The 288358-nt window shown below is 34.8% G+C and overlaps 2 protein-coding genes across 2 annotated transcripts; one reads left to right on the top strand and one right to left on the bottom strand.

The window, feature by feature from the left end:
- Positions 1–62511: 62511 nt before the first annotated feature.
- Positions 62512–113704, top strand: pasi1 (septate junction component pasiflora 1). Its single transcript, XM_035353657.2, has 6 exons — positions 62512–62701; positions 63991–64087; positions 80168–80253; positions 90051–90152; positions 108224–108274; positions 111240–113704. The coding sequence occupies exons 1-6, from the start codon at positions 62609–62611 to the stop codon at positions 111321–111323; spliced, it is 513 nt and encodes a 170-aa protein (XP_035209548.1). The 5' UTR covers positions 62512–62608; the 3' UTR covers positions 111324–113704.
- Positions 113705–120336: 6632 nt separating this feature from the next.
- Positions 120337–265667, bottom strand: LOC118184027 (uncharacterized). The gene is made up of 6 exons (XM_035353658.2): positions 265531–265667; positions 232416–232770; positions 199666–199924; positions 174688–175277; positions 158136–158275; positions 120337–120788 (listed from the first exon to the last, which is right to left on the bottom strand). Exons 2-6 carry the CDS (start codon positions 232704–232706, stop codon positions 120581–120583), a joined length of 1488 nt encoding a protein of 495 aa, XP_035209549.1. The 5' UTR covers positions 232707–232770; positions 265531–265667; the 3' UTR covers positions 120337–120580.
- Between the last annotated feature and the right edge of the window lie 22691 nt (positions 265668–288358).

Genomic DNA, 288358 nt, shown 5'->3' with positions numbered 1-288358 from the left:
GCTAAACATATAGGTGTAATTAAATATCTATTGCCATCTGGTGTTATTGGTAAGGGGCCGCATGCGTCAAAGTTAATTTTTGAAAATACTCCTGCAGTAATTGGTACTAAAGTCAAAGGTGCTTTGGCTTTATCATTAGATTTTCTCACTCTTTGACATGGATCTCAAGTTTTAACATACTCTTCTATTTCTTTATAGCAATTAGGCCAGTAAAAGTATCTTGTTAATCTATCTTTAATTTTGATGATGCCTAAATGTCCAGATGTACTATCATGACATAATGACTTTATTTGATCTCTATATTTTTCAGGAATAACAATTCTCTTTCATTTCCATTTTTATCCATTTTCTTTTTCACCAACAACCCGTTCTCCTTTACTTTAAAATCATTTGCCTTGCTGAAATTTTCATTTTTTTGCTTCGCTAAGCAATGAGGCTAGATTTCTGCTTTTATGCTGAGATTCAGTTAATTCCTTTGAATTAACATTAATCACTTTCTTAAATTCATAGTCTTCGTCATCAGCTTGAGGTAATATATCTCCGTCAGTCTCAATAAACGTCAGTTCTTCTAGTTTCTCCATTTCAATTTCTCTTCTTCGATCTTCTTCATGAGATCTTTTTACTTGAGATCGTGTCAAAACCGTATTTATTTTTTCTAAATTTAAGAATGATTTATTTTTGAACAATTGGGCAGTTTTGTTACCCAATATATATCTGCCTGGGTCATTTGTAACAACAGCTGCCTTTGTCTTTATATGACCGAGTTCACAATTAATTTCAACTTCCGCTAATGGTAGACATACTAAATCATTATTTAAAAGATATTGTTCTCCAGTCATTTTTGTGTTATCTATGCATTTTCGAGAAATAACATCTACTGTGGCTCCTATGTCTCGAAGAATAGGCATTTCATACCCATTAACTAAACCGTTAACTGTGTATGTTTCTAACAAATCATCATTCAAAGATATGCAATTTACCCTTTCATTTGGTTTTAAGTGAAAGGACTGAGGCTTAAAATGCCCCTATGACCCACACTCGAAACAACATGGTCGATATCTTTTATCATATAAATTTTCCTTGTTCTTGTTTTGAAACTGACTTCTTTGTCGGTGAACTTTCTGGTGTTTTGAATCATCCCATTTATCAGAATGCTTAAAATGAGGCGGATGCTCTATTTTTTTCACAAAATTATCATAACGAGGTTTAAATAATCCTTTGTTAATTCTTTCAGTTTGACTGGCAGAAAATTTCGGTTTTATTGCTTTTCTCACATCTTCAAAGCTTCAATTTTCATAACCATCTCAGTAGTTGAAATGATGGTAGTCCATTCAACCATAAAATGTTCTTTGAATCACAACGCCAACATGGCGGATTGTGATGGTGACGAGTTCTATGCAGCTCTGGACAATGAGCTTCAAAAGGTGGAATCGGCCATCGTATCGAAATGCAATATGAATCCACAGATTCGTGATGATGCGAAGAAGGCTTTGGGTGAGATTAAAAGTTTGATTACTAGGTATGTTGAGCATATTAAATCTGTAAATTTTCATGAAGCTTGTAAAGAAAGCTTATTGAATTCAGTCATGCAAACGAAATCGTATGCTAATGCTGTGGCGCCATCTGTTGGGACAAATCAGACTGATTCAGATTGCTGTGTTTTTGTGAGTGCCCAAAACTGTACATCTGATGAAGTTAAAAAGCTCCTTAAAGCTGAAATCAACCCTCGGAAACATAAAATTGGAATTAGCAATATTCGAACAGTCCATAACAATAAAGTAATGGTGAAATGTGCTTCGGAATATGATAAAGAAAAACTGTTTACTGCTTTGCAGGAAGACTCATCTATTTTGAATCCCTCTATTCCAAGACGAAAATATCCTACAGTTTTACTTAAAAATGTGACATTAATTCACTCACGGTAATTATCTGAAATTACCGTGAGTGAAGAGACTTGGAAAGACGTTAAAGTTCGCTTTACTTTAAAAAAGTTTCAACGTGAGAGAAGCGTGGTTATTGAGGTGCATCCTTCTGTGCGCAAGCGTATTTTAAATTTTGGGCGTATTAAAGTGATGTGGAATATGTGTAAAGCTGAAGATTTTGTTGTTTTAAATAGATGTTTTAAATGTTTAGGCTACTACAGAAGTCTTGATTGCAGAAATCTCTTGGCTTGTTATTGCTGCTCTGGTGAGCATAAGAGTTCAGAATGTGATAAAAAAGAAGTGCAAGTGTGTATTAATTGCATAAGATTTAATAAAAAGACGAAAAATGCAACTAAGAAAGTTGATGTAAATCATAAGCCATTTTCTGGAACTTGCCCCAGCCATACATTTATGATGAATCTTGCAGCTTCAAAAATTTATTATGGGTAAGCCCGACAATTTGTCTGTTTCTTTTGTACAAATAAATTTGCACAAATCAAAACTTGCTACTCAGCAACTTATTTTATATATGGAGGCAAATGACACTGATGTCGCACCGATTCAGGAGCCGCACTTTTATAAAGGTGTTCTTCCTGGCTTTCCAATAAAATATAAAGTTTACTATGATTCCGAAGCAGAGGTTGTCAAGTCTGCTATTATTGTTCGCAACCAGAATCTTTCTCCTTTTTTGGACTTAAATCATACAGTTTATAATACTGTTGTTTTAGATATAAAAATCAATGGATCTGACTTGACTATTTGTTCCGCTTATTTCGAGCCCCAAACTAATATTGACATAGAACTATTAAAAATTTCACAAATTTTAACGATGAAGAAACCATGCAATTTTTTATGTGGTATGGATTCGAATAGCAAATCAGCGATTTGGCATAGTCCTATTACTGATGCTAGGGGAACGAAACTTAGTGATTTTATTAGTGCGAATCATTTGTTTCTACTTAATGAAAATCGCGGACCTACTTTCTGTTCAACGCAAGGCTCGAGTTATATTGACCTTACGCTTTGTAGCTTAGGACTGCTGCCATACGTTCAAGGTTGGGATATCTCTGAGGAAGATTCTCTTTCTGACCATAAAATGATTATCTTTGAACTTGTTTTATGCCGTCCGATTATATCTTCTAATTTGTGTACTTTTAATTTAAAAAGAGCGAACTGGATTTTATTTACTGAACTTTGTAAGAGAGAATTGTGTAACTTGACAGTTGCTCTGATTGTATTGCAATAGAAAATGTTGTAAACAGACTTTCTACCGTTGTTTTTAATTGTGCTTTACTTTCAATTCCGATGAAGAAAAGTAAGAAGAATGGGGTCCCTTGGTGGTCTAAGGAAATTGATTGTTATAGAAAGCATGTAAATGCTGCTAGGCGTAGATTCCAGAGAGAAAGAAATTGTCTTCTTAAAAATATTTATAAAATTAAATATTTCGAATTGCGGCATAAGTACAAGGCTAAATTAGCTAATGCTAAGCTTGAGTCGTGGAGAAATTTTCTATCAACTATTACTGTTCACAATGTCTGGAAATCTATATATAAGTATGGGGTCAAGACCAATTTTGCGAAAAGATTGAGATTTCGGGAATTAAACTTCCGGATGGCAGTGTTACTTCGAGTTTGAGTGATACAATTGTTGCTATAATGACAAAGAATTTCCCAAGAGATAATGCGCGTGATGATAGAAATTCTCATAGAACTATGCGCACTGAGTCTGATGGACCTTATATTTCTTTTATGGACTATCTGTTCTCTACTTCAGAAGTTAACAGTGTTATTAAAAATCTCAAGAAGAACAAATCACCTGGGCTTGACTCTCTTTCTAATGAAATGATACAGCACTTTCATGCGGTGGATAGCACATTTCTACACAAACTTTTCAACCTTTGTTTACAATTAGCAGTTTTTCCAGCACAATGGAAGAGAGCTCGGGTTGTTTTGATTCCTAAAACGTTAGATACAAGAACCCCTTATCTTGATAATATTAGATGCATTAGTCTTTTGCCTACTTTGGGAAAATGTCTTGAAACTCTCTTCATTAACAGAATAAATTGGTATTTGAGACAAAAATGCTTTTATAATGATTCTCAGTTCGGATTTACTCCTCGGAAGTCCGCTGAAGACGCCATTATTCGCCTTTGTAATATCTTGCAGTGTGCAAAGAAAATGAAGTATACTACACTTCTTATTTTCCTGGATTTCAAAGGAGCTTTTGATAATGCTTGGTGGCCATCTATCTTAAAAAATTTTAAAAGATGCTGGTATACCACATAATATCTATAACCTTCTCAAAAGCTTCTTGAACGAGAGGACTGCTGAGCTTCAGCTTGGGAACGAAGCTAAGGTTTATTCTCTAGAAAAAGGCTGTCCTCAAGGCTCTGTATCCGGACCTACTCTTTGGAACATAATCATAAATGATCTTTTAAGTCATCTCGACGGTTGTTTAAAAATTGCGTTTGCAGACGACTTACTATTAATTTTCCAAGGAAGGATTTTGAATAACATTCTTTTGAGAGCACAAGAAGTTCTAGATTTTGTCTCCAGTTGGGCGATTTCTCATAAACTCACTTTCAATCCTTCAAAAAGTAAAGTTATGCTTGTTCCCAGTACGTTTGATGAACAAAATATTGCTTCTTTGATGCTCGATAATTCTCCGTTGGAATTTGTAGAAAATGTTAAATATCTTGGTGTCATTCTTGACCAAAAATTAACATGGAAAAAGCACATTGAATTCCTTTCTGCTAAATGTGAAAAAATTATTAATGGCTTTCACCGAATTGCCAAAAATACTTTTGGAGTAAGCTACGATGTTAAGAAACTCATGTATAAGCAGTGTATTGTACCTTTCATTTCGTACGGCTGTCTTGCTTGGGGACATGTTCTTGCCAAGAAGGTTAACAAAAGAAATTTAAGAAAGATTCAACGGAGAATTCTTCTTCGTATTATTAGTGGTTATAGAACCTTAAGCTATGAGGCTACTTTTGTTCTTGCAGGAGTTCCGCCTATTGATTTTGAAATTGTATATAAGAATAATATTTTTGAGTCATTGGCAACTCATGCTTCGGAAGACTGTATTAATGGAATTGTCCCCTTCACTGATCTTCCTTATCCCGCTTCTTTAGAACCCATAAATTTCTGCGATTATAAAGAGACTGCTGAAATAAATTTTCATATGGTTTTCTTTACAGATGGCAGCAAGATGAACAACAAGGTTGGCCTTGCATTTGTTCTTTTTGAAGGCAATTCCGAGATTTGTTTTCTTAGACACCGTATACGGAATGAATGTACAGTTTTTCAAGCAGAACTTCTGTGCATTTATCTTGCCGTCAAGTGGATCCAGGATCATGCGACAGCATCCTCAAAGTACCTTATTTGTTCTGATTCTCTTTCTTCTCTTCAACTTTTGAACAGTATTACCAGCTGCGATAAATTAGTTATCGAAACCCTAGTAACTGTTAGTTCACTTAGAATTAGAGGTATTGATATCTGCTTTGCTTATGTGCGTGCTCATCATGGTTTCTACGGAAATGAAAGAGCTGATTTCTTAGCTAAAGATGCCTTAAATTTACCCATTGATATCAACATTAGCATTCCAAAGAGTTATTGGAAGTCCTTTCATTATAAAAAGCTTTTAGCTATGTGGAATGAGGAATACATTTCATCTTGTAATGCGGAAGTCACCAAAAAGTTCCTTCCTTCTATTTACCATAGACTGAATTCCGAGTCTTTCCTCTCGTTAAATTTTAAAGTGTCTCAGTTTTTATCTGGTCACGGTAAATTTGCAAGTTATCTGTTTCGTTTTAATCTACGATCAAACAATTTATGTGAATGTTCAAAAAGAGTTCCTCAGGATGTGGAACATTTGATTTTCTCGTGCCCTACATTTGATGGCCCTAGATTATGCTTACAGAACGATTTGAAAATGTTCGGAGTGACTTGGCCAGTGAACTTATCTGTTTTCGTGAAGTCCAGACTGCTGTTCTCTGCTTTTGTTCGCTTTATTTATGCATGTAATTTTTAATGTTTATTTATACATGTAACCTTTAATGTTCTAGTTAACTTACTTCTGTAAGCCCCGTATTGTACATATGTGGTGCACGGGGAGTCTGTATGTTCTCAAAGGAAAAAAAAAAAAATCAGAAGTATGCTTTTTAATTTGATCAGCCAGCATGAGATCTTTTAGCTGTTCAAAAGTTTTAATGTCTAATCTAATAAATCCTTGTAAATAATTCTTTAATTCATAGTAGAAATCAGACCAATTACTTTCAGTAGATTTTTTGCTTTTATTAAATAGTCGAAATTTTCCTGCTTTCAATTTAAATCACTGTAACAGTAGAGTTTTTACATATTCATACTTTTTCGCGTCCTCTTCTGGTTCTCTAGCAGTAAGCTGAACAGTATCAGGAGGCAGCAAAGAAATAAGTTGAGTCACTTGATTTTCATCAGGTATATTCATAATTTTAGCTTAACGCTCAAATAACACAAGAAGTAAACTTATTTCATATTCTTTCCGGTTAAAACGTGGCATGACATCGTGAATTCTGATTTTTAAAGGCAGCTGAGGTAACTGTGTAGTTTCTACCGGTTGTGCTCCTGCAGCCATTGCTTCCAACTAAAGTTTCTGTAGCTCAAAAAAGCTCTAATTTGCTCTTCTCTTTCGCGTTCTTTTTCTCTCTCTTCTCTAATTGCAGCCAGTAGTTCTCGAGTAAACTCCTCCTCATAACCGGGACTTTCAGTAATCAATTTATGCAACTGAGCAATCTTAAATTCATGTCTCACGGTTAAACCTAACTCTTCTGCCAGTACTAGGCCCACCAGCAGCCGAGCGATAAAGTCGCTGAACACTGGTAGTTCGGTCCAAGGTTCAAATCCTGCGAACAGGCTGGCTGCATGGGCGTTTTCATGGTTTTCCCCATGTGTAATGTGTATACGAGTCAGTTTCCCATCTACCACACGCCTGGATGGCGAGAACTAAGAACAGACTTTTGGCAGTACAGTCAAACCACACTACGTCAGTTTGACGTAACTGTTTATTTTCTACGCGCCTACTTGGCAACAAATTCAAAAACACAGCTAGCAGTTCTTTTATATAGATATATAAATGCCGGGATTGCTTACATATATCAGTTATCAACATAAAAATTCAGTACAAATAACAGTAAAAACTAAATAATAATTTTTAAATAATTCTTTACCACAAATATCTATTATAATTTACGCCTAATATTTTTAGTATCAGTAATTTTAAACAAAAACTTGCACTATTTAAGTATATTTTTGAAATGAAATACTAAAACTAAATAAACACTGCTCCTTGAAATAAACTAACTCGGCAGTTGGTACTAGCAAAATTGTTCGCAAAATTTCAGCAACTTTCTGAGATTAAGAGACCAGTCCCATCGAAATTGATAATTGCACTCCTAATTTCCAGGATCTCGGTGGAACCTCCGAACCGAAACGTATTTTGCAGTATTTAACAAAATGACAGATGATCTTCTTAGTAAAACATAAATTTATTTTTAGTTTACGGAGATAGATAATTTGAATACGGTCTATTAGTTACAAATTTTTCATACATCTACTAGCTGGTAAAACTTTTAAAATAACAATTTTAAATAATCTTTGACATTGCTGAGCAACGGTTACGGGATACAAATATGGCATTGCCACTCCAATATCAAAGGATAATAAATATAATTATATTTTAAATAATATAAGATTACAGTGCCTTAGTTGTAAGTTTGGCTTCATGTCCAGGAATTGTACTGCCCTGGACGTGCAGTCCTTGGAAAGGGGGCAGTATAACGGATTTTGTATTTAGCTATTTTTAGCAGAATTTGTAATTAAAATTGTTTCATTACCCCGTGCAATGCAGCGCGGGGCGAGTTTTAAGAGAAAGCTACGCCGAAAAAGTAAAAATACAGGAGCATGCGCATTTGATAAATAGATATCTCGTAACTTCTTTTGCTTTCCAGAAACCTCGAGAAAATACCAGAATGTTCTCGTGCACAATTAACAAACTTATAAAAGCCGGAGGAAAACATCTCAATTAAGTTGTTTACTAAATTTTTGTTGCCGATTGTAGCAAATTCGCGGTGAGATCGGATTAGCTTTCTCTGCTTTGAATTGTGTTCTATTTAACGTTTTAGTAGTTTAAAAATATGACTACTTTGTGATATTGTGCGAATATCTCTGAGGAAATTTTAGTATTTTGTTTTATTTCGTGGGTTAAGAATAAATTTTATTAACTTTTTATCGAATTGTGCATTCAATCCATTACGAACCCGTACGTGCGCAACAATATTGTAAGCGAGACAAAAATATTATGCATTTTATATTGCTTTATATTTACATAAGGTTAAAAATAGACCATTAAAATGAATTTAAACTAACAACTGTTTAAGCAAATCAGTTTTAAAATTGTATGCGTAGAATTTCATATTTCAAGGAAGGAAAATGAAAGGTTAACTATAATGTATGCTTAACTACGCTGTGTATAAAATCTCTAATGGCTGCATGCTTAATAAAGAGATTAACTTCAAATCGAATATTGTACATAGACGGATGATTTTAGTGCAGTTAAATGTGAAGTTGTATTTTTCTGTGTAATGTAACGTGAAAAATCGAAACAGACAAGTTATGCCGGAAAAGTAAGAAAACAGGGCAAGGTCCATTTAAAATTGAGTAAATGGGTATCTCGGTAATTTGCCGAGATATCGCCAAGCTGGCAACGGTTTGGGTGGTTGACATTTTGATCCGCTCCCTGTATCACTGTAATTGAATAAACGTATGTAAGTCCCGCTAAATGTAAACTATTTAGAAAAGAAGTAGCTTGCATGTCATCTTTTCCGTAGTTGTCTACAGACCCAGTAAAAGTTTTGGCCCCCGAACTGGAGACTCCCTGAAAATATCGGTCAAATGAGAAGTTTCCTAGGACATTGCACCTACTACAGGAGATTTGTGAAAGACATTTCTTCCATTGCAAGACTACTTCACAAACTTACATGAGCAAATAAAAATTCTTGCAGGCAAACGAATATGAGGATGCATTATAAGAGGCTTTAACATCCGTTCCAATCCTGGGGAATTCTTACCTCGGCAAGCCATTTATTCTCGACTCGAATGAAAGCGTCGGTGCTGTTTTGTTCCAAGAAATAAACTGTCGAGCGTATCATAGCATATTAGACCAGGTGCCTATCTAAACCCGAGAGGAATTACTATGTTACCAGAAAAGGCTTGATCGCCATAGTTAAAGCCGTTGAACATTTCCGTCTTTATTTTAACGGGAGAAAATTAAATTCCTACATTCATCATTGACCTGGCTTTTAAACTTCAAAAATCCTGAAGGAAAAATCGCCAGATGGATACACAGATTCCAGGAATATGACATCACTATCCATCACCAGAAAGGATCATCACATGTAAACACCGATGCCCTTCCTAAAAGACCCAGCCCAGAAATCTGCCCATATTGTTCCAGGGTCGAAGCGACATGTGACATGCTTAATCCAGTCCAGGGGCGTAGTTAGAGGGGGCAAGGGGGGCATCTGCCCCCGGGAGCAGAATCCAAGGGGCGCCAAACTGATGTTACGGCATTTTAGAATTAAATGTTTTCCATCCTTGGCAAGCAGTAGGGGGCGCGAAATCTTCAGTTGTCCCTGGGCGCTGAAAACTCTAGCTACGACTCTGATCCAGTCACACGATAAGTTACAACTTCAACATCGGCTGATTGAGACCCATTGAATAATGAAGAAATCAGAAAAGGTCGGTTGGAATAGGTGACGTTTAAACCCTTAATTGGTATAATGGAATCTTCAAACAGGAAACCTACTTGGCAGGACATTTCGATTTGTAGTCCTACGATGAAACAATACTGGGTTCTCTGCGAGTCACTCCATATGCGAAACAGCGTCTTGTACCGGAAGTTTGAATCGTATGATGAAAAGGCATGCCGCTGATCTGCAAGATTCCCGACGTCCGTATAGAATTACGTAGCACTCCATCAAGATATCACTTCGGGATAATGAAGACTTTGTATAGTTCGAGAGGGCTTTTACTGAAGTAATGCAAGGGCTGTCCTGGAAAATTTTGGGCCAATCTTGTGATGCTTGTGTTGGTCGGAAAGGACCGAAGAAACGCAGCTGAGGGAAGCTGCAACGTTACAGTCTAGGAGCACCTTTTGAATGCATCGCCTTTGACATCCTGGGACCTCTGCCTCGAACTGCTGATGGTAAACAAATACATCCTCGTTGTCACTGATTATTTCACGAAAGCCCCGTTCACAACAGCAGATTCGACCAGTGAGGGAAACCGGTTCTTTCAACGTGTATCATTCACACGACGAATAATTAGCTGTGTCTCGAAATTGGAGAAAGAATGTTCCTACCTCTCTGGAGCAGGGCAAGAGGGAAGATTTCTCATACTGCACTGCGTGACTCAATTTTAGTAAACAACATGGTTGGCGTGCAACTGACTGCCCGCTGGACTGTCAGCGAAAACGTCGCATTGGTAGAGATCTGGGGATGCGATATCATTTTAAAAATTTAGATAGAATCGTACGAGATACAGAAATTTATAAACAAGTACAGACAAGGTTATCTGATGCTGGGTATTCCAGAAATACCGTCCAACTTAAAACTAAAGGTGCTCAGATGCGCATATCGGTTTCAATGCTACGAGGGTACCTTTTGAATGATTTTATTATTATTATTATTATTATTTAAGAAACTTTTATCTACTCTTTAAGAATGTTATTAAAGGGTTTTGCAAGACAAAGTAATTTTAAGGTGAAAAAAAAGTTTTTTTGCCAGTAATTTTTTTAATTAAAAATTTTTGAAGAAAATTTAGCAATTTAAATGTTTTTTTTCTCCTGCAATTTTCAATGTTTTCCCCCAAATTTTTTATTATATTTATTAGAGGAAATAATAAATCTTAGGTTACAGTTGAATGTACTCCAACTATGCGAATAAAACCTCCCCCCCCCTGCCCGGATAAAGTCGAACTGCGCGAATTAAAATTTCTTCAGGGCTCGAAAGAAGAACAAAAAGTTTTAGAGTGTAGTCTAACAGTAATTTTTAAGTGATCCCAAAATGCATATGGGATCCTTTTTTAAAGGATTTTATAAGCTTCGGAAAAATAATGAATCTTTCTATTCTGAAGAAATGTTCTGAATAAACTGTTCATTAGCACTATAAGGTATTTCTCCCGCCTTCTTAGCATGCTTCGTAGTGTAGCGGTGAGCACGCTGGACACGTATTCCAGAGGTCCGTGGTTCGATTAGCGGTGAAGGCGTTGCTCATTTTTCACATCTTCTGCTTCCAAAATATCTAGTATCTCTACAAGTGGCGCCGAACTAAAAGGGTGGTGGATGATCATTCTCCACACCCATGATTTGGCGATTGGGACCCCTAAAAACCCCAGTCGCCCTTTAAAAGAGGAAGTATAGAAGGTATTTCTCCTGTCTTCTTAGCATGCTGATGCAAAAGCAGAGTTTAAAGTTTAAAAAATTAAACATTTAGCAGCAGTAGCAATAGAAGCTCCCTGAGGTTATGTGATGTGCAGACATTGAAGACAATAAAAGGTTTCAAACTTAACCAATTTATTAACAATATATATAAAAAATAAAAACACAAAGAATAAATTAAAACAATATCAGTAACTTAGAAATTATTAATATAACCATCATTATCAAAAATTTCATATATCAAATAATATTTTACCTGGTCTCCAAAATACTGGCATTCAATACGCGAAAAACGTATCCTAAACAGAAATTATGCGGTTTCAAATGAAATTAGCTACACTGTCAATAGGTCCACGCTTAATGATCAAGAAAGCACCTGAAAATTAAATTATATCCTTGAGGGCACTTAAATCCTAACTCCGCTCACTGTAGTTGAACACGAGGAATCATAGCTCAGAAAAACATCGCCGCTGACTTATGTTAAATGCATGAAGAACATGGATGCCGCCCACGGCAGTCACTCACATTGTAGCTTCTTTTGGGAATCCAGGAAAAGTCATCTTGTAGACAGGAACCTCGGAACTTATCCCCGGACTGCACGCATCGCAAGATGTCTTTCAATAGGGGCTGGAAACCGCACACCCAAGAGCCAAGAAAGCAGGAACTAGAAGGGATGAGCCTTATCCTTATCCTGTTCCTCTTTGATTGTTATTCGGCCCTAAGAAGGGCCTTTACCAATACATATTTATCTTACCCTGATAAGGGCATCCTAGTAAGTTGAGTATCCATCTAAAGATGGTAAAACCTAGTAGTTTCTTGCGTAAGTGGCGCCATCCTTTGGCGGTAGTAGGCATTAAAAAGTTGCAATGGCATAAAATTATTTGAAATGGCATTGAAAATTTCTTGAAATGGCATAAATCTTGAAGTGGCTATGGCGTTTTGAAGAAGCATAATCTCGTAAAAGCAATTATATTGAAAATATGGCATATTTGGCATAGGTTGGCATTGGCATAAGTGCGCTGCGGCGACTGTGCTTCTCTGACAGAAGTTCGTTGCTGAATGAGGTAACGGGGCGGTCGTAGCCTTTTAAATGAAAGATATCGTTCGCTACTATTGGTCGGAAAAAATTTTTCACCACGGAAATAATGATAATGAGCTGTCTCTTCAGTAAAGTTCACATTAGTAAAAAATCAAAAGATCTTGATTAAATAAGTCGTAAAATAAATGAAGTAAAATATATACATTATGTACAATCACCAATTTCCGTCGTGAAAGATGTTTCTCGGTCTTTTGTGCTTTTGGATTAAGGTGTTATCATAGTTATTGAGATGTTGAATATTTTCGTTTAAGAAGTTATGGCTATGTTTGAGAATTTCACTGTCTAATGGTTTTATATTTAGATCTCTGTGGATTGCTGTATTTCTTACGTACCATGGAGCGTCGATAAGAATTCTTAGTAATTTGTTGTGCATACGTTGGAGAGATTGCCTGTTATTTCTTGAAGTTACTGCCCAGGCCGGTGCAGCATAAAGTAGGATTGGGCGAATGGCCTGTAAATAGATGATACGTTTAGTGTTGAGGCTGAGGGTTGAGTTTCTTCCTGTTAGGGCGTATATGGCCATGAATGCTTGATATGCTTTGTTTCTTATATTAATGATATGATTGCGGAAAGTGAGGCGGTAATCAATATAAACTCCTAGGTATTTGATAATATTTGTTCTGGGAATATTTTGCCCTTCAATTTGTATGTTACCAATATCTCTTCTAATGACTTTCTTCTAAAATAAATGAGTGCAGATTTTGAGGTATTAATTTTGATTTTCCATGCTCTGAAATATTTGCGTATTGATGCTTTCTTGAAGGATTTTTCTGGCATTTTCCGGTTTTATTGACTTGCTGAGGAGTGCAGTATCATCGCCATAACTTGCTATTAATGTTCTATTGCAGTGAGGGATATCATTAATGTAGAGGCTGAAAAGAACTGGAGAAATTACCGAGCCTTGAGCTACTCCTGCTTTAGTAATTTTGGTAGTAGAGAGGATATTTTTAATTCTGACTTGGAATGTACGATTGCGGAGAAAGTTGGAAAGTAGAATAATCATGCTGGGTTGGAAGTTGTAGTTTATAAGTTTGATGAGCAGTCCATCGATCCATACCTTGTCAAAAGCTTTTTCAATATCTAGGAATATACCGGCTACGGTTTCATTTTTATTGAAATTTTCGCCGATATATTCCACAATACGTGAGACTTGATGCGTTGTAGAGTAACCAGGTCTAAAGCCGAATTGGTTACTGTTGATGATGTTGTAGGAGAAAACGTATGATTTGATCCGTTCTGCAATTATTTTTTCAAAGACTTTTCCTATTGTTGGTAGCAGAGAAATAGGCCTGTAGCTTGTGGGCTGGGTGGGATCTTTACCGGGTTTCTTTAAGATGAAAATGATAGCATGTTTCCATGCATCAGGAAAGTGATTTTTTTCTCAGGCAGGCGTTAAAAATATTTGTAATTAGTACTATTGTTTTGGAGGGTAGATTTTTAAGTGCTTTGTTTGAAATTTGGTCATATCCAGTTGCTTTCCTGATGTTTAAACTCTTAATGATGGTTTGCACTTCTCTGGGGCTGGTAGGAGGGTTGAAGTTCATAGAGTTTTCTTGAATAAAGTTGTTTACATGATTTGAGATATTGTAATCGTTAGTACATGGGTAAAGATCATTGGAAAATTGCTCCTCGTAATTGTTAGCAAAGACTTCTGCGATTTCTTTGGGTTTGTTGATGATAGAGTTATGAATTTTGATAGAACCAATGCTATTGTTGTTATTTTTTAAAACTTTTGCAATGCGCCAGACCGAGTGATCATCATTAGATAGACTTTGCACAAAACTTTTCCAGGCTTGGTCTGTGTATTCTTTGATGATTTTCTTTAAGGCTTTATAACATCTATTGTAGTTTCTTCTATTGTTAGGGTGCTGGGTGCGTTGTGCAATTTTCCTGAGTCTGTTCTTTCCTCTTATTTTTTGCCTGATATGGAGAGGGAGGATAATGGAGTTTTCTTTTTTATGCATTTTGGAGTTATTAATGGCCGTCTGAATTTGATTATTAAGTTGAAGTATTGCATCGTTAATTTCGGTGGTATTACTGAGTTTCGGAGCAGCATTGGTATTATTCTGCATAATATAATTGAAATTACTCCAGTTGATTTTTGTTTTCAGAGGAGGCAGACCGTGCTTTAACCCATAGAGAATAAAGTGAAGCGGCAAGTGATCGGATGAAAGATCATTGGAAACATGAACGAAAGGAGCTTGAGGAATTTTGCTTGTAATAATGATGTCCAGAACATCGGGTCTTCCACGTAGATTAGTGGGGATGTAGGTGGGTTCGTTAGGCGCGTAGATATCGATTTGACTATTGAGAAGATAATTATTGAGGATAGTTCCATTTGCATTTGTGGTGGAGCCGTTCCAATTCGGGTGCTTGCAGTTAAGATCGCCAGAGATAATTATAGTGTAACCGAGATTAATGATGTTGTTGAGATCTGTGATGCTGAGGAATTTATTAGGAGGTTTGTAAACGGAGACAATTAGGTATTCAGTGCTATTGCTTTTCATGATGCAACCGCAGGCTTCTAGACTTTGGAGGGGTGGAAGAGTGGCCGGGTAGCAGTTTAAATATGGAGGGGTGGAAGAGTGGCCGGGTAGCAGTTTAAATGTTTTTTCGTGGCGATAAGTGTGTCTCCGCCTCTGTTATGGAGTCGGTCGGAACGAAAGAACTCATAATTGGTTAATTTAATTATATCAGTAGCTTTGAGGTGGGTTTCGTTTAAAAGGAGTATGTCAACGCTGTGCTGCGTGAGGTAATTTTTAATCTCAAAAAGCTGTCTTTTCATGCCATTGCAATTGAAGGATACAAATTTAGCATAATTGATGTGTCGATAGACTGGAGAGGTGCTGTGCTGTGTATTATACATGGTGCAATTCAAAAACCTGTAGTGCCTTTAAGGCGATATCCAATTTGTTATCCGAACTGTTCGAATTCTTATATTCGACATAGAGAGTGTGAAGTGATTTGACGAAGACTTTGAATTCTTCGAAGGCTTTTTCTTCATTGCTATTATTGTTAGTTTTGATAGGAGCTTCTGATGGAGGGCTTGTCAGTTGCTTAGACCCAGAAATGACTGCTGCGTATGATAGGCTATTGTAGATGGGTTCGCTGGTTTTTGATTGGTTGCGAGTACTGGTAGTTTTATTTTCCTTCATGGCACTAGGGTATATAATGGGCTCTTTGATATTTTTTAGCTTGGGATCAGGTTTATTGAGGGGATGTTCCGGGCATTTTTTATCACAAGATGCATGTGATCCTTGACATAAGACGCATTGAGGGGTGAAATTCTTCCCTTTATGTGGGCATTCGAATGATTGATGTTGTTTTAAACACCTGACACATCGAGGGGGGTTATGGCACGCTTTTTGTGTATGCCCGTACCGCTGACACTGAAAGCATTGTGTCGGTCCGGGCCTGCCTTTGTAAGGAACAATTCTGACTTTCATATCCATTAAATATTTGATATCGAACATACGTTTTCCTGCAGGGTTGTTTGGCGCTTCAATATAGTACATTGGGGGTTCAGTTGGGATGCCATCCCTCATTCTGACCATTCTTATTACTTTTATGATGGGAATTTGTAATCTTCTTTAATTTCTTCTATTGTATAATCTGTTGAGAAACCTTTTAAGACGCCTTTTAAGGCTTTATCCGAGTGCAATAAGTAAGTGTGATATGGAATATGTTTGGCTTCGAGATAGATTTGTGCGGCTTTGTAGTCATCGATGCTTGAGACTTTAATTACGAAGTTTTCTCCTTCTAATTTTGCTTCAAATTTGCCAAATTTTAGAGTGTCTATGAAATCTTTGCGTATGTCCTTCCAGTTAATATCCTGAGTAATTACTAGAGGAGGTATTTTGTTGGCAGTTTGTTGTGGTTGTTTAAATGGAAGATTATTAGTGGAGTCATCATTTTCATTATCATCCATGTTGTCCTGAGTATCAAGGTTTTGGTCTATTGTTAGCGCATCAAATTGATTAGAGAGTTGTGTAGGAGGGATATTGTCATTGGATAAATTTCGGGCTCTTTTCCTAGGAGCGGTCCATGTATCTTTGTTAGTTTGAATGATATTATTTATGGCTTCAGTATAAGCTGCAGTATGATTTGGTAATTGAGAATTGATTTTAGCTAACTCAATGTTAAGCTCATTAATTTTGGCTAGATTTTCGTCACTTGGCTTTTCATTATTTGTGTAGTTTAAAATTTGCAGTTCTCTTTGAATTTCTAAGCTTTTTGTGAGCATATGGAGAGCGTTAATCTTTTCATCGGCTTTTTCCGTGTTCTTATTCATTTTTCAGAGATCTTTCCGGTCCGTGATTGAGAGTATAATCAGATAAGCAAAATCGAAACTGTCACTGCCCTATTCAGCTGGCTGTCGTAGGCGAGAATAACAGAGACATACTTACATAAAAATTCAAGTAGCAAGAAAGAAGAAAAATTCCGCCCTGTCTCTAGGAGCTCAAATGGGGGAATGTGTGTGTGGATGAGCCAGAGCGACGCGAAATACTTATACGAGAAGTAGGCATGACGTCATCTCACGGCAACCAATCAGCTATCGGCACGACTCGGCTTTCCAGATGACGTAACATCACGTTTCGTTTTTGCATCTTAGTTAGGCTGAAACAGTCCGTTCTCAACACAAACAGTGGCAGTGAAAAAAAGAAGTAGAAGTAACTACTATATCCCTTTAAAATAAGAACCAAGCCTAATAAATATTTCAAGAAGGAGAGATGGTGCAGAAAAAGGGTTACAATAAGTCATATTTTCCAACACATGCCTTCATAGTGTAGTGGTCAGCACGCTGGGCGCGTATTCCAGAGGTCCGTGGTTACATTCCCGGCGTAGGCGTTGCTCATTTTTCACATCTTCTGCTTCCAAAATACCTAGTGTCCTTACAACACCAGACTCATTTCAATGATAGTTTGCTATAAACAGTACCTAACTTCAATAATTTTTACTGTATACAGTTCTTTATTATTAACTAATTCTTCATTATAATTATTCTTAGTTAAAAAGCATAAGTTAAGAATATTTTGCAAAAATTTATTTTACTGAATAAAAGCATTCAAACTTATTAACTTGCGTTTGATTCTTATTGAGAGTTAGATACATAGATTGTTTAAGAAACGATGTCGATTAATATTTCCAAAAATATTATTCGTAAGAATGTTATATCAACATGAGGCGGCTACTGAAGTTTACACTATTTGAAGAGAGGTGTTACAGGAAGCTGCTTACAATGAAATTTTATTTTCATCATATGAAATGCATTTAATTATGAGAAATTCATACAGTTGCTTTCCCGCTGCATTTTAAGTTTTCAATAGTTTTCAAGTATTTTTGTGAAATACAGATTACCAGGAGATTATTTGATTCTATGCGGTGTAAAAGATATATCCTATATACTGTACAGTTTAATTCGCTTAGAACTCACAAAGATGGAAGAAGAAGGCTAAAGCCAGATGAACTATAATTGTAAATCTTTTTATCGAGAAATAAATCACGTAAAATAAATATTTCGCGTTAAGTGTTTTTAACCAAGGACTTTTGAACTCTTTTGTTATATAAACTTTCATTCTCATGGGATATATTTGTATGTCCTCCCATATACACCAATCACTTCTTCGAAGAAAATTCAACTAAATGGGCAACATGTTCAGATCGTTCAATATTGGTAGTTCGACATCTTGAATACGAGCCAATTTTCTTACAAAGTTCTTCTGGAAATGAACCGAGCGGTGAACACTAGTGATCGAGCAGTCGTGAGCACTGGTAGTTCGATTTGGGTTCGATTCCAGGCGAACAGGCTGGTTACATGAGCATTTTCGTTATTTTCCCGTGTGTAACGTGGATATGAGCCATTTCCCTTAGATGTCCTCTACGAAGGCATTCCTTCTCATAAACAGATAACCTCCTTCGAGCATTTTGCAAAAATCAAATAAACCAAGCCAAACCTTTTGAAAGTCCATCAGGTTCTCTTAAAAGTCTTTCAGGGATCCTTTATCTTAGACGTAAGTAAATTTATCTTAAGTAAGACGTCATTTGCTTTACTTGAGAGGTTAAGTAAATAAATTACAGTTTCTTTCGGGAAATAAATCTTAATTGTTTATGTTTGTAACATGAAGCTATGACTTTTTCATTAGCAAATGCACAGAAACCCCACATTTTAGACCAAATTATTATTATTATTTTACACTTGCTTTAAAATATATATTTTGCTTAAAACATTCAGCTTCCTTTTAAATAATTGCTTCGTGCTTTCCGTCAGATAATAAAATAGATATAGGTAGATTAATGTCGAATTCAACTCCCATGACATGGGCTGTGTTTGTGCAAATTGACATGTGTTTATCTATGCATAGAATAAATGCGAATTGCCTTTCATTTTAAAGGCATATCTGACTTAAAAAAGAAAAGCGTTCTTTCATCAAGGTCATCCATGAAAGGCAATCATTTGTTTCTCTTGGTTTGCCTTATTCAAATAACTAGAATTTCTGCTATTTTCACTGAAAAATTTTCAAGCGTTTTTCGCATTGAAGAATCCAAAACCGGAAAATAAATTTCTTTTTTAACACAGTAAACTCGTGTTAGTACAAAATCAGATAATTTAAAATTTCAAGCATTTCAAGCTTAAGTACCGAAATTCTTAGCTAAAAAGAAATTATTTCAAGATTACTTACGGCAGCTATAATTTCTGATATAACGAATACTTTTGCTATACCCTACGAATTCGAAATTAATAAAAATCCATTTTATAGCATAATTCTGAAAAGAAGTGAATATGACAGCATCCGGCGTAGTTTGAAAAATTTATTTCGTAATTTAATTTCTTCGAAGTTTTCGGGAAGTGAATCCACCAAAACGTGAATTTCATAGCTGGTTTGTATTTCTCAGCCAATTTCAGTTTATAATGAAGAAAAGTTATCTGTCATTCTGGATAAAGAAGGACAGGATCGAATGCGACTGTCTCAAGTTTTCTAGCCGTCTGGACTTCTTCGTCTGGAGGTTTTTAGCCGTTTCTAGTCAATAAATGAGGAAAATAAGTTATTCAAATATCCTTGTGCTTATCGTAATAGGATGAATGATTTTTTATATCTGACTAGGTTCTCCTCTAACACACTACATCATATAATTATTTTTTTTCGAACATTAGTATAAATTTCCTAATGCCGGGTGGATAAATATTTAAATTTCACAGCTCGGATACTTGTAAAGGGCTCGTTTGAGAGAAATCTCAACTGTAAGGTAAATGTGCGTTACGTGCAATTAGTAAGAGCTATAAAAATCATTAGATAACGCTTTCCTGGACTGATCGGTGTAGTAGTTAAATTTACTGGCTGCTGTATCGATGAGCCCGGATTCGAATCCAGAAGAAGACTGGGACGTTTTTGAATATATAGTAGTTTGCGGTATAAAGCCACTTAAAATGCGAAGAAGCAGAAAGTTTTCTCTGCGTTAGTGGTAGGGAAAGAGGAGTGAGAGACCTTAGGACACTTTTCCCGGAGAATTCCCTTTTAAAAGTGGGACGGAACTTGGCAAAGTCTAACACTCACCTATCTGGTGATCAAGTCTAACACTCACTTATCTGGCTCATGTCAACGACAGAAGTAACCATGCTCTTCTCATCACGATAAAAGTCGTGGATTTATTCTAGTTACCTTCGCTGGGACCTCTGGAATACCGGCCCAACGTGCAGAACCACTACACCACGAAAACACGCCAAGAAGGTGGGAGAAATACCTTATAAATTTATTAATTAAATGTTTATTAGAAATTAAATGTATACCAAAGTACATCAGTAACTGAAAAACAAAATAAATATTTAAAGTAACTGGAAAACAAAATAAATATTTAAACGTTTCTAATATTAAAATATGGAATTTGTAAGAAAGTTAAATAACTTCAATGATTGAAAATGGAAAGCTTAATAAGGCATATATTGCAATAATATTAGTGTGAATTTAGATCCACTTAAGAAATCCAATTTTTAGATTTAATAAAGAGAATTTTCTTAGTTACATTAGAGCAGTTTACCTAAAATAAAGTAAATTTGAAAGTTAAAACCATTTTACTATCTAAGAAGTTTTGTTAATATTTATCTAGACAAGAAAACTTATTTAAGGTGCGATCCGATATTTGATAGATTGATTATGTATCAGTTTTATGTATGTCATTAATTTATCAATTTATTGTTCAAAACTGATACACAGTGAAAATCGTTTAACACGAAACTGAACAATAGTGAAATATTTTTTCATGTTAAAAGAATTTCGTGTTATAAAGAATATTAAAATATATATATATATTCAACAAAATTATGTTTATTAGAGTACATTTTATTTCCATAGATATGTATATAATATGCATGTATTTAATAAAAATCTTTGAAACAAAAAATTAATGAAATTTAATACAAAATTTTTATGTTTTTTGAAAAACAATATATTTATTGAGTTTTGGGAAAATAATCTGATATTTTTCTTTGTATTGTCATTTTTAGCATCAAATTGTTCAATGTCATCCATTTTTGTTATTCATTTCACCATTGGTTATGTGCGTCTAAATAACTGTGCATACTTTTTATGATGTTCCTCATTTCGGATGACGTGGAAACAGGAGCTGCATTATTCATTTCATTTTCGTCGTCGGAATCTGCATGAGTGATATTTTTTTAGCTTTGAACAAACTCCAAAATGTCAAAATTGCCATAATTGGGGCTGTACATACATTATCATTAATAACTGCAGCGAATTCTTCCGATACTATAGTAGGACAGTCCATTTATACATACACTTTCTTAAGCATTTAAGTGTCGGCTCAGTTTCAATATCCTCCTTCTCCATTTCTTTTGAGAATCGAGCATCACGAAAAAAAATTTCATTCGTCCTTGGAGTCACTGGATTCCATGCAGAGTGCAACATATGAAGAGACAGAGACATGCGGAGTGCAACATATCCAAACTCACTGAATTTTACTCACACTGTGATGTACTCGTCACCGTATTCAGCTGATAGATAAGCCAGCTGATGAGAGATGATATGTTTGTGTAGAGTTTGTAGGGGTGAAAGGTAAAAGTAGCTTAGATAAACAAAACTGGTTCGTGTCACAGGCTATTCCGAGGGTATTTCAAAGCCAAATTAACCTCCTTTCTACGAAACATGTGAAACCACCTTTCATTTCACAGTCCGCTTAAATCTCGCCTGCGAGGCCGGTATTTTCCGTATTTTGTTCATTCCTAGAAAGGATATCTTTTCGTGTTAAAGGAAACAAAATGCATGAAAATACATAGTAGTTTGTCAGAACCGTTGTATTATTTCATGTTAAGCGTTTTCGTCTTAAATGTATTCCAGTGTATATATATATATATATATATATATATATTATCAGGTTCAATGTTCCGTCTTACTTTCTTCGGGAACATGCAAGGACCTGACTCGGAACAGAGAGCTTACTAAAGCTATGTTCAATAACTGTGGGAAGTAGACAGGATACACAAGAAGGGTATACAAAACCCTTTATTTTTCTCTATTTACAATAACTTCCGTACTTCGGAATACAAAGACCCACTACTTGTGGTCTAAACGTAAAAATATAAAAATAAAACTAAACTCTTAACTTTGAAATAATAAACGTGGAAGATTGGCCTTATATTAACAGGAAGCCGTATGTAGTACAGAGAACTGTGAACACTGCAATACGTTTAAAGTTATCAAGAGGATTAAACCTCTGGCCTGGAAGGCAACCAGCAACTGAGTAAAACTTCTAAGGTAAGCGGCCTGCTTCGACTAACTGCTTCCTCTCTCTCGCTTGGCAAAAAGCCACAACTTAAATACTTGGCGTTCGCCAGACAAGCTTTGCATAAATACATTAACGCTTATAATTCTGGCCGGAAGTAGAAAATAAGAAGTGATAGTAAAGATTTAAAATAAAATAAACGTTAGTAAAACTTAAGATCCTTACATACTTCCCGCCAGAGTTAATTAGTTTGAAACTGAGGTCTAAAACGACCTTGTTGAAAACTTTTAGCTCTAGAATCTAACGCGAGGCCAATCTTTTACAAACATTTTTCGCTAGAAACTAGAAATTTAAAAGAAAGAAATTTGTTTTTACAATAGCAGCTCCCAGGACACGCAATTTTTTCATCTGTACTGCATCTAAACAGGAGCTTTTATTCAAATCTGGTTCCTTCCAGAGATCTGGAAGGAAAACTAGTTTAATGAAATGTTACACAATGAAATGGCAAGTAACATGTATAATTATATTTCTCTTAACATTCTTATTTCATTCATGACTATTTTAATTATCTCTCCCCGTGCTCTCTGACATGTGTTGTAAAAGAACACCAAACACGAATGTGTTTATGTCTACGTGTTCAACACTTCCTTCTACAATCAAAACACTAACGTGTTAAAATTCAACATACCAAGACCTCGTAACACACCCTAATTTCAACTCTAAACCCTGAGGTACTATTCTGAAAGTGGCTAACTCTGAAGTGTAGCGTCAGAGAGCCTAACTACATTCATTCAACTTTTAACACATATTCACCATGATTTAGTCTTTTTACAGTCACACGAATAAAAAAATTTTTTTAACATTACTTTCACTTTTACCATATCACGGTATTTCTCAACATTTAAAATAACAGTTCACATTATATATAAGAACATATTAACATGCCTTTAATTTTACACATTTGAAAACATACATTAGTAGTACATAGTTAACTTCTATTCTTTTCAAAGCAAGTGCCAATTCTTTCTACATTGAAATACTACACTTCAAAAAGTCTTTCAGACTAAAACTTCTTTCTTGCCAGAATGTTTTAAATAAAATTTATACAATAACTTGTACAATATTTAAGTATTTACACATCGCTATTATACATCAACTTTAGTTTTACACGCGAGTAATTGAAAAACATAATACCAAAATCGGTAACAACTCATTTCTCGCCCTTTTGGCAATAAAGGTAGACCTCGCATGAGGTAAAACTTCTTGAAAATCTGCTACTTGCAGTAAGAATGAAAGATTAACTTAAGTTTGCAAAGTAACATAAAATTTTACTTATCTTTGTGATATTCGGACATTCTTTTCTGAGCCCAATCCTGGAAAGTAGCGTAGATTGTTGTTTGATTTATCCTCCTTCGTGTGCGGGCTCGCCCTTCAGTGCCTTCCTCTAGAAGCTTTCTTTTTTTTTTCAGTTCGGTCACCCTTGAATACCTTCTTTTTCGCGTCTGCCTGTGGTCTTGGCCGTTTGATGGCAGCTGGTCTTGGCGGAACCGGGAAACTTCTTTCGTGTTCCTGCTTGGACCTCGTTGCTGGCCGTTCAAATTTTCCTTGTAACTTTTCCTCCGTCGCTGGTGGCCCTTCCGCAGTTCGGCGACATTTGCTGCAGAGAGTCCTGTCGGATGAGTAGATCTTCCGTTTTAGAGCCGGGTTATAGTTGCCATCATTTCTCCTGGCTCTCTTTGCATACGTCGTCCTTCTCCCTTCTTCATTCTGGGGGTGTTCGTGAGCTCTCTTTTCTGGACGGTGGAACGGCTTCTTTTTCTTGTTACCTTCAATTTTCCCGCGGGGAAACTTTCTTTTCACTTGCTCCTGCATCTTAATGGCTTGCCCTTGTACTTGTCGTTGTTCCACCTCTGGAGCTTGTGCCTGCGGTATCTGCCGTGCCGGATCCTGGATCCTGCAAAAGATCTTTGAAAATTTGCATTTTATTACGATCATAGTAGGGTTTGATTTGATCAGTGTTTGCGGAGCAGGTTTCACCATTCTTGGCTTTTAACACTACTACAGCGTGAGTTATTTTTTCTATGACATATGGTCCTTCAAATCGTGGAAAAAATTTGGCAGTTTTATCTTCTGGTGCTGAAGAAAGTGAATGCTTAATTTTTAATACTTCATCCCCTACTTTATAAGTTACTCCCCGTCGTTTCAAGTCGTAATACAGCTTTTGTTTTCTCTGTGCTACTTCCGTATTCTTTTTTGCTTCTTTAATTAGTTTTTCTATATCACCCATTTTAAATTCTGGGGCTCTTTGTTGCACATAAAATAATTTATCTAACGGCGTTATAATCTTTCTGCCTAAAAATAACTCAGCAGGAGTTTTGCCCGTTGTATCATGTTTTGCGGTCCTAAGGGCGAAAGCAAATTCATTGACATAGTTATCCCAGCTTTTATGAAAATTTTTAACATAACTACGGATAATTTTCACTATATTTCTATTGACCCGTTCCGCTATATTTGATTGCGGCCGATACGGAACCATTTTTAAATGACGTATGCCCAGTTTTTGGCACATGTCTTCAAATACATTACTTACAAATTGAGGACCATTATCCGATATAACTTTTAGGGCCGCCCCGTATTTTAAAATATATTTATTTAAAATAGAATCAGTAACTAATTTCGCGGAGGCTCTTTTTAAGGGAACAATTTCGGTCCACTTACTAAAATGATCAACCATAACAAGGAGATAGCGACTTTTATTTAACTGACTTTTTGGGAAAGGGCCCAATAAATCGATGCCAATTATTTCATTTGGAAATTCGGATTTAATACTATTTAGAAACCCAGCCGGGCGGATATTAATATAATTAACTGCTTGACATGTTGGGCAGGACTGGACATACGCCCTTGTTAACTTTTGCAGTTCAGGAAAATAGACTGCCTCGCGTACGCGTTGGATAGTTTTTCGAATACCAGCATGAGAAGCTAAAGGGCTGTCATGGAGCTCCTGCAGGATATTTACTCTAAGACTAGCTCGGATAACAGGTCGAAATTCGTTGTTGGAATTCGTAGTTTTTGTATAAAATAATAGACCATCTATTAGTTCGTAATGGGCCGCCCTATTTCTTATCGCCACAATATCTTGGTGGCTAAAATTTTCAGGATCCTTTAAATACTCATAAATGCTTCCAAACTCAGGATCCTTACCCAGTTCGGTTATTACAGTTTCTCGGGAATTTATTGTACATGCTGTGAGCATTGCCACCTTTACAGTATTACCTTCTTCATCTATTTTAATTCTGGATAGGGCATCTGCTACGATATTTTCCTTTCCGGGGGTATGCTTGATCACCAGATTATATTCTTGTAGCTTGAGTGCCCATCTTATTAACCTTGGGGATAAGTTTTTCCCTGAGTACAATCTAGTTACCGCCGCATGATCAGAGTACACTGTTATTGGCGCCTTTCCAAAATAGACTCGGAACTTTTGCACTGCTAACCGAACTGCAAGTGCCTCTCTCTCGGTCGCGGAATAGTTTCTTTGTGTTTGATTTAAAGTTCGGCTAAAAAATGCCACGGGCTGCTGATTTTGCGAAAGTACCGCTTCTACCGCATAATCCGAAGCATCCGCTAAAATTTCTAAATTCTCATCCTTTTCAGGAAATTTCAACACAGGGGCTTGCGTTAATGCTTGTTTTAATTTTTCGAAAGCACTATTGGCTTCGGCCGTCCACGAGAATCTTGCCTTTTCCCTTTTTAATTTTAACAATGGTTCAGCAATAGCTGCAAAATTTTTTATAAAGGACCTATAATATGAACAATGTCCTAGAAAAGAAGAGAGCTTCTTCGCCGTGTTTGGAGTCGGATACTTTTGTACAGCGATTATTTTTGATTCGTCTGTCTCAATTCCTTTCTGAGATATTTTGTAACCTAAATATTTTAATTCAGGGGCTGCAAATTTGCACTTTTCGACATTAACTTTTAGACCGGCCTCATTTAATAAAGAAAACACCTGTCTTAAATCCTGTACATGTTGGTCGAGATTATCACTAGTAATAATGATATCGTCTAAATAGATAAATGTGGACTTTCCAAGAACAGGTCTTAACACAATGTCCATACATCGCTGAAATGTTGCCGGCGCCCCTGAAAGGCCAAACGGCATACGCAAAAATGCATAAGTGCCAGACTTGGTTATAAAAGCAGTCTTAGGCACGTCCTCAGGCCTAACCCCTATTTGAAAATAACCAGTCGTTAAGTCTAAAGTCGTCATATATTTGATGGATGTTACGTTCCTTAGAATTTCTTCAATAATAGGTAACGGATATACCGGATATTTAGTTATGGAGTTTAATTTACGGTAGTCAATTGCGAATCTCCACCTTTTTGGATGTGTCAAAGGATAGTCATTATTTTTCTTACATAAAACCACCGGGCTAGCATAACTACTTGAGATGGGCGTTATGATCTTTTTACGTAGCATATCGGTGATATGCCATTCTATAATTTTTTCCTTATTCATATCATACCGGTATGCTTTGTGGCGAACTGGCATTGAATCTCCGGTGTCAATACTATGGTTAGTAACCTGAGTAAACCCTGGAATATCACTAAATAACGAAGCAAATTCACTTACCACTTGTCGGATTCTTCGCTGTTCTTCATTAGGCAGGTGGTCAAGATTTAACATCGGCGGTTCAGCCTTTTCTCCACGAACTGGTTTCATTGTCAGCTTAAGGGACGCTTCATTAAAATCCAGCGTTGCTTGTGCCTCTCAAAGAAAATCTATTCCTAAAATAATATGTGCTTGCAGATTCTTTACTATGAAAAACATAACCTTTACTTGTTCGTCCTTGATACGGACATACAGCGGTAATTTACCTATACACTTACATTTTTCTCCTTGCGCCGCTAACACTGTCGTATTATCCGAATTATATATGCGGTATTTCCGAAAATACTTCCTAAAAAAATCTTCTGCCACACAGGAACACTGCGCGCCTGTATCCAGGAGTGCGGTGGCTGGGATATTATTCACCAACACTTCAATCTTCGGAAGAGTCAAATTTTTCACCATTACTGTATTTAACTTGAAGGAAGAGGGGTTTTCTTGGCCTTCGGATTTCCGCACCCTCCCGTCAGCAGAAATCCGTTTTAGTTTAAATTATTTTTCATTCCGTGCTTTCCTTCTTTTTCTACTGGCCTTGAGACTTTTTCCCTGGATTGCTATTGAACTGTCGACGTTCGCCGGCTGTTTTTGAATGCTCGGGTTTCCTTGCCCACTGATTCGCTTTGCTTCCGTAGCCGTGTGCTTGAGTTTGCTGTAGTCTTGGCGCACCAGATTGGTTTCGCTGTTGATATTGGCGTCTTCTTTCAATGTCCGCCGTTCTTCTACTTTCAAACTGGATTGCTAGCTCAAATAACTTTTCCAGTGTAGTCGGATTTCTTAATTCAATAAAGTCTTGCACTTGGGGCAGTAACCTCGGCAAAATCACTTGAATTATCTCAGGATCCGGACGGTTTCCATACAAGAGTTTGAAGACGTGAATTTTTCTTAAAATAAAGCTTGAGAGGTTTTCGATTCTTTGCTGATATATACTGAAAGGTTCCGTTTCTAATTTCGCACGATCCGTTACAACAGGGAAGGCTTTTAGTAGGGCAGTCTTGAAATTTTCGTAAGTATAGGTGGGACTTCCTGCTTGACCCAAGAGACTTCTGCCTATACATTTGAACCAATTAAGCGCTTGGCCCCTCGAAGCGCTGGTAGCTAAGGTAACTTTTTGAAATTCGTGCACGGGGTAGAGCATGAAGTGGTCATCCAATTTTTCCAAAAAACTGGTTACCGGTGAGTTTCCATTAAATGTTGCTTCTGGTTTCATCGAAGCGCGCATGGTCTGGACGATGTAACCAAATCCTTCCAGGGCGGCAGCTGGCATTTCTGGATTCTGAGCCGCTTCTGCAGGCAGCACAGGTTCTTCTTGAAACTCGGCCATGGTTATTCTTCTTCGTTGGGCGCCACTATCAGGTTCAATGTTCCGTCTTACTTTCTTCGGGAACATGCAAGGACCTGACTCGGAACAGAGAGCTTACTAAAGCTATGTTCAATAACTGTGGGAAGTAGACAGGATACACAAGAAGGGTATACAAAACCCTTTATTTTTCTCTATTTACAATAACTTCCGTACTTCGGAATACAAAGACCCACTACTTGTGGTCTAAACGTAAAAATATAAAAATAAAACTAAACTCTTAACTTTGAAATAATAAACGTGGAAGATTGGCCTTATATTAACAGGAAGCCGTATGTAGTACAGAGAACTGTGAACACTGCAATACGTTTAAAGTTATCAAGAGGATTAAACCTCTGGCCTGGAAGGCAACCAGCAACTGAGTAAAACTTCTAAGGTAAGCGGCCTGCTTCGGCTAACTGCTTCCTCTCTCTCGCTTGGCAAAAAGCCACAACTTAAATACTTAGCGTTCGCCAGACAAACTTTGCATAAATACGTTAACGCTTATAATTCTGGCCGGAAGTAGAAAATAAGAAGTGATAGTAAAGATTTAAAATAAAATAAACGTTAGTAAAACTTAAGATCCTTACAATATCAGCAGCTAAAATCTACAACTTGGAAAGTTTTTAATTCTTATAGAGAATGAAAAAGATCTGGCTCATTATTTTAAGCATCATAAAACTTTAAAATGAGTGTGAAAGAAATTCCTTTTTACATTAGCGCACGCCAGATTTTAAATTAATATTTGTTTTGTATGCTCAATTTTTACAATATCTGATAAACGAAAACAGAGGCGAATTAGATAAGAAGGGGGTTCTTCAATTAAATTTCGCGCAGTTCGTATCCTACCTTGCAGTTAACTACTTAATTTCTGAGGAAAAAATAACACATTTTTGTGTAAAACCTTTGAAACAATTCTGATCTCAATCACATTTCCACTTCAAATAATTTTTCTTTTCAATACTTTGCAAAACCCATTCTTGTTTCTACAAAGTGTACAATTTTAAGTAAGTAGTAAAAATATTAAATAATTTAGTGCATAACTCTATAAGTTTTAGGACTTTAAGTAAAAGGATTTATCGAAAAAAATGCAAACTCAATATGTGATTCATATGCGATTTCTTCCCTTCTTTTAAGGTAAAAGTAGCTTTTAACCCTTTTGTCTACTACATAAATTGTATTTTAAAATAATTATAGAGTTAAACTCCGATGGTTCCGATAGCAATAGTGAACAATGTCAAGAAAGATGTAAGCAAACGTTACAAATCCGCCAATCAGATTCATGTTTGTGACATCATTGCTCGCAGTGGCTTGTGGATTAAGAAATGGAAGACGATTTGCATCTGAGCTGGTCCTGAAGGCGATATAAACGGTGGCTGTGCGAAAGAGAGTTGCATGTGAACGGGGCTGAAGTGGCCTTTTCCTGATCAAGAGCTTGTCACGGTAGCAGAGATAATGATACAGCATTGGATTTCCAGGTTCAGAGTGCCTTTTAAGTTGCATTCCTATCTAGGCAAACAGTTTCCCTCGACTGTAATCAAAGAAGTCTGCAAGCTTTACTCAGCATCGACAAAATCTAATTAAGACCTTTACGTCCCCAGTCAGACGGCATGGTAAAGAGGTTTAATGAAACCATCCTTAATAACCTCTCATTGGTGGTTTCTAGAAACCAAGAGGACTTGGATAAGGAACTATCTCTGTGTTTGCTGGCCTATCGCAGTGTCGATGAGACTATTGGTTATTCCCCATCCGAGGTGCTCTTCCATCTTAATCTTCGTCTGTTTTGTCATCTGTTTGGTCGCCCTCCGATCTTCCCCCATATGACGAAAATATTTAACTGCCTCGAACGCACTATGAAGTTCTCGATCGTACGCGCTGTATTTTGATTGTGCTGCAGAAAATGTTTTTGAGAAGAATGCCAGTAGCTGCCATGCAACGTCTAAATGTTGCTGCAAATCTGCTCCCAAGGTCGAATTAGACGCGTCAGCCATTAAATGCTAACAAATGCTTTAAACGGGTAGTTAAGAGCTGTTGCCGACGCTATGTCCTTCGTATATTGTACAAAGGTTTTACGAGATTCGGCCGACCAAATAATTTGCAGCGTATCCTCCTTTTTGCTGCAGATTAAATATATGTGCAAAAGCGCCTGCTTTACAGCAGCACGAGGGAGGAAGCGACGATAAAAGCGTAACATGGCCAGAAAATGCCTCAATTTCTGGAGAGTTTTGGGCTTTGGGAAATTCTGAAATGCAGTGACTTTGTCACTAAGCAGGCGAACACCCTCCAAGGAAACTTCGTAACCAAGGAATGACACTTTGGATATCCAGGAAACAAATTTTGATGGATTAACAATTACGCCATTAAATCGGTCAAGATCTAAATGAGGGTATTAAAGGTATTTGTACATAGTACTAAGAATAAACAAACTGTATCAAATAGTTGCATACAAGTACATAAAGGATTAATATAATTTTACTTATCTAAGTGAAGAACACAGTAAAATATATTATATACTGGAGAAGTTGTGCAAAAATTTGGACATTCCTTGCCCTGAGTGCATTGCCATATGCAGAGACTGAACTTGTGCTTTAACAGGAAAACATTCAGGTGTTATTTCTCAAAAGTCGCACTTGAAACTAAATTTACTTACTTCTCCATTCATCGTGAAGCTTTAGTAGCGAAAACAATCCCCGAAAACCAGAAATTCGTTTTGAATCAAGCTGGGAAAATTCTAATTTTATTAAAAGCTGAGCTTCAAATTCAAGATTATTTACTATTTTATCCTAAGAGATGAGCAACGAACATGAAATGCTTTTGTTACATTCTGAAGTAAGATGGTTATCCTGATACAAAGTTTTAAATTTTCTTTTTGAACGTCGATCAGAAATTCAAATTTTTCCCTGGGATTTAAAATTTGAACGGCAAAAATGTTTATTTAGTGAATTTGACGCTTTTAGCATATTTAGCTGATATGTTTGGTGAGTTAAATGAATTAAATTTAGGACTACAAGGAACAGTGTTAATTTTTTTATCATTAGAGATAAAATGATAAATAAATTCGAGCTAATAATCCAAGAATTGGAAAATAATATTTTAAGCTTTTTATCACGTTTAGACAGTTTTCTAACCGAATATAAAAGAAGAATTAGCCTCCGACATTAAAAATCATCATTTTCCATTGATAAATAATTTCATCATGTATTTTCCCGAGGATTATGAAAAATAAAATTGGATTAGAATTCCATTTGGTTCAAATGTACCAGAAGAACAACTCATAGAAATTTCCTGTGATCGAACTTCAACTGACGATTTCAAAAACAAACACACTTTTTGACTTTTAGCTGAACCCCCCCCCCAAAAAAAAAACAAGAATTTAACGGCATTTCAAATAAATATATTGCCTTTCTGCACAACCTATTTGTGAACAAGAACTTCCTTCCGTGTTATATTTGAAAAATAAATACAAAACCAAAACAAAAATGGATCCTAATTTACGGTTAAAACTAAGTGAAAAGATATAAAGAAAAAATAAAGGTATACAGAAATTGATCTCTCTTAAACAGGTCCAGATTTCGCTCTAAATTTTAGAATTAAACTATTATAACTTTGATAATTTAAATGGTAACGAGTTTTTAATCTAATATTTTTTATATGTGGATATTTAATACAAACAGCCAATAGGTTGTGCAAATGGCAATATATATATATATATATATTATTATTTCTATTGAGAAATTGAAACGTAATCATCGTAAAATATACTGTTGGTACTAAAGTTTTTCAATTTTTGTTTAGATGGTGCATGTCATGCCTCGCGATCGTTCAAACACGAGGTGGGTTCTTCTGTGTAAACTTACCATAGTGGGAAAATAACACTTGTCCGCTTTGACATTTTCTTCACTAATTTATTACACAAACTGCACTATTGATATACCATACAACGAATACACTGTAAAATAAATTATATACAATATATATATACAAGGCGCGCAAAAGAAATTAAAACATATTTCCTTTCTCTACGTTCTCACACGGCATGCTCGCCGGTCCAACTCCCCGTGCCCTCTCCGTCCAGTCTTTCTTCCCTCCACCAGCCTGCCTCGACCGGTTCTTCCGGGGTAAGTCACTTCCGTTCCTCGTCTTTCACCAGGGGAAGGAACTTCACACCTCCCCTCTGGTTTGTAAATATTTACAACTGAGTCGAAAAATTTGAAACCCATATTATTTTGGCACTTACCAGGTAGTCCCTCTTTTCCGGGACACAGCACAAGGAATCACAGTAAAATCAGAGAGCAAAAAAAAAAAAAAGGGCCATGCTACAGTTATAAACACTAACACAAAAAAGAACACTTAAAACACATAAACATAAAAACTGCACATGTCCAAATTTCTATAGCGATACAAACAAAACATTGCAATATCAACTCACTGACACTTCTGTAAGGAATCATTCGTTTACTAATATACCCTAATAACACAATCTTTTCTAGAGTAACCACAATAATACAAAAAAAAATAATAAATGAAAATTACAATATCTATATACTTTTTGCCATACTAGCATTGAACATTATCCTTTCTAGTGTTACAATAATAAACAAACACACACAAAAAAATATATATATATATATGATACCAACATTAGTTTCTTTCTTTTTTTTTTTTTTTTTTTCAATTTAGTTCAGATTATTGGTCACTTATACATTCGTGAGGGATCCTCGACAATGCGTCTGCATCGGAGTTTTTAGCTCCTGGCTTATGCATTACAGTGACTTGGAAGCGGGACAGAGCTAATGCCCATCTCTGTAATCTAGCATTCCGGGGTATCACTTCGGTTAAGTACTTTAATGGGTTATGGTCTGTATGCAACAAAATTTTATTTCCGTATGTCCAAGTTTCGAACTTGTCGAGAGCCCAAATTATTGCATACGCCTCTCTTTCTATAGTGCTCCATTTAGACTGAGCGCTAGTTAATTTCTGGCTAGCAAATGTTATCGGTCTAGCTTTCCCATACTCATCTCGTTGAAGTAAACACGCTCCAATACCTATTAGTGAGGCGTCTGTATTAATTTCAAAAGGTTTCCGTATATCCGGCGTATATAAAGACGATGCCGTGCACAGAGCATCCTTTAATTCTTTGAATGCCTTCTCGGCTTCAGACCCCCAAGGTATATTAGGTATAGATTTTCTCGTGAGATCAGTTAACGGCCTAGCTACTTTTGCATAATTCGGAACATACTCTCGATAGTAATTATATAAACCCAAAACTGATCTTAATGCCTTTTTAGTTCTAGGTGGCTTCAAATTTTTAATGACCTGCAATTTCTCTGGATCTGGTCCATGTCTGCCTGAGCCTACTATGTGACCTAAATACTTTACCTCCGACTTGTTAAAAGAACATTTCTCTAAATTAGCCGTAAAGTTCAATGTCTGTAAAGTACTGAGTACGGCTCTTAAATGTTTAAGATGTTCTTCCCACGTTGACGAATAGACAATTATATCATCGATGAAACTTTCAGCATAATCACTATGTGGTCTAAGAGCTTGATTCATAACTCTTTGGAAAGTTGCGGCAGCACCTGACAAACCGAACGGCATCACTTTCCACTGATACTGACCCTTCGGAGAAACAAAACTCGTCAGATGTCTACTTTCCTTCTCCATAGGGATTTCCCAATACCCCTTAAGAATATCTAGCGTAGACAAATAACGTGCTGCCCCTGCCTTATATCGAAGCTCTTCTGCGTTTTGCATAGGAAATGGGACAATCTGACTTTCCGCATTAAGCCCTCGATAATCACAACATAAACGTACGCTTCAGTCCCGTTTCGCTACACACACAATAGGGTAAGCAATCTCTGCTGTGGAAGGTTCAATTAAACCTCTTTCTAACAAATCAGCAATTTGCTTTTCCACCTGTGGCTTCAACGCCTCAGGTACCTTATAAACATGAGGTTGCTTTCTTTCAACTCCCGTTTTTAACCTGATACTGTGGGATCCTACCTTCGCACATTTAATCTCCCCGTCAAACACTACATGGAAAGATTTGATTAATCTGCTCCACTGATCCCTTTGTGACCTATCTAAATGTTTCCATTCCTCTGAAACACAGATCCTATCTAAAAGTTTGTCTACTTTAGGGTTTCTTTGAATAGGTGCGTGCTGCACCTCCCCAAATTCGGTGTCAGCCTCATAGATTATCCCTACTGCATTTATAGGCTGTATATATTTCCGTAACTTATTTTGATGCAAATGTCTAACAGATTCATCTGGCAATTTCACCAAATATGAATGTGGAGACTTTTTCGCAACTATTTCACCAGGTCCTGTCCATTTCGAACAAAGTTTATTTGTTGACGTTGGTATCAGTACTACTACCTCATCTCCTATCTCGAATTCATTTTCCTTAGACCTCAAATTATGATGATGAACATATTTCTGCTGTCTAGCTTCCGAATTTTCTTTAGCGAATTTCTCTGCCTCCTGTAACCTATTGCGAAGAGAAATTAAATATTCAGTAACTGATTCCCCAACTCGTTGTGGTAATACCGTCTCATCTACCCAACTTGATTTAAGTATCGCCAGTGGCCCCACTGGCACCCGACCATACATCAGCAAAAATGGTGAGACTCCGGTAGTTGAATTCGGTATCTCCCTATAAGCCCATAACAAATATGGTAACTGCTTATCCCAGTTTCTTCCTTGAGTATTTATCGCGTGATGCAACATTGACTTCATTGTTCCTATCCATCTTTCCACTAGCCCGTTTGACTGCGGATACCCTGGCGTAGAAAATTTTGGCGAGGCCCCTAACCTAGTTAAAAATTCTTGTGTTAGCTTAGCCTTAAAGTTCGTTCCGTTATCCATGGCTATCATTCTCGGAACTCCTGTTCGCATGAAAATATCAATGAAAGCGTCACATGTAGCTTTCGCTGTTATCGCCTTTAGTGGAATTGCCTCCGGCCATCTGCTATGTTGATCAACAACACATAACACATACTGGTGCCCTCTTGAAGATTTCGGCTCAATCGGCCCTAAAACGTCCGCATTAACCACTTGAAATGGAAGTTCTGGCCTCCCTACAGCTGTAATTGGAGCCCTATCCTTCACTTTAACTTTCCTTCGTAGCTGGCATTCCTTGCAAGCTTCGGACCACTTCCGCACCTCCTTTGACAATCCTTCCCACCAAAACGACATTTTAATCCTTTCCGCCGTCTTCTTTGCTGCGAAGTGCCCCCCTTGTAAGCTTTCGTGAGCCAACTTCACAATTTCTTTCCTGCGGCTTTGAGGAACAACTAACTGACTACATCGCTGCCCATTGACACTTCCCGTATGGTACAAAATTCCTGACTCCAGCCAATTCCCATTCTTGTTATTACGTGCATCCATGAACGCGCTTTTCAGCGAAATACATTCCGCTTGCTCCTGTCTAAAACGTTGAGTTTGCGATAAGGGTGGGTTATCAGCTGACACTTGCTCACTGCCTCCCACTTCTACTTCCCCCTCATCTTTACTCCTTACCAACGGTGTAGTACGAGCTATTTCCGTTTCACCTTCGACCTCGTGACTGGCTTTTTCTGTCGATTCCTTTCCGTCCAAATTACTCGATACCTGACCAACTCCCAATACTAGTTTTTCTTCCTTATTTTCTCCCCAATAAATATCTCCTTGTTCCCTGAGAAGTCTAAAATCTCGAGGTGTCACCAGCGCCTCCTCGTTCAAATTATGCACTACTGCTGCATGAACGTTTACATAAGGCTGTACCTCCTCTTCTCCTGACCAGATACTGATAGGTACTGTAACTAATTGGGCTTCTACCTGGGGTCCCACGGCGGGTTGTAACCATATCTTCCCTCCAGACTCCAAATATTTCTGTGGAACTACCGATTTCCGGATTACAGTAACTTCTGCTCCGCTATCAATCACTCCTTTGAATCTAGCGTTGCCTATCTGCAGTTCTATCCTAGGTAATTCCCCACTTGCCCTAGTTAACGGAATTTCTTCTGCATAGTTAGCTAACTTCAACCCTACGCATATTTTATTTAATCCCTTTGCTTCCACCTCATCCGTATCCTCTTTTTCGCTTCCTCTCTTGGGTTTCGCTATCAGGTTTATCGCTGGACAAAAACGCTTTATGTGTCCTTCACCCTGACACTGAAAACATTTTAGAACTTTCTTATTTGCCTGCATCATTCCTTGAGGTTCTAAAGTTTTTACCCCTTTGTACTTCTCCTTATCAACCCTGTAATCAGAACTGAAATTCCCCTTACTCTTATTTGGTCGTCCTAATTTTTCCCCTTGTCTTATCGGTTCCTGTTTTGGTCCCACTTTATTTACTTCCTGAGCACTCGTATTGTAATTTCTAGGCATTGCTGCAACGTAATTATCCAAATCATTTGCAAGCTCTGACGGAGATAACCAGTTTTCTACCTCTTTTAACAGTATATGCGCCTTAACATTTGCGGGTAATTGATCTTTTACTTGATCGACAATCAATAGTTCTCTTAATTTATCAAAAGTCTTAACTTTTCTGGATTCTAAGTAGAAATCAAGTGCTGCCTCAACCCTCGCTATGTGCTGAGTATACGTTTCCTCATATCTTTTTACACATTTTTCTAAATTCTTTTTATGTTGCAATGGGGTAATCTGGAATTCTTTTAATACTGTATCTTTAATCTTAATATAATTATCCAAATCCCTTTCACCTAGAGTTGAAATCAAACTTTTAATACCTAGAGTTGAAATCAAACTTTTTAAACTCTGCAAAATAATTTTCCCCTTATGTTCTTCAGGAATTTTATAGAGATTAAACATTATTTCCGCATGATGGAAAAAGAAAGGCCATTCCTCAGCTTTAGATGGCGGGTCAATCATAACTCCTTTCATTATTTTTAAATGTTTGAAGAAATCATTTCCCTTGCTCTCAGCATCTGAAACCCCTTCATCCTCTGAACCCGATTTATTTCCTCCTTTATCTATTTTTCTACTCTGAATTTCTAATTCTTTTATTTTTATCTCGTGTTCTCTCTCTAATTGTCTTTCCCGAAATTCCATCTCTTTTAATCGATCTTTAGCCGCATCTGCCTCTAACTTACACCTTTCTAGCTGCAGCTCCATTTCCTTTATTTTAATTTGACCCTGCATGTTCTTAATAATTTCATCAGATTCTTCTGACACCCTATTTCTCCTTTTAGGACCCATATTAACTTCTGGTATTTCTTTTTACAGCTTTACCCATACAACACATAAATAACACTTAATTTTACAGGCAAACATACATATTTCACTACTACTGAATACTACCATTATTCATTTAGCAAACATTATCATTAGTGAACACAATCATGAATACCTTTCTCATATTACTATTAACATATATTTCACCATATATTGTTAACACATAAATACCAAAAATTATATTAGCTTTTGAATTAGTACAAAAAATAGTTCTGAATACTTTGGCCTTACGCCGTAATACCTTACATATTCTGGAAATGAAACAAACATTTACTTATTGTTCTCAAATCATTAAACTAATTAATTTTTAACCAACCTATTAATTTTAATGATTAAAACATTTTGCCAAAACACGGCAACAACAAAAATAGATAATTTCTACCTTAATTAGTAACATAAGCACACAATTAAATGTTTCGAAATTTCTGCTGACATATTTTTGAACTATTTTAACATTCATTTAGCATACATTATCTCCTTAATAACAAAATTAATCATAATTCCTTATTTGCATATAAAATATACTTTCTAAGTGTCTACTGGCTTTAACGCCTGGCATTCTCATCATGTTATTAACCGACATTAACACAATTTTAATTTTCTCCGTTACTATAGTAATTATAGGGAGGGAGCTCTCTTCATTTATATATTGTGCTTCCCAAGAAATTAAGAGGGACTTACCTTTGATCCCGATAGTAGAAAATGACGAGTTGTGCTCAATTCTGTACAATTTCCTCATCGCGCTGCATAACACTTCGCTTAATAATATCACCACGGTAATACTGATGATCACTTTTACCATCCACTGTTTCAACACTGCACGAACATTTCAATTAATAATATCACCACGGTAATACTGATGATCACTTTTAACAGCAACTGTTTCAACACTGCACGAACATTTCAATTAATACTATCACCACGGTAATACTGATGATCACTTTTCACACGACGAGGTTTCATACACCCTTTCGTTTATTTGCACGTTTCATACACCCGTTCGTTTATTTGCACTTACGCGTGCCACTTTCCGTCTTTCATGACCATCTTTTGTCATCTTCCTTGCTTTCGTGACTTATTTCCTTCATTTAAACCACGTTCACTCAAATCACTTTTTACGATCTTACTTCCTTCGTATTTTTGGTGATTTCTTTTTTCCCACTATCCTACCGACTACGCCATTTGTCATGCCTCGCGATCGTTCAAACACGAGGTGGGTTCTTCTGTGTAAACTTACCATAGTGGGAAAATAACACTTGTCCGCTTTGACATTTTCTTCACTAATTTATTACACAAACTGCACTATTGATATACCATACAACGAATACACTGTAAAATAAACTATATACAAGATATATATACAAGGCGCGCAAAAGAAATTAAAACATATTTCCTTTCTCTACGTTCTCACACGGCATGCTCGCCGGTCCAACTCCCCGTGCCCTCTCCGTCCAGTCTTTCTTCCCCCCACCAGCCTGCCTCGACCGGTTTTTCCGGGGTAAGTCACTTCCGTTCCTCGTCTTTCACCAGGGGAAGGAACTTCACAGTGCATTAGTGAAAAGGTTGAGAACCGCTGTCCTAGGAGTTTTAGAGTAGATGAGGAAGTGGAACACAGGGCAAGATAGATAGAAGGAGATCCAGGAAGTGCAAGAAAATTATTTTGAAGAGTGTTTCTGGGCACGGAGTAAAGAGAACAGTAAAGCAGAAGGTGTTTAAAGGTATCCGGAACATTGCAGAACAGGAAAAGGGGGTCTATTTTATTAAAACTTAAACAAAATTTCACGAGATAAAATAGCACCGTGAGTGCGCCCCAAAAATCATCGTTACGGTTACAGCTAGAGATTTGGTCACGCCGTTAGCGAGTTCAGTTCAAAATTATATTAAAAAACTTGCCAGAAATTTCTCCTATTCTGTTCTCATTTGTCCTAACTCTCTTAGATATTCTCAATTTCCCAGAGAAAATCACAAATATCCATCTGACATTCTTCATTCTTAACATTTTTTACTCAATCTAGACTCTTCAATTCATTGATTTAGACTTTCCGCCAGAAACACCTTCGACTGATGGCGGCCACTTGACTTAATACTTTTGTCTTATTTTGTCTACACTACTCATCCTGCTTTACTGATGGTCTTTGGATGCATAGTAAAAGGAAGCGTCGTGGCTAATCGCACCACCTACGTTAGCGCATGTGCACAATCAAATATTTTACGCCGATTTGCCGTAAGGCAGGCGGTAGCGGAAGGCTCAGGTGCTAAGCACATGGAGAACAGGCGCCTAGGCTAAAAGCCACGTCCTGTGTCTAACCCATGGAGAAATGACATACTTTTCTGCCATAGCATTAGGGAAAGTTGGCTGAGAATTCTAAAAATAGGATTCTCGATGTTGCGATGAGATGAGCCTTGCGTACAACACCTTCAGGAGGTACTCTGACTAACAGACAGTAAAAATTGCTCTGGTTGAAGAAGATAGAATGCGAAAAATTGAAAGATGAGTTCTGGAAATAACTGCGTGAATTTTCTGTGTTCCTATTGATCCGTCATAGAGGGAGTGCTAAATCTTTTCTAATCTTCAGATTCTGCGAAATTAATAAGTAACATAGCTGCTTGAAAGCCTGTTTGTAATTTTTTTTGCAGCTCTGATTTTACCAATGCATGAGATGATCGAAGTTAGGAAAGCGTTAATTTTTTCAGCTTGAATCCATTTAATAGCATCATTTAAGTCTTTCGGTGGCGGGGCGATTTTTCCTTTCAATTTCTCGCTGTAAGTGGCTTGAAGGGGATTATTCTGCGCTGTGATCGAGGCAGTCTTTGAGCTAGGAAAGTTTTCCTCAGAGAGTTCGGGAACTTTAGGCTGGGGTGGGCTGCTTTTCTTTTTAAATCTTTTCTTATTCTCGCTGCGACCTCTATAGCTGCTCACGTGACAGAGTCCGCAGAAAATTCATTTAGGCTTATCTTCGGGTTTCATGGTGCATTGATTGTTTCGATATTGTTGCCCGCACTTCACATATCTAATGGGATTACTGCAACAGAATTGAGCATGTCCGAATTGCTTGCAGCGGTAGCATTGGACTGGCCTTTTAGCGAGTGTTCTTAAGCCTAACTAAGCGATAGCGAGGGTTTCTAACAGGTTCTGCTTATCTTCCTTGTATGTGATTTCATTGTTAATTAATTTTTAGTTATTGTTACTGAAATTTATGTGTTATTTGTTTGATGTAACTTGAGGATGATGAATGTGACAAAAATAAATTGAGTGTGGAAACAAGTTTTCCATATATTTTGAATTTGAAATGGTAAAAGAACTGTATGAAAATCAAAATTTCGCTGTTTTGATTAAAACGAGATCGGAAAAATTTCACGAGAGTATAAAGGACGCCAAGGTCCGATTCAATGTTACACGTGTCAGGGCTTTCATCACACGCAGACGAGATGTAATTATATTCCTAAATGAGTTAGATGCGCCCAAGAACACTTTTCTAGTGAATGCTCACATAAAAATGATAAAGACTCACCGTAATTTCTTCTCCCACTGCGAGTTTTAGTGGGTGAGAGAAGTTCCCTAAAAATAAAAGTGGCATACCCAAAACATACCCTAGCCGGGTGGTCGAGAACAAATCGTTTTCCCAGACGCTATCGACGGGCTTATATTCAGACACGCTTAGTGAAGCGAAGAAAGTTTTCCATGATTTAGGAGAATTAGTTTCAACTATTAAGAGCGCTGGCTTTTTTTCTACACGAATAAATTAAACAAATGAATCAACTAACTCAGGATAAAACCCCGGTTGTAAATACTGTTAATGGGAAAATACAACATTAAAAAGGCGCCGATCAAATTACGCGTTCTCAACAAAATTCATGAGCTACACAATTTACTTCTAAGATATGAGATTGATATAGCTCTAATTACTGAGACATTTGCTACGGCGAGCAGTAGCATTAAAATTACAAATTACAGGTGCTATAGGTGTTACAGATTAAGTCATAAGGGTGGGGGAGCCGCAATTTACGTACGTAACTCAATCATGTTTATTGAAGACGATCATGTTTTATTGAAGACGATCGCAGAAATGGGCATGAGTTGGTTACAGTCTCTCTTGTGATTCCAAAATATGGCACGGTTTATTTCTGTGCAATGTATAACCCGCCGTTGGTACCGTTAGATGTTGGAACTCTAGCAGAACTCCTCCCGAGTGATAAGCCTATCATCTTGTCAGGCGATTTAAATGCAAAAAGTATTATGTGGAACTGTCGTAACGCAAATAAAAATGGTGATAAACTGGAGAAATTCATCACTGATCTTCAAGTTACACTCTACGCCCCTGATGAGACCACTTACTACCCAGATAACCCGCTTTTTGCGGACATTTTAGACATCGTCCTTACTACGACTAAGATCCCTATGACATTGGACGTTAAACAGGACTTAACATCTGACCACGTTCCTGTCGTAGTTTGAGGCAGTTAAAAATATAGACAAAGAAGCTTACGGACTGGCAGCTTTATAAAAACTTCCTTTCTGATAATACTCCTAAGATAAACTGCCTAAAGACTAAGTCCGATATTGACTGTGCGATTGACTCATTCGTGAATAGCATTGCTTCTGCAGTTGATACTGCTACGTATGCGATCCCAGCCATTCACAATGCTGACCGTCTCCCGAATTTTATTCGGGACCAAATCAGAGAACGAAACAGACTCCGAAAAAGATGGAGTCTAACTTTGGATCCGAAGGTTAAAAAAGAGCTTTAATGAGCTAAATAGAAAAATCAAGTATAACATAAGCAAATTTAGACCAGAAAGGTGGGAGGAGAAAATTATCAAATTAAATGACTCGGACGAATCCTTCTTGGCCTTCGGCAAAAGTCTAAAACAGAAATCTACTTTGAACAGGCCAATTTACACTGGAAATAAGACTGCGATTACTAATAAGGATAAAGCAGTAGTACATGCAGATCATCTGAAAAACGAATTCACGCCAAATGATAATCCATGAGACCATAACTTTGTTGATTATGTGGACAATTTTGTTTCTGACTGGCTCTCTGCGCCCACTGCTGAAAATAGGACTGAATTTGCGTCGCCCAAGTAAATCCTCAGCATTATAAAGAAGTTGAAAAACAGAAAAGCCCCAGGGTATGATGACATTAGTAACCTGGCTATAAAACCTCTCCCTCTCAATACTATTACAAAATATGTCAGTATCATGAATGCTTCTTTAGAGAACACCTACTTCCTCATGAGTTGGAAGCGAGCTAAAGTAATACTTATTCCCAAACCAGGAAAGGACCCACGAAACCAGAAGGCTACAGGCCCATCAGCCTTCTCTCCGGCTTGGGCAAAATTTTTGAAAATATCATCATGGCTAGAATGCAACCTTTCTTTGACAAGCTCCCTATCGAACAGTTTGGTTTCCGCAAGAATCTGTCCACGACAAAGCAGCTTGTTCGCTTATCTGAATTTATTGGCAGTGCTTTCCAAAATAAGCTAAATGTCGCTGGACGTGGCGAAAGCCTTCGACCGCGTCTGGCATGAGGGGCTGAGCTTCAAGTTAATAGAACTGAACTTCACCAGGGAACTCGTTCTTCTTGTGCACTCTTTTACCTCTGACAGAGTTTTCTATATTACTATTGGCAATGACACTTCGGACGAAAGACTGTTGCGTGCAGCAGTCCCTCAGGGTTCAACGTTAGGTCCTATTCTATGTGTATACTGTGTTACGGATCTCCTCAAAGATGAAATGGACCAAAATTATTTTCTCGGCTCCTACGCCGATGATACGGCGGTAGCAGTCAAATCGAGAAATGCAAATCATGCAGTCTATAAGTTGTTAATTTAATAGTTTATTTTATCGCTTTTAACTTATTTCATGTCTAAATTTTCTACGCAGAAATAATGCTTTGTCTAATTTTTATTATCTTTTCTCAGACGAAAAATTTCAAAGAAGAATGAATAAAAATTTTGATTGTGCAAAACACATCTTTGAATTTAAATTTATTCTAAGAAGTAAAAAAAATATAAATGAGACTTAAGTCCCCTCCCCCAAATCAGTTATTTAGACGAGTCCAACCGTTTAGGAATACGAACGTTTGGAATAATTTATGCAAACATAAAAATCTGGCCTTTTCTATATATACATAAATAAAGGAAATATATTCCTTCTTTTTATATAAATTTCCCTTTCTAATCTTTCACCAACGCTTAAAAAATGATAAACTACGCCAACATATTTACCCGCCTAAAAAAAAAGACTCACTACAACAGACTTTGGCAGTTTGCGTAGAATATAGTATATTCCCTTCGGTCACATTAAATACAGACTTGATCCTTGCTTTCCCCCTGTACGAAATTTCGCCATAGGTTGCGCCAAAAGAGTCTCATTTTCCCGATCAAACAAAATCTGTGGTGTGAAGCGTGATCGATATAAAAAATTACGTGTAAGTAAACCGTATGCCGATTTATTATAATTTCTAACTTTGCATTTGCAAAGTTAGAAATTATAATAAATCGGCTACTATTCATCTAGATGAAATGAATATGGAATTTGAAAACAGACTATCTGGGAAATCTTCCAGCGGTATTTTAAGATTATCTGAAAACATATCATTCAAAATGGCAGTGCGTTTACGTGTGAGACATAAATAAACTTCTTCATTAAAACGTTCACGCCGGGGCCAATTTTTATACTCTTCGTCGTGAGGCGGCGATCGAATTTTTGCCGCGTTTCTCTGGCGGCACGCAATTATTACCTGTTCAAACCTGTATACCAGTTGTACGTTTGCTAATAGTATAGTGAGTACTTATTTTGCAAGTTGTGTAACTCGTTAGGTTTTTTTCATCTTTCTGCCAATAAGTATAACTAGAAAGGCAGTTAGAATGTTTTTTTTTTAATTTTTACCCTTATAAATAATAGATAAAAGGGATATGGAAATAAGTGATTCGTCTGATGAATCTATCAATAGAAGATATCAATAGAAGCAATCTAATAACACAATCGAATGCGTACCACCGGTGGTACGCGCCGCCCGATAAGACAGACTAATGCGGGCCACCGGTGGCCCGCGCCGGCGTGAACATGTTAATCATAAATAAAGTCTTGATAAATAAACTTCCTGATTGTATTCAAGATTTTAATATTGTTAGCTGCTGCTTTATGATATATTTATGCATTTCCTTCCAATTTCTTTTTATTGACGCTGGTTCGACCCGTGGTTGATAAAGAATAAGTCTGTACACCGTTTTTCTTCAGAACGCTTTGCCATTTTCATTCATCATGATAATTAGTATCTAATTATATTATTGTATATATTATCGTCTGTAAGACATTTTAATTATTTAAGAATAATAAATTATTCCAAAAGTGAACTTTTGAACTGCTTAGTTTCATATATGCACATCAAGAAATATATTGTAAAATTTTTTCTGGGTTCGCAGTACTTTCAGAAACTTTAGACAAATAATATAAATCTGATTATAATAATATAAGTTTAATTAAATAAAAAAACAGAATGTATGAAATGTACATGAGATATTTGTCTTGATTTCTTCATTTACTACGATAATGTATACATAACTATTAGTTTAGAAGTCAAACAACAAAAATCAGCGTTATATTTTCAAACTTTCACAGGAGCAGTTTCGATGGTTTTACCGAACCATCATCCTCAGCCGCAAAAGCGCAAATGAACCAGATAGGATATAAAGATTAGATAAGATAAGAAAGCCTGGGTAGGCGACAAGCTACTGGCACCATCTGTTAATGTAACCAGAACTAAAACATAATTTCTTTAAAGGCTGAAGGCAAAGATGGATTGGAATTAGGGTCGTTAACTAGAACAGAAAGATTTTTTTTGAATGTGAAATGCCTCTAGAAAATCCATTTCAGCAATGGAAGATTTTTTTGAATAATTTTGGCAGCAGAAAAATTGAAAGTGTGATTTTCGGACCAACAATGTTGGGCAACAGAAGACTTCTATGTTTCCTTTTTTCCAACATATGTCTCATATTGCTTGACGCGAAATTTTAAGGATCTCTTAGTTTGGCAATGTAAATTAAAAGCAACAGCTATTGACAGGGGCTTTTCACCCAACATTATTAATCAAGCAGTTAAAAAATTGTCATCTCAACACACCAAAAGGCACACTCTTGTTTTAGGAGATTATAAAAATTCTGTTGTCATTCCCTTCTTTCCATTAATTAGCTATAAAGTTGCACGCATTTTGTAGAAATTTAACTTTCGGGTCGTTTATTCTCCCATCAATAAAATTCCGAGTTCCATACTCAAGGATCGCATTCCGGATATGAATTCCTGGGGTATTTGCAGGATTCCTTGCCAGTGTGATTTAATTTACATTGGCCAAACTAAGAGAGCCTTAAAATTTTGCGTCAAGGAACATGGTCGTCCGTCATGTCGTTGGGTGTCCTGAATAAGGACATTTTTATGTACCCGAGAGTACCTAAAACAGCAAGTTAACTTTATCGCAAGATATAACTAGAAACTTCACTCTTCGCCTATGGGATGACTGGGACAGCTACCTAACCACGTAACGTCTACCTCGCCAACTGAATGAGCTGCTTAAAAAGAAATCGAGTCAATGGCTAGGCGGCAATTAGTAGCTAACCGCTACTTTAACGGTCTCTGTTCGTAAATTGCCCTAAGGCGTTGGTATTTAAGTTTTTAATTAAGGCGATTTACTTGGCGAAAGTTGTCAAACTTTGCGAAATATACGTGGAGTAGCATCTGGAATTGCCGTTCGAGCAGTATTCGCTAGAAGGTGATTGGCAGGAGCTTCTCACGTGGGTGGACACCCACCCAAATACAGAGTACGAGCAAAGCAGATTTCGTGTGCAATGAGAAATATTGGATAAATTAGTAATTACCAAGTTTTGAAACAGGTTATTCAGGTTGGAATAAATAAACTAATATCGCAATCTAAATGAAGACAAATGGCACAACTGAGGGGTTGCAGCAGATTGGTTAAGTCAAAATATTCAAATTCATCCTTGCTGTAAAAACACAGATTGGTCAGTGGGGGTCATCCTTCCGTGAACTGTCCACGGCCAATGCATCTTGAAATAGTAGCTATCACAATTCAGTGAAGTCTTGGTCAGAGAAATTAAAACACTAAAGTTCTTGCAGAACACTGAGGCACGTGAGTTATTGAAGCTATACACTATGTACATATGGCCGATGCTATTCGCACCACCGGTGCGATTAGCCGCTTAAGCTATTCGCACCAACATTAACAACACATGCGCATTGAGTTGTCAGATCCGTCAACTGAACCGCATCGAAAGGAACGGATTCTACGTACGCGAACTGTTGTAGTGAATCTTTTTTTTAAAAAAAAGGCGGATTTCTACCTTGGCGTAGTTCATCATTTTTTAAGCGTTGGCGACTTTTAAAAGTTTAGAAAGGAAAATGGGTTCCTTTTCTTATAAAAAGAAGGAACACATTTCCTTTTATTAAAGTATATATAAAAAAGGGCAGATTTTTGTGTTCGCAATGTTTATCCTTTTCCTGAACGGTTTGAATATTTTAAATGTCTGATTTGGGGGGGGGAGACAAAATCTTGTTTACAATTTTTGTACTTCTTAGAATACATTTAGCTTTAAAGATGTGTTTTGCGCAATCAAGACTTTAATTCATTCCTCTTTGAAAAATTTCGTCTGATAAAAGATACTAAAAATTAGACAGAAGATTTCTGTGTAGAAAATTTAGACATGAAATAAGTTAAACGCGATTATATCAACTTTTAAATGAATTATTCTGTATGCCTGCTTATTTTTTTTATGGAAATACTTGGCATTTTCAGGACACAAAAAGTGCTTCAAAGAACTTTGAAACATTAGTACAAACACATTAATCAATTAAATTGAAATAAATAATGGGATGTAATTTAAAAGACAGAAATAATTTAACGTAAGAGATTTAGATTTAAAAATTTGCACACACAAATGATTTATCAGATTTTGTAAGGTTTTATTACATAAATAACTTTGATTTTGAAATATGGCATTTGAACCTATAAACCTATGTGGATACTGAAAACCTGATGAATATATAAGAATATTATCATTTTCAGTAAGTTTTCTTATTGAATAATAAATTCTGACAGTCCTATGCTATAAGAATAGGGTCTAAGTTTGCATAAAAATTCCTCTGTTAAATAAAAGAATTTAAGTAATTTCTGTAGCCTTTTTATCAATACACTAAAGATTTTTTAACTAATTACTCGTCATCGCTTGCAATTAGAACCATCATTAAATCCCTATTTTATCTAATCATGAACATTATCATGTATATAGATTGACCTCGTCTTTGTAACTGATAATTATTACTTTCAAATTATTCTCTTGCTGGTGAACTATTAAGAACATTCACTCTCAATACCGCCTGCCTTACGGAAATCGGCGTAAAATGCTGGTACCAGGGCTGATTGTGCGCATGCGCGAACGTAGGTGGTGTGAATAGCCTGTTAGCTATTCGCACCGTCGGTGCAATTAGCCACTGCGATGTATATAGGGACAGCGGTGTTTGAGCGAAGTAGCAAATGGTGAATAACACTTTACACTAAGATAGCAATAAGTAATCAAAGCTTTGAAGATCCAGGTACACGGATCATGTCCATAAGTCCACAATATTACAAAGTCTCTGGTATAACAATAAGAAGATTGAAACTGGTAATTAAAAAATGACAAATATAAAATCTGTGCTTTGAAGATCCAGGTACACGGATCATGTCCATAAGTCTATAAAGTTTCAAAGACACTGGTAAAAATGACACTAATGAAGATTAAATAAAGATAATAGTACTATGTACAATATATACACATTTCACCATTTGTTGTTTTGGAAGATGCCTCTTGGGCGCTTTGCTGTGTTTTCTGTTGTAGGATCATAATTTATCAGATCACGGATATGTTCGTACTGGGAAAGTTCTATTTTTGCATAGATGTTATGGCTCGTGGTGAGAATTTGATCAGCTATAGGTCTTATTTTCAGTTCTTTATGTATCTGCAGGTTACGTACGAACCATGGGGAGTCAACAATTTGCCTGATTATTTTGTTCTGAAAGACCTGTAGTTTCTGTCTATAAGTCTTGTACTCAGTGGCCCAAATAGACACTGCATAAAGAAGGGTGGGTCTTATTAAGCTAGTATAGATCTTTTTCTTGAGACTGATATTTAATTTAGCATTTCTTTTTATTAAAGGGTAAAGAGACACTTTAGTTGCGGTGGCTTTGCGCAAGGCATACTCCGTGTGTTGTTTGAATAACAGCTGTGAGTCAAATACAACTCCTAGATACTTGGTGCCTGAAACAATTGCTAGGGATTGATCATTAATTTTTATATTTACATTCACAGGAGTGAACTTCCGATGACGTCTGAAAAGGAGAATTTGGCTCTTTGAGGGATTTACTTTTAATTTCCATGAATTATAATAGTGTGCTATGATATTTACTGCGCTTTCAAGTTTATGTACCGCGAGCTGGGGTTTTAGCGACTTGGTTAAAATTGCTGTGTCGTCCACATATTTTACTACTTTTGCATTCAAAGGAACCGGCATATCCTTCGTGTAGATTTTGAACAGAAGCGGACCCAGAACGCTTCCTTGAGCCACTCCGCTTTTAACTCTTTTTCTTGAAGAGAGTGGTGGTGGTGGTGGTGGTGTATGGCAAAGCACTCTATGGCTATCTGCCTTTCTTGAAGAGAGAAAGTCATTAATTTGTACCTGAAAGGTCCTGTTTTTAAGATAGCTTTTCATGAGATTAATAAAACTGATGGGCAGATGAACAAAGTGCAGCTTGTACAGGAGACCCTCCTGCCACACCTTATCAAATGCTTTTTCTAGATCTAGAAAACAGCTGGCGATTGTGTTCTTTTTTTGCGAAGGAATCTGCAATGAATTCTGTAACGTTCAGTAGTTGGTGCACGGTATTATGACTGGCTCTAAAACTAAACTGCTCTTTGCATATAAATATTCTCATCCTCTAGATGTTGAGTTAATCTCTTTTGGAGCACTCTCTCAAATACTTTTCCCAAACTGGGGAGAAGGCTGATCGGATGGTAGGAGTTTAAGTCCTTTGGGTTTTCCCCGGCTTGACAAACGTAATTATCTGCGCGTGCTTCCACTGTTGCGGGAAGTAGTTGAGCCTCATGCAAGCATTGACTATGTTTGTAAGGAGGACTATGTAGCTTCTTGGGAGAGCTTTGAGAACCGTATTGGTGATGCTATCGTAGCCGGGAACTTTCCTGGACTTTAAGTTGCTAATTATATTACTTATTTCTGCTGGAGAAGTTGGGTTGAAGTGATTATCACAATTTCTATCAGCTAGGCGGGTAATGAAATTATCGACTTCTTCATCTGTCTCATCATTATTAGAGGTATGGTTGGTGAAAGTCTTTTCTAAGTGCTGCACAAGGGCTTCAGCCATGTCATGTTCAGAATAAGAAATTCCATTACTGGTCTGGAGAAGGTAAATATTTCTGTTATTAGTATTCCTTAAGGAATTTCCAATACGCCAGACTGTATTTGGGGAGAAATCCATGGAGTCTAAGAAATCTTCCCAACAATTTGATCTATACTCCAGGAGGAGGGTCTTGATGTTCCTAATTTTTCTGTTCAGATTTCGTTTAACAGTGGAATCCCCTGTTCTTCGCCAGATTTTTGCTGTGCGGTTTTTGTCTTTTATTTTCTCAATGATGTGGTCGGGAGCTTGTCTTTCTTATATGCTTTTAATTTGGTGGAATCATCAAGGGCTTTCTTAATTTTACTATTGATCTTAGTAATATTGTACTTAATGTCCCCAATATCGGCAAGAGGCGGGTGAGCAGGTAGTTTTTCCAGTGAGTTATTGACTTTCTGACAGTTTAGAGGCAAGGTTAGAGTCATTAGGATTTTTTGGAAGCCAGAGAGATGAAAAAGTAGCAACTGCCTTCGCCGGGAATCAAACTACGGACCTCTGGAATACCGGCCCAGCGTGCTACAATTACACCACGAAGGCACGCTAGGGAAGTGGGAGAAATACCTTATATACTCCCCTTTTAAAAGGGCAACTAGGGTTTTAGGGGAACTAGTCGCCAAATTCTGGGTGCGGAGAATCATCATCCACATCCCCTTTAGTTCGGGCGCCACAATTTTTTGGAAGCCAGAGAGATATGAAAAATTAGCAACCGCCTTCGCCGGGAATCGAACCACGGACCTCTGGAATACCGGCCCAGCGTGCTACCGTTACATCACAAAGGCACGCTAGGGAAGTGGGAGAAATAGCTTATAAGGTCTTCTCAAAGCCTTGGTAAGTAAATTTAACAGGGAGTTGGTCAGAGGTTAATTGATTAATCACTTGTAGGAAAGAGATTTGCTGGATATTTTTTGTAATAACTATGTCGAGAACATCCGAGCTGCCTATATGATGATACCTGGTGGGTTCCGTTGGCCCAAAAATTCTTAGGTCATTCGTAAGAGTATAGCTATAAAGTACAGTCATGGACAAAAAAAATAGCGCACCAAGAAATAATTGGGGGATCGTAACGAAACTTGCAATGAAGGTACATGTCGGGGAGATATGCAAATGATTAGAAATGCAGCATGATTGCGCATTACGTATAGCCGGTAGAGGGCGTTGAACGTCGTACTCTGTGAAGTATAAAACAGGTAACCAAAGCTTGTTTGAGTGTGCTGAATCATTTACAAAGGAAGAGCTGAGGTAGACATGCCATTACGCCCTGTTCGAAGACAATATGAGCAGTTGTCGCAGTTTGAGAGGGGGAGAATCGTCCGGATGATGGAAGCTGGGTGGTCAGCTAGGCGAGTAGCTCGTCAATTAGGCCGCTCTGATTGTGTTGTGAGGAGGTTTTGGGACCAGTGGACCCGAGAGATGTCATGTACACGAAGAACAGGCTCAGGACGCCCTCAACAGACCAGTCGTCAAGAAGACCGCCACATCGTAAGAAATGCACGCGTACAGCCAACTGCTTCATCGGCCGCTATCCAGGCACATGTAGCACTTCACTAGGGCAGACCCCTGTGTCTTCTCGAACCATACGAAGGCGCCTGGCTGAAGGACAGTTGGTATCGCGGCTTCCATTACGTGTGCTGCCCTTGATGCCCACCCATCGACGCCTCCGTTTGGAGTGGTGTCGAGCACGAGGAAACTGGACTGCAGTGGAATGGAACCAGGTCGTCTTTAGCGACGAATCCAGATTCAGTCTCGGCAGTGATGACAATCGTGTTCGTGTGTGGAGAGCCCGTGGTGAACGCCTTAATCCTGCCTTTGCTGTACAGCGACACATCGCTTCCACAGCTGGTGTGATGGTATGGGGTGCCATTGCTTACAATACACGGTCACCCATAGTGTTGCTCCGTGGCACCATGACAGCCCAGTGGTATGTTCACGAAATCCTGCAACCACATGTGTTGCCACTCATGCAACGGCTCCCAGGAGCCATTTTTCAACAAGACAATGCTCGGCATCATACGGCAAGGGTGTCACAAAACTGTCTCCACACTGTTACTACCCTTCCTTGGCCTGCCCGATCCCCAGATTTGTCTCCAATCTAGCATATCTGGGATCATTTGGAACAACGAGTTTGGCATCCCACGAGTTTGAACGAACGAACTAGAGGCAAGGTTACAGCAAATATGGAAAGAAATGTCTCAAGACATCATACAGAACTTGTATGACTGAATGCTCGATCGTATCGCATCGTGCATTCGCGCTAGAGGGGGTCCAACGGAGTATTAATTAATCCGTTCTTTTGCCTTTTTTTCTGAAATAAATTATGCTTTTTCTTTGATTTTCTGATCATTGACTTATATCAAAGTAGTCATTACGTAAGTAAAATTTCGTTTCATTTTTGATAACTCCTTCTTGGTGCGCTAATTTTTTTGTCTATGAGTGTATGTTACCATTTGCGTTATTTCTTTGAGAATTCCAGCTATGATGTTTAGAGTTCAGGTCCCCTGCTATAATAACTGGGTGAGTGATATTGTTAAAAATTTGCAAGTCACTGTTTCTAGGGGGATTATAAGCCGAGATGATGACAATCGGCTCATTTGTGCGCAAATGCACAACGATCGCAGTGGTTTCAATGCTGCTGCTATTGGGAATATTAAATTCGTTGGCGTGCAGATGTCTTTTAATTAATATCATAGTACCGCCGTCCCTGTTATGGTCTCTGTCCATCCTGAATGCGTTGTAACTACTGATCTTGAACTTATCATTAGGTTTGCGCCAAGTTTCATTCACTAGAAACGCATCAATATTATGGTGATTAAGAAAGTTTGCAACTTCAACGCTCTTGGGGCGAACGCCGTTGGCGTTGAAAAAAGCGAGGTTTAAACTGCTGGGGGCAGTGAGGTGAGTTCTTGAAATACTGTTAATTTTGTTAAAATTCATAATTGATGCTTGATAGGTTAGGTTAGGTTATTTAATTACGACAAAGTCTCGAGGGCTATCTGCCTAAGGGGAGGGATGCCTTCGTGGAGGACTTTCTAAGGGTAACTGGCTCGTATACACGTTACACATGGGGAAAACCACGAAAACACCCATGCAGCCAGCCCGTTCGCGGGATTCGAACCTCGGACCGAACTACCAGTGTTCAGCGATTTTACCGCTTGGCCGCTGGTGGGCTAATGATGCTTGATAAAAGTTCAAAGGCTTCCCAGTCGACTTGGATTTTTTCCAATATTGATTTAGATTTTAAGAACCGTTCGAAGAGAGATTTTCCATGCAGGAATAATTTCTTAAGCCAAATTATGAATTCGGAGGCGAAGCCTAAGTTCTCTTTTTCCACAGCTGTGTGCTGACTGGTAGATGCAGCATTCTGCTCATTAACATTTTCACTGTTATTTTGGGTTGTGTTTCTCCCTGGTAGAGGCAGGAAATTTTCTAAGTTAATATATTTTTTGAAGTTTTTCTCGCTTCTTTTTAGAATTCTTTTCTGCGATTTTTCTTTTCATGTTATCGGGGTGCATTTCGCAACCACGGTACGAACTAATGTGGGGACCTCCGCAGAGGCAACATTTGCCTGGTAAATTTCTGTCTTTTGTGCATGTTGTAGTAATATGGTTTTGTCCGCATTTTAAACACCTAGGCTTGTACTTGCAGTGAGCACGACTGTGGCCGTACCTCTGACAATAGTGACACTGTTTTTGTGTCCTGGAGTGGGTCGGAAGGGAGTAATTTTAACAGCCAAATCTAGAATATGCGTTATCTTGTATATTTTCTTGCCTTCTATGCTTCGTTTGACTTCAACCATGAAAGTGGGGAGTTTGACAATTTCATTGTCTATTTTCTTCGTAACTTGCCTTACTGTTTTAACTGGTATGTTATTATCTATTAGTTCTTACATAATGTCCTCGGGTTTGATGTGAACAGATAATTTTTTGATTACAACTCTTATCGGTTTATCCTGAGGAAGAGGGAAGGTATGCTATGGAATTTCTTTTTCGTTTACGTATCTCGTGATTTCACGATACTTAGTGTCCAATTTGAGTTTAATGTGGATATCACCACCTTTCTGTACACATTCCATGGATATGGTAAATTGCTTAATATTATCTCTGAGGGCTTTTCAATCCGTGACATCTGAAATGATAATCGGCGGAATTCTGTTAGCCTTTTTGTTGGGCGTAATGAAATCTCCTTCATTATTAGTACTGTCTTCTTGTGAGTTTTGCGAACTAACATTTGTAGTGTCCATTTTATCATCTATTTTTAGTAATGCATATTTGTTTTTGACTGAGGTCAATGAAGCGTTGCTGCTTTCGCTAAGTGCGCGTTTGTGGTATTTTTTGAGGGTAATCCATTTTTCATTATAATTATTTATTTTGCTTATTTCCTGAATAACATTTGAAACTGGTTTGGGTTGCTTAGCAGTTTGATTAGATGCTGATGCATTGCTAGGATTATTAACTACGGGATGCTACCGCAGATATTTCGCACTTTCTGTATCACTGAATCTCCTGCAGCTTGTTTAATCGCTACACACTTCTCAAGCTCTGCATAGGTTTTTTGGAGCCATTGCTCCCTTTCTGGGGTAGTTTTCCGTAAGCCATTTTTAAGCGTGTTAAACGCTAAGTTAAACTCAGCCATAATCTGCCTACGATCCTCAATCGTGCCATTTTTAAGAATATTCTCAATGATATCGCGCTTATTAAGGACTGCTAAATCATTTATCTCATCCATTTTACCTAGTCAAACTATCCTATTGATGTACAAGATAATGTCCATAATGAAAGCATAGTAATCAAAAATATACTCACGAACTTGTCCAGATGAACTGCTCTAAGTACACCTCTCGAATGAACAAGCTAGATCGGGTGAAGATTTATACTGATGATTTATACTGGTGAAGATGCTTAAAAAGTCTTCCACAAATACTTATATTCTTAATAGGAATTTTAAGTCCTTTATCATAATCCAATCCAATCTGATCTTACATAAAATAATTACTAAAAGGTTTTTATAAAAATGGCTTATGAAAAGATATTGTGCAAAACCTTTAGCAATTTAAAATGAATTCTAATAATAAAAATGTTTTAAAATATTATTAGTTAAACTTTAAATCAGGGTTTCTCATTTGGGTTGATGAATTTTTAAATTGTCTCTATGATAGTAAATGATTCGATATCCAAATATGCAATGGCAGTTAATCAGCACAATCAAGATCCCACTGACTGTAAAAAAAAGATAAGTAATTGTAGATTGATATAAAACCTTATTATACAAATAAATCAAGTCACATTCAAAACATATGAGTTCACTAAATTTAGTAATTTATAAATCATCTGAGAGAAATATCCCAAAATTAAAGATGTTACCAAACCAATATTATAGAATTTTTTTTTTCCTCTTACCACTGGAAAGAAGCTTTAGTCAAGTCAGTGACTTACTACGGAAAACAAGAAACAAGCTGAATATTTCTAAACGAGTTGATTTAAGAATTAAGCAATTTTATGACAAATATTAAAAAGATTTTTTCAATATACTACATCAAGTGCAGCCATTACATTCGTTAAAATCAGACTCTGGGGCAATTAAAAGCTGTGATTTTGCATATTTTGCAAGTTTATTTTGGATCTTGTTTATATCTCCAAAATTCAAAATAATAAGAATACAAATAAAGCATAAACCTAAAAAAACATTTTTTTTCCAAATCTATTATGCATATTCTTAGTCTAGCTCTGTAATCTTTAAGCGATGCATGCACAATTATTTGTATTGTTATTATGTTGTATGCTATATATTATAGAGAAAAATATAAAAGGGTTAATGAAGAAAAAGCCTGGGAATCCTTAATTTAAACTATAAATTTTTATTACAGGGCTCATTCTTGGTACTTTCAGATGTTTTATATACAAAGAATAAAATCTTATGGAAATATGTGTGGCTACTTATATTAATTTGTCTGTAGGGGAAAAAACTCAGAGTAAACGACAAAATTATCTGCAATCAAAAGCTTAATTGTGCAGAAAAAAACAGTTTTTCCTGAACTGAACTAAACAGAGTGTTTAAAAAAATTCCTGTTTAAAAAATTCAAATAATTTAAACAGTTCAACTTATTGAGGAAAGTTAATATTGAATTTGAGTTCTACATTTCAGTGTTTATAGAAATCAGAGGTGTGGTCTTCTGTTATTGAAAGTGCATTCAGAAACGTATGTGTATATTCAGAAATGTATGTATACAAAATGTATATAATATATTTTGATTTATAATCTATACATACAAATCATGCATATTTACTTTCTGAATGTATTTTATATTTTCTGTTTAGTTTACTGTTACATACTGACATAAAATTTGAATTGGAAAAAGGTTTCTTAAGATAACTACTAAATACATGAATAATATTTTCTTTCACGCAAACGATTCTTTTTTTTATTCACTTTAATCTCATATGAGTTTACCACATTATGAGGGAAAAAAAACCATAAATTAATAATAAGCATCTTCAAACGTTTGTTAATTTTCTATACTAATTTTCTTTCCGAAACGAAATTTTATGTCCTATGACATAAACAGCCTGAAATTTTCAGGCAATTTTTTGGATAATTTTTTTTCTAAAGATGAGTGTAAATAACATTAATTAAAAAAGGTCATATAAACTACTTATAAACTTAGTACGGGTCACTCATTCTATCGGCATTGATTTGCTCATTTTCCCAAATAATTGAAATATGTTTTCTTTGCGATAAAGCGCCAAATATGACATATATAAAGGAACTCTACATTTTGGTATATGCGCAGTTAAACTGCTGTTGTTATGAAATGAATTGAAGTAATAACTGGCGCGAGGCGGTGCTGTTCGTGACGTCAGCCTGCGTGCTGAGTGTTTCGAATGGTTTGCTTGTAGACAGAACAAAAGCTGATATCGCCTTTGAAACCTTTAAGCATTCCTCGCTTAGAATTAAAGGCCTGTTGTATAGGTTCTAGACTTGCAAATTTTATTGTGAAGGCTCTCAAGTTTGCCTGACTTAAAAGTTACCCTCTGGTCTGATTCCACCTCTGCCCTTTGGTGGATAACAGAGCAAGGAAATTGGTCCGTTTTCGTCGAAAATAGGGTTAAAGAGATTCGAGAGTTGACTCGAGGTCATTCATGGAGACATGTCCCAGGAAAACTGAATATTGCCGACTTGTTATCGCGCGGATGTTTTGCGAAGTAAATTCTTCGGTCTAGATGAAGGGAAGGCCCCTTGTGGTTGCAAGCCGGCCCACTGGTTAGATTATTTGTTTGCATGAAGAAGTAGAATTGGAGAGGAAAAATATAAAAATAGTGAATATTGATCTATCAAAAGACGCACACCCTTGGCATCGAATCAGTGTATCCAATTATGATAAAATGATTAGAATATTTGCATGGATATTTAGATTTGTAAATAACTATAAAGATGGTTCTGAAAAGAATAGAAACATTGAACGTTCACAGTATGAAATTGAAAATTGAGAAAATTTTAATTCGTGTGGTTCAAAATTATTATCTGACTGACAAGAAATCTTATAATTTTATTGAAACGCTCATTGATGATGATGGTGTTCTGAGAGTTAAAACGAGAATACTAAACAGAGACGAGCATGAATCTTTTCTGTATCCAATACTGTTGCCAGAAAAATATGATTTCACTAAATTATTAATTATAAATGTAAATAATAAGAATTGTCATACTGGTCTTCAGATGATGCAATGTATATTACGAGAAAGATTTTGGATAGTCAGAGCTAGAAAGGCCATTAAAAATGTCCTCTTTAACTGTATCGTTTGTAAAAGATTTAAAACTAAGGCTATGTCAAGCGAACCGACACCTCTGCCACTAGACCGAGTTACGGATTGTGCGCCGTTTCAAATCATAGGGATTCATTTGGCTGGATCCCTGTTTTTAAAAAATGGAGGAAAGGTGTGGATCTCGCTGTTCACGTGCGCTGTGTACCGTGCCATTCACCGTGAAATTTTTATTTATCTTTGTATTGATGCTTTTTTTCTGGCGCTTCGACGATTTGTTGCTAGGCGCGGACGCCTTAGAATAATCTATAGTGATAACGGGACACATTTTCGGGGTGCATCTAATGATTTATCAAAACTAAATTGGCCTAAAGTATTAAAGGAAACGGGAACTGAAAAAACGCTCTGGAAATTTACTCCACCTACTGCAGTTTGGTGGGGCGGCTGGTGGGAGAGGTTGGTTCGTACAGTAAAAGAATTGCTGAAACGCACTTTAGGTAAATCAGTGTTATCATATGAAGAACTTTATGCTATTATTTGTGATTGTGAAACTATAACTAATTGTAGACCCTGAACGTATGTTTCTGAAGATCGGCAGGAATTAGTTCCTCTTACACCGCCATGTTTCTTATCGTTAAGAGAAATTTCAATGTTGAAGATTTTGATGAATTAAATTCGTCAAGTCTTAATAAGTCATTAAAGTATAGAACTAAATTGTTAAATGATCTGTGACAACGCTTTAGAAAAGAATACCTTAGTCAATTGGTTCAAAAGCATAATGAAAAACGATCTCTGGAACCTGTAGTTGGAGAAATAGTACTGATGGGGGATGATAACAAAAAACGTTTATTTTGGCCCTTAGCCCGAATTACAGAATTGATCCCTGGACGTGATGGAAGGATTCGTACGGTTAAACTTAAGACCCGGCATGGAACAGTTGTACGACCAATACAACACATCTTTCCTCTGGAGATACAGGCCAATGACAGAAACATAATTCCTGATAAGAAACTGGGTGCAGAAGAATCTAATTCTAATGCTGGATGTACGTTAAAAGGGGGAATTGCACCTGATAAAATAGTAATGCAACAATATTCCTCCTCTGGACGACTTGTAAAAGCTCCAAAAAATCTTTGATCTTTTAAATAATGTTTGATATGAGCTTGAGACTCAACATGAGTCTCAAGTGGGGGAGGATGTTGTGAAATGAACTGAAGTAATAACTGGCGCGAGGCGCTGCTGTTCATGACGTCAGCCTGCGAGCTGAGTGTTTCGAATGGTTTGCTTGTAGACAGAACGAAAGCTGATCTCGGAAGCGTAAGACTGGTTTGATGAAAATAAAGAATGCTTATTAAGAATTTTTTTTCTTCATTCATAATGCACCCAGCCTCGGGTAGAGGCAGCCCGCAATTGAATGAACTGTTTTGAATATATTTGATTTATATGTTTTCTGTGTTCTTCGCAACAGCTATCATGGGGAAAAGCTCGGAATAAGTCTGTATTTAACGTCGCGTCATATTCTTTGCTTAGGATTCTTTTCGATTATAGCAGGAGTGCTAAATCTTTTCTAATCTTCAGACTCGGCGAAATTACTATGTTACCTATTAATTTAGCCGAGTCTGAAGATTAGAAAAGATTTAGCCCTCCCGCTAGGACGGACCAATAAGAATACAGGAAATTCACGAAGCTATTTTCAGAACTTAATTTTTTTCAATTTTCCCCATTCTATCTTCTTCAGCCAGCGTAGTTTTGCTGTCTGTTAGTCGGAGTACCTCCTGAATGTGTCATACACAAGGCTCATCACATCGCAACATCAAGAATCCTATTTCTAGAATTCTCAGCCAACATTCCCTAATGTTATGGTAAGAAAGTCATATCATTTCTACATGCGTTAGACACAGGATGTGACTTTTAGCTTATGCTCCTGTTCTCCATGTTTTTCGCACCTGAGCCTTCAAATGTCGGATCCGACAACTCAATGCGCATGCGTGATTAATGTTGGTGCAAATAGCATGGGCCAAAAGGGAAGATAACTCTGTTTGGAAGGCTACCTCAAACTTAAAAATGCTACACCAACATTCCGCTCTTAAATGGCCCTGATGGAATCGCTTACACAGAGACTGAGAAAGCAGAGTCGCTGGCCGATCAATATGATACTCACTTCTGTACTAACAACATTTCACACCCACCCACAGAAAACTTAGTCATGCAAACACTTTCCCATTTTCTAGCACAACCACACGCAAGCAACACTCCTCCAATCCTGCTTGAGAAAGTCTATGACTACATCGAGAAACTGAAGACCAGAAAGAGCCCTGGCTTAGACCAAATATCGAACAAGATGCTAAAAAAGATGGGTCTATACATGTTACTGAAACTGACCAAGATTTTAAACTGCATGCCTCATTTGGGCCACTTTCCTGCAGCCTGGAAGGTCGCAGTTATATCGCCACTATTGCAACCTGGTAAACCCTCAGACAACATTGTTTCATACAGGCCTATCAACCTTTTAACATGACTCAGCAAGGGCGCCAAGCATATAATATTGGAAAGATTGCTCAACTACGTAGAAGAAAACATCCTCATCAATGAACAGCACGGCTAGGAAGCACTCTACGGTGCACCAATTGTACAGAGTAACTGAGATTATTTCTAGTGGCTTACAAGAAAATACTACCACTACTGCTCTGTTTCTCGATGTAGCCAAGGCATTCGATCGTGTCTGGCTTGGAGGCTTAGTCCACAAAAGTATCACCCTGGGAATACCAGGCTACATCACAAACATCTTACGTTATTACCTTATAGGTCGACAATTTGTCGTTCGTGTCAACAACACAATATCCACTTCTAGACCAACCCGGCTGGAGTGCCCCAGGGGTCCCATCTTGGGCCCCTTTTATTCAATCTTTACACGAACGACATCCTATAGATACCCCACACGACTCTTGCACTCTATGCAGATGACACTGCGATTCTCTCACAAAATGCATCTTTGAGATCAGCCGTTTCAACACTACAAAACCACATTCACTTACTGGAATTCTGGCTAAATGCCTGGAAGGTCCAAATAAATGTACAGAAATCAGATGCCATCACGAGAAGGAGAAAAGACATCAACCTGGAAGTTCAACTCCAAATGTTTGGAGAGTCAATCCCCTGGACTAAGCATACCCATTACCTAGGCGTTGTTATAGATGATCAACTCACATGGCCCCCACACATTACACATATACTCTCTAACTTCCGGGTACGTAAAAGAACTTTCCCCCTTACTTTCTCGGAACTCTGCGTTATCTCTAAAATACATGTTACTGATCTACAAAAATCCTTTTGTGTTCCATGCTTACTTATGCCTGCCCTGTCTGGGGATATGCTTGCCAAACGGCGATTAATAAGATTCAAGTTGCACAGAATGTTGCTCTTAGAGAAGTGGCCAAAGGCCGCTGGTTTATTAGAAACTCGGCCATTTATCGAGTGCCTGAAAGTCAGGAGTACATGGTCAAATTGACAAAAATATTCTATGACAACATTAGTAGAGTCCAGAATCCCACTATTCGCATGCTTTACTACGACCCTGTCAGTAACGTTAACAAAAAAAGACTTCGAGCAGTGCCCAGGCACCTCCCTTAAATTTTGTATATAACGTAAATAATTTCTGATAAATATATATATTTTTTATAATCGTATTTTAGTAACTCTGTTTATAAAACTGTGTATTATCTGTGTACTTACTTACTGCTGCACTCTTGTGTATTGTATGTGCTACTATTTTTTTTTGTTAGGGCGCAGCCCGGTCCACCTTGCAAAACAAAGCTTGCCCTATGACCCTATACGGGCTACGCCAGTAAAAAAATCACCACACAACTATACAAATACACGAGTCACATAATGCCAATGGCTTCTTTATTGCTGTTAGTAATCTTCATAATCTTATGCGCTATTCCTCTTGCCCTAAGTAAACCATTTTTCATAACTACTGCTACTATTTTATTAAACTACTAATTGTATAAGAGTTAAGTTTGGCAATTTGATGGCATTTCTTTTCGTGCACTTACCTCGCACTCTTCACTTCTACGCGTCACGACAGGTATACCTATTGGACTCGTTCGGCACATAAGACTGTTTAGGAATTTACTGCATAATTTTGCACCTGTGACACCTTGTTCACCGCTTCACCCGAAGTTTTTATGGACCTTTCTCACATATTAGAACTCTCACATGCTAGAAAATCGGCATAAATATTACCCTCGGGGTAGCGCTCCTGCGCGAGCACATGTATTGCAAGCAAACGCCTTGCCTCAGACGCCACAAGGAAGCACTGCTATATGTTATTAGTAGTGGGGAAGGAAAAAAAAAAAACCTCCATGAAAGCATGAAAGACACTTCCATGTATCATTTCTGCTTTAAAAGTTATCCTAAACTACCTAAAACACTTGTCATATTTTAGAAACTATTTGAAAACGTGCTTCTGTAAAAAGAGAAGAAATAATGTACTATTTTAACATTAATGGAATAAACGTAGATTTTAATTTTCTTTCAGATCATTTTAAAATATCTTTTTGGGATAGTTAACGAAATATCACTTGAAATATCATTGAGTTTAAAACTGCTCTGAACACACGAGAGGTCTAAAGTTAAGTTTAGAATAAAGGTTAATGTCTCACATTTTGAATACTCTGAAGTGTTGTAGAACAAGATGCAAGAAAGAAAAAGAAATTTTCAGTTGTATCTACGGAGCTAATAAAAACATCTTTCCTCCAATGCTTTGAGATACAATAGGGGTGTGTCCTACTACTTCAAATCAATTCATGCGAGAAACCGGCAAAAGCATTTTAGTTGCTTACTGCCTATGCCTACAAAGCTAGCTGTATGCGACGTTATTGATTTTTGAAATTTAGTGAGTTTTGTTTTTAAAATGGTTGTACTTAACAAGTGTTATACGCCTTTTATGGTGTACTCATGGACCACTATCAAGCTTGGATGTTATTATGCTTCACTGTACACGGGGGTGAGATTATCAATCAAATTTTTTGTTATTGAAATGCCTATGTTTTCTGTGATTAATCCAAATAATGATTAGTGAGTATACTAAAGCTTATTTTGAACAACCGTTATTCTATTACAGGTGAATATTTGAACAATTTGTGTTAGAAATGTACAAATGACTGTGTGTTATAAAATTTATACATACAGAGAAGAGAAAGCGTTTCGCTTAAAATTTTAAATATTTTATGCATTAATATATTTATGGGTGTGCACATTTTTCAACGTAGTATTAGACCTGTATGCTTTTTTATTTTATGTGCATATTATAATGTAAAAGAATGATCTTCCTCGCTTTATATATTTGTATCTCCGAGTAATGGGTCTGTAATGTATGTATGCACATTAAATTTCTAAGTCTTAAAATGGATGTGAATGTATTAAGGGCAATGAATTTTGTAACAACACTGACGTAAAATATTTTTTTTTTCCTCGAAATTTATGTAGGTTCGGAGGGAAAGCGGTCATTAAAATGAGTGCAAGGTTGAAGATGCAATTTTAATGCTGTGAATCGTTGGTAGATATGTATTATTCATATTTAAATGTTTCAAAGAAAGTATAGCAAGATCATTCTGTTTTTAAGGACAATATCGATTTTCCATTTTTAGTTTAATGGGTTTTACAAGCGTAATCTTATAAGTCATATGAAATTTCAGTTCTGTGTGTTGCATTCACTGAAAATTTTATGTCTTATTCTTACGTTTTTTAGAGTTTTGTTTGAATTTTTATTACCTTTTCATGAAAGATAAATAAGCTGCTATTGCACAACTAACTATAAAGCCCTCACTTTGCAAATTTTAGATGTAAAACTAAACATGATTATATATGTGATGACTGATACACTGATAACACAGCCAGAAATATTTTACAGTCAGAAAATTTGTAATTAATGTACCTACATGGTACCTACTGTGGATGAGGGGGAGGGACAAGGTGGATGTTTTGTGCTTTGAATTAGCCTAGCTATACAAACAAATGATATAATATATGAAGAATGAGAATATATCCTCTGAAATATGCATGAGAACTTGTACCATATGTAATTTTAAGGAGACAGAACTGATTTAGCAAAATCAATAAAGGGTGTATAACTTTAAAAAAGGAATTAAAACATATATAATTTATCCCTTCTGTTTTCTTATGGTGTAGTGATAGTTTGAGTTATTTATTGTGCTTTAATTTTCAAGGTTCCTTTTCATTTTAATGTATTTACATTATGTATTATATTAATATATATCATCCACTACTTTACAGATTTTTCATCTGCTTTTCATATGTTATGCACTCTACGTGATTGATGGAGGTGATTCTGATGAATTCTATAGTCCTTATTTTGAGCTGAACAAATCTGGTTAGTATGCTTTAGAGTACAGAAATTGTGTGTTAAAGAAAAATTGTATGATTAAATCTGTGTAAAATACTGTAATGTTGTGATTCTTTAACTTTATAAGTGAAGATTGCTTTTATTGGTACTTGTATACTATCACAACCATCTCATGAAATTTGGTGTTCTTTTACGGATGAAAATGTGAAAATTACTTAGCATGTGCAAGTTGGTGGTTTTTGCGCTTTCTTTTTTAGAAAGATTCTCAGACTGTTGGCATTTATACTAAGAATGGTAAACAATATCAGCGTAGGAAAAAAAAAAAAAAAAACATGCTTTAGCAATTTAAATTACTGAATGAGGAGTATGTCATACATTAGAAAAATAAAACACTTGCATTCTTCTTTGAATTTTTGTGGGTTGATCTTTACATTATGGTAACTTGGCGTTATTTTGGCGAAAATTTGGCGACCAACTCTCCTACAGCAACCCTCTATTTTTTTTCCCGCCGCCATTTCGTCTTCACGAAGTAAAGACATGTTTCTTTTCTTTTTATCTACTGAACACTTCTTCCAACAATCTACTAGCCGAATTACACTTATGCTAGAAATTTTATCTAACAAAACTGCTTAATCATGACAAATATTCACTGCAAAATTGGGAAAAAGTGCACAATACCATACTCCTTACGCGTTTTTCAAAATAACACATACACATAAACCATGTACACGCCGACTTATTTTTACTTAAAAAAACATCCCAGAATTTCACAAAAATGGCATTGCGCACACTCTTCACTATATCCATGTACACTGCTTTTTTCTCACAAATTAGAAAAATTTCACGAAAATACATGACAATTTTCTCAATCTTTAAACCCGGTAAAAAGAACATATATGAAATTACCTGATCGCGAAAAAGTATTTACCCTTTCCAAATATGAACATTTCCACATATAAAATAAATAAAATATCCAAAAACTTTTACCTCTAAATCATCTATTACATTATACACGTCACCAACGAATTCATACCGCAACCATTACAAATACTTATTGTCAGATATTTAAATTATTTCCATGCATGTTTACTTCAACTAAAACGTATACCAAATTCCTACAAACATAAAATTCACAAAATAACTATCATTTAATTAAAATATAATTAAATTCAAAAACACTACTTAAAATATAAATGAGCACATACATTAAATTAATACATACATAAATACCCATTTTGAATTCACTTTAGTTACGGCCATGGGATCCAAAAATTCAGGAACACTGTTTCACACAACACAGAATGAAGCCAAATACAAAATTTCCAGATTTTTTCCCGATTTCCCCCCTTTTCCGATTAAAGAACCGTAATTCGTCCATTAATGTCACATGACATATCGCATGATCTCTCATTTCCCTCACACAAAATAATGCGTAATCGGAACTGAGTACTGCTCACATTATTACCAAAGTGCCAGGTAGTAACCTTTATCGCCTACAAAATGTCGCCAAACTACCAGTTACCATATTGCAAAGATCAACTTTTTTGTGTTATTCTTCTCCCAAAGTACACAGTGATCTGCTTTCACTTGAGAAAAATCAGAGAATTGCAGAGATTCAACTTTGTGCACTCTTTGGCTATCACGCATTTCCTCCTTTAGAAAATTCCCAGCAAAATTGTGTATTATTGCCGTTTACTAGTTTCTTCCATTGCTGGCAGATTCCACAAGCTCAAACTTGAAAACTAAGTAAAAAATATCACAATTTGTGTATAAAAACCATTGAAATTTGAATGCAGCAAAACAGAATGTATACAAAAATGGCATTCCTTAACTGGAATGGTTGTTATGAGCATGGTTTCCGGAAGAATGATTATGCACATCATTGCCAGATTTAGCACTTTCTGAAAATTTGCCTACTTCTGCTAAGCAATAGTATGTTAGTACCCTTTTATTTAACTTGTATTGGTGACAGCACTAACCGTTAACTTTAGTATTTAATTAAATTTTTCATTTTTTTCATTTTAATTTATAACAAATGAAGCTTAGCTTGAAAAATCACTTACAGGCACTTGATTATTGACTGTTTGACCTTTAACAAGTTCATAGACCACAGTTTTAGAATTCCTTCTGTACTATATATTTTATTGTCATCTGTCTTAACTGGCAAAGTTTGACTTAGTTTTGAAAGCCATAACATAAACCATTACGTTATGCCTCTCCTGCCTGAGCTTATTTATGCAGCACAACAAAAAGAATTGCAGACTGCTCTAAGTACTGTTCTACATCAAGTTTATGATGCACCATGGTATGTATGAAATAATAGAATACATGAAGAGTTATTTGACTCGTAAGTGTCCGTTACAAACTGGCTAAACAATTCCATGAGAAATCCCGATAAATTGATAATTGAGGGCATATGATGGGGACCTAAAAGAAGTAAGCAATTTTAAATGCACAAAATGAAGTTTTTAAATGACAAGCAGTATAATAATGTATGAAAATTTCATTAAGTTACTGAAACACCATTTTGCCAGAGAGATGACGGCAGGCGGAAAAGTGCTTTTTAAAAAAATTTGTCGTGTTTATTCATAAAGTAGTTATCTAGATGTTCAACAGTTTCCAAAGAAGTGAACTCCATGCCATTCAGAAAAGTCTGAAGTATCTGTAAAAATGAAAATCCAAGGGTGTGAGGTCCAGTGAATATTGGGATGATGCAAAGCATCCCATCCTTAACCAGTAAGTGTATGTCCAACATTCATCAAACCATTTATATGTGCATTGTCATGATAGAGACAGCGCTTCGATGATTGGCCAACTTTGGGTGTTTTGATTTCTGCTATTAAGACTGCTTGATTGCAACAATTCATAATATGCCATTCCTTTGTAGTTTAATACACAAAGCATTGTTTTTTTTTGGGATACAGTCCGAATCTTACTAAAGGTTTTTTTAGCTGACCCTATGAAATTTTTCTTGTAACATTATTATACTCGTATATCTACTTCTCATCTCTAGTAATGACCCATTTAAAAAAATGGAGCTTATTTATTTTTTCTCAGCAAAAAAATATATACCGAAACTCGAGCAAGCATATTCTGCTCTGTTAAAGCATGAGGTACCCTTACACAAGTAGCAATTAGGTACATAGTCTCCTTCAAAGGAACATGTACTGAACTTTTTGGAATATTTAGTTTATCAGATAGTTCTTGAATTGTATAGGGATTTTCAGTGATAACTGGTTTTATTAAGTGCATGTTTTACAGATGATGGTCTTTGAGAGTGAGCATTATCTTAAAGGCTGAAATTTCTATGCTTAAACATTTTTAACCATCTTTAAATCGTGTCATCAGAACCAGCACTTTGCCCATATATAGCACACATTTTTGTATTATGTTTTGAGTTCTTCATTCGTAGCATTGCTCTGAAACAAAAACTATGTCACAACACATGCTAGAGTAATACAAAAGAGAGTGTGCATTAGTAATACAAAAGTGAGCGGAAAAGGCCGTTTTCAAACATCTGCTTTGATCAAGGTCATTTCTTATCAGTGGTCACAAAATAATTAGGAATAATAATTAAAAAAAATTTTATTGGAAAATGTGCTGAATGTTCTAGGTGACCTAGTACATGTAACCAAAATCAAATCATCGGTTATTTAAAAAACAGAAGTAATATGCTAGTAAAAAGTGCTTTGTAGAATAAGTTTTCAATTTAATATGAAAATCTGGGAGATCAATTTATATCTTTATTTTTTTTAACTCTGATTTAAAAGTTGACATATTTATAAAGCTTTCAATCAAGTTTCTGTGTGATATACTTTTGATATTTGACTGTATATGGAAAATAAGAATCATTTAAAGATTTATACTGCTAAAAGTATTTCAACCGTTCTTATAATAAAACTGAGAACCACAACTGCACATCATAAATAAGTTGCGGAAAATGAACTGTTTGGTGTAGCTTGTACTGTTAGCAAGAAGTTAAAAGTGTATAAGAAATGAGGAGGCATAGTACATGTGTTCATTGGCAGATATTTGAGAAATATAGTTCAAACGTTACTAGTTATACTGTATAATAGAAGGGGAGAGTAACTTTGACTCTTAATAAAAAAAAGGCGGGGGGGGGGGAGAATTTTTGTAAGAATTTTGAGTTTGAGGAACCTCTGCAGAAAAAATAAATATGTTGTTCTTGATGCAATAAATTGATTAATTATTGTAGGATAATTATCATTACTGTTTTGAATACTTTTAAGTAGAATTCTTATTTTCTTATTTTATTTAGGCTTTCAGATTTGTCAAAAAAAAAAAAAAAAAAAAAAAATAATCTCCTCTTTAAAAAAATTGCCTCTTGATAATTTACCTCATCTAAAAAGATTTAAAAATCTTACTATTCTTTATGAAGAGTAAAACTGGCGGTACATAATAATTTAAATAAGAGAGCACCTTATAATATGTCCCTTCCATCTTACAGTTTTATTAAATATTCTATTTGACCTGTTTTTAAAAAAATCTGAAACACACTTCGATTTTGCTCAATGATAATGTATAAACAAAATTTGTGCCAATCATTCCTATGGAGAAGTGCTGATTAAGATGACAAGAAATATAGGTAGTAGAAATGAGTGGAGAAGGCGTGACTTCGTGGATCGCACAGGTAATGCCCTAACTTGCTAACCAACTTTAGAATTAACTATCACAAGGGCATTAATGCACTGCTGAGTTTAAATGGGTGTGTAGTAGGTGATGGGCTATTGTTGGGGATGAGACTTGTTTGATATCACAGTTATGTATTTGTTATGCAACATATTCTGTAGTACATGTTCATCTGGGCAAATTCCTGATTTATTAAATCATTCTGTTTCTAGCCTAGTATATTATTTAGTGCATTGCAGACAGTGCTTAAATTGCACCGGAGTCCGGCTCTGGTACTTGTCAATTTTTAAGATCAATTACAATTTTAGCTGGAGTGCAGCGGAGCCTTAAATATGATGAGCTCTGGTATTTCTTTTCATAAAACTGAACCACAATTGAAAGGGGAAAAAAAATTAGAATTCCTAACGTTTTAGTTTAATAATAAGCAGACCTTTGCAATACTCTATTTCCCTAGAAGTAAGAACTCATGAGAACATGAGACGTTCAAGTAAAGTCCCCTCACTCACATGCGGAAACCTTTCCCTTTAAGAGGGGCAGTAAATTTGGGGGAGTTTGTGTAGGAATGCGTAAATTTCTCACCATGCCATTGTATCTAGTGTATTTTTATTGATGCTTACAGTTAGTTATCCTTGCAGAAAGGAAAATTTGTGTTCTTAAATGTGTGTTAAGTGACAGCAAGTACAATAAGAGAAATACTGAAATAAACTGCTGAAGCACATCCTATACATCGTCTTCCCACAGTATCCACTAGTGTGGGGGGAAAGTGTAAACAGCAACTTTACATTCATCTTTAGGAATCAGATTTAGGACTCGTATTACTCCTGACACACAACTGCTCGATGGCTATATATTATATCAGCAGAGAGCCGCAGTCAAAGAGAACGTTCTCTCTCACCAAGATTCCCCTCATTTTTTGTTTCCACCCACTCATACCCTCATTCTGTTTCGCCCTGGAATTTTCATAAGCTATACTTTAAGTATATTTAATTTTTGTGATGATAAAAGAACTTCCCCCCTCCCTACAATCAGAACTTAAATTGGGCCGGTGCTTCTTAGTTTTTGTAATAAATCATAATTCTGGCCAGAACGCACCGGAGTCCTAAATAAGAAGGCTGCGGCACTTCTTTTATGTAATTGAATAATAATTTCAGTAGAAATTTTGTCTCAAAAATTTTATTTTAACAATAAAATTATATTAAAAATAGCTTATTAAATTTCAATTTTTCTCCTGATAATTTTTTTAATTTTAATTATTTAATTACTTCAATCTTTAATTATTTCAATAAATAATAATTATCTTATAAATATCAATTAAATTATAATTAATTTAATAATTATTGATTCAATAACAATTTATAAACATTAATTAAATGGGTATTAATTTATTTGATAATAATTAACTATTTAATTTTAAAATTAATGAGTTTAATAGTCATTTTATTTATTTATTTACTCTTGTTCCTCTTTGCTGACGGTCTTCTATAGGGCTCTGGCACTTCTAATCACAGAAATTAAGCCCTAATTGTAGATGCTGATTATGTTCTGCATTTCTCGTGTTCTGCCTAGCAGTTTTCAAGCCCTTAATGAATCAGATTTTCCATAATCAATTTTGAGTTCAGCAGGATGTGTCACTTTGTTATTAATATTTGTCTAGGTATGTTAATATTGAAGGCCGCTTTCAAGTGTTCTTTTGTGAGTGGACATTTGAAAATGTATTGATCCGCATGAGCGTGTGTTGGTAATTGCCAGGGTCCTCTTGCAGAAGTAATCAGGGAATGGACCATGGTCTGACAGATATTGTGGTAGGGAATCTTTGAGTGCTGTGTGTGCTGGATCTTGTGTGCTTGTGTGTGTATTTGTTGTTCTTTTTTGGAAAGAATTTGTATGTGCGATGATGTGTTGTCACTTCGTTCTAGTCTTGTTGCCAGATCTTTTGTGTGTGTATGTTTAGTATATTCCTGAGGTGGGTTTTGGGAAATGGCACACCAAAGCGTTCTTTAGTTTGCTTTTGTGCTGCCTTCTTTGCTACTGCATTTGCATCGTCATTGTCTGAGTCTCCACTGTGGTATTTTATCCACATAAGTGCAGTTTTTTTTATTTTGCAGTTTTTTTAATATTGATTTATTTCGAGCACAGTTTTTAGACTTGTGTTACAAAATGATAGTATTGCCACCTAGTTGTCTGATTTAATTGTGATATAAAGGAATCTTGTTATTTTCCATGCTGATATTACTGAAAGTTCTGTCTGATCAATGCTGTTATTGTATGTTAGGTATCCTTGTCATTTTGTGCAGTTGTTGAGGTTCTTTTACTTAGGGATATAACCTGCTTGTCTGACATTTCCTATTTTAGAGCCATCCGAATACAAAATATAGGAAAGTTACATGAATACAAAGACGTGTTTAATTAGTGGGTGAAAGAAGATATAATTGAAAAGTTGAATCTACTCAAGAAGTAGCCAAAAAGTATTATTTACTACACCGACAACTATTCAAAGAAAATTCAACGGCTAAGGTTCACCTTAGCTGTGAAAGTGAGTTAGTGAAAGGACCTGTGAAAGAAAACTTCTCCATCGAAGCCAGTTAATTGAGGCGATATGTTAAGTAGCCACATGAAAACAGGTATCTTATCCAGATAAAGATGGAAGAATTCATGCAGCAGAAGTCAAGACACACTTTAGCAAACTCTTCAAAGACTCTGCTCATAGAAGTCAATATATGATACCTAATTTGTCACAAAAAAATTCTTGAAGGACAAAAGAACTCATGTAAATCATTCTTGCTGTGGAAGAACTTTAAAACTTCTTCACAAATTCAACCTGTAAGACTTTAAGGTTGAATCTAGCATGTCAGTTTTTGAATTTTTCCATTTTCTTTTTCTTATTGATATTTAAAAAACTCAAAGATGGGAGAATGTCTCAAATTCTGTGGTTCACTTCATCTGACTGTACACAATATACTGAATAACTTTTCAATTTTAGCAACAAATACCAGATCATTTTGGATATGATAGAAAAAGACATTATTTTAAGGAATATGGTTGTGTTTCTGCCTTCTTATTCATTACTTCCATAAATATTTGCAATAAGCAATATGTAGTATAAATAAGTGTTTAGTTAAGGACAAGTTATATTTTCTCTCTGCTTGATTTCACACCAGATTGATAATAAAATAAAGAACTAAGATGCACCTGGAACAAATCTGGTTTCTGGATGCAAAAATTAACAAAAAAAAAAAAAAAAATCTAGATCTGTTATCAAAAAAGGAGCTTGCCAGGCCAAGACACATAAAAATCTTAACTGGGAACAGAATTATGCATCTGAGGTATGCAAGTGTAAGCAAGAAAGGCATTTCACTCTTTCTTGTCATCTATGGGGTAACCTTAAATGTGATGCATACAGCATATACACCAAAGTGCTCCCTCTACCAAAGAAAAATTAGAAAAAAGTTGCAACAAATTACAACACAGCATAAGGAAGCCCATACAACTAAACAGCATTACACTTCAGTTCTATGTAACTTCAACAGTGAAATGTTAAAATCACAAAGTTCAGTGCTAAAGACAGCATTAGTGAAAGTCAATAACAATATCAATTAGATAACATTCATACAAGGCAATCTCCAAAAAGCAAAAACAGCCATAGACCAAATGGTTCAACAACTCTTGTAGCATCCAGTAGGCTAATTCTAATAGAATCACAACTCTTTATTATACTATATACCAATTTTTTAAAGTCTGTCCTGACAGGGATGCCATAAATGTCACTGGGCCTAATTTACAAATAAAAATTTTCGGAGTGATGTTTTGAAACTTAAAGATAAGCAAAAATTCTTACCTATATTGTGCCAGGACTCTTTATTTGAAAGTACATTCGGATCTTGGTGGTTTTCACATCCAGAAGTCAGCTTTATGTTTTGTTATTAATTCAGTGTGAAAATCAAGTAAAGATAAATTATATAAACTCATCCTAAACTAAGCATTTGTGAATGCTACTTACTGCTTACTACACAAATTTAGTGAATTAATGAATAAGAAAACTCAGGCACAACCGTATTTCTTTGACTTATGCCATTTTATAAGCATAATCGGTATCAATCCGGTTGCCATAAATCAAAAGTTATTTACTGAATTATGGCCAGAATCAGATAAAATGAACCATGGGATTTGAAACTGGGTGCCAGGCCATTAATATGGTAGAATGCAATGTTACGTACGTAGCAGAGTTCCAAATGTTCATTTCCAACCATCAGTAGCTAGGCAATGACGTAATTATGAATAAGTGAGAAGAATGAATGTGGACATAGTAATTTTCCCTCCAAAGATTTTTTTTTTATTAAATGCTGATTTTCATATCACTATCTTGCCTGCTGTTTAATATAGCTCCAGAAAAGGCCATAATAAAAGACCCTGAAATAAACACAAGTGGAACCATCTTGCAAGGAACCATTCAACTGCTGGCTTTTGCCAATGATATTAATATCATTGAGCAGTGGCGTAGCTAGCATAACTGGCACCCGGGGCACAATACCTTTCTGGCGCCCCCTGAAAAACATATAGTAATGTAATATATACAATATACTCGTAATAAGAATATAAGACAAAAATAACCTAGCTTAAAATATACTATAACATGTTATGAATAATCACTGCATATTCTTCTACAAAATACTGTTCTGTTTGTCGAGGTATATAGGGACACAGGCTCAGGTTAGGCTTTAAATTTGAGGCAAAAGAATCTTGTTAAAAAACCAAGACTGGAATTGGATTCGGAAATCTGTCTGTCAGTAGAAAAGTCGGACATATGGTCATCTAGAATAAGTTAAAGATGTTATTTATTTAACACACTTAATTAATTAAAAAAAGTACAATTTTCAAACAATTGAAAAGTTAATATATATAAGGTCGCTATATTTAATAATATAATATTATGTTATAATATAATATTATATAATATAATATTATATTATATAATATAATATTATAATCAATGAAGACAATTAATTATTATGTATATATTTTTCTTCCTTTGATGAAGCAAATTTATCAATTACTTCATCAAAGTCGATCATTTAAAAATTTTCTCTTTCTACAATTAAAAATGCTATGTCACGTAGGCGATCTTGTCCCATCGTTGATCGTAGATGTGTCAAAATTAATTTTAATTTGCTGAATGAACATTCACAGGTAGCAATTGATACTGAAATAGTAAGGAGTATTTGTAGAGCGACTCTCAGGTTTGGAAAAACATCTTCTCCATACGATATTATAAAGGTGAGAATTTGTAATAGAGTTTTAAGTTAACTTTTTTCTACTGGTGAGTAACATCTTGCAATCGCGTATTTCGACAAAGTTCTGTTCCATTAAAATCTGTATTATAAAATTCACCCAAATTTTTACAATTCTTTTCAAGATTGTTATCAACATTACCCTTGTTTAATAAAATTTCAATGTCCAGTAAAAATCCAAATTTGGAGTTAAGATCACTTAGTTGTGTAAATCGCTTATTTATTTCCTGCTGCAGACGATCAAGAACGCTTCTCTAAAATTCCTTTTGGGATCTTGTAACCTAAGCTGCACACGATCAGTTCTCCTCAAGATTTTATGCCAAAAATGGACTAAAGTTATGAAACAAATTCGGCATATTTTGCAATAAAAGTGCAGCTTTACTTCTGGTGTCACTTGTGGTAGTACTATCCTCTGCTAATTTTTCTAATAATTCTACTAATTCTTCCAGTCCTCCAACTACTTTTGCTTTGGTGCTCAATTGAGTTTCAGATTCATGTTTAACAGTTTTCTTTAAAGCATTTTTTAATAATTCCCATCGTAATGTTGAACATGAGAAAAAGAGATATATGTTTTCAATTATTCCAAAGCATGTTATAATGATTGGGTCTTGCTTAGCTACAGTGACTCTCACTAAATTTAATGAGTGGTTATCACAATTTACAAATAAAGCTTTATTATTTTTTCCCCCGTAATTCTCAGTTGAACGCCAGGTATGTGACCTGACATCACAGCAGCATTATTATAACATTGTAATCTACAATTTGTTAATGAAATCTGATCGGAATTTAATTTTTCTAAAATTGTATTTTCAATTGAGGCTGCATCTTTAGCATGCATTTCAATAAATCTCAAAAAAGATTCTTTGATGGAAACTTTTCTGTTAGTAAAATCAATATCTACATACCTAAAGACTTGCGACATTTGTTCTCGATGAGTAGTATCAGGAGTCGAATCAAATAAAAGTCCGTAATATTTATTTCTTTTGATGTCACTTATTAATTGATTTCAAACTATGGATGCCAAAAGATGAATAAATTCATTTTGGATTTGTGGTGATAAGTATGAGACAGTTCTTGGCATTTCTGTGACATTTTTTGGAAGAGTAGCCAGCAGTGGATCAAACTGAGCTACAAGTTTCAGTAAAGCTAATAAGTTTCTGACATTTGTACGATCTTGAAGCTCTAGAATTTCAACATGACCATGTAGAGAAGAATTTGCATAATCATATACTTCTTACAAGCTAATATCCGTTGCAATATGTTTCGCCACCGTTCTTTTTCAGACTGTATATTTACTTCTAATGATTTATCGATTCCCGTTTTATTAATTAATCTTTTTTTCCATGTTGTAAACAATTTTTGACGAATTTGACTTCTTTCATGGCTAATCAATTTGTCTTTTTTCCTCCATTTATTAAAGCCAGATGCTGTTGCAAAAGATGACTGTGTAGCGGAGTTTGATGTAACAAACAGTAAACAGCAAAAGTAGTACGCTGCGTTATTTTTTGTTGAATATAATAACCAAGATCGGTTTATTTCAGTTCCTTCTTCTTCATTACCAATTCGTCAGAAAAAACACAAGATTTTGGCAATAGACGATTAGTTGATGTTGCTATTGCATTTAGACTGGATTCGTTTTGAAATATGCGGCATCCACGAATAATCATTTCGGTGCAAAGATGGTTCGATATTATTGGAAGATTATTAGAGAATTTTGAATAAGCAACATCTTTGTACTCCAGAACGTCCAGAATTGCAGTGAGTGTTTCTGTTACATTTCCTGTACTTATTAGTAATGGACATGGATTTGGGACTCCTGATGTACTTGGGCCCCCAACTTCATCATCTTTAGAGTATTTTACTTGTGATGTGTTATTGATTAACATTTAGCAGCAATACAAATACAATTTGAATCTGATTTTATTTCTTCATCCTTCTAAACTTCTGGTTTTCTTTTTGCGATTTGTTTATTAAATATAATTCTATTGTTATTCTGGAGTTCTGAGCTTCTTTTTTTTTGCTCTAGTTTTCTTTTTTGATTCTGAGAATGCCCACCAGCGGCCGAGTGGTAAAGTCGCTGAACAGTGGTAGTTCGGTCTGAGGTTCAAATACCGCGAACGGGCTGGCTGCATGGGTGTTCTCGAGGTTTTCCCCATGTGAAACGTGTATATGAGCCAGTTTCCGTTAGAAAGTCCTCCACGAAGGCATCCCTCCCCTTTGGCAGATAGCTCTAATGTGCTTTGCCGTAATCTCAATAAACTAAACCAAACCAACCGATTCTGAGAACCGCTAAGTTTTTCCTTGGCATTGATATGGTCTAAATAAAAAATAATTTGTGACAGTTGTGGGAAGAGAAGTTATTGAAGAAATAAAAAGACATTAAGGCAATTACATACAATTAAAAATGGAAAATCTCTGCAACTATTAGTGATAGGTAGGGCTGGATTTAAACTTGATGAGGCCCTGAGCTATTTGAAAACTGGGGCCCTTTATAAGTCCGTTATGCTATATTTTAAATTTTTTGGGGGCCGTAAACTATAGCTTGTGTAGCTTATATGTAAATCCTGCACTGGTGATAGGGAAATGGGAGTTGCATTTTTGTATAAAGCTTGTAGGATTCTCCACTGTGTAATTCTAAGTTAACATTGAAAGTGAAGAATCTTAAGAACTGATAAGCGAATAATCGCTCGAGTTTGTTTGACAGGAAAGAACAAGATAGGAGGGTAAAATAACCCTTTATTATTCAAATAAGATGTAACAGAACGTCGTCTTGGAGTTGTACAATAAAGCCGACACTTGGTCTTGAACTTGAGACTAATAATTAAACTAATCTTAACTAAAGAGATATAGCCGAAGCTATTAAGATTCTAATTTAGTTGGCCCCTTAACGCTAATTGACTGCGAAGTTATCAAGGGCCTAAAGTACGGCCGAGCGTAACAATAGCTTAAGAGAGAGTAGCTTAAAAAGGCGGACGCGTGCTAACCAGAATCTGTGGTATCTCTCCCTCAGACAGTAAAACTTTGTGGTTATATACCGGTCTTCCTCATTAGTATTCAGACGTGATTCGAAAACTACATTCTGGTCGGAAGTGGTAAGTTGAAGTTAAGAAACAATAGGAAAGGAAGTTTAACTCAAAATTTAACTGTTAATAAAATTAACATAATTCTTACAAGCTAGCTACTGCAGAAATTTGGGGGCTCTAGACTTGAAATAGAAATTTCTCTAGGCCTACCGCTTCCTTTTTGACGCTGTGTGTGGCCATGGTTCACCCATTTCTGCCAACTTCATCTAATAGTGGCATCACTCCTGCTCAAATGTCGAGCTATTCGTCTATAAGACCAACCAGCTTCTTTGAATCCAACTAGACGACCTCTCTCAAATTCTGATATCTGATATCTCATATTCTGATATCGTTCGCGCACCTGTATGCGAAGCATAGTTACTGTCTACCAGAGTACACGGAATGAAATTCGTCAGGAATTTATGACCTAGAATCATAATTTCTTCTCTTAAATATCCTGCCAGTTGAGCAGATCAGATGCACTGTAGCGACAACTGTTCATTCATTGGCAGCCAAAATGTAAAATTTTGCATTTCACGTCGAAACCTGTATGCATATCAATTTGTATCCAATTTGCTTTATATCTTCTTAGTGCGTCGTTGTGTGTCTTTTTTTTGTCTAAGAGTGTATGTAGTTCAAGGTTGAAGGGTTGTAATATGAGACTGTACCATTTGTTATCATTTTAAAATAAAAAGCGGGAGCTATACATGCATTTCGTTTAAAAAAATAAAAACATATATCTATTTTAGAAGAATAAGGTGGTTAGAAAGAACGTTTTGTATACGGAGATAATTGATTGATGTACTGCAAGCTTATAAACATTTATTACACATTTTATCAAGAAAATAAATGATTAATTATATTGCAATAATTATTAATTTTAAATACATTTTCCAGAAATCAATCAAAATAAAAACTGAAATTTTCCGGAAAATCTTGTTTGGAGACAATTTGGCGCTTCCTGTGAGTGGCGCCCAGGGCATCATACACCCCCTTGCCCCCCTTCACTGTGCTACTGTCATTGGGCGATCAAAATAAGCTGTGGTCAAGGCATTTGTCTCCCTTGAAAATGCAGCAAGGAAGATGGACCTAATCATTAATGAAGACAAAACTAAATTTATGATTGCATCTGATGAAACTGATGCCTTATCCCCCTTGAAGATAAACAGTTATATCTTTGTGAGAACCACTTGCTTATCTTCTAAGTGACAATTGTATCTGTTGTAAGTTCTTGTAGGAACTACACAGGAAAATGGTTAAAAGTACCCTTTATTAAAGTCTTTAGAATTTACAGTTTGTCAACTTGACACTAACACACTATGCCTCCATTGGGCGATAGGAAATAATGAGAAACTAAACAAATATTTGAAGATATTCACAAGTAGTAGAAATTAAGCTACAGAGCTCAGAAAATTCCTGTTACTTAAAACCCACATCGAAACTAGTGGCAGCAAAGTAAATTCTGCTATGCCATGTAAACCAGCAATAACTCCAGGAGTAGAAGCTCATGCTACAGAGGTAACGGCAATAGCCTAACTCTAACTTTTCTTCTAAAACTCGGTTTTTAAACTTTCTCCTCAAGGTACAATTTGCATTCCTTCATGTGCGCTACCAAATTTAAATATTCTGGCATTGACAATTAGGGGAATGAAGGCTTATATAGGAAGGCTGAAAATTAAAATTTAACTTGTTAGTTAAAAATAAATATAAATCCCTGCACCTTTGAAACTGTAAAATAATTTAAATAATATCTGGGCACTTTGATCACAAGTTAAAACTTTATAAAAATTGAAATAAAAAATAAAATATTTATGGTTAATAGATGTTACTATGGCCTTAAAAATCAACTTAAATCCAAACTAATCAACATAAAAACTAAATCTGTATGAAACTTTAATAAGGCCCTTTACGGAAGTGAATGTTGGATACTTAACTGAGCAGAGAAAGACCTGATGTCAACTTTCGAAAGAAAAATCCTAAGAAAGAGCTTTGGATCAGTGCAACAAAATAGCATGTGGAGGATTCTGTACAATCATGAATTATGGGAAAAATATAGGAAATATGGTGAAAATGATAGTGTGAGAATCATAAACGCATCTCTTATCAGATGGCTGGGCCTTGTGTTTAAATATGATGATGCATTTCCAACCAAAAAGATAACCTAAGAATTGAGTAAGATGAAGAGGAAGCCCACCCACTGGATTGATAGATGATGTTGAGGAGGATTTAAGGATAACTGGAGTTAACCGATGGAAGGCTATTGCGCTGAATGTGGTCAGGTGAGGGAAACTTGGGAGAGACAGCCTTGGCCATTAACAGGCTGTGGAGTTTGAAGAAGAAGCTGATTTTCTTAAGGATGGAATCAGTAGGGATTTCATAATTTAGCTCCTGTAAGATGGTAAAATAAACTCCTTTGTCACATTAATTGCCGCCATCTGGATTTAATTGGATTTTTGAGGCATCCGTTGCATGAGAAGATGCAGTGTTAAGTGAAATTGGCAACTTGATGCTTTGTATGAAATCTGAAATTGACATGGTAAAATCCATTTTGAGTGTTTTTATATATGAATTCTGGTATTTATTTCGAATTAAACTCTTGCTTATTTCATGTAGATGTATGTATTGTTAAGGCTGTTATTTCGGTCGGTAGTTAGACTTCACTCTAACATTCATATATAGTGTCAGATGGCCTCCTGTTAACCCCCCTCCCAAAAAAACTTTTCCAGATTAAATAGTCTTTAGGATAGCTTTGAATCCTAGTTTTATCTGATAGAATCATGGTTCAAATATGATTACTCTGATTACATTGAACATAATTTTTGCTTTTTCTGGTTAACTGCTTAAAATGATTAAAGAGTGTTAAAGCAAATGTGGTTTATATTACTCGTAAGAAAAGAAATTTCTGTTCACTTGGTGTAATAATTAGGATTATTTTAAAGTGCTATATTAATGGTAACTTCACAGCATTTTGTTAGTAAGAAAAGTGGATTTTTTTTTTGTTTGCTTGTATGATGCTCAATATAATTCTTTCATGTTTAATTTTGTAAATGGCAAAATTTTGAATTTAAATTGATAAGAATTCTTTACTAAGAGAAAATGTTTTCTTTTAGGTGCAACAGTTGCTGGATCATTGACAATTGTATATTGTTTTATATTTCTTTGTGTTTGCATAGTGCTAATCTATGGAGTAAAAAAGGTTTGTTCTTTACTTTTTATTTTGTAAATTAACAATAAATTTTAAAATAAATGGAAATTTTTTCTGTGTAAATAGGGCAAAATAAGGGCAAACCCTTATTTTTAATCTATGAAAATATAACAGGTATTTTAACTGGAATAGAAATGTGACAAAAAGAAAAAAAAAAAAAAAAAAAAAAGACGAAAAGGGCAGTCTGAGTGTAGGTTTTGTCTGTTAGTAATATTTAAATATGCAGTTGACCTTTTACTTAAATATTTGGTTTGTTAAAGTTGGCTGTTTTATACAATACGAAGTCCGTAATCTGGAATGATCTATAATCCGGACCTCAAAGCCACAAACGTTTTTTTACGTGCTTTACGCATGTGTGTAAAGAATGTGCGCACATACATTATGCATGCGCACGTTGAAAGAAATGCTTAATAAAGTAAACAAATATTAAGCTTTTTTTTTTTGTAAAATTTGATACCCTTTAGATTATAATTACTCTTTATTTCATAAATTACAGTTTCATATTTTTAATTGTATAATTTCTGCATGCCATCTTACCAGAATTAAATTGATGATCTATAATCTGGAAAAACACCTAATTTGAAATCACCGAAGTCCCGACGAGTCCGGATTGCGGACTTTGTACTGTATTAACTAAATAACGTGTTTTTTTAATGTTAGTTTTGAAACCATTCTCTGTGCTTCTTGATACCATAGCTTAATGTTAAAGTGCACAGGAAACCTTAATTAAAGTGCTTGATTTTGAATTTAAGAAGTAAACTACAGTACTTTTTTAGTTTCCATTTGATGTTTAAATAAAATGTAAATCATTCTAATTAGGTTATAGTATGCTAGAATATTATATGAAGTTAATATGTAATACTTAATTGTTGCTATTGAAGCTTTTCTTAAATTTAAATTATATTACTAAAATATTAGTTTAAATTTTCTTCTTTTTATTTATGCAGGAGAACGAAAATATGATTTATGTGAAAAGCAGTAATTTTAATATTTGTATATAAATTGGGAAAATATAAATGTGTTTTTAGGAGAAAATATTTAAAACGAATTAATTTTGAAAATTTTGATGCTTGAATAGTACAGTCAAAAGTCTTTAATCCGGACTCGTTGGGACTTTGGCGATTCCGGATTATCGGTTTTTCTGGATTATAGATCATCAGTTTAAATCTGGTAAGATGGCATGCAGAAATTATTAAATTAAAAATATGAAACTGTAATTTATGAAATAAAAAGCAATTATGATCTAAAGGGTATCAAAATTTACAAAAAAAAGCTTTATATTTATTTGTTTACTTTATTAAATATTTATTTCAACGCGCGCATGCGTAAAGCATACATTACGCATAGTCGAAATTAGAAAATTGCAACCAGAAAACTATTTGATGTAAATTCATGATATTTATAATAACAAGGAATTTGATTTAAATCATATCAAAGACAGAGTACATCGAGATGAAATACTACATTTAGTAAGGAATTATAAGTCAAATAAAATAAAAACATCTGCCCTGAAAATAAGGATAGTGCTGACAGGTCAACTTCCAGTTCAATGCGCCCCGCGTCATTCCCCCCCCCACAGAGCAGCGTGAAATTGATAAACATATTTCAGAATGATTAGAGAATTAAAAGATATGCCTTTATCCATTTTTTGCAGCAATTCCCCTTTTTGTTTGATGGACATCAAAACATGCTTTCGCTTTGTAGAGCCTTTGGTAGCTCCAGAATCGGAAATTCTTTTTGAAATAATCGAAAGTTCAAGCTTACTTTTATAAAATTGCTCTAACAGTCTGCAAAAAATTATAAGCCGGATCCAATTAGAAGATTAAGGAACAACGCAATCTGCAACATTAATTGAAATAGATAATTAGATAATTTTAGCTTAGCTTATACTGTCTGTTATACATTAAACCCACATGTGTAAACGTGTTGAAAATATGACCTATTGTAACCCTTTTTCTGCATCATCTGTCTTCCTTGAAATAATTCTAACTTTTATATTAAGGTTTAGTTCTTATTTTTAGAGGGATATAGCAATTACTTCTATTTCGTTTTTCACTGCCACTGATTATATTAAGAACAGACTGTTAAAGCCTAATTAAGATGCAAAAACAAGATTTGATGTTACGTCATCTGGAAAGCTGAGTCGTGCCAATAGCTGATTGGTTGCCGTGAGATGACATCATGTCTACTTCAGGTATAAGTATCTCGCGTCGCTCTGGTTTATTCCTTCTGGTTCCTGTTTTCATTGCGCCATTCCAGTCCCCATTTGAAGACGATATTGCGATGCGTGCCGTCCAGCGATAAGTACCGTGGTTTCGGTCCGAGAGGATTTTTTTCCTGGATTCTGCAAGAAACAGGCGGCATCCTGTTTCTACGGTTCGGCGGCGATAGATTCCAAACTGTGATTTCCGGTGAGCAACTGCCGTGGGCGGCATCCTGTTTTCATGAAGGCGGCATCTTCAATGTTTTTCCAGGACTAGCGACGATGTTTTTCCCAGCTGTGATCTCTCGTGTATAACTACAGTGAGCGGCTTTTGCCGGTTACAGTGCACTCAAGGTTTAGTTTAATTTTTCAGCTGCCTTCTTGACCAAAAAGCATGGACTTATTTATAGTGAAGTGAAACTCGTATTAACTGCGTAGTTTTTGATCTGTGATATGTTTTTCGCGTATTGAATGCCAGTATTCAAAGTTCAGGTAAAATATTTACTGTATCATTAATAGTGTAATATTCTGTAAAGGAAAAGCCCTTGGGGTTTAATGAATAGTCAACTAAGTATAATCTGACAATGATAATGTAACACTCTTTAAGTTTCTGATAGTGATTAAATTTATTTATTGTATTTTTATTTTTATATATATTGTTAATAAATTGGTTAAGTTTAAAACTTTTGTCTTCAATGTCTGCACAGTATATAACCTTAGGGTGCATCTATTGCTACTTCTGCTAAATGTTTTTATAAATTTAAACTTTGCTTTTGCGTCAAGACGCATATGTGCATGCGTAAAGGTATTGTGCGCATGCGTTAACGCATTATGTGTTGAAGCATGCGCAGAAACTTTGTAACTTTAAGGTCCGGATTATAGATCATTCCGGATTATGGACGTCCAAATTAAAGTCTTTTGACTGTATTTGGTGTTTATGCATTTTTTATTAATGATTACCGTATTTGATGGCATATAATACGCACTTTTTTTCCTAAATTTGGTCTCAAAAAGGTACTTGCGTCTTATACGTGAAGGACACAGGTTAACTTTCAATACTGAATGCTATTTTTAGCCCGGATAAAGGTCTAGACACACATAACGTTTCCTACATCTGCCATAATTATTTTGCGCATGCGTGGAATATCTATCGCCAAAAAGCGCCAAAGCTCGAAGCTGATGTCGAAGTTCGAACAGGTTCGATGGTCACATTACGTCTATGGAGCCTTCCTTCTTTACATAGATTTTCTTTGACTCAGCCGACGCACGTGTCGGTATCGGTGCTACTCTGTATAAACGTGTCGGTATCGATGCTTAAAACTATTTGTTTAAAAAAAAATACCCTGGAAAATATGACTACATAAAACAAGAGATTAAGCTATACAATTCAGTATAAACTAGGAGTGTTAAACTACGGCAAAGTGCATGGAAACAGAGCAGCAACAAGGCATTTCGGTCCACCACCTACCGAAGAAATGTACTTGACGACTGCAAGAAGATCAACTGAAGACTGCTAAAAAACAAAAACATAACATTCGATGCCCAGTTCCATCTTGGCTTGAACTTGAAAATGCCATAAAAATGTGATAGATAAGAGGAAATCTGGGATAAGTGTTTAAACCAAAATGATAATCAATGAGGCCAAAGGATTTGCAGAAAAACATGGGAAACAGAACTTTTCAGAGTCTGACGGCTGGTCCTACAGGTTTATGAAAACTTAAGGCTAATCAATGCACACAAAAACAACTATTGCACAGAAAATACCAGCAGATTATGAAGAAAAAATACTAGCATTTCGTAGGTTTGTTATAAATGCACACAAGAAAACTTCTTTTGAGCTCGGTCAAATAGGAAATATGGATGAAATTCCACTCATATTTGATGTACCATCCAACAAGACTGTGAATATTAAAGGGTCTAAATCAATAACCATAAAAACCACAGGTCATGAAAAACCCGATATACGGTAGTTCTAACAAGTTGTGCCGATGGCACAAAACTACCGCCGTTTTTCATATTCAAAAGAAAAACTCATCCGAAAGAAAAATTTCCAACGGGTGTAATTATTCCCGAAAGGCTGGATGGACGAAGCTGGAATGAAACTGTGGTTACAGAACGTATTGGCGAGGCGACCGGGTGGACTCTTATGAAAATCCTCTCTTTTGGTTTTGAAATCATAAAGAATAAAGCGAGAGAATTAAAAACCCAGATAGCTGTCATTCCTGGTGGACTGACTAGCCAATTGCAGCCTTTAGATGTGTCGGTGAATAAGCCATTTAAGGAAAAAGTGCGAGAATGATGGAACAAGTGAATGGGAGAGCCACATCATGCCCTCACACCCTCAGGTAGAATGAAGCGGCTCTCTATTTCACACGTGTGCAAGTGGGTGAAAAGATCTTGGGAGGACGTAAAGGCTGAAGTAATTGTTAAGTACATTAAGAAGTGCGGAATCAGTAATACTCGTGACGGAACAGAAGACGATGCATTTTTCGAAGAAGGTGATACTAGCGATGACGGAAACAGTAGTGATGACGATATTCTCGTTTTCGATGATGATGATAGTGAAAAGGATTTTTATGGTTTTGAAAGTGATTAATGTCCAATTTCGTGATAGGCAACGTTTTCCTTGAATCTGTGTTTTTTTGTTGTTTCTGCTTTATTCATAGACTCCAACTACTACGGATTCTCCGTAGTTTCTACGGAAATTCATGAAAAACTACGAGCTACGAAAAGTATGGAAAAAACTACGGATTTTACAGAAACAAGAGCAGGAGAACCAGTACGCAAAACGGAACCAACTAATTCATCCGATGATTGGCTGAATACTCGTGTTATCATATATCACGTGTTGAGTGCGTTCCTAGTTTTGAAGAATTAGCCAATCGTAGATCAGTAACTCCAACCGTTAACGACTTATCAATAGTTCCACCCAATTGTCTGTCTCCGATAAAGGAGACTGGCGCTGCGATCACGAAAGCTGGAGGCAGTGTCTAAACATAGCTCCGAAATTTTTTAAATAAGTGTTTCAAAAATGTTTTCAACTCTCTAAAATAGTTAAATGCACCTTTCCTATGCAATGTCTCATTCATCAAATTGAAAAAGGAAACTTCGCTTCTTCGAAACTTCAGGTGTTTTGTTAGCTGTTCACTATGAACACAAGAAATCCAAAAGAGGCCCTGACACGGAATATTCAGATAAGTAACATTCTGTTCTCTATAAAATATCTGTTTCTCTATCACTAGAGTGTCATTAAATTTCTTTATTTATTATTTTTCATAAGATTCTAACATTATACAATAGTTGGTAATAGTAGCAGGTCATGTGGTTCTTTTCTTCGTAACTATTCCGTAGAGACGCCACATTCCTTATCAGTAGTCCGTTCTTATCAGCAACTCACACCCTTCGGAGGCCCCCCTTTTCGTGCTTAGGAATTTCTTGTGAGGAAAAAATGGGGATCTCTTGATCATCGATGAGTATAGATTGTGATTTTTGTAACAAAGATCCCGGACTTTTTTTTTTTTTTTTTTCAGGTCTCAAACTTAGAATTATGAGCAAATAAAAATACAGTGACAGAATTTGTTAAACTTGTGCTATAATAAATTTCAACGGTTAAATTAATAAATTAATTTTATATTTAACTAATATTTAAGAAAAATAAACTGTATAATTTATTTTTGCTGAAATGCTCTCACACTGTTTATGATGGATTTATAATTTTGTCAATTACTGTTTTTCTGAAATATACATGAATTTTTTGGGAACGATAATATTTAATGTTACTTTAGTTAAAATATTATGTACATCTCTGTGATGATATATGTCTTTTGTAGTTAGGTCTCAAGATAAGGGCATACACATTACCATGTAGAAATTCTTTTTTTTTTTTTTTTTTTTTTAACTTAGCTAAAATTTGCTTCTTAAAAACACTAATTTTTGCAGATGAATTCCTTAACTACACTCATGGACACAATCGTATTTTAGGATATTTTCTACTTCTTTTCCTTTTCTTTCTATAGGCCCTTTTTTTTTTCCTCCTCTATTATTTTTGGGCCATTTATTTTAAATTTTATTTTGTCCCATCTTTTCTTTCTGGCCTTTTGAACTCGTAAAAAATGTACGAAGTTCCTTTTTACTCTCCTCAAATACGAAATTGCCCCTCTTTCTATATACCTTTCCTTCGCACCTATGCTTGATTTTTCGCCCATCGGTGCAGAAAGACTTAGCGGGTGCAAAACAAGACATCTGTCTACTTTGTCTGTCTGTCTGTCTTGTCTGTCTCCCAGGTTCCTCGCTGATGCGTGTTTAGGCTGCATTCGGCTGCATTGTGTAGTTTACGGCGAGAGCTTAGCGTGTGTCTTGTGAACTGTGAATCAGGTGAAAGATTTTTAATCATAATGCTGCCTCGAACGAAGAAGCCAAAATTATCAAAGCAGAAGTTTAAAGATTCATATTCTTCAGAATTTCCATGCATTAAAGCGTCCGAAATTTCTGTGAATCACGCACACTGCAGTGTATGCAACAAAGACTTCTCAGTTGCTCATGGCGGAAAAGATGACTGTAAACGGCATGTGTTTTCTCAAAAGCATATAGAACTTGGCACTGTAAAATCTAAAGAAATAACAAATTTCTTAATAAAAGATGATGAAACAGATCCTATAAAAGCCGAATGCTATTTTGTTCGTTTTTTAATTGAACATAATCTACCGCTTTCTGTTTCGGATCATTCCAAAGAGCTTTTCAAAGCAATGTTTCCGGATTCTGCCATAGCAAAAAAATTTAGCTGCGGTCATACCAAAACTGCTGCTATTGTGAAAACGCTTGCAGAAAATACTGTTGCTGATATTATAAAATCAGTGTGCGGTACATCATTTTCTCTAAGTACTGATGGAAGTAATGATAACAAACTGTACCCATTGGTTATAACATACTACAGTAAAGAAAAAGGAGTGATAATTACTTCATTGATTTCTATTTTAGAATGCACGAATAATACAGGAGAAGGTATTTTTAATTGTATAAATGAAAACTAAAAACAAAGGTTTAGAATGGAAAAATTGCTTATCATTTTCTTCAGATAATGCTAGTAATATGATTGGAAACTTTAAAGGTGTAGCATCATTTATCAAAATGCATCAACCAAGTATAATCACCCGAGGTTGTCCGTGCCACCTCTTGCATATAGCTGCAAAAAAAGCTACTGAAAAATTAATTGGCTCAGAAATTGAAATGTTGATAATAGATACATATTTTTACTTGGAGAAAAGTTCGAAACGGAAGCATAGCTTCAAAGTTGCTCAACAAATTTTGGGACAGAATGCAAAATCTCATAAAATTTTGAAATATTGCAGTACGAGATGGTTGTCTCTTTTAGAATCTATAACAAGGATTTTGGAACAGTGGGATGCTGTGATAAATTTTTTTGGAGATAAACCAGATAACAGTGAGAATGAAGGAAAGAGATTGCAAAACATTAAAAAAATTTTAGTCACCGACCACCAAATTGTACTTGTTATTTTTGAAAAATACTTTGCCTTTGTTTATAACAGTAAATATTAATTTGCAACAACAAGCTCCTTATATACATAAATTGAGAAGAGAACTTTTTGAACTTTTAATGAATTTATTTGTTATTCGTAAAACCATCAGTAATTTCTAAAGAAAATGAAGATGTTACTCTAACGTCTATTCCATTTCAGAAGTATAGTAAACAAAAATAAAATGAAAATTTAGTGATTGGTGCGGAAACAAGACTATATTTAAAAAATGCCAAGTTGAATGAAAGTGAAGTGAAATCATTTTTCAACTCTGTGCGAGCTTTTTTTGTAACTGCATGTTCATATATAATTGATAAATTTCCACTGAGTGATCCATTTCTAAAACATGCTGAAGTTGCTGACATCAACTTGAGAACTGAAGTCTCATTTTCATCTGTTCTTTACTTGATGAATACGTTTCCATCCATTATTGATGAAAAATGTCTTAATCAAGTAGAAATTGAATTTTCCATGTATCAAGTAGATGATTTGAAAGAAATTGTAGATTTGCGTATTGATATAGCATGGGGAGAAATTGCCAAATTAAAAAATATGAATGAGTGTATTAAATACAAAGTATTGCCTTCTGTAATGCTTGCTGTCTTAATAATACCTCATTCAAATGCAGCTTGCGAAAGAATTTTTTCTATTGTTAAAAAAAATCAGACGGAATTTCGACCAAATTTAGGTCTTAAAACTCTTGAAGCAGTTTTGATTGAAAAAATAAATATGCAGGCAAATGAAGAACTGTATTATAAAAAAACATTCTCAAAATCAGAACTTAAGCTTGCTAAGCATGCTACATATAAATCTTTGCATTCATAAATTATGCGTATTTTGTTTAATACTTATATGTATCATTCTTGGTTATTTAAATTTTATTTCCCTGTAGAAATCATATCCAGAATAAAGATATGATTTATAGCTTCTGATTTTTTCTATGATTAGTAGTGATTTGAAGTACTTTTTATTAGTGAATGCTTGAGGAGTTAAAAGAAAATTTCTAATTAAATGTGCATATAATTTACAAGGTATATTTTTAATTATTCAGTTTTATATGTATATGGATTTTAAATGTAATAAAATTGATTACAATTAATTATTAATTTAAAATTAATGAATGGTTAATTACAACATACGCTACGCGCACATTTTCAAAGTTGTAAAAATGTCGTTCGCGCGTTGACTACTGACAAGGTTTGCTGAAGGTTGGTGTCTATGTTTATTTTGCATTATGTTTGATTGCTTGCCGTTCATTCAGTTATTTATTATTCATTATTGAAATTTACATATCGTGTTCAAAATAGCTTGCCGTTTGTTAATTTTCCTTAATAAAAATATGTTTGGTAATTGCATTCAATGATTATTTATTTGGCTTTTACAAAACATGAGAACTAAAAAAAAAGCACATTTTAAGTTATTGTGGTACCGCGCTATCGCACGGACTATTGAGACATTTTTCCCTTGTGTATGGCCTTCTAAATAAGGGTGCGTCTTATATGCCGTCAAATACGGTAAATATGCTGAATATTGCAATCTGTGGCATTTCTTTGATAATGCTACTTTCCTGTGATTCTTAATTTCCCATTACTGGGTTTAATGTTAGTGTTGCTGAACACTGGTTGTTCAAGATGTGTTTAATCCTCAGCGAATGGATTGGATTGTTGCGAGATTTTTTGTGGTTTTCTCCATCCATTGAAAAGTCCTCCATAAAAACATCTGTTGCTTTAGGCCTTTAGCGTGCTTTGTCATAGTCTAAATATCAAAGATTTCGATATTACCAAATTCACTGGAAGTATATATATATTTTTTTTTTGCCAGATTATCTTCAAGAAAATGTATCCTGGTATGACTTATAAGTACCAGTTTTTTTCAATAAAAGTAATTTAATGTATTTTCTGGTGAACAGACTTTTAAATTTTACTTTCCCTTGATCTGAGATGTTTTGCCATAAAGAATTAACCTAACCCAACCTGATTATTAATTATATGTTTGTATTTTAAGTGATTAATGATTTCTGATACATTATGTGTACAATTGCTTTTATTTAGGAAAATAGGTGCATGTTCTTTCCGTGGATGATTGGAATGGCATTTGAAATTTTGCTAATGGTGTGCATTGGAATCTGGTTTCTTTTCCGTTATTATCATAATGTAAGTTTCCAATTAGTTGTATTCAGTGTTAATATATTGAACAGTGAAATTAATGTGAAATCTTTCCTTTTGTTTATTTTTAAATAAATAATTTGTACAGTGTTATAAACTAGAGATTTTGGAGATCAGATGTTTTGTATTTCTAATCAAGCCTGAGCAAAGATAAACACAGGAGCATTGAAAAGTCTTTATGTATATATTCCCACCATTAGTACATGGTGAATGTCAACATTTACGGGTGTAAGTCAGAAATAAGAGTATTTGGAAAGTATTTCGGACATACACCAAGCGACTATATGAATGATGACATTCACCGTTGAAAGTCGACATTCTCCAGGTTTCGGTGTTTCAGCGTAACATATATATGTGTAGCAGGATGCTCCTCATCTCGTGAGTATGATGGAGTTATGCTTTGAATGACCATTTGTATCATAAATTTGTTTGTAAAATGTTAGGAAGTTCACTACACACACTACACACTCTTAACGGTATTCGGCTCACCAGCGGCTGAGCGGTAAAGTCGCTGAACACTGGTAGTTCGGTCCGAGGTTTGAATCCCGCAAACAAGCTGTCTGCATGGGCGTTTTCGTGGTTTTCCTCATGTGTAATGTGTATACGAGCCAGTTTCCCTTAGAAAGTCCTCCACAAAGGCATCCCTCCCCTTAGGCAGATAGCCCTAGTGTGCTTTGCCATAATTAAATAAATAAACCAAACCTTAATGGTATTCATGAAATAAGAGCCATAAATACTATCAAATAAAAATACTAAAACAAATAAATAATATATATAAAATTTTAAATGCAGTGCATTACAAATAAAAAATTATAAATAAATAATTTACTATATAGGCTACCTTGTTCTGTCATCTTTGAGGCACGTATAAATGGGGTGATGGTGAGGCTAGATCAGTGATTTTCAAATGATAGTATGCAAGAGAAAAATAGGTGGTACGCAAAGAAACGAAATATTTTCATCTATTAAATAATCCGTTTTTATTTTCACAAATATTCTTTTAGCCATAGACATAACGAATTTTGTCATTAATGACGTTTTTAAAAGGATATCAGATCTAGTTTGCAAATTATATTCTGGTAGGGAATACAGGATTGTGTTTGTTGTTGGCATGGACCTTGGCACCTTGTAAGTGATAGTAGGACTTTGCCTCGTTCTGTGCCAGTTTTGAAGGAGAATACTGTGGTGATTGGTTTCAAGGGCCTTCCACCCTTCTTCCCCTTTCATAAAGCCACTCGAGAGGACTTTCAACTTGCTATGTATTTACAGTGCCCACATGCCACAAAACACTATACACATGCAGACATCCAAGCCTTCTCCAGGATTCTAGTTTAGGTCCAGCAGGTGGGAATGCTGACCACTCAACCAATTAGGATAGCACAAGCTTGCTTAATTGAACACATCAAAATGACTATTTTAGACTTGTTAGTAAAGGAAGAAATTCTGCCTATAATTTCTTCCTTTACTAACAGTTAATGTGAGCATACATTTTTGTGAAATTTTTATTTTTATATATATATTTTTTATTTAATTAATTTTTTTTTGGCTATAGAGCATGTAAAACCTAACTCGGTTGATATAACGAAAGAATTTAAATTCTGAAGCACTAAGCAGATAATGGGGAAAAGTTGTATATGATGAGGGACTATCCTACATAAGTGTGAGTGTGATGTATTGAAGCTGCTGTTTTTTGTAAATTCATCTTATACTGTGCCATTTGACTTAGGGATGAAGTCCATGATTCTTCATATCTGATGCATTTGTTGCCTTGTGTATTATTACAGTAAAATTTCATCTTGCCATAAGCAACATATTTTTCAACCTTTACTTTCGTTTTGGTATGTCTATTCTGATATTTAACATTGGTTACCATAGCAAAATATATTGTCTTAAAAATAATGAAATAAAGGAGCATACTATCAAAAATAATCTACGAAAAATGCCTACCCCAATTATTAAGTCCTATCACAGGCATTTAGAAAAGAGAGAACATTTGTTGATTGTTAAAAATTGGGTAAAATGATAAATTCGTAAAATAAAGTAAGTAGGTCATATTCTGAAAATCAATAAAGAAAAAAAAAAAAAAAAAAAAAAAAAAAAAAAAAAAATCAATTGCAGTAGGTGAGGAATGCCAATTATATTTTAGCTCGCAAATATACACTGGTGAAATAAATTAATAGAATTTGCATATTTTATCGAATTGCATAAAAAGAACTGAACTGAAGAAAAAAACTACTGCTTCTAGATAAAAATGCAAATCTTGAACGGCAAATACGTAAGCGTACACGTGTGTCGAGGCAGACCCAGCAGAGAAACAGGCTTTAGAAGCACGTGGAGGGTAAGACGAATTACGTTCGCGAGCACACCTCAGTAAATTTCTTGGTGTTGGCTTGCAGCAATCGGTTAAATTCACATCGGAATAGTCAAAATGAGTTACCACCAATGTTTAAATGATGGAATGAGGTGGCGAATTGTGGGGAGGCTAGAGGCAGGCCAATCGCAAGTCCAGATATGAGGAGAGTTTAATTTAATGCCCAGCGTCGTGTGTAACCTATGGAAACAGTTCCAGGATACTGCATCCATCAAGAGAAAGCCTGGGCAAGGTCGTCCAAGAGGCACGACAGCCAGAGAAGATCGCTATTTGTCCATTTTAGCAAGGCGTAACTGAGGGGCTACAACTTCTCAGCTCTCTTGGGACCTGTATTCAACCACAGGAACCCGTTTAACAAGGGTGACTGTTTCCAAAAGACTGAATGAGAGAGCTTTCTTTGCCAGAAGACTGGTTGTTTACATCCCGCTGACGTGTACGGACAGGAGAGTCCGATTAGCATGGTGCAGACAGCATAGTGATTGGAGTACGGAGCAATGGGCGACTGTTCTGTTCACCGAGTCCCGTTTTAGCCTAAACACTAATTCTCGCCATACTTTCATATAGAGAGAGCCAGGGACCCGTTACCTACCCTAAAATGGCCGCGAAATCAACAATTATGGCAGTGGTGGTGTAATGGTCTGGGCAGGCATCATGTTAGATAGCCACACGTCTTTGACAGAGTGAGACTGGTGTGAGACTGACTGCTGTGAGGTATAGGGATGAGGTCTTGGAGCCCTATTTTCACCTTTTCCGGGGTGCTGTGGGCCCTGATTTCACCTTACAGGACGATAACACGAGGCCACATAGAGTTCTTCTGGTCGACGAATTTCTCGAGAGTGAGGATATTCGTTAGATGGATTGGCCAGCCAGGTCTCCAGACCTCAACCCGATAGAGCATGTCTGGGATGCTCTGGGGAAGGCAATTGCAACTCACAACCCTCCTCCGAGAACCATCCAAGAACTGAAAACAGCATTGTTGAATGAGTGGGGCAGGTGCCACAGGCATTGATAAACTGCTTTATTTCCAGTATGACATCACACTGCGAGGGCTGTAAGAGGGGACCATACCCTATTAACCATTTCTTTTGTGTCTTCTGAAACCGCTGTTTCAGATTCCTATGAGTGTTACACATGATCATGTATGTCTATTATAACTGTTGAATGTTTATTTTTTTTTATTATATCAACCTATGTTCACACCAAATTTTATTAAAATTTGTCCAGTAGTTTTGGAGATCATAGATCAAATATGAAAATTCTCTTAATTTATTTCACCAGTGTGTATGGAGACATGCGTACATGGCACCCGTCTTCTTAGTTGAGTTCCTGTGTGACATGTATATGTAGTTGTCATTTGCAGTAAGTTAACATTTTACATAGTTCGCAGTAAGTTAACATTTTACATAGTTCATTACATGACATTGTTATTAACCCTGTTGTCTTTAAGAACATGGTTACAGATGATGCATAAGACATTTTAAAATACTGTATGATACTTCAGTGGGAACACATATAGCTAGCTAGATGTACAGTTTCAGTATAGTTGTCTCATCTCACAGAGTTACTTCAGTATATGCATTATTTGATAGTCTCTTTGGTACTTGATAGTCTGTTTGGTTTTTGTCCGACTGGCATGATATCAAGTGCCTAACATTCTGACTGGCATGGGGTTTCACTAAGGAAGTCCAAATTTCTGCAGACTGTGATGAGAAAGAGATATTTTCATGATTTTAATGCCAAAATGCCTTCGGTACTTTTTACCTGAATTTAGGTACTTTTAATATATTGCCTAAATTTCTGGACATCCTTCAAGATGTGCATATATATGCATTCTTACAGACATTCCAAAAAATATTCAAGCTGGTCAGAGAGGGGACTGTAAAAGTTGGTGGAGATCTTGTCAAGCTTCTGCTAGTCATTCTTACAAAAGTGAATGACCAGATCACTCTCTAGTTGGACAATGAACAGATACACGTTACAGATATAGCATATAGAAAGCTTAAAGAAACATGAGCTTATACGTGCGAGAATTATTCCAATGGAAGCTTAAGAAACAGATCATCCAGAACCCTGTAATTTTCAAAATATTTCTCAGCATGCTGATCTGTATATGGCAGATACCGTATTTTTAATAATTTTTAAAATGCGATGGGAAAACAGAGAAAAAGCTAGCTTTTAGCCCTTACAAAAATTGAACTGGCTTATTGAGGATTAATGTGTTATGACATCATGCTTATCCATTATTAGATCAAAATAACATTGTTCGCAACAGTGTTTGTTGCAAACGGTTGCTGAGAAAGTGTGTAAGTGCTGTTTCTAGGATGAAGACATGGCTATAGAGGTCATTACTCTGGTCCCTATATATGATATAATCCATTGACTTATTTTTTTTAATGGAGTCAAAATGGTGGTCTCAACCTGGTGGCCTTCAAGCTGAATCTGGAATCATTATACATTTGAAAACTAAATATATTACTTAAAATTCTCTTTTCGTATGAAAAATTTGAAAACAGGGATCTACACACAGTCCTACGTTACATTCCTTGCACTCATAATAACTCATTTGCCGTTTTGGAGGATTTTTCCGGGAATGTGAACAAACAAAGCATCGTCGTCTCATTTTCTTATCAGTCTCTTCTGAACAAAGTTTTGGAAAATGTCTTTCAGTTAATCTTTCAGAATCAATATCAGAATATCAGAATTTCAAAATCAATATCTGAAATATTTTGCATCATTTCTGCTATTTCATGCTCTGTTAAACATTTTCGACGCTTCGACATGGCAACGGTAAAAACAGAAAGAATTCACGTCTAACAAGATCTGATTATTTTCTAAAAGCTGAACTGCAAACCGAAACACCCAACGCTTTAGCGCAAATAAAACTTCTCTACTTACAATAAATAACTACCACGTGCGAATAAAGTGCGATTTAAAGAGACGTCATAAATCACGCCCTTCAGAAACATTTATTTCCCCTTTTGTTTATATAATCAAAAACACGTGTATGTGAGTCATGCTTCTCTCATTTCGAGTAGAAGGTCTAATGTACATGTATCTGAAACCATATGGACATACAGTGCCATCTTGTGGCAGAAATTATAGTTTTAAAAATGTTCCAGGACACTGGCACAAATACGTGACAGTCGGTAGTGAACGGGAAAAATGCTCTGGCATGCCTGCGTGTCGGCCGGGAAGTGAGTGTGTTCGTTGCTGGCACGTAGACGTGACAGTCGACACGAAGGGGTTAAATAATTTACAGTGGGATAGAAATCTCATTCAGAGATTTGAGGATACAGATTTGATTAAATTTTAATCATGCTTGGCAAAAGAAAATACCCTCAATTACAAATTTTTGCAATAAGAATAATTGTATGTGAACAGTTTTTCCTGAGCTGAAAATTACTATGTCTGAGAAAAGAACCATATTGACCAATCAACATTCAAACTTGTAATGAAGACAATTTCTAATAATTTTTCTCCAAGTTAAAATTAGTTATTCAGTGGTTACATTAAGTGCCACTTAATGTGTGCATATTTTTCCATGATTATTTCGATACATTAACCTAATGATAACATGAAATGATAAAAAAATTGCTCTTCAAAATCAAAATAAAATTTAATAAAAATATAACCACAAACATATACATTAACAGGTTTACAACATTTTAATTAGGAGAAGGGAAATATTTGTTAATGAACTTTTATAATGTTTCTGGAAATTATTTTATTGATGCTGAACACCTAATCTTAATACTTGAAGGGCATTTCTTGTGAAAAGAGAACATGCCAAAGTAAATTAAAAATCGGGCAAAGAAGCAACTTAGTAGATGTTTGCATGGATTTCATTTGCAGGAAACAAGGAAAAAGGGTAAAATATTTTGATTTCTTTTGGTCCTGAAGAAGAGGGACCTGTGTCTGATCACCTTCAAAATCGATAGTTATTCAGAATCTGCTGAGGTTGCCTTTTTCATTTTTTAGGCATAGTTTTAAATGGTTGGTTGAAATTGAAACCAAGCTGTTTGGTGACCTTGCTTGGTGACATTTCAGGGCAGTTGTCAATTTTTATAACCTATTTTGACCTAATTTGGTGACTTTAGTTAAAAAAAATTATTCTGTAATATCTTAATCATATTAATCGAATTATTGATCACAACAGTTCGAGTAATTCAATTTTCCATGTTTTCGTATACAAACAGGTGTAACTTCAGTAATTCGGTAACAGTATCTGAATAATAACATTAACTGCAATCACATTAAGCAATATCTACTGTAATTTAACCTGCTAGAATTATTTTGAAATAATGTCACTCTGAAAATTTAACATTTAGCTGTCAATATATTTAAGTTACAAAGGGTAACCAACAGATATTTTTTGCAGACCAGCCTTTATGTTTCAGACTGAAAATGTGAATTTGAATTTTCCCCTTTGTGTCTTTATTATTACTGTTTATGTATATTTTAACAAATATTTAGTCATTAAAGTTAAAAATTTTATTTATTTGAAAACATTTGGCCCATCAGCTGCTTTCAGATTGTACATTCAGCTGCATGCAATTTGAGTTGAGATCTATGTGTACTAGTCCTCATTTCTTGGTGTTTTGTCTTGTAACAATACATACTTTAAAAATCTCCACTGTAGCATAGTTGTATTTGCACCAAATAAACAAGACCTGTTTTAGGCTAAATATTTACTTATGTATACAACTATGTACAGATTACATTTTAGAAAAACTTTCAAATACATTTTCATTACAGTAAAGTGCGCAAAGCCAGCATCCGCTCTTTTTTTTCTTTCACATCTCAATCTCCTCTTACTCACACCTGCGACCAGAGGGGAAAGTCCACTCCCCTCTTCCGGCCGAGGCGAGCAGAGGGTTCTCTGACCCTTCTTTTAGGGCAGGTGATGAAGTGGTCTTCAGAGAAGGGAAACGTTACAGCTCCTTCCCCCTTCGAAGAAACATTTTGATGAGCAAAATTAAGTATATTTGAGGTAAAGAGTTAGTTACACACATGCATAAGAAAAAAAAAATCACATAGAAGTATCGTGATATTACATCAAGGCCATTGACACAATTAAGATACATAAAATTCACAAAAGAATACAGAGATAAATACAAGTTAAAGCTAAAGTATTTTTTTTTTTTTTTTAAGTTGCAGACCTGCTTAGACTGTCAGCATTTTTATGGCTCTTCCCAGCCTGATGAATAACTTGGAAATTATACAGCTGCAGGGCTAAAGCCCATCGCATTAGCCTGGAATTAGAGCCTGCATTATTTTTTAACCAAACTAAGGGGTTGTGGTCAGTAATTACAGTAAATTTTGGACCGTCCAAATAATAATGCAGTTTTTTTATAGCAAAAACTATACATGCACATTCTTTTTCAGTTGTGCTGTACTTAGCTTCCATCACTGAAAACTTCTTGCTTAAGTATAAGATGAGATGTTCGGTGTTGTTCTCATCCATTTGTGTTAATACTACTCCCATCCCTAAATCGGAAGCTTCAGTTTGTACCATAAATTCTCTATTAAAATCTGGTGCGTGTAGCACAGGTTCCTTCATTAATTTTTCCTTCAACTGAATAAATGCGTCTTCGCATTCCTTTGTCCAAAGAATTTCCCCCTTCTTTACTTTCCCCTTTAATGCATTCGTGAGTGGAGAAGCTATAACCAAAAACATGGGAATATACCTGCTGTAATAACCTGTCAAACCTTAAAATGTCCTTATTTGAGTTTTTGTTTTCGGATAGGGGTAATCAGCAATTGCTTTAACCTTTGCCTGAGCTGGTCGTCTGATTCCCTGTCCTACGATATGCCTCAGATACGCTACATGGTTTTGAGCAAAACGACATTTTGACAGCTTAATGGTCAAATTTGCCGCAGTTATTTTTCCCAAAATGCAATTTAAATGCTTCATATGATCTTCCCAAGTATTGGAAAAAATAGCAACATCGTCCAAATACAGGACAGCAAAGCCTTCACACCCCTTTAATAACTTAGCCATCAACTTACTGAAAAAGTAGGGAGCGTTTTTCAACCCAAATGGCATATGCAGTGTTCTATATGTCCCAAATGTCATGACGAAAGTGGTCAATCTTTGGTCCCTTGGACTTCGAGGAATTTGCCAGTATCCTTTTGGGAAATCTAGAGTTGTTATATACCTGGCAGACGAAACAAGCTCCACTCTTTCCTCTATAATTGGCAGGGGGAAGAACTCAGTGCGTATTACTTCATTTAGGCACTGGTAATCTATACATGGTCTCGGTTCTTTCCCGTGCGCCTCCACTAGAATCATAGGCGAAGCGTAGTCCGATTCCCCTACCTCGATTATGTGCAAATCTAGCATCCTCTGAATCTCCGTTTTCAAAATTTTTGTTTGCCTTGGATGCTTTATAGGGTCTAGATCTAACTGGTTTGTCGCTTATTAATTCAATGTCATGCACTACTAATTCCGTTATTGACATTTGTCACAGGAACGAACGTAATCTTCAATTTCCTTATAACAACCAGGCCAAACAAAATATCGTAAAAGCCAATCCTTCGATTTTGTAACCCCCAAATGAGCCGAAGTTTTTTCTTGGCATAATGCTTGGATTTTCTTCTGAAATTCTATTGGCACTAGCAGCATTTTTTTTCTCATTTCCATAACGATCTGTTTGAACTCGAAACAAAAGATCATTCTCAATACAGTAAGTATGTTTCGATGATTGATTTCCATTTCTTGAGCTAATAGAGTCTTAAATCCCTTTTAATGTTTCACACTTTTTCTGAGAGCTGCTCTCTGCTTGTGGTAGCAAATTCTCCATTCTCATAGTAGGGTCAAGGATTGGAGTGGGGAACTCACTGACCCCGTCTTCCCGAAAAGTCGCTTTTCTCAAAACCCAATCCGCCACTTCCTGTGGGATTTGACTTTTCTTTTGGGCCATAGCTCGCGTTTCTACGGTGTTTATGGAATTTGGAACTAGTGATTGCAATCTTCCTGCGGTTTGATTTCCCAGAATGTACATACCTCTGTCTAAATCCTCTCCAACGATTGCGGCTTGAGTTTGGATGAGCCCAATTTCATTCATCTCAAGCTCTACGCATGCTAATGGTAGACATTTTGCTTCCATATCTAAAGGACTTCTCATCCATACTGTTCCTCCCGTAAACACTTCCGGAGTGATATAGTTACAACTCACCAAATTGAGGCTTGTTCCGGTGTCCCACAGCACTTTAATAGGATGACCATTTACTCGTGCATCCGTGATAAACGGAGGCAAAAATTCCTCTGTGCTATTGGTATACGTTGTTTACCATGGCTAGTGATTTATCCTTTACAAGTTTTGGGCACTGGGGCTTAAGGTGATTTTCTGAGCCGCATTCGAAACACTTAGAAGCCTTTCTTTTTTCAAATGCTTTGTTTAGGCTGGTCTTCGTTTGCTTTGCCCGAGACGAATTTTTTTTCTCGTCATCCCCCTTTTTATCTTTAGGATCAGTTAAATTCCTATTATTCTTCCTTCGGTCTTGATACCTACGATGGGCTGATTTCTTCCGAATTCCTCCGACGTCTTCGTAGCCATCTAACATATCTGCCAACTTAGCTGCCGAAGTAACTTTTACCCAGTTGTCCAAGAGATGCTCCTTGACTTCGTTGCCGACTCGACGTTTTATTTGATCGGTAACCATCAAATCCTTTAGTTTCTTGAAATCGTTTATCTCCAGACCGCTTAACCATCCATCTAAAGAATTTCTCGGAGCAAAACTCAAATCCCTCCATGTTTCATCTGATTTTCGTTGATGCTGAATGAATTTAAGACGGATTTTTTTCGGGGCTCAATTTGAATCTTTTTAAAAGCAAAGCCTTTAGATATATGTAATCGCAAGCCTTTTCTTCGGGTTCTTTAGATATAAGTTGAATGATTTCCATGGGCAATAGTGCTAACAAATAAGCTACCCAGTCGCTCTCCTTGATACCAAACCTCTTCGCTTGTCTCTCAAACATTGTCAAATACAAACTAATATCCCCACTATCCGAATCAAATTTTTGAATAATTTTTTGTATCTCATGGTGAAACTGCTTATTACTCGATCTTGAATTTTTGGATACCGCAGGCGACGATCTACCCATTGCCTCTAGCCATTCTAACTCAAATTGTCTCACCTCTCTAGCCCGACAGTCCTCTCTCTCTTGTTCTCTAAGTCCCTCCTCTGTCTCTTTTTCTCGAAGTCTCTCCTTCTCCAACCTATTATTTACTGTTCCCTCGAAAACACCCTTAACGAACTCTTCGTCATACGCTGCACTTTTTTTAATCAGATATTTTAGCTCCACAATCTTTAGACTCATTGTAGCCTCCTTCCCTAATTTTGTTGCTAGGTTGTATAAGTCAATCTTTTTTCCTTTCCCCAAGAAAGCCATTTTAACCAAAGTCTTTGAGCTTTGTGCCACACTCAATTTCTGTACTTAGAATTATCACACTAATCAAAAATACAATACTACTGAGATTATCATTATTAATAGTAACCATTAATGCACAGTGATTTTACAAACATCGTAAATAATCTGAATCTTAACATAACAAGAATTCAGTATACTCAATACTACAATTTTCAAAATGCTTGAAATTACTTAATATTATTAAAATCTAATACACACTATGGCTACATTTACAGAATTAATTAATTGAGTTTTAGTAAGTTTTTACCTGAATACATACTAATGAAACAGTAAGTAATTCAATCACAACTTCAATAGCAATTAGTACACAATAAACCCACCATCAGTAACAATCCATTTAAATAAATTTCAACTGTACTTAATTTAGTAAATATCAGTTTTCACAACTACAATAGTGCTGATGTGTTTACTAATGCATTAAAAAAGACCAATATAAAATTGTCGGTAATTCTTATACTGTTAAATAACAATAAAACCAATATACGTTAATTCCAAACATAGTTAATTTTTTTGGGGATTTTTCATTCAAAAATTTAAAACAGGACCAACGAATAACAAGAGTAAAAAGACTTTCAGTATTTTCTATGCTACTGAATTTCTACCTTATTATTTCAACAATTATGTAAATTCTTATGAGTAATCATTCTGAACTAACACCATAACATACACATACATATGAGTTAAAATGCATAGCAAGGAAGACAATGTATCAACTTTTAACAAAATTAACTCCTTAGGATAAGTCACTGCCTTAATGTAAAAATCAAGGTACTTACCCCGTTTGATGACTTGGATAGATGAAGATTCACCGACATTATATCTATTCTATACGATCTTTGGAATCGCAAGATTCCCACAAACGCAGGATTTATGTGATCAACTTCTGTAGAACGTGCTGATTCTTCCTTCACAACATGGAACTTTAACGTTATAACATAAAAATCAGGATGATTTTTGATGAAGAAAACTCGTTCTGCAGAACCGTGGCGATTGTTTAAAATATCACTTAGATCAACCGAAAAACTGGAATTGGTATGATTACAACAATACAAAAATCAGGATGATTTTTGATGAAGAAAACTTGTTTTGCAGAACCGTGGCAGTTCTCTAAAATATCACTTAGATCAAACGAAGAAAATGGAATCAGGATGATTCATACGACGTGAAAATCAGGATGATTTTGGTTCTGTCAACTTATGCAGATCAACATCAGAACTTGAGCTGATTTCTAAACTGCACAGAATCACGAGGGTGCTGTCAAAACTTCATTGAATCAGGATGATTCTACTCAACTGTGTCGAATTCAAGCATCACTTCTTTGTTTGACTAGTGGGCCTTTTAAAATCCCACCGATGCTGCCACCAGTTGTACCATAGTCGTATCTGCACCAAATAAACAAAACCTGTTCTAGGCTAAATATTTACTTATATATACAACTATGTACAGATTACATTTTAGAAAAACTTTCAAATACATTTTCATTACAGTAGAGCGTGCAAAGCCAGCGTCCGCTTTTTTTCTTTCACATCTCAATCTCCTCTTACTCCCACCTGCGACCAAGGGGGGAAAGTCCACTCCCCTCTACCGGCCGAGGCGAGCAGAGGGTTCTCTCTCCCTTCTTTTAGGGTGGGTGACCAAGTGGTCTTCAGAGAAGGAAAACGTTACACCACTGTCGCAAATACTGAACGCCGCCAAGAAATCCATTACCAGTTATACATTCTTCATGCAGAGGGAAGAAGTAATGTTTAGACTTATTGAATGTAAACTAAACAAAGCAGCAATATTTAAAGACTTTGACCAAAAGATCCACAGCTTATCCAGCTTTCACGCTAAGAAATCTCTGGAAAATCAATTCAAGCTTCTACAAGATCTATTCATCATTACTAAAATCGACAAAGCAAGCAGTAACTTCAGTATCATTTGAAAAATTCTACTATGACTTTATTCAAAAGGAATTACTTCAAAAGGAATTACAACACTTATCAGTCAATTAAAACCACCACTAAAATACTTCTAAACAAATTTAAGGCATTGCATAGAGCAAAATTTGACCCAACAAATATTTTAATAAGTTTGCAAATCTCTATGCATTTCCTAAATTTCATCAAATTCAGATCTGAATCAAGAATTCAAATGGTACCAAGAATTTTTTAAAAGAGATCGACTATCTTTTTGCCCAGAAACTTAAACTAGTACTAGATATCATTAATAATTTAAATTTTCATGATCAGCACTGCAACTGGATTATTAATAACAACGAAAAAATAATCAAAACATTGAATTCACTTAAAATAGACAACATTCAATGTTATGACTTCGAAAATTTTTACACCACTTTGCCTTTAGAAGAAATTCATGATAGCCTCCTCACTCTCCCTGAAATTTTTTCACACGTCCTTACAATAGTAACTAGAGTAAGAATGGAAACTTTTCCTCAGAAGTGTACTATTTAACAGTTATCTGCAACTTGATAACAAAATCTTTAAACTAGTCCAGGGAATACCTATGGGCAGCAATAGTTCTACAGCAATCTGTGGACTATTCCTATTCACTCAAGAATTTAAATTTATATGTTCACTGACTTAAACAAGATGAGCAAAAATATTACCAGCACGTTTTTAGATATATAGATGATGTAATTGCCTTTTAACTTCAGCAAACTAGAGCAAGGCAATATGTATATTCTACTTGCCTTAAACTTGATGCCACTAATGCACAGCAAAATGACATAATTTACCTTGATATTCAATTATTAAAATTTATGACAAACACAGAGATTTCAAATTTCACATGCTCAAGCTCACTAACTGGACTTCTAACATTTCGAAAAGGGTCATAGTTAATACTATCAATTTACAGCTTTTAAGAATAAAAAGAATCTGTAATAACACAGACCTTCTACAAGAAGCATTACTATATTTCATTAGCATCTTACAGGGCAATCAAATTCCAAAAGTAGTTATTAAAAAGTCCTTTTACCTATGATTTTAAATTGCTTGTTTTAGTAGCATGAAATATTGTACCCAAATCCCAAAGGAAGATAGATGATGGATGGCTAAAATAGGTAATCTAATGTAAAAATGTAATATAGATTCTCAGTACTCCAAACTCTTCTCTCAAAATTTGGCCTAGAACTTCAGTATATTTACTATATAATATCATATATATTTACTATATAATATCATAATTTTCTGGCCAACACTTTCCCTATTATGAATTTTAAGGGCCTTTTTCCTTTCATAAAACACTTCAAAGCCTATTAGCATGAAAAATTATGACTTTTACTAACATTTTTCTACTTTTTTCCATTTCAACTTGCTTTTAGCCAGTTTAGCAATTGCATTGCATTTTAGCCATTTTGTTTAGATAATCACTATTAGAAACGGCGATTTCTCAAACGCGCCATTTTGAAAGAGTTGCCTCCTTCCTTGTCCCCTCTCAAACCCTGTTGTTTTCTGCCTACAAGCTGGACAATACCATTGGCTTCTACAAAAGTACGTTAACATGTTTCTGTGTCATATTCCTCCAATAGATGGAATTTTAATTGTGGTAGTACTCATTAGGTCTTCATCACTTTCTGGCAGCTTTTTTTCTCATTTTCAGCTCTGTTTAATTTTAGAAAGAAATCACATTGGACGCAGGTATATTACCCTGTTTTGTTAATTACATTTCTTTACAAATTACTGTGCCTTTTGGACTTAGCAGGACCCCTCTTTGTCAATATATTTTCATTAGGATAAAGTTTTTATTTTTCACACTAAGGGGCCTGCCTCTTGAAATGATGTATATTAAAACTTACAGGATTAACACTGAATAATCTTATTGTGCATTTGCTTAACCCGGCTACTTTGTATAGGATTTTTCTTGCATCTTTTAGATGATATTTTTTCTTTTTAAGATCAAAAATTTTCTTTCTTGTTTAAAATTTATAACTTTGATCTTTTTAAGTTTTACTTTAATGTTTTAAAACACGCAAACATGTCAGGAAAAGGGACAAATCTATTGAAACATTTCTAGTAATAGATGAATTAAAAAGTTAATTACAAGGAAAGCCGTTTCCAGTCTCAATATATTTGTTCGACGAAACATGTTTGTTTTAATGGGTCATCAAAACTTGGTTGAAGGCTTCAAACACTTTTCTTTTGATAAGTTCTGTTTGTAACCTTGAACAGAGAAGATTGACCATGTTTTTATATGTGCAATATTTCTTGTTTTATGTAAATTGAATAGGTTTTTTTCACATACATATTTTGATTTTGTTGTATAGGTTTTCTATTGCTTGTATAATGGATAGGTCTTTTTCGTGTACATTTTTTGATTTAACTTAGATTTAGTTTTTATTTTTGAATTTGTTTTACATGTAATATCAGAATTAGGAAGTTTAAATGTTCTTTACGGCTTTAGCTAGTTGTCACCTCTCCTTTTCTTATAAATTTATTTTAAAATTTGCAGCTCAACAGGCAGTTTTTGACCAACTAGGTCTCACGTTTTTATGATTTACTACTTTCTACTTTTATATATAGGTAGGTATATATAGTGTTATGAAATGTCCAGCTGCAGTAAGATAGCCTCCGCACAAGGCAGGTTTAGGGTTTCAAGAAAATGGCAAGAGAAGGCAGGGTTTCCATATTTGGAGAGAAATCACCCATTTGGTGACAAAATTGGCAATATGTCATAGATGGATGGAGAACCTTCTGGAACGAATTCTTACCGGTTTGGCCCAGAATGTTCTCGCTTTATAAACCCTGCTGGTATGCAGAGAGTGAGTCAGTTAAAGAGTCAGTGAGCAAGAGTCTCTTAGTCTAGTGCCAAGTTGGTCATCGAATGCATCAAGAGAGTCTCTTAGTATATCGCGAGTTAGTTTACCGTCAAATTTTATCTTAGAGTGTGATGAGCTCTGAGAACTACCGAACTGAGTCGGGAGATGTAGTCTTGTGTATCGTCGAGCAAATCGCTAGTTGTAGTGTACGAGTCTCGAGAGTACATAGAGTTCCTAGAACGACCAAGCAGAGTTAGGAGCTGTACTCTGGTGCTTTGCCGTGCTTCATCATTAATAGCTTGATAGCCTGAAGGCTGTGTCGTTGATTATTTCAGCATGTTTATGGTAGTTCTTCGATGGCTGTAAATGTGATTTTGGAGCTATCCTGCGTAATACTGGCTAATAAACTGTGTTTCGATACTTCATCAAGTGCTATTCTCGTTATTCACTCCAAATCCACGAACCCATATGTAAGAAAAAAATAATATATATGCAATGAAAACAAAATTTAGAAGCACTGATGTCTGACCACTGAGATGTGATTGCACACCATACTAATCCATAATGATTAGGAACATTTGTATTCAAGACAGATTAAATTCTGTTTTTATTTAAATTCAAATTTGTAGTCACAATTCACGTGGCATTCTAATCGTGCCTCTTTTCAGAAAAATTACATTTTTTAATACTATTGCGATAGGAAGGGAGCACAGCGAAACAAAATGGCATCCAAGCAGTGGAGAGATACAAGCAAAGTATGCATTAATCCAACATGGAAGATTGCTAAGAGGAAGGTTTTGGTTTAGGTTCCGAATTAAGTACATCATTAAGCATTACGCATGCTCTGGCATAGATTTATCTGCAAATGATGCAGTCCAGAAATGTTATTAATTTTTTTTTAGAATAAAGAGAAAATACCCAGATTAAAAATGAAATAAAAGGTTATTATTAAATTAAATTATGAAGCTGATTTACATATTTTTATCTTACACACACGCATATATGTATGTATATCATCACAATAAAAAAAAAGGAAAAATGGGACTAAAATAATCATATTAAAATGCTTTAAGAAATAAAATAAAACCCTATTAGAGAGCATTATTCCAGACTTATGCAGTGTAACAGGATGCACCTGCCTCACCAATGGTTATGTGATTTGGACTGCTGAATGTTAGTAGTTCAACCCAGTTTTAAACTTAAGTGAACAGGCTCTTTGTATGGTTGTTTATCGTAGTTTGCCCTCCGTGTAATGTGAATATGAGTCACTTTCCCTTTGAAAGTCTTTCATGAAGTCTAAAAGAAGAGTCACTGCTCTCCTCTTAGTCTAATAGCCCTTCTGTGCTTTGCCACATTCATATAACATAATCTACCAGGCTTTTGAGTAATAATAAAATTTAGTTAATTTTGATTGGAGATTAAATCAGGTGTAAAATTTTCTTCAAAATTAATGGTTTTTTTTTTTTTTTTTTTTTTTTTGTTCTGGGCATATTAGTTTAAATTCTTACAAGATGAGGCATTCTGATTGTATTTGTAAACATTTACTATTACTAAGTTTTCATATTAACAGTTAACAGATACTTTAGATTTTCTTATGCTTTCTTGCAAGTGTTTTCCATTTTTACATTATTAATGCTTTGATACTTTAATATACTAGTAGTAAATATTTTATCTGGTCAGTGATCTAAATGAATTAGTACTACGCTTTGAGTGCTTTTATTCAGAGATTTGTATGTTTAAATGTAACCATAAATGTGTAATATAAGCTAATATGTTTAGTGATATTGCATGCAAACTAATTTTGCAGTGATATTTCTCTATTAGTCTGAAAACTGATTTTGTAATGTTTGGTGATTGAAGAAAGTATAATTACTTGAACATACACTTCCCCATTAATCATTTTCGATAAACAAAACTGTTGTTAAACAGTATGATTTAGCAATATAAATGGTTAAGCATGACATCACAGTACACTTGTAGGAACATTGCTTATGTTTCATGCAAGTCTGAAATCAGAACTTAAGAAATTAGAATTTTAATAAGTTTCAATAAGCCTGTTTAATTTCTGTAAAGAAGGATATGAGTTAACTGCTGCTATTCTGTTTCTCTGGGGGGGGGAAGAAAAAAAAAACCCAAGGATTTAAATTTGAGCTCTGTGCTTTGTGAAACAGAGTATTTCAGTGGGGTATATTCAGAGTTACAGGATCTTGAGTGATTGGTTCATTTCAAACTTCTGCCTTAATTAGTTCAGGTTTGACACCAGCTTTCATGGTCGATGGGAAAATATTCAAGTACTTAGTAACTAATATTATTTAATATTAATTTTTCTTTTGAGATTGAATATGTATTTAAAAAAATGTGATGATGCTAACATTTATCTTCTTTATAAGGCTTTGTTTGAAAATATTGGATATCGCTTTTAACTGTAGATATTTAGTAATATTTGTTCATTTCAGTGTCCTATTTATACTCTTTTTTATTTGCTTTTCTTCTAGCCGTATTCATTATTGGCCAGTTTTATTCTTTGGTGCATTGATGGACTTCATGTGAGTATTTATTTAATTTATTTTTAAAAATTTGCCATATAAGTGCTATATTTTCCTTAATTGCTTAAAAATTTCACAAGTCACATTTATTGTGTCTTAATTTTGTGTTAGATCTTAACATCAGTATATGATTGTACAGTTATTTAATATATTCCTAAGTGCAAAATGATTCATTTATCATGTATTAAATGAGATTAATTGGCAATATAACTTTTTCTTGGTAAATTTTTTATATTCTTATTTATCTCATTAGAAGACATCCATAGGGATTATTATCTAAGAACTTAAGTGCATTAAATCAGATAAATTTTTTTCCCATACCATATCCTCTTAAAAAGAAGATATCAGAAGACCAAAATGAGTGAATTTTACTGGCAATCAAATACTCGTTATTCTTCAAGTTATGTTTTTTTTTCTTTTAATAGTGCATTAAGGGACACTTTTCTAAGCTGTTATTAAATAAACATGATTGTAAGAAACCTTGAGAAAATTCATTAAATACTATAATGTAACTATTAATTATTATATCTTACCAGTAAATAGAGGGCAAATTATTGCTTTCATCATTGTTAGCAAGTTTAAATTTTCAAGTAAATTTTACTTGCACCTAAAGGATATTTGAGTTAAATATGGTTGAATTCCATCTGTTAAGTGCATCTCTATAAATCACTTCGAGTGGGAGTATTTTAATTACAGTTACTTTGTGTTAATGTTGTGAACTATCAGCACATTAAAAGAACATCAGGTAGATTAACCACTTCACTGTCCTACAAAACTCAAATATTTGCTTCTTCTTTTCCCTCTATAGATAAGTTTTACACGTGAAAGGGCATTAGAAATATTTCTTCCTCCGTTTTATCAGCAGTTATGACCTGCTTAGAAAATTACCTTATCCTCGCCCTTCTCAGGAGAAAACTTTCTTTTGTGTTCCTTAGTCTCTTATCTGAAAATTAACAAAGATTGTTTCCTAAAAGCACTTAGTTAAATGAATAGCAATTCCATTGCGGTTATGAGCTGAATGGGGGACGGAAGTTCATTCCTGTTTCCTGTCTTCGTAAGTGAAATCACTCTTGATATAACTCCGCTGTGGAGAGAATGTAACCAGTTAAACCAACAATCATCTCTTTTTCATATTTGACCCTTCCTGGGGGATTGAAAAAAAAAAAGAAATTAAAATTATAATGACAAATTAAAGTTGCTTCAGTTGTTTCTACTGACAATCTGTTTCTTTCGACTAACTGTTGGAGTTGATATAACAAAAAGTATCCTCTCCACATTTGTACTGAGAGTTGGAGTGGCAAATACATATTTGCATAGCTTTGTTAGACATGACGTCTGATCAGTGTACTTTGTATCTGCAAGTACTTTGTATAGCTGTGCACTGATTATCTTATGCAGAGTTTAACGAGAAAATGGGACAAATAATAATATAAGGCGGAATGGTGAAATACTGTGATGGTTCTGTATATATGGGATATAGGGTAAACCCTACCCAGGGTAGTGGTAGGTTAATGGTGCACATATTGCTTTGCTTATGTAGGAATTTACTAATTAAGCAGAACATGGATTGAAAACTAGTTGAATCACTGAAGAAACTGGCATGACTTTCCCTGAAAATGTTAACACTTATTGGTTATGCCAGGTCACATTTCTAGGCAATAATTTTTTAGCAACAGAACATCACCAGTGACATTTTGATAGTCTTTATGTGTCCCTTATCTTTAGTTTTTTTGTTTTTAAAACACTCATTTGCATTTTTCTCTCTCACCTTTCAGAATATCACTTTTTGCTTTTGCTGTACTTTAGATGCTAAACTCGTAATTAATAATGTGAATTATGTAAAACTAACAGAATTTGCTACCAGTGGAACCAAATGCTCATACATGTATTTAAAGACTTTGTCGCCCACCTTTGCCGAGTGGTAAGATTCTGAACACTGGCAGTTCAACTCTAGTTAAAATCCTGGGAAATGGTACAGCTTTGTGGCAGTTTACATGATTTGCTTCTTGCTTAATGTGAATGTGAGCAACTTTCGTTTAAAAATGTCTTCCACCAAGATATCCATACTTTTAGGTTGATAGCCCTTGCATGCTCAGTCAATCCAGATAATGCAATCCTAGAGTTTGGTAGAGTTGTCAGCAATAATTGGAAATATTTTATCGCCAAGAAAATATGACTCTGTGTAAATCAGTAAGTGACAGTTTTCAACAGGAATCGGCTATCTGGTAGAAAATAGAAGAATAGTTATCCATCAATTATTGCACTTTCAGCCCCACCAGTAACTGAGCTATTAAATACTGCTAAGTACATGGAGTTCTTGGGTTGTAACCCGGGTAATAGGCTGGCTGCATGTCTAATTTTAGCAGTTTTACCCAGTATATAATGTGAATGCAAGCCAGTTTACCTTGAAAAGCCCTCCACAAAGATATCTCTCCCCTTAAGCTGATAGCTCTCATGTTGTTTATGTCCTCATGTTGTCACTTTCCAGTTATTTTTATTTTTCACTTTATGTAATTAATAAAATTACAATGCAAAGGATAAAAAATTATATCATAATCTGGAAACATAAAACATTATACCTGTAGTAGTGAAAAGGCAGTATTTCCAAGCTAGAATTTTAGGGCCCACCAGCGGCCGAGCGGTAAAGACGCTGAACACTGGTAGTTCGGTCTGAGGTTCGAATCCCGCGAACGGGCTGGCTGCATGGGCGTTTTCGTGGTTTTCCCCATGTGTAACGTGTATACGAGCCAGTTTCCCTTAGAAAGTCCTCCACGAAAGGCATCCCTCCCTTTAGGCAGATAGCCCTCGTGTGCTTTGCCATAATTAAATACACCAACACCAACACCAAGCTAGAATTTTTTTTTGTTTTTTAGACATAACTTAAATTTCCATGAAATTGAATGTGCTCATAAGCTTCATTAGAATTAGTCTTCATTAGAATTAATAGAAAAATATTCTTTTTCAGGTATACTGTTTGCTATGTGTCATTTCTCAATATCAAGTGCTTAAAGAGTTGCAAGAACCACGCTTCATTATTTTACATCCATAGTTAAAGATGTTTTAAAATGTTTTATTGTTTAGAGGATGGATTTTATATTGAATAACTTTTATTGTTGTCTTCGAATCTTTGATTCTATTAAAGTAGAAAACTAATGAATCTTTTAAATTTGTAATCAAGGGCAATTTTTATAAGTGCAACTTGCATCATATGTATATTGTAAATATTGTTATATTTTTGGTTACAGTAAACCCTTGCTGAGTGCAGATTTGCAAAATGCTGTTTCATGTGTACGAGTTATTTTAATTGTGTGCACTTAATTTGCCTGCTGCTAAAATTTCATTCATATGTGATTCAGTATTCATTCGTCAACATTGGAACGCTCACTGCCATTGAGTTTGCCTGGAAGTTATCAACAATTTTGAAGGATTTCCATCGATTGAAAGTAAAGCCAAAGAAATTGGCCAAATTGCAAAAGTACTTGCAGATGAAGGTTTTTCAGATGTGGAAAAAGGAGATGTCAGAGAATTAATCGAGAAATAACAAATGAAGAATTAGGTGATCATATAACATCAGCCAATAGTGAAAGCAGTGATAATGAACAAGATTAAATGCCATTAGCTTACAAGAAGTTAAACAAAATGGTAAAGAAAGGCACAGGAACTATTGACCCAAAATGAAGAAAGCGGAGTAAATTTTATGAGAGGCATTGAAAAACTGTACCCTTCTTAGCGCAAAACTCTCACAGAGTTGCACCAGTCCTTGTCCTAAGCAGAAATCACTAGCATGTTAAAAAAATAGTAGTATTATGTACTTATTAAACAGTAATGATTTTCCCTCCAATTAATGCTTGTTTTATTTTTTCCTTTTAATTATAAAAGCATTTAGTTTTGTTTAAGTCATATATATATATATTACTAATTTGAATTACATGTAACGCACTTCTTCTGTAGAAAGTCAACTTTGTGGAATGCGATTTTGCTGAGGCACAATATATTAATAGCATAACCCCCACATTCATCAAGGGTTAACTGTACAGTATTCACTTGTTCTAAATCATAAATGGTTTCTGCGTTTTTAGAAAAGCAAGGTTAAAAATCTGCTCAAATTAAACATTCAGAATCAAATGTTTTTCACCTTTTTAATTTGAAAGTGACTACATTTTTTCTGTCTTTTATGTTAACTTGCATTCTGAATTTATGACATGAATCCCAAATGTACATATTGCTGAAGTGCTAGGGTTTTTTGAAATTTTGACTTTATGCTTCAAATTTCCTGTTTAAAACATATAAGAAAGAATATTCCACTTGAAATTAGAACTTAAAGAGTTATTATATCTGAAAAATAAAATATGACAGTACTGTGAAAATACATATTCTTTAACTGCTTATTAAATAATGAGAGCTTCTGATCATAATTTAAATGGCTTAGATCTAAAGTGTAGATCAGAGAAATTTAAAAACAATATACTCAGTCACAGAAAATCTCTTGTCTAATTATTATGCGACTTAAGCATTGAATAATAGCATCCATCATATTTATACTTTGCAGAATATGTAAAGTATCACATTAAAATGATCATTAACATTTTGACCTCCATCATTATCATAATGTTGTCGTCAGGTTGCCTGATGGGAATTAAAAAAACTGATATTCAAACTCTGGTAGGATATTATCATATCACTTTCATTATATTTTCATAAGTGTTCTTTTGTACTGATTGTTACTTGTTCCATATTAATTTTACTATTGTGATAGTTAACAAGTGTATAATAAAATCTAAAAATCCGATTATCTTTTGTATTGTTTTAAGTATACTATTAATTAGTGTAAGGGTATTTCATGTCATTTTCATGAACTTACAACTGTAAGGTATTTCTAGATCTGTGTGTGCTTGAGTGATGCTAGGATTTTAGCATTTGTATTTGATATTTAGGTATTTGTGTCATGTTTCAGTCTTTTTGACAGTAGAATAAATGTGCATCTTTTAGCTGTTATTCTCTGTTATGGAGAAGAGTTGTATGTTTATTTGTTGTTCATTTTATGTACTACTATTATTATCAATTATTTTTATGTGCTAATGTGCAGTCCCCCCCTTTTGAATTGCTAATGCATTTATATATTATTATTTTTAATGCAATTTTCTCTTTATAGTTTTTATATATTTTCTTTTTATTTTGTTCAAAAATTGTTGGTAAAATTTTGAGCTTTAATAGTTTTAACATTTTTCTGTTGCAAAGGGGCAGTGATATATATATGTATTTGTTATTTTCCCTCTTTGAAAAGTTTAACTCTTTGATAAAACAATTATTCAGAAACATAATGAATTTGTTAGTTAAATATGTATTCATTTTATGTGGGATATTGTTCTGGTTTCATTTCTAAAAGTGTGTGTTATTTAATGAATACTATTAAATGAGATTTTCATAGTATTGGTGTATTTATTTTGCATAACACACATTCCACATTCTACAATAAACTATTGTAAATCTATCTTTCAAGAATTATATAAAATTTTTCATGTATTTATTTAAATCATGGCCTGTTTTGAAAAATATATTTCACATTTGAGTTTGACATCCTTTAGTGGCGTATTGTGAGTACTTGGTATCAGATTGATATCAGATCAGCAGAATTTGATTAATTATATGATAGTTATTATGATAGATTATTTCACACAAAAACATGATCAGATGCAAATATTTTGTGGTGGTGGTGGGAAATTGAAATGACAGTTTGTAGAGACATTAGGTTAATTGGAAAAGCCGGAGAGAGGAAAAATTAGCAAACGCCTTCGCCAGGAATCGAACCACGGACCTCTGGAATACCGGCCCAGCGTGCAGAACCACTACACCACGAAGACACGCTAGGAAAGCGGGAGAAATACCTTATAAGTTTTTAACAAATTAACAGGATTAAAATGCATTATTTATCATGTACTGGGGAATATAAATCATGTCAGCAAAATGTAGCAGTATTGTTAAGAATAATATAGAATTATGGATGTTTATTGAAGAATAAGGCTTGAATGAAAGTTTGGGAAACATTTATCTCATGCATAAGAAATTAATTATTAGGAGCTATGGAATGATTATGAATCATTAAAATGGTATGAAGAGATAATGTCAATAATGTATATGAATCATTAGAGATTTACTAACAGCAAAATGGTACTAAACAGCAAAAGTTAAGATATATCATGAATTTTTTATGTATTGAAATTGATGCGTTAATTTCACTTACTCAGCTTCGTACCTAACAAACACATTTTGTTTTCATCATACAATTGAGTTGCCTTTTTAGAGATATCTAATTCTCTTCTTTTTTTTCAGCATACTGGTCATGCATAATATAGCTTTTATGTTGGAAGTCTTCATCTATTTGCCTTCGCACTCCTGTCGTTCCACTTAAAAACCTCAATTTATTCTTTTGTTTTTCTCTGCACTCCACAAGTTTGCTTCTCCAGATCGGCTGTTCGTTGAACTGGAGTACTTAAGAGCAACATTGTTGGTCACATTTTGCGTTTATTTATGACTAATATTATTAAAAATCATCCACCATTGGGGAATTAGAACTCCTAGAGGCATTTCATATAAAAAAATCTTTTTGAGTTCTGGTTGAAGTTGCCAATTCTATTCTGTCTTTACCTTCAACTTTTAAAGAAAGTATGTCATAGTTACTTTCCTTTATTGTTAATAGATTGTGGCAGAAGCTTTGTTTCCACTTCTGTAGCTGGAATAATCTCGAATTTGTTGTCTCTTGCTATTAAGCACATTTTCCGTCTGAAATTTTCATTTCTGCAGCTGAAGAAGGTTTTGTTTAACACTAGATTGCCCAAAGGAAGTCATTTTGACTGCTTTTTAATTTCAGTTAGAAAAACAATTATGTATACAGTCAAAAGTCTTTAATCCGGACTCGTCGGGACTTCGGCAATTCCAGATTATCGGTTTTTCCGAATTATAGATCATCAGTTTATACCTGGTAAGATGGCATGCAGAAATTATAAAATAAAAAATATGAAACTGTAATTTATGAAATAGAGAGCAATTATCTAAAGGGTATCAAAATTTACAAAAAAAAAAAAAAAAATGCTTAATATTTATTTGTTTACTTTATTAAACATTTCTTTCAACGTGCACATGCATAAAGCATACATTACGCATAGTCGAAATTAGAAAATTGCAACCGCAAACTATTTTATGTGTATTCATGATATTTATAATGAGGAATTTGATTTAAATCATATCAAAGATGGAGTACATCGAGATGAAATACTACATTTAGTAAGGAATTATAAACCAAATAAAATAAAAACATCTGCCCTGAAGATAAGGATAGTGCTGACAGATCAACTTCCAGTTCATTGCGTGCCCCCCTCCCCCGCAGTGCAGCGTGAAATTGATAAACAGATTTTGGAATGGTTAGAGAAACAAAGGATATGCCTCTTTATCTATTTTTTTGCAGCAATTCCACTTTTTGTTTGATGGACATCAAAACATGCTTTCGCTTTGTAGATCATTTGGCAGCTCCAGAATTGGAAATTCTTTTTGACATAATCGAAAGTTCAAGCTTACTTTTATAAAATTGCTCTAACAGTCTACAAAAAATAATAAGCCGGATCCAATTAGAAGGTTTAGGAACAACACGATCTGCAACATTAACTGAAATAGATAATTAGATAATTTTAGCTTAGCTCATACCGTCTGCTATACATTAAATGCACATGCGTAAACGCAATATGCGTTTATGCATGCACAGAAAGTTTGTAGCTTTGAGGTCCGGATTATGGACGTTCGGATTAAAGACTTTTGACTGTATAAGGAATTCACATACAATTTCTTAGAATTTTGTGACTTTTTGTATATATAAATGGCACAGAAAGTTTGTAGCTTTGAGGTCCGGATTATGGACGTTCGGATTAAAGACTTTTGACTGTATAAGGAATTCACATACGATTTCTTAGAATTTTGTGACTTTTTGTATATATAAATGCATTTATTAATAATTGTAGTTACACCCTTCTTTCATTTCCAGTATATACGATATGTGTTATACCTATATTGCCCAAAAGCAGCCATTTAGACTGCTTGGGAATTTTTAAATCAAATGACTTTTATTATTGAGTAAAATTCTTATATGACCAGTTCGACTCTGTACTGAAATAAATTTTCATTTTTTTTTTTCGATTACTGTCGCATGATAACAAACAAGTACGTGATAAATTGTCATTTTTGGCGTATACTTTATAAGTTGCAGTTTCTCAATAAGGTAAAGTAGTACTTGTTATTCGAATCACGGTGAACACATTATTCTGAAACTTATCGAGCCATATACAAGCTGTGGAAGAAATATGACCGATAACGTTTTTGCTAGCATGTCACTCGCAACAAAATTATTGCCCCCTCCACCAAAAAAAAAAAAAAAAAACTAGTTGGAACTATTAAAGGAAACAAAAGAGAACTACTGAAATCAGCCAAACGAAGGATAACATGCCTCGTTTTTCTACTCTGCTATATAAATCAGAGAATTGTGTTCTTACAATATACAAGAGCAAACCAAATAGAAGAGTAGCTGTACTAAGCATTAAATTTGTGAAAATTGATAAAAATAATGATAAAATGTTACTGGAATGTATTCAATTTTATAACAGCACAAAATTTGGAGTTGATATGGTGGATTAAATGGCCAGAAAATGTACAGTAAAAGCTAGTTCTCGTAGATGGCCCCTCCAAATATTTTTCAATACTTTAGATTTCGTTGCTATAAATGCTTGGATCTTTTACAAAGAAACAACAGGTATACAAATACAATGAAAAGAGTTCTTGTTTCAATTAGCAGAACAGCTTTAAACTGAACACAGAGCTGCAAGACAGAAAATGTCATCAGAACATGGAGATCCACAAAGATCAACTGCAACATCATCAAATGCAACCCATTCTAATAAACTCAAAATTTGTCAAGTACGACTTTGCCACTACAACAAAACAAATAATATATGTGAAAAATGTCAAAAGTATGTCTGCGAAAGATGTACACATAAAAAAGATTTCCACTTTCATTTGCCAAAAATGTACAAATAATAATGCAGAAATAATTTTTTTTCCAAGTGAAGTAACTTTTTTATTGTTAATATTTACTAATAACTTGTTATATAACTGTAAGTAATATAAAAATATTAAAAATAAATTTTAAACAAATTTCTTTACACATTAGTTATTCTTTCACAATGTTTTGGGCAATAGGTATATACTAAGTTTCAGTCTTTCTGGTGTTAAACTTCGAAATTATAGTCTGACAAATTAACGGCTATTATACTGATTCTTATTGCTGTATCTTTAATGTTATAATGATTAAAGGTTTACTTAAAGAAGTATTTCCTTTTAAGAACTTGCATGTTAATTAGAATCGCATCACTTAAAAAACCTGCCGGAAGTTTTCAAGTTCATAAATGAAACCTTAGAAAAAACCTTAGAAATGCTGAGTTTTCTTGTCGGCATGACAAGCAATGATCAAATTTTTTACAATTAATAGTACCAAAGAATTATTTCTAATATCTATTAAAAATACTAATTATTGAAGAAACATTTTAATTCAACAACCTACAAGATTATGAATGTAAAATGATACTTGTAACAAATTAGAAAATTTGAAATTGTATTTTTCAGACAGCAAAGTATGGAAGGTTTTAAATCTTTAAGCTTTTAAAATTTAAATGTTTTTAAGTAATTCTTAATTGAAAAATCATTTATTTTTTACTAGAATAATATTACTCATTTGCATGGCAAAATATGATTTTTTGCATAGGAAAGTGATGTAATTTAGTGCTGTTTCATTTTATAAGTATTTAGCTCCTCTTAGTGTTTGCCATCAATTTTTAACATATTTCCTGATAAGCTTCTGGCTCAAATTTTGCTCATAAAGTATTTGTGGACGGTAAAATGAGCGATTTTTTTTTCAAAATTCGATTTATATTATTTTTAATTTAATTTTGAAAGGAGTTTCCACACATATCTTTGTTTCACGAAAAAACTAAAAGTCTCAGAATTTTACTGTGTGCATCATCGAATAGAGCAGAAAAAAATCTTTTAAAGTTGAAACTTGTATGAAATTTTTAACATAATTTATGATTATTCGGCGAATTTTTGAAAGTCGCTTGATTTTTTCGACTCTTCAAGCCTGTTTTAACATTTCAATATCTAAAAATTTATCTGCTAAAGACTTTTGAAATTTTCCCAGATTTTAAGACAAACTCTTTAACCCTCTTTTAAAACAAGAATGATAAATAGATATTGAACAGACGATTTTCTAAGTCTACTACCCATATTTCTTTCCCTCTTTTTTATGGATAGATTTTGCATTTACTACTCGTTTCTTTTCATTAATTTCAAAAACAGTCGAATTCAAATATCGATTAGAGTTTAAAACTGTTTCTAATGAAATCTTCCATACCACTTTTAATTTTCCCCGTCTCTAAGTTGGAATGCCATCCAAGTTAGTTTTTAAGATCAAATCCGCGAATTTCTTATGCCATATAATATGCATATAATGGGAAATTAGAAATAATGTATTTTATTGCATGTTTATAAATAGCAACAGAATTGTTGGATGTAAAAGAGTGATTATTCATTGTGAAAACGATTTTTCAATTGAATAATTTCATTAATAATGAATAAACTAAAAAGAAGAAATATACGTATAAAATGCAGTGTGTTTATAAAGTAAGCTTTTGTTTAAACTTTAAAAAATAATTAAATGAAATTAAAATCAGGTTTTGGTTTGGCATTTTTTGATTATGGTAAAGGGTTTTCGAAGGGAAACTGGCTTGTGTTTGCATTACACATGAGGAAAACCATAAAAATGCCCATGGAGGCAGCCAGATTGCTGGGATTCAAAATGCCAGTACTCAGGGACTTTGCCACTCGGATGCTGGTTAGTCTGAACTAAAAGTAAAACAATTTATCATAATTTAATGGTAACAGTAGATTAAATAATTCTCTTCACAGAATTTATCTACAGTTTTATATCATGAATAATAAAAGTGTGGGAGCGTGAAAAACGAAATCTAATAATTAATTGTATTGGCAAAAGTATAAGCCATTATTTTTATAAATTTATGAAGAGTGCCTCACACATCTATTATTTGTAATTCTGTACAGAATGTGGTCTTTATAAAATTGTAAATTTTGTAAAGAAAATTGTTTAAACTCGCATTCCTATGAAATTGTATGATACATTATTTTCTTCCTTTTAGTTCATAAATTATTTTATGAACTTAAAATAAATACTAAAAGCTTTTTTATATTTCTTTCACATAGAGAAAAAGGAAAGTTATTGAGTTTGGGCATGTGTTCATAAAGCCTGTAAACAGTTAATATTTGCAATGGTTTTCTTTCTGAAGGAAGAGTTCATGCCTTATTATTTATGCTTGTTTCTTTTGCATGAAAATTCTTAAATCTAAGTAGTTTTAAAATATTAGATATATTTATAAAGGAAAATTTATACGCAATAAAAAGTAATTTGCGTTTTTGCTGTTCATATTCATTGTGAAATTTAGTTAGTGCTAAACAGTTACCGACTTCTAATACTTGAGAAAATTTGGAAAATAATTCATTTAAATTTGAGTTATTTCTGTAGCTGGTGTGACATCTCTTCTATGTGGTTTTCTCTGAAATACTGAATGCTTTTAATTTTGTCTGGTATTCGCTTTCTAAGCAGTACGTTAAAGGAGTTTCAATAGGTGTAATGTAGCCAGAACGACTTCGAAATCTTTCTACAAAAGTCCCTGTTGTGTTGTAACATGAAAACTTCTTTAATCATTATTCACACGATGTTAGATAGTCTGTAATGTGCTTGTCATTCTTTTTAGAATTATAAAGAATATTATATGAAGTAAGCGGAATATAAAGCTTGATGGTTTGATCTTTAAAGGCATTTGCGCACAGAAATATTACTCTCAATTTTAGAGTAATGCAGTTAATTTTAATTAAACATTAATTTTTGGATGTAAGTTATTATTGCTATTTAAATATTGTGTCTAATTTTTTAAAAAAATTCTGCCACTCGGTATAGGGAAATAGGAATTTATTGAAATTTCAGGAAGAATATCTGGAGTAAGCAGTGATTTATGGTAAACACACAGTGGATACCAAAAATGTTAGGTCAATGCTTCGAAAATGCTGGCGCGGATTTACACACAAGAAATATATGTATGTTATATATCAACATAAATATTATCTCAAAGGGAATGAAAATTGCTTAAAGTTGTTTCTAAAATCGATTTGCATCAGCAATGATTTCGCTTAGGCACTTCATAGAGAGCTGCGTTCTGGACTTTCTATATATTTGGTGTCGGGCTGAGGTGGAGCTTTCCGCTCACCTGGAAAGAAGGCATCTTCTTCATCTGGAATATCATCTAAAATTTGCCCTCTTGAATTCACAACAGAAATTGATTTCTGGTAGCTGAATAACTGGCGCTCCAAGCTGTAATTTTCTGCTTGTAAAGCCATGATTTCTCGCCTGGAAAGAAATCTGTATATGTAAAAATACACATATTACTTACTATTATACATGTTATACAACATTGGTATATGTGTAACATATTTGTACGAACATCGAATTAAATGATACTCGAAACAAAATTCATAAGATTCAGAAATGCGTAATTTAAGAGTTATGAGATGCTGAAGATTAATAATAAGCATAAAATGTAGAAGAGTTACGCCTGTCCTCATTCTCTTATCACTGAGTCTCCTGGGACGAACTCGGCGGTTTTAAGTATTTGCTATCATTATATTTTTTTCGTCACGAATTTCGGCAGCATGTTGAGGAAGTTGCCCAACGGATCCGCAATACTCAAGGTGTCTTGGAACGTGTTCGTCCTGCTTTAAGATGACAATATGCCGCTTATGTTATTGGTGACAGGTCGCATTTCGAGCACTAACTGTAACATCTGTATACATCTGTAATCGTTTCTTATTCTCTTTATAATGTCTTACATAAGGAAGGTTGTGCATGTTGCACCCATAGTTTGGCAACGTACTACAGTACCAACGTCAAATTCACATTTACTGATAAACTGTATACGCCGTCTCTTTATCATAGCATCATGGAATCCTGTCGGATAATAGTTTCTGTGCTGAATTCCACGATTCTTCCTTTTGTTTACGGGGCAGGCAGTTATAGCCTTCCCCGTAAACAAAAGGAATTCTTTAGTTAGTCCTCTTAGTTAATTTGTTATTTATGTTCCTTGTTTTGTATCTCATAAGCTATGCGTTCCCCATTTTACGTTCGTAAGACATTTGTTGTTCATTGTCGATGATATTCAAGAGTTGGTGGAGGAAACATGGTCAGAAATTGATCATGTCCACCACGTTCATCCAATCCACAAAATGGTCAGAATCTGACCATTTTATGACTGATTAACCGAAGAACGGATGGATCTGCCACACCAGTAAACGCAAGAGGTTGTGGAAGAGGTCTAGTCTGAGAGGAAGAGAAAAAGATGGAGGCATCTATAACTTCAAATTAGGTTAGGTAGTTGTATAAAACGTGGAAACTGCAGAATTTTGTAGAAAAGCACGACCTGAATAAAACTATAGCCATGCGAACGGTGAATTTACACTCATGTCCATAAATTAAGGATAATTCGGAGTCACGCGGAAATCGAACTCTAAAATAAATATATCACCTGTAAAATCACTACACACATCTTCAAGAATCATATGCAAGTTTCAGGAAGTAACCAGATGACACCGATGGTACGTCACAATGACGAGAGTGTAAGAGAGTGATATATAAGGAATACAGGCAAAGAAGTAAAATTGTTCGCAGGCGCTTTATAAGCATTTCAGTGCAATAACCGAATAGTTATGACACAAAGGATGCATTTGGATGATTTTTTACGTGGTAGAATTATCAGCCGTCTGGAACGTGGGCGTACCCAACTGGAAGTATCAGACGAACGTGTAATTGCCCAGAGTGTCCTCTCCAGGCTTTGGCAACGATTCCAAGGTGATGGTAATGTGAGTAAACGTTACGGCACAGGTGGCACCAGAGTTACAACGCCGAATGAGGACCGGTATTTGGCAGTTACTGCCAAAAAAAAAAAAAAAAAAAAAAAAAACAGGCGGAGCACAGACTCAGACCTGTCTCGTCAGCACTCTTCAGCCACTGGTACGGCAATTTCAAGCCAGACCGTGTACAGACGCTTCGGCAAATTGGTCTCTATGCTCATAGACCTGTCAGATGCGTTCCACTTACTGCAACTCACTGTCGCCTGCGGTTAGCCTGGAGTAGAGAGCATGCATTGTGGACACCGCAACAGTGGGCTAGTGTGATGTTTTCCGACGAGTCCAGGTTTAACTTACAGTCTGATTCTCGCTAGACTTTCATATGGAGAGCTCCAGGTACCCGTTACCACCAAGAAAACATCATTTATCGACACCGTTACGGTGGTGCAGGAGTGCTCCTTTGGGGTGGAATTATCCTGGGTTCCAGAACTGACCTGCATGTTCAAATTGGAACCATGACAAGCCAAATCTATTGGGACGTCATTCTAGAACAACATTTTCGTTTGTTTCGGGGCGCCATGGACGCACAATTTGTGTTTATGGATGACAACTCCCGTCCTCACCGTGCAAACATCGTAAGCGAATGCCTTCAATCGGAGGATATCACCCGTGTGGACTGGCCAGCATTCTCACCGGACTTGAATCCAGTAGAGCACGTGTGGGACATACTTGGCCGACGAGTTGCAGCCCGTCAACCTCCTCCTACATGTCTTACCGGAACTTCGGAGAGCATTGCTTTTTGAGTGGTGTAATATCCCCCAAGATCAGATCGATAATTTGATATTCAGCATGCCTAGGCGTTGTACGGACTGTATTGCATCGTCTGGGAGACATACAATGTACTAACAAGCATACCAACCATGTAATATTGGTTTTTTGTAAATAGGGATTTTTTGTAATTTGCTCCCGGGAGAAAAAATCGCTAATTTTTTTTAATAATATCAAACATATAGCATCGTTTTTTGCTCTTTACCTTTTGTTTAATAAATAAGCTTTACAAATAAGTCAAATTTGTTTTGCTTCTAACTCTTCCTTTGCCTGATTTTGCATTATCCTTAATTTATGGACATGAGTGTATTTAACAACAATGCAATATCACATTTCTATGAAATCCTGAAAAGGAGGCAAAAGCAACTGTCATTAGGTTCGTTAAAGTGGCAGGAAGAAAAAGATTCAAGTGAGTTAACAGATAGCAGCTTTCCGTTAGTTAGCCGTGATTTTTTTTCAATGGTAAAACGCAGATTAATTTGTTTTTAAGTATTTTTATTTTATATTTTGTATTAATTATTTTTTATGAATATTTTGGCTTGCGGAATGAATCCTCTGACTTTCCATTATTTCTTTAGGGGTGGTTCGCTTAGATATATGTCTGCTTTGGATTGTGAGGAGATTTCTGAAATAAATTATGCCTGCAAGCTAAGGTACCATTGTACTCTGTTTACGTACTTCTGTACAACAAGAGGAAAATACGCTTCCCTCTACAGAATAAAAAATATTATAACATAAAATATAGTTAACAGTAAGGTAAAACTGGAAGAAAAATATTTAACTGGAAGCTAGCACTACTGTTTTAAAACAAATATCTTATTTTTAGAGCAGTGGACCTGCTGATAATGCTGAGCATATATACTTTGATTTTGGAAAAAAAATGAGCACATATTGAAACTGCATTTGAAATATTGTGCTCAGTGTATCAAAAGAATTATCTACCAAATTCACTATGATGGCAGTTTGCCGGATGGAAAAATGCCTGTTGCAGGATGAAACAGCAAGAAAATTAAATATTAGTTATACTGTTCTCAAAATGCTATAATTATGGAATTAATTCCTAAGTGAGTCTTCTGTTACAAAAAGAGCAAGTTAGGTAGTTATGTGGTTACATCACCTTCTTATACCTGCTAACTAAACATTATAAGGCAGACAATGTTCTGGAACTGCTTCTCAGCTTGCTGCCAATAATTTTATACCTACAGGAAGATAACTATGTGCTTCAAGCGTAAACAGATATATTATTTTTTACTGCCGACTACATTTCTAAAGCACCCCGATCTGGCTACCAACATATACTTTATAATGGAACAAACTCACTGCGCCATGCCCCTTCAACAGTGTGTGAAAGTCTGCTTCATTAGGTAAAGAAGCAAGGCTCCTTCTGTTTGAAACTTTTGCTATGAGTACTGGGACGAAGTTCTTAATCAGCATTTTATAGAATCATTTGCTACCGCCGTAAATAATTTAATCATTTTAATGGTCAATAATAATTTTAATGGTCGCATAGAGTAACTGTAAGCAAGTGGAATATTCAGCGAATGGGTCTAGCGACACGATCAGCATACATGAATTCAGTTTATGACTTATGAAAAACCACCTACAAAGACATGTTGCTAGCATGGCCCCCTTCCAAGATCATTAAATAAACTGAAAAAAGAGGGAGACATGCTTGTGCTTCTCCGGACTGAAGTGTTTGGTAACTTGATTCTTTTGCATGGAGAGCAGATTCCAAGTTTGTGTTCACGACAGAAGTGGACAAACTCTCTATTGGAAGTAATTTTTTCGTCCTTTATTTATACAAAATGCTTTTCATTCCTCATGAAATTTTTTCAAAAGCAACAGTTTGTAGCTTTTAGAAATAAGATTGTGTTATCTGTACTTGAGCTAAGTGTTATACCTTATCGTAACAATTATGGTCTAAAACCTGTTTTCCGTTAACTTTGGTAAGGCTGTGTAAAAATAATTAGGTCTTGAAAAGTCGTAAAAATAGTTCAACAGAAATTAACATAAGCTCGGACAATTAATAGGACGGAAAAATGCAAAATTAAACTATAAGAAGGTGTTATGAAAATCTGAGATTAAAATAAAATCCGATGAATATGCCACTGAAAATACTGACATACTGAGCCCTTCATAAGAAAAACTGAAAATATTAAAATTGTTATGTCATATCTGGAAAAAAGAGATATGTTAATGTAAATCATACAAAGACTTATAAAATTTTTAAAGCAGAATACTTTATTAACAGGGAAGAAAATAACATACAAAATTTATACGAGATCATGTGACTATCCTGCTAGTTTAGTTCATTACACGTAGCCTACGATAGCAGCAATTGTGTTATGAGAAACATGCCATCAGGAAGTTGTAAGATATCTAATTCACTTATTTTGCTATGTCTGCTGAGAATTTATAAAGATTAAGGGAAAAAAAAATACTTGGTGGAAGTTTCTGATAAGATGTGAGATATCTAAAGTTCAGTACTCCAACCAACACGACCTGAGTAACATAATCCGATAACTTGACCTCACGAAGTGCTGAGATTTTGATATCTGGGTTCAAGCTTTGGAAATGTTGGAGATGAATGTACATGTTCTTTCCCAAGGGAAGTGTCAACAAGCTTTTCTATATTCTTTTCTCGATAAGGCGCATCTCTTTTGCAAAATTCAAAATAGTAACAGTAAATCTTGTATCATATGATGCAAGATTTTTCGTGACACATAGTTTTGATATGAGTGCATGTATTTTTATATGGCCACTGAGAATAAAAATCATTCAAAAAGTGTAAGTGAAGGAGTTTCTGCTTGGTTCCAGCAACTACTGTTGTTCCTTTATGGATCCGAGAGAAGCTAGGTAATATAACTGGGAATTTAAGAGCTTAGGTATCGCTTTTTAATACAAAAATTGCCTAGATAAAAGTCCACTCATGCTAACCGCGCTGTGTTCCAAGATTAGCAGGGAAGATATCTAGGTAGGAATACAAAAGATGATATTTTAAAGACATGTTATATCTCATGACTTTATATGAATTCAAAATGTCACCCATCATTCTTCATTCGTTTAAATTTCCCTAGAAAATTTTTACGATAATTCTTAAAAATTCGTCATGTAGTTTTTAACTGGCTCCAGCTACTGATTTAAGTTTTAATTAACAATAATCAGGCCCGGAGTCAGAGGCGGTGTAACCGGTTCGGTTGCACTAGGCGTTAGATTTTAGAGGCGACAAGAATTTTAGAATTTAGAGAAGCACAGACGTGCAAATTTAGAGATAGCAAAGTTTTTAGAACTTGGGCCGATGCATATCTGCGGCAAAATTATTGAAATTTTGGGAGGCACCAGGTAGCAGAATTAAGACCATCAGAGATTGCATCGTGCAACAAATGCCTATCGCCGGCCCTGGTAACAATATATTAGTTTCCAGGGCTACAAATACAGCTTGTTTCATTTTACTGTTTCTTGGGTTAGGAAATTCGTTTCTTCAATATGGCTTGTTTATTTGATTATGACAAAGCACGCAAGAGCTGTCTGTTTAATGGAAGGGATGCCTTCGTGAAGAACTTTCTAAGGGGTTTAAGGTATTTCACCCGCCTTCTTAGCATGCCTTCGTGGCATGTAGAGTGGCCAGCACGCTCGACGCGTATTCGAGAGGTCAGTGGTTCGAGTCCGGCGAGGGCATTGCTCATTTTTCATCTCTCGTGCTTCCGAAATAACATAATGTCTCCACATTGGCGCTCGAACTAAAAGATGGTGAATGACGATTCTTCACCACCAGGATTTGGCAACTGAGTCCCCTAAAACCCTAGTCGCCCCTTAAAAGGGGGAGTGTACAAGATATTTCTCCTGCTTTCTTAGCATGCCTTCGTGGTGTAGTAGTCAGCACGCTCGACGCGTATTCGAGAGGTCCGTGGTTCGAGTTCCGGCGAGGGCATTGCTCAGTTTTCATCTCTCCTGCTTCCGAAATAATCTAATGTCTCTACAGAGGAACTGTTTTGAATCTATGTTGCATGTCAAGAAAACCATGAAAATGCTTATGCAACCAACTCGTTTACCTGAAATCGTACCCAAAGACTTCACCTCTCAGCCACTGTTTGGCCTTTCTCAAGTATAAAAAGTTAAGTTAATTTTTAGCTGAGGCGATATCCCCCCCCCCCCAGGATCTACGCAGGTGCTTTGTCGCTTTGTCTTTCCTGGACAGATCCTCGCCTTGGATATAATGATTTTTCTATCCTTGTTGCTCCATTCGCAAAAGAAACAGCAATGTTTTATAGAACCCATTTGATTTTCATGGAGAATTTAAAATTTTTAATTACCATTCAATATATCTTTTCGTAATGGATATTTTGTAGAAAGATTCTGAAATTTCCATAGCTTTGTTTTTTTGACTTCACAACGTTTTTGCTTTGTAAAGGCAAATTTCCGGCAGATGCAGCAAAAAAGAATTAACAAGGTTAACAGTTTGATGAAGAAAAAGTGCACTAAATTCAAGAAAAGTCTGATTGAAGAACACAGACATGGTTAGAACAAAGAAATTGTACGTACGCGTTTCTTTATTCGTACTTCTTTTTACAGCATCCAAAATTTAGATAATTAAATAAATAAACTATAAGTGGAACATAAAAAACGGACTCTAAGGTGAAAATTAGGGCATTTTCGCGCGTTTTTCTTATCACTCTTCTTTTCGTAAGATATTTTTGAAACTAAAATTTTTCGCATGGAAAATAGAACCTTACATTCAAATGTAGACGTGAAGATTTTACTGAAGAAAGTATGTGGCTGTAATTCTCGGAAGTTTAACTTAAATTTTACCACTTGAAGTTTCAGTTAAACCTTGCAATAAAAACAAAATGGAACCTAAAAATAAAATGCAACTAGGAATGTCTCTCATAGGTACGCAATGCGTATTTCCACATAGGCGGCTAATAGGGCACTTTATGGAATAAAATTAAAATGTAATTTAATATAATATCGGTACGATATAATGAAAATGGTATTGTTAATAAACAGTGCTGTGTACTTTAAGTGCCTGTTCACAATGAAATTAAATATAAAAGTTAAGTAAAAGTCATAACCGTAAAATTAAAATATTATATCAACAATCAGAGTGAGATAATATTGGTCCATTGTATGAAATCAGTGGTGTGTTTTACTTTTGTTACAAGCCATGTCTGTTAATCCTTTGACGCGCGCGATATTATTTTTATAACTAAAAGCTCTAGAAATTTAATATTATGATCCTAGAGACAAATAATATATGAATTAAAAAAATCTACTCTTGCCCATTGTTTTGTGGGTGGTGGTCGCACCGTGAAACCACCGCGCATCTAGGACTTTGAAACTTACCTAGGTAGTAGGAAAAACAAACTTACCTTTTTCCGTGCGCGTTTCCAATAAATGACGAAATTTACGAATTTTTTAAAACAAATGCATGTAAGAATTGCATAATATATATATTTTAGATTATTTTATAAACTAAATAGTCAGAAAAAATTTAAAAATAAACATTTATGTAATTTTTCTATAGGAGTGAAAGTATAAGTATCTACATAATAAGGACTTTGGCTACATGGATTTAAAAAACTCAGTAAAATAAGGATAAAAAAAAGACTCAGTGTTTGTTTTTTTTTTAAATTTTAAACAAATATTTTTTGTGACACTGTTCAAAGTATGTTTTGTCTTTTTAGTACATGCATAGACCCACATTGCATGTTTCGCACATGTATCTTCCATGATGTTTCTTCCTTGTGCTACAAAATGTACACTGATTGGATCTAAATTTCCTCGGTTTATGTCCAGCGTTATTTAATTTCTTTTCATCTGGCACCTGACATTTGTGGTTTTTTTATGTCAATGAGGGGGAGGGCTTGGTCTTTTTGGCTTTGGTACGGATCATTCGTTTCCCATTCATACTTATTTTATTCGTATTTCGTCTCAAAATATTCAGAAAATATTTTTAATTTAAATAAAACTTTACGCGATTTCTATTTTTAATTACAGCAAATTATATTTACATTAAATTTAAACCACAAGAAATAATTTATAAAATTACAATACTAGCTTGGGGAGCAAGTGTGTTGAGGTCAGAGAAAAGTCTCTGGAAAAGAAAGACCTTTTTACTGGGCAAGTCCGTGTATTGTTTAGTAATAAAATAACTCTGTGATTTCAAAACCCCTTAGCTATATCCGGGTAAAAATAAACATTCCTATTTGAGAAGCAAGCAAACGCCATTGTAAAGAGCAGTGGTTTCAAGGCGCGACCACACAATGCTCTAGTGGGGCAGTGGTCGCGCCCTGAAACCACAAAGCAAATGCCATACATATAGAGGGTTTTTTTATATATGTAGTTTAATTATTGCTATTTTTTATTGTTTATGGTAGAAATCATGTTGTGCGATGAATAACTTTTGAAATTTAAAGTTGTTTATATTAATAAAAGTAAGTTATTTTGTCTCATTGAAAACGAATTTTAAAAGGCATCCGATTTGAAGTACTAAGACCTAAAACATGTATGATTCTGTGTCATTTTGTGTTATTTAGAGATCAAAGATCAGTCATCAATTTATTTTCACTCATAAATTTCCGAAGAAAGAGGAGAAAAAAATTCGAAAATTGGTGGTTTCAGGGCGCGACTACCGCGCGTCAAAGGGTTAAAGGAAAACAAATGGACCAATTCAGTACTGGTGTTTCAGTTTTTATAACAACCACTATCACAATTGGAAAAGAATATAAAAGATACACAAAATTGTTCAAACCATAAAAAATTGTAAAATGAAAGCAATTTTGTGGAATAAAAATTTTAATATGATTCTTTGTTATTAATGTTATTAGAATAATTGTTGATTTAGCCTTAAATTCCATTCAGGAAGATTTGGAGATCTAAGTGAATGAAAATATGTATTTCAACTTCTTTAAGAATTTAGAGAAATGACTGAAGAAAAAAGTTGTAAAATTTCGTTTTCATATAGATGCTTGCTTTGAGATTAGTAAACGAAGCAAAAGTTTTAATAATATTGATGGTTTTGGTTTACTAAGTATGTGGAGTCATTAAATTGCTCGAACCAAGAACACATGAAATACACTGACTACTAATAAGTATTTGGACACCTATGCAAGTGACGATATCTGCGGTCCTAAGGTACGTCACGGACTCCGCCGGTATATATCGTGTAGGAAACAGCATCTGCTTTAGTCGCATGCAAGATGCCTCGCAGTTCGGAGCTCTCTGATTTCGAGAAAGGTATAATTATCGGGTATCACAAATGTGGCCGATCCTTAAGGGACATATCTAGCGATCTGAAGTACCCAATATCGACAGTGGCCTATGTGATTAAGAAGTGGAAGGTGAGCGGTGATTGTCGGAATGTGCCCCGAGTCGGTAGACCAGCGAAACTGGGAGATGGAGACCGACGAATGCTGTCCAGAGAAATTCGGAAGAACCGCACCCAACCGATGGCCCTCATCCGCGAGGAGTTTCAAGAGGCATCCGGGAGTATTGTTTCAATGAATAACATCCGTAAGGAAGCACATCTGCTTGGTTTTCATGGTCGTGCTGCTGCCCATAAGCCTTTGATCACAAAGTCCAACCGCGCTGCTCGGTTAATGTGGTGCAAAGTACATCGAAATTGGACCGTAGATCAGTGGAAACGGGTACTTTGGAGTGACGAATCAAGGTTCACCCTTTACCGTTCCGATGGCACGGTCTGGGTCTGGCGTTTACCTGGAAAACGTCTCCTGCCAGAATGCATTGTGCCAATAGTCAAGTTCGGCGGAGGTGGAATTATGGTTTGGTGGCGTTTCTCCTGGGTGTGGGCTGGGACCCTTGGTTCCCATTCATGGTAAGCTCAACTCCGATGCCTACTGCACTATTTTGGATGACAATGTGCTTCCTACGTTATGGCTGTTTTACGGGTTGGACCCATGTTACTTTCAGGACGACAATGCCAGTTGTCATGTTTCGACGTTAACCAAAGCTTGGTATGGTGCCAATGGAGTTCATCGAATGGACTGGCCTGCCCAGAGTCCAGACCTGAACTCTATCGAGAACCTCTGGGACGAGTTGCATCGCCGAATTCAGGTGTGCACTACCCGTGCAAAATCGGTGAAGGAACTTCTATGTCTTCTCCAAGCCGAGTGGAAGAAAATACCACTAGCTGTCATACAAAGACTTGCGGAAAGTATGCCCCGGAGGGTCCACGCTGTAATTACCTCTCGTGGAGGCTCTACCAACTATTGATTTTGAATAAAGTTAGTTTTTCTTTTCTATCACAGGTGTCCAAATACTTATTGGTAGTCAGTGTATGTGCAATACCTTTGCGAGGTTTCGAAGTCCGCATCGTCTGATTGCCAGCCGGACGTGTTTTCAAATTACACCACGAAGGCTCGTACTAAAAAAAGTGTTTCGCTCTTCCTCACCTAACAGGCGACTGAGGAGGAGGAGGAGGAGGAGGAGGAGGAGACTTAATCAAAGCGTGACTGTAGAGTCTTTGGATTGGTCGAAGCAGAATGGAATATGTGCAATGCCCTCACGAGGATTCGAAACCCAGACTTTCCGACTGCTAGCTGGATGTGCTTCCAATGTCAATGGTTCATGAACATTTTAATGATCTGAGAATGTTAGCATTTGAAGAATTGAGTTAAACTTTATAATAATTAAACATTATTGAGGAAATGGCAAGAAGTATGAAATGCCAACTTGCATATGCGCATATTTTGTTACTTCTGTTTGATATTTTGTACATTTATTTGGGTAAAATTAAATGAACATTCCTGCGGACTTTTATCAAATATTTTTGTAGATATTTAACTAATATTAATTATACAAAGTGTTCATAAAAATGCTAACGGAAGATTAGCTTAGATTTTTAATCTGCTTGGGATCAGCAGTGGATAGTGGCCTATCAAATATTATAGCGAGCAATCGACTAGCAGCTGAAAAACTGCATTCAGTAAATATAACGGTAAAATATGAATGAATAATGGATACATAGATATTAATTTAACCCACAATTAAGTGAAAAGAGTTTTAAGAAAATCGAAATTTCCAATGACGTGGAATGTTCTGACTGAAAATCAACATTTCTAATTCTACCAGTCTTCTACCAGTCATCGCAAACGTGTGATTTCAGACTTGAATAGTTTTAAATGCATGTTCGCACAACCAATCCATTTTTATAAAAGCGACTACTAATAATCCAACTTTATATAGGAGATTACTGATCCAACTTTATAAAATAGATCAATTAAATAATGACCTTTAATAGTTAACTACATAAGTTAAATTTCATTAACTGTTATTTGTAGCATTAATTTTCTATTCATTTTCAGTTTTGAATGCTTAAATTTCCTTCTTGTGTTTTCAGTAAAATTTATTAGTTAACTTAAAAATATGAAATATAGAGGTAGAAATATTCCTCATTCCTTTCTGCACTCGGAAATCATTATGCGACCATGTATTTAAAATTTTCAAAGCCTGAAAACACGTCTGAGATGTTATCATTATGCGATGACTCGTAAGTGCTTTATCTTTCATTGCAATGCTTTCTACGACGATGTTTTAAACTTGAGAGGTTTTTACCAATTTTCATAATTCAGTTTTGAAAGTTTGGAAAGATGCCAAGCTGATCGAGTCACGCCACAAAATATACATTTACGGGTAAAAAACGAAAATATATATTTTGGCTGTCAATACATACAAGAACTCCTTATCTTGATAATATTAGATGCATTAGTCTTTTGTCTACTTTAGGAAAATGTCTTGAAACTCTCTTCATTAGCAGAATAAATTGGTATTTGAGAGAGAAATGTTTTTATAATGACTCTCAGTTCGGGTTTACTCCTCGGAAGTCTGCTGAAGATGCCATTATTCGTTTGTAATATGTTGCAGTATGGAAAGAAAATGAGGTTTACAACAGTTTTAATTCTCGTGGCTTTCAAAGGGGCTTTTGATAATGCTTGGTGGCCATCTATATTAAAAATTCTAAAAGATGCTGGTATACCGTATAATATCTATAACCTGCTTGAAAACTTCTTGATCGGGAGGACCGCTGAGCTTCAACTTGGCACCGAAGCTAAGATTTCTTCTTTAGAAAAAGGCTGCCCTCAAGGCTGTGTGTCCGGACCTACTCTTTGGAACATAATAATAAATGATCTTTTAAGTCATCTCGACGGTTGTTTAAAAATTGCATTTGAAGACAACTTACTTTTAATTTTCCAAGGAAATACTTTGGATAACATTCTTTTGAGAGTACAAGAAGTGCTAGATTTTATCTCCAACTGGGCTACTTCTCATAAACTCACTTTCAATCTCTCAAAAAGTAAAGTTATGATTTTCCCCAGAAATTTTGATGAAAAAGTACTGCTCCTTTGATACTCAATGATTCTCCGTTGGAATTTGTAGAAAATGTATCTTGGTGTCATTCTTGACCAAAAATTAATATGGAAAAAGCACACTGAATTCCTCTCTGCTAAATGTGAAAAACAATTAATGGCTTTCACCGAATCGCCAAAAATACTTTTGGAGTAAACTCCGATGTTAAGAAACGGATGTATAAGCAGTGTATTGTGCCTTTCATTTCGTACGGCTGTTGTGCTTGGGGACATGTTCTTGCAAAGGAGGTTAACAAAAGAAATTTGAGAAAGATTCAACGGAGAATTCTTCGTATTATTAGTGGTTATAAAACCTTAAGCTATGAGGCTACTTATGTTCTTGCAGGAGCTCCGTCTATTGATTTTGAAATTGAATATAAGAATAATATTTTCGAGTCATTGGCAACTGATACTTTGGAAGACAGCAAAAATGGAATTGTTCCCTTCCCTGATCTTCCTCATCCAGCTACTTTAAAGCCCATAAATTTCTGCGATTATAAAGAGACTACTGAAATGAGTTTTCATATGGTTTTCTTTATAGATGGCAGCAAGATGAAAAATAAGGTTGGCCTTGCATTTGTTCTTTTTAAAAGCCATTCCGAAGTTTGTTATTTTAGATACTGTATACGGAATGAATTCACAGTTTCTCAAGCAGAACTTCTGTATATTTATCTTGTCGTCAAATGGGTCAAGGATAATGGGACAGGTACCTCAAGGTACCTTATTTGTTCTGATTCTCTTTCTTCTCTTCACCCTTTGAACAGTATTACCAGCTGCGACAAATTAGTTATCGAAACCCTATTAACTGTCAATTCGCTTAGAAATAGAAGAATTGATATCCGCTTTGCTTATATGCGTGCTCATGACAGTTTCTATGGAAATGAAATAGCTGATTTCTTAGCTAAAGATACTTTAAATTTACCCATTGATATCAACATTAGCATTCCAAAGAGCTATTGGAAGTCCTTTCATTATAAGAAGTTTTTAGCTAAGTGGAATGAGGCATATATTTCATCTTGTAATGCTGAGGTCACCAAAAAATTCTTTCCTTCTGTTTACCATAGACCGCATTCCGAGTCTTTCCTTTCTATTAATTTTAAAGTTTCTCAGTTTTTATCTGGTCATTGTAAATTTACAAGTTACCTGTTTAGTTTTAATCTAAGATCAAACAATTTATGTGAAAGTTCAAAAAGAGTACCTCAGCATGTGGGACATTTTATTTTTTCATGCTCTACATTTGATGGCCCTAGCTGTTTCTATTGCAGAACGATTTGAAAATGTTCGGAGTGACTTAGCCAGTTAAATTATCTGTTTTCGTGAAGTCCAGACTGCTGCTCTCTGCTTTTATTCGTTTTATTTATGTGTTCAACTTTTACTGTTTTAGTTGACTTACTTCTGTAAGCCCCGTATTGTACATCTGTGGTGCACGGGGAGTCTGTATGTTTTCAAATAAAAAAGAAAATACACAGTAACTTAAAATGAAAGGTTAAATTAAACTGGCGGAAATTCAGTTTTTGAGAAAATTAGGTCAGAATACAAGAAATTCTGGAAATGATTTTTCTATGGAAAGATGTCTTATAGTATTAAAGTCATTTTAACGCTCTATAAACGCTGTTGCATGATAATAAATACACTGATTACGGATTGAATTTATAGCATAAATGAGACGCAGTTAAAAATGATCAAATCAGCAATCAGTATTATACTAGCTGCAATTAGGTACCTAAACTGATTTACAAGTTTAAAAAATATAAAGCCACCGGCGGCCGAGATGTAAACCAGCTGAATCCAGTAGATCAGCGAGTATATTCAAGTAATGGTGAACAGATTGGCTTCTTAAGAGTTTTCATGGTTTCACCCATGGGTAACATGAATGCAAATAAGTTTTACTTAAAATCCTCATTCTCTTTTAAAGTTTTTCAATCGTCCTCAGAATTTGGAGCTTTTTCTTCAAATAATAAAAATGCTGTAAATTTCTTCCCTCCCTATATGTATTTGGATGCACCCTCCCTAACGTTAGCTTTTAGGGTTTTTCACGTCTTATAGTAAGCCATAATTTTCCCGTTCTTTTCCTTATAATTCCGTAAATGTGACAGAGGCCTTTTTTTACTTTCAGATTCATTAGTTGATGAAGGATTTGTGAATTTTCTTTTCACTGTGTTATTTGAATCATTTTCAGAGCCAATCTCTTCATTCGATGAGGTGACTGTTTCTCTTATTAAATACGTCAACTGCATTTTCCCTTGAAGTGTCACAGTCTTTTAAAATATCAGAAACCAAATATAATCTCAGGTAAAGTCTGTTAATTTCTAATGTTTTGTGTAAATCTTGAAGCAACATCCATACGTATGTAGTTATAATTCCAAATAAAGAGATAGTTTAGAATTAAAAGTCTAACCCAAAGTCTACTTAAATTTTCAGACTTTGCTTCCAAAGCAAGAAATATTTAAAAAATTATGACAATAATTTTTTGTTAAGTAAATACGCAAAATATAACATAAATAAAGCGTAAAAATTTTTTATTATAATTAACTTCAAATGAGTTAATGGAATGTTTCACAAGACGAAAATTTGTGCAGATAATTTTTTTACCTCATGTTATCGGAAGGAAAGAACTCTTAAAGCGCAGCAGAACTTGAAAAGATATTTACCTTTGGTAACTAAAATCTAAATTTATTTTTTGCATGTTTATTTTTGTTTCATTTACTGCAATTTAGTAGATAATTTAAAATTAATAGTCTTCATTTTGAGTGCACAGAATCAGCTGCTGCCTTCCCCCAAATCATTTGAAAGTTCAAGTAAGTGTAAACTGCAGTTTTATTGAAAACCTCAGAAAGCCTTTTCATTAAAACATTGAAATTATTGAAAATGCCAAAAAATGCCAAATGTTTTGCTCATTTAGAAGTGCAAAATATTTAAAAAACTGACTGAACGGGAGACTGAAAATAAAAAAATCTAACTCTATTTGGCGATGCAGGGTTACTTTGAAGATTTCAGGAAATTTTAAAGTTTCGTAGAAAGTTCACTGTTGACGATCATATTTGCCAGAAGGTTCGCCACTGAGAATTAAAAACTGCATATTGAACATTTTTGGTATATATGCAGTTTTGATTCCATCCATAGAGTATTAGCAGCTAATGATTTTGCTGCTATGTGTCTCCACCTGAATATGCACTCATGCCCATAAATTAAGAATAATTCGAAGTCACGCGGAAATCGAACTCTAAAATAAATATATCACCTGTAAAATCACTACACACATCTTCAAGAATCATATGCAAATTTCAGGAAGTAACCAGATGACACCGATGGTACGTCACAATGACGAGAGTGTAGGAGAGTGATATGTAAGGAATACAGGCAAAGAAGCAAAATTGTTCGCAGGCGCTTTATAAGCATTTCAGTGCAATAACCGAATAGTTATGACACAAAGGACGCATTTGGATGATTTTTTACGTGGTAGAATTATCAGCCGTCTGGAATGTGGGCGTACCCAACTGGAAGTATCAGACGAACTTGGAATTGCCCAGAGTGTCATTTCCAGGCTTTGGCAACGATTCCAAGATGATGGTAATGTGAGTAGACGTTAGAGCACAAGTCGCTCCAGAGTTATAACGCCAAATGAGGACCGGTATTTGGTAGTTACTGCCAAAAGAAACAGGCGGAGCATATCCTCAGATCTGTCTCGTCAGCTCTCTTCAGCCACTGGTACGACAATTACAAGTAAGACCGTGTACAGACGCTTAGGGCAGATTGGTCTATATGCTCCTAGACATGTCAGATGCGTTCCACTTACTGCAACTCACTGTCGCCTGCGGTTAGCCTGGAGTAGAGAGCATGCATTGTGGACACAGCAACAGTGGGCTTGTGTGATGTTTTCCGACGAGTCCAGGTTTAGCTTGCAATCCGATTCTCGCCGGACTTTCATATGGAGAGCTCCAGGTACCCGTTACCACCAAGAAAACATGATTGAACGACACCGTTACGGTGGTGCAGGAGTACTCGTTTGGGGTGGAAATATTCTAAGTTCCAGAACTGACCTGCATGTTCAAATTGGAACCATGACAAGGGAAATCTATTGGGACGTTATTCTGGAACAACATGTACGCTTGTTTCGGGGCGCCATGAGCGCACAATTTGTGTTTATGGATGACAACGCCCGTCCTCACTGTGCAAACATCGTAAGCGAATGCCTTCAATCGGAGGATATCACCCGTATGGATTGGCCGGCATTCTCACCGGACTTGAATCCAGTAGAGCACGTGTGGGACATGCTTAGCCGACGAGTTGCAGCCCGTCAACCTCCTCCTACATGTCTACCGAAACTTCGGAGAGCATTGCTCTTTAAGTGGTGTAATATCCCCCAAGATCATATCGATTATTTGATACTCAGCATGCCTAGGCGTTGTATGGACTGTGTTACATCGTCTGGGAGACATACAATTTATTGACAATCATACCAAACGTGTAATATTGGTTTTTTGTAAATAGGTGTTTTTTGTAATTTGCTCCAGGGAGAAAAAATCGCTAATTTTTTTAACAATATCAAACATATAGCATCTTTTTTTTCTCTTTACCTTTTGTTTAATAAAGAAGCTTTACAAATAAGTCAAATTTGTTTTGCTTCTAATGCTTCCTTTGCCTGATTTTGCATTATCCTTAATTTATGGACATGAGTGCATATTCATACACACTGTTCTAGAGAAAAAAAATGTTCAAGGCTGGATTACGTTTCTTGTTAGATGAGGATCTGGATGTACCAAAAGCTTTCACCTTTTCCCCAGGAAAACATCTTTACAAAGAAAACACATTATTTAATATTATGCAAAGATATACCTGAGAAAAGTTACATATTACGTACCAATAACTGGTACAGAAGTTTCAAATTCACGAATAAATTAATAAGAAAAAATATTCATCTGATAGGTATATTTTGAAGACAGTCGTAAAGGGAATCCAATCAAGGTGATGACAATAAAACAGAAACAAGGAGAAAGTATTTATCGGCAAGGAACATTACAAAGAAATTTTTAAATAAAAGGATAAACGCGATATTTTAGTCCTCTTTACAAAAGACTCTCCTGAAACTTCCTCGTTATATAACAAGATGGCTTTACCACAAATAAAAAAAAAAAGAACGATAAGATGCAATGCAAGAAACTTTGATACTGATCCCTCATCAAATGAAAGCATATAAAATAGTCCTTTAGGAAAGACGATAAATTGTGAAAGAAAATTACCATTTGGAGCTTTTGTTAATATTCTAAATATTCCAAATGTGCTTTTCATATTTCAAGAAGTAATTGAAAATAAGAAAGATATCAATTGTAACATCCCCCTTCTAGAGAAAAAAAATCCGAAAGGTTTCAGATTTTAAATAACGTCCAAAGGGGCGTTTTTTAACATTTTGTATGTTACCTTTATTTATTAAGTATCATGTTCTTTGCACTTAAACCATAAAATTCAGTTCAACCGCAATGTCACAAAATAATTTTAAAATGAGCGTATCTTTAGAATTTCCGATACAGAGTCTCGCGCGCTGGAGATACAAATATTTTTTCTGTATAACGCTTCCGTTATACAGAAAAAATATTACTCGCTTTGAAATCCTTGAGTTTGCTAATCAAACATTCGTTAAAGTTTACAAAATATGAAATCGGTAATAAAACAAATTCCAAATTTCAAATTTAGGCCTTCCAGATGCCCATATTCGCAGGAGGATTACGTTATTAAAAATTTGATGGGTCTAGGTACCGCTGTTTTATCACAATGCGAGAAACATACATACATTTATGCAGATTCTTCATTATTTAAATTTTTTTAAATATAATACAGGGCGATAATATTTGGCGGCAACAACCCAAAATGCCAAAACGAAATTAACAGTCCTTCTGGGCAAATTGCCACTTTGGACTAAAAAGAAGGAAGAGCTACTTTACTGATACAACTCCTCAGATGAAGAAATTCGCAGGTTATTCTAGAACATATTCAGAAACTGTGAGGGGCAGAGAAGGCACACAAGGTCCAAAATCTAAAAATACTGCTACGTAATGTAAAACTATTCGGTTGCAAAATAACAAGAAACTGAACTAGAAAATCGCAACATTTTGTAACACACATGAAGGAATAGCACATTTGTGTTTATAATATGTTGTAGTTGTTCCAAATGGCTGAAAATGTGCTACTTAATGCCTTCGTTTGGAAGGAGTAATATCCATTGGCCATTTAGACCATCACCAAGAAAGTTGCCTAGGATGCACCACAGGAGACGACTGAACTTCAGCATGAGACAGGGTAAGCTCCGTCCCAATTTTGAAGAAGAAAACTTTGACGGACGGATCAGAGGGTTTTCACCTCTCTTCTACTAACAAACTTCTCGAGAGGACTTTCTGACTTCCAGTATTTTAAGTGTTCCCTAGCCACACAAAGACTATGCACTTACAGACACATAAGTCTCCTCCAAAATTCGAGCCCGGGGACAAAGACACGACAGACTGCATCGCTAATCACTATACCCCTCAGAGCGACTGTTTAGAATATTTCAATAAAGTACAGTAAAGAAGTTAATTTTTTTATGTCACATGGACTGGATTTGTTAGATTATCGCAAAGTACTTTATGGCTATCTGCCTGGAAGGAGAGATGCTTTCACGGAAGATTCTCTAAGGGAAAACTGGTTATTATTCAAATTAGAAATCTGGAAAACCACGAAAACAATGTTTGAAACCAGCTTCTTCACCAGGTTTCGAACCCGGTCGATTCATTTAGCTACAAATACAGGCGGCAACTGAAATGCGAAAGTTTTTCTACTGAAATGAATTCTTACGTCAATGAACGCTGCGTTTTCTTACTCTCATTGTTTCTTGACGCGTCATTCTTTTCCAGAAGTAATGGTATATAGAGTTCATGAGCATGACGGAAGGTAATAAGATAATTTCACTTAATTATTCAGTTATTTTAGTGAATGCATTAGTTTATGCGAATACTTAAAACTGAATATATAAATAAAATTATGGCTATTGTAAGATTAACATGTGACTTGAGCATCGTTTACACATAGTTTGTAAAAAAGCGTTTAGAACATGAGAAATATTTGGAATTTGTTAAAAAAAAATACAAAAGGAAAAAGTTCTGAATTTGTTTAGTTAAAAATATTTTGATTGCCCTTTTGAAATTAAGAAAGCAACCTCAGGAATGTTTTATTATTGCGGATATTTTCCGCAATTTCAAAATTTTTCAGGTTATTTCAAAAGCCTTTCTTTAGCATCATTAATTTAATAATAGAATTTGGAACTGCATACCATTGTACATGTTTTATGGCTTCATGAAGCGTTGTATCCAATATGTTTATATGCTCGGTATTGTACTCCCATAATTTCCAGAGCCACAGCTTTCTTATGTTAATCGTTATTGCACTGTAGGAAGAACGTAGATAAGTGGATATTTTATATCCATTTCCACTGAGTGGATATAAAATCCGCATTTAGGAATTAACGTTCAGTTAGTATTTAACATATTATAAATCATATTTATATATTATATCATATTTAACATATTATAAAATAGTTTTAGTTTTCATGTAGTGTGTATACACCGCAATATAAAAGTTAATAGGTAATTAACCATTCTGAAGCATTCGATGGGTGTTTGTTAAAGGGACAGAAACCTGTGTGACGAACCTTTTAAAGAAAATTGTCTGATATTTATGATGCACATGAATAAAACTACGAAAACTCGTTTTAGGCCTCCAGTTTCACTGCCAGAAACTAAACCTGAGATGAATGACTATTATTCTATGTGATTTATGAAGTACTTCCAGTGTTAAGTTTTTAATCTGAGAGAGGAATTGTTAAGTTTAGAGAAAGTATTAAATAGTACAAAAATTCGCAGTGAAGCGAGAAAGAATACCCAAACATCACTGGCAGTTAAACTGGCACACAATGATATTAACTTCCGACTATATTTAATTCAACATAACAAAGAAATGTTGGTTATACAAAGTATAATTTTACTCCAAATAATTCAAGTTTCTTGATTTCTGACAGTCACATTCAGAAAATGTAATTAGTATTGACAGAAAGTAACTGAATGAGAAAGAATTTCTGCGTAATTAACATAATTTACGCTCTTAATTCGTATTTAAATACTATTGTCTCGTCAGCTGTCTGATAGTCAGTAGAAAATAATAATGTGTGCTTTTCATTAGGTACTACAAAAGTTGCGATGACTTACTATCATTCTTCTTCTTCAGGCATTATTGTATATCATTGCATTAAGAAGTAATTAAAATGGAGTTTAGTGTTCCCGAAAAATCAGAAATCCAGAAAATTATTCAAGTTTCTGGGAATAAAAGCCTAATAAAAATGCACGGGAATCCCGGATACCAGGGAAAGACAATTTAACTGAATTTCTGGTATGAGACCAAGATTAAGGATGTTACTAAAAAAACAGGATTCCTCCTATGGGGGGATTAAGTATATATGAAACAACGAGCAGTGCTCTAATTATCTGCATAAAGTAGTCGAGAAATTCAGGCTACTTTGTATCGGAAAAATCAAAATGAACAGGAAAATCCTGTAAAATCCAAGAAAATGAAGACCTGAATCTCTTACAAATAACTAGATTCTAAAAAAGAACAGTATGAATACAGACACAGGCTCCTGACGGTAATAATAACGTTTCTTGAAAGGCTTAAGGGTCTGGATTTCCGAGCATTTCTCAGTAAATTATTTATGACAGCATTTAACCAGGTCCACAGCATCCTGAGGAAATTTAAGTTGCTTTTAAGGCTTTTGAACTTTTTACTGAAGTTTTCAAAGACTAATTGACCATTAGTATGCGAACATAGCGTGCTTTAAGGAAATGATTTATTTCCCTGCTTCTTGAAAACGAGCTTTCCATAGTGGCACGTTTATTTAATTATTTTAATGACCAGCTTTCATGGTATTTGATTTATGCCCTAGAGCATATGCTCTGCACATAGTTACCTCAATGATCTTTAAGGAACACAGAACGTTGGATAAGTAAAAGTGTCAACAACTGAGGCATATTTAAAAACAGGATCTCAAAGCCTACTGAGGAATTTGATGTGTTCTTCCAAAATTTAATTATTCTGTATAGGAAGATATAGTACTTCAATTAGAGATTATAATTTAGGAAAATACTTAGTCTGAAAACGAAATAACATTTCGTTAATCGGAAATGGAACAAAATCCTAAACAGTTGATTTGAAATGAGGAATATCATGCTTGATAATAACATGATAATTAATTCCTGGTAAAGCTTTCTAAAATTGTTAAATACCAGCTTTGTGCAACATAATATGAAAATACACCTCATACAAATACATACAGCGCATTAATTGATGAAGTATACAATATTTATAGGCAGTTCTAGAGCTTTGATTTATAAAACAGAATAAAGATTTTGAACTGAATATAATTTTTCAAATTACTGTGTATTAAGTTAATAACCGTTTATTTGAACGTTTATTTGATTCATTAATGGAGCATTATGGTTCCTTATACCGTACTAAAGAAAATATTAATGCTAAGATATTTTCCATTCAAATGCGAGATTGATAATTTGCATTTTTTTATTTTGAAACGAAAATCCGACTCCCAAATTAACCAGTATGCAGAAAACCTTCGTATGCTTTATCATATTCAAATAATCTGACTTAATCTAACCTAAAAGAGCCAAAAGCGCTCAAAACGAAAGTTTACTTGATAATAATTAAAAAGTTAGAAGGAAAAGAATATGTACGTATAATTATTAGACTATGTGACTATGTGAATTTTAGGAGGTTTGCTAACTTCTTCACAGAATATTCTATTCGCTATTGCGACCAAATATTCTATTCGCTATTGCGACCAAATATTTTTCAGACATTAGAACATTGTTATATGTTTCCGTTTATTTATAGCTTAATGTTAAAGTTGTAGAGACCTTTTAGAGCTTTTGAAATGAGAAAGAGAGAAAGCAACTACGCCTTCGCCCGGATTCGAATCACGCATCTCCCATCTGCCAAATTAGATATACACCATACCCGATTAACCATTAACTTATTAACCGCCAGAACTACAGGGAATGATTTTTTCCCTTAGAAGAATATGTATCCTTAGAAGTATTTAATGTAGTATCTATAACATAAATTTACTCTGAAAATAAAGAAAAATGCTCCCGTGGAAAACCTGTGGAAGAAATCGAGGTGTTTTGTTCGCGCAACGTCAGCGGAATAAGATTATGGATATTTAAAGTGAGTATGATTGTACTTGTACGAAGTTTTCTTTGAGTGGAGCACTGGATTACTTCTTAGCTATAAGATGTTTTATAAATCTATAAATCACTTTACTTGTAATTAATTTAATGTTGAAATTTCTAATATATTTCTTTTACAAATACAGATTATTTTCAGTTGCATGATTCAAGCATGAAAAGCTTCACTACAATCATGATGAAAGGCTAATTACATACTTTGAATTAAAAAAAAGTCTGGTTATGGCATTCTTTACAACGAAGCCTTCTGTTACACCCAGATTTTAGAATAAAAATTTCACCATCTCTTCCTGTTGCCGATCTATTTCTAGTTGACTCGCCACTCTCAACAGGAGTTTGCAAAAGGAATAATGCAATCTCGTGTCTGAAACCTAAAAGAGAGTCTTTATTTGCAGTAGTAGAAAGTTGTGATATTTTCCATGGATTTGTCAAGGATACATCAGTGGAATGAGTAAATATTACCCACCACCAGTTTTTGCCACGAACTCTTATTCTGTAATTGGCTACTAAATTGTCGCATAAACCGATTCCTCTTGTTTTGGCATTATATTGTTCAATAAAATCAGGTTAAGATACAAAAACCCTTTTTCCTTTGCGTTCTTGAATAACGGGAAACACATTTTTACGGGCTGAAGTTTTCCAAATGTTGAAACAACAGTCAAACCGAATTGTCTTTCCATCAGGCAAAAATTGTTTTGTTTTCCTCTTCATACTGGAAATCATAACAACCTCTGTCTTTCTTACGAACACATTTCACCGTTTCTAATGGGCACATTTGTACGCGATTTTCTTGAATTGTCCCTGTAGCATTAAACCTTTATTTTTTAGATGATAGAGAAGATGAAATATACATCATTTAAAAAAGTTACCAAAGTAAATAGCAGAATTGGCGGGAATTTCAACAACATTGAGCAAATTTATCACCACATTTCCACCAAGAGTAAATTCTTCATATTCTGATAATTTTGGAGCTGTGAACTTATCCAAATAAATATCAAAGTGAAATGCATATCCATCAGATGACGCCGCATTCCATGCTTTGTATCAAAATCTTATAGATTTCCGTTTTAAAAAACATCTTTGCCGAATGTTTGCCTCGATAAAGAATTATTTACTCGTCAATAATCTCAAATTGTGGAAAAATTTACCAAAGTAATAATAATGTTTTATTTAGTCAGTTTAGATAAGTCTCACCTTATATAATTTATTAGTGTTGCCAATTTGGCTGTTGCTAGCTAAATGCAAATTCTGCTTCATATTACTGCACCGGAACCGTGACATCGATTCTCGTATAATAAGAATAGAGATGCTTTATCAAGAGAGCAATACATCTATTCTTGGGGTAAAGAAGGATATCCCGTAAGCAATAATATTCCAATGAATCTTCTCATGTAGGCTTCAGATACAATATTTTCTGGGCGATTTTTTGCTGAGCGTATATACTTGTCTGTTCAACGAGAAGAGAGTAAATGATCCAAAAAGAAGGTCGAAAATCTTTCCACTAGTTTTACTTTATATTTTGTCTTATATACTTTCTATTCCATCTCTTTCTACATTTTTTGCCTGAGACGTAACTGACGGCTCCATTTGTATCCATTTCAAGTTTTCAGTTTCCTGTTTTTCAAATTTTTTCGCATTTTTTTTAGAAAGCTAAAACTTACCCTACGTGAACTTCAACTTCCATATTTATATTAAACTTTTTGAAGTGATTCATTGAGTTAAGGGTTGTCTTACAGTGTCTATATTATTTTTACTAACAGTTATTTTAATTTCTTAGCCTTTTCTATTACTTCATGTTTCCGTTGCGTTTCTTTCCTAGGATATGTATACGAGTCAGGGGGAACGAGAGTGTATTTAAACTGAAGTAGCGAAAAAGTTAGTTAGAGCATATTTTCGTTATTGGGTGTGCAAGTTGTTATTCCTACCAGGTATTCTCGGCTTCGCATTCTTGCCGCAGAAGTTTAATATCACGTCGGCGTAGGTTTCTGAGTCAACCTGCTAGGTTAAATTAAATGTGTGTTTTTGAACAATTAGCTTATTTTTAAATTTAGTTTAGCTACTATCATCTTTAAGTTCCTCACCACAAGTGAATGATGGATTCTGTAAGCACAGAGATTGTGCCGTCTGTAAATAATTGAATTCAATAAAAGGGTATTTTATATCCTTTCCTTCTTTTATTCATTTTCTAGGCTTAGTGGTGTCACTACACAGATTTTCAAGTAGTTCTAGTAGCAGTGTATGTTAGCCAAGATGACTATGTCTTACGTTGGGGCCTAAACTAAATCCAAACAAATGGCTCACCTTCTTGCTGGCCCCAGCAACGTCGCAAATCCCACCGGCTGCAGTAACTCTGTGGAAGGGTTTGGTTTCCCAGTGGATACAATGCGGGCTTCCATGAATTCCGCAGTGACATTTGATGGTAGAACATCGGTCACCAGATTTTGGAGAACAGCTGGGAAACCACTTACTGTATTCGGCCCCAGAAGTTCAAAGAATAACGATAGCTACCACCGCCCTACAACGACAGGCTTTAAGCTGGTACAAAAGGACTGATAACTTTTTATTAGAAGAAATAGGCAGTGAGACGTACGCAGTTAAAAGATTTAAGATCACCCTGGTAAAAGCATTCCCAGTGGTCAAAGACAGAGCGAAGTTAGAAGCTGAGTTATTTAGTGAGTACTAAAGAAAGATCGAAGAGTCAACCAAGTTTACTTTAAGAAAAATTCAAATTATTGATTTATTGTACGGGAAAAGGTCAGATAACAAAGAGATTCAGATTATTTTGCCCCTACTATTGCCCCAAATTTAGTACTTTATTGAATTGACAAACCTCAGCACTCTGGAACAGTTGTTTGAACTGGCGGTCAAATCTGAAAGCCGGAGGGTCGCCGAAATTACGCGTACAGCAGATTACGGCCAGTAATCGAACAGACAGTCTCATAGGCCGATAGCATAAAACAGGCAAAGATTCAACGGAGTGAAAGATTCTAGAGATAAAAGGAAAAGTTTTGTCGATCTCCCAATGTAAGACGCAAGATAAAAAACAAGGGGCGAAGAAGCAGCAGTAAAACTAATCCTCCGGAGTACTGATAGAATGAGAGTGCAGTTAACCCGCCCACATGGAAATCCCTCTAAAATACGATTAAATATAATGGTCATCAAAATTTGGCATTGCTTGCCATTCAGCTTTTGTTAAATAATGTGCCAGCAGAGGCTTTGTTAGACACAGAGGCGCAAGCAAACTTTCTTCCTGAGAACGTTTTGGGAGAAACTTTAAAAGATATCGACTGTTTAGTGTAGAAAATACGAAAGTTATTGCCACCCAGGGCAAACACTGCACTTTTATAGAAAACGCCACTTTAAGTGTTCAAGTTAAAAATGAGATCCAAAAGACAATTTTTTCTTTGTTAAAAATTCACAAGCTCTGCTCTTTTTAGACATGGAATCCTTCAAAGTGGCGGGGTACAAATTAATTTCCATGAAGCAACAGTCCAACTACAGATGCAAGCCAAGCACTAGGGAGCAAGACAATCACCCGTCTTGGATCTAGACATATGAAACCCAAATTTAACAAGAAACTAGACCTGGTAAGAAATTTTACTGAATTTCTGGAACATGAAATCGAGTTGAAAAATATTGGCCCCTGTAGTGCAAAGCCTTACCAATACTATAAAGTTAAAGAAGATATAATTGAGCAATATATTGAAGAAATGATAAAAAAATAAAATAATTTTCCCTATATACAGTCCGTATGCTAGTCCCATTGTTTTACACCACAAAGAGAATAATCTGCTTCTGACACACTTTAAAGCTTGTATATTATGAGAAGGTAAATAGTTAACGAAATATCTTGTTTATCCATTGCCTATAATCGAAGAGACCTTATGGAAAACAAAATCAACTAAATGCACGTTCGATTATATCTCGGGGTATTTTCAAATAGCTATAAAACCCAAAGATGTTCCAAACACAGATTCATAATAAAACAAAATCAGGCACTTATGCCTTTCTGAGAATGCCGTTTGGCTTGTGCGGAGCACCAGCGACCTTTCAAAGAACCATGGACATAATTTTAAGACCTGTCCTCGGGAAATCCATTTTTTTTTTACCTCGACGATATAATAACCAATTGTGAAAATATCGATGACTATATTAAAAATTTATATGAAGTTTTCACATTGTTAAGAAAAGCGGGTTTGAAAGTGCATGGGGACAAATATGACAAAGGAGCTCAGGTACCTCATGATACAAAATTTCTGAAAGGAGAATATAAACTGAAGATTCTATGATAATTGAAACAAAAACCTACGCGCCGCAAAACACAGCGAAGAAATTAGCTTTATTTTTGGGCATATGCTCTTACTATCAAACATTCATAAAGGACTTTTCACAGAGAGGCGAACCGCTGTTAAAGTTGAAAAGAAAAAAAGCAAGGTTTTCTTGGTCAGCTGCGGCTAAGCTTGGAGTTTGAAAAGTTAAAATATTTTTGGGCATATGCTCTTACTATCGAACTTTTATAAAGATGCACAGAGAGGCGAACCGCCTTTAAAGCTGAAAATAAAAAAAAACAAGGTTTTTTTTTATCAGCTGAGGCTAATTTCGGCGTTTGAAAAGTTAAAATCTGCGTTAATACAAGCGTCAAACTTAAAATCTCCAGAAGGGGACGAAAATCTTGAAATATCACCTGATGCGTCAGACTACGCTGTAGGCGCTGTTTTGATGCAGAGTAGTCAGCCCGTCACCTATTTTAGTAAAACTCTCAATCAAATACATTGTAATACACGGCCATAGAGACAGAAACGTTGGCCGTGACTTTAGCGGTGCAGAAATTTAGAATATTTCGACAAATCACCGGTGACAGTCTATTATGATCATTCTGCTGTGGGTCGGGTATACTCCGGAAAAAACTTATCCCTAAGATGCAATAGAGGGACCTTAAAACTATAAGAATACAACTTAATAATTTATCATACTCCCATGAAAGACAATGTTGTGGTCGATACTTTAACACGAATAAAATTAGACGGAGGAGGCAATGAGATAAAATGCAGTATGCTAACGTCGAAAATCTTGGGCTTTCGTAAAACTATTATTGCCTAATTGCAAACTGATACAGAATTTAGACATATCTATGCGTATTTAAAACCCCGGAGAATTTTGAACAAAATAAATTATTGTGTAACTGTTCTTAAGTTCCACCGCAAGTCGTCGGTGGTATTAAGCACGAAGTTCGTGTATTTGTGGTCAGAGTTTGACGAATAATGAAAGGTTATTTTACCCATCTAATGTCCTGGTATGCTTTTACTCCTGTGCGAGAAGTCGTCAGCTTTCCTCGTAAGATCACGTTAACTGTAAAGATCTGGCAAAGAAAGCCAGATCTTACAAGTTTAGTACTTCTTTTTCTTTCTGGAATCAGTATATAATAAAGGCTACAGAAATCTGCTGAAGAAAAGCAAAGAACTCTGATAAATTATGCAATTTATGAAGTAAATGAGAAGTTTTGCAAGGTGTCCGTAAGTACTTCGTAAAATGCGTCTAAAAGTGTAACCTACAGCTGTAGGAACTATTAACGACGATACTATCTATAATACATCTCCAATTAAGAATTTCAATGTTCATGTTTGGCGTGCAAAATGCTAAGTCCCTGCGAGCACTAGAATTAATGCCAGTTACTGTGAAAATCGTGTAACAACTATAGATAGAATATAAGATTGAATTAGAAGGTTGAATATTTGTTATTCTGTTAATTTTTCAGGTTCATATACTTCTTGCTTTTGATCATAAATTGTAAAAAGCGATTTATTCGAAACAGCACTTTCTGATATTCAAAAGAGATGCTTTTGTGCTCGCTTACTTATGTAGTGGTCAGTTTATGTAAACCGTGAATGGGTATTGCATACGCCTCCAATTCAAATTGCTTTCTCTCGCGCTTGGTTTCAACTACACAGAGTTATTACCAAAAGTTCAGAGTTGCCAAAGGCCAATCACGGTAGTAAAATAAAAGATATGTACTTTAGGTACATCTGTCACCCGGAGCCGTAAAAAACTTTCAGAGCTTGGGGCTGGCATTCCTGGTCATGGTGGCAAAAGTTGCATTCAAAAATAACAAAAGTCGTAATTATAAAACATAGAAAAAAGATGAAAACTATTTACATAAATACAACTACCAAGACGGGTTGTGATGTATGGTGCGGGGTCTTTTGACCACATATTCAACAGTAGGGTCATAGTCGCACAGGCTTCTAATAGAAGCGTGGGAAGAGGTTCTAAGGCTTTCAAAGAAATTATGTGAAGTGATCAAAATTTGTTCATGCATGGCTTTCACATTCAGATCCTCCTGAATTTGAGAGTTCCTCACAAACCACGGTGAGTTCACAATCGCTCTAAGTATTTTATTTTGTATTATGTCTAGTTTAGCACGCTCAGTCTTGTTGGCTGTCGCCCATGCTGGCACTGCGTATAACATAATCGGTCTGATTAAGGACAGATACAGTGTTCTTTTGATTTTAATCGATAAGTTAGACTTCCTGCCAATCAAGCTGTAAAGGGCACAGAACGCAGCATTCGCTTTTTCCGCTACGGTTGTAACATGGTATTTAAAGGTAAGCTTGCTATCTATAATAACTCCTAAATACTTATAGGAGTCAGCCATCGGAACTGTATTGTTTTTAATTTTAATATCCGTATTAACAATTACATTCTGCCTGTAGCGTCTGTAAAGCACAACACAGCATTTACTAGAATTTAAATTGATTTTCCAATGAAATCGCACCATTTCGTAACGATATTTACTTTGAATTGCAGTTTTTCCATTGCAAGAGGCGGGCTGACAGAATCCGTAAGTACGTCCGTGTCGTCGGCGTATTTTAGAATCTTGGAATCCAAGGGATTTGGGAGGTCATTTATAAATATATTGAAAAGACAGAAAGCGAGGACTGCTCCTTGCGGGACACCACTGTAAATTATCTTTTTCATGGAAATTGCATTTCCACACTTTACTTGGAATGTTCTAAAGTAAAGATATGAGATCATAAGTTGAATAAAGCTGACCGGGAGCAGGAAATTGCTGAGCTTATGGATAAGTCCTGCGTGCCACACTCGATCGAATGCCTTTTCGAAATCGAGGAAGCACGCAGCGACTGCCTTCTTTTTTTGAAAGTTGCCTGCAATATATTCAACCAGATTTAAAATTTGATGTGGAATGGCCGCTTCGAAATCCAAATTGCGAACTGTCGATGAGGTCAAGTCTCTCAAGGTGATTGGTAAGTCTGATTTTTAGAACTCTTTCAAAAACCTTTCCCAAAGCAGGAAGCAGACTAATCGGCCTGTAACTAGTCGGATTTCGGATCTTTACCCGGCTTCGGTATTGTAATGATGATGCTGTGCTTCCATTGCTAGGGAAAATATCTATGTCGTATGCAGGCATTAAAGATTTTCACGAGAAGCACAATACACTTTCTTGGGAGGGCCTTGAGGGCGTCATTACTGATTTCATCAAAACCTCTGGCCTTGCGAACTTTAAGATTTTTGATAATCTGTCGAACTTCTCTATTGCATACGCCTATGACATTTAAACGCTTTTATACAGTTTGTGTGCTCACGTGGACGCCTGTTCTATCTACAAGATATTACTGGAATTCATAGTGTATTATGTTTAAGAATGTTTTAACCACCGTAGACAGTATTTTGATCTTACCTTTAAGTGACAACTCTTAGTTTGTAGAGTTTTCCTTATTTTGCATAACAAACTATTTTTAGTAACTTTCCTGAACTCGCATTTTCTTGCAAGGATGCAAATTTAAAGTGAAGTGACTATTTTAAACGGACGAATCTTGTAGTTTATTCAGAGCGTGATTTCGCTAGCTAGCGCTCGTTACTAGTTTGAGTTTCTGATACAATTTTTTAGCCATTTTATAAGTACATCGCCGGGTAGGTTGTTGAGTCAGCCTAGTTAGCCTTAAATTAAATTGTTAGTCCAGCACTACTCTTCATTATTGAAATTATTGTGTAACTGTTCTTAAGTTCCACCGCAAGTCGTCGGTGGTATTAAGCACGAAGTTCATGTATTTGTGGTCAGAGTTTGACGAATAATTAAAAAGTTATTTTACTCTTCTAATGTCCTGGTATGCTTTTACTCCTGTGCGAGAAGTCGTCAGGTTTCCTCGTAAGATCACGTTAACTGTATGATAGTGAAGAAAGTCAGATCTTACAAGTTTAGTACTTCTTTTTCTTTCTGGAATCAGTAACTTATCAAACAACTCACACGATTATATTATTTTGAAACAAGTTAAAATAATGTGTTATTGTAGTTTTTGATGCTCCATTTTTGAGCAAGTATATTGAAATCCCAAAGCCATGCAGCGTGTTAAATGACCTGACATATCCGAAACTGTGTAGTCATTCAGTGGAAAACTGTTAAGAAAAAAATACCGACTTACCCTATGGTATAATTTTGTGATTAATGTTTTTTTAATCATAAAATAAGTTATTATTAAAAAAATTAGCAACTGAGGGTGGATGTTATGTTTATTTATGTATTGCCACTCAGTGCAATCAATAAAACGTTTCCCCACGTCTCCTCATCTGGTAGCAGTGTATTTATTTGGGTTATTTTTTGAGGAGTGCCAATGTCCATTATAAGAATATGAAGGCATATTATGGTATCTTAAAAATTAATCTGTAATATTGTAAGACATAACTTTCTTTACTAATATGCAATGCGACTAGATCTCAGTGTCAAACCTGGCGACTTCTTGCACAGGCGTGAAGATGAACACAACAGGAAAAGGTGTAAAAAGCCCCTTTATTAATCACAAATCTTTAACAAAAAGGCACGATATTATGTGCGTATAAAAGCATCGATTACTTGCGATGAGAACTTAAAGGTAATTTAACAATACATTTAAAAAGTAAGATGTAGTGCTAGACTACGCAATTTTACGTAGCCTAACAGGCTGACTCAGAAACCTATACAGGCGATATACTAACTAAACGGCTAGAATGCGTAGCCTTTACTAAGATAAACAGCTCGAAGATAAAATAGCAAACCTGCGCTTCACTAGAAAAACCCCGCTGTATCTAACTTTCTCATTTCCGCCATTTAAATACTCTCGTTCATCTACTTAATCTGCATCCTGACGAGGAAATGCGAGAGAGAATGAGAGAATTCAGAAGATATACCAAAATTAAAATAACTGGTTAGAGAGCTAGTGGTTTGGTTGGGTTTTGGCTTTATGAGATTACTGCAAAACCTCGATTGCTATCTGCTTAAGGGCAAGGATGTCTTCGTGGAGAACGTTATAATGGAAACTGGCTCGTATAGACGTTACACATGGAGAAAACCACAAAAACGAACGTGCAGCCAGCTCGTTCGCGGGATTCGAACCTCGGACCGAACTACCAGTGTTCAGGTACTTTACCGCTCAGCCGCTGGTTGGCCAGTGAACTAAGGGAACCCTACAATAAAATGATTTAAAGTTAACGCCCAAGCTCTTTTTTTATATGCACATGCATGATATGCATTTTATTACATGGAAAAGAAAACTCTAAAGCATGATAATCATTCTCCATAACTCCTGGAAACAGGCTAATTTTCCAATTTGTCAACTTTGTCAATATTTGTATCTGCCAAGTTGTCGCGGGTTTTTAAAAATCGTTATGTTAAATTTCCGTTTTCTTTTGTAGAATCTAAAATCACTTACCTCAGCAAATTTCGTACTGTGGAGCTTGAATTTCATCTTCTAAAACAGTCAAGTAATTTTTCTAACCTGGAATTTGCAGCTTCATTTAATAAGGCAGATCGAAATATATAAATATCTCAGAAATATACCTACTGTTAGCAAAGTGAGATGAATAATAAGCCGGAAATTGGTTTGGAAATTTTTTTTTTCTGAACAATCAGAACTAGTGCTGTTATCAAACATGAAATGCATGAAGTCATATTCGTAATTATGCAGTACTCGAAAGTAGTCTGTAATGTTGAAAATCCATACCTCTGTGCAAGAGCTACTATCTCTTTCAATCATTTGCCATAATTAATAAAGCTAAGGCACAATTGATGCTATACAGATGCTTCCGTTCAGTAAAAGATAATCTATTTAACCTTTTATTATTATTTTCGGGTAGCATGCTAAATAAAATACTGAAAAAATTGTGCTTGGGAAGGTCTCCCAGCTTAGAATCACAATCAAGTACAGATTCAGAAAGAATTTACCAAAGTTAAAATCTTTAAATAGAAATTATATCATTAGCGCAGTACCGAACAAAGAAACCTTATCTTCGAGTCCTGATCGAAGGGAGAATTTTACGAAAATTTTTTGACTCAAAACTGCGTTATACTATTCAGACAGAAACTGATTGAGAAATGCTCAAGAAATTTACATTAGGAACTGTTTGAATGATTTTGTGATTCAAATTTATGAAAGAACATGGAAGGAATACAGGGTCAGTGCTAGGATTTTATGTTCAAAAACCCAGGTACAACCCCAGGCGCTAGGTTCAAAAATATTCTGATATCGGTGAGTATTTTTGTTTTTTGAAGGAGAAAGAACTGTATCTCTTGCCTTCGAAATAGATAGTATTTCATATAAAATATATCACAATTTAAAACTAATTTTTGCTTAATTTTATACCTAAAGGTACGCTTTCAGGAATTATACCTCGAAAAATAAAGTTGACTATTGACATATGAGCTATTTTAATGGGAATAGTCTGTAAAACAGATGCGTGGATTTGTTACATTCGCTGTCTAACAAGTTTGCATATGCGTTAAAGCAGTAGTGAGAATTAAAAAATTTTAAATGTTTCAATTATTTTGATTAAATATAAAAAAAAAATATATATTTCAGCTTTCCTGAATGCTTGTGTAGGATGTTTCAAACTGTTACCATACTCTCATTATTGTAATCCTTTGGTATAAGTAGTAAATTTGTTTGCTTTTCAAAAAATGTACTAATTTTATTTGAGTGTCGGAGAACACGCTATGTTACGAATTTTTGCTTTATTTATGGCTCATAAAAAATCAGCAATCAACCTTTCGTTAAAATGTTTTTAAATAAAATTTAAATTGACTTTTTTATAATTTATATTGCTCTTTAAGTATAATTCTAATTATGTTCAATAGATGGCAAAATTATTAATATTCACTATATTTTACTAATGGGCTAAATGATCTGAAAACTTCGTTGCTTCATGGCAAATGCTAATAAGCCAACCGCGTCTTTCTCTAAACTGTTATTTCATTTTCTAAAAAATAAATAAATAACTAAATAAATAAAAGCTTGTTTTTAATAAGAATAATAAAGAATGTTCAGATGGAACATATCCAAAAGAACGATGTTACATGTCAGAAAATAGTACCATTAAGAACATGCATGTGTTACACCAATAAGAAGAAAACTGGTGAAAGTTTGTTTTCTCACTAAAGTATCTCAATTGGTTTCAGTGGAGGGGTGGGCACTGGGTTACGACAGAGCTTCAGATGATATCATTCTTATTCCATGTTGCTTGAATGGACTTAAATACCAGGTAATCGTAGACAGAAAACTCTTTATGTGAGCTTTTACTATTTGTGAAAAGTAAAAATTCTTTAACCAATGACATTTACATAAAACTTTTAATAACCAATAGAGTAATAAAGCATTACTACGCACCTCTTGCAGAAAATGAAAATGAATAGGGATTTTCATATTTGTTGTTAATGCTCACTTGTCTGACCTAGTCAGCCCATGGACACGAAATTCCTCATGGCAAGGAACGCATGTTTACGCCTGCCGTTGGCAACAGCTTTTGAACACCTTACAGGTGACAGTGTGATTTAGCTCAGTTCCCCCCCCCCCCCCCCAATTTTGATGGAGAGCACAGAGCAATTTTGATGAAGAGATTTTGATGGGGGACGGCCCGAGGGTCTCCCACCCTTCTTTCCCATGGAGGTAGGAAGTAAGAAGGAGTCGCCCTAAACAAGTTTCTCCGTACCCTGCTCTGAAGCACCGGCGATCCCTACGTGGTGACCAAAACATTGGGTCATTTACCATTGAGTTCTATGGGATTTGACGCGTTCGGGTGTAAATATTTTGTAATTACGTCGCAAATATACATATAAATGTATATATTTTCTTTTTCTACAACACTTCAGAGTCCTAAGTATGTGAAAACAACATATTTTTAAACAACATTTCATTCTGAACGGAATTAAATGCTATACTTTTCTCAGAATGGTTTAATTTGAATGAAATATTTTCACAAGTTTTCGTTAATTACATTAGAAAAAAAAATTAAGGTAGTTCGATTTTATTCGGTTAAGGTACAAAAATTAAGATCAAAGTTTATTGTATTATTAATATTAAAATTATGCATTATTTCTTTTCTATTTATAGAGCTTCTTCCTAAAATACTTTCTTAAATATGACATGATTTTTTGGCTTCTTTTAAATCGAAAAATGTAAGTCAATTTATAATTAATGCTCTATTCGGTTCATTTTAAATTAGAGAATTATTAGGAAAGTAGTATTTGACTTTCTCTGAACATTTCTGAAAGGGAATAAAATAAGTTTTTTTTTTTTTTTTTTTTAAGTATTATTTAAAACTTGTAACTGAGTTATTATAAAATGTAAAGGGAATAATTCTTTTAATTATACTTATCAGATTTTTTTCTTTTTACCCTTCATTTCAACAATACATATTCCAAAACTCTTTATTACGTTCTTAAGTGCGCATCTCATAGCATTTGCTTTACAATACCTTTTAACAGATTGCTTTACAATACGAACAATTCTTGCTTAAATAGTTTTATAACTTATTTGTCAACAGGATTTCAATTTATGTTTACAATTCAATATTAAGGTTATTATATATTTAGATAACATTTATAATCATTATAAATTAGATACATTTAATCATTAGATTTCTTCACAGTACTTTCACAGTTGTTTATAAGTGAATAAATTCTTCATTTCAAATACATATATAAATAATTTAATGAATATTTAAGTATTTTGTCAAAGGCAGATACATGCTTTTTGCAAGCACATGCATAAATACCCATACATATTTCCTATTTATCATTTCCGGCATGTGCAAATCTTTAATTTCTGTGCATTCACTATATTTTTCGTGTAAAGTACTTTACACTAATTTAGCATACACCCGAAAGTTTTACATAAAAAATATATATGAATATAATTTGAATGAAAATTATAAGTATTATTTTTAATACCCACTCAAAGGTCAGTTTTTCTTCAAAATTCCCCCACGATGGCATCTCTCTCTTTAGGCAGAGAGCCCTTGCATGCGTTACTCTATTTAATAAAAACTTAATCTGACCTATGTGCCTAATTACAAATATTTTAACATACATAATTTTATATTTACATTTTGCCATCAAGTTTCAAACTTTTCAAATCTTCTAGAAAATAAATTTTGGCAGATCTCTTTTAGCAATTTTCTTAAAATCTATATTTTTGTAGTGCAACAGCTTAGAATTTTATAAAACAAATTCATAATCAAAATCGCTGTTGTTAGTTATCGAAAAATAACCAAGATGTGATTTTTGCGTAAATGTCACTAAACTATACTAATTGCTATTATCCATCCCACTATGAATGTTTCTTTCATGCGAGAGTGTCCCTTTTTCGATTTCTATGGAACTGTCGTGTGTCGAAATACTATCAGAATTTTGTCAAGCGAGCTTCTGAATGTAAACAAAAAACACCCCGTCTGGTGACCCAAGCTTCAAAGCAGTGCTTCACTTCTAGCGCGGAATGGCCCCTCCTCCCTTTCCTACCTACATGTTCTTTCCCTACCAGCAATCTCTCGAGAGGACTTTCGGCTCGCCGAAAATTCAGAGTGCCCCCATGCCACACGGACAATATACATTTACAAACATCCATGATTCGAACCTATTCTTCGGGATTCGAACTCGGGCCTTTCGGCACGACCGTTAGCGACGCTAACAAGTATACCGGATGGGTGACATTTTCATATTTAACTAACATTAATCCCAATAACATAAATATTAATTTTTTATTTCTTTATGAATATATAGATTTTACGCTGTAAACGTTTTAGGTAGGCTGGGTTCTTTAACCTGGTACGAACTGCTATGATTTTATCAAACGTGTAACATCTGAACCTATGCTTAAAAATAAAGCCGAAGTTTTCAATAACGAAAGCATTTGTGGAATTTACATATGTTTGTGCATAATGTACAAGTATGCATCATTTAGAAGTTCGAAACTTAATTTTATACGTAATTTAGACAATCTGGGAGCATACATAATCTTGCTTAGCAATCTAACCTGATTTGATTTAATTAAATTCCTTATATAAATATTATTGTATAGAATATTATAGAATAAATATAACAAAAGTGCGTGTTGCTATATTTACTTCATTTGGTGGCAATGAAGTCTTCGAATATCATCATATTTATAGTAGGTAGCGCTAAACAACAAAAGCGAATCCAACCATTCAATTTGAATTGTGAGACTCTTATCTACTTCTTTACAGTTGTCAGACAGCTCATCCACCTGCAAAAATATAGAAAGTATATGTAAGAACTGTAAACAATTCTGCAGAAATTCTGTTGAATAAATTTAAACGCAGTGATGAATTCATAAGTTTTTAAATGTTCTCGCATATGTCTTTGCTATACTATTTGCGTCTTCTATATATATTAAAGGAAGAATCTGTTTGTGTGTGTTCGTGCTGCGCGTAAGCTATTATAGAACCAGGGCTACGAAATTTGGTAGATATGTGTATCTAGACTAGAGCCAGTGCACCTCGAAGCAATTTTTTCAAAATTAGAATAAGCGTTTTTTAATTTTACATTTTTTGATGAAATCGCATCAAATCGATAATTCTCTCTCGTTAAATCAGCAACAATGGCACGCAGCCATTGTTGCTGATATATCACTGTTGCCATTATTGCTGATATCAGCATTGTTGCCACTCGGAAAAATGAGGAAAAATGATCTGTGCAGTTTTTAAATTTAATGTTTCTCTCGGATACTGGACGTTTGTCGAGGGAAGAAAACGGGAAGTTGGTTAATTTATTTATTAGGATTATTAATATTTGTATTAAGGGATATTGCTTATTTTATTGTAATTTTTTATATGCAATACATTTTTATTGAAATTTGTGTTCTTTTATATATATAAAGTTGTTCTGCAGAGTAAAATTCTGTGCAGTTTTTAAATTTAATGTTTGGTGTTCTATTTAGGCATTTTGCTGGTACATTTAAAAGCCAGACGTAGCGGCTAGTATTAAATATAGGAAGAATAGCGAGAATATTACCACTTCATAATATTTCAGAACCATTTTATAGCAGTATACTAACAATTTTCATAAAATTTACATGTCTGAAATATGAACGTGTGCTTGTATTTAAATGTTAAAATCAAATGTCTGTAAGATGGACTAATATGGAGTGCGAGTGCAGATTTTCGGTCTCCTGATAACAGCATATCACACAATATGTCTATGTATCATATGCGAGTACATGTGCTTAAAAAATATATCATGATTAAATATACTTTGAATCATCAGTTGCATTTTTAGGAATGTATTAAACAGAGTAGGATCTCATACTGTCCCTTAACACCTGCCAATAAAAATGCAAGACACTTATATTTTGTAGAGACCTTTTAAAAATTGTCAAATTTCGTAGCAAAATTAGTCAAAAAATTTTCCTTTATATACGATTAAAATTTATCTGTAACTGTGTAAAGATTTCGTATCTGTTTAAAGATTTTGGGCGCCTTAGGCAACTATTGTTAGACAAATTACTCAAATAAGCTTTTGAAAGTAAACTTCTAAAAGTAATTTTCTACTTTTGCTTAACATGAATATTTGAATATAAGTTGAAGACGAAAAATCTCACTTGCAGAAGCTTTAAAATTCAAAAATCGTTTTCTAACGTAATTCAGATTTTATACAAGCATAAAAAATTGGAATTGCATTTTGCATTGTTTTGCAAGGAATGTAGTTTAAGTGATTAATCTTGACAATTTTTGAGGTAATATTACGGAACACACTTTATAAAGATATTTTTAAAAGGATTTTAGCAGTGCTATTTGACTACTTTATTAAAACAAAAAGTGACTTTGTGATCAAATGTTAGAGAAGTGATTAGTCATGTAAAAAATTTTAAATATATTGAGCACAGTGCATTCCCATCTAATGCTTAAGAATTCAAAAGTTTAGTAAATTTTATTTTTTAGAATTAATATTTCACGATCATTTTAACTTGTTATTTAACAGAGAAATGCTGTCCTTTATTGAAAGCTACGTATTCGTTTCTTAGTCGCATATTACTAGTAAAAATCTTTAAATAAAAGTGCCACTTTTAAGTGTTTCAATCATTCAAACTGCTGAGATTTTACGTTGGGGGCCTGTCAGGGATCAAGTGGTCTAAACTCTAGCAACTCGATAATAACTCAAATTCCGATGAATGGGCTGCCTGCATGAAAGTTTCAGTAAGTAACTTACTGAAGTAAATACACTTTATAACATAAAAAGCAACGCACCAAGAACTAAGTTATTCGAAGAAATTGCATATTCCCATACCTTACGATAGAATATGCTAATGATTAGCTTTTGGCGGGCAATGAATGAATAGCTGGAACTCCAGTACATTGCAACGGAGCATCCGGGTAGTGTATATAAAAGAGGACATTCCAAAGCTAAGAAATAATTTCCATGCGAATGCGGTTCCGTCAACCCACATGGATTGTACCAATGCCTCGACGACTGGTTCGCGAACAATATGAGTAAATGTTTCCATTTAAGAGAGGATGAGCAATTGGACTAAGGTTGGTCAAATTCTTATGATCGCTAGACATTTGGGTCGGAACGATGCTACCATTCGACGTTGTTGGCATGAATGGGTGAACCAGGGCCGTATATAGCGTCAAGAAGATCGTCAAGAGCGTACGTAGCGCCAAGAGGATAGAGTGATCGTCTGATCGGCGCTCACACCCCTGATGCGTCCTTATCATTGGTCCGACGTGTAATCGGGACACCAGTGGCTGCAGTAACCATTGACAGGCGACTCAGCGAACGAGGCTGATGTCACAGAGGAAACTACGCCGATTGCGCTATTGCACCACAGTTGCACAACGCCAGCCACGTTTGAAGTGGTGCTGGGCACATTCGACCTGGAATCTCACGGACTGGAGCAGAACTGTTTTCAGCGATGAGTCTCGTTACGAATTATGCCCCGATAACGAGGGAAGACGTGAATGAAAACGTCCAAGAACCGCGGTGGGATACTCACCTGACTGTTATTCGCCACACAGCCAAACAACTAGGATCTACGATATGGGGTGCCATTCCATTTGATAGCTCGACCCTTTTGGTTGTCGTCCGTGACACCCTTACAGCACGGCGGTACGTCAACGAAATTCTACGCTTCGTAACATTGTCCATCCTCTTACGGATTTCTGGGCTTACATTTTAACGGCATAATGACCGTTCATATACGGCAGCCCTTTTTATTGCTTGTCTTTGTGCTTCTCCAAAACTTTCTTGCCCGGCGTGATCGCAAGATCTATCTCCAACAGAGCCTTGTTTGGACTCTGATGAGCAGATGTCTCCGATCGTCCACTTACTACTGCGATATAAGCTTGCTAATTGGAATGTGTATGGCAAACAATGTCGCAAGAGGACATGCGCTAACCCTACAGTCAATGTCCAATAATAACAAAGAACTTGCACCACGGCCTTAGGAGGGCCAACGCATAATTGATTTTGTTGTTCTTTTAGCTGTATTTACTAAATAAAACATTCAGTTTTTATGATACTGTTAGCGTTTCGGTTTCAATGCATGTAAATAACATCTACCGATTTGCGTCATATTTGGATAACTCCTTTCTGGTCCGTCGGTTTATACGTTATGCGGTGTATATCAATATGACAAAATTCTTGCAAACTGTACTCAACATTTGTTTTGTTAGACTAGAAGAGAAACACGCTAATGTGACAATCAAAATCGTAAAAAACAACCTTATATTTAGCGTAGGTATAATGAAACACTCAATCGATTTCGAGGGCAGCTAAAGGTCCCTCCTCATCAGGAGAAAGAAATACATAGAAAGAAGAAAATAGGAATCACAGAAATACGTGGTGCTTATCAGCACTGCACGTGGTTATAACTAGATTTTTAATCAGAGTTGCACTGGCCGCCTACTTTTACTGAGCCAGGCTGTCTGATCAAGCATAAAGAAATATTAGCGAAGTTAAAATAGGGAGCGAGGGGCAAATGCACATTACGCTCAAAATCTGAACTTCAAATAATGGAAAGCAACCACTGAACGGATTTTTATACCCTCTGGTAGTACCAAGTGCGAGGAGGTAACGCCATCTATCGGCAAAAATAATTGAATTAAGACAGTAGAATTTTAAAGGCATTAGGAAGGACTGGATTGGACTTCAAATCATTAACTAAACTTTCTAAATCTTTGTGAATGTGAAAAGCCTCAAGAAAATCCAATTCGCCTATGGAAGAAGCCTTTTGGATGATTTTTGCAGACCCAAAATCAAAATTATGGTTAAAAGTCCAGCTATGATACGCTATTGAAGACTTGTTAATTTCCCCTTTTTTGACATAAGATTCATGTTCCTTGATATGAAACTTCAACGCTCTTTTTGTTTGGCCAATATATCTTAAACCACACTGACATGATATACTATAAATTCCCCAAGAATTCAAGACAGAAACGCAATCTTTTAGAATCGAAGGGTGAATTTTATTAATAGGGGAGAAACCGACTTTAAAATTGAATTTCTGGAGAATCCGTGCAATTTTATAGCTAACAGAAGGATAAAATGGAAGCACGACAAGGTCATTGATATTATTTCTAACAGTGGAATGTCTTCTTTGATGGGAATCTGAAATTTTTTTTTTGACGGCTTTATCAATAATCACGGGAGAAAATCCACGGTCAATCGCAACTGCTCTCAAATAATTAAGTTCGTTGGTAAGCAAAGATTCAGAGGAACAAACTTTTAGCGCGCGGAAAACATAATAGTAAAAAGAAGCCATTTTTTGCTTAACAGGGTGGCATGACTTGGCATGGGGTGGTAAACAAACTGCAAAGGGTTTACGGTACACAGTGGTGCTAAAATCGGTTTCATTGCGGATTATAAGAATATCGAGGAAGGGGAGGGAATTGTTTGATTCAATTTCAAGAGTGAATTGGATGGCTGGATCAATTGAATTCATAATAGATAGAATCTCGGATAAATCCTCTTTATAACCGTCAAAAAGTGCGAAAGTGTTGTCAACATACCGAATCCAAAGACGAAAAGATAATTTATCAAATAATTTCATCTCAAAATAGTGCATATAAATGTCAGCAAGTACCGGACTGAGAGGATTACCCATAGCCAATCCTTCAACTTGACGAAAATATGCATTTTGGAAAACAAAGTGGGTTTGACTTAGAGAAACTTTAGTAAGCAAAACCAACTCATTAATTTCAGTATGTGTGAAGTGAAATTCCCGAAGCCTAGTTTCAAGACAATTTAGTGCTCCTTCGACCGGAACATTAGTAAACAATGATTTGACATCAAATGAAACCATAATGGAACGAAGTGGGGAAATATTTTTAAGTTTATCAATGACTTCAACAGAATTTTTTACAGTGTGAATATTGTTATCAAGTAGAGGAGAAAATCTGGAAACTAAATATTTGGCCAAAGGATATGAAGCAGTACCTATGTTGGAAACAATTGGTCGAAAAGGAATACCGGTTTTGTGGACTTTTGGAAGAGCATAAAGTCTAGCGCAATTAGTAATAGGCGGAATAAGTGATTTCTTCAACTGAGTTGGCAGAATGTGGGAAGATTTAATAGCACTTTTTACTTTCATGAGGTCCGAAGTTGAAGGATCTTTAGGGATCGAGCAGTATGGGCCTTCATTTATCAATTTAATTCCTCGATATTCTTATAATCCGCAATGAAACCGATTTTAGCACCACTGTGTACCGTAAACCCTTTGCAGTTTGTTTACCACCCCATGCCAAGTCATGCCACCCTGTTAAGCAAAAAATGGCTTCTTTTTACTATTATGTTTTCCGCGCGCTAAAAGTTTGTTCCTCTGAATCTTTGCTTACCAACGAACTTAATTATTTGAGAGCAGTTGCGATTGACCGTGGATTTTCTCCCGTGATTATTGATAAAGCCGTCAAAAAAAAAATTTCAGATTCCCATCAAAGAAGACATTCCACTGTTAGAAATAATATCAATGACCTTGTCGTGCTTCCATTTTATCCTTCTGTTAGCTATAAAATTGCACGGATTCTCCAGAAATTCAATTTTAAAGTCGGTTTCTCCCCTATTAATAAAATTCACCCTTCGATTCTAAAAGATTGCGTTTCTGTCTTGAATTCTTGGGGAATTTATAGTATATCATGTCAGTGTGGTTTAAGATATATTGGCCAAACAAAAAGAGCGTTGAAGTTTCGTATCAAGGAACATGAATCTTATGTCAAAAAAGGGGAAATTAACAAGTCTTCAATAGCGTATCATAGCTGGACTTTTAACCATAATTTTGATTTTGGGTCTGCAAAAATCATCCAAAAGGCTTCTTCCATAGGCGAATTGGATTTTCTTGAGGCTTTTCACATTCACAAAGATTTAGAAAGTTTAGTTAATGATTTGAAGTCCAATCCAGTCCTTCCTAATGCCTTTAAAATTCTACTGTCTTAATTCAATTATTTTTGCCGATAGATGGCGTTACCTCCTCGCACTTGGTACTACCAGAGGGTATAAAAATCCGTTCAGTGGTTGCTTTCCATTATTTGAAGTTCAGATTTTGAGCGTAATGTGCATTTGCCCCTCGCTCCCTATTTTAACTTCGCTAATATTTCTTTATGCTTGATCAGACAGCCTGGCTCAGTAAAAGTAGGCGGCCAGTGCAACTCTGATTAAAAATCTAGTTATAACCACGTGCAGTGCTGATAAGCACCACGTATTTCTGTGATTCCTATTTTCTTCTTTCTATGTATTTCTTTCTCCTGATGAGGAGGGACCTTTAGCTGCCCTCGAAATCGATTGAGTGTTTCATTATACCTACGCTAAATATAAGGTTGTTTTTTACGATTTTGATTTGTTTTGTTACTTTTCTGAGTTCGGAAGTCGTTCAGTTCACAATAAAAAATTAACCTTCTCTAATTAATTTCTTCTGCAAAGAATAAACCTAACTTTTCATCTAAGGAAAAAACAATAAATTTTTTTTAAATAAGTATATAGCCGGTAACAAAGTTTAAATGCTTCTTTGTCAATGTCTTTTTTGAAAAAAATTGTGTTTTGTATGTTTTTGTAGACATTTTAATTTAGTTTGTTTATTTTAAATGTAGTACTGCAAAGAGTAAGCTCTGAAGTTTCTAATTTGCTCTAATGCTCTAATTTGGTTAGTAAACACCATTGACAGGCGATTCTAACGCAATAAAAAGATGGATCAGATGTTAAACTGCGTTGTTTTTTGCTAGCAGTTTCAGTAAAAAAAAAAAAAAAAAAAAAAAAAAAACGTAAAAAAATGGACAAAAATGCACACTTAGATTGGCATAGATTTTGAATAAATTCCATCGATTTGGGAGTGATTAGCATAGGCCACACTTCTTCAGAGCAAATACACTCATGTCCATAAATTAAGGATAATTCAAAATCAGGCAAAGGAAGAGTTAGAAGCAAAACAAATTTGACTTAATTGTAAAGCTTATTTATTAAACAAAAGGAAAAGAGCAAAAAAAGATGCTATATATTTGATATTATTAAAAAAATTAGCGATTTTTTCTCCCTGGAGCAAATTACAAAAAAAAAAAAAAAAAACCTATTTACAAAAAACCAATATTAGAAGGTTGGTATGATTGTTAATACATTGTATGTCTCCCTAACGATGCAATACAGTCCGTACAACGCCTAGGCATGCTGAGTATCAAATAATCGATATGATCTTGGGGGATATTGCACCACTCAAAAAGCAATGCTCTCCGAAGTTCCGGTAGACATGTAGGAGGAGGTTGACGGGCTGCAACTCGTGGTCCAAGCATGTCCCACACGTGCTCTACTGGATTCAAGTCCGGTGAGAATGCTGGCCATCCATACGGGTGATATCCTCCGATTGAAGGCATTCGCTTACGATGTTTACACGGTGAGGACGGGTGTTGTCATCCATAAACACAAATTGTGCGCCCATGGCGCCCCGAAACAAACGTACATGTTGTTCCAGAATGACGTCCCGATAGATTTGGCTTGTCATGGTTAAAATTTGAACATGCAGGTCAGCTCTGTAACCCAGAATAATTCCACCCCAAACAAGCACTCTTGCACCACCGTAACGTAAACGTTCAGTGATGTTTTCTTGGTGGTAACGAGTACCTACAGCTCTCCATATGAAAGTCCGGCGAGAATCAGACTGCAAACTAAACCTGGACTCGTCGGAAAACATCACACAAGCCCACTGTTGCGGTGTCCACATTGCATGCTCTCTACTCCAGGCTAACCGCAGGCGACAGTGAGTTGCAGTAAGTGGAACGCATCTGACAGGTTTACGAGCATATAGACCAATCTGCCCTAAGCATCTGTACACGGTCTGCCTTGAAATTGTCATACCAGTGGCTGAAGAGAGATGACGAGACAGATCTGAGGCTGTGCCCCGCCTGTTTCCTTTGGCAGTAACTGCCAAACACCGGACCTCATTCGGCGTTGTAAATCTGGAGCGACCTGTGCTGTAACGCCTACTCACATTACCATCATCTTGGAATCGTTGCCAAAGCCTGGAGATGACACTCTGGGCAATTCCAAGTTTGTCTGATACTTCTAGTTGGGTACGCCCACATTCCAGACGGCCGATAATTCTACCACGTAAAAAATCATCCAAATGCATCCTTTGTGTCATAACTATTCGGTTATTGCACTGAAATGCTTATAAAGCGCCTGCGAACAATTTTACTTGTTTGCCTGTATTCCTTATATATCACTCTCTTACACTCTCGTCGTTGTGACGTACCATCGGTGTCATCTGGTTACTTCCTGAAACTTGCATATGATTCTTGAAGATGTGTGTAGTGATTTTACAGGTGATATATTTATTTTAGAGTTCGATTTCCGCGTGACTCCGAATTATCCTTAATTTATGGACATGAGTGTATAAAAAGGGACTTATGTCTAACTGTGTTCAGAGTGAAAGAGCTTTATACAAAATCTATGTTAATTATATCACGCTAATTTGTATTATTAATAATTTATGCTGATTATTTTAGAAAATTTTCTTGTCAATACCTCAGTTCTGAGACTCAATTTATCTGAAGAATAACATGATTTTGGAGCTAAATAATCGCTTTTATATGGTTCGTAATGTAATCAAGGTTATAGTCTCTAATATTTCTTGAGGCTAAGTACCGTCGATTTTGCTTTTCTTGCCTTGTTTTAACACTCTCAACGCTTGGAAAGAAATGAAACTTAAAGCAAATGGCATCAGCTTAAGCAAACTGATTTTGTTTATTAGTAGGGTCCACAGTGCAGAGAAAGTAAGAACTGTTACTGCAAATTGGAAGACTTAACTAAATCTTTGTTTGTTAAAAGTTGTAAATGCATTTTCGCTTAAAATTTTTGGAGAAGGTCAATAATAAATTAACCTTTTTAGATAAAATTTTAATGATAATTTTTTATGAAAAATACAGTCTAAAATGCGTAGAAAAAGGAAGATAAATAACTGCATGAGCTCTATAAAAATTGCTTAGTTAATTATCACCTTATTTTCTTTCACATTTGTTAATCTGATAATGTTTTAGTGAAAGTTATATTTTGTTTTGTATATGTTTATTCTTAAAGTGTTGTTAACATTTTCATGTATAGCCTGAAATTAATTTTTTGATGTCAATTTGTTAGTTATGACGAAAGTCAGTTACATAGTCTGTCAGTATAGCACGTGTGCCATGTTATCGTCATGCGATGATTTGTAGGTACTTTATTTTTTATCACGATATTTTCGACCACGATGTTTTTAAACCGCGAAGTTTTTGAACAGCTTTATTTTCGAACAGGATATTTTGTCCCACGATGTTTTAGAACTGCGATGTTTTCTCTTTGCTTTCTGTTCTCTCACGATGTTTTCGCTATGACACTTTATTACGGCTGTTATATTGTTTTAATAACGATGCATAATATTTCACATTAGAGCACAGTAGTAGCTATAATAGCACAGCAGATACTTTCATACAGCATTTAACTGCTGCCCTTCTATGAAAGTTAATTTTATAGTAAAGACTCGTTGAAGATGATGTGTACGATGAATAATTCTCAGTCACAGAATATCGTTTTCCGAAACTTAGCAAAATGGTCTCCTTTTTTCTTAAATAACTCAAGATTATATTTGCAGGCTGATTCTTGCTGCTGTTACATATAGAAGGGAAAATAAGCCGTAATAACATTTCTAAAACTATACGATTTTGGAGACTGTAGTTTATAAGTTTACAATGACATTATTTTAATAAGTATCCCCACTAGAGTAGTCGTGTTCAAAAGGAGTAATTCGAACGTTCTACACAACAGGAACAATATCCTAAAGAATTATGAATGCTGTTTTTTAACTAAAGTGTAGGACCACAATTCCTCATAGGATAATTCCTCACAGGAGTCAGTCAGCTGATACATTCCTACTGAACAGAGATATTCCGAGAGTAACTTGCTAGATCTTCTCTAGATATGAATACAATTCAGAAAGACTAAAGCTCTTTGCAAAGATGGTTTTCAGCTTGTCATTGCCACAGATTCCTTTATGAGTTAAGAAATGAAGAATGAATGAAGAAAAGAGCAAAAATTCTCACATAGGGAGGGGGGGGAATTACTGAATTCCCTCAGCTAAAGCATCAGTTTGTTCCCAAAATGCTTTTTACGATTTGATTTTGGAGATCAATATTTTAAGGTTCAGCCTGTTCAAATTACTTATCTGAGGTTGCGAAAAAGTGATGAGTATCTAAGACATACATAAAATATTAATCGTGCATATAAATGGTAAAATATGAGTTACTTAGGCACAAAACCTTGTCAGTCATAATTTGTTTTGTAACTTTACCGCATAAAGTTTAAATAATCTCGTTTACAAACTGCACCATACTGAAAAACTTGGGAATATATTATTCAATTCATTTGCTGAGATGCAATAGTAATAGAAGTAAAGGAAACTTTAATTTAATAGTTAAATAGATATATCATTTTGACTGTGTTAGAAGTGTTTAAACTCATGAAACTGTATTAAGGGACTGAGAAGAATTAAAGTTTTTCCATGATTCAAAATGTTTATAAAAACAACTAAAACATTAAATATTCCTTCGAAGATCTTCACATTCTTCCGGATATGCTGCACTTTAATTCCCTTCTGCGCTCGAGTATAACAAATAAGAGTACTTGATATCTCATGAGCCATCGCGTTTGTTTGTTCAATTGATTACGGCAAAACGTTAGAGGTCTATGTACCTAAAGAGATGGATGCCTTCGTAGGCAGTTTTCTAAACGAAACTGGCTCATATTAACGTCACACACGGGAAAAATTAGAAAAATATCAATGCAGTCAGTCCATTCGCCTGTATTTGAGTCGTGATCGAGCTACTAGTGTTTCTTCAGTACATTTATTCTCTCGGTCAGTAGACAGAACGCGAGTTGTCTTGAATTGGAAACTCAGAACACTTATCTTTGCTGTAGATACTTTCAACATTACGCAGGTTTAGAAATGCGTAAGATATACAAGAATATACATATCTTCTATATTGCCTAAGTTTGTTAAATGTCAAATAAGAATTAGTGCAGGTATTAAAAACATTTCAGCAGATTGATCTAAAGAAAATCGACAGAAAACTTTGAAAATTCCTCTGGTTTCCTCTGGTTGGTAGATTGCAGAGAAAGTTTTGTTTTGATTTGAGTTGCAGGTTTACAAACATTGGTGACTTGTTTTTTTGGAATAAATGTGTGTTTTTCCTGTTAACAGTCGCTTTGTTGCATCTTATGCCTGTTGCAGAAGAATCACGAAGGAGATAGCTGAAACATTTATTTAATGTCGATAATTGAGGCACCTCAGCAGATTAGAATTAGAGACAATTAGATGAACTTATTCGAAGTTACAACCGAATGTTAGAAGTTTCACTTTTTCCTCTAAAGATTAATATTGCTAAGGAAGTTAAAGACCTTATAACGTCGTGTATTCTTTGCTAACATGAAATGAACGCAAGGTTTAGTGAATTATCACTAAAGACTGTTTAGTGAATTATCACTAAGGCTTTTAAAGTACTACATAATTAGAAGAGTGTATAAAACTCTTTATTAACTTAAATAAAATTTAACAGTATGCACTTTTGGTTTAAATCAAAAGGTAATGGATAAACTTAAAATTCATGAAGTATTGCCTAACGGCTTCACAGTTTAACTTCCGCATAAGCTGTCTCTGATCGAAGTCGGCGTAAACAAGCGTAATAGCAAGACTAATTCAACGCCATAGAATTCTAATAGCTAGAGAATCAATGTTAGAAACGTGGCCTTCAAGCAGGCAGAACATGCTCTGATTTCAACCTCCCAAACCTTCCTTTAAATATTTCCTTCATTCTACCTAATTTGAAAACGTGCTGGAAATGTGCATTCTGGCGGTGAAATGAAATGAGGCTTGATAGAAAAGTCATTTAACCTAAAGTAACAGAATAGAAAATTAAAATGCATCCTACAACATATAGAAGATAAAGATATAGTTGAAACAATTTTGGGAGTGCACTGACGTATTGAAGATGACTGTATCGAATTCACGAAAATAATGGAAAAAGATAATTTGCAATACTGGATGCTGAATTGAAAGAACGCAAAAGAAACTTGGTAAATGAAAAGAACAAGATGAAATCTTGAAAAAAATAGCCAGCTCATGCTCGCGTTTTAAGAGATCTCCATAAATGACGCAAGCCTATGTCTTTTGCGCAAGCCTATGTTTTTGCTATGTCTTTTGCAAGTTAATTCGCTTGTGCGAATTAACCTTGTGTTCTAGTTTCCTGAGATGACCTGCTAAAGATTATACGAAGACGAACAAATTTTGCAAGGTATTGTCTGGAAACTTTGAGAATGTACAAGTTTCCTAAACTGACTCAAGCGAAGTCTTGAGTATCTCCAATAAAAGAAGAGACTATTCCGCAATGGGATTTAATATCGTGCGTTATAGGAAATTGAAAACTGACAATATGGAAAACACTTTTTTTCTTATTCGAAAAATGTCGTTAGTTGAATTTTGAAAGAAAATATGAATTATCGCTTTCGTGCGAACTCGAATTTTGGAAATAAGAAAAGTAAGCACACTTCAGACTAGCATTCTGGTCTAGGAAAGCTATGTAGCTTGTAGGAGCTTCAAGAGATACTTTGTAAGGATCTTAAGTTTTACTAACGTTTATTTTATTTTAAATCTTTACTATCACTTCTTATTTTCTACTTCCGGCCAGAATTATAAGCGTTAAGGTTTTTATGCAAAGTTTGTCTGGCGAACGCCAAGTATTTAAGTGTGGCTTTTTGCCAAGCGAGAGAGAGGAAGCAGTGAGTCGAAGCAGGCCGCTTACCTTAGAAGTTACGCAGTTGCTTGTTGCCGTCCAGGCCAGAGGTTTTAATCCTCTTGATAATTTTTAAACGTATTGTAGTGTTCACAGTTCTCTGTACTACATACGCTTCCTGTTAATATAAGGCCAATCTTCCACGTTTATTATTTTAAAGTTAAATTAGAGTTTAGTCTATTTTTATATTTTTACGTTAGACCCCAAGTAGCGGGTCTGTGTATTCCGAAGTACGGAAGTCATTGTAAATAGAGAAAAATAAAGGGTTTTGTATACCCTTCTTGTGTATCCTGTCTACTTCCCACAATTAGTGAACATAGCTTTAGTAAGCTCTCTGTTCCGAGTCAGGTCCTTGCATGTTCCCGAAGAAGGTAAGAAGGAACATTGAACCTGATAACTTTTGTACATTCAACGCTGTTGCTGATAAAATGATTTGTACATTCAACGCTGTTGTTGCCATTTTATTACGAGTAGCTACAGAAATATGGCTAAAAATATTTTTCCTGCAGAAGTAAGAAATTCGGAGTTTAGAAAGATTGTTGAGACTGTTACTGACACCTGAAGATTTGGATCAATTTTAAAGCAACTCCATTTCAGAAATATGTTGAAAGTTGCAGTTTGATTTCTTTGGTTTTGCAACAATGGAAGAAAAAATGCAACTGAACGAAAATTATAAAATCTACGTGTTCGAGCATTTGATAAGCAGAATGCCTAGTTTTGAAATATGTGTAAAGGAATTTCTTTGAAGAATAATTTAATTAAAAATTTATCAGTGTAAACCTTTATTGATAACCAAAAATTGATATTTTAAAACTCAAACTGCTAGGAGGAAAATTCAAAAGCTTTTAGCTGTGCATTCCTTTTGTCTTCCAATATCAAAATAACAATGTTACATTCATAGAATCAGGGAAGACAAATAATACAAGAAATGAGGTATGGTTGTGTTCATTTCCTGGGTCTAACTTAAGAGAATGATTTTGGATTCTAAAGAACAAAATACTATTAAACAAGTTTTACGGAAATATGGGGCATGGCAAGCTGTCTTTTGTTAATCTTATTAAAATTCAAACATCTTTATTTCCTGAATTAGGAATGCAGTAGTAAGAGCAGACTTGTGTGGGCCATCAGTTTTGAAGGGAGAGAAAAGTATTGGATAGTCCGCTTTATGTATGCCTTGGTTAGCGTGGTTCGTTACTGATAATTTTCCTTCTACTGACATTTTAATCGAGTATTAAGATCTATGGTCCGAAGAAGTAAACCATATATAGTGACAACGGCATTAGTTTAATTGGAACAAATAAAGAGATGCCTTGCGAACGTTTGAGAAGAATCCAGAAGTGTGCAAGAAATGAAAGAAAAATTCAGCCTTTCAATGGAAAAGCTTCTTGCAGAGATTAACAGATATTTCCAAAAAATTCTTCAAAACTTCCTAGAAAAGGCAAGTTTGTAATATGAAGAGCTATACATCGTCATCTACGATGCTGAAGAATGAATTAAAGCGAAACCTTTTATTTTTCAGCCGACAAAGCAAACCCTGTAGCATGAGCATATCCTAACATAGGTATAAAATAAAGGAACTAAAGTTCCTAATCTTGACGTGGTAGATAGCCAGAAAATGAACAAACAATTAACTTATTGTCAAAAACTTCAAACCCAAAACACGCAGTATTTTAGAGCAGAAAATTTAAGAGAACTTTGTGAATCTAGAATAACATAAAGAAAGGAGGTGTATGGTTTTGAATCGTGACAGCAATTTCAAGAAATCAATTGACAGCTTTCCAAAATTATGCAAGTATGTCAAGTGAGGACAGTAAAATTCGAGTGACAAAAGTAGAGTCTAAAACCGGATCAGAAAATTTACAGTCGCTGCTTTGAAGTTATACTCAAACTGTACTCATGTTCATGATTTTTAGTTACTAATATATGTTTACAAGAAGTAAAATTTATGCCTTTGTTTGATAATGATTTCCACTATTTTGCAAACTACAAATAGGTTTTCCTATTCTTTTAATATTTTTATTCTGTTAACTTGCATCAAACTGCCTATCAGCCTTTTGTTTTCCAAGTTGAGGAACTGTATTCGACATATTTCTTTTTTATTCTGGATTATGCCTTTTTTTACGGACGACGGATAAACGGAGATCTACAATTTGTTTCAAAGAATGCCGTAAAATATTCAAATCTAATAGATTTTACACAAGAAAAACTAAACTAGAAATAGAGTAAGTTAAATTTTAAAAGAAATATAATAGCTATGAGAAATTAAAGTCTACGAGAAAATAAAAGACAACCTTGAAAAAGACTCATCAGATGAAGAGACGGGTTTTAAAAAAGGATCGGATAGTGAATTTGAAAGCGAATTTATAGATGCGCCATCGAATAATTAATTAAGCGAATTTCAGAATTTCTTACATTTTAGTCACAAATTTCAGAAATTTAACGTCATTCATTTTTATTAGCTTTTAATATTATATAAAAAGGTATAAAAGATTTGGTGTTGCTCCATATACTATAGATTTACCTGCCAGTAGTCTCTCTGAATGTATACCACTATTTAGGCAAAGTAATGAATCCCGGCCTTGTTGATGTCCTCAACCATACAGTATCGTCTCACGCATTGTGTGAATACCTTGTTTCTTAAAGGCTTCTTCAATTTGTAAAAAATGTGAATAGAGAAGTTTGGCTATAAGGATTTTCTCCAGAATTTCTCAGCAATAGTCAGCTAGCTTGAAAACTGTTAGGCGAAAATAATTTCGATTGATTCGACAAAACGAAAATTACTAAAATTCGACAAACGAAAATTACTAAAGGCAAGCTCATTTCGATCGGTGTCTGCATCCATTCGGTATGACAGAAAGTCCCCCCCCTTCTAGTTAGAAGAAGCTCACGCTGTTTCTACGAGTATCTAATCTTGATCTTATTATTTATAACTTTGGTACAGTAACACGCATTTATTTTTACATAACAGCCTCCCTCTGCGCAGTGATCATGTGATTTAACAGCTTCTGGTCTTTTACATTTATCTCCTTCTCATATACTAAGTTAGCCATGTGTCAAACGAAAGGAATGCTTATCTTGCTTAATTTGCTGCTTTACGTTTTCTTCATATGCAAAAAGGTCCTGTCTCGCCTAATTTTGTTATTTACTACGTTTTTTAACCAGCTGACTACAGAGATTCAGAATCTAATTTTTCTTAATTATGTATTTCTAGAACAGCAGAATTATTTGTGTATCCATTTCAGAAACACTGGGCATTTCGTATTGAAAATATTTCCTTGGAAGACGGAAAAAATTCACGAAATGTCTTGTGTCATGTAATATAACAAAAAATGTCGTAAATGAACATTTTGGAACCGTTACTTACCAGCGAAACGGGAATGTCCGTTTCCATGACAATACCCATGTCTACACCTTCTTGAATATAATAATTCCAATGAGGTGCATTCAGTACGACTATCGTACTATTATCCTTTGCATTAACGGGAAGTCTATTCTCTTTCCGAACAACGTATGCATTCCATGATACGTAGCGCAGATGATTTCGGGGCACGTGGTGTAAGTCTGAACAAAACAGCTTCAGTTTAAGGCATTCACCTTCAATGTCCCCCTCTGCCAGCCAAGCATGCTTCTCTCTATCATAGCAGTTAGGAGTAGTGTCACTTGGATCCTTGTTCTGGAGAGGTATGAGGACTTCGCTGATTGCATTTGCATAGATCATTTCGACATATATTCGGAGAATCCCTCGGTGTAAGAGATCCGAGACACTGCACATTAAGGGAAAGCCACGAATGCGTCCGGTGACGTCAGAAATTTGGCACAGAATGCCGGAATCGAACACTCTGTCCGCGTCTCCCAAAACGATGCGGTATTGCACACGAACTGCGTGGTCGAAACCGGTGAGACGGTTTAGTAGTATTTTAGGACGGTTCTTGGTTTCTTGGTCTTCAGGGATACCTACAGAATTAGAAATAGTTTCATGAAAAGTTAGTAAAGTTATTATAAGTCATGAAAAAGTAACAATGTGCAATGGATGATTGAAAAGTTTTAAGATTGTAGACACATTAGGTATTTTTGGAGGCAGGCAATATGAAAAATTAGCAACGCACTCGCCGGGAATCGAACCGCGGTCCTCTCAATTACGCCCTGAGCGTGCAGACTACTACACCACGAAGGCTCGCTAAGAAGGCGGGGAAAATACCTTATAAGATTACTAGTGAAATGTAAGTAAGATGTAAGATGAAATAAGATGGGGCACCCTTACAGAAGTTTTCTGGAGGTTATACAATGAAATTCCTAAAGCTGCGGATAGATAGCCATGCCATTTGATATTCTGCCAGAGCAAGCGAAAGTACCTAATACATTTCACGAATGAAAAAGACGGCTCTCCAAAAATATGGCAGAGGTGTGATCAAATTTTGAGTTAAACTTAGGAAGCGTTGAAACACTTGAAATATTACGTCATACATATCAAGGTAAAACACTTAGACATACTGGAGTGTTTCAGTGATGGAGACATTTCAAAGAACATAACACGCGAGTATTCGACAAAGCACGTTTTGCCAGGCAATGCTCTGCGGTTACGAATGTTAGTGTTGCTAATTCAGGGGCAGACAATGAAAGGTTACTTTATACAACCATAACGAAGGAAAGGCCAAACTCTCTCAGTGAGTAATGGCTTTTGTTCCAGGACAATGCTCGCTTACGTGTTACTCTTTTTGCATAGCTGAAATCGATAAGACAGTGCTAGAAAAACCTTGCATGTAACCTCGACTTTGGGGATTTTATTGCATTCCTAACCCTGAAAAGACTGTTGCGCGCAAAGAGATTCTCTGCATATGAGGAAGTGAAAACTTCTCGACCGCATTGATAAAAGAAATGTCACGAAACTTCTGTTTCATGCTTTTTAAATTACTCATAAAATGTTATGAAAATGTTGAAAGACTCTACTTTGAAAAAGAGAAAAATGCGGGGCCCATAGAGTCATCTGATTTTTAATAAAATAAAACCAATCTTCAAACTTTTCAATCAATCTATGAATTCTACAATAACGAGAGACAGAAAATGCTCTTCAAGAGTTAAACAAAGCTGTAATATGTAAGTGTAATACACAAGGCACGGGTAAGTGTAATGGTTAATATCATAAAAATCAATGAAGTATAAACGATATTTAGTAAAAATATTGTTTTTTTCGATGGGAAAATATTATAACAAAGATATAACTTCGTTTTCAGCATTATTCCACTTACTTTCAGCCCTTACATAAAATATTTGTAAGGAATTATGAAGTTGTGTCGTAAAGTAAAAAAAAAAAAAATAACATTAAAATGAACCCTGCATACATTTGACTGAATCGCCTTTATGAATTGAAAGTGACAATAAATAATGAGGATTTAAATAAAAGGGAGCTGTGAAACATTAAAATTTTGCTTGTAAAATATTATTGCACCTTGGTTCATATGTAATTTTCTGAACGAATAGTTTGATAACAGCAAACATCTGATATTACTGGAACTTTTAAACGGTGGACATACGTATTTCAAATGATACATAGGAGTAACAGGTAGCTCCAGCATCACAAGATATATCAATGAAAAGTCCTCCGAGAAGCAGAATCCAGTTTTGCATTCTTTGCTGCAGAATAAATTTTATCATTCAGAATCTTCAACGCCACTTGAAAATACACTTTTATTGAACTCGAGAGCAAAGTCTCTTGACAATACACTTTAAATGAATTATGCGCAACAATAAAATTAACACTGATGAGTCATAATGGAAGTGCAGCATCGTTCACTTGCAGCGTAGGGAATAATTCCAAAAGCAATGAAAGTAAGCGAAGGGAACATTTAAGAAGTAAAAATAGGAAAAGGAAGTAATTCCAGCAATTGAGTCAAATTTGTCTACGTACTAAGCATTCGAGTTCTAGCCGATCTGTTTAGAAGTTAACAAAGATTATAATAATTATTAAATATTTATGATAATAAACATAATAGTCCGTCCAGATAAAACATAAAAACTCATCTTTATGTTATGGAAATGTAGGCGTTTGAAAAAGTAATATAACAAACAAACATAATAATAAAACACCAGTATTTCATTTCGCTAGACATGGAATTAGGAAAGAATTTATCCGTTTTTGATAATGGCAAAACATTTTTGAAACAACAATGCAAGTAAACTAGTTTAAAGAGCCACTTATATCGGACCATCTTTTTGAAGTCCCAAATTTTCATGTTATACAGCATTTAGCGCTTCACAAAGATGGCCTAAAACAAGTGACCTTTTGAAATGTTCACAAGGCACGGGCTGGTAAAGCCTTATTATGGCAAATTCTAACAGGATGTCTTGTTTTGCATGCACAACATGGCCGATACTATGATTAATACTCCCTTAAATTTAATTGTGATGATGGGCTGCATATTTTCGGGAACAAGGCCCATAATATTCTTTAGGATGTAAGCCTTCAAAACCGCAAAACCATGCGTTTCCTTCTGTTCATAACCCATCATTGTAAACGCATGCAGTAAGCATGCAATAATTGGTACTGGACTACCGGAATAGGGTGCTAGACTAGAATCTCAAGAATCAATCAGATAAATACGCTCTTTTTATTGTTTCATTATGAGAACGACCAACCTGGAGGGCGGCATTTTCTAATACATCCTTTTGCATGTAGCTATACTGTGAATCCGGATGCACTGTACGCCAAGGCGAGAGGAAGGAGTAAGAAACTTCTGAAACATTTTTTGGAGATTACTTAGTTTCATTTCCTCTAAAAGTCGAATACGAGGAAGCGATCTCCCTAATGTACTCGTACACCAAGATGTCATCACTATATAAACATCGCCGCTGAATTAGTACACTTCTTTTTGGCAAATGGTGGAGACAACGTTTTTTAAACATGATAATAATGTGCATCACACTGCAAAGAAGGTTTATGAAGGATTTCTAGAGAATACGAGGAATGCTTATCTGTCGTAGTCCCCAAATTTACCAATTGTGAATACAGTGGGACATTTTTAATTTCAGTTGGAGTTACTGTTACAAGTAGATTAATCTTATAATTTATCAGAACCAAAGAGACAGACGCAATACTGCGCATCTCATCACGATAAAATTCGTGGACTCGTTCCGATGATGCTGTCAGTCAAGTGAGATTAATTGCAACATTATGAGAACAACAACAACAACAACAAAACTCACATAACTGGTCACGGCATCTGTCGAGATATACCTAACATCATTTTGTTGAATCTATGGCTTACCGGGATTTGGAGCGGATGAGAGCTGTACGGTGTTTAGAGGGGGAGTTTTATTCCATTAAATAAATAGGTTTAATGTTTTGACTGTTAACCAAATATTCGCCAACTTCACAAGTATGCACAAAGTTTCACTTAGATTCGTAGCGATCCAATTTATTTTATTGAAATAAAATTTTAATTATAACTTATTTAACAAACTAATTAATTCCTTTGTAGAGTTGCGCGCCTCCAACCTGCACGCAACCAAGAGGTGACTGTTGAAACTGGAAAATAGACAGAGTCTTGCTAAGGGTTTAAGTCCCTTTTTATTCAACTTAAGAAATTACAATTGCGTGCTCTTGACGCTCACAAACTACGCCGACCCGGCGGTAAAATAAAAATAAGAACCTGAAAAGAAATAATAAGACTCTAACTACGAGGCTCTCTAAAAGTAACTAACCTCACCGCGTTTTACCATACCGCTGCTAATTCAGCAAACTTTGAATATCACGTTGAACGATTAACCATTCTCCGAGGCAAGCACACAGGCCGAAACGCGGGGTTCTTCAATTTCTGGCTAACAACCTCCGCGCTCGTGAAGTAAGAACAGCACATCTCGAACTCGTTTCCTTTCTATTTAACTCAGAATACTTCCGCTGATAATTTGAATCCTTGCGCGTTCTACTAAAATTTACATACTCTGGCATTGGCAGTTCCAGGGGAAAGTAAGCCTTGACAGGAAAGATAGTTTAAACTTAAAATAAATGTTCGTTAAAATAAATATAAACCCTACACCTTATTTATTAATATCAAGCAACAGCAAAACATTGCCTAAAAAAGATCATAACGCCAATTATCTTCAAAACTCTTTTAATCAGACTTTGTGAAAGACTAGAGTTTCAGGAATGGTTTTTCATAAGTTATGTTACAATCCCATGCCGATAGCTCTGAAGCTGAGATGTACGATTGAAATTCGTATAATATTTTCCTTAAGGAAAAAAAATGACACTAATCTTGATGGCCAAAATATGAGTCTTTACAGCAGTCTATTGGAATATAAAATCTATTCTAACCAGCTAGGAACTTAGTACAGATGAGTCCTATAACCGGGCATATTCGGGGTTTTATCAATGCTGCATTTTGGACTAAAATCGTACAATTCCACAAAACAAGTTTTTCGTATTAGGTAATAAGTGCAAAGGACCAAAAGTAAGCAAACATCTAAAATTTTCTATTTCAGGGAATTTAACAATGTACAGCTATAGAGGTTCGCAGCGGGAAACTTTCGATTAGTAGCATTGAAGGACAATACTGGATAATGATGTCAACTTCACTGATCATTAATTGTCCATATTTACTTATTTGGTGCTCTACTCGAGATTAAACATTCCTAATTCTAATTAAAAATTTATATAATGAAATTTCTTAAAACATGTCTCATAATTTCATGCAGTCATTGCGTTACGAAATATTGAACGCTCACTGAAATACAAACTTCTTAAATTTTTACTAACTTCTGGATCTCCTTGGGTCTGAGGAATGAGCTTGAAATGAATGTTAGTTAAAATGAATGTTAGTAAAAATGTTAGTTAAATTAAAATAGATTTATATTTTAATTTTGGAATAACAGTAAATTATAGTTAATTTATAAAATACTGAAAAATTGTAAAGACATGAGGTTTTTCTGGATCGAGAAGCATGAAAAATCAGCTAACATTTCCAAATCCTCTTTTTCCATTACTACGAGATTAACCGTATAATATTCTCTAGAAGAAATTACCTCGCAGAAAAGTGTTTCCGCTTTTTATTTATTATGTGTTATTACTCCATATGAATTTTTGTTTTCTGAGTGCTATCCACAAGAAATATAAAGAAAATTAACATTCTGAAACGTTTCTTAAAGTGAAAGTTTACTTTTTAACTTTCAATTATTCTAAAATCTTTCTTTCAATGTTAATATTTCCCATTTCCTGTCCTAAAATAGTAATACATTTGCATTAAATCCATTTGAAATGAGTCATTCCTGAATCAATTCTTGTCGTATGATATTTATTGTGCTCATAACTCGCTATAAAAATAAACAAATGGATATTTCCTTAAAAATTAAAGCAACATAACTGCAAATTCTAAAACAGTACAAAGTCTTTCCAGATTCTTACACCAACAAAATATAGAGAAGGATTAACAATATAATTAATTCTACCATACTTGTCTTCGAGCGATTTCTAAACAGTCTCTTCTTGCGCAGAGGGCTTTCACAAAATCTCACTAGTATATTTCCTATTCAAAGTGCTCTAAGTCAATGTAGCTACTTTCACCCGAATAAAGTAAAATTTATTAGCAATTCAATTACGCAGCACGCAACAGAATATAATTAAAGCTCAAAAGGAATCTGTAACGCTGCTCCAATTCTTTTGAAAGGTTTTAGAGGTTTATACGAGCTTTCTTTCCCAAATTAAATTTACTTCTCCAAATAAATAATCAATGCAGCTCTTTCTCCCTGTTCTTGCTACCAGGACGCTTTGTCTAAGCTAAATTACGAAATTTTACAAGTTAGTTGAAATTACGTTTCGTCATGATCATCAATGAGTATTAGATTTCTTTATATACTTAATTTAATTTTCTTAACTCACGTTGTCTATAAAATAAGAAGATAAGATTAAGGAAAGAAAGAAAATGAATAATGGAGAGCCCTAAATGTTAGCAAATGAAATGTAACTTCAGTTTCTCCCAAATGTTCTTGCTTTATGTTCAAAATTTATATATTGCATTATCAGTAGGCTTGCTCTCAAATGATTTACAAATCCGGATATTTTTGTTAAATTTTCTTTAAACTTAAATTAATTTTTTGGAAAAATATACTTTTGTTATTTATTTGAAGATATATTAAAAATGAGAATAAATGCCATAAAGAAGACGGAAAAAACGTTACATTACAGATGACTCTGGCTTATTCGACCGGTTAGGGACAAGAATACTGTCAAAAATCAAAAATCGTTAAAAGTGAAACCAGACCTTTTTATCTGAAAGCTTTTGGGTTGCTTGAAAACGTAATTAACGCATTTTATATCCCTTATAAATGCGAAGAAATTTATATAATACAGCGTATACGCTTAAAAGTAGTAAATACTATGTATGAAAACAGATTTTAAACACTTAAATTGGAGCAGAAAAGAGTTTAAAAAAAGGTATTTGTAAAATGTAAGCATTCTGGGCGTCAATGATTACATCAGCAGAGAGAATCGCTCAAAAAGCATTTTTGCTGGCAACGAAATGAACTTCTGCAGGCAACAAAATCTAAATCGGAAAACTTCAACTACCCTCTTCTTAGGCTGTAAAATTAATAAGCGACATAATGCTGCTTTTAATGTTAATATCAATTAAAAAAGGTTCAAGCTGCCCTATCTGCATGGTTGCAAGTGAGCCGGCTGATACAGCCATCGGTACGGGTTTGAACCCCGGCCATCATGAACATTTGTGAGTGTATAAAGTTTTTGGAGGCACATAAATTTCTGTCCACTTAAATCAAGTCCTCTTGAGAGGTTGGTGGAGCAAGAAGAGTGATCGGAGACCTCCGATCTGTCCTTTAGTAGATTCTCTCTAAAAACTGCATCGAATCTGGGCGTGCTGTCACCTACAAGGTACCCAATGCCTAAACACACGACAACTCTTACTACCTCTTGGCCACGATAAAAGTTGTAGATTTGATCAGATGTTTCTGTCAGACTAATATAAGTCGTAAGTCACAACAGCAACAAAAAGGCTCGAGACGTTTTCTAAGAATTCTATTAGTTGCCTTAAAACTGTATTCTTTCCAGACATGAATGCAGCAATAGCATTAATCAATACTTATTAAGGAAAATGCTATTATTATTAAAATATATTTTAATGCATGTTACTGTTCCTCCGTACGGTAGCTATATTTTTACTACCATTTTTGAGAAGTGCTTAATTCTGGCTAGTAGGGATAAGAACATCAGTTAAAAGTGCTAATAACACTGTGTGTAGTTTAATTTGCCGTGAAGCTTTGCATTAGTGAAATACAGCATCTGAGCGTTGCAGTGCAAAATACATTGCTAACAGGGGGGGATATGAGAAATTTAAATTTAAATGTTTTGAGATCATAGTGTCAAATTCATGTGCGATGAACATCATTAGCGATTCACTATTCACTATTTCTAAAAAGTCATGGATAAAATGAAATAAATCAAAGCGTATTTACTCAATTTTTGTCAAGATATCTATACGTAAACAAAATTAGATTAAACAGAAACTATATTGATTTTTCAAAATATTCCACCTTTACAAAACTAGCCAATTTAAGCAGTGTTTAGTTGCTAATGAATCCCGATAATTTTCTTTTGTGATATATGTATAAAAGCCAATAAATTTAAAATTTTGTTCCAACAATTTCATTTTCTTCTTGTCAGTTCCATATACGTCTACAGAGATATTTTGTAATGTATTTTCTCCCTCCTTTCTATATGCCTTCGTCGTGTAACGGTTAGCACACTCGGCGCGTATTCGAGAAGTTCAGATTCGAGTCCAAGCGAAGGCAATGCTCATTTTTCATGTCTTCAAAAATAACCTAATGACTCTACAGTGGCGCCCGAACTTAGGCGGTGGCTGATGATTCTTCACCACCCGCCTTTGGTGGTTGGGTCCCAAAATCCCCAGTCGTCCTTTAAAAGGGGGAGTATGTATGGTTATTTTATCCATCTTTTCTGCATGTCTTCGTGGTGTAACGGTTAGCACACTTGGCGCGTATTCGAGAGGTCCAGGTTCGAGTCCCGGCGAGGGCATTTCACATTTTTTATTACTCCTGCTTCAAAAAACTTAATGTTTCTACAAAGTTAATCAACCTAGTAAAGCTTCTCTTTGCAACAGTATGATTGCCGATAACATTTCCAAGATACCTATATAAGTGACATTTTTAGATAACATACACATGTGGGTATGAACGGAAACGGTGACCATTTATCCTTTTTTATGGAAAACGGAAAGTAGTTCCATGGGTCGAATGTCATTCTGTGGTTTTTCTGTTAACGGTTCGTCTCTAGTCACAGATCATATTGGGCATACACTCGTTTGTAATTTTGAACTCGTAAAAAGTAGATTTAGGTTAAGCTGTCTCTAGATATTCTGTGAGAACCCATGGATGAAAAATTAATGGTTCAAGCTTCTGAGACAGACAGTTTATCATTCTACATACGTATTACCTTATAATTTTAGCTCAACTGAAATTGCTACTGATTCTTTCTGCATTCCATTTTCTGAAAATAAAGTATTCTTATGGGCATATTAAAGCTGGCGTTTTTGTCGGGACATACTGTTGGGACAGCCGGCTGTAGTCTGCTAATTTAAAATAGACACTTCAACATCATTGCATCTGCGATCGTTTACGCGGAGGAAAGAAATTCCATTCTTCCTCCAAGATCTAACTCGTGTAGTCACCATAGCATAACATTTATTTTATCCGCGTCATTTGAGACTGAATTTCAGGTCAGACTTCATTTGCGTGCTTTTCACGAACCATCCTTCGTTTGTTAACCCTTTGCGGCACAGTGTGTCCGGTCTGGACACACCTAAAAATTTCCTTTTGTACGCACAGAAAAATTGAATGAAAAAGGGTTTTAAGTTACTATAGGTTACTTTCTTTTTATCATTAAAATTTTCTGAAGACTTTGAAAATAAAACAGTTTTTTCAGCAATATAAGAATCAAATGAAGAATGATAGATAGTCATCGTTAAAACCGGAACAAAAATTATGTTTTGTAATACGTTATGATGCTTTAACTCCGATTCACACAATTATGTCTTAATTTATCATTTTTATTTTATTTCAATCTCAACAATTTGTGTTTTACAAGTATCTTGAAAAGGTAATTTAGTAAGGCAGGGTTTTTGACTGCAGTGTGATGACAACATAGCCTTTACGTCTGAGATAAGTCTATATATCATAGAAGAAAGATACCTCTTAACTCTATCAGATAAGTGAAATATGTTATTTGTTACATATAGTATTCTTATTTCTGAGTCAACAGTTAAATTTTTTCGTCATCATAATGTGTAAAATGTTTGAATTTTTCCTTCAAGCTATTCGTTCGAAATACTTATTGTCATAATCCTGTTTATTTAACGCATTTTGAAAGCAATAAATAGTTTACACTACATTAGCTTTGAACTAATGTGTCCGGAAAGTCTATATACACCAGTTACAAATCCTTAAAACTTTCTGTTACGTCATATACATGCCCGGCTATTTGGGCTCAAAATCAGTAGAACTGTTCATGATTCTCGAATTGTACTCGCAAATTGTTAGGCATCCAGATCTTTTTATGGGGGTCTTATCCAGCATTACAGATGTGACGGGTCACTCCTGAAAATATGGAAATAAGAACCTTGACTGGGAAAATTGTGTTACACGCCTCTTTGTATGACAATTTAGTTTCTTTTACTAACAAGTTTTTTTTAACTAGCATCTTTTCTATCAGTTTTAACTTAGTCAAATAGCTCGTTCCTTCCACATGGTTACGTAGATTTTTGAGATGAAAGTAAGAGTATAACCAGGAAATGGAACAAGAGAGTAGTCTGTTGTTCGAGCCTATCAGGATGGAGCCGCGAGTAAATAGTTGCTGCTGATTATTGATGTTTAAATCCTGACCGGTGCAGCTTATTCCACAAAAGTCCTGTCCAAAACAATAATAAGCTGGGGTTGATAGCTTAGCACATTAAATTTAGAATTGTGGTTCCTCTTAGAGTAAAACTTAAGTGTGAATTTTAGTACAATTAAGTAGATTGCTATCTGTATTTTTATGTTAATTCTCAAGCAGAGACTAATTTAAGGATTTTAAGTTCAATTGTATTGTGTTCTTGTCTGCATGAACCTGGAAATACAATTTCCATCCCGATAACTCATCTAAAGAAAATCAGTGCCATCTAATAATTAGAACTTGTGTGAGGAAACTTAGTGTCACCACAGAACTAGCTGTAGTAGTTACAATAAGGATAAGGATAAGGAACGGGGGACGTGGGCACTATGCCTCTACCATGCGGTTAATTAGTCCACCATGATCTAGAGAACCCTTAAGACAACACTAATTCAAATACGTGAGTATATTATTGAAAATGAATGATTGATTACAAACAGTTGTGGTATACCTTGGCAGTAAAATTGTTGCATTTGTGTAAACAACAAGTTACGATAAAGACAAAGATGTAGTGATAGTCTGTAAAGTGCTAACGATTAGTATTCCAGTTATTGCCATTAAAAGAGGATACTTCCTGCTGTAATGGTCACTCCAGGGTCATTTATTCTGCTGCGCAGAGGTCCGTGCCGAGATTGGCTAGCTTCTCCATAATTTTGATGAGCTGCCGGCAGAGGTGCTTCTGTTTGACCATGAGCTTACAGAATGCCTGTGTGTTTGTAGTGGGAATACGTATGTGCATCCCGTTGGTCAGAGAGCACGTAGTGACGTAATGCTCCGGAGTACCCAGGTGACCGTAGCTGCACTGGTCTGTGTCAGTCGTGCCTGGCAAAGTACTCCGGGAAGGGTCCATGGCCTGTAACATAACGGACCAGGTGCGGGTTAGAGTAGAGCCTGGCTGGATTAACATACAAAAGATGATAATGAGTACGTCTGCCGGTCTCAGCAATGTCCCACTCAGCCTGCCACTTTGAGAGTGCTTGCATATGGAGCATTCTTTTTAAGGTAGAGTGTGGCCACGGTAATGCTAGCTCCTCGGCTTCCTTATTTAGGGCAGCGTCTTTCGCAAGGAGGTCTGCTGCCTCATTTCCCATATTGCCTGCATGGGCTTTCGTCCATGTCAGGCGGGCTTCCAGATGTTTAAACTGTCGTAAGAGGCTTTGAATTTCCTGGACTATTGAGGAGGAGTGTGCCGGATTTTGCAAGGCTCGCAGAGCTGACATACTGTCGGATACTATAACAGCTTTTTTGATGTTGTTGCTGGCAATATATTGTACTGCTTTCTGGATAGCAACTGCCTCCCCTTGAAAGACGCTGTTGTTCCCGTGAAGATGGCCCTTCCATTGCGTGACTTGCTCCTGGCCTTGAAACGTAACAAACGCGCATCCCACATTGTGGTCCATTTTGGAACCATCAGTGAAGATGAGGGTGTTGAACATTTGTATATCTTCTGGCTGTCCGTCCATCTTTGAGCCGTCGGTGTAAGCATAGGTATTGTGCCTATGGGTCTCGAGAGACTGTTCTTTGATGATGACGTTTATCTCTATGCATTGTTCGGCCGGGTGCTTGTCTAGGATCATCGCAGGTACTTCATAGTCACTCGGCCATATCCTCAAAAGATGCTGGCACATTGAGCTGTTTGATTTGATGTAGAACTGCTTCCCGTTCCGTATAATCCAAACCCTCTCAAATCTAACAGCAGGTGTTACATTTGAAGAAACGTAATTATTTTTTTATTAATTTAAATAGATAACCAATGGCCGAACAAACAAGAATACAGGACACTGATTCTTCGTTTTGGGTTTGGCTGCCGACGAATAGTTTGTATGCACATCACACTGTGGTTATATTCCACATTATTATATTGCACGGGGTTTTCCGATGGGGTAACATGAATATCTATGGGTTCCTGTGGGTAACAATGGATACGAACCAATTTCCTTTAGAAAGTTCTATACGAGGCATCTCTTTCCTTAAACCCATAGTTTTGTTTTAGCATACTTTGCTATGACTTTAATACATCATTAACAGAGAATGCAAGGGGATAGGGACTTCTGGGATGCACTACAGATAGTTTGAAAAATAATTTCTTATTCTATTAATATAGATGCAAAAGTTTCTGGTTTCATGATGACATTTTATTACACTGGATTATTTTAAACTGATCCTTTAACAGCTTCATAAAATTAATCATAGCATTATATTCAGGGCTGATCCTTTAATGAATGCTTCAGGATGGCCTAAGATAGTTTGGAGGAAAAAAATCATATATCTCTTTTTAAGGAAAAAAATACAATTAAGGTTGTAAAAAAGGATTACGGAATTTTAGATACATTCGCAAGATTTAATGGTAGATACTGGATGAATATGAATGCTGGTTACGATAATTATATTAACATTTTAGAGTTGTTGTAATCATTGTTAAATTGCACCTGGTAATTTCTAGAATATTATCTATAAATCAATATTACCTACTGTAGATCGTTAAAATTTATTGTGGAGCAATATAACTTAATATATATCGTTATGACATTGCCTTTTATATTGCAGACTGTCGGAATTTATTGTAGTCAGTTATAAGTTTAAAAATATTATTTTGAAACTAAAATTAAAGGATAGGAATTTTTATTAACTGTTATTTCTAAGTCCCACTTTGAACTTACTATAGATTGGCAAACTTAACATTATTTAATAATGTAAGGGCAGCTACTTTTCTATGGTAATATATCACTTCATATTTTATTTTTATTATGATAAAACTTGCTGTAATATAGATATTTACTATTGCTGCATATTTAATACCATTACCATATTCTATATATAACTGTTTTTATTATGTTGCATGTTGATAAACTTAGATTATTAAACTATAAATTAATTTTTAAAATGTAAATCTGCGAGCGGAAGATTTGTTATTGACTGCTTCAATTTAGCGTAATGATTGAGTGTTTATATTTTTTCCTGTTATGCATCTGAAATGAGAAAGAAAAGCTTTTATAATTCATTAAATTACTTAAATATAAACGTGTTGAAGTTATTTAGTTACCAAATTGTCTCACATGTCCGAAATAGGATTCATCAAGGATTTTAATTCCGTTATCTGTGACTGAAAGCGAAACAAAGTATTATAATATCCAAATTCTAAAGCTAATGTAATTAAATCAGATATAGCAAGACTAAACTTATAAAGTATATCTCCCGCTTTCCTAGCGTGCCTTCGTGGTGTAGTGGTTCTGCACGCTGGGCCGGTATTCCAGAGGTCCGTGGTTCGATTCCCGGCGAAGGCGGTTGCTAATTTTTCATCTTGCCTGCTTTCAAAAAATACCTAATGTCTCTACAAACTGTTCAAATATTGAGTTCAAAACTAAAAACGGAGTAGTACATAAGCTCGGATTTCACTCTGTGACACTAACAATGCTTTTGCACAGAAAACAGCTGAAATAAATAACTTGCAAATTTTGGAGAAAGTAAGGCTGTGTTTTAACGGGATGAAATATTTGAGGCAACATATTAATTACTATAATGCTTAAAAATCTTTAAAAGTAATGAAGGTAAACTTAAAAGTTGGAAATTTTAATAAGTAAAATAGCATCACTTTAAGCGGAACGAATAAAAAATTACAAATTCAGAAACTTAAGAAAATATCTGGTTAAAATTCTGATATGCAAAAATGATTTAGACTACGAAACAGTTCTTCAGTAAACCTAGAATCAAATTAGTGAAAACTGATTTTCGTTAAAGCAGGAATAACAATTCTGTTTGGGAAGCTACCTTAATATTTCAATGCACCTCATACGTACTCTGAAAATATCGTATATTTATAGTACTGATAGGAAATCAGAATTTATGTACTTGCCAAGACTAATTCATTAAATTAATCAAAAACAATCAAGAACAAATATTTTCAAATTTTATGTTTTTATTGTGCAAGATCGAACTTTATTTTTTGTTGGTGTTGTACGTTAAGTTCTCGCATTTAGTGTCATATTCACACCTATTCATTACAGTATTCGCTGGATCTCAACTGTTATTGGTAATTTTTCTCCTTCAGTCGAACTCAAACTAAATTTAATTTTATAAAACCACGGAACAGATTATGAAGTATACCATAAATTGTTGTAACGTCATTCGTTGAGAAATTCATTATAAGGACTAGATATTTACTCGCTATGCTATGTGTAAAAAATGCTTATATACTGAAAAAAAAAATTGTTCAAGTGTTGTTTAAAGTGGCGTAAGTAATGTGCAATAATAAAAATCTTAAAAATTCCTATATCATGGGAATTTTAAGTTTCATTAAAAATTCACATATTTCATTTTTACAAGTTCTCACAAATATCCTTTTTCAAAATGGAAATGAGACCACAATGTTTTTTCTAGGTAACTGAGTTTATAAATTCTCCTGTAAGAATGAAATTTACCGAACGTTGTGAGAACTGGAGTGAAAATCCGTTTTATTTTCTGCGTATATACACACATAAAGAAATGGTATTTTTCATGTACTATGAGATTACTGTCTCATATATATATATATATACTGGGCTTATGCCTTGCTTTTTGTTATTTATTGATAAATCTGGAAGACATAAAGTACGTGTGTCGATAGAAACTATGTCATATTTCATATTTTATATATATATATTGGTTTCAGAAACCGCGCATAAGTTTTGAATAAAAAGTGACAAGATATCGGCCTCTCGATAACAAAATTCTAGATTAAAAAAAAAAGGAAGAAAGGAAGTCTTCATATCGAAAGTATAGGACAGCCAAAGCTTCAGACGAACTGAATTTAAATATTTAATAGTTGGGTTACTATGAATACTCCCGTGACTCATTTCATTTTTTGCGCATTAAGCTGAGCATATCCATACCCAAACATGCGTCTAAACTGCTGTTTACATGCGTTTATTAAGTGGCCTACTATTCATGTTAGATGAAGGTAATAAAGTAATGAAATATTGATGGCCATAACTTTCATAAATTTGTACTTGCATATATATTTGCTCGTCTATTAGCAGATAACAACTCCAAATTTAAGGTGGGCAGTTAGAACAAAATTGAGAATTTCATAACATTTCATAGAAATGAAAGAGGAAATAATTTATTTTATGAACAAAATCTGAAGATAAGATTTTATCTCTTTTTGGTCTCGAGCATGAATAAAAAATTGGATAAATATTATTTAAGAAGCATTTATCTATTCTTATTTATCAACTAGAAGCAGATTATATTGAACTTTGCTTAGATATTTTTCTTTCAATAAGTTTAAATGTTTTGGAGATCATTTTTATGTTTGAACTAGTAAAAATATACGTATCTTATAATATTATTAGCCTATTAATGTAAATAAAAAAGATGCAAATCATTTTCAGTACCATTTACGTAGTTTCGTATTGATTATGTGTAATTTTTCTTCGTTCTTGAGATCTGAAAGAAGCTTTCACTCAGCATTAAACGGACCCTATAAGTTTGATTTTAAATGCTCAAAGATGAAATAAATAAAAACTGTATAGCTGTCAGTGAGAACGCAAATATCTTAAGAGGAAAGTTTTTAATTTAGCCTTCTCTTTTGCTTTAAAAGAAGCTTTAAGTACCCGAAAAACTTAATTAGAAATTAAAACTCAGTACTTTTGCTAAATTTGTTACGAGGATAAAACTAGTAGTTGCTTAATGATTCTTCCTAATTTACGTTTGTTGAAAGTATCATCAAAGCTCAGAATTATTGAATTTGGGAGTTTAAAATCAAGCGTTTGTATTTGAGGCAGAAATGAAACAAAACGAAACACTTTTTAGTTCCAGCTGTAAGGTGTTTTTGTTTTCTTTATTGGTGCTGTACTTCGTGTTCGGCCTCAAATTCACACGTATGTGATTATAATTCAGCTGGATCTCAACTATTATGGGTAAAATATTTCCTTCAGCCGAACTCAAATTAAATTTAATTATACAAAACCGCAGACCAGAATATGAAGTATACGTAAATTGTTTGTATCCAGCCTGGTTTTAACAAGCTCAAGACTAAACGAAAATTTAACTTCATATTTAATAGAACTGACAGTAGGAGTTCCAAAAATTCTTCTATAAATACTAGGAACGCCTATCACACTGTTGTCGTCCTAACTCACTTCTCTCGCAGAAGAATAGATTATAACAGCGCTCTAAAGTCAGTATCCGGCTTTTCATAAAACGGTTTCCAAAAAGTTTAAATCCTTTCTACTCTAACTTTGTGCGAGAACTGTATGAGTAAGGTATAAACAGTCTTTCTCCTTTGGAGTATAATATATTCCGTTCAACTGGTACGTTGAAGAAAGAAGTTCTTACCCATCCAAGAATCCCAAACACAAACGAAAGTAAATTTAATACATTTCGATTTATAATTTATAAAATAGATAAGAATGTGCTCAATTATATGCTTTAAAAAATCGTTGTCTTTTTTTTAAATAAAATCCGAGGAAATACAGTTTTGAAAGCAACATCCAAAAATAATATTTGTTTAATTCATACGTTCAAATTAATATTTGTTCATTCATGTTTAATTCATTTGTTTACTCATATTCTCTATTTTGAATACGTATGAAAAAGCGTTTACTATTTACCTCATTTTAAATAAATAGACTAGTTTTGAGTTCCGGATCTTGACTAGCACTTGCGAAAATACTCGTGTAAATCAATGCATTAAAAACGAAGGTAGTAACGTGTAGAAACCATTCGATGGAGGGGAAAAAATGACTTAAATCATATCCCTCATTAGCTTAAAGAGATAAAAATAACGCGACGCAAATTATCTTTCAATTTTTTTCCTTCTGTCCTGGAACGATACTTTACATTGAAATATCTGGGAAATTTGGTACAAAAAGTACAAACATTTAAAAATTACTATTCCAAAAACAACTTGGAATTTATAAGAAATAAAACTGACTTCTTTCTCTTTTTATCTAAAACAATTCTGTTTTTAAGTCAAAAATACACATGAAACGTTTTCAGTAGTGAACATTGCACCACAAAACTAAAACAGCTAGAGCACTTGAATTTCATAATCTATAACCTTTCTGAAGAGAAACTTCCGTGTCATCTGATATCATAGGTAAAAGAATGAAAGCTTACGACGATGACTTTAAACCACGATACTGCTTATCTTATTTCCTTGTTGTCGCAAGGGAATAAGAGCAGGTGATTTCTCGAAATGAATTGTTTCGAAAAGCTTCTGCCCTCAAATTTAACACAAAGATTTTAACCTCTGAATTTATTTAACTTTATGTATCAACAGTTTTTACTAAAAGGCAGTCATTCTGTCTTGTAATTATTATACGAAAAGGAATCTTCTTAGTAAAATTGCAATTCAGTCATGAAGTAAGTTTTTACTGCCAGTTCTTAATACTGCAAAATAAGGTAAATAGCAGCATTAAAAATTTAATTTTCTCTTTATTTATTTCGCACAGTTATTAAACAAATAAGTATGCGGAATGAACAAACATAAATTCAAATATAATGCTTTAAAAATTGTCCTCGTGGTAAAATTTAATAAAGCGAAAATTGGCGCATCTTTAGTATTTGCACTCAGAAAGAATCGTTTTAGCTTTCCTTTTAGTTTATGATCAGTTACCTTATTTCTTTCCAGAAGAACTAGTATTACTTTACTTTGGTTGTTAATTTTACTTCAGTTTTATTCTCTTACTAAAATGTATAAAATCTTTAATTGAGAAAATATAAATAAACTGGTTTTGATGACAGTATTCTAATAAAAAAGCATTAAGCAGGCTAAAAAAGTAAATGAAATTATGATTGAAACTTCCCTTATGTATGTACACTACTGCTGAAGAAATAAGCAACAAAGGCAAAATACGCAATGAAACAAAAACTATTTAATGGATATGCGTGAACTTGATCCAAGAGGTTAGTGTGGCATTACTATACCCGCCAGCAAACAATAAAGCAAAGGCGTGCAAAAACGTATGGATTACGACAATCACATCGCGAAAGACCAAATGGGTTGGGAGAATGTGCAATGGAAACATTACGTTAATAACGGGTATGAAGCCCTCTAGTTTAAATGCATGTTTGACAACGGCGCGGCAAGCTGACAATAGTGTCTTTGATCGCTTGTTGTTGCAGTAGCGCCCATTCCTGTAGTAATGCACAGCTCGTGGAGGAAGCCTGGTGTCACAGGGTGACCTACTATCCGTTGTCCTAACATGTCCCACGCATGTTATACGGAATTCGGGTCTGGCGGTCTAGCAGATCACTGCAGATGTCGAAAGGTTTCTCTCTCGAGATAACTCCGCACCATTTGAGCTGTATGGGTGCTAGCGTTGTCATTCATAAACTTGCCGTTGGTACCCATTGCTGTGATATAAAGATGCATAAGGGAGTGTAGAATTTAGTCGTGATATAGGACGGCTGTGAAGGAACAACCAGGAATCACGTAGATGTCGGTGGGGCCATTCGTTGCTATCCCAGCCAATATAAGTAAGCCTCCTCCTATGTAATGGTCTCTTTCGACGATGTTTGCGCCCGATGGCGCGTCCCTGGCTCTAGCCATATCATTGACTTTCGGGAAACGTTCTGGATGTTAAATCGAGATTCACCTGTAAAGAGTACATTGCCCCACTGCTTGATGTCCAACTGCCATTGTTACGGCCCACTTCAACCGTTGTCTGACACGCGATTGCGACAAAGGAACACATACCACAGGTCGTCGGACGTACAGGCCACCTTCATACAGTCAACCCGACACAGTTTGGCGGGATATGAGTCGTCCTGTAGCAGCAGAGAGATCGATACCAGCTGTCGCACTATTAGTGATCTACGGCGTCTTGCACACAGCATGAGGAAGCGATCGTCTGTCTTTGTGGTAATCCTCTGGCGTCCACACCCAAGTGTTCTACAGGGTTTTTGATCTTTTTGGTAACGACTTCACAACGTATTCATGAAACTGTGATGCACATTCAGCTCTCTCGCTCCAGCTTGCAACATCTCGACAGCCCTCAAACGCATTTCATCGTGCAAATGGTGTCTTCCGTTCATGCTTTACGCTTTGGCTATCTCGGATTATACAAAACTATGTCTGCTTGCGAACTGACGCATAGGTCCGGCATGCCGTTTGTGGTGATTGCCTATTTGCATTCGGCGATGCAACCTTTACCTCATATGCAAATTGCATATTTTAATTGTCCTTTTTTTTATTCGTACTAGAATGCTTTTGATGCTTATTTGTTGAGCACGGGGGTATAATAACCACACTAGCGTACTTACGCAGAATAATTTGTTTCCGAAAAAGAAGACTGTAATATTTGCCTCTCAAAAATACAGAGAGAGTATTCCTATTCGGAATTAAAGATAAATAAATACTGAATTTTTAGAATTTTCAAAGAAACATTATTAAACCAAAGCCAGGCCATTGAACATCAGGTTATTAGGCGGCGAGCTCTCCAATACGTCTTAACAATACAATCCAAATCATTAAGTGTAGAACACTCTCCCAGATGAGCAGCAGCCGTGTCTTGTCCAGAGTCACACAGAACTCATTCAGGTGAATCAGTAAGTTTAAAATGAAATTAACAGGCACCAAGTCAATCGTGTCCTGTCAAAAAGTCTAAAGTAGGCCATAGCGCCAATACGGGCTGAGTCTGGGACACTGTGATTATCATACAGCATACTCCAGGGCTTAACACCAGCAGCGTAGGAAGCTATACGACAAAATGGTTGCTTGAAAATTCTCTTATTCTCTTTATTTCTAATTAAGCAGAATGGAGCGGAAGGTCTCTATAAAACTTTTGGAGAATATCCTTTCCTTTCTTTGCCGAAAGGTTCGCCATATAATTTAAATAGAGACCACAATGTGATGGTACCCATTGGAAAACAACTTTTGCCTGAATCCTTATCCTCCCTGCAAGTCTTTGTATGAGAACTCCTATTCTCCTGGTTGCTTTCAAAGCCTAGACCGCAGAGATAGGATCTGAAAAAAAATACAGCCTTCTCAAGAGAGGAATGACAAAGAGCAAGTTGTTGCGGGACTACATAAATAGTTTCGAGTTCTCCATCAAAGTGAATTATAAATGAGCCAACACGTAGGTAAAATGAAAAAAAGGTCACTAAAATACCAACACTGGCACCCTGAGCAAAATCCAAGCGACATTCATTAGTGTAAATTTGAAGTCACGCGTCAGAAGGAAAACGAGTGCTGACATTTTCTACAGAGACTACTAATCTTACAGAGTTTTCTTCAATTCGACTTCTGAAATTATCAAGGCGACTATTACTATTCGTTTAAGTTCTAATATATCTGCTTTCATTGATTTAGAAATTATTGATCATAACCCGCGTACTGTTGAAATTTCAGTTGCGAATTTTGATTTTGCCTTGTTTTCCAATTATTTTGAACTCTGTACGAACATTGATGCTTATCTTACAAAAATCACTCGTTGTGTTTCGAGGAAAAAGATGCAACATTTGATCTAGGGTATGGATTCAAACAGTAAATCAGATATCTGGTTTAGTCACTTCACTGACTCAAGAGATTTAAAACTGAGCGAGCTTCTGAGCACTTGCCATCTTTCTGCTATTAATGAAGATTGTGGACCCACTTTTTGTGGCACAAAGGGACCTAGTTACATTGACGTAACAGTTGTTGAACGGAGTCTTCTTCAGAATATCCAAAAGTGGTGTATTCCTGAGGTTGAATCTGTGTCTGATCATAAGACGATTCGTTTTGAAATTTCTATGCCTTATGTGAGAAATAGTTTGAAATATGCCGTGAAAAGTGTTCTTTTAAGCATCAAAAGAGCAAACTGGAGTGATTTTCAAAATTGATATATAAATTATAAGAGAGAATTACTTAGCTCTTTGCAAAAATGTACTTCTCCAGAGATGTTAGGTAACATTGTTGTAAACTTCGCGATTTAATTATTTCTGCTGCAGAACAATCCACCCCATTGAAGAAATCTCATTTACATAATGTCCCATGGGGTCAATCGAGATCGATTGTATGCGCAAACAGTTAAACGCAGCTAGAAGGAGATATCAAAGAACCAAAAATGCTTGTCTAGATCAGAAACACTTTCCAGTGGTGTAAAAAAAGCTAGAATTGTGACTATTTCTAAAAATGCTAAAGTTAAGCGGTATAGTATTGAAAATATCAGATGCATCAGCCTTCTGCCATGCTTAAGCAAATGTCTCGAAAAACATAATACAAGCAGACTGAATTGGCACTTAAAAAGCAGAAATATTTTGGATGATCATCAGTATGGCTTTACGTCTCAGCGTTCAGCTGTAGATGGGCTTCTTCGCGTATTTGACATAGAAAAGAAAGGGAAAAGAAAAACTACGTCACGGATTTAATGTTTCTGCATATAAAAGGAGCATTTGACAATGTTTGGTGACCAAGAATCGTAAATTTACTGAAGCGTGCTGATATACGTAGGAACATCTTCTACCTGATCAATGACGTTTTGCATACTCACACTGTAGAACTTTCTATGTGTGATATTACGAAAGAATACAGTTTGGAAAAGGACAGTCCCAAAGGATCAGTGTCTGGACACTTCTTGGGGAATGTTACAACTAATGATGTTTTGTGTAAACTATCAGATTTTCAAAACTGTTTTAAAATTGCTTTTGCGGGTGATCTGCTCTTAATTGTTCAATGTAAAAGTTTCGTTAATGCTTGTTTTTATCTCAAGCTTTACTTGATACTGCTTTTCAAAGGTCTAAACTTTTTAAATTGAAATTCAATCCGCTTAAAAGCAAAGTTATGATGGTAAAAAATGAATACTAACTGCAGAATAAGCTTATTATTTGGGGACGTTCCTATACAAGAAGTTACCCAAATAAAATAATTAGGAGTTATCTTGGATTTTCAATGGAAATATCGTATTTCAAATCTCACAGGAAAATGAGAAAAGGTATTCTGAGGATTATTTAAAATTTCTAAACATACTATGGGGTCAAGACAGATGATTTTAAATTGATCTATAGCCAAGGAATAGTGCCGGTTATTTCCTATGCTTCAAGGGTTTGGGGCAGTTATTTACTGAAAAAGTAAACTGCAAGTTTCTAAGGAAAATTCAAAGATTTCTTTTAAGCCTTACTTTCGTTTGTGGCTCCAGGACTATTAGTTACGAGGCGCTTTTTAATGTATCTGGTATTCTACCTATGGATATATATATATTGAGAAATTGTGTCGTGAAGGAAAGCATTTGCAGGCAATCCTCATCAAATTCACTTGACAGCATTCTTCCAGTTTCTTCTTTGCATGCATCCTTTTAACAAGAATACCATACCAGTTGTTGGCTATTACGCTGCTATTCTTGCAGAGTACAAATTAATTTGTTTTACAGACGGAAGTTGGATTGAGTGATAAGGTTGGCCTTGCTTTTGTTATTTATGAAGATTGAAAAGCATCAAGATTTTATCTGAGGGAGAGATCAACACGTCATTTGAATAATTCAGAACCAGCTGAATATATAACATATATGTTGTATTCAGGGTAGTCCTATAACACTTCTATTTAACTCCTGCCGACCTTTTCAGAATGCGGAAGTGTTTTACGTGTTCTTAACTTGACATGCTCAGCGTGTTTGATGCACTTCAATTTGCTATCAAAGATGCAACCCAAATAAATTGAAACATCATTATGCTGCAAAACAGTGCACCTATAAACAAGGTGAGGGATGAAGGTTTGCCTATTTAAAGTAAAGACCTGGCAAGTAGTCTTTTTTAATTTGGTGGTCGTGTTATTTTCCAGATCAGCAACCCAGTGTTTCAAGACCCAAATTTAAGATGTTATTTAGCGTGAATTGGTCTTTTCTCGATGTTTAGCACAAACTAGCAAGATCACCCTCAAAAAGAGCCATATCAAACAACCCGTCGGAGGACAAGATATCAGGGAGATCATTAATAAATACCTTTAATAAAGTAAGGCTAATCACGGTACCCTGGGGTAAGCCAGTTTTGCTTTGTTTAAAGCTGGATATGTAATCACCAAAACGAGTGGTATAGAAATGCTGGGAAAGAAAATTCCTAATCTATTGAAAACATATTGTTATAAACGCCCAGGGTCTATAATTTTGGTTACATCTGAGTCGCCAAACACTACCAAAAGCAGCCTTAACGTATACTAACACAGTTAGAACAGAGTTTCTCCCGTGAATGGCATCCTTGATAGACTGGCTTAGAAACGTCTCTTAAAGAAACATAACGAAGCTCTTAACTACGACCGTTATGTCTTCAAAAACTTGATTTCGAAGTGTGCTTTGAAATGGTTTAAATAGGTACGAGTGTGGTACTGCCTTGTCACTCAGCAGTAAAGACAGAAAATACTAGTTCTCGATTCTAAGTCTTACTTAATATTTAAATGTTCCTAAATTAGATTTGTTATAAAAAAGAAATTTTAAACTGTAACTCAAAAGAAAAGAAAATATTCGTTATGGGAGAATGAAGTTAAATTTCGGATTACAAAATAACTCCGAAAAAACTTATACAACAGAAATGTAACACTTTATAAACATGAAAGTTTGCCAGAGTTATTCTACAAGCATAAAAAGTGTATCAATATTCTATGAGTTTTGTTTACACGACACGTGCCCAAGACGCACTCCAGTTCTGCCCAGATGCGTTGGTTTCTCTTATGTTACTCCCCTGGAGTTCCTGTGATGTTGCTTTCCTATTTTGATGTTGCTGACAGTAGATTTCTCATTGATTTCAACTGCTGTCGTAGTTGCAAAATCTTCCAAATGTTTGGATGTAGAATACCAAGATTGTGGCTGAGTTAGATTTATTGATATTTATCGGCTACTCATGTAACTTTTTATAACTTTCAACACTGTTCTCCTGACTAGCAAATATTTAAACGATCATACGGGGTCTTACACTGGAAAACAGCAATCTAGAACTGTCGATCTTGGATCTTCATGGATCTTTAATCATTCTGCTTACAAAATGCACATTGCAAAATAGCAACGGACAAACTCTTCGCATATTCGAAAATACACAATGCTTTCTGCTGTAAACTCATTATTTTGAAAATGGAAGTCATGTCTGCTATACAATGTGTCTTAAAAAGTTTACAAGCAGAATTAAAAACATTCTTCCGCTACACGAACATCAAACACATACATAATCCATAACTTTAAAATTATAGGACTCCAAATCCCAATGCAACACTTGAAAGTATCCTGTATACAAATGCACGCTGATTGAAGAGCGATTTCCTTTTTTTTCTTTAAAAGTTTTCCCACTTATTTTTCTGGTAATGTTTTGTACTGCATAAATAAACTAATATTTACGAGCGTTAAGAAAAAAAAAGGTGGAATACAGAACTGCAATAAAACAAAAAGGAATTAAAATTTAAAAGAAAATTATACATTAGGTTCTATGCATAGATTGTTGCACTGAATAAATTACCTTGAGGGTGGATGCCAATGTTCCACTCGAACCCTCCAAATGCAAAATAAGCGGTTTCGGCATTGCTGAGTTTGTGATGGGGTCCAAATGGTAAATGGCTCATCCTCAAATCCACTTCATACACAGTGAGGGCATTACTCATAGTGAGATCCATTAGAAATTCTCCGTTCTCGTCGGAAAATTTCCTTGATTGCAATTCGCTCATCAGTATCCATCGAGCAGGGCCTTGGGCTGGCTGATCTGCGTTGAAACGGCATTGCTGTAAATATATCCCTGATTACATCAAATGCATACTTTTGCTAAGTTATTGGAAAAATGAAAAGAAAATACATTCAGTATGAAACATTACTAAATACTATGGCATGTAGTAGGTTCACATATTGCAGAGTGATAAATTAAAATTTTATCTTCAAGGCGTCAATAGTATTGTGTAAGTAGATACTTAGCTAATACTTTTTGGAAACTTTTTGACTTGTGTTTGCAATAAATCATTCATGTTAGATTCTAGCTAGTGCCGCAAGACTAGATGGTATCAAAGTAAAGAAATTATTAAACTCTTGAAGAAATGTTAAATGCTTAATAATGCTTATAGGTGCGAATATCAGAAACTCAGACAATATTTCACATGTAATGTTTTTTCGAAAACAGCAAGTCTTGCGAAACTTAACAGTATTACTACATTTTTATTACCTTCTTATATTTAGGATTATAATTATTTGCTTAATATGTACGAATTTTGGGAATATGTGTCCCTAAAATAACAATGGCTGTTATGAAGCTGACAGCTTAAATATCGCAGAAAAGTTAATGATTAGTGACGAAGAAATCTTTTAAACTTATTACATCGTGTACAAGAGGAGTTCGGTAAGTTTTAATACATTTCTTACGATTAAATGTGTAAATCTATTTTATAGTTTTGTATGTAATTTTTCCTGACTTCAAAGCACTTGGCTGTCGAATTCCATCAAAAAAGAATGTTTTGTTACAACCCCTAAGCGATACCTGAATGTCAACTTTCACGTTATAATCGTCGATGTAACATGGAGCATGCAAATCCTGCCACTGGTTTTAAAGAAAAAACACTAAAAAACAATCAATTGAAGCCTGGTCTGATGAATATGGTGAGTGAGTGGGGAAGTTGAAATCCACATTGCTGAATAGAGATCCAAGAAACCTGAGCTTTGAATACATGGCGTTGTTATGAAAAGAAAACATTTTCTTGCTGAATTTGCTATGATGTGTTCCCTTTATGACTTGCCAGAGTTTAGTTAGAAAGTTGACATAATAGATAACTGTTATCGTGCTCTTATGTTGGAAGTAATAAACGAGAAACCGCTGCTTTTCGTATAAAAAATGGCAGCCAAAATCTTCCAAGAACTCTTCTGTGTTCTGAAATAGTGAAGACGGAGAGATTCAGTGTGTTTTTATAACATACTTCCTTGTTTAGTTTCCATGTGAATTCACGTCTCATCTACTGTTCTTAGACAAGCAAAAATTATATTCAACGGCTTTTATCTGAAATAATAGAGAATAACAACCCGAATATATTTCATTTCTGGCATTCGTACTCGTGATATCCATCTGGCCAGTGCCTTAAAAATCCTAGCTTCTCATGCAGTCTTTCTTTTACTAGCGATGTCGATTTTTTTTCGCAATTTGAGAAATTGTCACATATCCCTTTTTCACAATGGAATTCATCAGTGATCCGAGTGGCTAAGACCGCTGAATGTTGATAGTTTGAATCGACTTCAACTCAAGCAGAGAGTGGCTCATGTGTGTTTTTCGTGGCTTTTCCCAAGTGTGGCGTGAATATGAGCCTATTTGCAGAAAATCCTTCACGAAAGCATCCCTCCGCTTAGGCAGATATCCCTCGAGTGTTTTGGCGCATTCAGGTAACCTTGTGAGATCTATCTCTACTTTTCCACATATACTGACTTAGATCCTACAATGAACCTGGCGAATTCTCACACAGGCGTGAAATAAATACCAGCACAGAAGAAGGGTGAAAAATAACCCTTTATTAACTCAAACTAAAATAACAGACAGCATGGGCTTCGGGCGTTACAAAAACACCGTTCACTTGCGGCGATAGCTTGAACGTAGACGAGAATACAAATCAAATCTGAAAAAATAAATGAGTGCAAGAACGCACTTCAAAATTACTCCTAACAGATGGACTCACAGAAATCTAACCCGCGGGATACTAAAGTGATAAGGCCAAAAGACTTCCTCGAGTGACCGCGAAATAACAACGAAACGTGCGCTAGGCTAGCGAAACACGCTCTGAATAAACTGAGATAATCACACGTTTAAATAGCACTTCACTTAACTTCCTGGCGAGAGAATGTGAGTTTGAGAAGTTGAGAACAGCAAAACTTAAAATAAATTTTTTATGCAAATTAAGGAAAACCCTACAACCTAACTTCAACTTTCGAGCTCTTCGCAGACTTTCGTTTGTTGTCATGTCTACACTGTGGCTTTGTCAAAGGTTACTTAACGTGATGTATTACCCTCTTAACATGCGACCGCTCTTTTGACTGTGATATAGGAAGATGCAGTATCTCTATAGACTGCAGCCACACATTGCTAAATATTTGCTGGTTGTATGCAGGGCTGGCGCAAAGCAAGCGCAACCGGTGCGGATGCACTGGGCGGCAAAATCTTTAAAATTTAGATAACAGCCGAACAACAAAATGTTTATAGTTTAAGAAAAGCACTGGGCAGCAGCAGAATTTAGAGGCTTCAAAACTTTCAGGATTCAGGGAGGCACCGGACAGCTGAGCTTAGGACCCACAGAAATTTCACCGGGGGGGGGAATCCCTAGCGTCGGCTCTGGTGGCGTGTCTTCTTTTGTCAAAAACTCCGTCATCGATCGATGTTTAACGTTTGAAATCTCCATAGATATTACCAACTAACAATATTTCTCAGCATCCGAAAGTCAGCGATGAATACTAGTGGTCCTTGCATTCGATTTTTCATTCCAAAAGGATGATGCAATTAGACTAGAAGAGAAACACGCTAATGTGACAATCAAAATCATAAAAACAACCTTGTATTTAGCGTAAGTATATTGAAACACTCAAATATACTTACGATTCAATATACTTACGCTAAATACAAGGTTGTTTTTATGATTTTGATGATGCAATTGTTTTATTGCTTTTCGTCATCGCAGAAATATTACGTTATAATTAAATTTTGCAGGCAACGACGCTCTCAAATCTTTTGTCTAGACATAACTTATTTTATTTCTATTGATGTGATGATTCTTCTGTTTTTCTAATTGGATGATTTTAATATTCAACTGGAAAACAAGAGTCTTCTTTTACTGAGAGTATATTTTCCATATTTAGAGGCAAGTTTTAAGACAACAGATTTATGACACTTAAGTAAGACATTTTGGGCATAATGTGATTCATTAAATTTTTTATTCAGTATCAGAGTCGTTTAAGAATATACCTACATCATTTTTTTTTAAAGCTCTTATGTATGGTGTCAGCTGCCGCTAGCTATATATTTCAGCCAAAGGAGAATAAAATGCAAGAAAACTGAATCTCCATTTCGTCATAAAATTTAACTCATGCAGCCGAATCAGCTATCTTTACATCTGTCTTCAATATAATCTAGGGATCCTCCCTTTTATCTATTAACTAATTGTTGAGGAACCTAGTGAACTACTAAGCGAATAATTTATTTTTATTAAATTTTTATATATCGTAAACTCAAGAAGGGTTACTTACCCTTTATTGTTCAAAATAAAGTTGACAAGTGGTCCCTTTCTTAGGACGTACAACAAAGCCTCCACTTGGGCTTAAACTCAAATATGTAAGAAATGAGAACTTAACTGAAGATATTTAGCGGAAGCTAATACGGATTCTAAACTAGTTGGCCGGTAATATTAAATTAACTAACAAAGCTATCAAAGGCATATAATACGGCCGAGCGCAATAACAGCTTAGAGAGACGTAGCCGAAAGGCAAAAGGGCGCTATTCAGGAATCCTTAATTCTCTCTGTTGAAATCAGTTAATTTTAATTTTAAATACTCTCTACTACTCATTTTCATTTAACGCGATTCTAAAAACTCATTCTGGTAAGGAATTCTAAGCTCAAGATGGGAGAAGCAGGAAAATAACTGTTATAAAATTAGGATATACCTTACAATATCATTCTAAATTTTTTTGTATGCTAAGTGCATCATTGAGGAAAATGCGGAGTTACTTGAAGTATACGTCACATTTACAATTTAAAGAATTTTTCTTAAATTAAATGCTACATTTTGCATGGTATTCTCATTTTTACAGCCATAAACCCTTTTGGCCTTCTACCTGCCTGTTGTTTTTTTATCATTAGCTCCAGTAGTATATAAATGAAGTATGAAATAAAACATCTTAAAAAGTTGCACGAGTGAAGACTGATTATCTAGCCTTAATAGTAAGTAATATGTAACTGTATAAGAGATCTTTTCGCCCTCTCCCTTTTTTTGTTGCCGCTGACACCAATGAGGTATGGGAACTTAACATGGAAACTTCTGAGAAAGAATAAAGGGTTGATTTAGTTTAAGTTGCACTGATAGAGTGCTTAAAATTAGAATCAAAGTAGGTGGGTCTGCTAGAGGTCAGTCAAATTTTTGTTGTTACTAAAAATTGCTATGTGAAATCATTTTTGGTGTTGGAAAACTGCATATTAGAAAATAATTGCGTTTATTTAAAATTTGTAAAACAGAATAAATAAGACTTATTTATTTATATTATAATAATAAGATTTATTCATTATTATTATAAATAAAACAGAATAAATAAGATACGTTTATTTAAAATTTATTAAACTTATGATTTTATTTAGAGCTATTTTATTGAATAAAGTGCTCTGTCTGCAGTTGAAACTAATTACAGAACAAAGATAAATAGTTCTTTAATTAAAAGTTGTTTCTTTGAAAAGTAGCTCAAAGTTGATACATTTGTATGCTAGAAATAATGAATTTCCGGCATGCAGAAACAGCAGATGTTTAGGTACGAGCTTTAGGTAAGCTCAAGGTGGCTGCGACAAGACTTAATTGATAATTAGGAAAAGTAATTAAGTCATTACGGTTTTTTGTAACTCATGTCCAAAGACTTTGCCGTAACCAAATTTCTGAATTAATAAGACTGCTTCAATGTTCTTTTAACCTTAAAGAGTTCATTGCTGAATTTTAAATTATGCAATAAATAATATTTTATATGAAATACGCAAACACTATAAGCCTATAAAAGATATCTCTGCAAAATATTTTTGCAAACAGAAACATCCAAAAGTATTCATTTTTAATTGCTTAATCTTATGCGTTATTTTAGCAAGTTTAGTCTCTCTGTAGTTGCAGCTATGAGTTCCATTAAGAAAAGTAAAATGAAAAAACAATTTATTTGACGGTTACCGTTGAGCAAAAAGTACCATTATGGTTACTGAGTTTTTTTTTACATGAATTTCATTTTTCTTCATTTCATTATTCACAATCGAATAATTCTTTTTATTTCCTTATGAACAGTGAAAAAAAACTAGAAATAACCAAACTTAATCGTTTAACCGGAACTCGGTTTAACTAAAAGTGTGAAGATTAATAGTATTGAATCAACAACATTGAAAGTAAATATTTCCAGTTTTTAAAATTAGAGAGTTTTCTTTATTAAAATCATTTATTTTTTGTGAATTAAATATATTTTGAAAAGAAATCAACGATATTACATGCATGGAAATCACTGTATTTAATGTGTACTGCTTGTCAAACAGCTTCACATAGCTAGTTCCGTGAACGGAAAAACAAATACTTTTAATAACATAGTTAATGTAAATGTATCTTTATAAAGACTTAGGTTTAATTCTTGTCTTTTTGAGCCGAATGTAATTCCCATAGATTACGCCGCTCCCCAAAAAAGCATTATTCGAAATTGTTTCTAAATCCTTTTACTTCTAATAGAGTTCTACTACGCGATAAGAAAAGATTTGTTTCACCTGAAAAGCATTCTAGCAGAAGTTTTCTCTATAAATGTTAAGCTTTCATTTAGGAGATATTAGAACCACAGGTTGAGTTAAATGAAAATGTGTATAACCCGTAACTTGATCGTCAATACTTTATTGAAATGGGTTTGGATTCAAGACAGCAGAGCCCAGGCAGATTATTTCTATCATTTATCAGCTATTATGTATGACCAGACAATAATGTGCCTAATTACAACTAACATGCTTCAGTTTCTCAAGCGAATTCGAAGAGAAATCAATGAACAAATTTACGTAAGGTACATGATTTAGATATATTTGATCAAGAACAAATAATAGATGCGGATGCAGACAGCATTCAACAGGGTGACCCAAAAGTCCATTAACATTTGAAAATTCAATAATTCGCTGAATAATGTAGGTATAGAGGTAAAAATTGAGACACATGCTTAAAATGTCATGGGGTTTTATTGAAAGAAAAAAAAAGAGCTTAAAACCGCCAACAGATGGTGTTTCATATGATAAAAAAAGAAATAATTAGCATAACAATTGAATTTTAGCAAAGACTATATTCTTTAAAACAAATGTTCAACATTCATCAACAATGTTGTGAACAGCACTGTACAGCATATCTATAGGTATGGTGAGAAATTGCTGTCGCATGTTGTCTTTTAGCATCCTTAATGAGATTGGAGGATAGCTGTAGACTTGCGATTTCAGGGTAACCCTACAACCAATAATCACACGGATTGAGATCTAGGGACATGAGAGGCCAAACATGATGGAAGTGGTGGCTCAGCACTCGAGCGTCACCAAACGATGTGTGCAAGAGAGCTTTCACACGTGTAGCAATGTGGAGTGGAGCATCATCTTGCATAAAAGTCATACCTTCCAACAGGTATTTATCAGCCAGACTAGGGAGGATGCAATTCTGTAATATATCAGCGCGCCTTGCACTCGTCACACAGTCTGCTTAGCAGAACCACGCATTTCCTCGAAGAAAAAGGATCCGATCACGACTGATGTGATAAATCCACATCACACCGTGACCAATACCCAGAGGAGAGGATAGAAAAGTGACAAAATCATGAACAGACTGATTACCTCTCTTACTATAGTTCATTTAATACACGATTCTCATGCGGCTCATTGACATTTTGCTGCCCAGCGCCATATGTCGGCTTTTTTTTGCATGTTTTTTTTTCTTTCAATATCAGAATCAGAATTAAACGAAAAGCGAAAGTTCGAACTGAATTTTGGTAATCACACTATATAAGGAATAATAACTTTAGTGCCTTCCTCTTCCATACAGAGCTGAAATTCTTATCATTTATGCCTTGTACCACTCATCATCTCTCAAATAAACAACATTTTATAACTCAGGTCTTTACTGGCCTTGAAATTTTAATGAACAGTAACCAATACAATATCAAGAGAAAAAAAGAACCAGATGACCAATGATGCACCAAAGTTTGCTATCCTAGCTGCTATCGCAATGAGCTGCGTCTATTAAACTGGCTGGTTATTAAACTGGCTGATGTAAAAGATTTTGCAGAACAAGAAATGCAAAGAATGATAAAAGAAATTCAGAACTTCAAGCTGTGAATCCCAGAATCTATAGATGAGTGCTCTCTTATCACATAATACTAAACCTTAATTCGCTTTTCCCATTTTACTATCGAATGTTACATATGCTACAAGCCCATCTAACAGGGCTATTATACTCAAATTCAGATGGTAGCGCTTCCAAATGAATGGCACTCAGCTATCCGGATAGTGACTGGAAGATGATTAAACATCCTAGAAAGCGTGTTCTATTACATACTAACATATATTAAAGAATACATTCTCACACTTATACACTGGTGAATAATTTTAAGGATGGATGACAGTAGCAGTGGTAGCAACCACAAAATTAAAGGCAGGAAAGGGCGTAAATTAGCATAAGTGCGGGATACGGTATGACGTGTTGCGCATATACAAATTTTAGATTGCCGAAGCTGTTCTCAGTAATAGAACCGATAAGAAACACAAAGGATTTGACATGTATTGACTGTTGTTGTTTAGAAGCAAAATTTAACAGGAAAAAATCAAGTGATGAACTTTCAATTTCCAGTATATCTTCTAGACTTCACTCAGATGATTATACGCTTGGAAGTATTATTGGTAAGATTGAAGAAGGGAGAAATATAATAGATGTTCCTATAGAGTTTGACAGCCACAGTGTTGTTTCAAGGCTTCGGAAATCATTTCAAACGAATGAAATGTGTAGTAAATATCACGAGGAGGTCGTTTTCAAAGTAAGACGCCTACAGAAGATAGGTACGTAGTGCTATCGACAAAAAGGAACCGGAGCAGAACAGTTAATGAGGTAGCAAATCAGTTACTTGTTATTACTGGCAAGCGAATCTCCCGAAAAACTGTAGCCAGACGTTCGCATCATACGCCCCTCGTTCTATTGTGTGCGTTCAATTGTCCAAAAGTAACCGTTCCGTCCGTTTGCAATGGTGTCGTCATCATTGCAGTTGGACAGAAGACGACTGGGCTTGTGTTCTATTCTCAGATGAAAGTAGGTTTAGTTCAGGACTTAAAAGAGATGGGCTGGTTCATAGAGATTTTCCTCGGAACAAGAAGTAAGGAGTGATGACGTAGTCATATTGACACCGACTGCAAAGACACAATTCGCAGCAAAGAAATAAACATTTTAAATTAACAAACAGCCTTAAAAACTGTGCGTGAAAAAATAACTTTAATTTCTCGTCTGATTGTGGACGACAAATGATGTGGCGTGAGAGTGGTATTGCATATAGTCAGTAAACATACAGTAAAGGGCCCATTGTCCAACATGAAGTGTTAAGGCATGGGCCGAGATCAAGAAGAACGGCCATACGTCGCTCTGTGTGCTTCCATTACTAACTATGACTGGTCAAAGATACATTAATGATGTTCTGTTGCCTAATGTTCGCTTGTTCTGTGGTACTGACGGTGATAATTTGTTTTGATGGACGACAACGCAACATGTCATCGAACAGTCGCTTTCCAGGAGTGTCTAGAGAGGGAGGATATTCAACGCCTCGTATGGCCAGTACGTTCTCTAGATCTGAATCGCATTGAAAATATTTGGGGTACTTTGGGAGGAGTCTTGCTGGTCGACAAGACCTCCAATAAACAAGGACACCCTCATCTGTGCATTGATAGAGGAATTGGATAAATTACCCTAACGGCTGCTAGATAATATTATACAAAGCAAGGTACGATGTGTGGAATCTTGCATGGTCCCCTGTGGTGGCCATATCTCATATTGACATCTCAGGTCAGAATGCCTGCGGACGGAAACAGCATTTTTTTCACATTTACGTATTAAGCACAAATGACCATTTTGTCCCTTGAACACTTTTCAAACACTTCTGGATTTCAGAGCACAATAAATTACCTTTATTGTTATGTCCTAGCATTCTGGCATTAATTTCACTTAGCATCCAAATACACATACTTTCTTATGTGCTGTATAGGACTTTGTGATCCGTCCTTAGCAATTGTCCACCAGTGTATTTTTCTGCCCCCCCCAAAAAAAACGTCCATACATTTTAAAGGGCATACGTTAAGCCAAAACGTGTATTAAATATATCATGAAATTTTTATTGTGTATACATATTTGCATAAATTTATAGAATAGATAAAAATATTGCACGTTAAGATTTTCATGATATTTCAAATTTTTCTTTTGTGTTGTACGAACAGTCTTGAACATTCAATACAATGGAGAAAAAGCATTTAAAATTGTGCATATTTTAAAGTTTGACTTCTTTAAAGCTTTCCTGATTCAATAATTACGATACTAAAATAGTCACCGAATACAGTTTAACAGCACTTACACATTTTTCTGTCCATTAAGTAAAAGAGAAGAAATGAGATTAAAAAAATTCAAATGGAAGTAAATATCTGATACTAAATAATAAGACATTCTAAAGGAAATAAAGCTCTTGTTGCGTAAAATACTGTTTTAATGACACATTTCGGAGCTTCAGAAATAACTACTTTCATTTTTTTATTTTGTTATCTATTCAAATTAATTTTTAAAACATTTCCTTCTTTGGGAAGCAGTTTTATTCCTCTCAAAACACTTTTCACATTAAATTGTTTCTTTCGTAAGCCCTTTTAATATAATTGGGAAAAGAAAGCGTTTTACATTATTTCTTAAATTTTAGTTAAGCGTTTTAGTCAAACAACATAAAACGTATTTACCAACGTTAATTTATGTAATGCAAAGTCATTAAAATAATTTAGTGGAGAAATTATAAAAGAGAACATCATCTTAAAAAGCTAAGAATTTGTTAAAAGAAGATTTAGAAGTTTGTGAAAGAATATTCCTGCAGTAGTGATATTAAACATTTTGAAAGCAATTTATCTATCTATTAGTATTTTTTCTTTATTTTATTTAAGATTGCATTACCAAAAACTTAAAAAAAAGTGTAATTAAAAATATTATAACACTCACTCTGAACGTCCACTGTAAATTTTACACATATTTAAAAACAGTGAGAATTAGTAATTAATTAATAAATACTAGGAAAAACTACCTTCTTGAACAACTGAATCGCATTTACTTGAATAGGAGGAAAACAGAATGCACTCAGGTAGTTTCACCTTAGACCACTAAATCTCGGGTTTGATTATTTGGATAATAGCAAAGCAAATGCTGACTATCTGCCTATAGGGAAGAAATACTAGCGTGGAGGATTTTTTAAGAAAAACTAGCTACCAAACCTAGGAAAAAACTATTGTTTGCTAATTAATTATAAATATGTTGGCTGTGTCAAACACTGCACCAAAATAAAATATAATACACAAACATATGCATCATAATACTAATGTATTAGGAAATTTGCAAAAGTATGCCTTTTGTGCCACATTTTTGATACTTATTTTTGTAACTTATAAGATTAACTTTTTCTCTTTTATAGAAGCTCCGTATTAGGAATATAACACAACTTATTTTATAAGTATATTTTATAAATGAGTAACATGGTTTTTAATTTTGAAGTTAAGGCCTTTTAAAAGCAAAAACTCACTTTTGGATTTCAAGACAGATATGAAACATCATCGTTTTAAAAATGTATCCTTTCACCTTGAAATACAGACGATATAAATTTTATGGTTGATATATAAAAGTAAAATATAAAGGTCAGGTATTAACACATTTTTCTGTGCTTCCTTCAGTGGTGTTAGCGGTTAGTACATTTATCTAGCAACTAGAAGATCCGTGCTTCAAATTCCGGCGGGAGTAAAGCTGATTTTTCATGTTTCCCGCCTTTTAGCCCAATGGTACGAAAACTATTTTTAACTAGTGTCGTTCACACGATATCGAACATTTTGGGGAGAAATCTTTGAATTACACCTGAATTCAACGATAATTCGAGAAGAAAGGAATTACACTCGCTTTGCATTGAGAAAAGTAATAAATGGTCACATTTTATATTACGATTGTTTTCAGAACAGAATAATTAAAAGACTGCAGTATACTATTATGCTTTGTTCTTATAGAAAATAAGAGAGAAAATGTTTGCTTAACGTGCGAGTTTGTTTATTTAGAATTGAAACTCAAACAATTAAAGAAATCATAAAATGATATACCTATAGTATATAAAATATAAATAGATGTTAAAATAATTTTTTGTAAAGAAGAAATGGTTACTATAAATGCTATAGCTAAAAATTATCATTTGACAATAATACAGATTTAAATTACCGCAGGCATAGAATAATAGTTTTGATTAAAAAAATCTATTGGTACGGGATTAATGTACAAAATATTATATACATTAATTTAAATTAAAGTCTATCAAAGATTTCTATAAGAATTACTTCTCCATAGCAAGAAGAGATGCAATAAAATACGAGCTAGCAAGATAGCATATTTGCTGCAAATTACACGAATTTAAAATTACGTTTTAAGCAAATTCAGACAGTTAAGGCTGTGGCAAAGGACAGTAAACTTTACGGTAGCTAGGAATTATTTTCATTGCAAACCTCATCAGATAGTAGCACTTTCGATATCAGGTATTTATTATGTAAAGTTAACGCCATTTTCTTATCATAATAAATAATAAAATATTTAAAAGAAATTCCATATTAATATAACTCCGTAGCAAATGTATCAAAATGTATCATCTCTGTTCATTGCATAAAAACTGCTTTTCTCTTTTCTTTCTAAATTGATATATTTTAAAGCAATATGGGATCAGCAAGTAAAGTCGGTTTACTGATTACTATTTGTGTAAAAAGAAGGCAAGCATCTCTGGTATGTTTGCTTTTTAATGCAACGAAACCCTGAGGCAAAGCAAAAAGATGGGTCTTAAATTTTAATAAGACCAATCTTTCATTACATCAATTCATTACATAGGTAAAAAAAGTACGATACAATTTTGTATTTTCGAAGAATTCGATGCACAAATAATGTTTTAATAATGAAAACAATACCACTGTGATATGGTTGACTATTGAAGACGCAGTTCTGAATAGTACTGCCCGTTTATGCACGTATTCTTTTCCATAAATATATTAGAAAATGATCTGGACATATATAATAATTTGAAAGGAAGGTAGATAAATAATACGCTTAAACAAAACAGTAAGTGACGTAAGGATTGTATCTATTTATACTGAAATTACTCCCAAGAAGCAGATGCAAATTGTGAAGAAAAAGTTAAATTGCTTAAGCTGTAGACGTTTTTAATGCTGCGTTATTTCCATGGTGTCCGCCGAAAACATCGCGGTAAATACATCGTGGACGAAATCGTCGCGGAGAAAACAGCGCAAAGCAAAAACGGCGTCCTACAAACCATCGTAGGAGAAAACACCGAAGTTCTAAAACATTGCAATACAAATTATCGTCGTTGAAAATAAAGCGGTTCAAAAACTTCCCAGTTTAAAAATATAGTGGTAAAAAATAAGCTCATACAAATCATCGCATAACGAAAACATCGCAGACATGCGTTCTTCAGGATTTAAAAGTTGTAAATGCATATTCGCATAGTGATTTGTGAAATGAAGAAATGGTGAATATTTTTACTTTTATATTTCATATTTTTGAATTAACTAATCAATTTTTGCTGAAAAAATAAGAAGGATATTCAGAAACTAAAATTGAGTAGAAAAATAATGCTAGGTTGATAGAACTTTAAACTAATATAGTAAACTAATAAAGGTAATTAATTAAATAATCTCTTTTATTATGTTTTATTGGTTGTTTTTTATGCAAAATATAGTCTAAAAGGATTAGAAAAAGGAAGATGAATAACTGCATAAGGTTACCTCTATTAAAATTGTTTAATTAATTTCAAATAATAAAATTATGTCATTCAAAAATATAAAAACAAAAATTTTCCTCATTCCTTTTTCATGACACAGATCATTATGTAATTGTGCATTTATACATTTTAAAGCTTGAAAAACATACTTTTGAGATGTTAAAGTCATGTGATACATTGTAGGTGCTTCATTTTTTACCACGATAGTTTCTACGACGATGTTTTTAAACTGCATTATTTTATTTTTGACAACGATGTTTAGTACTACGATGTTTTAGAATTGCGATGTTTTCTCCTTACTTTGTTTTCTCTTACGATGTTTTGTAAGACGACGTTTTCTCCCTGGGTAGATTTACCAGCGACGTTTTCGTCCACGATGTTTCGGCTGCGATATTTTTTCCTGTAAGCATTTCCAGTACTTTATTATGATTACGAAAGCAGTATTGTATGTTGTAAAAATTTGACCGAGATATTTTTATGATTCATTAGTATACAGACTAAGTTATTTCAAAATAATCGTATTGTTCCCATTTACATCGTTACTATAAAACAATAATATTGCCTTTGCTTTGTTACGAATGCATGAAACTTTAAGCAAAAATTAAGTAAAAATTAGCTTACTTATTGTATCAGTGCAGCGTGTAATACATACAGATGAAAATTTATAGGTTAATTGAATGTTTATGTTACTATAATTCTGCAATATGCCATTAAAGATTAAATTTTTGGAAAGGCAAGAAATTATGCGTGAATTTCCAACTAACTGTGCAGTATCCTGATGCTCCACACAAATCAACGGTTGACTATAGATTTATATACAAAGTTTTCCATAAATCTGTCCACTTTTTAAACTACATGAAATAAAAAAATAGGCTTATTAAAATGGGGTTTGCACCCAAAGACTGCTCATAAAGGCGGTTTATTTCTTAAGCAACATATTTAAGCTCAAATTTTCACCAAAACATGCTGCTTTTAGTATCACTATAAGAATCGAACGTGTGAAACTGACATTCCATAGTCTTTGTTGATTTGCATCACTATAAGAATCGAATGAGAAAAAACTACACTACACATAATTTGTTGATTTGCATCAATGAGAATATTATAATATTATTAAGAATGTAGCCCGCCATCACGAGCTTTCAGCTGCAGATCTGCTTTAGAGAATTTCATTTTCCGCATTTTCTCAATAGTAAAGGCTACAGCGCTATCTGTTAATGAAATGTTGAGCAAACGTGTATCTTAATGGAGAAAAAATTCTGTCCGTGTGGTCAGTATTCAGTGTTCAGGTGCAAATCGCATTCATGTACACAGTTTGTTGATTTCCTATGATTTTTAAGCAAGTGTTCAAATTTGTATGCATTCTTCCACATATGGGGTGTTAGAAAATGTTGGTTATAGCTTGATTTCTTTCTGATATTGATTCTAGACGTTTACTTCCAACTGCAATGTTTCTTAAAATAAAGTGCATAATTTAATGGGAAAAGATCAGAAATACTACTACTACGAAATACTACTACTACTACTACTACTAATAATAATAATAATAATAATGATCTTTTAACACAGTTGCCACAGAGAAAAAATCCCGATTAGTAAAGCATTCCGAATGTTTTAATAGTGAAAAGCAAAGCGTTCATACCAATACTTGCAAAATTTACGGTTACACGTTTAACTAATATTTTCATTAAGAAAAAGAAAGGAAAAAAGAGAAATCAGAATCAAGAAAAAAGAAGTCAGTTTCATTCATCAAGAAGAAAGAGGTCAATTGCAGCTTTAATAGCGAATGTGATTTTATCCCAGATAGACCGATATTATTTGCCGAAACAAGCACTTTTTCTTTTGTCGTTGCTCCCCATGTGTTTTCTCAAAAGTCTTGAATTAAGTCGGTTTAAGAACTGATTCATTATCCATGACTGTAAGTGACCTAAATCTTAAACCGAAGAAACTCCGATATTATGGAAAAAATGGAAAAAATTACCTGAGCTAGTACATTTTAATCTCGAATATATATCCGAAATTTTAATTAATTAAATGAGAGCACATACTCCTCTAATTTGAATTTTTATTCTATGGGAACCATATGAAACATTAAACCTTTCACAGGAACATAAAACTTTTGAAATATGTATATAGAGATAATTAGATTTCTTGCAGCAAGAAACACAGGAAATCAATTAAAGTATAACCGGAATTCGAACAGCGGATCTGCTGCTAGCTAGACGTAGCTAGCACGACTAGTTGCTAGTTAGACATGCTAACCATTTACATCAGGATAGCTCAAATGGAGTGGTTCCTGAAAAAATAATTCCTACATGTAAGCTATGCGATAAGCTAAGGAATTATAAAGTGTCAGTGATCTAGTTATTCAGTTTTATTGAGACAAATTTACGGAGGCTTAATTTAAATTTGGATTAGCAGGTAAAATTTCTTATAAGCTGATTTAGATTTAAATTAAAGAATCGTGTGAAGTGTGATTAATTATTTCTGTTATTTACTGATGTCGTTCTTTTGTTTTGCATCTCTCAGTCTTAGTACTGTAGCATCTAGCAAAGCTTCTACTTACTTTGATATTATGATCCAGCGGTTAGTAAATCATTTCAAAGTTGAATCCTAGTTAAGGAGATCAGAGTTAGATGTGAGTTAATTGCCTTTTTCACAGTAATAGAATTTTCTTAAATTTACTTGAAGCAGCTAGTTGTTGAGTTTTGCAATTCAAGTTCTTCTGAAAGGTTGGAGCAACGTTTTATTTGTATTTACTTTACTAGTTTGGGTAACTGCAGGTTTTGGTGACTAAGAAGAGTTAGTTTGCTTTTTACTTGACCACCTGATTAATTTTAGACTTAGGTTTAGTTTAAGTTCTACTAAGGACGTAACTTTGCCAGCTAACATCGCAAGTCCAGCTAATATAATAATACAAAGTGAGAGGGTATATTTAGAGTGAATTTAAGACTAAACCCTATAAAATGGTCATTAATACTTCATACGGTATTTATGAAGCACCTTGAAAGCTTTATTTTTACCTTAGCAAACATCAAAAAGGCAAGTTTTGTGTCTTACAGTTTATCATTTCGTTATACCTTTAATGTCATCACTACTCTTATTAGATATTTTAAAACTATCTTCCTGTGCTCTAGCTAGCTTAAACATGACGATAGGAAAACAAGGTTTTTAGTGAAATCTATAATTGCTTTGTATGTCTATTTAAAAAGCAAGCCTATCATTAAAACTCGCTATTTATTCTCACGATTATTATAAACGGCGGTTTAAATAGGGTAGTCTTAAAGCTGATCATCTCGCTGTAGATATATTAGGTTAATTTTTGGAGGCCGGAGAGATGAAAAATTAGCAACGCCTTCGCCGGGAATCGAACCACGGACCTCTGAAATATTGGCCCAGCATGCAGAACTAGTACACTACGAAGGCAAGCTAGGAAAGCGGGAGAAAAACCTTATATACTCCCCGTGACTGGGGTTTTTAGGAGACCCAATCCTGGGTGCGGAGAATCCTCATCTAACACCCTTTTAGTTCGGGCATCATTGTAGAGACATTAGGATATTTTTTGAAAGCAAGAGAGATGAAAAATTAGCAACTGCCTTCCCCGGGAATCGAACCACGGAGCTCTGAAATACCGGCCCAGCGTGCAGAGCCACTACACCACGAAGGCAGGCTAGGAAAGAGGGAGAAATACCTTATAACGCAGTAAAGCAAGCTTTTTCTTTAAAGTGAGGCAGAGTTTTAATTGAAACTTAGTAGAAACAAAATATTTGCAAACTATCATTCATTATTCACATACACTGACAGTCTGATATTTGTAATATTTATAACTCCTTTAGAACTTTCGGTAAAATGATAAATTTAGGTAATTTAAAATTTATGACATTGTACGAGGCAAATAACACAGGCATTTTTGTAGATTTAGATACGCAAATTAAGGCATTGTTATCTTATATATAATTTCGTTATTTATTTAATATTCAAATTTATATTATTGCCTTTTCAGAAGGTTATTACACCTACGAAAAGGATCACGTAGTGCTTGGAAACTTATTTTAAAATAACGAGGGACCCAACAGCTTCTATGACGCAGGCTATTTCCCTGTTGAGAGCTCTTAATGCAACCACTTTATACATTTATTACCCAAGCAAATTTTTACAGCTTATTTTCTATTGGTAAAATTAAATGCTAAAATTTCGAAGCTTTTCATAATATGGCTGCAATGCAAATATTAAGAAAGCGATCATGTGGAAATGCGTTTAACAATTTGCTTGCATTAGGAAATTAATTTTCGCTCTTAAAAGTACAATAGAACTTACTTAAGTCAAGTTTAGATTTCCGTTAAAGTATGGAAATTATAAAAGAATTGATAAAACGAATAACATTCATTTCGAAAACATGATTCCATCATTTTATTTTATATTTATTGCAAGTAAGTAAAAAAATTAGCAAATAATGTGTGGATATGAGAAATATACTCTCATATATAAAACGCAGTTAACAATGTAACACAGTAACTCCTTCTGAAGTCTAAAGAACAGTCCAGGAGTAGAATAAAAAATCCAGTAGTTCATAAAAAAAAAAAAATTGCATTTTAGGCGCAAAAAATGTCAAAGAAATGCCATGGGGGATGTTTATTTACTTTTGACATAAGTATGTTCAATAAAAATATTTCATCTACCCCGCAGCACGGGTGGGAATAGAGTATATATATTTAAGTTAAACGAATTCTAGAACATATTCCGCACTGTAAACTTAAAAATATTAGGATCATATTTTGGAGCAGAATTCGCTCTATAAGGCTAGCATAAAATAAAGATAAAAGAGTTATATTTTAAACAGCGTTATCGGACAATAATGTATCTTAATACTAATCTCAAATTCCTACAGTATACTTTATATATAAACGAAATATGCATCCTTTCAGTTTGGCTTGAATGACGATTATATTTGTAAAGCAAAACTGTCTTAGATATATAAACAAACACTTACCTTCAGTAATGCAAAGCAAATACTTAAGGAAGATTTCTGTTTCTGATGGTTAAAACCACAATGTCAGAGAAAATTGCTAATTTGCATTAATTTAAGCTTTTGGTTAAAAAGCTCGTGCACATAAAAATTTTCGAATCATGAGCACAGTGATAACTCGGTGCCACTCTAACGAATTAAAAGAAGGAAACGTAGTAGCTGAATTGTGTTTGAGAAAATTCTTGACTTAAAAGAATGTAGTTACATACTATATTTATCATGTCTCTTTCACTTAGCAGGACTTATTTAGAAAATGGAATGAGGTCATTAGCGGGCAGTTTAGAAATAGCGCATAAATGTAGCCATGCTCTGGGTAGTGCTTCAAAACAATGAAATATGTTCCAGACTCTTACTAGAAAAGTCAGTTTAGCTTACTTCGCAACATGGCACGTTTCTAGTCGTAACAGAAAAGCATAACGCATAAATTTAACATAACGCAAAAATAATTACTTTTATTTGACTGTAGCACCTAGACTTAAATTTGTTTTTGATGACATGCTTTATTGATGTTTGAATTTATTTGTGAATTCTGAATACTGTAAACTCATAGACAACAATGGTAGACAAGCCGGCTGTCACAGAGTTGGGCCCGGATTCGATTCCTGAGGAAGTATGAATGTTTGTAAGCGTATAATGTCTTTGCGAGAAGGGGCTGCTTAAAAAAGTGTTGAGATGAAAGTCTTATCAAGAGCCTGGTGGTTGGTAAAAGGATGGAATATCATCTGATCCGTGTCTCGGGTTGTTTTCCATAAAAAAATTGTAAGGAAGCTTCCTCTTTTTATTAGGTCTAAAATCGGTCGCCTCTGCGGTGTATCCTGGCAACGTTATTCGGGCTGAGATGGCCAAATGACCCACGAGTTCGGCCTTTCAGGATAAATGCCTATTTGCGACGAACCAGCCTTTTTTTAATAAAAGAAATTCTATGAGTAGACGAAAGTATGCAAAGAGCTCTTCAATGTTTTCGAAAAGACCGGCATTTTTTCATTTTTCTCCCTTTTGCACTACTTTCATTATTACATGACTAGCCATAACAGTATGCATGAGGTTTCGTAAGAAGAGCTAACACTTGCACCAACAATTCATTGCGACACTTTCCAATGGTATTTCCATTTTCATAAAAATAAATAAATAAATAAAAATTTTATCAGTGGTAACTGGTCCCACTCTTAAAATCACATCCATGTCTTCTTAGTAATTTTCACCCGGTGTGCAGTCTCGAATTGTTGAAACATATTTTTACACAGCAGAGATCATTTCATTAGAAATCATAATAATTATTTCATTTTTAATGTCTTAATTAAATTTATAGGTTTCGCTGCTCATTAAACATGTACTATTACTGAACATGGCATCGTATTTGCTAAAATATTCCCATTGATTGTCTGTCATAACGTCTTTTAACTGCCCCTTAAACAAATATTTCTTTCGGCTAGAAATATAATAAGAGAGAATAATCTCTCTAAGATTAACCTCTAACTTTTCTTCTTCCTTAGTTTTAGCTTGTGCAACTTGATCCATTAGTTTGGAGTTCTGAGACTGTTACAGATATTTTCATTTGCATAGATGACCGATGTGGTTCGAAACGAATCATTGATTACCAAAAAGCTTAAATATTCCTTGCCAATTCCTGTACCCATGCATCACAAGCAGCTGCAACTCGAATTGAACTACTTACAGCAATAACAATAAACAGCGCCCTTTTTTCAAGAGTGTGCAAACCAATAATTCTTCGCCTTCTCACCATTTGGAAGCCGACAAAGCAATGATAAAACTAGAAAAACATCCTATTTATTTTCCTGTGGGAAATGCCAAGGTCTTATCATAAGTATCTATAAGACATTCTTTAGCTTAACCGTATTTTTAAATTATTGTTTACAGTCTCTGTCTAAGCTCTCAGATCTATTGACTCCATAATGCATTTAGAAGAATTATATTTTTTCTTGGAATTTCTAACTCCAGGAAGTAGAAGAAAAGTCATAATTTTATTTCATGTATGACTGAATATGAAGTTACATCTGCCATTTCATTTCTTTTCTCTATATTTACATCCTTACTTAAAAGTTTTCCTTCAATAACTCGCGTTATATTTGCAGGCTTTACGATACTGTCTTCTATTCCTTATTTTGTTTTTTAAATCTAATGTAATATTTTCCCCAGAAACAGTTAGGAAGAGTTTTATTTCAGTTTCATTCACTTTATTCACCTCATCATCACATTCCCAATCATACTGCCATCTAGCATTTTCTTTAAAAATTTATTTAATGTGCCTTCCTGTCGTGATTTGTTTTTAAAAAATTCATCTTATCTTTTCGTATTTTGTAATTTAATAAATATTTTTGATTTATTTAGTGTACGCCCTTTAAGCTGATACGCGAGTACAATCTAGGTTCAACAAACACGCTATGCAAGCAGGAACTATTACAAAGACAAGAATTTCACGATCGATAAATGTATAAACACGCGGCGCGCGCACACACACGTATATATATATATATATATATATATATGTGTGTGTGTGTGTGTGTGTGTGTGCGCATGTATATATGTATAGATAGATAGATATAGATATAGATAGATATTGCGAATTTTTTCTTTCATTATACATAAATAACAACCGTAGCTTGCATTTAAAGCCGAAATTTCTTTCAAATAATAGATTTAATTCAAGGCTATAATGCTCTATTTTCTAATGACAATTAAGAGTCACGTCAGATATTAACGACATAACTTTTAATAAACTGGGTATGAAATTTAGTTTAAATTTGTTAAATAATAATAAAATAAAAATATAACTATAGACTTTAATAAATTGATTAAAAAAGAAGTTGTAAATGAATACTTTAGCAAAAATATATAAATTAATAAATACATAACAAATTACTTCAAATTCAGTTTTCTTAATTACTCTAAGTGAAATATATCTATGAGTAGGTAAAAGCGATATTTCCTCTAAAACGAGAGCAAATAATAATAAAATATAATCTTTATCTCCCTTATATCCAAATATAATCCTTAAGTGAATCAGATATTTCGGGTAAGAATCAGATATTTCGCGTAATAATTTCAAAAACATCTGCTACTTACTAAACCTGATTCATGGATGTAGGCTGATTCCCCTTGAGATAGACGCATATAATATAATCAGTGATGTTTAGGTATGTTTCTAAATTTAAACTGTTTTCTTTTGATTTGCAGATAATTTAATTTAAATGGAGTCTCTTAAAACTAATGGCGATAAGAAAGGGGTAGATATGAGCAGATAAACTGAAATGTCCCGCTCAAAATCAACGCGACCGATGGCTGTAATTATAGAAAACAAAACAATGAACTACTTTTAATGCCATATGCTTCATTGTTACCAGCGTCTAAAATGCTAGTATAAACAGTATAGAAAAGTTGCGAATATTTAAAGTACCTATTTCATAGCATGAAGGTTTGGTGTATTTGGTGTATTTAATTATGGCAAAGCACACTAGGGCTATCTGCCTAAGAGGAGGGATGCCTTCGTGGAGGACTTTCTAAGGGAAACTGGCTCGTATACACCATAGCATGAAGGAAGCCTATGTGATAAACTACGTGATGCTGGAGGAAACCTCTGTGTGCTCTACTGTATTCAGTAAAACAAGCAAGAAAACAAACCGTATTAAATTAATCATTAACTAGTTTATATTGAATTACAGCAAAGCGCTCTAGGGTTCTCTGGCCTAAGGAAAGGGTTGCCTTCGTGGAAGACCTTTAAAGGAAAACCACGAAAATTTCCAAGTAGCCAACCCCTTCTCTGCGATTTGAACGCAGATCGAACTAACAATATTCAGCGGTTTTATTGCTCGACCGTTCGTGGGTTCATCCTGATTAACTACTTTTTCCCATAAAATTAATTTTGACTATGCAATAAGAGCCCGAAATGTAACTCTTTGATCTAATAGCAAATAAAGCATTTTGTCTATGAGCGAAATCAGACATTTTGTTGGTCGCTATACGGCATGGTTGATGAGCTAGGTCGGATTTGAGAGCTGATATTTTAGAAAGCGGTATTATAATTATCAAAATCTATCTTTATTTACGTTATCCGAAGTACTGCCATTTTGAAGCTAATAATCTATGGGACGGCGTCCGGAGAAGGTTCATGGCATTTTACTTCGTGAGAATATAAGTTTTAAACAGCTTCAGAACCAAATCAGAAGGATAATATTATTGAAATTTAATTTTAAACAATGATTCAGCTTGCAAAGCTAACATATGCTTTGGAATTATACATAAAAAAAGCTAAGTATGCACACACACACACGTATATATATATATATAGTATATATTAAACGCAGTTATCATCTCAAAAAATTAAGTAAAAACTTTTACCATAATTTCAATTCACCTGTACCGACTTCTTTAAGACCGCTGAACATGGCAGTCGCATCGGATTCGAGTCCAGGGTAACGAGCTGATTGCATGGATGTTTTCGTAAATTCGTAGAATGCCTAACGACGCCCACCAGCAACCAAGAAGTTCAATCGCTGAACACTAGCAGTTCAACCCCGATTCAGATTCCAATTAATGAGGTGGTTGCATGGGAGATTTCGTGATTTTCCCATGTGTGACATGAATACGGTATAGCTTCTCCTAAAAATGTCCTTCACAAAAACATCCATTTCCGTAGATAGATAGCCCTTGTTTGTTGTACTATAATTTAAATAATCCAATCCAGTATAATCCCCATGTCTAAAGTAAATGCCAAATCTTTGAAAGATAGCCCTTCTGAGCTTCGCAGTATTCAAAGAAACGAATTAGGTAGAACTGCTTCTAATCAGCATGCGAAGTTTGGCCAGTGATTCAGTAAATGTGTCAGTAGACTAAGAAATCAGATATTTGGAATGGTTCATGCATGTGGATAACTTGAAGAGTACAGCAAAAATAATAATTTCGTTGTTCGATCCTTGTCTGTATCAGAGTAGGATAACTTAAAGGCTTTTCGATTCGACATTAGAACGGATGGATTTTCAATGACGAACCAATTTTCTTCGGAATGTCCTCCATGAAGGCTCATGTCCTCTCATTCAGATAACCATCACCTGGTTTGCCATAATCAAACAAACATGTAGAGTCATTAGGTTATTTCGAAGCAGGAGAAATGAAAAATGAGCAATGCCCTCGCCGTGATTCGAACCACGGACTTCTCGAATACGTGCCCATCGGGCTGACCACTACACCACGAAGGCACGCTAAGAAGGCGGGAGAAATACCTTATAAACATATGGAGATTTTTCTCACATTGCGATCGATCTACACTACTATAGGAGGGGGAAAAAAAAGCACCATGAAGGAAGTGGTTGTTTTTTGAAGTCACATGAAATCGAATATGTGTATAGCTCATACACAGCTAATAAAATGATTAAAAAATTAAGGTCATAGTACTTGTTCACGGCTCACAATTACCCATTAAGTGTTCAAATTAGTGGTTGGTCGAACCGCCCCTAGCTGCAATGCATGCTTGAAATTCGTCGAGGCAAGGAGTGGTAGAGGTTCTAAATGTCATCATGCGACACATTCTGGCAGGCATTCATCAGTTGTCGCTCCAGATCTGCAATATTTTATGGTGCCCGAATCTGGCGGCCTACGATGTTCCAGACATGCTCGATTGGTGAAAGGTCTGGTGACTTTGTTGACCAAGGAAGAGCATCAACCGCATGGAGACAGTCCAGAGATATGTCCCGATCGGGGGTTGACCCAGGAGAATTCCTGGGAAGTACTGGTTAGGATTGTACCTAGGCAGTCTCAACCACGGGGGCATACAAACAGTCTTCACAGGACTAGAACCCGAGTATTGTACTCAGGTTGGTTCAGGCTTGGCAGGGACCGTACTGGTACTGTCGTGTCTGTTCCTCTGACTGTGATGGAGCTATATTGTAGATGTTCATGGGCCTTCTCGATGGGAGGGGGTTTGGCCCTCATAGTCCCAGTGACGGGGACTGACGGAGTAAGGTGAGGCACCAACGTGAATGTATCTGATGCTGAGGGAGTGGTGCCCCGAGGCAAAGGTGACCGAGCGTTGTTTTTTGTATTAAGTATTTTCTTCTACCTCGCTGAGGCTACGTATAAAGCCGAGCAGGGACTGTGGGTTCTGCGCCGCCACTGAGGGGTCCCTTCTAAAGCCCGGTTCATCCAACTTCGAAAGGACAAACCAGGACGAGGGTCCGGTCTTTAGCGCACAGTCCAGAGATATGGGAGCGGTATGTGGCCTGGCATTATCTTGTTTTATAATGGTCTCAGGACATGCCGTGAAGATTAATGCAACCGGCCGCAGGATGGTATCAACATATCGTTGAGCTGTTAAAGATGTACGGAGGATGACTAAAGATGACGTGCTGTCTTAAAAAATAGATCCCTACGTCATCACACCAGGGGTAATAGCTGCATGCCTTTGTAAAACAAGGGCTGATTGGGACCGCTGGCCCCGTCCTCTCCAGACACTAATACGGTGGTCATCTGCTTCAAGAGTGAAGCGGGATCCATCGCTGAACACTATACGATGCCAGTCTGATGGCAGCCATGATGATCGGCTGCGACACGACTTCACACGACTCCGCCGGTGTTGTGGGGTCAAAGGCAAACGTTTTAAAGGCCTCTGTGAGCGTAACCCCACCTCAGATAAGCGCCGTGAGAAAACACATATTTTTTTCAAAGTGGAGCGGGTAATGACTTTTGTGAACATTGCGTATACGTCCGTGTGTGTTTGCTGAAATTAATGGCTAAATATATCTGCCATTTTATTTGAAGTTGATATCTGCCATTTTATTTGAGATGGTGGACGGTACCACGGGAGGTATAGACGTGGCTGTAGTGCTTTGAATAGTCGACAAGGATACCGTTGGAATGGTTCGGGCCTGGCGAACAATCATCCTATCTTGCCTCGCATTTGTGCTCTTTGGCTTTCCAGAGCCTTCATTTCTTCCGCAATTTCCTTTGTAGCAACCATTGCTGCCAACATCGTTGCACAGCAGTGTCTGTACGCTGCAGGTGGTGGCCTGTTGCTCGGTATGACCACCCAGCTTCACGCAGCCCTACAATGCGACCACGTTCGAAGTCGTTTAGTTGCCTGTAAGGTCTTAGATATCATCGTAATGGCATCTTTAGTTGTTTCTTTACGGAAATACAATCAATGGCAGCAACAACATGTTTTTTTCCTAGAATGTGTGCCATGATCGCAATTCCTGTTCATTTGCCTTGAAACTTTAATCATTTGCATGTTCGATCGAGATATTTTTGCATACCAAATTTCGTCACGATCGCAAAAGTCCTTCTTAGTGCTTCGATTATTTTGCAAAAGAGTGTATTTGCTGAAAGTTTTTACAGTTACAGTTTCAATGTAGTTTCCCAAAACTCAGTAAAGTAGTCCATTTTAAGAAGAAATTGAGCCTATTTTTATTAATGTTTATGTAGGATGGGATCTCTCTCGAGCTCCGCAGTTATGGGTATTATGGAGCCTCAAACTGGCCTTACTGTTCTTATTACGTGCCTAAGGCAAACGACAGACGCCCTTTCCTCTTGACCATGATGAATTCACGGATCTGATTGAGATCTTCAGTAGCATTAGCTTACTAGAAAACAATTAAAAATTAACAGAATGTACGCTGAGCTATCGAAAGGACTCTGTAAAATGGCAATGAAGCAGAACCTTAATATCATTGCCAAAAATGGTAAAAATGGTAGATACATTAGGTAATGGAAACATACAAGTAAATAACAGAAAACTAGCAGTTCATAGTGTTGCCTTATGAGAAGAAGGAATTTTAAAATGTCATCCATTACATTACTACTAACTCTTTATCAACTAGATGTTAAGTAAAAACTAACAAACAAGTTTAGAACGAACAAGATGATGAAAAAATAATCAATCAGTGCTATATACCTCTATCATATCCATATAATATATTCCGTTTCTAGAAGTCTTTACTTGGCCTTTATTTTCTCAACTGATGGTCGTAAACATATACTTCCAACCACACAAATGTTTTAAATGACGCAAAGATTCATATTTTGGCATTTTAAAATTTAAAGTCATCAATTATATAAATATTCTAAAATCTATTTTTTTACATTCCTTCAATCCCTAGACTTATATTTAGGAAAATTATATAATCGCTACAAAAAGTAAAACACAAAAGGTTTGGCTGTCGTTTGACAAAAATTGACAGAGATACCCAATTTCAAAATGAGCAATTTTTGACGTCATATTCAATTCGCCCTGAGGGGTCGGCTAGTAAATAAAATAGAACAAATCGAGGTGGATTTCCCCCTCTTTAAATGTCATTAAATAAGACTGTTTTGGAGTATACTAATGTTTTTAATTAATTTTATTGCATTTGATTAGTCTTTAAAGTTTAAAAAGCGTTTTTAATATTCTCATAAAGATTTATTACTTTAGAATCATAATCTGATAGTCGTACAGAAAATTCATTAAAGTACAAATATTTTTTGTTTTTAATTAATTTAAATAATATTACGAGTTGTTTACATACTTATACTGAAATTTGACAGTATTTTTTGGAGCCCGAATTCTATAAAATTCTGTGAATATGATCTCCATTCTGAAAAAAAAAAAAAAAAAAAAAAAAAAAAAAAAAAAAAAAAAACCTATATTGATAAATATTTTTCAATACACATATTTTTTTCAAAGTGGAGCGGGTAATGACTTTTGTGAACATTACGTATACGTCCGTGTGTGTTTGCTGAAATTAATGGCTAAATATATCTGCCATTTTATTTGAAGTTGAAAAAAGCTGAAAAAACTTTATGTGTTTACAGGTATGCAAATTAGCTTAAAAATAACACACTACAGATTTTAAAATACACTCGTTTTTCACCCTTTGTTCAAAACATTAAAAAATATAATTTACAAAAAGTGAATAAACTGATTAAAAATCAAAGTGTATAAAGTAGATATTCCCAAAATAATATCGGATTAATAATGTAGCCCGAAATAACGATGCACATGATCGAAAATTAAAATAATAATAATCTTATGTACTAAAAATGCAATATAATATAATAACAACAATAAAAAGGTTGAAACAGAACAAGAGAATAAAATATTAAAGTGCAAAAACGGCCAAAATAACGAAAATAGGTTTCGTTACTTTTAAAGGAAAGTAATTTTTCCATTTAAATATAGGTAAGAAAGCTTTTGCATTAAAAAATTACTGATATTTATTTGATAGGATATATTTGGATTAATTTCAGTAGCATACTTTATTGATTTATTTATCCTGTATTTCTCAATTACGAGGATAAAATTTCTGGCTTAATTTGCTGCCTTCTAACTGCCGTCTTAAGGACCCAGCTAATGAGCCCAGAAAGCTTTGATTGCACACATTGCGTTTAATGAACTCTGCGGTAATCGACATAGGAATGTTGCAATGAATGATGCAGTGATTACTTCGAAGAATGCGCAGTCTGTTTATACCAGTTTATAGCTTGGGAGGCGCTAGAATGGTATCAAAGTCATGAGGGCTTTCTGCCTAAAAGAAAATGTGCCTACGTGGAGGACATTCTGAGGGAACTGGCTCATATTCGCATTACACCTGGGGAAAACTACGAAAACTAAAGCCTGTCAGTTCGCTTGGGATCGAACATAAACCATGTCGAACTACCAGTATTCAGTGATCTTAATCACTCCGTCCCTGGTGGGAGTGAGTTCATTCAAGAATTTCGACGAACTGATTAGGCAGATGGACCATATCTAAAACACTATATCTCACAACACTGCATGTGTGTGGATGATTCTCTCCGAGAGCTCTTGTTTCCTTTTTATTAAAGAGTATATAAGAGACATCTTCCCATCAATATGATCCTTCCTGTATTTTTAATAGAAAAATAACATATAAAAGTTTATACAGTTTTTCATCCATTATTTAAGACAACATAAGAGAGTTCTATTTTTTTTTTTTTTTTTCAGAAAATAAAATTTTTTTTATAGAAGAAATATCCGTAAAATCAAACTTCAGAATAATAACGTATCTCTCCCTAAAAATTTTCTTTTAGCATAATAAAATAAAGAAATTACTTTTGTATTGAATTATTGGCTGATCACATAAGGTGATATCTGTTGCTGTTATTGTGACTTTGTAGAGACATTAGGTATTTTTTTTAAACCAGGAGAGATGAAAAATGAGCAATGCCCCGCCGGGACTGGAACCAGGGACCTCTCGATTTCACGTCGAGCGTGCTGACCACTACAACATTAAGGCATGCTAAGAAGGCGGGAGAAATACCTTATATACGCCCCCTTTAAAGGGCGACTGGGGTTTTAGAGAACCCAGTCGCCAAATACTGGTGTTGAAGAATCATAATTCACCACCTTTTAATTCGGGCGCCACTTAAAGAATTACGAAAAATCCTAATGTCTCTACAGATATTAGGATTTTTTGAAGCAGGAGAGATAAAAAATGAGCAAAGCCCTCGAACCACGGACCTCTCGAATTCGCGTCGAGCTTGATGACCACTACACCACGAAGGCATGCTAAGAAGGCGAGAGAAATAGCTTATAACTTATCTGCCTTGTCTGACAGTAACTAGAATAAATCCACGACTTTTATCGCGATGAGAAGAGCATGGTTACTTCTGTCTTTGACATGAGTCAGATAAGTGAGTGTTAGACTTGATCACCAGATAGGTGATTGTTAGACTTTGCCAAGTTCCGTCCCACTTTTAAAGGGGAATTCTCCGGCGAAAGTGTCCTAAGGCCTCTCACTCCTCTTTCCCTACCACTAACGCAGAGAAAACCTTCTGCTTCTTCGTATTTTAAGTGCCTTTATACCGCAAACTACTATATATTCAAAAACGTCCCAGTCTTCTCCGGGATTCGAATCCGGGCCCATCGATACAGCAGCCAGTAAATTTAACCACTACACCGATCAGTCCAGGAAAGCGTTATCTAATGATTTTTATAGATCTTACTAATTGCACATAACGCATATTTACCTTACAGTTGAGATTTTTCTCAAACGAGCCCTTTACAAGTATCCAAGCTGTGAAATTTAAATATTTATCCACCCGGCATTAGGAAATTTATACTAATGTTCGAAAAAAATAATTGTATGATGTACTATTGTTAGAGGAGAACCTAGTCAGTTACAAAAAATCATTCATCCTATTACGATAAGCACAAGGATATTTGAATAACTTATTTTCCTCATTTATTGACTAGAAACGGCTAAAAACTTCCAGACGAAGAAGTCCAGACGGCTAGAAAACTTGAGACAGTCGCATTCGGTCCTATCCTTCTTTATCCAGAATGACAGATATCTTTTCTTCATTATAAACTGAAATTGGCTGAGAAATAGAACCCAGCTATGAAATTCACGTTTTGGTGGATTCACTTCCCGAAAACTTCGAAGAAATTCAATTACGAAATAAATTTTTCAAACTACGCCGGATGTTGACATATTCACTTCTTTTCAGAATTCTCACTATAAAACGGATTTTCATTAATTTCGAATTCGTTGGGTATAGCAAAAGTATTCGTTATATCAGAAGTTATAGCTGCCGTAAGTAATCTTGAAATAATTTCTTTTTAGCTAAGAATCTCGGTACTTTAGCTTGAAATGCTTGAAATTTTAAATTATCCGATTTTGTACTAACACGAGTTTACTGTGTTAAAAAAGAAATTTATTTTCCGGTTTTGGATTCTTCAATGCGAAAAACTCTTGAAAAGGACATCTAAGAGAAATGGCTCAAATCCACGTTACACACGGGAAAATAACGAAAACGCGCATGTAATCAGCCTGTTCGCCTGGATTCGAACCCAAATCGAACTACCAGTGTTCACGACTGCTCGATAAGTAGTGTTCACTGCTCGGTTCATTTCCAGAAGAACTTTCTACGAAAACTGGCTGGTATTCAAGATGTCGAACTACCAATATTGAACGATCTGAACATGTTCCCAATTTAGTTAGATTTTCCTGGAAGAAGTGATTGGTGTATATAGGATTACATACAAATATATCCCATCAGATTGAAAGTTTATATAACAAAAGAGTTTATTTTACTATTTGTAGCAAACTATCATTGAAATGAGTCTGGTTTTGAAGAGACATTAGGTATTTTGGAAAAATAAGCAACGCCTACGCCGTGAATCGAACCACGGACCTCTGGAATACGCGCCCAGCGTGCTGACCACTACACTATGAAGGCATGCTAAGAAGGCGGGAGAAATACCTTCTATACTCCCCCTTTTAAAGGCCGACTGGGGTTTTTAGGGGACCCAATTTTTAGGGTTTTTAGGGGACCCAATCGCCAAATCCTGGGTGTGGAGAATGATCATCCACCACCCTTTTAGTTCGGCGCCACTTGTAGAGGTACTAGATATTTTGGAAGCAGAAGATGTGAAAAATGAACAACGCCTTCGCCGGGAATCGAGCCACGGATCTATGGAATACGCGCCCAGCGTGCTGACCACTAAACTACGAATCATGCTAAGAAGGCGGGAGAAATCCTTATAGTGCTGATGAACAGTTTATTCAGAACATATCTTCAGAATAGAGAGATTCATTATTTTTCCGAAGCTTATAAAATCCTTTAAAAAAGGATCACATATGCATTTTTTAGCATCAACTTAAAATTACTGTTAGACTACACTCTAAAACTTTAACACTTTTGTTCTTCTTTCTAGCCTGTTTTCAATTCATTAGCATTTAACAAAGTCGAATTATTCCCGAGTACCAGCTAGCTGCTTTTGCGACGAGCATATATGAACTCATAACATGTTTATATTATTTATGTATTACTGGTCATATTATAAAATCTAAATAGGAAATTCTAACCATCAATCCTTTATTTGCATATAAATTATCAAAATATATATTAAAAAATCATATATGAAACAAATTTGGTTGCAGTAGTTAGCTTTATATATAATTTTCAGATCATTAATTACTTAATAACAACATTATAAGGTATTTCTCCCGCCTTCCTAGCGTGCCTTCGTGGTGTAGTAATTCTGCACGCTGGGCCGGTACTCCAGAGGTCCGTGGTTCGATTCCCAGCGAAAGCGTTTGCTCATTTTTCATCTTGCCTGCTTCTACAAATACCTAATGTCTCTACAACATAAAGGAGGAAATGAAAGTATTTTCACGCTGGAAGAGTTTAGTTTAATTAGTAGGAACTACGAGAAACTTGAGAAAGCAGCAGCTGTCTCGTCAGGAATGGAAGTATGGATCTTCCGATTCTAGTCAGACATGCTTCGAATTAAGCCATAACAGCGAGGAAGGAAATATATGATAGTACCTTATATTCTTCCCTAGTTAAAGACCGAATAGGAAGTGAAAAAAAAAAAAAAAAAAAAAAACCCTCAGTCCGCCAAATCCAGTCCACCGCATTTTAATCAGACGCCATTGCAGGGCTATTTAAATATCTCTGGAGCAAGAAACGGGACAAAAAGTCACCTAAAGTAATGCCCTCGCTTCCTACTGCTGGCCAGACAAGACATGCTGCCACTTACATCACGAGAGCACGAACAAGCGAATGTGATAGTTCTTCATACACTCATTTAAGTGGTACCGAGTAATGTTGAACTGACAGTCATTTAACTTACTATGGTTAAGATAACTGAATATAGCAAAACACGCAAGAGAGCCTAAAGGGATACCTTCGTGGAGTGTTTTCTGAGGGAAACTGACGCGTATGCATGTTAAACGTAGGGAAAACCACGGGAACAAACATGAGGCCAGTCCGTTCGCCTGGTTTCGAACCCAAACCAACCTGCCAGTGTCCAGCAGTTTTAACCACTGGGCCACTAGTGGGTCATCATTTGCTATGATGTATAGCAACCATTAGCTAAATGGCTATGGAAGAAAGATTTTGCGAGCGAAATAATACTCTTCTTTTGCGGTCCCCCCGGGGGTCGACGTAGAGAACTCTGCGAAGCTACTGGCTAGGATCTGTACCTAGGCAGTCTCGGCCACGGGGGTATAAAATTTATGAACTTGGTGGTTCTGAAGGCTCTGGGAAAGGTCACTTATTGGCCGGCCCCGGAGTCTGGCACGTCCTAGCGCGGCGTGGTACTAGTAACCCGGGGTTTTCCCTGGGGTCGCTGGGTAATGTCCCGCTGCAACGGGCTCGCCCAAGCGACTGGTAGGAGCATTAGACGACCGGTGCTGCCTGGGGTGCGTCCCCAGGTGGTGCGCTGCTCTCCTGGAGGGTAATAGTGGAGGTTGAACCACCATGACGTGCCCAAAGGGGGAGTGGACCCGGAATGAGATTGAGTTCTCGATACGGGGAATGCCTTAATCTTCTTCTTCTTCTTTTGCGGTTATTTTGTGATGGGTGTTTTTATTGCATACATACTTTTAATTAAGGAAGATAAGATTATCTGCAGAACACATTTCGCATCATTAAGGGATACTGTTGAACATTTTCATTCACCATAATTAATAATAAAATGCTGCCTCACCTTTTGAACGTAAATCTCGTTCTTGCTGAAGTGCTCTCTGTTTAGAAGACAAAAAGTGTAGTCAACGTAACATCTGGTACTAGCTGATGCGTTTCTTAAAATAAGATGAACTCCCAGCATTTTTGCATCAGAACGATTGAAGCTGACAACCCATCGATGGTAACCAAACGTAAATTCTTTAGTCGTGGCATCTCTGTGAAAATCTCTCGTCACAGATCGGGTGACAATAAAGGTGAATATTCCGGTTCCAGCTCGATCCTTAACACGCGTGAAACGGTAGAGCAGTGCCATCTAAGCATGAGTCGTGCCAGTGGACTGTTTCTCTGAGCTCTTGCTATTCATGGAGATCCAAGTCCTGCAATATCATAAGGAAGACGTTCAAATTTAAGTACACATTTTATAACGAAACATTAAAGAGAAATACAGGCGGCAAAGTAAGGCATAGCGCAAAACTGTAGGTTTTATGCAAAACTCAACTTAGAACTGTAATTTCAGGACTCCTGTTTATAAATGTCTCATTTTGTTTCCCATTTTCCATGGTAATTAATAGGGATAAGAATGTCAGGTAAGTACACTGAACACAACTTCGAAAGGAGATATTCTGTTACAAATGATACGCAGTTTTAGCAATACTTTACATTAAGGTGTGGTGTGGTGTATTTAATTATGGCAAAGCACACTAGGGCTATCTGCCTAAGGGGAGGGATGCCTTTCTTGGAGGACTTTCTAAGGGAAACTGGCTCGTATACACGTTACACATGGGGAAAACCACGAAAACGCCCATGCAGCCAGCCCGTTCGCGGGATTCGAACCTCGGACCGAACTACCAGTGTTCAGCGTCTTTACCGCTCGGCCGCTGGTGGGCTACTTTACATTAAAATCAGCGTATTAATTAAAAAAAAAGGAATCAAAGTATTTATGGAAACAAAAGGAATTAGAAATTAATAACGTTCCATATTAGTATCAAGTATATAATATTTTGCAAACCAAAAGAAAGTCATAATTAAGCACTGTTCTTAATTAATTTTATCTTTGAATTATAATTAACCGAGATTGATTTAGGCCTAAAAGAGTTGTCAGTTTTACATTTCATTAATATTTAGTCAAAGTTTCATTAATATTTAGTTTCATTAATATTTAGTCATTACCTTAATATTTAGTCAAAGGTCTTTCTTAACTCTAAACAATTGCTGCAGAAGCAAAGACTGATATTTTTCATAATCTTCGATAGATTTAAAATTGATAATTGAAGAATAATTTCAATTAATGGCGTTTTATAGCATTATCGAACAAAAAGGCTTTTTCTTAGAAAAATATTAAAGTTTGAGTGTATGTTTATAACTAAGAAAGCTGTGCATTCGTTTGGAGGAAAACGCTGTCTTAAAGAAGTTACATATATTGTTATTTGCGTAAATGACTAAAATATAAAATATAGAAAAACAGCAAAATATGCACTAGAAAAAAGCATTTATCATAGATAAACTAGATTGAAAATTGGTACAAAATTTAAAAAATCATATTTGAGAAAAAAAGACGGGGCGATAGACTTCAACCCTTCAGATAAAGATTAAAATCACACTCTTAAATACTTTTTATATTAAATTCATATTAATATTTAATTTATCCCGTTTTAATTTTGCGTATCTCTTCGTTTTTTTACCTTTCATCTCACGCTTTGCAGGACTCTGTTCAGAAATATTTAATAAATCGGAGTAAGAAATGTTAGATGTCAGAAACAAAAATATATAGCATCTTTAAAAAATAAACGTCTACGACACTTGAAGCAACTTTGTGTAGAAAAATAAAAAAAAAATCGGTGAAATGAAATAATGTTTTACGGAAACATTTTAAAATAAATTCCAAAAGGAAAAATGATTTAAACTAGAGCATATATTTATGCCTCTTCATTCATCATATGTCCCTATCCCTGTATAAGGTATTTCTCCCTCCTTCTTAGCGAGCATTCGTGGTGTAGAGGTCTGCACGCTCAGCGGGTAATTGAGATGAAACGTGGCTCGATTCCCGGTTAAGGACTTGTTCATTTTTCATCTTTCCTGCTTCCAGTTAACCTAATCTCTCTACTGTAGTGTCCGGACTAAAAGGATGATGATTCTCCTCACGCAGCATTTGGCGACAGGGTTCCCTAAAAATCCCAGTCGCCCTTTAAAAGTGGGCGTATATAAGGTATTTCTTCCGCCTTCTTAGCGAGCCTTCGTGGTGTAGTGGTCTGCACACTCAGCGCGTAATTGAGAGGTCCGCGGTTCGATTCCCGGCGAAGGCGTTGATAATTTTTCATCTCTCATGCTTTCAAAAATTACCTAATGTCTCTACAGTGGCGCTCGAACTAAAAGGGTGTTGGATGATGATTCTTCACGCCCAAGATTTTACGATTGGGTACCCTAAACACCCCAGTCGCCTTTTAAAAGGGAGAGTATATAAACTATTTCTTCCGCCTTCTTAGCGAGCCTTTGTGGTGTAGTGATCTGCACGCTCAGCGCGTAATTGAGAGGTCCGCGGTTCGATTCCCGGTGAAGGAGTTGCTAATTTTTCATCTTGCCTGCTTCTAAGAATACCTAATGTCTCTACACCTTATCTAATTTTTTGATCGTCATAAAATACATTTGTTTCATTTCTGATGGATGTATTAGTTTAAATGTTTCTAGCATAGCAAAGGATTGAAACATAAAAGAGTAGAAAGGCATCCGCCTATAACTTTCCGTTAAATTCGAACTAACTTTTTTAATAATAAAACAAACGAAGTTTTAGTAATACACTGTCTATTAATAAGCATTTAGATACCTGTTATAGAAAAGCAAAATAAACTTTATTCATATTTCAATAATTGGTACAGCCTTCACGAGCGGCATTTGCAGCCTCAAACCTCCGGGGCAGGAGTCCTTGTATGACGCCTATTGGAATATTCTTTCACTCGGCTTGGAGAAGTCATGTACCTTCCTTCACGGATATTGGAAGGTTGTTGGACCCCTCATTTCGGCGACCCAACTTTTTCTAAAGATTCTCGAGAGCGTTCAAGTCTGGGCTTTGGACAGGTCAGTCCATTCGGTTAACCCCATTGTTACCATACGAATCCATGGTGGACCTAGCAACATGACAACTGGCGATGTCGTGCTGAAAGTAATATGGATACAACCCGTAAAACTGCCGCAATGTAGAAACCACACTGTCATCCAAACTAGTGCAGAAGGCATCGTTGTTGAGTTTACTTCGAATTTGAACCAAGGGTTCAGTTCATACCAAGAGAAACATCCCCAGATCATAATTCCATCTCTGCCGAATTTTACTGTGGGCACAATGCATTCTGGCAGGAAGCGTTCTTCAGGCAGACGCCAGACTTAGACCCTGCCATCCAAATGGTAGAGGATTAATTAGTCTTGATTTGTTACTCGACAACTCGTTTCCACTGATCAACGGTCCACTCTCGGCATGCTTTGCATCACATTAACCGAGCAGCAGGTTGGACGTTTTGATCAAAAGGTTATGGAAAGCAGAAAGACCATAAAAACCAATCAGATGTACCTTTATTACTGATGATATTCAGCGAAAAAACACTCTCGGTCACCTGTCGAAACTCCTGTTCCCATCTCCCAAATTCACGGGTCTGCTGACTCGAAGCACATTCCGAGAATCACCGCTCACCTTTCACTTCTGAATCACATAGACCATTGTAAAATTTGGATAATTCAGCTCTCTAGATATACCCTTTAACAGTCACCCATTTTTGTGATATCCGATGATTACACCTTTCTCAAAATCAGATAACTCTGCACTTCCTGGCATCTTGCATGTTATTAATGCCAAAACGTGTTTCCTACACGATATTTAATGGTGGAGCACATGATGTATATTAGGACCTCAGACGCCGGCATTTGCATGGTTGTCCAAATACTTATTGGTAGATAGTGCAGTTTCTTAAAACTAAACACATTATTTTGTTATTTCTTCGAATTTGGTTATTATTTCCTCTTTTCCCGTTAAGGATTATCTTCATAATTCGACAGTGTGTTAATAGCAGATAAAACATATATTGTGGCTTGGAATCATGTGTCTTGGAATAGTTTATTCGATTAAATTAGATACAAGCATACATCGTTTTATAGAGTTTAGCAGATTCTGTACTTTTCTCTAAATTGAAATTTCGCATCAGTCCCATGTTAAGCGAGTCGATCCGTACGATTTTTTTCAAATCACATTCATAGCATTACCTCTCTATGTCATAATTTTAGTAATTTTTGCAATTTTAAGCATTTTCGTTCAATTTTAAGAATTTCATTAAAATTAAGCTAAATGCCAACCTTACGATGGCATTTAAGTGAGTTGTGACTAATATCATATAATAGTTAACGTTTCAAAATTACTTAGTTTAATGTCAATAAATCTGCCCATCTCATGACTGTCTCTCATGACAATCTTTCTATCCCAGAATATAATAGCATTCATGTAAACTGCAGACATTTAATACGCATGCTCTTGATTTTTGCTTTATTTCAAGCATTTTCACTTTACTTAATTAAGAACTATTAAAAATCACCCAACTGCCATGTGAGTTAAAAGAAGTATTTCATTTTAGGTAAATACTAAAACGATTAATCAGTGAGAAGAAGATACATGAAACACCTAGCTAAGTCAAAATTTTAACCCTCATACTTCAGGCAATCAGTCGAATTCTGATTGCAAAAGAAAAAATATTTAAAACAATTGAAACTGGTACTCGAATAATCCCATCCCACAAAAGATAAGAAAGTTATTACCTTATTGATTTATAGATTACAGTATAAACAGCGTAAATGTAACCTTTATATACTTTCAAGTATTTTTTTTCTTCTTTTTACTTCCCTTCCTTTTTCTTAACTGCGATATTAATTTCATTGCCGTAGATTTGAGTCGAACTCGAGGTAACTCGAGACAGAGCCGTGCCAACGAAGTCACCAGGAAGGCACTTCCCTCAGTTAAAAAATAAGAGCAATAAATTAAATTGTAATAAAGTAAATAATAACGTGAACACGAAAAAAAAAAGGGTAATATATTTAGTAGGCACAATTTTGAGATTTTCTTCAAGTATCAAAATCTATCATAACTCCTCTGACTGAAGATACGCTTGTGCGTCTTACCTCACCTGAACCTCAAGTAATATTTAGTAAATTTAGCATTTTACAGAACATTATAAAATGGAAAGAGAATGTCTCATATTAAAGACTGAAAATATTAGTAGCAAAAGTTAGATATGTTACTAGAACCGAAACCGAAAATTTTAGCTTTCTTTCATGAAAAATTAATTTTTCCGAAGAACAAAGAAAATATTGTAGCATCTGATCCGAAAAGGCTTTAATTCAGCAGGGAATTTCATTCCCAAGCTACACCAACAGTATTCACTGAGAAACGGCCTTAACTGCATACAAAACGAAGCATAGCCGAAGAAAATTTTACTCACGCAATATATTTAAAAAATTAAGAAATTTATACGGAATAGATTGTAACTCCTCGTGGAAAATTAAAATCTTTTCATGAAGAAAGGGGTGAATATGAACTATCAGGGTGAGTCTGGTCGAAGCACTTTGGTAAGAGCTGGGGTAAGAAGGCAACAATAAAATAAGTCAAGAGGTAACATTATCATCGCCTTAGACGATCAGTATAGTTGACGCCGCTTATAAATTAAGCACATTAATAATTCAAAGCAAAATATATCTTTATTTAGTTGCGGCTTGTCAGAATAATTTAGCAGCTAGTGCACTCCGAAAATCGTAGTCCTAAAGCGGCTATCTGTGCGCTATGCTTGCAGCTGGCCCTGATACTTTAAGTACGCAGATGTAAAAGTCATTAATTATTGCTTAATGGGATTTTCAAATGTGCATCAAATCTATATTTTTTTGCCAGCGCTTCACTTCAGGTAGAGATCTGTGTACAGAGGTAAAGATGTTGACTGGGATTAGTTTTAAGAACTGTGGTTTTAAAATGTGAGTATTGCCATATCAAAGAAAAGAAAACAAGATTAATTAATGACAAGAATTCAGCCGGTTTGCACCGGTTTGGCAGAACTGCTTTCTAAGATATTTTTGTTGGCCGAAATTGGTTGTTAAAATTGTACTGCGATGTTTATTCTTGCAATTTTTTGTTACATAAAAAGAAGCTAATAATCGCTTATTTAACAACAAACAGGTTGTTAAGTTATTTGAATCTCAACACTCTCTAAAATATTATATATTAAAATATTAATTATTCATGAAATAAGTATATCATAAGATAGAAAGCAAAAGCTCAAGCGAAATAAATCAAAACATTTGGCATTTATTAACGATACTGTGAAATTACTTGTCACAGGTGCTGCCATCTACTTGGAAGTACAGAAGTGATTTTCTATTACCCGTCTGTCACAAAGCATTTCATTTCAAATGTCACATAAAACATGAAACCAATTATTCAGAAAGGTAATCAGCTATAAAAAGATGATTAAGTGATTAAAAAAGAGCTAAAGTGTTATAAAAACTCAAAATTTAAATGAAGAATAATTTTAATATCTTCACTTTTTTTTTTTTTTTTTTTTTGCTTACTGTTATCAAATTTGAAAAAAATGATTTCCTACTTATTAATTTCTCACTAGTTTAAAATTTGAAGTCAGAGATGTTATCATTTCTTGTATTATATAGAAAAAAACATTTTAATGGGGGCTTGGAGGGGAGAAGGTTTGAAATAAAATTTGTAATTAATTTCAAAACAATTTGAAAATACTACAAATATTTTTGAAGTTTGGTTAGAAATGCTTGTAATTTAGTTTATTCTTGAAATCTGAACTGCACAGGATCACTTATAATCACTTATAAACGGAATTTTTTCAATAAATATATTCGAAAATGTTTTGGAAATTGACAACAATTTAAAAAAAAAAAAAAAACGGATCTTCCCCTTTATTGGGCAATAAAAGCCAAATAGTTTTCTCCTTAGAAAGATTGATTATATGCACCAATCTGATATTTCTGGTGAGAATATATTCATATAACATAGTCATCAGTTCATTTCAAATATGATGAAATTTTTTTAACGTAAGAAATAGGGATATTTCCTGTTACAGGTGACAAGTAACGGAGAGAGGAGACTCCTGGCGGCTACAAGAGAATTAGCAGGAATTGTCTCTGCCCTCTTATATGGAGTTTATTGCAATATAAAATAATTTTGACATGGCCAGACAATGGCAGGAATATATACATGATATATTACAGATGACGCTTTTTTTTCTCGCCGATTCATAATAAATAGTAATAATTCATAATAAAAGAATTACAATTCTTGTTACAGGTAAACACGCTATTTGAATATAAAAAAAGTACCTTTGAGGTTAATTAACAGAGAATGAAAAAGAATGACACGCTTTCAAATTTTTTTAATGGTCAATGCTTATTTTGAAAATAGGAACATTGCCATAAGAGATATGAACAACTCCTTTAACACAACGTGAATAGTTAACGTTGGCACATGTATATATCATTCAGTAAAAATATTACTTTTTGGCGTATTATCCTTTAAAGGGAAAGATCTGAGATATTTATCTGCTAGTTTAGTTATTTCAAACAAAGAACGAAATAATGTGACTAACTTTAAAACTTGCAAGAGCAAATACCTTAAAAACTTTTTGATTTTTGTTACAAAAGATAATAGAGATATATTTAATTTAAATAGTGGTCGATAGATGACGGTAGCACCTATATCTTTCGATAGAAAAGTGTCGCCCCACCAGCGGCCGAGCAATAAAATTGATGAACACTGGTGGTTCGACTTTGGTTCAATTCTAGGCGAACGGGCTGGCTGCATGATGCTTTCTTGATTTTCCCCATGTGTAAGATGAATACGAGACAGTTTCTCTAAGAAAATCCTCCTCGAAGGCAGCCCTCCACTTAGGCAGAAATAACTAGCGTGCTATGCCTTAATCAAATATACCAAATCAACGAAAAAGTTGTCTGGCGCATGTTGCACAATAACGGAAAAAATTCGAAAACTCTAGCAGATAAAACAAGCTAAACAAACATTAAAAGCCTTTAAAATACTAGCAAATCACGAAAGCAGAAACTGTATTCAGATAATAATTTATATTATTGTTTAATACAACACATGTAACCCAAACCTAGTATAAAAAGTTCAAAGATGGCAAAATATAAGACCACAAATACTTGCGAATTTTTTTTTTTACATGTGCGATTAACGGTAAATCATATTTTATTATGTATTTAGTCATTTTTTTATTGTGTTACACGATTAGAGCACTAAACGGACTGACCCCTTGCCTCCGTATGTGGGTTATCTTATCAAAAGCTTCTCTAAGGGGGGAGGAATAGAATCACTCGCTTGCCGCACCGTTGCCCCTGATTTTTCGATCCTCAGGCGGCTGTCTTTTAAAATCTCAGCTCAAATTATTTTAAAAGTTGAACTTAATGTATCCGTCATCTAAGCTGGCTTCTCTGGGTCACCACTCCCGGAGGTACGGAGAGCAGGAAAGGTGAGCAGCATACTGCTGTCTGTCTGTGAAACCTACTCAGATGGCATACGCCATTACCCTCAGGGACGGCATAGGTTACCCTTTTGGGCAATAGGAATCGGATCCGTGTATTTTATGACCCAGAGCCGAGATAATCAGAGCATAATACTGAGCCAGCGAATTCGATCCCAAGGATTTTTATTAATTAGCGGTAAGGAAAACGTAAAAAAAAAGTAAAATTATATCATGTCTACATAAAATTAATACTAGTGTATATCGCGTTGTTATAATAATTTATCAGTGATCTTTTATTTTTAGTTCTGTGGTGAGTTTTGGTGTTATAATACTTTAAATCTCATATAGCACAAAGAGTCCCATACCAAATGCCTGTAGGTATGTTGCAGTTGCTAACAAGAAGCAATGAAATATCGTAAAGAAAGTGTAAAAGTACTTGACAGGTAGAGTAGGAATTTTTAATTCAATAATATTATCAGAAATATGTTATGAAAATGAATATAATATTGTACGCTATGAAAATGTTGAAGGAATTATGGAAATTCATTAATTAGGCTTAACTACCTCGAAACATCATACCCATTATCACTAAAACATAATCATCATCATAAACTATGATACCAAATCATCATATGTACCAAATCATATGATACCAAATTATCATATGATGATCATCATCATAAACTATTACCAAAATATTATCGTTGCTTTGTGACCAATGCATAAATTTCTGAGTTTTAAAAATGAGAAGTACCTTAGTTTATTTTATGAGAAACAGCATATATTACATACAGTGTGAAAATTATTTGTTTATTTATTATTTTGTTAATTATTGTTTATGCTGTAACATAAACAATAAATTTCAGCAGCAGGAAATTAAGTCTTTGGAGATGGAAAATTCATAACTTTCCCTTTACCAAACCTTATAATTATACAAGGATTTGTAACTACTCAGTAGAGCTTCTAAACTCCGCGTAACTCGAAAATCCGATTTAATTTAAATTTTTAAAATTTTTTTTATCACACTTCCTTAACAGCATGCAAATTGACTAGCGCGCTTGTATTTAAATGGGGTAGAAATATTTTAGTGTTTAACTGAAGGTTGTGGAAGGCGAAGTCTAATCGTGTTCTGTTTGCTTGAAGGCACCGTTGTTAACTTTAAATATCTAGCAATTAGAATTCTGTTGCGCTGAGCTATTCTTGCCAGTAGACTTGTTTACGCTGAATTTCGAGTCAGAGTCAGCTTGCGCGATACTTAACTTGTGAAGCCGTTAGGCTATACTTCAAGTATCAATACTTCAATACTTCAAATATCAATACTTCAATACTTCAAATATCATAGTTTGTTTTTGCAAGATGGATTTTAAGTTATTCATTACCTTTTGAGTTAAGTTAAAAGCGTTGGCTTTTCTAAGCATGAGTTGGTACCGGCTATGAATTTTATTCGAGTTAATAAAGTGTCCTTTACATCCTTCTCCTAACTTTGTAGTACTTTGAAGACTTAGTGATTATTCACTAAACAGTCTCGTCGAGCTCAGTTTATGATAACCAAACATACAAGACGTTATACCCTTATAAATTACATAATTTGAACTAATGTTTTCAAACAAAAATTGTTGCTATTATATTCACATGTTATGATAATTTGAGAAGCTTTTAGGTGAACGACAAAAATATTGAACATTTTCTACATATCTTTCTGAACAAAAGTTTTGCAAAGACATTTAATATTTTGACACTATTTTTAAGATTAATTTAAAATAAAATTTTAAAAAATGTAGAGATATTAGGTATTTTTTGGAAGCAGGAGAGATGAAAAATTAGCAACGCCTTCGCCGGGAATCGAACCACGAACCTCTGGAATAAGCGGGCAGACCACCCCACCACGAAGGCATGCCAAGAAGGGTGGAGATATACCTTATATACTACCCATTTTAAAGGGCGACTGGGGTTTTAGGGGACCCAGTTGCCAAATCCTGGCTGAGGAGAATCATCATCCAACCACCCTTTTAGTTCGGGCGTCACTGTAGAGACATCAGGATTTTTTTTTGGAAGCAAGAGAAATGAAAATTGTACAACGCCTTCACCGGAAATCGAACCGCGGACCTTTGGATTACGCGCCCAGTGTGCAGACCACCACACCTCGAAGGCGGGAGAAATACCTTATATACTCCTTCTTTGAAAGGACGACTGGGATTTTAGGGAACCCAATTGCCAAATCCTGGGTGTGGAGAATCATCATCCACCACCTTTTTAGTTCGGGCGCCACTGTAGAGACATTAGCATATTTTTGGAAGCAGGCAAGATGAAAAATTAACAACGCCTTCGCTGGGAATCGAACCATGGACCTCTGGAATACGCATCCACCGTGTAGACCACCACACCACGAAGGCATGCCAAGAAAGCGGGAGAAATACTTTATAAAGTTGTGTATGGTTATTTTTATTTTTGCATATTTGAACAAAAGTTCCCTTCCAGATAATTATATAAAGATGTTTAACAGAAGGAAAATAATAAAAATTTAATGCTAATACAAAAGAGAGACTCCCGCCAATCTGAGCTTTAGTTTCGTAAAATTAGTCGAATCACTGATGAAAATAGTTTGTTTTTGCAAGATGGATATCGTATCATTTGTCTCTCAAAATGTATTAATTTTTTCTCCAACTCAACGTCAAAGAACATAATGCATAGGACACAAAAAACTGATTAGGGTATACAATGTGTATGCCGATTTTGAATTTTATAATTGAAAATGTTCCAAAATTAATAGAACATTTGAACCTAATTGTTATTATGTAGTCTTTCATTGTTCATTAAACGAGTGAAAAAACGCTGCATTTTATTCCAAATACTTCTTTTTCCTTTTAGAGTCTTTGAAAAATGTAATTCGAATATCTGATCATCTAATACTTAAGCATCTATATATTTATGTGCCTCTTTTACATATCAGAAACTACCCATCCAAAATCCATCGCACTTCTATACATTTATATCTCTAAAGACTGTACTAGCTTTGGAGAATTGGATAATTATAACAGCTCTTAATGCGAAAACGTGATAGAAACGAAGAAGCCGAAGAGATCTTTTCTTCCGTTTGTTCCTTTTCCCAAGAAAGAAATCAAAGCTTGAAAGAAATTAGGAAGAAGCTATTAGAAGAGAAAGACGTCAATTACCTGCGTGAATGTCTGCTTCGGAAAGGGAGGGAAAAAAATTGCTGTAGTTAATAAGATACATATCTTAGTTGTTGAAATTATACTTATCTTTCAATGAATAAATTCATTGGGTAAGGCAAAGGCGGATGAGAACGAGGAAATGAAATTTCAGAGCTTAATACCAATCAATGCAATCAATTACTTAAATAAATACTAATGCTTCTTACAGTGTTGAAAATTTAGTTCGTCTCAGGCAGAAATTGTAAATCCTGCTGTCAGACACTGAATTCTGTTCCCTCAGCGGCCAAATCCTGATGTCAAACCCTGAATTCTGTTACCCCAGCGACCAAGCGGGAAAATCCGCTGAGTATGAGTAATTCAGTTCGGAGATCAAAGTCCGAGCTGGTTGCATGATCGTTTCCGTGGTTTTTAACCATGTGTAAAGTAGGCATGAGCCAGTTTCCCTTAGAAAGCTCTTCAGGGGATATCCCACCCTTTCCGTATAGTGCCAAATGGCGGAGCAAGTAATAAATAAAAAAATTATAATAATTAAAAAAATATCGAATTCTATTTTGTATGAACTTCGGTGCTTCATCCTTTGCTGTTTGATGAATTTAATATCAGATGAAATTGTATATCACGTGAAGTTCTCAGAAGTGATAATAATAGAGTATATTAGATTATTTTATTAGAAGTAGTAATCGTTTTGATAAGTTATTGTAAAAATATCTCCAGTTTAGTGAAGAGATAACATTAAAACTTCAAGTTACAAACAAAACTCGCAAATGTAAAATTTAAAATTAGGCGAAAAAATCCACCTTAGATTTTCATCGATTTTCAATAAAACTTTACTTATTTCGAGGGCGATCATAAGTACGTAAATCATCATTTATCGAAAAATTTTATCCCTCTCCCCACCAAAAAGAGTACAATTTTCTTTGGCGAACAAATTTTTTTTTCTGCTCCTGAAATAGAGGGACCTATATTTGATTACCCTCAAAATAGATCTAATTTAATTCAAATTGTAAGTTTTCTAAATTCTTTAATTTAAAACCAAATAAGAAAGTTTTAAATTAAAGAATCAGTTTAAAAGAACAAAATTAGCCAAGGCATGAGATCGAGCAAAACATTTGTGATAAATAAACAGACTCTAATTTTTAATCTAAAAGTATATTTATAAATGCAGCAATTTGATAGCTTAATTTTACGACTATTCAAAAATCTAAGCTAAGTTTTAATTATATTTTATAATTTTAATAAATTAAAATTTATCACTTTGTTTCATTTTATTTAATTTATTATTGATTTTAATCGACGTTTCTGTTTGTCATACAGGATGATTCCCAATTCATGGTACAATCTTGCAGGGAGGTACAGAACAAAGACACGAATAATTATTCACGTAGAAACCCAGGTCGCAATCCATTTATTTAGTCATAAATACAACTTAAACCCACAGGAACTTTTATCATTCATTTAAAAAGATTTTGCTTCAGAATGCGTCACGAATCACATTTGCATATTAATAATTTGCATAAAAGAACACTATTGCCTATAAAGGGAAATAGATGTGTATTTCAGTAGGGAAAAACACCATTTGCAATTGTGCTGAGTCAATGATGGGAGATTATTACATGCAAAACTCGCATGTAATAATCTCCCATCACTGTAGACATGCACATGCATTATTACATGTACTGTGAAAAAAAAAAAAGGGGGGGACAGTTCTGTATCTCCCGTTCTACTGGGCTGATTGACGAAGTTCAAATTGCATTTTTCATGTCTCGAAAGCACCACTTGGGATATACGAGTATATTAGACTTATATATAGTATAATTCTAACATAGGTATTTTGACACAAAATCGGACTTTTTCTGAAGTAACATATCAATTTTTTTCCATATTTCGATTCTATGACTCAAATTATGCCTAAATATTAAATTTTGTAATTTTTCGTGAGAAATTTAAAATTTATCTTGGCGAACTCTTTTCAGTTTGCGCCAAGAGTAATTCATTTAGCGAAATTCTTAATTTATTGTAACCTACTTACTTTCCTTTTTCTTCATTGTTGCACGAGATGAAAAAAGGTCTATCGTTATTTCTTTCAAATAATTTTAACACAGTGCGTAAACGACATTTTCGTTATTATCGTTTATATTAAATACGCTAATTTTTGAAATGCTCCAAAATGTAAATTCACGTATATCTTAGGAAATTTTGAATAAAAATCTCTAATTTTTTGCAGATATGCTTAGAAATACATCTGCTTTAAGACGATGTTAAACATTTTATAGGTTATAATAAAAAAATCTTTTCGAAAAATTAAAACAATATTTAAAAATAAAAATTTTTTAAATAAATAATAAAAAATGGGCGAATTATATTTGGATTAAACCTAAATTTCGAATTCTGAAAGAAAGAATCAAGTAAATTTAATAAAAAAGAGATATTAACAAATATATATCAAATGCAATTAACATTGAGGAATAAAATTTTGAGAACTAATTTTTAAAAACGTACTCATATATCAAATGCAAATATATATCAAATGCAATTAACATTGAGGAATAAAATTTTGAGAACTAATTTTTAAAAACGTACTCATATATCAAATGCAAATATATATCAAATGCAATTAACATTGAGGAATAAAATTTTGAGAACTAATTTTTAAAAACGTACTCATATATCAAATGCAAATATATATCAAATGCAATTAACATTGAGGAATAAAATTTTGAGAACTAATTTTTAAAAACGTACTCCTGCGACTTTTACAAAACTTGCCAGTTTAGCATAATTTGAGTCGTAGGATCGAAATATGGAAAAAATTGACATGTTATGGGACGAAAATTGGTAAAAGTGATGTACATGTACAGAAAAACAAATGATTACAGTTTGAGAAAAATTGGATGATTTATTGAAGTGATAGAGCTTTACAAAGTGAAAAAGTCAGTAAAGCGTTTGTCCACCTCTAGCCCTTATGCAAGCAGTTATTTGTCTTGGCATCGATTGATAGAGGTTACGGATGTCCTCCTGAGGGATATCGTGCCAAATTCTGTCCAATTGGAGCGTTAAATCGTCAACATCCCGAGCTGGTTGGAGGGCCCTGCCCATAATGCTTCAAACATGCTCAATAGGAGAGAGATCCGGCGACCTTGCTGGCCAAGGTAATGTTCGGCAAGCACTAAGGCAAGCAGTAGAAACATGTGCAGTGTGGGGGCGGGCATTATCTTGCTGAAATGTAAGTCCAGAGTGGCGTGACTTGAAGGGCAACACAGAGGCTTTAGAACTTCGTCGACGTACCGCTGTGCTGTAAGGTCGCGACGGATGACAACCAAAGGGGTCCTACTATGAAATGGAATGGAACCCCAGACCATCACTTCTGGTTATCGGCCTGTCTGCAGGAAAACAGTCAGGTTGGTATCACACCGCTGTCCAGGGCGTCTCCAGACTCGCCTTCGCTGATCATCGGGGCTCAATTCAAAGCTGGACTCATCACTGAAGACTATTCTACTCCAATGAGTGACATTCCAGTGCGAATGAGCCCGACACCACTGCAAACGGGCTTGACGTTGTACAGAGGTCAATGGTAGTCGGCGCAAGGGGCGCCGTGACCTCAGCCCCCTTTCTGTGAGCCGTCTGTGAATGGTCCTTGCGGTCACTGAAGCACAATTTGCACGTACAGTCGATGATAGTGATGCATCTGGGGCTGTGAGAGCCGCTTTGACAATTGCTCGTTTTTCACGTTCTGTGGTTTCTCTAGGCCTACCGCTTCCTTCTTGACGCTGTGTGCGGCCATGGTTCACCCATTCCTGCCAACATCGTCTAATAGTGGCATCGCTCCTGCTCAAATGTCGAGCTATTCGCCAATAAGACCAACCGGCTTCTTTGAGTCCAACTACACGACCTCTCTCAAATTCTGACATCTGCGCACCTGTATGCGAGGCATAGTTACTGTCTACCAGAGTACACGGAATGAAATTCGCGAAAAATTTATGACCTGGAATCGTAATTTCTCCTCTTAAATATCCTCCCAGTCGCGCAGATCAGATGCGCTGTAGCGACAACTGTTCATTCATTGGCAGCGAAAATGTAAAATTTTGCATTATCCGTCGAAACCTGTATGCATATCAATTTGTGTCCAATTTGCTTTATATCTTCTCGGTGCGTCGTTTTTTTCTTTAAAAGTGTATAAATCTAGTACATATACTAAGTCGTGCTTTCGAGACATGAAAAACGTCAGTTGAATTTCGTCAATCGGCCCAGTAGAAGAGATATAGAACTGTCCTTTTTTTATATATATATCTTCTGCGCCTGAATTTCTGCCAACGGCATTTGCAGTAACCTGCATTGCAGCCGAACTTCATAGCTCATGTGCTATTTATAGATGAGGCGATAGTGTATTTAATGCGAACATTTCTCATGTGTGGGCAACTGAGAATCCAAACGCAACTCGACCACACGCGTCTCAGTTACGAATCAGTACTGTTACGAAATGTACAGGCGCGGTAAGAGGGCTTGCCCGCAAAGCAGTTTTAGGGTTGCCATATAATAGTAAGGAGGGCAGAGTTGCTACATTTGTCGAGAAATCGCCCATTTGGCGACAAAACTGGCGATATATAATGGACGGTTGGAGAACCTTCTGGAACGAATTCTTACCGGTTTATCCCAGAATGTTCTCGAACACAGGCCGAAAGCTATATAAATATTGCTGGTCCGTAGTCAGTTAGTATCGAGAGTGTGGGTCTCTCATCGAGTGTGTGTCTCGTCTAGCGAGTCAGTCCCTGCAGAGTGGATCGAGTTGACAGCCGGGCAGCGAGTGCCGACTGGGTCGTCGAGTGCACCGCAAGAGTCTCGTAGTATATCGCGGTTAGTGCATCGTCGAGAGAGCGTGTTGAGCTCTGGGAACGACTGAACCGAAAAGTCGGGAGCTGTGCGAGTGTGTCGTCGAGTGCATCGCGAGTTGTAGCTTGGAGAGTCTCGAGAGTACGTGGAGTTCCGAGAACGGCCAAGCAGAGTCGGGAGCTGTACTCCGGAAAGCAGAGTCGGGAGCTGTACTCCGGAAAGCAGAGTCGGGAGCTGTACTCCGGAAAGCAGAGTCGGGTGCTTTACAGGAAGCTGTCTCCACCGTGATAGCCTGATAACCTGAAGGCTGTGTCGCTGATCGTGTCAGCGTGTTTATAGTAGTTAATCGACGACTGTAAAACGTGTTTTGGAGCTGTCCTGACAGTACTGGCCAATAAAGTGTGTTTCGATACTTCATCAAGTGTCGTCTTTATTCACTCCAAATCCACACGAACCCCGTACGAACGTGAACGAAGAAAATAACGTAACAACTGGTGTCAGAAAAGAAAAACCGTAACAGTACGAATGTGTCCGTGGGTATCGTCCACGAATTTTTAATACTACTGCCCCAGCGTTTCAATAGCCAACGTTAACTTATTTTTATGGAACAGGAGTTACTAAAACTGCTGCAAGATGTTGCTATCTCCATTTGTAAACGAATGTGGTTCCAGCATGATGGGGCGCCAGCCCTCTTCAGCACAGATGTTCACAATTACCTGAATGCCATTTTAAGGGTGCGATGGATTGGCTGTGGTGGACCTGTCCCTTGGCCACCTTGATCTCCCGATTTATTGATTTCATAGCTTATTATTATTATTATTATTACTTATATACGTTTACACAAAAGAAAATTACTATAGTTACTATTACTGTTACTATAGTTGATTAATTTTCGGTACGCAAACTATAGATTTTTGCAGTTTCCAGTCATTTAGGTATACTTCATTGTTGTAAAATATATTACTTTACTAATTTCTTGACGATATTTCACCTGACTATGCGTTTAACACATAAGCAACATACTGATTATCACATGAAACATGTATCGTTTTCACTGCGCGATCTTACAGCATGGAGCTTGTTCCCATAGAAAGATGATTTCTGTAACTCTGCTGAATCTGTAACTTTTAAAACCTTATATTTATTTCTTACTTTTCAGACTTATTAAGTTAGTAATTATTATTTATAAAAAGAATATATAATTCTTGCATGTTTTTTTTACTTGAATATGATAAAACAAATGGAGATTATTTGTTTAAGGGGAAAGATGCCTTCGAGGCGGAATTTCTAGAGAAAATTGGCTCGTATTCGTATTACAGGTGGAGAAAACTAGAAAATGGTCTTAAAGGCAATCCGTTCGCCGGGAATCGAACTTGAGTCGAACCACAAGTGCTCAATGTTCCTAACCACTAAGTGATGGATATATTTTGCAATAAAAATGTGGAAAAAACACCGACTGAAAACAAGTATGTTGCTCATCATAGCTAATAAATAAGATATAAATGAGTGAAACACACGTAGATTAAGATTATGTGTTATCTAATTGCTTATTATTATATATTTTCGTTCTGAGAATAGATCATCTGAGGACTTGGAAAACAGCATTTTGAGATTCTGGAAATCGTCAAATATCACTGCTTGACTAAATATCCTTATTATTTGTTATAATAAATTATAACAAACATATTTTTATTTGCTTACCTATAGCATTTTAGTAGTTCATTTTTTTATAACTGCGCATTTTAAGATGAACAGATTCACATATATATATAGATTTAATAAATTGAAAACTCAAAGTTGCCACACCTTTTAGACCTAAGTAAGAACATTAAACTTAGAACTGGGCTATGTTTGATGGATTAAATTTTATGCATTTCGTTAAAAATGAAAATTTCTATCTTTACTTGCATCACGGAATTTTACTCAAATTATTGCTTGATATTGTGTTTTTTTTTACTGTTGAATAAACTATTTTAATGGATTCTCTGTGTTTAGAACAATATTAGCATTCACTAGGAATTAATCAATAGATATTGTAAAAACCTGATTTTATTCTAACCAATTATTTTTAATTTAAGAAACTTTCCTTTCCCTTCTGATTTCATTTTCCTGCCAGAATGTAAATTTAATGACGTATATGCAAATTTAAATGAGTTGGAAACATTATTTAAGCAGCAGTTTTAAGAGTTCGTAGCAGGAGAGTTAGTTCTGAATTAATGCCGCATGGTTGATTTGGTAACTTTGTAGCTGAATAGTTGGGTGTTAGCCACTTTCCTTAGATTATATTGATATTCTAGGCTCGGCTTTGCTGCGTGCAGCCGATTAAGCGGTTTAGATAAGTGTAATTAAACTTTAATTAGCCAGTCGTGTAGTTAAACTTTAATTTATTCTGATTGTACATATTATTTTCTGTTCAAGTTACTTAGTCACACGTGATGGTTAAATTGTGAGCACCGGGTAAGCGCATTTCTGTTCCGCTTAGTTAAAATAAAAAGGTTATTATAACCTTCTCCTGCATTAATCTGTTCTTTCAAGACCTAGCGAGAATTCACTACTTCGTCTTCAGTAGGGTTTACGAGTTTATGTTCCCAAAACACACTAGAAGACTCTACAATGTTTTATCAACAGATTGCTGTGATCACTGTAGTCACAACTGAGTTCTTATAGTATGATTAGATGAAGAAAAATAGTATTAAGGTATGAGATAATGTAAATGATATCTGTGATTCGCACAAGTTGTTAAGAATACATTCTTTACATATTGGCGACTCACAGTGGCACATCAAAATAAACTAACCTTAATAAATTAAAGCCAGACTCCATAAAGTGTGTTACCAAAAAATATTTTATTCGTTGTCCCGTGTATTACGTTCGGTTCTTCTCTAATTTCTAAACATTTTTAAGTTCGTGAATTCAGCCGTACACTTCCTGCTGTCGCACGTGTTACAGTGGCTCTGCCGTCGGCCTTGACATGATGTAATGTAAGCTCACATACACGCACACACACACACAAAAAGAAAGTTTTCAGATTTTATATCACTCCAAATAACGTTTTGTGTGTTATCGTTGTTTGTTGTTACGCAAATTGTATTTCTAGTCGTTCAGCCGAGCAGCAGCGCAGACGCAAATGCGTTAAGAGTTTTTAAACGTACGTTTGGAGCTTCAAGGATGATGGGAATTATTGGAGTTCCAACGTCACTGAGTTTCTTTGAGATCCGCTCTGAAGCTAGAGGTTTGTCGTGTTCTGACGCCGTTCCTCAGCCAGCGTGATATTGAAGGCCAGTAAAGAGATTCGGTCAACATTATGACTCTGAAGATATTGGAAGTTCAACTAAGGTAATCGCAAGTCACCTGACAATCCACTACACATGAAGAATGGTACATATAACCTTTATTTATTAAATATCATGCTCTCCCGCGCTTAAACCATAAAAATTAAATTCAACAGCAGTATCGCAAAATAATTTTAAAAATAGCACATCTTTAGAATTTCCGACAAATAGTCTCGCGCGCTGGAGATAAGTTTTTTTTTTTTGTTTTGTTTTTGTCTGTTTTTTGATTTTTCGTACAGTGTTGTTATTCCTCGCTTTGAAATCGTTGAGTTTGTTAATCAAAAATTCGTTTACAAAATATAAAATAGGTAATAAAACTAAAGTCAAATTCCAAATTAGGGCTTCCAGATGCCCATATTTGGGTAGAGGATTAAGTTATTCAAAATTTGATCGCTCTAGTTGCTTTATCACAATGCAAGAAACATACATACATTTATGCAGATTTTTCACTATTTGATTTCTTTAAATATAACACAGGGCGATAATATTTGGTTGCAACAATTTGAAAAGTGATACAGCCTTTTAAAGTTTTCAACGTAGAATGCCAAAACGAAATGAATAGCCCTTCTGGGCTATAAAACAAGAAATACCTTAAAGAAAAAATGGGTTGCTTTTGAAAAGTAGTTCCCATTATTCGCCGTCGTTGTAAATGGAGAATGCAAATTGTTAGTCCAATAATCTAATAAAGGTTGATGCTCACTGAAGGAAACTCTTTTAGCAATTAAGGTAACAGATTTATTGATTTCGACAAAGCCCATGAGGACTATCTGCCTAAAGGTAGAGATGCCTTCGTGGAAGAATTTCTAAGAGAAACTGGTTTGTATTCATATTACACATGAGAAAAGACCACGAAAACTCTCAAGCAATCAGCCCATTCATCGAACTACAGTGTTAAGTGATCTTATAATAATAGGCCAAAATCCTTAAACAAGAGCGGATTCAATAATCTAATTTGTTACTAATATCGAAATCCTTTTAAATTGATAGCCTATATATGATTGTCTATGAGCTATAATTTTCAGAAAAATAAATTCGTAATAATTGGCAGGCTTCGTTTTATAACTAATTGCCCTGCAACTATAGTTTTAAGGAAAATAATTTCATAACTTCTTGAACTTTTCGCTGAACTAAAGGACGGTTCTTTTCTCTTTTATTTTTCCTGTTCTCATATAATGAAAATCATTACCATAATTTGTAAGACGAATTACTGTTTAAGTACAAGAATAAACAGAAGAAAGGGTAGCTCAAATAGGCGCGCCTCGCATCGCTAAATAGCTAAAAGGAGGCTTAAAATAAGGGCACGTTCGATAACAAAGAACCGGATAATTAGGGCTGCACAATATTTAATCCTTTATCCAGCTGTTTCATTATGACGAGCCCATTCCTTTTCTTTTCCAGCCTTTTCATTGAGCTAAATGACTTCATATCTAAACCAATTAACTCATGCCTCGAAACATTCAGACTAATGTTCTTCTTTTGTATTAATTTTGGATAAATAATAATTAAGTGACATTTAATATTCTTTACAAATTTTATTTAACCTCTGAAGTGCGTGTATGGAACTGGATTTCTCAAATGTAGATATATGCGCAAATGTATAAGGTTAATTGTGACTGCTTTTGTATTATTGGGATCGAGTTCGAAACTCGGAAAAGTGACAGATGTTTGCAGTGGTCTATCTCCCGTTCTTGAGGATGTAATACCAGTCGATCGCACTATGGTGCACCTTTGGGAAAGTTTTCAGTGATGAGACGGATAAATCACTGATAGTATTCATCCAATGCTTAACAAGTAATCATTCCTATCCAATGCTTAACAAGTAAATGCTCGGCCATTAAGCACGCATCATTCCTATCCAATGCTTATCCAGTGCATCATTCCTATCCAATGCCTAACAAGTAAGTGCTCGGCCATTAAGCACGCAAATTAAAATTTAAACAGAATTCGCTAACAATAATGTTCTTGTAGAGGAAGGGAAGAGGTTGCCTAAATGGAATATTGCGCAACAGTCAATAAAATTCCACTTTAAATTGATGGGGAAGAAATACAGTAATATTTTAAATATGGCAATTTCCAATATTTAAATAAGGTTAGATAATCTAATAGGACCGCTAGCACAACATTCATACTACCTCTTCACGCAAAAAATGCGTTTTAAACTTTCCATTATTGCAAAAGGAAAAATTCAGTTTTTCATTATGCAATCAGAGAATTTTCAGAAACAATTTGAATGCATGACTACCGGTAATGCAAGCTCTAAAACTCATTTTGAGTCTCATCTAAATGCGAGCGATTTTATCCCATTACTACGATGTTTTAAATTTTATATTCCTGTTTTTCCCTGAAAATTATTTACGATATGACACATCCTCTCAGATGCATGAAACATGGAAATTCTTTCAGGTTTCATTTTTCATCGGTGATGACTGACTTAGTTCTCAAAGTCCAATAGCTAAAACAATGGCGTTGCGACATTCTCATGGCTGTAAAAGGTCGGTGACAGTTCTTTGTCATTTTAACTTAAAGATGGATTCTGCACAGCCGAAAAGTGCTATTTTTTCATTTGTCTTGTTCTTTTGTCTTGTTTCTCAACTTCAGCTGCATTAGTTAGAAATTCTTTGCATGCCAAAGATATCCATTTCAGATCTTGTTAAACTCTGCGATGGGATTCTTTTCTCATCTATGGTGCTTGAGATCTGCCTTATTGCCTTGTTCCAAAAGCTGAAAATCTGTTTAGCTTCTTGTGTATAGGATGCAATGAAAGTTCAACTATGAGGTTATTAGGTAATTTTTGGAGGCAGAAGAAATGAAAAATTAGCAACGCCTTCGCCGGGAATCGAATCACGGACCTCCGGAATACCGACCCAGCGTGCAGAACCACTACACCACGAAGGCACGCTAGGAAGGCGGGAGAAATACCTTATACATTCCCCCTTTTAAAGGGCGACTGGGGTTTTTAGGGGACCCAATCGCCAAATCCTGGGTGTGGAGAATCCTCATCCAACACACTTTTAGTTCGGCGCCACTGTAGAGATATTAGGATTTTTTTGCAAGCAAAAGAAATGAAAAATGAGCAATCGCCTTCGCCGGGAATCGAACCGCGGAACTCTGGAGTACCGGCCCAGCCTTCAGAACTCCTACGGCACGCTAGGAAGGCGGGAGAAATACCTTATAAGGTATTTAATTCCATAACTAATTTCTGGATTGGATCATTGAAACCCAGCTTAAAAACAAAATTGCAGGTAATTTAAGAAAAGGGTTTTATTTTTATCTTCAACAATTATTATAATCTACAATAATTTCATTGTTTAACAAGTGCTTCTTCGTTAAAATATTAATGACACCCTGATAATATAATTACGCGCAAAGAGATCCTGTTACCTGGCCATCACTTACCTTTCTCGGCAGGTCTTCTCAAAGAATAAAATTTTACTTTTCTTTTTATATTTTAAATAACATGATACTGAACTCTCGGATGCTACATTGCAAATCTTTAGTATCCCTGTGATTTTCTGCTACATTTAAGAGACATCTAAAGAGAAATAATTAAAAACTGTTCGTTTTCGGGTTTGACTATTTTTACAGTAAACCGCCCAGAGGGCTAAGTGGTTAGTGACTCTGACTGCCGGGGCGAAAGACCCGGGTTCGAATTTTGGAGAAGGCACGGATACAAATATTGTCTGTCCATTAATAGGAAGAAACGGTGGCCCATTTTTTAGGTGACTCCATAATAAAATGACCGCCGCTTGAGACCTTAGTAGTGGTCAACGCCTATAATGGCTCGTGGGGGAAAAATTACGGTAATGAAAATTTTCTAAAAAGCAGACAGCAATTATATTATCTACGTAACCATGACTAAGCTGGAGTAAGTATAACAACAGAATAAATTCTGTATCTGGACATGGAAACAAAACAAACTCAGGTCATCGCAAATAGTAAATATTCATCACAACATTATTCATTTCCTTTAGTGATCGATTGTCCAGCTGACTTCCTGAGGGATCTATAACTTGAATCCACCACTTCGGCGTCCGCAGACAAAACAAGCTACCAATCTGTCACCTAAGTTGACAGTCTGTCTTAGTACCTATTTGAATATCTGCCAAATAGGCAGTACGCACTTACACACAATTTACCTCTTACGCATATTAGATAATTTCGCTTCGTCTAATTTTCATTTTTAGACGAAATGAGATTAATAACTTTTCATGTTTCAAAATGAGTCTCACGTTCTTTTTTAAATTATAGAAAGAATTTCGGAAGAGCACAAAAACCGGAAAAGAAAGTGAACTTGCAGTTTGAACCTGTAGTTTTTTGAGAGAACATTATCAGATATCAAATAATATGGAGCGGCCTAGAAAATAACAACAATGTAAATGAGCAAAATTTGGCGCTAACTTTTCGGAAAATTTGCGCGGTTTATTTTACTACACAACCCAAATTGCTACCACTCTACTTCCATCTTCCTCGCTTTTATTGGAAAATTTACATCTGCTACAGCAGTCAATGATTCTTTAGCTTCAAATTAATATCCTTAAATTTTTACTGAATTCAGTCTGAGAGGTTTTGGACATTATTTACTATATATTACACATGATGCATATTTAAATTTGAAATTAACTAAAATTTAAAAAGGACGAAAAAATACAGATCACAGATAGATCATAGATACAGGCGAAAAAATACAGATCATATAGATAAATATAGATCACAGTATTGATTAATATATAAGAGTGTTAATTTGAAAATATGCCCCCTTTTGAATTAGAAGAAAGTTTATTGAGAACAAACAGTAAATATTGCAAATTACCCAAAAAATGATATCGCATGCAAATGTAACTCATTTCAAACTGTAGTATCAACTACCTCTATAGTATCTAAAAAACTTTCAAATTTCCTGAGAAAAATAGGAAAAGGATAAATAGGATAATATCTTCTAAGATAAATAGGAAAAGAAATTTCTTAGAAAATGGATTTTAACTTAACTCGACGAAGCTACTGTTATCATGACCAAACGTTAAAAGCATTCCTCGCTTTCACCGTCAATATTTAGTTTTTATTTTCTTAAATGTTGAAAATGGAAAAAAAAAGTATTGTTTGGACAAAGCTTAATGTTAGCACAGAGGTTTTAAGGACGATAAGATAGCTTATTACGGTAAAATGCTTTGGAAGGAAGATTCTCTAACTAAAACGATTTCGTTTTACGTTACACATAAGGAAAATAGTCTTAAATAATCCTATTTTAAAGGATCATTTATTCTGAGTATGTCGGCGTTATTCGCAAGAAATTATTTATTTTATACATTTTGCGGTTGAATGCGCTGTTTATTTCGTAAAAGGTAAATATTTTCTTAAAACTAAATTGTCTCTTTTTTGCACTGGCTTCAAACTTGTTATTTTACGCCATCAGAAAGAGTAAAATTATCATCAATATAAAATAGCTCAAACGGGAAGAGACATATTTTTAAAACAAATTGGATTCAAATTTGTGTTTATAAATATCAGCAAAATAGGATTAAGAAGTTCTTCCGTAATAAATTTTGGTACTTACGTGTTATCGGAAAAACCTTAGCAGAAGACGCCAAATTTTCAAAATGGGCCAAACTCTGGCAACCATGTGCATAACCACCTTTTAGACAACCATGCTCATAACGATCTTTCAGTCAAGCAATTTGTTGCATTTTAAGTTCCAACGCTTTTTACAAGCAAATCGTGATATTTTGCCCTTAAATTTAATTTTAAAATACGAGCTTGTGGAATTTGTTAGCAATGGAAGAAAGTGCTGTTAAATATCTGCAGGAATACGCAATTCTGTAGCAAAACCTTTAGAGGGAATTACCAGAATATACGTTTGGTAGATAGTTAGTGTTGCTGAGGTTTGCATGATGCCGCGTCTCTGCAATTTTCGGACCTTTTTTGAGCGATAACAGACCGCTATGTACTGGTGGAGAAGAACAGAGCAAACAAATTACATAAAGAATTGAAGACGAATGTGTTTTTATATTTGGCTCTACTCTCATATGCACCCTAATTTCACCAAATGTGGTGATATGTGTTCTGCGCTAGTTTTTGGAGCGATTGCGTGTTGTATGGTAACCCTGTTGACGTTGAAAAATCTTTTGCTGGAGTGGTTCAATTTGCTCGTTGGTTCGCGTCGTGCGTGTTTTGAAATGACCTATGTTGCAATGATAGACGGGATGGCAAGATTTCAGTCGCGTATTTTAGATTGTGTGGAAAGTAAATTTAGTATTAAAAGGTACGATGTTTGAGTTGTTAACGAGTCTTTTGTTCACGGGTGTGTTTATGAGAATTGAAGTGTATTTTTGGAATTTCTGTGGGACTTTTAAAACGGAGTCCGAAATGCGGAGCTGCTATGAGAACTCGGCCGAAGAAGAGCGTTTCTGATACTTCTTGTGTGGATTTGTAGTTAAATGGTTGCTGATAAAGTATGTGGCTGTCAGCGGAGTTTAAGATTTGGATTGTGGTTTTGGTGTAGTAAGTTAACTGTGGAGGAAGTTTTTATCGTTACTTTCGAAATTTTGAATCTCAGAAAGACATGTGATATAGCAAAATCATGGCACTTTTGTTCAGAGACGTGTGACTGGCGAAATTTTATTGAAGAATGCATTATGGTAAGTGCATTTTATTTTACAGTTTTTATTTTGTAGAATATTATGTTCATTGTTTTTTACTATGAATTGTTGTTTTTTTGAACTGTTTCTAATTTAGTTTAGTTTATTTGGTTGATTTGTGCGCAATGCCTAGATTGTGCAATTCGTAGATTTTTTCAAAGTTTAAACAGAATGCTGTGTACATGGTATTCTTTGAAATTTATTGTTGTTATGTAATTTTATTGAAGCAAGGTGTGCGTAGTTCGTAGATTCCTTCGCCGCCTAGAATGTGCAATTTGTAGATGTTTTTGAAGTTAATACATGGATTATTGTAAAACATTTTTAGTTAGAAACTTTACGTTTTTGATACCTAAATTTTTTGTTTTGGATTTTTAGCTTAAATTATGCCTTCAAAACGTGGTTTTTGTATGTGCGAAAACCGCGTTTTTGGAGAAAGTTTAAGCTTAAAATTCGAAATGTAGGCAAACAATTTAGGTAGTAATATTGGATACTGATAACAATTTAGGCGAGGAGTTTCTCACCAAAAATGATTGATGAGAAATTTGGCGACCTGAGGGCGCATATAAGAGTAGTTCCTTATTTTTCAGTGTATCATGTAATTCTTATTTAATAATTAAAATCTATATTTTAAATTGCTAAAGTATGTTTTCTATTCATAAGCTGATAATGTTTGCCAACTTGCAATAAATATCGATAGTGTGGGAATTCTTTAAAGAAAAGTTTCGAAAATCACCAGCTTGCACCTAATAGGTAATTGTTAATTTTTCATCTGTAAAAAATCGCCGAATTGCTTCAAGGTGGGTGCGTTAATACGTAAGTACCTAAACCCATATGTCTGACAACAATAGGTTTTTTAGAAATAAATCGTGTTTGTTATAGAAATAATTTAGCAATGAATACTAACACATTCTTTGCAGTAAATAGATGTGTATTTCTTGAAGCTTGCTTTCAACGTATTTTATTATTCCTGTTATTGTATATTAATAAACAGCGATTTAAAAGAGTTCTCAGACGAACTATTATTTTACGTGCGTTGGAGAATAAGGGAGAAGATCTAAAAAATATTTATTTAAGACATGAGAAGCAATTTATATCAAAAAATTATTTTAAAATTTACTACATTTTGAGTCTTCTGATTTCACGTGCACAAGACCTCATTCCAGAAGATTAGGCTTGACAGACTACTAGATGAGGTAAGCAAACAGTTGTATAAAAGAAGAGTTAACTGTGACTAATAAGGATTTCAAATTGCTTTAATAATTCATTCCAGGTAGAGTTCTGTTGCCCGTGCTTTGGCATGTCCTATTAATGAACTGATACTACACTGACTTGATGCAGGACTTCGTGTGATAGCTTCCTATTTGATGGTTAGTTTTGGTGGGATGTATGATTAGTTAGGGCTGTTTACAGATATTCATAATTAAGAAAAACTTCATTGTGTAAATTCTATTCATTTAAGAATATTGTGAATTCTTTATTGGCTATACGAAGCAGCTTTAATTTAATAAAAGTGTAATTTTAATTTTTGTCTTACTTACTGAGTTTCGTTTATTTTGTACTTAAAGCAAAAAGGCGATAGCCTTGCGACGCTGAAACAGTAACTTTATTAAAATGAGACAGTGGGAAAAAGTATATATCAAATGGCTTAGGAAGAAGCAGAAAGCTTTATGAATTTCGAAAAAAATTTAAAATCTGTTCCAAACATTAATGGGAATTTAGCATGTTTTAGCGAATTAAAAAAAACGAATTGCAATGATTTAACAAAGGTTTTAAATTTAGACTGATCAAAACCAGAAGAACGTCTAGGAATCACAATGTGTGAGCCTCCACTTAGGACATCACGAACCACTTAGTATATATTAATCTAAATTCGAGAGAAAAACGGCTTTAGAAGAACTTCTTTCATATACAGATATTATTATTAGTAAAGCAGAAGATTGCTCAAGATGATATTACTCAAAGGAATGATCATATGTTTCGATAGGAAGGTAATAAGAACCGAAGTCTTATCTTAGAATGAAATGTTAAGAGTTAGAAATCCAGTTGGAGTAAACTGAAGCGTTATGTTCCCAAATATAGTTAATTTCCAAATATAAATTAAGACCTTTTTAATATTGATACACAGTAAATACAATATTTTTATTAAGTTCTGCAAGCGGCAACTTTATTTTCGGAAAATGACAGGTTTTCGGTTTTACTGTTCAATAATATGTTATATTACATGAAGCATACAGGCAAATACTGGTACTTACGTATTAACGCAACCAGGCCAAAATTCGCATAATTTGGCGACCTTACTTACGGCAACCCTACGTGTTATACGTAGTTTTGTAAAAAGAGCATGTGGAGATTCACAAAATTTTCCTGCATTTCCGTGCAAATTTTTGTAATTTATGAGAAAATAGCAGTGTACATGGATTAAGTCAAGAGTGTGCGCAATGCCATTTTTGTGCAATTCTGGGATGTTTTTTTAAGTAAAAATAAGTCGACGTGTACATGGTTATGGCGAATACGGTTTTCAATCGGTGCTAAAAGCAATAACCAAAAGATTTCCGCCGAAAAAATAATTCTGCAACTTATTCAAATTCGAAACCGGAAGGGTTTAATTGCTATTTTATATTTTAAAACAAAATAATATAAAAAACTGTATTAAAAATTATCTGTAATTAATAAATATACATTTTCTTTCTATTCATACTTTTTTACTCAAACTTACAAATAGCGCCAACCTGGTTGCGATAATACGTAAGTACCCAAATACTTAACACAGGTATGCAACGAATTGCTTTACATGGTATAGGTATTGCTTTATATGGTATTATTATAGGTAGGTCAAGAATTGCTTTGTAGTGCTTTGACTAAAAATAATTGGATTACAAAATTTAATTATTTGTCTTGTAAACGATTATCGATGTTAAAATCTTTTAATCTGATTATTATGATAAATGGCCTCATTAAAATTCTTATCATATCAGACAATGTGGTAGAAGATTTTTATAAGGCTTTGGGCATAATTCCACGTAGTTTATCTGCTTTTATGCCGTAAGTTTTCTTGATTTTATAAGTAACTTATAACTGGAATAGAATGAATGGATGAATATTTTCCTGGTTGAGTCATTCAAATGATCAGACTTTGAAAAAGATTTATTCTGGAAACATTCATTCCTTTATTCTTAAAGTACGTTCAGTTCATTAAAGAAGCAGTTATACCAACCAAAAAATTTGGCATTAATTTCCATTTCTAAATTCCGCATCACATGCGCATCCGCTTTCACTCATTTTGAGATTGTACGACGCGAACTACAGGTATCATAGAACTTATGTACAGTTTTTTCTGTTTAGAGATAATGTGAATATAATGGTAATGGTAAGTACTAAGGATGAATTCAAGCAAAAGGAAGATTTACCAAGAACTACCAAATTTCAAAGTAAATACAGAATGTGTATGCGTCTGTTAAAGGAAAGTGATTTTATGGTATTAGATTAAATACTGGTTATGCTTGATGTTGAAATAATATTCCATATAATGACTGTATTCTTACAATTATAATATCTATGTTTGTAGCAGAATGCAAAGTAATAAAATACAAGTTAAAATATTTCAATAATTTCTTTCCTCTTAATATTTTTCATGGGATTTCTAGAAACTTTTGTTTTACATATGTACTTAGCATTAAATTAATATTAGACAATGCTACCTGGAGTGGTAGATTTTCGAAATATGATGTAATATAAGAGACAAAAGTCTTTTTAATTCGTGAAACGACATGACAGAATTTAGGTAAATGAAACTAAACATTTTGTGTAGGGGAAATTTGAAAAAGTTTCCATTATACATACATGAAATATATTATAACGTGAAATACATGCTAGAATTTAAATTTACGATAAAGTGCATATGCAGAAATCTTTATTAGTTTTCAAATATATGATTTTAAAAAAGGTAAGGTATTGAAAGAGTCTCTGCGAAACTGGTAACAGAGAGTATATTCAAAAGCTGATTGAACGTGAGCTGGGATAAAGATTTACTTTTTTTAATCGTCGTTGCTGTATCTGAATTATTTTTAGCTTCAGTTTTTTAATAGATCTATTGATTCAAACAAAATTTGTTAGGTAAATATAGCAAAGAATCATTATAAATTTTACAATATTTAACGTTTAGACAAATATTCTGAAAGCTTTCATAACTACAATACCTAATTATTAATTTTCTTTAAATTTTTAAATATATAACTCCTGAAACCTAAAATCTCGCAAAGCTCATATAATGAAAATTCCGAAAATGAAAGCTAAGCTTTTTCCCAAGCATGTTTCCTAATTTTTTTGTTAAAGTGCATAGTATGAAAAAAATTTCTATCTTTTTCATAACTAGTGCCTTTTTTATGTACATAATAAATGAAGTGAACTTATTTTTACCAGTTATAAACGGGACAAGAAGAATTTCTTAAGAATACAACACTTAAAACACTCTCTGCTGTATAAAATGTTGATATGATGATAATTCTTCACAGAAGCTATGTAGAAGTACGTATATTTAAGTGCAAAAGACTGCGAATCTTCAGGTTCCTACCGTGCGTATTTTACAAACTCAAAATACTTTGATCCTTCTCTATTTGTCATAAATATATCACATTATATGTCATATGTTTACAGTTAGCGTGATGTTTATTGATTCCACATTTAAATCCGAATTTCTCTTAAGATTGTTTGATATTTATAACTGGAAACTTTCTTTCCACGGATACCATACTTCCATGAAGACATGAACTAAATCTGCTGCATCACCAAAGGTCCTGAAACTATAGACGTTTATGTCTATCTCATTCAGCATATCTATACGGGAAATACTGCTGTCACTGGCGTAATCTTGTTTACAGTTCGCGATTAACCAGAATTTAAACCTGCTGTAAAGTATGTGTAAAAACTGCGATTTTGCGAAAACGAGGGCACGACCAGGAGATGAAATGAAAAGGTACTCTCCCTTTCAAAACCAAATTTGTAGCTAGGCTGTCAAGTAATCTCATTCTTGATTAACCATTCTACAAGAAATACGTCTAAATCTGCTATAAATGCTTACTGATATTATCTTACATTTTGATGAATTATAATGCATATAATAGAAACGAAATCTGTAATTACAACAGAAATTCAATGAAAGAAAAAAATTACAGCGAATGTTTTGTTAACTAATGGAGCTGAAAAAGAGCAGCTTAGGAGTCGTATGATATAATTTAAGAATTGAGTTGAACCTAACATGCAACGAAAAGGAACGACTGAAAACATCTGAGCTCTCCTAGCTTTATAAAATTTATAATTCTCTCCGTAAACATCGCAAAGCGCGCAGAATGTTCATGTAAGTCGTGACATATCCTGAAACAAGCGCTTGTTTCCAGTTTTAGTTTGTGATTACCTGAAGTTAAATATGAAAAGTAGACTTGATTCGATTCTTATTATTACAGAAAGAAATGAACAAATTTTCTCTTTCTCTGTTATTTTTCCTTCAAAGAAAAGTAAATGAACTCTAAAATGGGCTTTTATTTGGCTTGATGTGGCAAATTTAGTCCGTTCTTGGGTTCTTAATTTGAAATAAAAAGTCTCAGTACATTTCGAGAAACAAACAGTGCTATCTTTCTACCTAACAATCGAATTTTTCCTCTTCAGAAGATTTACCCCTGAAGAAAATCGACCGTTTCTTTATCATCTGAAATCTAGAGAGCACCTTAATTTGAAAAAGGCCAACAAAGCTTGAATAATGTTACAAGGTTTTCAGTAAAGTTACAATACTAGTAATAATGTTACAAGGTTTTCAATAAAGTTACAATACTAGTAATAATGTTACAAGGTTTTCAATAAAGTTACAATACTAGTAATAATGTTACGATGTTACGAGTTGTAGATTACAAAGTTTGAACGTAAAGAATTCGTGTCACACACAGTCTGGTTAATTTTCGCTTTTTTCCCTTTTTGGCAGGTAGATTGCTAAACTCATTTTGATAACGGATTTCCTTAATATATAAAGTTTTGTGTAGAATAAAAGAATTTGTATGATGTAATAACCGTTTAAGTTACCTTTCTCATTTTAAAATACGATCTACCGAAAAAATATTTCTTTAAAGATCGTATAAAAATTTATGAAAAATAAGAGTCGCAAAATAATTTAAAATAAAATTTACTTGATAATAATGCTATAAGTTTTCCCTTATTTTTTTAAAAAACAGTTCAGGAAGACGTTTACATGAAATAAATAAATAAAAAAAAAAAAACTTTTATTTAAATTTCTATAACTAAAACTGCTATTAGTTTAAGCATATTTATTCAAACAAGTACTTTTGAATATAACCATTGGTTAAAATTAGTACATGCTGCATGTCTTTTCGAACTTTAGTAAAATATATTTTGAAATAAAAAATTCGTATTTAATTTATTTGCAAAACCTTCTGTTAGAAAAAGCTTTAATCAATAATGTTTTTTCTTTATTTAACGCTTACATTTATTTTGGCTTTTAATTTATGCAATTATTCGATGTATGGGCCGTTTTCGTAACGGAGTCAAAGACGGGATGGCTGCCTGTTGCTCCTGTCAAGCGAAATTCACTAAAACGCATTCACAAAAATAAATTGAATTATTTTTCTAAGGAGTGGGAAAAATTCCTACCTGCGCAGACAAATTCTCCCACAGATTCTCTTCGTATTTTAGAAAGCCGAAAAAATTCTTGATATTTGCTCTTCCCAACAGGACTTGCGGATCTCTACGATCGGTGTACCTTCAGCTGATGCTTACTTCCATAAGCATACTCGCTCTCTTTATCACACCATGTGACTCGAGAATGGACACTCATTGGCCAGAATCTAGCTGTTGACGTCAGATGCCCAGGATGCAGACCGAAATGAATCGTTACACACGGCTTCGCTCAGCTTCGAGTTCAGCAATGGCTACAGTAAATGAATAACTCTTTTATAAGATCGCTTTTTAAGCACGTTCAGCCTTCAAAAATAGCTCAGAAAAACTGAAAATGTTTTTCGCAATATCTAGCGATCATTCGGAAAACCAATAGTACACGGAACAGGAGCGAAAACCTGCTGAAACACTTCCGTGCTTTCCCCTCGAATATTTGAAAAACGTTCAAGAGAATATACCGGTATTATCAGGTTAATTGACAAGTAGATGTATCACAAAATGCAACATTAACCTTGCAGCAATTTGCTTTTAACAATTCTCCTAAATATTGTTGATTTTAAGAGCCGTATTGAACACTGAATCGCACTGTATATATTTTTGTATGAGAGATGGTTTTAATTTTCTTTCATTTCAGTAACAAGTTCTGCTAGCACATGAGTAGAAAGCATGAACACAGACAACGCTGTAAAAATTAAAACATTATATGTTCACATAGTGAAGTGCTATAATAAACAAATGTTCAAAAGACATTTAAATTTAAAACATTTGCTGTGGTACTCAATATATTGCTTTCAGATGATAAAAAGAAAATTTCCATTTTGCTACCTAAGCTAATTTTAACCTTATATAAAGTAAATACCGTATTTGTCCAAATCTGGAAGAGTCTCCTATATAAAACACTCTGCATGTTTATAAATATTTTAATAACAAAAAGAAAGACCTTACATGTAAACGTTTTCTCATATGCATAGTTGGTTTGGTCTATTTGATTATGGCAAAGCACGTGAGGGCTTTTATTTGCCTAAGGGATGTATCTCATATGCATAAGCTTAATTTGATGAGGATGTTCTGGCCGAAAAATAATTAAATGGTCTAAGTAGTACTTTGGAATGAAGCTAGTGAATCTGGTCATTTTTTAACATAAAAGGAATGGGGTGGGCGATATTTTTAAATATTAGGTTATACGCATGAGGTAAACATGGCTTTCAGAAGCGCAATTTCAGGCAGAAGACATTATCTTACAGTTGGGAAACTTAGTAATTATTTAATTTAAAACGATGTTCTACGAATAATGTTGCTATTAGGTACGATTAAGCTCGCGAAGTAATTTGGGCAATGATTATCGAAATACATACATATATTCGATTACACAAACTTTCCCAGAGCGGAGCATTAGTTTTATAATATGCTATATCTAATCCATTAATATAATTATAATTCTATAATCTGGACTAATTAACTTATTCTCAGCTGTTACTACTTTCTGTTACCTTATTTAATGCCGATTTGCTTTGGACGTTACGTTTGACATCATGCATTAAAATTACAGTCAAACTTTTACAACTCTCTGTATAAATTTCTGTAATTAGTAAAAAAATTCCGCTAGTTATATTCAAACAGGAGCTTTACCACAACCTTGAATGTATGTGTAACGTCAATATAATACACGTATATAGTGCAATGGAAATTAAAAAATAATCTAATCTTACGAAATGAATTCGAAGGTAATTTGATTTCGTGAAAATACAAGTTTTATTTCTCTTTCCATTAAAGAATGAGCACTGTTGAACGTATATACATACTTATATGTTGTGCACATTCTTTTTTTCATACTTATAAGTGTATACAGAAAAAAGCTTGTAATGAGACTTTTTTTATTGCTTAAGCACCACATTCTTTTGCGCTTCCTTTTTCTTTCATGTCCAGCGTTTTTCGTTACTGTCTGCATTGGGGTTTGTTATTGTTATTCTTTTTGCTTGTATCTCGACTAACACCATAAAGAATCACGGATGGGAAGTATTAGTGAATCATATTTGGTAGCTAGTTAATTTATTATAGCAAAATACTCGAGAGCCACCTGTCTTAATATCATGGTTAGAACCGCATTATGTCGCAATTATTTTTTTCCCTCGCAATAAGTGAAATACGTACATATGTTTTGCATCCTAAAAAAATTCGTTAATCAATTATACGAACTCCCTGCTAATGAAGCATTTTTCTGTAGCTTAATGTTTCCTACTAAGACGAAGTGGTTTCCAATTTTCGCAAAACCTTTTTTTAGATCATTTGTTCTCTCATGGGTTCTTGAAGCAAAAAAATCTGATGTGTACACCACATGACTTCCTTGTACGGAATATTAAATTATACGCATTTTTTCTTGCATTTCATTTAAACTTATTAGATTGAATTAAACCTACTTCGCCGAACACCGCATAAACCACAATAGAATAAATGCATTCTTTAAAATTCACTTATGTTTACCATAGCCACACTCTGGCGCTAGATTCACTTAACAGTATTATATTTCGTTCATATTATAACTCAGAATACACAAAATTTACGTCATTTAAAGAATTATCTAATCGTTCCACATGTTCTATTCAAATACTATAATAAAGCTAGAGCGATGTATAAAAGAAATTAAGCAAACAAAACAAAAAAGAAACAGTTTTCACAGACGATTGAGTATTTCTCATTCAACTAATTCAGTTTTCACTTCGCGACAAGGCAAAAATACATAAAAACTCAAAATATCTGTATTAAAAATTACGAAGTAAATCTTAAACGCTTATTTCCTCGAAAAAATTCCAGAAAGGATTAAGCATGACTTCAATAATAAATGAAGGCGTTATCTTTGTTGTTGCGAAGCTAACATTCTTTAGATTGGCAACAAATCCGCTATCCTGTTGTTTCAAATGTAAACAAGAGCAATGGCCGCCATCAAAAATATTATTAGGCTTAGCGGCACTTAAACAATTTTAAAATTGTTGATAATTCTAAAAATATCGCATACAGATTTACTAAAGGCATAAAAACCTTAACCAGAAGATAAGAACAACATAATTCAATCATTTTTAAAGCAAAAAAATGTACAATTTACAAACACATAAGAGTAAAGAAACTGAGATCACTGAGCCGGGTAACAGAGTGGATATATATATATAAATATATTTATATACGTTTGGTGCGGCCGATTGCAACCAAAATACGGCACATCTACATGTTATAGTAGTCCTATATACAAAATTTCAACGTTCTGAGGCTACTCGTTTTTGAGTTATGCGAGATACGTACGTACGTACATACGTTCGTACAGACGCCACGAAAAATTCTCTTCAGAATTCATTTTAAAGCAGTTTTATAATTTTTTTCAGGAAAAGAGAGTTTTATTCTGTCCTTACGTACAGATATTACGAAATACATCGTTAAATTGCATTTGAAAGAGGTCAAAATAGGATATTTTCGTTGAAATATGCTGCCTGAAACTTTTCGCGATTACAATACTTCCTTTTTACTTCGTACAAGGAAGTAAAAAGAATTAGATTTGCAATAAACAGTCTAATTAACAAAGTCTAGTAATCTTATAACATTACCAAGAAAGAAGTTCCACATTTTTTTTTCTAAATTATTTTGTTTCAAAATTCGGATATGAGTCGGATGGCAAATTTCAAGTAACGGGTGATTTTTAATTTAAATATCTTATGAAACACACATCCTAACATGTAGTTTGCAGAAATATTCGGCATAAAGTTTGGGAAGTACTGGAATTAAAATGAAACTTTGTTTCTTATTCAATAAATAAGAACAATTATACAAAACTTGAAAGATGTACTTCTAAGATTTCCGATGAGATTAAAGAAAATAAAAAAGGCTTACTCTAACCTAAATGGATCAGATAAGCCACTGTGATAGCAAAATGTTTCCTTTACGAATACGGGGCTATTTATTTACATAGCTCTAGAATCACGGGCGAGAACCTGAAGCTCTTTGGTTTAGCAATTCTCGCGTGATATCAGATCTCACGACTTAAGATCAAACTCAAAAGGCTTATATCTGTGCAAATTTAACATAAATTAGACCCTTTTTAAAAGGTCAGAGTCTTAGAAACTCCCTGAGCAGCGAAAATTATTAAAAGGGAATAATAATTAAAAATGATATTTTACTTACAACAACAACTTAAAACCCACAGGACATCAAAACAGATAGTTTACAAATTTTCATCATGGCCTATAATAGAATTTTTAACTAAACCTATGTTTTCGATTTTGCTAGAGCTAACTCATTGTTAAATGGCATTCTTTAAAACAGTATAGATAAAAGAAAGTCCAGGAATTTTCTGTGGTGCAGGATTCAGTATTTCGAAGATGTATTCAAAGTTTTATATGCATCGGCACGCATGTAATGATGGTTTTATGGGCAAATAACACATGTGACCAGTACATTACTGTCCTAGCATGAATGAACTAGATCAACTGAAAACAACGAAAAAATTTGGAAATATTTGTCTTCTGGGTACGTGAGTAGAGACTGCTCACATCGTAGCATCATACACTGACAACAATAGTCAGACATCAAAAGATCTATCCATCAACTAAAACTGAAATGTATTTCCTCTTTGAAAGGAAATAAAACTTTGAAAATACATTTTTTGTGTACATATCTTTAAAATTCACTTAACGTTCGTAAAAGTATGTATTCCTGATATCATAGAATTAAAACTTCGTTGGGGAAGAAATTTAATAAACTGGAATGTCTTGCCCAGGAAAAGTCTGTGTACACCTTATTCTTATTTTGGAACTTAAAGATACGGACTTTATAGAGTAACAAATCTTCTTTTGTGAGAACTTATCTTATTAATTTTAAATTTATTTTGAAATACAGATATACAGAGTACAGCTTCAAATAGTCGACTGAAAATTTCAGTAAATAGATTTAAATTGAAGATTTGCGTAATGAAATTGTTTAGGCTGCTCAGTGGTAACTGAGTATATTTTTGTACCAAGTCCGTTACAACATGTTGAAACTTCTTAGAAATATTTGTACTTTCTTTAACATTTACTGCCTTTAGTGGATATTTGAAGGTACAGGTTATCTGTAGGATACACATGTACAGCTCACAAGTATATAACAATCTGCAGTTATTCCGGATTCTGGACAGTTAATTCTAGCTCTAGCTGAGAGGAACCGGCCAATGCTGAAAAATATCTTTCCTTCGCTTTTAATAATGTTTCACAAAGCCGATCTTCTTGACGATGAAAGATTTATTTGCTATTTAATGATAAGAGCATAATCAAAATGAAGGTATGGTATTTTGTCTTTCATTAATTAGAATATTTTACCTATACGTTTAGAGAAAAATGTAAAACCACACTGTTTGAAGCATTTCGAAAGGAAAGGACTATGTTTAGTGATGAGTGACAAACTAATAGATGGAATTGAAGTATTCTTAGTTTAAAGACATAAAGTTAAACGAGATTTGTATTTTCGAAAGTTATAAAAATCACATTATAAATTTAACATTTCGATTTTTTTTGCTTATGACGGAAGAAGGATATATTTACTGTTTCCTGATGCAAATGCTAAAACCTACATTTTATCATTTATGTCAAAAGTATTTAGCATTAGAATATGATTAGAAATGTTCATGTAGATTTCCCTGAATCGTTATGATAGTGATAATAGTGCCCGAAAAAATATGCAAATATTTAAAAGTATAAATATAATTAGAAGAAATAATAAATATTTTCTGAACAATTCAGAAGTTTCGTTGTTCATCTGTTATAATTACAAGTTATAAAAAGCAATCCATTTTACCGTCAAACTGCGCAAGCAAGCAATAAGTATAAAAAAAATCATAGTGTTAAGATCACAATTTGTTTACTTTACATGTTTTATCTTAAATCTTTGGGGAAGAATTTGTAATATTGTGTATTTTATTTACTAATTTTTATTTCATTGAATAGCAGGGAAATATTCAAAGAAAAGTTTTGATTATCTCTTATGATTACTTAAAATGGTGCTAAATCAGAACCATTATTAATACTCATAGCACTATATTGTAGTTCCTAACATCTGTATCACGTAATTATATGTATACCTTTCTTCCTTCACAAGAAAAAAGTTAAAAAAACGCAGAACACAATATTAAAATAATGATTTGTTTATCCATTTTATGTGATTTCTATAACTTTGAGAAAACATCCCTTCTGTATTTCATCAATGTCGCCAAATGACAGTGGTGTCAGCCTCACGTCCTTTGGACGAAGAAAAAATGAGTTCTGAGTGCTTAAATTCCTTTCCGTCTATACTTGCCGTCCAAGTATAACGTAGATGCGAAACAATTCCTGTGATAAATTATTCCATGAAAGCTTTCATGCCCTCTGGCAGATAGAGTAATTTGCCATAATCAAATAATCTAATCCAAACCTATCCTTCCTGTGGGTTTCCGCCAAGTGGCATTTCGTTTAAATTCCAGTTCTTTCAACTGAATTCTAGCTGAGAGACAATTTTCTATTTCTAGTGTAATAGACAAAAATCACCTTTAAATATCGAGAAATACGTGATTCTAAACACCTAGTCTATTTCACGTACATATATATATCGCTGCTGCACTGCGAATAAAATTTGATAGAATTTTTATTCCATGTTCTTTAAAAATCGGCCAATAAGAACGCAGTTCTTGAAACGAAAAATAAATCTCTCTTCCTAAGCTCAATAAATTTTATCCTGCTACAAATCAAAAGAGAACATGTACCCATTAAAAATAAATGAACAGCTTCGAAATTTTAGCATCATTAACGGAAGTGTTTATGTGTAACTATCGACCCGGGCAGAAAGAAGTTCAGCGGTGATTTTAATTATTTATTCTGAATTTACAGATGTTATTTCGTACTTCTAAAATTTTCTTTTAAATTGTGTTGCAATGAACGGATATTAAATTCTTAGTGGAATTCTAACTTAACTTTAATGTTTGCTGAAAAACTTTAATTTCTTTCATGTCTTTTATTTCGTTTTACGATTCGTTTTTTTTTTTTTTTTTTTTTTTAGTAAGCAGAGAATGAAAATTGCGTTTTAAATTAAGGAAGATTAAAGAATCAGTTTAGAGTTAAATGTTTTTCATTTCATCTATGCTTAAATTAAAATGAAGTACTTAGATAAAAGCCTTTTTAACATTATTCGTGTCTGAGATGTCAAATTAAATTGATTTCGCTTAGTTTTGAAACTGAATACTTCTATTTTGGGATACCATTTGCATAAACACAATTTAATTTTCTTAAAATTATATAGAACAATAACGTTATATGAGGTACTTAGTGAAAACCAACAAGCTATTTTCTAAAAAAAATTTGCTTGTAACATTGTTTACATTTAGCGTATAATTAACTGTGTCAGATGATGAATATTAAACGAAGGGAGCAGTAAATTAATTTGTTACTATAAGTGAACATACGTACAGGATAATGAAAAGCGCAAATGTGTAATCCATTTCGGAAAACTTCAACGAGCTAGACGAGGGTTGTCCAAATTGTGGCTGGCAAGCCGCATGCGGTTGTTAAGTTTCTTTAATGCTTTTCATATCGAAACAAACGAAAGTTGTATTTTTGAAATATTCCGATTTGAATCAGAAATCATGTTACAATACCCTTTTTTTAAATCAGTGATTTTATTTTCCTTAATTGCATGCTTTAGTAACTTTAAATATTTTAAAACTGGATTTAATTTTTGCGACTTATTATCGAGGCGATACTACTTTCGGAACAGCTAAGGGCTATCGAGACGGCATAAGGTATAATATATTAGCAACACGTTGCGTTGAAACATAAATCTCACGGAATGGGCACTACGAAAATCTTTTAATTGTAACTTGCATTTGAAAACTCGAAACGTATCTGATGATGCAGTTTGGATTTCACGAATTGATTAAACGATTTATGGTTAATTTTTGACTCCATATGTTGATTCTCTCTTAGTTGTGTAGAAATCAATTTTTATGTAAAATTTCCGCTGATATCTTTTTCAAATAATTTCCATATACCTAACTGCAGCTTCTCTTCTGAGAACACTAGTCCATCTTATGTGTTTTAGTATTAATAGTAAAAAATAATCTAGTTATCACTTTCAAATCACTGCATTATTCTCTATTTTGCTGTTTTTAACATGATATAAATACTTAATTGCGGCTGCTGGTTAACCTTATGTCTCTTCAGCTTTCTTGAATGCTAATATACGTTTCTTATTAACAATTTGGCCACACGTTAGCTAGGTTAGGTTATTTGAATATGGCAAGACACACGAGAGCTTTCGGCTTGAGGGGAAGAATGTATTCCCCTTAGGCTAAGGATTTCTTTCTAAAGGACTTCACAGAGGACTTTCCAAAGGAACAGTACAGCAAATCCATTCGCCTGGGCTAGAACCCAGGTCGAACTACCAGTATTCAGCAGTTTTAGCAACTCGACCGCTGGTGGGGCTTTTGACCTAGTCTTTGAACAAATAATAAATAGATTTTATCTCAAATTATGAAGAGAAAATTATTATTAATGTCTTAAATTGTTATGTGAATTAAGACTACATTAATACAAAACAAGGAAAATCAAGGAAAATTGGAATTTTTTGTGGTAGCCCTAATTTATTTTCTAATAATCAGTTGTTACAGTCAAGTAATGATTTTAATAGTTTTAAAATATTTTAGTTAGGGGGAGAATATTTAGATTCTTATGATGATATTTACCTTTCTGAAATGCTGAGTAATGTTATGATTATTCTGAGAATGAAACAAATGTAAAATTTGAATAATGACAATATGAAGATCATAATGAGAAAATATTTGAGATGTACCGGGAAAATATAAAACATGTATCATAAATACTAGTAAGAGTAAGGAGAACGAAATTATAGTTGAAACAAATCATGCCTCAAAAAACGTTTATTCAACTGCTCAGGTGTTTTCAAAAATAGTCTTTGTTAGATTTAAGCCTCAAGAAATTGTTTTCAGCCCTGCGTTACTATTTTTCGTAACCTCGATTGTATTGCAGTCGAAACAGCTGAGACAAAAATAGATTTTTCATAGCTTAAATTTTTATATCAGATATAGGTAACATATTTATCTTGGCTGTTAAGTTATATCTTATATAAGGATATAGCTAAGCAGCTTAAGCACACCTATATAATCAATAACACTTAGTTCTCTTTTATACATCATCTTGACTCGTATCATAGATTGATCTAAGCGTTTAAAAGTGTTAAATGTTTGAAATTTTAAACAGACTGCGATTATTATCGATATTGTTTGATAAAAAGTTTTTCTCCCGAAGAAAACACCCAACTAATATTTTGTTGTACTTTACGGTTACCAAAAATATAGTGACCTATGTTTCGTATACTAATATTTCTATTTAGCTTTATTATTTTAATACCTCTTCTCAGAAGGCTTTTACATTACTTTTACATTTTTTCGCAGAAGGGGGGAGGGAAATAGAGGAAATATGATACACAAGATTTGAATTTTTCCCATTTCCTCTTATTCCATTCTCTGATTATGAGAATTTACAACTCCCAGGTTCTTGTGCATTAATCGAGACACCCAGGTAATCAGCCATTTATTTACTGGTCGTTTGGAGACGAAATATATTTCCGGAATTCAGCAGATCGATGTAAATTTTTTAAAAATATTTTATTTTAATATTTTATTTTCGGTGGGTATTGTTTGGCAGTAGCATTCAAGCTCTGACTTCATGTGAACTTTGCTAAGTAAGGAGGCTGTAGGGATTTATATTTATTTTAAATAAAAAATTTATTTAATTTGCTATTCTTTCCTATACGCCTTCATTCCCCTAATTGTCAGTGCTAAAATATTTAAATTTGGTAGCGCGCGTGAAGGAATGCAAATTTTACCTTGAAGAAAGAGTTTAAAAACCGAGGTTCAGTAGGAAAGAGAGAGAGTTGGACTATTGCCGTCACCTCTGCTGCTTAAGCGTCTGCTTCCCAGAGTTATTGCTGGTTTGCGTGGCTTAACTGCACTTTCTTGCTGCTACTAGTTTTCGACGGGGATTTAAGAAACAGGAATTATTCTGAGCCCTTTAGTTTAGTTCAACGACTTGTAGATATCTTCAAATATTTCGTTAGTTTTTTTTATTTCAGTTACCGCCCAAGCAGAGGTGTACTTTGTTACCGTCGAGTTGACGCATTGTAAATTTTAAATAGTTAATAAAGGGTACTTTTAACCCTTCTTCCGTGTAGTTACTACTCTTACAGTTTTCACACAGGAGTTACTCTAGTGGATTCTACAAGGCAAATGGCTTCTTTCAAACCATTTCCCAATTCTTTAAAAATTTTTCGAGTGTTGTTGATATTGCATTTTAACTATACGTCTACATACACACACTTTAACTGCTTAAGAAGTGAAGCAATCACGAGTCTTTGGAAACAGAAGCAATCCGTTATTTCCAGTTATATGCATCTCGTATAACATACCACTCACAGTTATATATTATACGAGATACATATAACTAGGAATAACGGATTGCTTCTGTTTCAGGTTTTGGCAAATCTAATACACGCATGGTGCAAATTGCAGTAAAGGTTAATACGAAATAAAGTAATATTATTCTGAGAATTTCCGCGGAGAAATGGTTACAAAAAATTATGTAGTGCAGACATGCGTTTGCTTTAATTCATCTAAAGCTGATGAAATAAAAATAGAGGTCCTAGCTATTCTCTCTTAATATCCTCCCAAAAGAAAACATTAATGAGTAAGAGAAAATGGAATAAAAATTTTAATTTTCTAGAAGAATCCTTCTAGGACTGCTAAGCACTCATAGGAACCGGAGTCAGGGTTGCCAGCTTAGGTGATATATATATATATCACCTAAGCTAGCAATCCTGACTATGATATATATATAAGATATAACAAAGTACGATGGCTGCTTTAAAAATAATTCGCGACCTTAAAATTAGCTATTCTAGATTTCGTGCTCTCCCCCTAAATTCATCTGTTCTCCAAAATTCGAGATCCTTCCATGTTACATAACAACCTAAAATTAACCAATCATATCTTGTCAATTGCACTGCATTTACTTCGGTATAAATACCACTCGCAAGTAATTACGTCATTCTTTTCCTACCATCGCCACTGCTAACATATCCCCACTGCTCTGCTTGTCCGTCTAAAATTAGGTCACCCCCGTTAACCTGTGTATATATAAGAAATCGTTGTAATTGCTTATGATCTAGAAATATTTTATCCAGTAAGAAAAGGATTTCATATGCTTGAAAATAAAGATTGGTGATTTGCCGAAAATCCAGTCTCGTTATCTTCGTCAGTACGCATTCAACCTCTGGCCATGACGGCTGCAAGTTGTTAAAGCATCGGATTCCTCCTACGCATTAAATTATCACATCATGTATATATATATATATATATATATATATATATATATATGATATAAATAAGAACTAGTTAATAAACAAGTATCGTTGCCGCATTTCAAAAACTCACCAAACTTCATTAAAAGCGTCAAGTCTCTTTGTTGTACTGACCGATAGAAGTTAAATGATCTTTCCTGGAATTCATTTCAAATTCATAGTTACGTAATACTAAACTGAAAAACCTCATCAATATAACAGTATTAAAATTTAAAAAATATCCATAAAACCATACTGTTAATAAAACACGTATAACTCCCCTCTGAACAGAGGTCACAGAATTACTCAGAAATTAACAAAATTTCAAACGAAACTCAAAACTTTCCTGTGATTCTGCTTGAGAAACAATCAGATTAATTTACTGCCACATATTTAACTTAGAAGATTATCTATGCAAAATTATAATTATATGTGCTCATCACTAATAGTTATATGTTTACTAAGAATTATGTTAAACACTTCATTTATTTGAGAGTATAACAAGGATGATTACGATATTGTTCAGACACCACGCCATATCGGAAATAAATAGGAGTAAGATTTTAATCTGTTTATTTTGATCGCATTCATACGAAATCTACCTATTATAAATTAATGGAACTAAGCAATAGAATTATTACACAAGCGAAGGCACACACGTAACTCTTACATGCACATATGCGTAAGCTACTTAGTTGAAAAGTAGGTTTGATTTTTTTCCCAGGAATAATTTTTATGCTATTATCTCATTATCTTCTATCTTACAATCATCGTTTTCAAAGTAATCATCATTAATTGCAGCAGGTTGTTCTCTGTTAAAGGGCAACACTCGTCAAATAGTTTATATGTAAAGATATATGCGCTAGCTTTTCCTGTTTGCCACCATTGCTGTTATGTTTTATAACAGTGTTTTTGTTTTTAAAGTAAGTATTGTCAAATAAAAATTATTAAAGTGTACCATTTTGTTTTCTGAAATGACTAAAATAAGAGATACTATATTTCATACATTTAGAAAAATTTTCCATAATCAAAATGAGCTGACGATCGAAGTATATTTTCTTGCTAAAAGTATCAACTTGGTGCATGTACTTTTCTAGAGGAAATTGTTTGGCGTGTTTTGTCCTATAACGTAAAATATCAGAAATATTATGAATGAGCTAGTTAGAGAATGGATAAATGGTTATGTTTATTGGACTATGGAAAGCTAATAAAAGTTATCTTCCTAAGAGAAAAGATGCCTTCGTGGAAAATGTTTTAAGGGAAACTGGCTCATATCACGTTACCCATGGAGAAAGCAAAGAAAACAAACCATACAGATAGCGCATTTGCCTGGGTTCAAACTGGGTCGATCGCACTTGCATTATTCAGTTGTCATAACCACTCGGCCTCTAACTGATGCTTACGAATGGATAAAATAACGCATAGAAGAGTCTTCTCATGAGAATATTCGTGTCCGATAAAGATATAAAAAATAAATGGCAGCAATTCATACGGCAGGGAGGAAAAATTTATTGATATTCGGAACAGGAGTAAAAACTCGTTTAGTACTGGAAAGGTTTTAGTAAAAGTTTACTCTTCCGCCCTCCCTAGATATATGTGGCTGGAAATGTAACATACCATGTTAATACTTAGATTTTACATCTGGCATCAATTTTGGTAGGATTATAAAAAACTAAAAGTAAGCAGACGATTGTTGACAAAAGGTTTCATTTACATAACCAATTAAAGCAAAACACGCAAGGAATATTTGTTGACAGAAAAGCTTTTAAAGAAAGGTTCCAAGGATTCGAAATGGTATTGGAGTAGGGGGCGAAAAAGAAAAGAGAAGCTTTTGTAGGTTTGCAATAAGAATTGTAAAGACCTTATTTTATTCTAACCAATTGCTTTTAATTGTAAAAACTTTCCTTTCCATTCTGATTTCGATTTCTTGACAGAATGTAAATTTTAATGACGTGTATGTAGATCTAAGTGAGTTCGGAATCAGTATTTAAGCAGCGGTTTTAAGAGTTCAAAGGAGAAGAGTTAGTTCCGAATTTATGCCGCGTGTTTGAAGTAGCTTTGTACCTGAATAGTTGGTGCTTAGCCACTCTTTTTCGATTATATTGATATTATATATTCCGTTTTGCTGTGCGCAGCCGATTTAGTGGTTTACATTACGAAGGAGCCCATCGTGTAGCCAATATTACTTTATTGTACTTATTTTTCTGTCAAGTTGCTGAATCGCAAGTTATATGGTACCACCGAGTGAGTGCGTTCTGTTAAGTTCAAATAAAAAAGTTCAACCTTCTTCCGCTGTCATTTGTTCTTTCAAGACCTAGCGAGAATTCGTTACTTAGTCTTTTCAGCAGGGTCCTACAGTGTATGATTCCGAAACATACTAGAAAACTCTACAGAATTAGCCGCCAAATGGGTCAATTAAAGTGAAATAAGTTAACTGGTAAACCCAGTTTTGGCATTAAAACACGAGTTTATAAAGAAATTCTATGCAATTGAAAAATATAAAATTTTAGTGATTTATTTATACAGTGCTTTTATCTAGTAATTATTTTAATATAATGTTTAATGACTGAAACATTTATGCTAAAATATACCTTTGAAATATCATATCATTTTGTGGATAAACGCCATTTGTCATTTTCTAGCGAACTCAGCTTACTTTGGATCCAATTATTAACAGAGAAAGTTTCTTGTTACTCGGTGCTAGGCCATCCACGGGCCACAACCATGTCGGAAGACCGTTTTATCGTTTTATCTGAGAAGACCAACATGTATAACAAAGTGCTGGCAGACATGCTACATCTACTGGGCAAGCATAACGTCATTTCGTGAACAGAAAGAGGCTTCTGCGAAAGCACACCTCTAACGTTACTGCAAAGGATGCACCATAGAAAATTATCTAAAGAATATCGTAACAAGGGTCTTGAAACTTTACACCATCAATAGGGCTATTGATTCACTTAAGGTAATAGGTTATCAGTTATTTAAGCTTCGTTTTTATTTTCATTTCTGTCCCGGCAGTACAATCAGTTTGCTTAGAAAAGATGCTCGTTGCCTGTTTATGTCCTGTCCACGATTATAACTATTACCTATCGCCATAGGTTATATCTCGTGCGACTGTCTTTGCAAGAAAAGCGTAAACGTACGGAAAACGTACAAACAGGGTAGCTTTTAAGTTGAACAAAAGGGAGAACTCGGGGGGAATGGGAGCAACGAGCTTACTTGTAAAACTAATGCAACTGTACTACTGCTACTTATGCTCTTAATATGTGCAAACCAGGTAATCTTCATATAATGAATATCACTTCACTGTTAACGAATTTCTGTCATAGAAACTATAAATTTATACGTAAATACATGTATATACACACACACTATTGAAGTACATAAGCTATTCTAAATAAATATGTTCATGCAGACACTGTCAATACAAAACGCTTCTGTTCCTTTCAGCACCAAACGCTGTTAAATTTATGTTAAGGAATTTAAAGACAAAATTTATTTATTACTGTTCTGACTGACCTCACTTGGCCGACACCAACATTAGAAAAAGTCCACTAATTTTGTCCTGGTGAAAAGCACAGAATTGTATCTACCATTGGTATGGGCCTTGAGAACGTTATAGGTGACAGTATGACTTTTCCTAGTTCTATCCTAATCTTGAAAGAGTATCCTCTCATGTGACGGGTCGAAGGGTATCTCACAACTGTTTCCCTACTACGAAGCCGTTCAAGAGGATTTTCGGCTCGTCGTGTATTTTAACTGCCCCTATTCCACACAGGCATTAAATGTTTACAAACATCCAAGTCTTCTCCGGAATTCGAACCCGACCCGACTATAGGGCAGCCAGCAACGCTTTTGATCAAACTTATCAGGGTGGCACTCGAAAAGGGTCGACCGGGATCATCGACCATGCCGTGCGCACACCAGTCATTTTCATGCAGGCTGAAATGACACAGGAATCGATTTCTCTTCAGATACATTATTCATTTTGCGTTTGTAATGTTTCCAAACTTATTTGTATCTGCATATTTTGAAGAAAAGTGATATTCCCAATAATATTATACAGGGTGATTCAAAAGTCACGTTTATCAAAATTTAAGAAACTGAGGAAATTCCCAAACGGGTAGTAATGACAAATTGTTTCAAAGAATGACCTTGAAATATCAGTTGAAGTTTACACTGTTAATTATAAAAAATCATCTGTTTAGTGTCAGATGGAGAGGTTTTCCAAAGCAGAACGAATTTTTATGATTGAGCGTTACTTCGAAACGCAGTCCTACGGAAAAGCTATTGAAGCGTTCAAAGAGGCCATTACAAATGCTCGTGAACCTAACAAGAAAACTATTTATCGTTTGGAAACCTGGCTTCGAGAAATTTGAAGTTTTCACCACAAGAAATGAAGTGGCTGCTCTTCTGTTCTAAGTTTGGACAAAATGGAAGAAGTCAGGAATTAATTGTTGCAATTCCCAACAAAATGTGTGAGGAAAAACTCATTTCCATCTTGTACAAAACTAACGGTTTCTAAAGATAACAATATAAATTGTAAGTGAAATTTAAAGTGATGTATTACTTGTAATAATATAGGGATGCCATCCATTAAGGCAGTTTTCTAATTATGTTCATTTTGGAATTCTTAAAGTTTTTGTAATTTTGATGCCTGCGATCATCTTTTAAAAAGACAAAGATTCAAAATTAAAAGAATCATGTTTTAGTGAGGAAAAGTGTCAAGGGACAAAATTAATTTGCTTGACTGCCACGAACCATAGCCTTCTATAAGAACTATGCTGCTCCATTGTCTAAACCCCCTATAATAGCGTCTTAAAAGCAATGATACTGCTAAGCTAGTATTTTAACATGACTGATCTGATATTCTAAATAGCTGATTACCAAAAATTCATAATGAAAAATATAATTAAAAAGGGATTTTATACAATAAGCTTTTATTTACATAAAATGGATTTGATAATTAATGCACTAAAAGGATGAAAAGTAATTTTAGAGCCTCACTCATTTTGGTAACATACACTAAGTTAAGACTCTTAGTAGAACTAAGCGACTTATAGCTATGTCTAGATAAACAAACAGAAATGTAAGAAGGGTGTAAAGACCTTTTATTAAGAACTCAAATAAGTTGAACAGAAGGCACTCTTGGTGCTTATAAACTCAGCCAGCATTTATAATGTAAACTCAAAAAATAAAATTTTAAATTAAAACGTAGTTAGCCAAAGGCTACGCAGAAATATCAAACGGGCAAGTTATCTGTAACATTCACCGATGTGACAGTAGTATTTGCAAGATTAAAGCAAGGCAGTGGACACGAACGCTACCGTAGAATATCAACTAGTAAAGTGGCCTTCAAGAGGCGAAACACACCGCCTGACTAAAGCAATCTCAAATCCTCACTTAAAATACGCGCGATGTAAAATTTGCATCCCGGCAAGAAAACGGAAAGGGAGAGAGGACAGTAAAGTTTCGGAACATAAAATAATTGGTTAATTAAATTAAGCACCTCATAAAGTTATCATATAGTTTAATGAGAATAAAATATTAAATATTTCTATTTATAGAATTCATCTATAATTTTATATCGCGACTAATAAAAGTGTTAGGCACCCGAGATAAATGAAAAAAGATTGTAGAGCTATTAGATAATTTTTTTGGAAGCAGAAGACATGAAAAATTAGCAACGCCTGAGAATCGAACCGCGGACCTCTCAATTACGCGCTGAGTGTGCTGACCACTACACCACGAAGGCTCGCTAAGAAGGCGGGAGAAATATATTATACACTCCCACTTTTAAAGGGCAACTCGGGTTTTTAGGGAACCCAATCGCCAAATCCTGGATGAGGAGAATCATCATCCAACACCCTTTTAGTTCGAGCGCCACTGTAGAGACATTAGGATTTTTTGGAAAGAGGCAAGATGAAAAAATGAGCAATCGCCTTCGCCTGGAATCGAATCACCGACCTCTGGAATACCGGCCCAGCGTGCGGAACCACTACACCACGAAGGGATGCTAGGAAAGCGTGAGAAATACCTTATAAGCGTATGTACAAAACTTGATAGCTTATCTAAACGTAAGTTAAAAATTGATGACAAAATTCTAACCACAGTGAAGCACCACGAGTAAACTAAATAAAAGCTTGTAAAAATGGTCAGAAATTAAACTTTTTATAGAAAATGCGAATCATTTATTCAAAAGAAAAACAATTATGTGTTTTTATTCATACATGAGTACATATACCGGGTTATGCAGAGTGAAGAATTATTGATTCTTAGACATCAAGCTGTAATATATTTGTTTTCAAATTTTAAAATGTAGTCATATCTTAGAAAAATTAAATTTTCATTTCGCTGTTAAAACGTAAACTGTTAAAAATAGTTAAAATAAAATTTTGTGGCTTTCATAACCAGAAATAAAACTAGTTGTAATATAATTTCTGGGTGATCTCATGCTCAGTTGAAAGCATATGAAAATCGTACAGTTAAATTTTGTTATTATTGAAGGTAAATTGGTTTAATAAGCTTTAATTCAGGGAAAAAAAAACAGCTTGCCTCTGTGTTTTCTTAAAGGTAATAGCAATAATGTTCTTGAACGTATTACATCATCGGGAGCAAAGTTTTAAATATTAAACTGTGCAAATAATTTTTTAACTATATAATACAGCTCTTCAGTTAGAAGCATATATTTTAATACTCAATGAAAAACTATACTGAATTTATCAAACATCAGTGTCTATTTTCTTGATGTGTAGGAATATTTCCTAAACTGTGAAATTTGCTTGCTCGTTTGTCGCCTCAGATTAAGATTTAGGGACATTTTTGAGGGAAAATTACCAAGAAAAAAAAAAAAAAAAAAAAAAGTGAACTGCGGAATTCTATTTCCTTACATTGCTACATCACAGTTAAGAAAGAAAAACCTAATTTTAAACTTAAGATTAGGTTCCAAAGTAGGCTAATTTTGCTTCATAACTATGTTGCTAAGTCTGACAACGCACGTTAATACGTACAAATGTTCATTTCAAATTATTTTCAGCTTCATTTTGTTCAGGTTCTATCCCCTTTCACTGATTATTTTCTTTGGAGGCATTTTGCCCCTGATGTTTGTTTTCCTGCTCTCAGACATTCTGTAATGTTAAAATTACTTTAAAGGCTAAATCTTACTGACATATATAGCCGCATGGCGAATCGGTGCAAACTTCACGCAGGAAATTATGACACCAGAAGCACCTACAAGAACATTTTGAAACAGTTGGCATATCTGGTATTTTGAAAGCTTTTAGAGAATATTTCTTCATTTTGATATCGCGGTAGCTTATTCTATGTTCGGGTATTCTGTCGCGGTATCTCATATTTTCGTGGTTTGCAAATATCTGCTAAAACATTAATTGCGCTTTAAACATAATGCTGAGTAAAGCTACTAGTAAAATAAGTAACACTTTTAAAAAATAAGTAACTTAAAAAAATATGGGCTTAAGAACCAGAGTTTCAGTTTCGAAGCTTGCCATTTCATCCAGTGACCTATCAGCAATTTCGTATAAAGCTTCATAAAATTTAAATAAAATACTAAAATCATGAAAACGAAATATTTTTTTCGAAACGATGAGATTTCTATTCTAGATTCATAGTGAGTAGGAATGCTTAGAGGCTTAATTAGGGTAGGGCTTTTAAGAACTTCCTCGTGCAGTCTAAGTCAGAGATATATAATTTTCTGAAGCGTATTAAGGAATGAAGTTCAGTCACTAAATAATTTTCCTCAGTAGCGTTACCATTTACAGCTAAATGTTTCGGAGAGTTAGAAGTGCAATTTATGAAAGAAACTCTGTCGGGTGTGTCCCTCAATACGTTTTATGTTTTAGCCAATGCTGTAACTCTGGCCACGCATATTTACGATGGGGATCTGAGGAATATATCTGACCACGTAGGAAAGGAAACTTTTAGTTAAAACTGAGGCTGTGGCTTCTACAGGAATGAAAACAATAATGCGTTCATGAATACTGATATCACCTGTATTCATTTTAATTGTTTAATACGATTTAAATTTCACGTCGAACGTACAGCTTTGTTTTCCGTTTTCAACACTCTATACCATAAAAATAGCTTCTCTTTATATGGCCAGGGAAAGAATAGATATCAGTCTAATTTCGAAAATTTTCCTTAGCCTAATGTAATGCTGATTCACAAGATACTATCAGTAGATACTTAGATTTTACATTTTGTAGTCTGGAAATGAATTAAACATACTTAAAAAATTTCAGTTTTTATGAGTACCCAATTTTTGTTGAATATTTTCAGAAAAGGGCTTAAAGCATGTTGAGTTAATATCTGAGCAATAGCAATTAAACGTTCTGTTAAGTTGCTGCAACGACAATACTTTGCATTTAATAATTTAGTTTAGATTTAATCTATCGTATGTTAACAACTCAGCCCATTTCTTATAGGTTAAGAAATGGGCTGAGTTGTTAACATACGATAAATTGAGGTGTTAAGAATTTTTGGTTACTTAAAATGCAAATATAAATACTTTATTTCTTTATATCTTTCAGCAGTGAGTGAAAGTTTACGAATGAAAAATAATCACAGCAGTAAAACTAAGAATCGTTTTTTTTGTTACAATATATTAATATATTTCACTTTCTGTAATTCTCTAGAGCAAAAATTTAATGAAAATTCCTAATATTAGAGTTACGCGAAAACGAAATTTTCGCCGGCGGCATTTTCAATCTTTCGGCATCACTTAAAAAAATCTATTCTCTCCTCATCACATAAAGAGGGGCTCCACTCTTGCTAGATCAGCGTATTATTTCTAGGTCATCGTTTAATATTTTGAAGAGGAAAACGTTAAATGAGTTTCATTTTCGCCCTCATTGTCATTGATATCGATATTACTGGGATTGAAATCGAAAGTGTTTGCTTGAGCTCAGAATTTTTGGCATTTCTCTTTTTACTTATTTTCTACTGTACCAGATTAACTACATCAACTTCGTTTCATTGTTTAGCTATTTATGCAACGCCCCGTACTGTTTCCGAATATCGCATTCTTGCCCCTCGTGTTCTTAATTCTGCTATCGGACACACTCCAAAGTTAAAATTACTTTAAAATCTTACTACACATAAATGAAAAATGTCGCTAACAGTCACTTCAAATTTTATATAAAACACGACAATAACCTCATTGGATGAATATTTATGAGGTCTCAGAAGTCAGTCGGGAGTGGTCTCGATACAAGCGATTCCTAAACAATACCTGTATATAGCGTCTTGAGATGAAGGACTCCAAAATGCTAGAACAGGAGACAGGAGGGGGACCTCATTTTATAAATCAAATCCGCCACTGCGCATCACTTTTGACACTGCGGTACACACTAATCGAATTATCATTCGGAAAATAAGAAGTATCGCAAACCATGTGTATGTAAAACAGAGGAACTATTAGCCAGTCATTCAGAATTTCAAATTAATGCAATCATCTTAAAATTTCACTTATTATCTAATCTCTTAATCTGTATTTATTAAAAGTATGTTGATGTATGGCCATTAAGTAACTCTGAAACATATGCATGTATTTTGACCTCATGCCAAGATGAATTTACGGCCAGTAATGGAATCAGATGCAAACGTGAAAAAGAAGGTATTCGTCTACTGTTACATCATCAAATAAACTTTCACAGTAATATATTAAAAGAAATATTCACTACATTGTATATGATTATGATTTTTAAGAAACAAATAGTATAAGGAGATTTTATTATGAGAAAATTTAGCCCTCGACTTTCTGATGTTTGTTTTTTATGAGAAAGGAATGAATGACATTTTGGTGATTTATTTTTACATTATTTTTAAAATGCGGCAGGTCTATTTTGCGCCCTCAAAATCTTGCTACCCCAAGTAAAATTGCATACTGCAGCATTGGCAGAACCGGTCCAGTAAAGATGGTTGCTTGATGCGGAAATGAAATCTTGGATCCAAGCGTGAAATGTTTAAAAGAATTATTTGAAAGAAATTTTCCTTAAAGAATTATTTAATGACTTCATGGAATGATCTAGTCTCCGAGTATTTAGAAAGTGTGCCTACTCAAGGAATGAAATGAAAGGCCCACTCTCTACATAAAGTTTATTTAACATATTTATGACGCCTTAGGTCACAAGATTTTAGATCTCTAGCTTAGGTTTCAGACCTCTACAGGACACTCTAGGAGCAGTGAAGGATACTTATGAATAATGTTCCAAAGCTCGTAAAAGTAGCCTAAACATTCTCTGGTTTTCAACCAGATATTCACTCTCAAACTAGGACACTTAAGAAGTGCGCTTAAATAGCATAGAAATTTTCTTTTGAAACATCACTTAAGGCTTCTATGAAACAAGTGAATAAATGTTGCGAGTTTTACGATTCTAAGTTTTACGAAGGCACGCTAGATTCTGTCAAAGAAAATTACAGTCGTCATAAAACCTTTGCTTCAAATTTTGATAGCTGTGTATTTACCTACTTATTTATCTATAACATGTATAAGCGGACAGCGTAAACATCTGGGATCGTCAAAAACTCGGCTAAATTTAGAAATCACGCAAATGTTTCCCAGGAATTTTTTTATTCGAAATTCGGAAGTAAGTGCACAAATGCTATTATTAATATTTTAATAAACTCTTTTTATTAATAGATAAAATTTGTGGCCTTCAAACAATGAATAATGCATGCATATCGTGATAATTATAGTCATGAAAAGATCTGAAACTCCATAAAAATTTATGCAAGTTATGAAATTTTGTCAAATTTATTATACGCATTTTTATAAGAGAATTTTTAAGGTATCTTAATCTTTTTTGTGATAATCCTATAACTGTATCATCAACCTCACGATAATATCTGTTTCTGATCCACAAAAGATCTATAAAACAAGCATCAGGATATTGTTTAAATATTAAAGAATTATGCCCAAAGTTTAAAAATCTATTAGCGGCCGAGTAGTAAAACTGTTGAATACTGGTAGTTTCATCCTCTTTCAAGGCCTTGGCGAACGGCTAGTAGCATGAAAGCTTGTAGAGCCAGTTTGTCGAAGCAGGAAACTTGAAAAGCAGGCAATGCATGCATTCCACCGGGATGCACCGGGATTCGAGTCCTGGACCGGGATTCGAGTCCTGGACCTCTTGATGCTAGCTGGATCTGCATCTAATTGCACTACGAAAGCATGCTGTAACGAGAGAAAGCATGCTATAACGGGATGTCTTACATCCCCCCACACACTTAAAAGGCACCTGAGAAGGTAGGAATCCAGTCTCCAGATCGCGGTGATGGCAAATTATTGTCCACCACATTTTCGTTAGGATGCGATTTATAGAGTTATTTAGAATTTTCGAAGCAAGGAAACGTGGAATACTGTGCAGTGTTCTCACTGGGATTCGAAATT

The sequence above is a fragment of the Stegodyphus dumicola genome, chromosome X2 (genome assembly GCF_044657685.1).
Source record: "Stegodyphus dumicola isolate Sdum_Otavi_A_Nest chromosome X2, ASM4465768v1".
NCBI lineage: Eukaryota > Metazoa > Arthropoda > Arachnida > Araneae > Eresidae > Stegodyphus > Stegodyphus dumicola.
Note: the sequence above shows the minus strand (reverse complement) of the source record. Positions and strands in the feature narration are given on the sequence as shown.

Bases quoted from the DNA above. Each gene is read 5' to 3' on its own strand.
- LOC118184027 (XM_035353658.2), bottom strand. From the start codon at position 232,706: ATGGCACTGCTCTACCGTTTCACGCGTGTTAAGGATCGAGCTGGAACC. The intron at 175,278-199,665 runs GTAATTTATTCA...CTAATTCTGTAG, and splicing joins CATTGGCATCCACCCTCAAG to GTATCCCTGAAGACCAAGAA. The intron at 158,276-174,687 runs GTAAGTAACGGT...ATATTTTTGCAG, and splicing joins CGGACATTCCCGTTTCGCTG to GTGGATGAGCTGTCTGACAA.
- pasi1 (XM_035353657.2), top strand. From the start codon at position 62,609: ATGGTTGTACTTAACAAGTGTTATACGCCTTTTATGGTGTACTCATGG. The intron at 62,702-63,990 runs GTGAGATTATCA...ACTACTTTACAG, and splicing joins ATGCTTCACTGTACACGGGG to ATTTTTCATCTGCTTTTCAT. The intron at 90,153-108,223 runs GTAAGTTTCCAA...CTTTTCTTCTAG, and splicing joins TTTTCCGTTATTATCATAAT to CCGTATTCATTATTGGCCAG.